At 36.6% G+C, this 288,358-nt stretch overlaps 2 protein-coding genes and 2 long non-coding RNA genes across 4 annotated transcripts; 3 read left to right on the forward strand and 1 right to left on the reverse strand.

Annotated features, from left to right (window-relative positions):
* Positions 1 to 20,466: 20,466 nt before the first annotated feature.
* LOC148947686 (uncharacterized) lies at positions 20,467 to 41,530 on the reverse strand. The gene is made up of 2 exons (XR_016142288.1): positions 41,341 to 41,530; positions 20,467 to 20,667 (listed from the first exon to the last, which is right to left on the reverse strand). It is a non-coding gene; the product is annotated as an uncharacterized LOC148947686 (long non-coding RNA).
* Positions 41,531 to 55,157: 13,627 nt separating this feature from the next.
* LOC148947687 (uncharacterized) lies at positions 55,158 to 56,579 on the forward strand. Its single transcript, XR_016142356.1, has 3 exons — positions 55,158 to 55,189; positions 55,460 to 55,641; positions 56,454 to 56,579. It is a non-coding gene; the product is annotated as an uncharacterized LOC148947687 (long non-coding RNA).
* A 9,654-nt stretch (positions 56,580 to 66,233) lies between these two features.
* Positions 66,234 to 85,596, forward strand: LOC148947688 (dicarboxylate carrier UCP2-like). Its single transcript, XM_089095366.1, has 7 exons — positions 66,234 to 66,338; positions 68,251 to 68,506; positions 75,994 to 76,172; positions 78,194 to 78,303; positions 81,794 to 82,006; positions 83,553 to 83,835; positions 85,371 to 85,596. Exons 2-7 carry the CDS (start codon positions 68,366 to 68,368, stop codon positions 85,465 to 85,467), a joined length of 1,023 nt encoding a protein of 340 aa, XP_088951492.1. The 5' UTR covers positions 66,234 to 66,338; positions 68,251 to 68,365; the 3' UTR covers positions 85,468 to 85,596.
* A 5,720-nt stretch (positions 85,597 to 91,316) lies between these two features.
* Positions 91,317 to 224,725, forward strand: E(z) (histone-lysine N-methyltransferase E(z)). Its single transcript, XM_089095367.1, has 15 exons — positions 91,317 to 91,459; positions 117,845 to 118,089; positions 125,724 to 125,825; positions 129,177 to 129,346; positions 135,944 to 136,156; positions 143,060 to 143,217; positions 160,089 to 160,189; positions 163,593 to 163,794; positions 166,933 to 167,207; positions 180,479 to 180,746; positions 209,054 to 209,224; positions 212,839 to 213,021; positions 215,305 to 215,384; positions 217,336 to 217,421; positions 223,907 to 224,725. The coding sequence occupies exons 1-15, from the start codon at positions 91,321 to 91,323 to the stop codon at positions 223,968 to 223,970; spliced, it is 2,457 nt and encodes an 818-aa protein (XP_088951493.1). The 5' UTR covers positions 91,317 to 91,320; the 3' UTR covers positions 223,971 to 224,725.
* Positions 224,726 to 288,358: the final 63,633 nt, after the last annotated feature.

Consider the following 288,358-nt stretch of genomic DNA (forward strand, 5'->3'; position numbering starts at 1 on the left):
GGCACAATGTACTGTTTATTGAGTTTTTTTTCCTAACCAAAGCACTTCGTAAAAAAGGAATTGTCGTAGAAAGTTTGAACGGAGTTCATACATTTGTAAATTAAAAATTCAAGCGCTCTTTTTGAGAGTCAAAAGTGATTAATATCTAGCTTTTTGTAACGTCACTTGACTCCTGAATTTAAGCTTATGACATATGCAAGAAGTACTCAGATGGGCAAAAAGCTCCCAAAGGCAGTGAAAATGCCGACCTGTCAAGAAGGAAGTCTCGTTGGAATATTAGCCTTAAGCTCACAAAAATAGTTTTTTACTGTTTACATGTTTTTATCTTTCTTTCATCAGCTTCTAAACAAGCTCACTGTGTCAGTGGTGCAAAGGACGAAAAATTGTGGGACTTGACAAACATCCTAAGGTTTACTCTGTGTTGAAGTCCCTGTATTTTCAAAAATCAAATCTGCACCAGAAGTACTTAGATACATTCCATAACTTCTTCCAAAGAACACGGCTTGGACATGCTGTTTCCAGAAAGCTTCTATCTGAGAAAAAGTATTTTCCTGTCATTTGAATCCTTGGAAGGTATTAGGATAAACTTGCTTGTTTATTCAAATCCAGTGTTTTTAATTTGACTCCTCCCAGCTTATTTAAAACGGGGATAATATTTTGCTCTCGAATTTGATTTTTTTTCTTTTTTTGTCAAGGGTTACCCGCTTTGTGATTGAAAAAAATGTTTCGATCGCTTGCAAAACTATGAAGAATTGGGGGGTCAAATTCGATGTTAAAGAGATACTTTTGTCTTTCTTGGGGTTAGTTTAGGTTTTGAATGTTTGTACAATTAGCAAGTTTTGGAGAATATTTATCTCTGTATTTGCATTATGCTAACCAATATCGATAATATCATTATTGCAAATAAATGCAAAATAAAATAGCCATGTTTTACATTCTTAATTAAGTCTCGAGCTATTCAATTTATAAGAAACCTGTATGGTTCTTTTGGCGTAACTAGATCAATTATTTCTTGCCAAGTTACCCAAAGACTTTTCGTAATCACGGTAATATAGTAGAAAATTACTTGATAAATTATCGTCGACGTTTACAGATTTCTCGATTTTATTTATTTCCAGCCTCTACCGTATAAATAGTTATGCAGTAAAGAAACTGGAATAGCATTGTGATGTGCAGACTACTACTACTACTACTAACAACTCATCGCAGCACCAAGCCGCCTGAGGCAAACACAGCTCCGCACGCTCCTCCTCCACCCCAATCTATTCAAAGCCTCCCTTTTTACACCCGCCCACGAAGTTCCCATTTCCTTTAAATCTTTCTTTATGACGTCCTCCCACCCCAGACGGGGACGACCTGCTTTCCGTTTAGCCCTAGATGGTTGGCCGAAAAGAACAATCTTCGGCAATCTGTCATCCTTCATCCGCACAACATGCCCTAACCACCTCAACCTTTCTTTCATTACAGACCTAGAAAGCGGTATTGAACCACATTTTTCGTATAGCCTATTGTTTGAAATACGGTCAGTCAGCCGGGTACCCAGAACAATCCTTAAGTAATTTCTCTGGAAAACATCTAGCAAATCTTAATCCGCTTTTCGGAGCGTCCATGCTTCAGAGCCATATTTGACCACTGTCATCACTGTAGCTTCTAAGATTCTAATCTTGGTTTGCAGACTTATCTTCCTATTCTTCCAGACTTTTTTTAACTGTGAAAAAACACCGTGAGCCTTGGCTATTCTATTTTTAACATCTTCACTGCTCCCACCATCTTTACTAATAATACTACCAAGGTAAGTGAAACTGCCCACCTGATCAATCTTTTAACTTCACGTACCGTGCACAGCAAATTCAAATATAAACAAAATCTTAATTGGACCTATGTCACATGGATCCAAGAGACGAAAAACTTTTAACTTCATATCATTGGTACCAAAAATTTTAAAACTTCCAAAACTTCCAAGTTACGAAAAACACTTTAATTTTATGTTCAAAACTTCCAAATATAAAGAAAAAATCTTAATCCTACCTAAGGTACATGGATCCAAGAGACGAACAAGCATTTTCATTTTATGTCTCTCGCTAGCAAAACTTCAAATAAAAAGAATAATTTTAGAAAACCAGAGTTTTATGATATGATTGGACATAATACACATGGGTCGAAGAGATGAAATTTTTTTTCATTTCATGTCCTTAATACCAAAACTTCCAATTATAAAGAAAAAATCTTAATTGGACCTAAGACACATGGTTCCAAGCGATGAAAAACTTCGTAATTTCGTGTCATTGCTACCAAAACTAGCAAATATGATTTTAATTTCATATCCTTGGAACAAAAACTTCCAATTGTAATAAGAAATCCTAATTGGACCTAATGTACATGGATTCATGAGACGAAAAAACAATTTAATTTCATGTCCAAGGCAGCAAAACTTCCAAATATGAAGAAGAATATTAGAAAACGGTAATTTTTAGGTATGATTGGACATAAAACACATGGGTTCAACATATAATTTTTTTTATTTCGTCCTATTGCTAACAAAACTAGCAAATATAAATAAAAATCTTAATTGGACCCAAGGCACACGGACCCATGAGACGAAAAAATTTTATAATTTCATTCCATTGCTACCAAAACTTCGACATATAAATAAAAATACTAGTTTGACCTAAGAGAAATGGAGCCAAGAAACGAAAAGACATTTTAATTTCATGTCCTTGGAACCAAAACTTTCAATTATAGGAACAAATCTTAATTGGACCTAAGGTACATGGATTCAAGACACGAGAAAACAATTTAATTTCATGTTCATGGTACGGTAGCAAAACTTCCAAACATAAAGAAAAATCTTAGAAAACCACAGTTTTTAGGTATCCTTGGACATAAGATATATGGGTCCAAGAGATGAAAAAAAAATTATTTAATGTCCCTGATACCAAAACTTCCAATTATAAAGACAATTTTTAATTGGACCCCAGGCACCTGGATCCAAGAGACGAAAAAATATCTTAATTTCATGTTCATGGTGGCAAAACTTTAAAATATAAAGAAGAATCTTAGAAAACCACAGTTTTTAGGTATGATTGGACATAAGACACATGGTCCCAAGAGATGAAAAATAATTAATTTCATGTCCTTGATACCAAAATTTCTAATTATAAAGAAAAATCTTTATTGGACCTAAGGCACATAGATCCAAAAGACGAAAAATGTTTCTGATTTCAAGTCATTGGTACCAAAACTTCTAAATATAAAGAAAAATCCTAATAAGAACTAAGGCACATGGGACCAAGAGACGAAACAAAATTTAAATTTCATGTCCTTGGTACTAAAACTTCCTAATATAAAAAATCTTAATCCAACATAAGGTACATGGATCTAAGAGACGAAAAAACACTTTAGTTTCATGCCCTCGGTAGCGAAACTTCTAAGTCTAAAGAATTCTAGAAAACCAAAGTTTTCAGGTATGACCATAGTTTTCAGGTATGATTGGGTTTATGACACATGGGATTTAAGAGATGAAAACTTTTTAATTTCAAGTACTGTGCACCGAAAATTCAAATATAAAGAAAATGTTAATTGTACCTAAGTCACATGGATCCAAGAGACGAAAAACTTTTAATTTCATATCATTGGTACCAAAAACTTTAAAACTTCCAAAACTTCCAAGTTACGAAAAACACTTTAATTTTATGTTCAAAACTTCCAAATATAAAGAAAAAATCTTAATCCTACCTAAGGTACATGGATCCAAGAGACGAACAAGCATTTTCATTTTATGTCCTCGCCAGCAAAACTTCAAATAAAACGAATAATTTTAGAAAACCGGAGTTTTTTGATATGATTGGACATAATACACATGGATCGAAGAGATGAAATTTTTTTCATTTCATGTCCTTAATACCAAAACTTCCAATTATAAAGAAAAAATCTTAATTGGACCTAAGACACATGGTTCCAAGCGATGAAAAACTTCTTAATTTCGTGTCATTGCTACCAAAACTAGCAAATATGAAGAAAAAATCTTAATTGGATCTAAGGCACATGGACCCAAGAGACGAAAAACTTTTATAATTTTATTTCATTGCTACCAAAACTTCTAAATATATATAAAATACTAATTCGACCTAAGACAAATGGATCCAAGATACAAAAAGACATTTTAAATTCATGTCCTTGGTACCAAAACTTCCAAATATAATAAAAAATCTTAATTGGCCCTAAGGTATATGGATTCAAGAGACAAAAACACAATTTAATTTCATGTCCATGGTAGCAAAACTTCCAAATATAAAGGAGAATATTAGAAAACCACAGTTTTTAGGTATGATTGGACATAAAACACATGGTTCCAAGAGATAAAAAACTTTAATTTCATGTCCTTGATACCAAAACTTCCAATTATAAAGAAAAATCTTAATTGGACCTAAGGCACATGGATTCAAGAGACGAATAACTTTTTTAATTTCATGTCATTGGTCCTAAAAAATTCCAAATATAAAGAAAAATGTTGATATCAAGGACATGAAATTAAATTTTTTCCATCTCTTGCATTCATGTGTCTTGTGTCCAATCATACCTAAAAGACCCCTCCCTAGAGCCCATTATTATCAAAAATGATTAAGATTCGCCTCGAGGGCTAAGCTCGAAAACGACCCGAAGGCAGTTCTTATGCGCTTTTTAGTTTGCATATTGCTCTTTACCGTCCCCTGAAGGTCCAAGTTCAAAAACATTTCAAGGATTGACTTCAATAGTTCAAGAATGAGTTGTAGGGAGGGGCGTTTTCTTAAACCAAAGATAATATATAATATAGAAACACATATAACATAGTGTCAGTATAAATTAAATGGGTGTGGTCGGACATATTACAATTTTTGGCAATTAAAACATCTTTCATTAACGATTAAAAGAATAGGTCTGTCCAGCATGTATTTCAAATCACCGTGGTATTCATATTCTGGCAATGATACCAAAAATGGTGCTCGAAAACAGATCACTGATCCGATTGAGAAATCGATTGCGCAAATAACTTGTTACGATGTAGTGACGCTTAACATCAGTGTGCCAACGTCCCAGAAACAATACATGGATTGCCTTAGAATTTTATTCTAAGAACACAATATTTTCAATGACTTGTTGGCTCAGTCGAGTAACTTGTCGTTCTTCTACCATAGGAAATCATGGGTCTCACGTTTGATTCCTACATTAAACACAATTTTTATAAAATCATTGGGAAGTTGCTTAGAATCTAAAAACGTTTCGTTGGAAAAAAAGCCACTATCTATATTTGTAGTTAACAATAACACCATCTATGCATTTGGTGATGTAGATGGCAGCATTGGGGGAATTAAACATTCTTCATGATCTTAAGCCGCTAAAGAAGAAAAGAGTAAGCCCTATGGGACCGCTTGGAATAGGGCACCGCTCAGAATGATAGGATATGGGCTGTCGTAGAAACTGTTCATATGATGTTTGTATCGTAGAAATGATAGGATAAGTGTGTCGAAGGAATGATCGGATATATGTGTCACCGAAACTGCTAGCAAGATATGCGTGTCATGGGAATGATAGAATATGTTTGTCGTAGGAATGATAGGATATGTTTATCGTTAAAATGCATACAATAATTTGGACGGTCTTTATAACACCAGCTTGCTGGCTGTCGTAGGAATGTTGGGCACCGCTTGTCAAGGCGCAAATACGATAGAAACAGATGTGTGCGCTAGGAATGTTATAGGTCACCGCTTGTATGGTGGGGTAGGTCACTGCTTCTTGTGCACATACCCATACTACTAGCGTAAATGGCAACTCGACGAGTATACTTGTTTCTTCGCAAGCTAACTCTAAACAATTTGTCTGAACTTCGAAATATTTAAAAAAGAATGAATTTTATTGTTTCCATGTTTATTTTTATTGCTTTGTGTAGATTGGGAATAATTGTACATAAATAAATGAATCAAACCCAAGTAAATGAATTATATTTAGATTTTTTTAAAAACTGTGAACGCAATATTGTTAAAAGAAATGTTTTAAAAGAAATATTTCCTTCTTGTTTAATTCCCATAATTTCTTTGTCAATTTTCTTTGTCAGCCTATGAGACAAAACCTGGTTCGGTAAAATCACTCACCATCACATCACTCCAGAAGATTTTACTAGGTATGTTCCATGTTGAGGTAGCAATTTTCATTTTCTGACATAGTTGAAAATGTAGAAATTTTCATTTTCTGACATAGTTTGGATTGCTCTCTGTGAAAACTTCTAAGCAATATTAAAAAGCTAGCACGATGAGTCGGCAGATCTAAAGCTAATGAACAATAAGATAGAAATATCTTGTCTATTCATTTGAAATTGCAGCTTTGTTGCAGAATTCCATGTTTTTGAAAAATATTTTTCTTTCTACAAAAAATTTGAAGCAAATTTCAAAAATGTATTTTGGTGAAGGTAAATCTCAGCTATCGAATAAAACCGAAATTGTTGTCTTTCGTTGAAACTTGAAGACGGTACGCGGTCTAAATAAAAACAGCCAAAAACATGCATGCTAAACATAAACCTTATGCACTTTTTTGCTGATAATCCTGTTTTGTTGGGTCGGTTTAGCGTTTTCAGTAAAACACAAGTTTTTCAGAATTCTGCAACCTGTTTCAAGTTGTAGAAGAGTCAGTTTACTTGAACCTGTTTCGGTGACATGTGCTACATAATCTACGAAGCAATAGCTTTATTTTTTTAAAGTTTTTTTAACTTCACTCTTTACTCTCATCACAAGAAAATCGAAAGAAATCATTCATCAGAAAAAAGATTCTTTAAAATCATTTTTGTTTAATACAATAAATCCTTGTTTTAAGCACGTGTTCCAGCAAAAAACCATCTCAAAGGCCTAAACAAATCCTAACCGCAACAACGTAGTCTCAAAAATGGGTGACGAAGAGTCTAACCTCTGTATTTTTTGTCTTAGTTTATAGGACATTTCAATTGTAGCTGAGACGTACGCATTTTTTTTATGCCGAAGTTCATAGGCATACTTAATTAAAAAAAAAAAAAAAAAAAAAAAAAAAAAAACAACGCAATCTGTACAATTTGGAACCTTGAATTACTGTGGTTGTATTACAAGGCGCATAGTTACTGATGCAATAACCAGTTTCAAGTTTCAAACCGAACCAATAAAAAGATAGGTGTGTCTGGAACATGCACAATCCTTCATCAAAGTATGTACCAAGGACAGTGGTATAGAATCTAATTGTTGGAATCGAACCAGTGGCGGATCCAGGGGAGGGGCGAGGGGTGCCCCCGCCCTAACGTAGTCTAAAGTAGTGTAATTTACTTAATTAACGCAAGATTGCGTTAATTAAACTTGCTCCTAACGCAAGTTTATCTGATCAACATATTTAGCGCCCTGCCCCCCAAAAAATCCTGGATTCACCCCTGAATTGAACTGGAGTTGCGTGAGTGGAAACAGACACACATCCATATCTTCCAAAATAAGCAAAAATTGGGATTTTAATTTCCACATGCAGTTATGCAATGTTTAGTAGTAGTGGACATCAAATCATAGGTACCGCAAAAGCGCTGCCAAAATAAAGAGCCATGTGGGCACAATGTGTTAAAGTATTTATTTTATTTGGTTTCTTCAGACCAGGGCACTTCGTACAGAAGGAGTTGTCGTAGAAACTTCGAATAGGGCTCATTCGATTAGAAATTGACAGGGCTAGTCTCCTTTTTAATAGTCGAAAAGGATTGGAAGGCAAAGACCCCCCTCTCCCGCGCCCATCATTTCCCCAAACACATCCAATCAACATTTTGAGATAGCCACTTTGTTCAGCATAATCGAAAGGTCCAGAAATTATGTCTTTGACGATGACCCTCCCCCCCCCACAACCCCCAGGATTAGGGTTGTGTTTTGTCCTGGGATATAAGGTTTATAAGGGGATATAAGGTTTTTATAGAAAGGATGGTCGTATAAGCTTCAGAGGGGGCTTATTGAATTGGTAATCATAAGTTATAGTGCCCTTTTCCAAAGCTCAAAGTGATCGGAGGGTAGCTACCCCCCCCCCTGCCTTCGTATTTTCCTGAGATTCATCTCCTAGAAATTTTGATATAGCCATTTGTTTATAAAATAATCCAAAGATCACGTATAGCGCAATAGCGCTGCCTAAGCAAAGAGCAAAGTGGGCATAATGTAGTTTTTTTTTGTTTATTTTTTTTAGTCCAGGGCACTTCTTATAGAAGGAATTGTCGTAGAAGCTTCGAAAGGGGTTCATTCGATTGAAAATTGAAAGAGCTAGTGCCTTTTTTGAATAGTTGAAAGGGATGGGAGGGCAACCAGCCTCTCCCCACCCCTCATTCCCCAAACAACATTCAATCAAAATTTAGAGATAACTATTTTGTTCAGGGTAGTTGAACAGTCCTAAAACTGTGAATTTGAGAATGACAACCCGCCCAGAGCCCCCATGGCAAGGGTTGTAAGTTATGCTCTGGGGTTTATAAGGTTTTATAGAAAGAGTGATCGCATAAACTTTGGGGTGGGGGACTCATTGGATTGGTAATCAAAAGTTTTAGTGCTCTTTTTAAGAGTCAAAGTGATCGAAGGGCAGTTACCAGCCCTCCCCCCCCTCACGTCATATTTTCCCGAAATGTGTCTGATGGAAAATTTTAAATAGCCATTTGTTCAAAAAATATTCCAAAGATCACATGCAGCACATTAGTGCTGCCTACATAAAGGGTGATGCAGGCACGATGTATTATTTTTTTTCGTTTTTGTTTTTTAGACCAGTACACTTCGTATTGAAGGAGTTGTCGTAGAAACATCGAAAGTACCCTATTCGATTGGAAATTGAAAGTTCTATCGCCCTATCTAATAGTCAACAGTATTTGGAGGCCAGCCAACCCCCTCCTCCATGCCCATCCTTTCCCCAAATACACCCAATCAAAATTTTGAGATAGCCATTTTGTTCAGCGTAGTTGATAAGTCAAGTAATTATGTCTTTGGAAGTTACTTCCCACCCTCCACCCAAAGCCTTCGGGGCAAGGATTGTAAATTATGCCCCAGGGCTGATAAATTTTTTATGGATTAAATAAAAAAAGTTGTTTCAACTGAAAGGAAGGGGCTACATTAAAACTTAAAACGAACACAATTTATTACGTATATGAAGGGGGTCGCCTCCTCATCAACACCTCGCTCTTTACGCTAAAGTTTTTTAGTAATTTTTAAAAAGCTTCTCATTGTTCTAATTAAACGACCCACGAATCTCAGGAGTCGTTCTTGAAGAATTGGGAAAAAATTGAAACTTTAGCGTGAAGATAGAGGTGTTGAGGAGGAAGTGACCCCCTTAATTTACGTAATAATTTCTGTTCGTTTTAAGTTTTAATGTTGCTCCCTACTTTCAGTTGAAAAACACTTTTTTTTATTTCTGATTGTTTTTCAAATAATGCCAGGAAATCTGGCCCCACCCTCACAGAGAAATACCCTCCCCACGGAAATATCCTATGAACAATTCAATCCCGGTGAAAACTTACCCAAGACAAATACCCTTAATAACTCCACGTGTAAAGTTGAGACGGGAAAGAGAAAGTAATACATATAAAACTAATTTTGTATAGGAAATCTTCCAAATTCCCCTTGCAATTCTCCCAGTGTATAATTACCCCTGACAAGTTCATCCCCAGGAAACTTCCCATAGAAAATCCCGCGTGGCAAAACCCCTATCAGACCCCCCCCCACCTGAAAATGTATGCATACCTCCCAATAATAAATACTATGCACAAACAATGGGCAAATTTTATAGCTTATAGAGCTTTCCCCTGGGATTTGGGGGGTGGGTGTCCTGTTATATCCAAAGGCATAGTTATTGGGCCTTTCAGCAATTATGATTAAAATGGATACCTCACAATTTTGATCGGAAAATTTGGGAGAAATGGGATGGGGAGGGGGCCTAGTTGCCCTCCAATCTTTTTGGTCACTTAAAATGGCACTATAACTTTTAATTTCCTTTCAAATGAGTCTTCTCTCGATATTCTAGGACCAAGGGGTCAATATTGGTCCTTAAATGGCATTAGAACTTTAAATGTCCTTTCAAGTGAGTCCTCTCTCAATATTCTAGAACCAATGGGTCGATAAGATGACCCCTGGAAAAAAAATACAAAAACTAAAATAAAAACGCATCCGTGATCTATATTCTGGCAAAAAAAAAAAAAAAAAATCTACATTTTGCAGTTGGAGCTTGAAACCTCTACAGTAGGGTTTTCTGATACGCTGAATCTGATGGTGCGGTTTTTATTAAGATTCTATTATTTTTAGGAGATGTTTCTCCCTTTTTTCAAAATCAGGCAAATATTCTCTGGCTCGTAGCCTTTAATGGGCAAGAATAAACAAAAACTTATATATTTGAAATCAGCACAATAAGCCGAAACCGATTACCACGAACTATTTAAAAGGTTGGTCAAATAGACTTTGGAGGGGGCTCATTAAATTGAAATTGAAAATTTTAGGGTCCTTTGTAATGATCGGAAGTGATTGTAGGGTGACCCCCCCCCCACCTCGTCGATCATTTACCCGAACATATCCGATTTTGAGACAGCCATTTTGTTAAGCATATTTGAAAGGTCCTGTAATTGGGGATGACAACCCCCACGTCCATAACCGTCAGTGCAAGGGCTATAAGTTATATTAGTTGCCCATTGTTAACATTTAAGGTTTTTATGAAAAGGATGGTTGTATAAACTTCGGATGTGGCTCATTCAGTTGGGAAACAGAAGTCATAGTGTCCTTTTAAAGAGTAAAAAGTGTTACGAGGGTAACTAGCAGCACCAAACGTCTTCTTTCCCCCAAATGCGTCTGATTAAGGGTTGAAATTGCCCTTCAGAACCTCGGGGCAAGAGTTGTAAGCTATGCCTTGAAGGCATATAGGTTTTGTTATAGATTAGGTAGTCGTACAAACTTTGTATAGGGCTCATTTGATTGGAAATTGGAAGTTATAGTGCTCGTATTAAGAGTCATAAGTAAATTGTGGGCAACCGACCTCCCTCGGACCATCTATTTCCAAAAGAAACACCCAATCTAATTTTGAAATGTTTTTTTTCTCAGCATTATTAAAAGATCCAGTAATTATACCTTTGGGAACGCCCCCCCCCCCCACCCCTAGGACTGTTCACTGTTTGCATTTAGTGTATGTTATTGACAAAGGTATGCATGTTTGATATTTACTTTTATAAAGGGCATTCAATTGAGCCTTCCAAAGAAGGTTGAGGGGAGTGTTGAACTAAATAAAAACGCGGTATATGTATACGGGCTGTCAAAAAGGCGTAACTCAGAAATGAATGAGTATATTAATTTGGCAGTTTCACGAAACAATAAGGTAGATGATCAATTGATCAGAAAGGTAATATTGGCACGCTACTATTACTACTACTACAACTACCGCCACTACTACTGGTCTCACTGCTACTACTACAACTGCAGTAGAACACTAAAAATATTGAGGGGAAATTTGAACTAAATCAAAAGATACTATACGCATGCACAGTGTCAAAAGAACCGTTTTTTCGGGTAGGGAGGGGGGATGAATTTTGTGCTTGGGGGATTTTCCATGGGAAGGGAAATTTCCGGGGGCGAACTTTCTAGGGGAGATTTTACACTGGGGAAATTGCCTGAATTCATATACGAATTTCTTTTTATAAGTCTTACTTTGTCTCTGCCGATTCAATTTTACATGTGAAGATGTTAAGGGGAATTGTCCGGGATTAAATTTTTATCGGGTTGGAGTTTTCTAGAGCATTCCACGAGAGAAATTCCGCGAGGGATTTTTCACGAATGAAATTCACTATGGGGGAGTCTTCCACGGGATAAATTCGCCAGAGGGAATTTTCTGCGGGTGGAACTTTCTAGTAGGGGGTGGGTTTTTTACGGGAAAGCTTTTCCACGGAGGAGGGGGTTTCCGGCATGATTTTAAAAATTATCTTGAAGGGATATCCGTATAGGAAATAGACCTTATTGCTAGTTATCAAAACGAGTCGAATGAAGATATTTTCAATCAATCATAAGTTCATATACGAAAAAAAAAAAAAAAAAAAGAAAATTGACGCCGCAGAAGAGAAAATTGTTTTCGTTTTAAAAAAATTTGAAACACTGGAAACAAAATGGAAACACAGGCTATCCTTTCCACAAGTTGAGGAAAAGGCCCAAAAATTCCCGCTCAATTACAGAACAAGAAAGTTACTATAGACCTAAGGTTTGACACGAAAGATAGGCTTAGTTGCAGGGCTGCAGTTTTGAGGGACAATACCAGTAAATATAATTTTTGACTTTAAACAATGCCGGTCTGAAGGAGGGGGAAAATTTTCCTTCAGATTCCTTTAATTGATTTGACGCCAAATGCCCCATTCGAGTAAAATATATTAAAATATGTGTAAATAAAAAAACAAGGAGTTTGATACCATATGGAAAATTTACAAACCGTTTTTGTGCCTTGTCTTGTGCCTAAATCAAGCGAAAAAGGCTTAAAACATCGCTTATTGCCAATCTTTAAAATGCATTGCATGCTGATATTTTTACTTTATTAGAATCATTGTCTCAAGAATGGACTTGAGCATTCAGTTGGAACTTTCAGAAAACGCTTAAAGGGGGAATATCAATTGAACAAAAGGTAATATGTGCATGCTACTAGTAATACTACTACCGCTGCTACACTTACCACCACTACTACCACTACTGTTGCTACTGCAACTACTACCTCTATTGAATTAAGATGGAAACCACAAAAGTATATAATGATACAAGTTATCAAAAGGATATATCAGCAATGTCTAATTGCATTAATTTGAATCACTAATATCTCCTCAATCTTTTTAACAAGGCCCATAGGATGGTCTCTACAAGGCCCTTGAAGGTACGCCCTGGATTCTGACAAGACCCTGTTTCCAAGCCGGCAGCAAGTGTTATGTCAGTGTTTAGATTCGGGAAGACATGCCCTGGACTCCGACAAGGCCCTATTTTAAATGGTCAGGTGTTATGTAATAGAGGATGACGCAATCTTGTGTGACCTTGCTTCAGCACTATTTCTGCATCGGAAGGATAAATATCGTATTTAAAAAAGAGTGAAGATGCAATTTTCTAAAAAGACGAGCGTACAGGATAGAGTTGTATTAGCATTGACTGCTGAGAAAGGGAAATATTTGAATCATGAAACAAGTGCTAATGACAATCTTATTGGATGTGTATGCATGCATTGTCATGACAGTAAGGAGTTAAATTTTTTGGACTACCAAGAAAATTTGAGTGTTATAGAGGTGGATATGCGAGAGTAGTATCTCCAGAAAAGTTAGTGTTGAAAGAAAAAACAAACCTAAAACTTTTAGTTGATAAAGAAGGTCAACTTCTTGCTGATAGTAAAGTGTTATGAGTTGATAGAAAACGATTTGTCCTCTTTTACCATTCAAAGGAAATAAAAAGAAGACAAATTTACCTTCGCAACCTCATGCAACATATCTTGTCTACATGCCGAAACTGTTACCTATGTAAAAATAATGTCGCAATAGAAAGGGAAATCGCAACTAAAATAAAAAGGGGGGTAGCGGAGATAATCTGCAAGGAAATTAAAAGTGAATTGATTAAAAAGAATCCCAACGCAAGCAATAATGATAGTTAACCCACGAACACATTCGTTGAACCATGAATCAGTCTATAAAAAGGAGCGAGTTTGTTACTAGTGATATCTATCGTTAGTCTATAATCGGTAGTGAAAGTGTCAGGATTAAAATGAATAAAGTGGACATATAAAGATTATAGGGAATCTTATTACTTTAGAAAAATGGTTAATTCTAGATGGAAATTTTCAAAGATTGTCAGTACGAAAGAGAATCTTCACGAAGAGAATGATTGATGACATAATGAAAAATAAGTCTCAATCGTTGGACTATTGTCTGAGACTTGTGTGTCGTGCCCCCCCAGGCATTTACGTAATTTATAGATATATTAATTGAAACGAAACAAAATGATATTGCGCATCTGTTTGAAGATCACCCAGCGTTTCAGGTACTCCTCCTAATTCTCTAGTTACCCAATAAGTTAAAACTGATAGTAAAGTAAATTTATTTTTCCCGATCAGTTTCTTTTTGGCGGTGAGAGAGTCACCATCGAAAATGTTTTAAACATGTCCATTATGCTTGTATACAATGGAGAGCTGGTCATCCTGTGAGCATTGTACCTTTGTTGATGACTATGATGAAAAGTGTAGATTATGCAGTCCATGTAAACTACATAGAAAATATGCTTTGCAAATTAAACACAGTCTTCCTGTCTTGAACAGATTTGTGACTCTCACACTAGAGCTTTCCTTTGCTAAAATTGTCACAGTGATAAATGTGATCAATGGGAAAATACTTAGCCTGGTATGGTTGCAATAAACCTTAAACGGAATTTCAGTTTATTTTTAAGAGACTGGTACCGTCGTTGTTTTAAATTGTTTTGGGTAGAAGAGCCTGGTATACGCTTCAAATTCTGGAATAATAAAAGAGTTTGGTTTTTACGACATCACTGTGAAGATACCGGCTATTATGATTATCAACCTGCAGACTTTTATTTGGTTGTTACAGAAAGTAATTCTCCATATGAGAATTCTTTCTGTGACATTACTTCAAATAGGAAAATTGAAACACGTGAATTTTATAATATGAATCAGAAGAGTATTATTGACTTTAAAAAGTGATTTAATAAAAATGAAGTTACATAATATTGTACAAAATGTGACCCCGACTTTGCATGCTAAGGTGAATACAAGTAAAACCCTGACGAGCTGCTTCCACTTATCGTTTCTGGTGACTACCTATACGTAGAAGAAAAAATCTAAAACGAAATAGTGTTTTGTACATACAAATTTTATTAATAAACAAATTTACATACATTTTTATATTTTTACATACAATTTCACTCTTAGGGCACCGAAATTTATATCATATATGTAGGAAAGAGTAATTTCAACTAGAAAGTTGTTCAATCGTGGATTGTTACCATAACTGTTGAGGAATTCACTGTAAGTTTGCCCGCAAAATTGGAAAACAAAATAAATTAGTGCATGAAAACTACAGCTTCTGGTTGATAAGTCTTGTCCTCGCTTCTGATTTTAAATAATGGATTTCCACATTTCTCAGGAAAGTTTTTAATATGAGGCAAATAGAACGTATATATTAGGCCAAGAGGGTCAAAGAATTCAATATTCTTTCTTGTTTGAAAGATGCATAGCCAACGCTCCGTCTTTACAGTTGATGGGCTACTGTTAACAATGATAAGGGTATTGTTAACACTTTGAATACATTGAGAGAATCTAAAGGTATGCAATAGGATTTGTTTTTGTACATATAAGGATCCAAAGTGAATACATTGATTATTTGATTTGTGTTCATGGCGCCAAGTCTAATAGAACACTGCCATCAGGGGTAATTTCCCCATAGGTTTCAAATTGATTTAGTGAGATTAGCGCAATAGTCTCTGTCAAGGGTTCATTAAAGGTACCCTCTAAATGTACAGTACCTGTTTGGACAGTTGCCATATCTAGAGTATCGGACAAATTCATTACAATGATACCATGAATTTTTACAAACATTTCTTCGGTTATACCATTTTCATAGAATCGTAAATCTTGATCTAGAGATTGCATTGTCAATTCGTATAAGGTCCTGCAAGATTTATCAAAGGATTAGTTGTAGAGTAGAATTCCATTTACTTTACATAAAAGACATGAAAGTTCAAACATTTCAAATTTATGCGGAGAATTCGTCCATGATCTAACGGCGCTAGCACTTCTTACAAAAGCCAAAGCAAGTTTTGAAGGAATTTCACTATTGGTAAAAGATGAATCAGTGTGGGTACGCGTACCCGTAGCAATATGTCATTAATTCATGATTGTATGAGGAACGATCAATATGATATTATTTCCAGTGGTTCTTAATTTTTCAATTGGCAAGACGACAGAACTCAAAACTTGTTGTTTTTGGACATGGAGTACTGCCGAGGTGAAAGAGACTGCTACATCGGGTGCAGTGGTAACTACTTTCCGCAAAATAAAATTGGACGGTGGAAGTTGTAATTTTATATCAATCTTAATATTGTAAGGCAACCATTGAGATATAATCAATATCTCATGATTCATTTTCCCAACCAAGTGTAAATCTTTAATTGTCGCATCTCTAAGTATATTGCCAGTGTCAGTGTCCATTTTATTAATATGCAATAGCCATACTTCTCAATTTCTTATAGGACTATAGAGTCAGAAACATGAGTTGTATATAACTTGCACAGTTTGAAAGATTGTTGCTCGTGCTCACCAATGTTCCATATATGTAGACACTTATTTGTCTAAATAAATTGTACAGTACACTATTTTCATACAATAAACCCCCGGATGCATTTGGTTTTTCATTGTTAGAAATTTTACAATGACATGCAAATTTTTAAATATTGAAGTCAAATCTATGAAAGAATATTCACTGGAATAAATTTGAAAATGGACGTTTTCGGAGAGCAGCTGCTGCGGATAAAATTTTTCATAGTAACCAGGTTTTACACTCACATCAACATTTTCTGCATTGAAAAGGTTTAGAGATGAGTTGACTGAAGGATGTGATTCTTTATGTGGTAGATGTGCCAATTATAGGAAAAGAAATACTTTTTCGATCTAAAAATTTTTCTTTCCTTTTCTTGTTTGATGCTTTAAGCTTCCGGCCTGGGTTGACACTGATGAGGTCTTTCTTGCTCTTTTTAAATCTTTTACACTTTGTCGTGATTTCAATCACTCACCGAAGGATCGGGCGCTGAACCTGAGATTTTGTGAAATAATTTTTTCAAAATCCTTCCCACAAACCCAATCCTGTAGTATAAAGGACGCAAAATCCTCGGCAACCAGTGCAAGATTTTTTTTGGCCAGGGGTAGTGCAGAGCAAAATTACTGAGGAGACCAATTGCCGAGAACTTAACCGGGCATTGACGAAGGACGCCTTTAATAGCCCATTCCATGAACCAATTGTCGTGGTCCGAGAGTAGCAACATAACAATCAATATCGGGACAAATAAAAGTATTTTTTCTATTAGCCATCTCAATGAATGGGTTAAAAATGGCATATAATAACAACCAAACCTTTTGTCATTACTAGAAGATCGTCGAATTCACTTATTAATGTTAACTGACAGAGCTCCAAATACGAAGTATTGACTGAAATGTAATGAAGGTGCTTTATATTGTAGTGGTGAAAGTATTCGTGACTTGTTTTTCGTTTGCGAATACGTAGAAGGGGACATTGCTATTAGCGACTAGCGATTGTCAGATAAGAATGCGTATGTATAGTCTGCATAGATAGCATGCACCTTACCACTGAAATGTTTTACTTTAATAACATGATCTTTAAAACGGAACACCTTACGTGAATCCTTATTGAGGAAAATTTTTTCATTCTCAAAAGGATTGGTAATGTAGATTCTCCTTTGTTCTGCCTAATAGCCGAATGTGAGGCCACCCCTTTTTCGACACGCAATATTTTTGTTGATAACTTGGCACAAATAACTCATGTTGATGTGTTCCTCATAGGGTATAACTGCAAACAGGTAATAACTAGAGTCAATATTTGCCACCAAACCCTCGTCAGAAAAGTCAAAAGGTCTTACTTTTATATCATATGTACGATCTTTTTTTAGGATATCAAATGTTTTTCTAGGAATACAATCTATAAGAGCATTTTTATACCTTCCTTAAATGTAATGGTGGGGAAGAGTTTGTCCAAAAATGTTTTGTTTTATTCAAATATTCATAGAAGGGGTGAGAGACATTGGACATGAATGTCATAAAAAATAATTAGAAATTATGAACGCTATTAGAGGCAATCCAGGAATCAAAATCACAGTTGTATCCTAGCCAGCGAACGAGCAACTGTCTCTTACCCTTTGAGTTCGACTCTTTAATACCTTTTGCATTTGATGCATTACATTATTTCGAAATTTTTGCAATTCATAATCATGAAACCCACCAAGAATCTTATCATCTTTCATATCATGGAGACGATATATTATAAGCTTAGTGCCCAAGACTTTTGACCCTTTAAAAAGTTCAGTGGAATATGAGTAATTCCCGTTTTCAAAAATATTTCTCGTTTGATTGATCCGAACAGTATCATCAAAGTTAAATTTTTCTTCCCAACCTTTTCATTGGAATATTGTTTAAAAAAATGTCAAGTGTATTGTTACTGTGATGAACATCCAGAAGATTAAGATTTGACAGGGATTAATAAGGGTGTTGATTATAAATCAGCGTTATTTTATCTAAATCTTTAATGAAAGCAGTGGTATTTGTTAATGTACAATATCTTGAAACTAAAAGTCGAATAGTTTTTATCAAACGTTCAGCCAATGCCGCTTTTATCGGTCCATGACTATGATAGAGCATTTTATTATTTTTCAATAAAACCATTTTTACATGTGGATTAACAGCTTCACTTCTCCCATCTGTTTGAATTTTTCTATAAGAATCCTGTTCAAAGATAGATTCAAGGGCTCTAGGGTTCTAGAGATGATGATTACAGCGAAATGTGTAATTTTAATGAATAGTGTATCTGGGCTCGCTTGGGAAATACTCCTTTGCTAGCTTATTTTCAGCTCCGGTAACTTGGAAAATGTAGTGGGAGAACTTAAACTTCCCACTTCTTCAATATTCTCATAAATCCGTTTCAAAACTTTTTCCATTTTCAACGTAAAGGGGGTGTCAAGCTTCCGCTACCCTTTTGCATACTAAATGCGATGGAAAGACGCTTTCGCTTAATACCATTTAAATCATGACGCCCAATTAGCGTGCTATCTTTTGGTATATCTTGTGACATGTCTCCAAATTCCTTTAATCGTTCTAAAACATGTTTATTCCCAATAAGACTTTTTGGAAAATTTGACGACTTTAAAAATTTATACGAATGACTATCAAAGGATTCAAGTCCTTTACAATTCGCAATCAAATCTGATAGCAAATCAATTAAATTTTAGGGCTTGCCATGGATTATAACTTCATTCTTTTTCTCGTCAATATGTTCATTTTCAGCGAAATAAGTGAAGAATATTTTACTTTGCTCTCGACATAATTGGAGTAATAGGTCTGCAACACTTGTTAAGCCGTTAGATGGCTTTTTTGTTAGTTTTGGCTTTTTCAGAGTTTCAGGACTTTCAAAAGTTGGAGGTTGACCGATGACATTTACTTTGAGCGGTCTTTCACGATAAGGTTTATGTTTGTCAATACATCGAAAGGCATTTTGAAGCAAAATTAATTTTGCATCATCGGCAATTGTTCCATTGTTAATAAAAATTTCAAAATTATCTTCCAAGTACTTTTTTGCGAAAGAGCAAGTTTAATGGGCGTCAATATATAGGTTTTGGCCATTACTAGAGAATAGTGTTTACAAGTCCTGCGATTATCGGCAGTAACAATGAATAAAAACTACCATTTGCCAGAACAAGCTGTTTTCTTTTAAAATCTTTTCCTTTCTTTTTGCAAGCTAGGGCACGTACAAGCAAACGATGTTGTTTTGTCTGTTGTCTAACACCTTCTGACAGTTGAAAATTGCCTTCAGTTAAATTTAAACAAAGTTCACATAAGAGATTAGTAAATTCATTGACAATACCATGTTTGAGTACAGCTTTCGTAAGCAGTGATTTTGAATTACTTAGGATGGGAAAAAAATGTCTGTTTCCATGTAGCTTCTTCAGCGTCATGAGGGTGACTAATGAAACTTTTTACTATTAACGGGTTTACGTACTATAATTTCCCTATCAAAAATATCTGTGAGTACAAGTAACTCTTCGGGCGTGTTTTGAATAAGATCCAATAAAATATAACTATAAGGTTTATTAATAGCTTGATTGTGGGCCGAGAGTAAAAATTTCGGTTCGTCAGGATATATTTGCTTGTTTAGAGCTATAAGAGAACTTGAATCGCAAACAACCCTATAGATGATATAGTAAGTAAAATTCAAAGCAAGTTTTCTCATTCATTTACTCTGATAAAAAAAGATTGTAGAGAACAATAGTTGCTGAAAATTTAGTCATGATGTGACAGGACCATGAATAATTTAAAATCTCCTGAGACCATTCTTTAATAGATTCAGCTAAATCATCAACAATCAACCACGAATTTGGTTCAATACTATTAAAAACGTCAAGTCCTCGTATAGATTTTACGTCTGGTGAAATACTATTTATTTTGTCATATGAATCTTGCCATATACAATAGCAATAGTAGATTTTTTCAGACTCTCTAAGAACATTTTATCACGATTTTGAATTGTATTCGTTAAAAGTTTTGTTTTTCCAGACATTGATGGTCCACATAGAAATGGTCTGAATAGTGTTTTAAATTGATACATACTCCTCAAATGTCAAAATACAACTAAACAAACCTAACCTCAATCTGTTGAATAAATGCTCAGAAAATAATATATACATCGTTTTCTTTAATACTTAATTAAATACACCAAACCTTTTTTAAAATATATTTACATAAACACGTCAACATTAAAGCAGACCAATTAGAGAATGGGTCCCAACCGGAGGGTTAGTCGTGACCAGACTTCTCCAGAGGACGAGGCAACCAGAATGTCCACCGGAAACTGCCACAGCGGTTAAGGGCTGGATCGATGGGAAGAAACATCGGCTAAAAAACACTTTAATCCTTAATAAAAGTGTTATACTAAAAGAGCACAATACTTTTAAAATATTGATACTACTTTGAGCAAAAAATTATTAAAAATTAAATCACGAGAAAAAATGACTAGAAAAAACACAACTAGAAAAAAAATACAAGACTAGAAAATACGCTGCTGAGCAGGAGACTGATGGAACCGTCCCCACCCTCATCCCTCCAACTTTTGAGCTATCTCCTGACCGAGTTGTTTTCTGTAATCTATAAAATAAACTCTATCTGATGCAATATAGTTACCGTGTGGTAGTACCCTCACACCGTCCACGTGTACAGAGACTTTGTCCGACATGGCGGACATGTCATTTACTTTCTACTCTAACTGTGTAGTGTTTATATTTTAAAGAGCAAATGACCATGACCTTTACTCTTGGAACTAAATTATTTTCTACTCAGTTCCTATAAACAGTCATTGGGAAATTTTTCTTTACATAGTGTGAAGGCACACCCTTGCAGACTTATTTTCTAACCTCTTGTGTGTTTTCACACAGTACACCTTCGGACCAGGAAAGACATGTTTGGATACCAAGTTGCTCCCCGTCTCAAATTTTAATATTAATAATGGATTTGGGGCCTGGGCCTTCACTAGCTCCTTGCAAATAGACCCAGCCCAGTTGGTCAAGTTTATTTGGGTGTTAATGTGCTGACCATTATCCAAATCATATAAAATATTATTTGTTTTAACTTTCAACAGGAGTGAATCAGTGTCTCCATAATACAATTGAACTTGCCCTAACCCCCAGCCATTGGAGCTTACACACATTGAAGTAAAATTACAACATAATTATCTTTAAAATTTCTGATGTGGCACTGCAAACAGCAATGTTTTTACATAATTCAACACTGCTTTTTTCAATGTAGAAGCACTATGTTGGAGTCTGTGATCGTGAACGGTGTGAAGTTCGGACCTGCAATTTTTCGGGCAAATTATTTTTGGTTGGTCACAACGTCACAACGACTCCTATTGCACACCCCATCGTACATATTACTGAAGGCCGGATTTAAAATGAGCTTAAAGGTCTCTTTTTCAACCTTTGTTTTCGCTTCAGATCGTTTCCTGACAAAAGTGTTGACAAACGTCTTCATCTGAGGCTTTTGTTCGAATTGGAGGGCTCTACCAATCTTTGTGGCATCTAAACCGTTGGCCAGAATCAACCGCAAAAGAACTTGATGTACAACAATATTCCATTTTGGATGAAGGTCGGCAATAAGCTTTGTTTTGAAGGTTTCCAGTGCATAGCTCTATCCTCTACCAAAAATAAAATATTACGACTCAAAGAGTCCCAAGGCACCAAACAAAGTCCTTTATCGAGTCAAGAAGCTCAAAATGCATTTCACAATCAATTTTGAAAAACCAACCTTGTGGTTCATTCTCCTCAACATGTTGAGGAAATTTGAAGCAGGAGGATCGTCCAGCCATTGGTAATTCCTACACGGCCACTAAAAGTGAGACATTGCCCACGGATAAAGGGAATTCATATCCAAGAAAACCGCACTCGACTTTTCACCGGTGCTTTGTTCGAGTCAGGTCGGTTTCAAGGATAAGATACCCGTGAAAAATACCTTCCCCGTATGGATCTCTCTACAAATAAGTGATGATCCATGTCGGTAATCAGACCTATTTTAGCATCACTAATTTTTAGAATTAAATCAATCACCAGTTTAGGAGTTGAAAAATAATACCCTAAATCTAACCAAAAGTCCTAGTAAACTCTAAACATATTTTTACAGACAATATCCAACAACCTTAGTACATCACTTGTCAGGTTCATTTTACAATAATCCCCATTTTAAACCTTCGAATACCCCAAATCCTCCTAGACAATTTATAATCGGCAGTGGTGCTTTGGCAATCGCGAACTGAATCAAAAATCCTCTATGGATAAAGCTTCAAGGGGTTGTAATTTTTCTTAACGCAGCCTCGAGGTGGAGTTGTAGTGCACATACAGGTATATGCCCTTACACGTTAATAAATCATACATTTCATCATCTGGAAACTACTCTTTGAGGAGGGGGAAAGTATAAAAATCATCATTTTTGTGCTTGAATGAGTTGACTTAGGGATATGGGGTTGAAGCTATAGGAATTAAAAACCAGATTTGAAAGACATGAAAAGACACATCTACCCTTGCGCCATCTACAACTTCACGTTTCTCCAAAGTTGTCAAAGCTTTAAAAACATGATTTAAAAACATGAAAAAGACAAATCCACCCTTGCGCCATCTACAACTTCATGTTTCTCCAGAGGTGTCAAAACTCGTAATATGAATTTCAAAAACATGAAAAAGATTTAAAAACAGATTTAAAAACATGAAAAAGACACATCTACCCTTGGGCAAACAACAACTTCAAGTTTCTCCAAAGGTGTCAAAGCTCATAATATGAATTTTAAATCGTAGTTGGAATTGCGCATGTAAACCGGTAGAAAGTATTGCTACTTAATATTTACATTACATGACTTATGTGCCATCCCCCGAAAGCTACTCCCTCCCGATAGAATAGGATTGCCTAAATTATCATTGTCGTGGACTTTCGCATCCCAACTACCCTCAAAATTTTTTTTTATTGTAAACCAAACAAATATCTTGATTTTTAATAGCCAACTCATCTTCTGGTGATAGAGTCATTGGATTATGTGTGTTGCGCAGCCGTGAAATTGCCTTATTAGTTGTTTTAATAAGTGCAACGAAAGCTGCACCTACACAATCTTCCCCACCATATGTCTCAAATACATCTTACAATTGCATGGCATTACTGGAGTCCCTTTGCTCGTGGGCAAAAGAGAAGTCAATGGCTTCGTGTTCTTTGTTACGATTCAAATTTGATGGATCGCAAACATACTCTCTAAAACAAATTCTCTAATATTTCTCTAAAATTAGAATAATCTATTATTTAATTTTAATTTTAGTATAAATTGTTTTGGCACTCTAGGTCCCGTTTCATCAACACCTTCGATATTCATTAATGTATAAGCATTCATTTTGATGTTGACTGTCCAACTTCCAGAAAGAATCTGAGTCTCGATCAATAAAATGGCTGCTACCACCTGTGGAGGCATGTTTAGACATGATTCCTTACCAACGTCTAGACAAATATAGGGAGAAACAATAGGGGGAAATAAAAATACCTGGAGTAGCGTCTAGACATGTATAGGGGAAAAACAACATGACTGCTACCACCTGGAAAACAGGACTCTTGTGGAAACACAAAGGGGTTTTGTCGCGTGACGAAACAGGGCACCCGTGGGAATCTTATGCTATTTTACTATCTGACCGTTTAAAGCGAGAAGTTGTGTCTGGGGAATATTGCTATCTGGAAAGAGGGATGTTGGGACGTCAGAGGGCACCCTTTAAAACTTGTGGTGGGCATGTCATCAGACCTGAAATGCCCCCACTACTAATGACAATAAAGGTATTAAGGTGAAACTTTTAGGGAACGCTTGGGGGGAATTTCAATTAAAAGAAAAAGCTATAGCCTCTGCCTGCAGGTTTTCAAAAGGACATATAAGTAATATAATAGGCAGTGCCACTCTATAGTAGCTAGAAATATCAATGACACTTTTAAAGGAGCTCATTTGATTCAATATTAAAAGTTGTAGTTCCCTTTTTAAGAGTAAACAGAGATTGGAGGGCAAGCAGCCCTCCTCCCAAGCCTATTAGTTTTCAAAACACATTCAATCAATACTTTGAGACAGCCATTTTGTTCAGCATAGTAAAACTATCCAGCAGCTATATCTCTAGGTATATTGGGTATGTCAAACCCAAACAATTATGCAATTGGCCCGTTATGCTTTAACAGTTAGTGTTGCTTTAAAACTAAATAAAAAGGCACTGTATGTATCGTTGCCAACACTGTAGAGAGATATAAATTCCTATGCAGTGGTTACCAATAGGAAACCTCAGCAATATATTGGGAACAACTGGGGATATTAATTTAAAACTTTCGGGGCTACTACCATTATTACTTCTTTTCTTACAATTTACAAAAATAAAAGTAATTTAAATGTAACCAGATTGTCAAAGGGCATAGACAGAATTTTTGGGGAAAAATATTAAGTTTTATTTTTCAGGTCAATTTGAAGAGGTATAAACTTAATCCAAAACGATTTTAAATATTATGTTTTTTTCCTTGAAAAAGAATATGTCAATAAAAATGAAAATAAAGTACTTTAATAACTTTTCCCACGACAACAAGTTATCCAAAGAAAAGTAAAGAACTACATTAAGCCCAAATTAAGAAGGAATAAATTCAAATAAACTTCAATGCATAAAAATACCACAAATCACCATGAAGAAACAAAGGAAACTCAAAACAAACAGAAATTACAATAAATAACCGAGTCAAATTCAAAACAAGCAAAAATTAGCAAGAGGAAGGCTGACAACCCCAATGTCTTATCAAGACAAGAACATAATTTGCGCATAATTTGTACATAATTTTAATTTAATAAATAAAAAATCATTAAGACTTTAAGTGATAAATATCAGTATATGTATATTAAGCTGACAATCCACAGCCATTTCTTTTTTTCAGTAGAATGCGACTTATATATATATATATATATTCCTTTGGATTTTCCTTTGAAAGTTTATTCGGTTTGGGATATAAAAGATTCGTTTACGGCTGACAACATTATCAAATTTAACTAATTAGTAGTGGGGCCTCACTGCTTTTAAAGATATTCCCTCCCTTTCCCATCTGATATTAAAGACATGCCCTCTGACGTCACGACAAGCCCTCCCTTTTCCCATAGGATTTTAAAAACAAACAGACGAACAGACGAAACGAACAAGATTTTGACAGCATACCCTCCCTTTTCCCAAAGGATGTGAAAGACATGTCCTATTACGTTAAGGCATCCCTGGCAAGATTCCCATGGGAGCCCTATTTCCAGCTGGCAAGATTCCCACCCCTGGCATGCTTCCGAGTGGCTGGCAGGCTTCCTCGAATTCTAGTTGCTATGAAGCAATTATGTTTCAGTATAATTAATTGGAGTGTGGTCAGGATAATGCACAAGTAGTAATAAATGGTGCTACTAGCACCTCTGCAATACGGTCAGCTGGCAAGATTCTCACTCTTTGTAAGAATCACGGAATTCTAGTATTTTTTTATATGATGAATCGGAGTTTGGTTGGGATAATACACAAGTAGTGATAATAAGGGTTACTAGCCCATGCGTTCTTATATAGGGAACACAACATGCGAGATCCCCACGACACCCCCCTGGACTCCAATGAGGTCATACGACTTACCCCGTTTTAAATGGCCAGGTGTAATGTGCTTGATGCAATTTCATGTAAGCTTGTGACAGGACCCATGAGGAATCCCCGCTTGTAATTTAATGACAGCACACTACTTATCTGAGGTCCCTTAATGACAGCGCAACCATCACTGTCACATAATACCTTTTTTGACATTTTATATTTCGCCCGAAACTTTCAAAGCGTTTATTTTCTTGTTTTCTTTTAACCTAATGGCGGCACAAACTTTATGTAATGATGGCGCTCATCTTCCGCAATATTGTCGTGTAAGTTAGAAAATGACAGCGCAGCCATCACTGTCAAATAATAATTATTTAGCATCTTATTTTTTTTCTTTCTTTCAAAGCGTTTCTTTTTCCAATCTTTTAGTTCTTTGTCCTCGCTAGGACATGAAAGGTCAATTTTCTTCCAGTGGGTCAACGCCTCAAGCAAGAGGACTATACTGCCATTCCCTAAATTCTGTATTGGGGAAATACTTTCAAGAAATAATTCATTCCTATCACGTCACAAGACACAATTCTGTCTACTGCATGAAACATTTGGCAGCATTACAAGCTGGTGATAGTCTTTTCCTGGCCAGATGTAACATCGATGATGAAAAACATGCCAAGGGAATATTTATTTATAAGCAAAATTACTCAAAATTTTTTTCTAGCAATAAAGACGGAAAGGGTGCTCAAAGAAGAGAAAAAAGCTACAGTTCCATTCTGAATTCTTCTAAGGAAGAAGAAAAAGTTCCACTTCAGTTCTTAATTTTTTCAAAGAAAAGAAAAAATTTTACGTTTTGTTCTGAATTTTTCCGTAGATAATAGAAAAAGTTATGCTTCGATTGAATTGTCTCCAAAGAAGTGAAAATTTCCACTTTAATTCCGTGTTTTTTCAAAGAAGTGAAGAAAAGTTCGAGTTACCTTCTGAGTTTTCTCAAAGAAGAGAGTAAAAAAGCTACAGTTCAATTCTGAAATTTTTCAAAGAAAAGAAAAACGTTCCACTTCAGTCCTGAATTATCCTAAGGGAGGAAGAGTTCCAGTTTAGTTAGGAATTTTCTAAACTAAGAGAGAGAAAAAGTTCAAGTTCTTATCTGAATTTTCTTGGTAAAGACGAAGAAGTCTCACTTGTGAATTTTTGGTAGAAGATGGAAAAATTTATGCTTCGATTTTGAATTTTTTCCAAGGAAAGAGAAAAATTTCCATTTTAATTCTGAGTTTTCTCAAAGAAGTGAAGAAAGATCAAGTTCTCCTCTGAATTATCCATAGAAGAGAAAAACGTTAATATCCAGTTGTGGATTTTTTCCAATGAAGAGAAAAAAAGTTACTCTTCGATTCTGATTTTTTTCAAAAAAGAAAAAAAAGTTTTCACTTCTCTTCTGGATTTTCCCATGAAAGTGAAAAAAACTAAAGTTTGATTCGGAATTTTTTACAAAGATCAGAAAAATGTTAAATGTCGATACCAAATTTTCGCTATAAAATATAAAGAATTAAGACTCTGCTTGTAGTTTTCCTAAGAAATGAAAAATATTCACTTTAGTTCAGAATTTTCTCGATGAAAGTTAACGAAATTTCAAGTTTTCTTCTGAATTTTCCCAGTGAAGAGTAAGAGGTCTCACTTCACTTCTGAATTTTTGGTAGAAAATGGAAAAAGTTATACTTCGACTCTGATTTTTTTCCGAAGAAGGGAAAACAAGTTATTCTTCAGTTCTGAGTTTTCCTAAAAAGAAAGAGATCCACTTTAGTTCTTAGTTTTCTCAAAGAAATGAAGAACGAAGATAAAAAGTTCCACTTGGGTTCGGAATTTTTCAAAACAGAAAAAGTTGAAGTTCTCTTCTGAATTTTTCCATGGAAGTATAAAATGCTAAGGTTTGATTCTGAATTTTTTCAAGAGAAGAGAAAAAAATGTTAAACTTCAATTTTGAATTTTACAGAAAAGGGAAATTTTTAAAAACCGGAAACTTTTTGCAATCAAAAACAAACAAAATTAATTAAAAAAAACTTTTCGAAAAATCGTTTGCAATCAATGCAAACGAACATACAATAGATATTAATATAAATTAATAAATAAATCTTAAAACGAGCGTCTTGAACAGTCTTGGAAAGTATAAACAACATCAAATTGAATATTTGATATATAACGATATAAATTGTTGAAATATCCATCAGTTCAAGACTTCATTTCACTGTAATTTTATTTTTATTTTCAATGCTGTAAGATCTGGAATAGAAAATATTTGTAATATAATTCTTTTCCGGTGAAGTGCCGATGGCGCAGTGGGCTTTTGGTTTTTATTTACAGTTAAGGAAAGCGGCGGTATCCAAACACTTGTTGGTAGTGAAACTATATTCGTCTTGAACAAATTTAAAAAGAGCTAATAAATTAAACTGAATATTTGATGTATAATGATATTAATTGCTAAAAGCTCAACAGTTCAAAATGTTACTATAATTTCAATGTAAGTTATATACTAAGTACAAAAGAAAATATTTGTTATAAAATTGGTTTTCAGTAAAGTGCCAATAACACAGGTTTTGGACTTTTACAGTGATAGAAGGAGGTGATACCCAAAATCTTGTTTGGAAAGTTTTTTGGAAAGTTTTTTTTTTTTAATTGATTCAGAGAAATGGCTAATAAAACTCACTTTGTATGTTCTGATATTGATTGTTATGTTGATACTCTCGGGCCACGGAAGTTGGATCATGGAATTAAGTATGACAGGGTTCGTTCGTCATTGTCCGGGTACAGTCTCGGCAATTGGTTTGCTAAGCTGTTTTGCTCTGCACTACCCCTGTCTAAAAAATATAGTGCATCGGTTGAAGCGGTTTTTGCCTCCTCTACACTATATGATTGGGGCTCTGGGAAGGATATTCAAGAAAATGTTTCGCAAAATCTCAGGTTGAGTGGGCGATCCCTTGGTGAGTGATTGAAACAACACGGAAAGGGTTTTAAAAGGGTGCGATTGACCCCAGCACTCACCAGTCTCAACTCAGCCCGGAAGCGTAAAGCATCAGAGAAGAAGAAAATAAAAAGATCCAAAAAGGACTTCTTTTCCTTGAAAATGGCATATCTACCACAAAGATTTTCACCCTTCAATAACCTCATCTCTAAATCTTTTCAAAGCGGAAAATGCATATGTCAGTGTAAAACATGTATACTATGAACAATTTTACCCGCCACTCAGAAAATGTCCATTTTCAAATTTATTCCAATGAAGACTACTTCATAGATTTGACTTCGACGTTTATTGATTGAAATGTCATTGTTAAAAAATCTAGCAATGAAAAACAGGTGCAGCCGAGGGGTTATCCTACGAAAATTGTGTACTACACAATCTATTTTGACAAACAAGTGTCTACATAAATGGAAAATTGGTGAGCAGGAGCAATAATCTTTCAAATTATGCAAGTTATATACAATTCAGATTGATGATTCCAATGTCTTATAAGCTATTGAGATGAAAAGCATTGGGTTATGAATATAAAACAGACACTGAAGTCACTAAAATTCTTAGAGATGCAACAACCAAAGATTTACATTTGGTTAGGAAAACTAAATCTTGAGATATTTAATACACCTCAATGGCTGCTTCCCAATGTAAAGACTGATTCAAAACTACAGCTTGCATAGTCCAATTATATAGGCGAAAAGTACTGGTCGCTGCACTGATATAACAATCTCTCTCCCGTCAGCAATACTCCATGTACGAAAACAACAAGTTATGAGTTCTGTTGCTTTGGCTATTGAAAAATTAAGAGCTGCTGGAAATAATATTAAATTGCTCGTGCCTCATACAGTCACGAATCAACGCCATAATGCTACAGGTACGTGTAACTATACCGATTCATCATTTATCAATGGCGAAATTACTTCAAAATTGGCATTGGCTTTTGTAAAACGTGCTAGCGCTGTTGGATCATGGACAGACTCCCCGCATAAATTTGAACTGTTTGGACATACCTCGCTTTTGTGTAAAGCATATGGAATCCCGCTCTACAATTTATCCTTTGATAACCCCTACAGGACTCTATGTGAATTGACAATGCAATCCCTCGATCGAGATTCTCAATTATTTGAAAATGGTATAAGTGAAGAAATGTTAGCGAAAACTCATGGTATTATTGTATTGGATTGGTCCGGTACTCAAGATATGAGTATTGTATGAACGGGTGATGTACAGTTAGAGTGTACCTTTGATAAGCTACTGGAGGGAAGTATTACATTCATCTCGCTAAATCATTTGGAAACCTATTGTGAAATTACTCCTAGTGAAAGTATTTTTCAGACTTGGCACTTTGAACACGAATCAAATGCTCAATTTGTTCAATAAGGACTCTTACATGTCCAAAAATAAATCCTATTTGCATACCTTCAGATTTCTTGTAGCATGTTCAACATGTTGACAATACCATTGTTATTTTTAATAGCAGTCCCTCGCCGGTAAAGACGGGGCATTGGTTATTGATCCTTCAAACAAGAAGCAATATAGAATTTTTTTATCCACTTGGTCTATCGTATACATTCTAAACACCTCATATTAAAAATTTTCTTGAGCAGAGTGAAAAATCTATTATTCAAAATCGAAGGCGGGTACAAGATCTATCGGTGAAACGCCGTGGTTTTCATGCCCTATTATATTTTATTTTTCGAAGTCACGGACATACTTACATGGAATTCCTCAAGATTTATGGTCAAAAACCTCGATTGAACGACTTTTTTGTTGAAAATACCCTTTCCTACCTTTATTATATAAATTTCGGTGCCCTAGAAGGGAAATGCTCTAAAAATGTATGTAAATTTGTTTATTAATAGAATTTGTACATGTACAAATTACTGTATCCTTTAGATTTCTCCTTCTACGTTTAGGTACTCATCAGAAACGATAAGTGTAACAGCTCATCAGGATTCAACTTGTATTCATCTTGACGTTCATAGTCAGGGTCATATTTTCTACAATATAGTATAACTTCATTTCCATTAAATCTCTTTGTAAAGTCAATAACGCTACTCTGATTCATATAATAAAATTCTCGTGTTTCAATTTGCTTATTTGAAGCAATGTCACGTACAAAATTTTCATAAGAAGAATCTTTTTCTGTAAGAGCCAAATAAAAGTCTTTAGGTTTATAATCAAAGTAGCCGGTATCTTCACAGCGATGTCACAAAAACCAGACTCTTTTATTATTCCAGCAATTGAAGGGTAGACCAGATTCCCAATTTAAAACCGCGACGATTTACCAGTCTCTTAAAAATAAACTGAACTCACATTTAGGTTTTTTTGCAATCATGCCAGGTTAAGTATTTTCCCATTGATCACATTTATCATAGTGACAAATTGGAGCATAAGAATCCTCTAGTATGAGAGTTAGAAAATCTCTTCAAGACATGAATTACAGTCTTTAATTTGTACTGCATATCGTCTATGCAGTTTACACGGATTGCACAATTTACACTTTTTATTATAGTCATCAGTAAAAGTAAAATTGTCACAGGATGACAAACCTCCCAAAGTATACAAGCATAATGGGCATGTGTAAAATATTTTTTGATGTTAATTGTTTAACTTGCAAAAAGAAACTAAATTGGGGTCAATAAAAATGTCTCGTAGGACAAGTGGGCTCATATAATGGAAGTCTAAGCAGTGGATAAGAGAAAAACCATAATATCAATTTTTTTTGTCTCAATCAATATATCTATATTTGAGTAAAAGCTTGGGAACCTCGACGACAAAGTTTCAGACAATAGTCCAAAGCTGGAGTATCAGTTCCCATTATATCGTTAAGCATTTCTCGAGAAAATGTTTTTTTTTGAAAAGGTAATTCCAGAAAGTCATCATCTAAAACCAAACATTTTTCCATTTTACTAGACGACGTAAGATTTTCTGATTCTCAAATCTATTCATTTTAACGCTCTCACTATAAAATACAGGCTAGCCGTTTTCTATAAATTGTTTTCTTTAATATATTTCGCCAGAGAATTTAATCCATCTTGTAGTCTCTGTATATGCACTATATTCACCTTAGCCGCAAAGCATAATTGTTCTTCCGACTTGAATTTTCTTAATCTTATAACATATCTAGCATACATCGTGTCCAATTCTAGGGTTAGTCGACAAACCCTTGTAATTTCCACTGCTACCTTAGGCGCTCTAGATCCCGTTTCATCAACACCTTCATAAAAGCTTGTTTTTTTTTCTGAACGTTTTTTCTAAATAATGCTGGGAGATTCGGCTCCTCCTCCATGCAAAATTCCATTCCCCCACGGAAAATTCCTCCATGAAAAGATCTTTCCTTCCATTATACACAAAGAGGTGTATATAAGCATTATAAGCAATATATAAGCATTCATTTTAATGTTGACTGCCCCACTTCCAGAAAGAAACAGAATCTCGATCAATACAAATGGCTGCTACCATCTGGGAAGGCATGGTTTGACATGATTCCTTATCAATGTCTAGACACCTATAGGGGGAAAACAATAGGGGAAAATAAAAATACCTGGAAAAGCGTCTAGACATGTATAGAAGGAAACAACATGGCTGCTACTACCTAGAAAACAGGACTCTTTTGGAAACACAGAGGAGTGTGTCGCATGACGAAACAGGGTATCCGTGGGAATCCTATGCTATTTTAATATCTGACCGTTTGAAGCGAGAGGGTGTGTCTGAGGAATATGACCATCTGAAAACAGGGATGTTGTGACGTCAGAGGGCACCCTTTAAAACTATGGGAGGCAGATCATCGGACCTGAAATGCCCCCACTATTAATGACACTAAGGGTATTAAGGTGTAGCTTTTAGGGAACGCTTAGGGAGAATTTCAATTAAACGAACAAGCTATAGCCTATGTCAGTAGGTTTTCAAAAGGGCATATAAGTAATATCATAGGCAGCGCTACTCCATAGTAGCTAGAAACATAAATGGCACTTTTAAAGGAGCTAATTTGATTCAATATTAAAAGTTCTAGTTCTCTTTTAAAGAGTAAACAGAGATTGGAGGGCAAGCAGCCCTCCTACCAAGCCTGTTCGTTTTAAAAACAAATTCAATAAAAATAATTTAAGTTTAACCAGGATGTCAAAGAGTATAGACAGAATTTTCGGGAAAGATATTAAGTTTTATTTTTAAAGTCAATTTGAAGAGGTATAAACTTAAATTAAACAATACTGTTTGTTTCCGGATTAAAAAAAATTAAAAAGTTTCTCTAACATATAAAGAGCGAGTTAACTTATGGATTCTTATGGAAAAAACCAAAAAGATTTAAAATATTATGTTTTTTTCTTTGAAAAAGAATATGTCAATAAAAACGAAAATTAAATAACTAAAAAAAACTTTTCCCACAAAACAAGTTTTACAAAGAAAAGTAAAGAGCTCCATTAAGCCAAAAATAAGAAGGAATAAATTCAAATAACCTTCCAAGCATGAAACTACCACAAATAACCATGAAGAAATAAATGAAACTCAAAACGAACAGAAATTACAATAAATTAATTAAAAAAACTTTTTCGACAAAATAAGTTTTTCAAAGAAAAGTAAACAACTCCATTAAACAAAAAATGAGCAAAAATAAAATCAATTAATCCACCAAGCTCGAAACTACCACTAATCAGCATCGATAAATAAATGAAACCCAAAACGAACAGAAATTACAATAAATAACCGAGTCAAACTCAAAACGAGCAGGCATGGCGCAAAACCCCTATGCCTTCCCAAGGCCAGAACATTTGCACTTTACTGAATAAAATATAAATGTTTTTACTTTTAACTTTAATAAATCAAATAATTTTAACATTTTGATTACTAAATATCAGTATATGTATATAAAACTGACAATGCAAATTCATTTGTATTTTTTCAGTAAAGTACAAATTTTGTTCGGGCCTTGGGAAGGCATAGGGGTTTTGCGCCCAACTTATGTTAATTTCTGCTCGTTTTGAGTTTGACTCGGTTATTTATTGTAATTTCTGTTCGTTTTGGGTTTCATTTATTTATTGATGCTGATTTGTGGTAGTTTCGAGCTTGGTATATTATTTGATTTTATTTTTGCTCATTTTTTGTTTAATGGAGTCCTTTACTTTTCTTTGGAAAACGTGTTTTAGGGAAAATGTTTTTTAAATTAATTTTTGTTTGTTTTATATTGACACAGTCTTTTCAGGGAAATGAAAAAAATACTTTAAATCTTTTTCTTTATTAAGACTATGTAGTTTGGCCTGCTTTTTTTATGCGGGAGAAAATTTTTCAGAAATTTTAAACAACATAAACAATTTTAAAAATCTGGACAAAAATATTGCTGTTTAACTTAGTTTCATACCTCCTCAAGTTGACCTGAAATGGAAAACTTGATACCATTCGCAAAAAAAATCCGTTTACTTTCTTTGATAGTTTGGATACACTTCCACTATTTTGATTTGGTTAAATTTTAAGAGCAGAAGTAGCCTCGAAAGTTTGAACATAATACCCTCAGTCGTTCTTGGGATGCTGCGGATATGCCTTATTGGTAATTAGCATTATCAAAGTGAATTTTGATTTCATCATAAGGCAAAATTTAGTTTTTAAACATAATGGGCAAATGGGAGGGTGGGAGTAAAGGGAGATTAGTTGCCCTACAACCACTTTCGACTATTAAAAAGGGTATCAGCCCTTTCTATTTTCAATCGAATGAGCCCCTTTCGAAGTTCCCATGACAACTCCTTCGATACGAAGTGCCCTGGTCTAAACAACAACAACAACAAAAAATATTACTAATCACTTTCGACTATTAAAAAGGGCACTAGCCCTTTGAATTCCAAATCGAATGAGCCTTTTTCTCAAGTTTCTACGACGACGCCTTATATAAAACCTTATATACCCCCAGGGCATAAATTAAAACCCTGGCCCTGAGGGCTGTGGCGGAGTATCCTCCTCAAAAACATATTTTCTATTGTAAATTAACTACGCTGAACAAAATGGCTATCTCAAAATTTTTATTGGATGTGTTTGGGGGAATGCGGGGCGTGGGGGGGCTAGTTGACCTTCAATCACTTTCGACTATTAAAAAGGTCACTAGCCCTTTCAATTTCCAGTCGAATGAGCTGATTTTGAAGTTTCTACAACAACGCTTTCTATAAAAACATTATAATCCCTCCAGGGCATAACTTACAACTCTTGCCCTGAGGGTTTTTGGGGAGTGTCCTCCTCAAAAATATATTTTCTATCTGGAAATAAACTACGCTGAACAAAATGGTTATCTAAAAATTTTTTGATTTGATGCGTATTGGGGAAGGATGGGCGTGGGGGGGGGGACTAGTTGCCCTCCAATCACTTTTGACTATTAAAAAGGGCACTATCCCTTTGAATTTCCAATTGAATTAGCCTTTTTTGAAGTTTCTACAACAATGCCTTGTATAAAAACCTTATATGCCCCGAGGGCATAACTTAAAACCCTTGCCCTGAGGGTTGTGGGGGAGTGTCCTTCCCAAAAAGGTATTTTCTATCTGAAAATCAACTACGCTAAACAAAATGGCTGTCTCAAAATTTTTATTGGATGTGTTTGGGTGAATGATGGACGTGGGAGAGGCTAATTGCCCTCCAATCACTTTCGACTATTTAAAAGGGCACTAGCCCTTTGATTTTCCAATCAAATGAGCCCTTTTCGAAGTTACTATGACAACGCCTTCTATAAAAACTTTATATACCCCGAGACATAACTTAAAACCCTTAACCTGGGGGCTGTTGGCCAGTGTCCTCCTCAAAAACGTATTTTCTATCTGAAAATCAACTACGCTGAACAAAATGGCTATCTCAAAATTTTGATTGGATGTTTTTGGGGGAATGATGGGCGTGGGGGAGGGGCTAGTACCCTCCAATCACTTTCGAGTATTAAGAAGAGAACTAGCCCTTTGAATTTCCAATCGAATTAGCATTTTTGAAGTTTCTACGACAACACCTTCTATAAAAACCTTATATGCCCCCAGGCCATAACTTAAAACCCTTGCGATGAGGGTTGTGGGGGAGTGCCCTCCTCAAAAACCTATTTTATCTAGAAATCAAATACGTTGAACAAAATGGTTGTCTCACAATTTTGATTAGATGTGTTCGGGGGAAAGATGGGCGTGGGGCGGGGGGGACTAGTTGCCCTCCAATCACTTTCGACTATTAAAAATGGCAGTAGCCCTTTGAATTTCCAATCGAATGAGGCTTTTTTGAAGTTTCTACGACAACGCCTCCTATAAAAACCTTATATGCCCCCAGGACAATTTTAAAACCCTTGCTCTGAGGGTTGTGGGGGAGTCTCCTCCTCAAAAACACATTTTCTATCTGGCAATCAAATACGTTGAACAAAATGGCTATCTTACAATTTTGATTGGATGTGTTTGGGGGAAAGATGGGCGTGGGGCGGGGGCGCGGGCGGCTAGTTGCCCTCTAATCACTTTCGACTATTAAAAAGGGCACTAGCCCTTAGAACTTCCAATCGAATGAGGCTTTTTTGAAGTTTCTACGACAACTCCTTCTATAAAAACCTTATATGCCCCCAGGGCATAACTTACAACCCTTGCTCTGAGGGTTGTGGGGGAGTCTCCTCCTCAAAAACACATTTCCTATCTTGAAATCAACTACCAAGAACATGCTCTAGTATTCCAGTTATGTTTCAGTATTGGCAAGATTCCGACAACATGCCCTGGTAAGATTCCCGGTGTTCCAATTTTGTTTCAGTTTTGACAAGATTCAGAAAATGTGCCCTCCCTTTTCCGATAGGATTTGAAAGACATGCCCTATTACGTCAAGGCATCCCTGGCGAGATTCCAAAGGGAGTTCTATTTCCAGCTGGCAAGATTCCCACCCCTGGCAGGCTTCCGAGTGGCTGGCAGGCTTCCCGAAATTATAGGTGCTATGACGCGATTATTCTTCAGTATAATTAAACGGAGTTTGGTCGGGATAATACACAAGTAGTAACAAACGATGTCACTAGCACCTGTACAATGCGATCAGCTGACAAGATTCCCACTCTTGGCAAAATTCGCAGAATTCTAGTATTTTCTTATATAACAAATCGGAGTATGATTGGGATAATACACAAGTAGTGATAATGAGGGTTACTAGCCCAAATGTTCTAATATAGGGAACACAGCTGGCGAAATTCTGAAAAATATTTTAGGTGTGATGATGAAATGTCAGAGGGTGCAAATAAGCACCAATAGTGTGGCACTGTGGTATGAATTGCTTGGAGTATCGTGTTCTGATAACGAAATGGTGACTTCTCGCTGTTCAAAAACATACTGTTTAGTTTAGATTCAATAGCTTATTTTCGGAGTAAAAAGGTTGGAGATGTCCTAGAGGGAATGGAGGGGATGCCATGTGGATGGCAGACGTGTAAAACCGTGATGGCGTGGGATTGTTTTGATGGTTATCATGAATTGCTTGGTTTGCGATAAGCTTAAATCAATGGGTTGAACCATAAATTTAAAAAGAAATGTCTGAAAAATGTCTTCAGGTGATGGGGCAATGTCAGAGGGGTGACACAGAGCATTAATAGTGTAGTACTGTGGCGTGAATTGCTTGGAGTATAACACTCTGATAACAAAATGCCCAAGTTCCGCTGTTCAAGTAAAAACAGTGTTTAATTTAGATTCATGAGCTTATTTATAGTGGGAAAAGCTTGAAAATCTTCTAGGGGGATTAGTAATTGCGTGACATTGTGGCGTGAATTGCTTGGAGTATCAAGTTCTGGTATTGAAATGCCGAGCTCCGCGGCTCAATACCAAGTGAATGGTAAGGGGGCAGGCGTGTACTGCCGTGGGGGTGGAATGTTTTTAGGCTATTTTGAAAGGCTAGGCTCGCGAAAAACTCGTATCATTGTTTTGAATTCATAATTTTTAATGAGATATGTCTGAAAAATATTTTTGGAATGAAGATGTTATGTCAGAGGAGTGTCGCGGAGTAGTAATAGTGTGGCTCAGTGCCGGGAATCGTTGGTAAATAATAGCAATAACAAATGTATCTCTTGAGGGTATTCAAACGTGAGAAGGTGCCTAAAATGTTGGTGATGGGTGCCGCAAGGTGCCAGAGAGCAGTAATAGTGTGGCACTATGGGGTGAATTGCTTGGAGTATTACGCTCTAGCAATGAAATGGCAACTTCTCGCTATTCAAAATATACTGTTTAATTTAGATTCACTAGCTTATTTTCGGAGTGAAACAAAATCCCAGTTTTTCAATGAAAATTAAAGAATTCCATTAAACCAAAATGAACAAAAATCAAAATCAAACAATCTACCAAGCGTAAAACTATCATAAAAAACGTTATATTTTCAAAATGCCGATTCCAACTCTGACTTCATTCAGCCAAAATACCAATATTCTCTATTTTGTTCAGTTAAGGCTAAATTTGCATAGCGGGGTCATTTCTCTGAGAAAAAAACAAAATCGAAAGGACTAAAAATGACAAATTTATGCACTCTTTCAACTAGTTAATACTAAGTTTTGTAATAATGGTCTGCTTCTCTAAGAAAATAAACAATAATAGAAAATGTATTAAACGTTCCTTAATTATCTTTGCGATATGACGAAAATGAGGAATCTTCGAGAGTGGGTGTAAAAAGGGACGCTTAGAATAGATTGGGGTGGAGGAGGAGCGTGCTTACCTGGGTTGACCTCAGGTGGCTTGGTGCTGCGATGAGCTGTTAGTAGTACTAGCAGTAGCAGTAGTAGTAGTAGTATTTCAGCTAGCTAATTCTAAGTTTTGTAATAATGGTCCGTTTCTCTGAGAAAACAAACAAAAATAGAAAATATGTATTAAAAATTCCTTGATTACTCGTACGATATGACTAAAATGAAGAACCTATAACTATTTCAGTTAGTCAATGCTAAGTTTTGTAATAATGGTCCGTTTCTCTAAGAAAACACACAAAAATAGAAAAATGCATTAAGTGTTCCCTAGTTACTCCTTGCAATATGTGTAAAATGAATAACTTGTGCTCTCTATCAGTTGTTTAATATTAAGTTTTGTTATAATTGACCATTTACCTAAGAAAAGACATAACAACAAGCTAGCTCCCCCTGGAATTAGCTGCTAGGAATCATACTTTTATTCTATTCATACATGTTTTTTTGTCTTTTTTTCATTTACCATGTTTTTCACGTTTCATTTTTTTGTGGTGTTTTTTAAGTGTTTTTTTTAAATATAAAACTTTTATTTACAGTGTCTGTGTTTGCAAGATTTATTGTTTAGCACGAGTAAGGTGTTTACCATATTTTAAGCACCCCTTCCGTCTTTATTGCTAGAAATAAATTTAGAGTAATTTTGTCTAAAAATCAATATTCCCTCTGCGCGTTTTGCATCATTGATTTTATACCTGGCCAGGAGAAGACTGGCATGAGCTCGAAATCCTGCCAGATATGTCATGGAGAAGACAGAAGTTTGTCTTGTGACGCCAAGGGAATGTATTATTTCTAGAAAGTATTTCCCCAATACAGAATTTCTGTGTTCCCTATATTTGTACACATGGGCTAGTAGCCCTTATTTTGACTACTTGTGTATTATCCCGGTCATATTCCGATTAATCATATAAAAAATACTGGAAATCCGAGAATCTTGCCAGGGGTGGGAATCTTGCCAGTTGACCGCATTGCACACGTGTTAGTAACATCATTTATTACTACTTGTGTATTATCCCGACCACACTCCATTTAATTATGCTGAAAAATAATTGCGTCATATCACATAGAATTCCGGGAAGCCTGCCAGCTGCTCGGAAGCCTGTCAGGGGTTGGAATCTTGCCGGCTGGAAACAGGGCTCCCGTAAAAATCTTGCCAGGGATACTGTGACGTAATAGGGCATGTCTTTAAAATCCTATGGGATAAGGGAGGGCATGTTGTCGGAATCTTGCCAATACTGAAACAAAATTGGAACACCGAGAATCTTACCAGCGCCGTGTCGTCAGAATCTTGCCATTATTGAAACAAAATTGGAATACTAGGGTATATTGTCGGAATCTTGCCAGGGATGCCGTGACGTCAGAGGGCATGTCTTTAAAATTCTTTGGGAAACGGGAGGGCTTGTCTTTAAAAGCAATGAGGCCCCACTTCTCTAATTAGCTGTTTTGATTTATTTTTACGGTTCAAAAATTCAATACTGACGAACAAGTGATACAGCTCTAAAAACTTTGTAATTTTGAAACAACCAAAAGAAAATCTTAAAAATCCGTTTTTCAGGTTCAAGTTGGATTTTTTCTACTGTAAGGTATATACATCTTAAGAATTTTAATGACTAGTTGGATTCAAACGCGAATCACAATTTCAACGAAAAATTGGATTTTGTTTTACCGGTTTAAATTCATGCAAACAATTTTGTTTGAAATCCAATTTAATTTTTACAGTGTACTCTTATTTCTCTCTCCTTTTTTTCTCTTTTTTGCCTTCTGCTGCTTATTTTCTTGACCTGTTCTTATTTTTGCCTGAAGATACGTTATTTTGAATTTTTTATTTAACCTTTATCATAACCTGATACAATTTTATATATAAGGCTGACACATCAAACTGTGCTCTCCGTTGGCTAAAGTGGAAATTTTGTTATAACTTTCATATTAATAGAGATTAAACTCAAAATCAGTGAAAAAAAAATATAATTCTCGACGTAAATAAGTTGTATTAATAAAAACGGTTTGGATTTCACAGTGGATTGAAATATCATATTGAACTTGACTACGGTGCAGTTTGATGTAATAAGCTCAATAGAGATTCAAATCAAGTGTTGGAATTATAATGGATAAAGCAAAAACTAATCGTTTTTCTGAATTTAAAAAGATAATATAAAATCACATTTTTACTTGGAAATGAGTTGAATCTAGGCGTCTATAAGCACACACACTGAAATTCCTCTACAAACTTTACATTTTCATAAAACTTTTGTAAGTGATTTTTTATGATACATTTTTTGTGAGTTTCTGTAGTTAAAAATTTTGTAGAGCTGCTACCCTAATCTTAACAACGTGACTGCTTAAAATATGTTACGTTCTTAATTTGATTTTTTTTTTTAACCATTTGAACCTTTGAAACAGGCACGTACACCTGAATTAGAATCTAAGTCAAAAGGAGAGGAGCTAGATTTACAAGCAGTTTACTAGATTTATCTAGATTTACTAGATTTCAAAAATCAAATAGCAAATACTCTTGGGTCAATACCACCCCAAAAGCCTGGGGCAGGTGTTGTAAGTTATGCCCGGTGAGCATATAAGGTTCTTCTGGGAGAGTTTTTAAAATAGTTCAAAGATCAGATAAGCTCGGCACGTTCACCTGAAACAGAATCTAAGTCTGAAGGAGAGGAGCTACATTTACAAGCAGTTCATATATAAATAGCAAATACTCTGGGGACAATACCATCCCTAGAGCCCGGATCAGGTCTTTTACTCACGTGAGAGCAGCTCTCATTATGGTGATGAGTGTCATTTTTACAATGAGAACCACAGAAGGTTTTACAAGAAAATTCTTGCTTATATTTGCCATAGATTTTGTACTGTGAAAAATAATTGTTTGAGACGGCGACTAATTTCAACTCTGACTGCTACTACTAGCGACCGTGGCTGCAACTGCTCGTTACTGCTGTTACACTGTGGAAAAAAATGCTTGATATTAAAAAAAAACTCATTGTAATGTTTATCACCAAATAAATTGGAATTTCAATAACTGACAGTCTTTAGAATCCCAACAAATTTTAATTTTCATAAATTAGCTTTTTCTTAAGGAAAAATAAAAACCAGCTCTCAAATTAAAAAAAAAAACAACTAAATTATCATGTATATGAGGGAGATTACATCCTCTCAACCCACCACCCTATGCCAATATGCTCAAATATAGGATAAATTCAAATATTTTAAATTCTAACGTCACTCTTTTTTTTCATTTGAAGAAAAAATCTTTTTAACTTAATCAAATAAGCCGGGGCAAAGTTTTCTCAAAGGTTAAACAACATGTTTTTCTTTTATGATGGATTATTTCTCAGAAACAAAAGGGACAAAGTCTGATTTTGTTTTTTCAGATATTGATGCATAACTAAGCAAAAATTAAAGTGGAAAATCAGAGACTGTAATAAAGCTCTTTAAGCTGATTTATCTTAAAAATTAAACGAAAATGGATGAAACCAATAAAATTTTACCTATTAAACAAATGAAAGGGATCTGCCCCTGAGCTAATTAATTTGTTCGCTATATCAATGGTACAAATACGGTGAATACCCGGTTGAGCTCAGCTAGTTTAAATCAACCCCGAACCCTTATGAATCTCAATCACTTATAAATTAATTCTTGTTTAAATCAATTTCCATTCACATCCACCACATGCAATACATCTCCAGTTCAACTCAACCTTGCTCATTTCTATCCTCAATCAACTCAATCCCCGTGCAACTCGAACCATAATCCAATTAACTCTATTTAACTCCATTTTAACTCCACTACATTTAACGGAACACACTTGCAACACAATATCCATTCAATTCAACCCTGATTCAACTCCACCCCATTCAATTCAGCCACATAGACCTCAGTCGTCGCTTAAGTCAATCCCCATTCAAATCCTCCCAAGCAGCTAAACCCAACTTATTCAAATCCACTGAAACTTGTCCCATTCATCAGACACTTCTTTAAACTTCATTTATTCAGCCCACTTCCTTTTTTTATCCAACTAAATCATGACAAAACAATGCTTGGGGATTTTATAAAATTAACATGATGGGTTTATAATCAAATAGTATGTTTAAAACCAACGTTTTAACCCTTTTTATGCCCAAAAAGTATTGAAGAAAATTTCCACCTTCAAGGGTCCAAAAAGAGCTTAAAATTCAATTCCCGAGTAAAATTATTATCATATCCGAAGAGAGCATGAAGAAGAATTATCGAGTGGTATGTTCACGCTATTCGTATGTGAGTTATATAAACTGTCCCAAATTACTGAAATTCTCCTACCTCATGAACAAGATTTCCCGACCATCCCGGCATCACTTAAAATTCCCCCTGAACATCTCCTCTTGTGAAATTTGGTCCCCAAGGACAAAGGAAGCCAAATGAAAATAATTTAGTGTGGGAATTCTGGAAAATTCCCCCTGCACAAAATTTCCCCTGGAAAGATCATTCCCTGAAAATTGCCTTCCGACAGAAAATTCTCAGTGTGGAAAATCTCCCTCAGCAGAAAATCCCTCCGACGCCCAAAAAATGTCTGTATACTTCTCAGTAACAAATACTATACGTAAACAATGGGTAATTTTAACTTACAGCCTTTTCTCCAGGGGCTGACTGGGTAATGTTATTCCCAAAGGCATAGTTATTGGACTTTTCAACTATGTTGATAAAATGGCTGTTTATAGATTTTGATTAGACGACTTTCGGGGAAACAGAAGTGTCTCAATTTTCTAGGATCACTGGTTCTATGCGGAAAAAAAGGAAAAAAATAAACACACAAAATTCCACAGTTTTGCATATATGAACTTAAAAATGGTATAAGGGTAAAAGGTTTTGAGACGGGGCCATAGGCCAATAATTCATACGGAGCCATAGGGCAAACAGTTTCAGGCAAACGTTTTTGTCAGTTGACAGGAGGGGGAATATTGGCATATGTTTATGTCAATAAGGGGGGATATTTACAGATGTTTTTGTCCATTAGGGGTGAATATTGGCATAGGTTTTTGTTGATTAGGGAGGAGTATTAGCATATGGTATTGTCGATTGAATATCTATTGTTCTTTGAGGTGAAACGATGGTATTGCAGAAACGAATTGAGGTGTTATTGGCAGGTGCTTATTACGATTGGACATGGTGTACTGGTGATGAGAATGACGTAGATAAAAGGACCGATTTCTATGTACAGAGGGGGTTATTGACAGATGTTCTTATTCCGCTTGAAAATCAGTTGTTTATTGAGATGAAAATTCCCAAGACTATCGAAGGGATAAAGAAATTTAAAACCATTATTATAAGCTGATTGATATGACCTTGACAAGGGCATAATTTTTCACAAATGTACTTTAATTGTTTGCAAATCTGTCATCGATCTTTTTTAACTCAGATGACATAGCCTGACCATTCAATCCGTCATTTTTACTTTATTACGATTGTAAGGACCTGATGACAATTTTCTATGGTACTAACACTTTGAAGCAAATGATCAAACTGTTCGAGGAGATGACGGGGAATGGGTGACCCTTCTTAACCCGTACTCCCTCCCAAAAAAATTCTCCATAACTCTTTGCTCCCTCTCTACCCTGTGAGTCCTTTGTGTCTACTGTGGCACCCCCTGAACCGTTATGCCCACATAGCCCAAGAACCCCATCCCTTATTCCCTGGCCCTTCACGACCCCTGTCTCCCTAAAGGACAAAAATATCCCTTAATTCCCCGTAGCCACCTGGCCCTCCACGACCAATGCCCCCCCCCATAGAAAAGACACCCTGGACTTTCATGCCGCGTGTGCTTGAGATCCCCCCTCCCGAGTAAAAAAAATCATCTAGATTTCACATGTATTTTGTTCCTCCATACCCCATTCTCCCTGAGTCCTTAACCATCCATGGCCCCTTATTCCCCCTCCCCAAAAACAATTTTTACAGTTCGTATGAAACCAAGAGAGAAAAGGATATAATACATGAAAAAAATCAAATAGGTGAGAAAACGAGGATTTTTCAGCCAGTAGCAAAATATGAAGACGAAAAACAAGCAAATATTTCGACAAGGACCTCCGCCAGGTTGTCCTCAGTGCTTAAAAAAGAAAAAAAAAGAAAAAACGCCGAAATTTAACCTTTCGAATTCTACTTGAAAAGAAGAGAAGAGATACTGGATAAAAAAAAGTTAGAAATTAATTACACAGAATTCACCAATTTGATTGACCAAGTATTCTTTGCTTTGTAATAGATTTCGCCTGTCTGCAATTTTGGTTTTCATTAGATATGCGGACAGGTTCTCTTAAATCAAACGGGGCAAAAATATTGAGTCTGAAATGATTGAGTCTTTTAATCTTAAGTTGTTATAATTGGGCTTAAGGAAATATCTGCGGTGTCTGTATTTATAGCCAGATTTCTGTTAATATATGTACTTTTTTATCTCAATTGTCCCCTTAAGAGATTGCGGTAGGCCATTTACAGTAGATATTGAAGTTGCCTCTTCAAAAACAACTGAATATTCAGGATTTTCGAAAATATGCAAGGCCAAAACTGAATCAAAGTTGTCATTTTTATTTTCAAAACTCAGGGACTTATCAATTGGAATTTTGTGTTCATGCAATCGTTCCCCCAGTTGTTGATGGGTCCTACCAATGCAAAATTTACCACATGAACATGGGGCTTTATAGATACTACTACCCAGTATAGGGTCAGTTTCATCCTTTGCTGAGTTGAAAAATGTTCAACTTTTTGTTCAGTTTTGAAAGAAACAGAGAGATTATGTTTTTTAAATTTTTTTAAATAGAATTTATAAAGTTAAAAGAGTCTTATATTCAATATTGGGTATACGGACACTTAAGTATTTTTGGACGTCATAAGCCTGTCGTTTCTGGTCCAGATCGGTACTTCCCAACAAGCTATTTAAGGGGGTTAGGGGCTTCTGGAGGCCACTTCAGCTATGAGAATTCTAGGCGTTTTTGCCTCTTTTTCCAACTCATAAATTTTAACCGACTTTTCTTATCAATTTCAAGTGTTTTATGCTTTATCCTGGGTTATACGGACACTTTACCATTCTTTTTTTAAAGTTATAAACCTGAAATTTTAACCCCTGCGAGATTCTCCTCCCCCACAGTCTATTTCATGAAGGTTGTGTTGCGTGCAATAAATTTGCTTTCGTATTAATTTTGCCTTTGTCTTTCAGTTAAGTTGGGTTAAGAGTAAAAAAAAAACAGATTTCTTAAAAAAAAACATTTTTTTGTCAGGGTTATATTTGTTAAGGGGCAGGGATATACCTAGAGTAGGGTTTCAGTTTCCATGTTATCATTTTACACCAAATTTCTTTATTATTAGATTTTATAGGAATTTTTTTTTACATATTCCTTGCAATAAATTTGTTTTTTGTTTTTTATTAATTTTGTCCTAGTCTTTCAATAAAGATAGGCTAAGGGTAAAATACACCTATTTCTTAAAAACCACATTTTAGTGTCAGGGTAACATGAGTTAAGGGGCGGAGATATACCTAAACGAGGGGCTTACCTATGAACTAGCCGTATTCAAAACTTTCTTTTGGATTTTTTTTTCTTTGCGTTAGCACAAGACGTAGAATTTAATTTTATTAAGGCCTTGTTTCGAACGACAATGTATTAGTATAAAATAGAGTATTCAGAATATTGTCTTAGAGCATAGGGGGGATATCTCACTACATTGTATTGGATCATAGGAGTGAGAGTTTAAGACATCTTGCATAAGGAGATATGGGGCGGAGTAACACCATGAAGATAAAAAATTGGTTTATTCTTCCATTTTCGTAAGATCCTCTAACGTGATACCTTTCAACAACTTTCTAATAATTGTTTTTCCACTTATTAGTGATGTTGCATTTATTGGTCTTTAACATTGTGATTTTCATACACTCGTTTTTATAGTTTTACACATTCGTCTAATAGTCCTAATCCTAAGAATAAAAGAGTCATACCCACTTAATACAATAGAACAAATTTAATGAAACAATACTCGTATCATTTACAGTATTACATATTATTGATACCCTTGAACAGCTTTGGTTGTTTAGAATCCGTTCCATAGAATAATTTGTCATATTCTTTCTTGACAGGACACTCTTCTCTTACTTCGTATTCAACATATTAATCATTGTTGCTTCTTGGGTATACAATTTTCAATGAGATTTCATCCACAAATTCATCGTGCCTTTCATCATTATTGTTATTGGGTTCAATGAGTGTATTTGATCGTTCACCATCCTTAGAACTATTAATATTCGCAGACGCTTTTATTTAAATCAATTCATCTCTCTATTCGTTAGAAATATTTTCTGACAATGCTCTTTTTAATTTACTTGCCATTTCAACGTCTATTGTTACATTATTTTTACATATTTAACAATTCGATCATATAGAAAAAAGAAACCACGATCATATAGAAAGCACTTTACTGAAAAAATATAAATGTTTTTACTTTTATAACTTTAATAAATCAAATAATATTAACCTTTTAATTACTAAATATTAGATATAATATATATATATATATATATATATATATATATATATATATATATATATATATATATATATATATATATATATATATATATATATATATATATATATATATATATTAAACTGACAATGCACATTCATTTGTATTTGTTCAGTAAAGTGCAGATTTTTTTCTGGCCTTGGGAAGGAGTAGGGGTTTTACGGCTAACTTGTCTTAATTTCTGCTCGTTATGAGTTTGACGAGGTTTACTGTTGTGATTTCTGTTGGCTACGTGTTTTGTTTATTTATGGACGTTGATTTGTGGTAGTTTCACGCTTGGTAGATTATTTGATTTTATTTTTGCTATTTTTTTGTTTAATAGAGTTCCTTACTTTTACTAGAGGAGTCTAGTTGATCTGAAATGGAAAACTTGATACCATTCGCAAAAAAATCTGTTTACTTTCTCTGATAGCATGGATATACTTACGCTATTTTGATTTGAAGAGCAGAAGTAGCCCCGAAAGTTTGAACAATATACCCTCAGTCGTTCTTTGGATACTGCTGAGATGCCTTATTGGGATTTATCATTATCACAGTGCATTTTGATTTAATCTTAAGGCAACATTTAGTTTTTAAACATAATGGGCAAATGGGAGGGTGGGCGTGATAGGGGGATTAGTTGCCCTCCGATCACTTTCGACTATTGAAAAGGACATCAGCCCTTTCTTTTTTCAATCGAATGAGCCCTTTTCGAAGTTCCCACGACAACTCCTTCTATACGAAGTGCCCTGGTCTAAATAACAACAACAACAAAAATAATGCATTATACCCAAATCGATCTTTACTATAAAAATGTCAAGCCTTCCAATCACTTTCGACTAATAAAAAGGGCGGTAGGCCTTTCGATTTCTAATCGAATGAGCCCTTTTGGAAACGATAACGTTTTCTATAAACACCTTATATGCCCCCAGGGCATAAATTACAACCCTCCCCCTAAGGTCTGTTAGGATGGTTGTCATCCTCTAAGACCGAATTTCCAGAACTTTCAACTATGTAAAACAAAATGGCTATCTCAAAATTTTTATTGGATGTGTTTGGGGAAATGGTGGGCTAAGTGGACGCGCGCTGGGCTGAGAATCCGTGAATTCGGGTTCGATCCCTGGTGTGGTCAGTTTCTTAGTTTGGGACGCGGGTCAGTGGTGTGCCCTGTAAACTTAGCCAGAGTCAACCCAGCTCTAAATGGGTACCTGGAGAAATCTGGGGAAGGTAAAACAGGAAGGGTTTGCGAAAGCATAGGTTGGCTGGCCCCCAGCCCCCCATTGCACTTCCTGGCTGAAGGGCCACGAAACGGAGATCAGCACCGCCGGTTTGGACCTTAAGGGTCTAGTGCCGCATCCTTTACCTTTTACCTTCCTAGTCGCTCTCCAATCACTTTACACTATTAAAAATAGCCCTAGCCCCAAGGGCGTATCCAGGGGGGGGGGGGGTTACCCGGTTTGACCCCCCCCCACGAAATTTTTGACCGACTAGAAAAAAGGCAAAAATTAGTAAAATCTAGGTAAAAATCAGTAAAATTAGTCAAAAACTGAGTCAAAAATTAGTAAACCCCCCCCCCAAAAAAAGTCAAAAATTAGTAAAACCCCCCTGAAAAAAAATTCTGGATACGGCCCTGCCTAGCCCTTTCAAATTCCAATCAAATGACCGCTTTTGAAGTTTCTAAGACAAAACTTTCAAAAAAATCTTAGATGTCCCCAGGGCATAACTTACAATCCTTGCCCTGAGTGTTGGGAGAGGTTGTCATTCTCAAAGACCTAATTTCCAGAAATTTCTACCACGTTGAACAAAATGGGTATCTGAAAATATTTATTGGATGTATTTGGGGGAGTGGTGGGCGTGAGAGGGAGGCTAGTTACCCTCCAATCCCTTTTGACTATTACAAAGGGCACTAGACCTCTCAATTTCGAAATGAATGAGCCTCTTTTGAAGTTTTACGACAACTCTATCTATAAAAACCTTATATGCCCCCAGTGCAGAACTTACAACCTTTGCTCTTGGGGCTCTGGGGGGTTCGTCACTATTAAATACATAATTTCCAGAACTTTCAACAACGTTGAACAAAATGGCTATCTCAAAACTTTGATTCAATGTTTTAAGGCAAATGGTAGGCGTAAAAGGGGGGTTAATTACTCTCCACTCACTTTCGACTATTAAAAAGGGCAATTTCAATTTCCAATCAAATGAGCCCTTTTTGAAATTTCTATAACAACTTTCTATATAAACTTTATATGCCCCTAGGGCATTACTTACAACCCTTGCACTGAGGGCTGTGAGGGGGGTTTCATCCTAAAAAACCTAATTTCAAGAACTTTCAAATACGTTGAAGAAAATGGATATCTCAAAATTTTGATTAGATGTGTTTGGGAAAATTGTGGGCGTGAGAGGGGCGTTAGACGGTCTTCAATCACTTTTGACTATTTAAAAACGCTTTCAATAAAAACCTTAAATGCCCCCAAGGCATAACTTACAACCCTTGCCCTGAGGGCTTTGGGGGGGGGGGTTGTCTTCCTTAAAGACCGAATTTGCAAAAATGTCAACTACGTTGAATAAAATGGCTATCTAAAATATTGATTGGATGTGTTGGGAGAAAAGATGGGCGTGAGAGGGAGATTAGTTGCCCTCAAATCACTTTCTACTATTAAAAAGGTTACTATCCCTTTGAATTTCCAATCGAATGAGCCCTTCTTCAAGTTTCTACGACAAAGATTTCAATAAAAACCTCATATGCCCCCAGGGCATAACTTATAACCTTTGCCCTGAAGACTGTGGGGGGAGTGTCCTGCTCAAAGGTATAATTTTCTGAACTTTGAACTGCGTGGAACAAAATGGCTAACTCAAAATATTTATTGGATGTATTTGGGGAAATGGTGGGCGGGGAAGGAGTGTTAGTTACTTTCCAATCACTTTCGACTATTAAAAAGGGCACTAGCCATTTCAATTTCAAATCGAATGAGCCCTTTTTGAAGTTTCTACGACAGCGCGTGATATAGAAACATTTTATGTCCCCTGGGCATAATTTACAACTCTTGCCCTGAGGGCTGTGGGGGTGGGGGGGGGGGGGTTCAGCCTTAGAGACTTAATGTCCAGAACTTAAAACTACCTTGAATAAAATGGCTATCTCAAAGTTTTGATTAGATGTGTTCTAGGAAAAGGTAGGCGTGAGAGGCGGGTTAGTTGCCCTCCAATCCCTTTGGACTATCAAAAAGGGCACTAGCTCTTTTAATTTCCATAACTTAAAACCCTTGCCCTGAGGGTTTTGGGGGGTGTCCTCCTCTTTACTTAGTCCCCGTTTCTCGTCTCGTTCTCGAGTGTCCCCGTTCTTTACTTAGGCAGCGAGAACGCGCTGCCTATGATTTATGCAACAAATTTCTATATAAACCTTATATGCCTCCAGGGCATAACTTACAACCCTCGCAGTGAGGGCTCTGAGGGGGTTTTCATCCTAAAAGACCTAATTTCCAGAACGTTCAACTGCGTTGAACAAAATAGATATCTAAAAATTTTGATTGGATGTGTTTGGGGGAATGGTGGGCGTGAGAGGGGCGTTAGTTGCTATCGAATCACTTTGAACTGTTAAAAAAGGCACTAGCCCTTTAAATATCCAATCGAATGAGCCCTCTTGAAGTTTCTACGACAACGCTTTCAATAAAAACCTTATAAGCCCCCAGGGCATAATTTACGACCCTTGCCCAGAGGGTTGTGGGGGAGTGTCCTTCCCAAAAACATATTTGCTATTTGGAAATCAACTACGCTGAACAAAATGGCTATCCCAAAATTTTAATTGGATGTGTTTGGGGGAATGACAGGCGTCGGGGGGGGGGGCTCGTTGCCCTCCAATCACTTTCTACTATAGAAAAGGGCACTAACCACTCCAATTTCCAATCGAATGAGCCCTTTTCGAAGTTTCTACGACAACCCCTTCTGTACGAAGTGCCCGGGTATGGAGAAAAAAAAACACATTGTGCCCAGATCGTTCTTTACTTAGGCAGCGCTAGCGCGCTGCCTATGATAAAATATGCTTTATTACATTGCTGCAGCAGAACAACTGTCTCCATATTCATCGTAATAGCACTTGATTCGTTTCGATAATCCAAAGAAATTTAGTTTCTCTCTTTTATTACAACACACACAAATATGTGTGATGGATATAAATCCATCATGTGCACACTCTTTCTTGAGACAATTTAAGATCACTCTTCTACTGCTGTTTACTAACTCCCTCGCCCGTTTAAGGTGCTCAAATACAATTTTCCCGTCAGAAATAATTTTAAAAAAAACTTTCTGGAAAGAATTTTTTCAAAGAAAAGTAAAGGTCAAATTAAACTTAATATCATCAGATACAAATACCTCTTAAAATTCAAACTAAAAACGACAAGAAATTACTATTAAAGAATAAATGAAACCCAAAACGAACGGAAACTAAATAAACAATCATAGCAAAAAAATATACAACAAGTACTAATATAAATGAATAAATTGCAAGAAATTATTATCAAAGAAAAAATGAAACCCAAAACGAACTGAAATTAAATAAACAATCATAGCAAACAAACATATAATATATACTTATATAAATGAATAAATAAATCTTAAAATGATTGAACCTTAAATTGAATGTGTAAATCAAGTTTGAAATGAACGAAAATCACTACAAACAAGGTTTTGGGTTCTGCCTCCGAGGTTTATACTACCACTTATTCTATAAAAACTTTATATGCCCCCAGGGCATAAGTTACAACCCTTCTCCCGTGCTCTAGGGGGGGGGGTTTGTTGACCCCAAATTTTTGTTATCTGATCGTTGGACTATTTCAAACAAAATGCCTATCTCAAAATTTTGATCAGATGCATTTGCAGAAAAGAGGGTGTGTGTGGGAGGGAGGGGATAGATACCCTCCGATCCCTTTTGACTCATAAAAGGGTGACTAGAACTATCAGTTTCTAATCAAATGAGCCACCTTTGAAGTTTATGTGACCTCCCCTTACATAAAAATCTTATGTGCCCTCGGGACATAACTTAAAACACTTACCCCCGGGCTCTGGATGTATGTGTTGACCTCGAAGTTTTATCTGATTTTTGAACCATTATTAACAAAATGGCTATCTCAAAATTTTTATCAGATGGGTTTGGAGAAAAAAGAGCGTGGGAAGTGGCTAGTTGCCCTTTGGTCTCTGTTGGCTCTTTAAAAGTGAACTAGAACTCTCAATTTCCAATCAAATGAGCCCTCTCTAATGATTATACGAGCACCCCTTCTTTATGAACCATATATGCTCCCAGGTCATAATTTATAACGACTGCCCCCGGGCACTGGGGGGGGGGTTGCATCGACCCTGCAAGTTTTTATTTTCTAATATTTGGACTATTTTTAACAAAATAGCTCTCGTAAAATGTTTATACGGTGGATTTGGGGAAAGAAGGGCGCGGGTGGGGATAGTTGCCCTTTGATATCTTTTGACTCACAAAAAGTGAACTAAAACTTTCAATCTCCAATCAAATGAGCCCTCTCTGAAATTTATACGATCATCCCTTCTTTAAGAATCATATATGCCCCAGGGCATAAGTTACAACGCCTGTACCCGGGGCAAGGGGGGTTTTGTCGAACCCGGACTTTTTGTTATATGATCTTTGAACTATTTTTAACAAAATGACTATTTCAAAATTTTTAACGGGTGCATTTGGTAAAAAGGGCGTGAGGTGGGGCTAGTTGCCCTCTGATTTCTTTTGACTCTTTAAAAGTAAACTAGAACTTTCAATTTACAATCAAATGAGCCCTCACCGAAGTTTAAACGATCATCCCTTTTATAGGAGCCATATATCCCCCAGGGCATAAATTAGAACACCTTCCCCCTGGTTCTGGAGGTTTTTTCGACCATGGAATTCTTATTATCTGATGTTTGAACTATTTTAAGAAGCTGGCTATTCCAAAATTTTTATCGGATGGGTTAAAGAAAAAATGCGTGGGGGGCTAGTTGCCGTCTGATCTCTCTTGACTCTTAAAAAGTGAACTAGAACTTTCAATTTCCAATCAAGTGACCCATTTCTGAAGTTTGTACAAGCATCCCTTCTATAAAAACCCTGTATTCCCCCATGGCATAATTTACAACCCCTTACCCCGGGCCCTGCGGGGCTTTTGCTGACCCAGAGTTTTTGTTATATGATCTTTGAACTGTTTTCAACAAAATGGCTATCAGAAATTTTTTATCGGATGTATTTGGGGGGAAAAGGTGTGTGTGTGTGCGGGGGGGGGGGGTAGTTACCGTCCGATCCTTTTTGGCTCTTAAAAACATGTACATTCAAACGAGGATGACGTAGTTTTGTGTGTCAACGATAATTGTTTTGGTAGGGCTTACGCAAGAGTCTGTTTTGCTTTCAAATATATAAGGCATCCTGCGGGCCAGACATTTATTTTTAGTGTTTCCGACCACAATGGTTTTCCCGTTACGTGGCTTACGCAAGATATGTTTTGGTCCAAGATGCCTTTGTAACCCGACAACAAAAGTATTCCCGTTACATGCCTTACACAAGAGTCTAATGATTCTCTTACCGGGTAGTGGACCAGGTAGTTCCTTTGTTTCTTCGGGCTAAAAAATGTGCATACAAGCGAGGAGTGTCAACAGTACAGAACTCAAAATAGAGGGTGTATCCCATTTGAGCGCTTTCCCATTTGAGCGCCATGGCGCGCCAATGGGCCTTTCCCCATTGCGCGCCGTATTTTAATTAGTTCAGTTGTGTACCATTTGAGCGCCAGATAATATTTTGCGTATGTTAGGTGATATAGCTAGGTGATCAGGTAAATTTTTCGCAAATCATATTATTGACTTACGAATAAAGTAAACACACCACTCGATGCCTTTTTTAGGCTCTTTCCAAATATAATAATCATTTTTGTCGGAAATGAATTTTACCCCCCCCCCTCGGTATACCAATTCCGGGTATATATTTGCACCGGCGGGGGGTGGTGGGAAAGTTTAACCGCCCCTCCAATTTAAAACAGACATAAGATTACACCCCCCCCCCGACAGTGCAAAAAAATAACCTGACTTTGGAGATATCGGGGGGGGGGTAAAATTCATATCAGAAAAAATTATTATTATATTTGGAAAGAGCATAAAAAAGGTATCGAGTGGTATGTTTACTTTATTCTTATGTCAATAATATCAACTGCGAAAAATTTACCGACGGGTCTTCATGTCTGTTTTCCTCATACAGTATATAGCGGTGGATACCGCATAATGCATAAGTACCTGTATATACCTTTAGTAGTAAATATATATGGTATACATAAATACTATATATATTTACTTAGTTTATAATACTATAAATGGAAGTTATTTTCACAACCATTGACCCAATAAAATCCTCAGTTTTGTTCGTTGTCTTCGTGGCAATAAATATTTCTACAGGTCAATGTGGCAGCAAACCACGCTTCATCCACCGCAAAATCACAATTTTGGGTTTGGCGCTCAAATGGTACTCCGTGGCGCTCAAATGGGAACAAAATTCCATGGCGCTCAAATGGAACAAAATTCCGTGGCGCTCAAATGGGAAAGCGCTCAAATGGGAACACCCCAAAATAGACAGTTTAAGAAGAAAATTTAAAAAGGATATGATTCGAGCATACCTTTAGGATTCGAGGTAGCCCCTCCCCCCTAAAAAAGGTGAGTATACTTAAATTGAAGCTCAAAGGATTTTGTATAGGAAAATAACAGCTAAAGCCCCTTCTCCCGTTTCATCACATGGTTATATGGGGAATAAAAGAATCACATTTTAACACATCAAGTATATTTTATCGTGAATTTGTCCCTATGTTACAGCACTTTGAAGAATCACTAAATGGATCTTAACAGTAAGTGCGTGCATGCGGCAAGAGGGACCATTAAAACAGGTACAAGGTTGATCACACATACCTCTACTTATTAATAGTTTGGAACAAAAGCAACATTTAGATTTAGCACAGGACTATTGACTGATCAAGGTTTTTGGTCAAAAACAATTGAGCATGGATTTTCAGTTCGCACAAGTATTTAATGTAAAAAAGTGTCTTATATATGCGTTAAATATTTAGGGTGGGTATGGTTTTTTTAAATGGTAAATACATATAGTTAAACTGGCATCTTTTTATTTAAACTCAATTTTTAATATTGTTTAAGGTTTCTAAGGAGGGTGCCCCGTTTTATATCTCTCTTAGTACAAAGGAGTTACGCAACATGAGGCATAAGGGGAGCAATGGGCAAGAATTATTAGAGGAAATTTCTAGAGGAACAAAATACATGCTGAAAATATGATTTTTAAGGGTCAATTATTTGGAAAACTAAAACATTTTAATTTTATTTCAGGAAAACCTGAGTCAAGAAGGATTTCCTCCCCGTAAAAAAGCAAGAGTGTACGATGGATATGCAAAGGCAATAATGGAAAATGAAAATATGGAGCCTTCAAGACCTGGTCTCAGCATATCAAGTGTGGAGTCGAGGTCTTCACTGGCAACTATCCAAATGGATGACGTAAATGGACCCCTCTGGTAACTAAAATCGTAGTTATTGAGGATCATGATGAAATTTCCCTCTTGATATTTTTCAAAAAATAACGTAGAAGTTCAACGGGTCATTATGGGAGAAAAATGTCTTAATGACAAAAACTTAACGTTTAAAATTTTTGCTTTTGCGGCATGCTGAAAAAAAGTAAGATAAATTTACCCGGACAATAGGGTATCGAGGGAGCTCTTGTTCGAGAGTTTAGGACCCTTGTGAAAATAAAGTTATAGGTTTTTAAAGTTGATGTATGGGGCCCTTGTTCGATACTGCTTCTGGAGACCCTGGCCCTAAAAAAACAACTTTTAAACACTGTTAAAAAAATGTTCTTGTTCAGGCTAAAACTAAACCATTTCCAAGGGGAAATAGCTAGAACTGTGGGATCCCCCTTTTTGATAGTTCTAGAGGGTTTGAGGGCCGTGATCCTTAAAAAAACAGGTTTTTCATCACTACTAAAATAATATATTCCTGTTCAGGCTAATAAAACAAAACCAAACCACTAGGAATTTTTGATTCCCCTCTTCGATAGTTCTGGGGGCTTTGAATGCCCTGGCCCTTAAAAAAACAGGTTTTACATTACTACTAAAATAATGTATTTCTTTTGAGGCTATTAAAACCTAAACATTTAAAAGGGGAAATAAATGGGACTAATGGAGTCCCCTCTTTGATAGTTCTATGGGATTGAGGGCCATGACCCGCAAATCATAGTTATAGGCTTTTCAACGCGATGAAAATAATGCATTGTTTTACAGATTAATATCATAACTGTCAAAAAGAAAATAACATTTTATTCTCTTTCCAGGCTCCCGCTGAAATACAGGCAGAGATGGAGATCAATAATGACGAACCAGACTGGGTCACAAAATTATGTAGAACGAGTTTGATGAGGCACTGGTGACCGTGCAAATGGATGACATTTAATAGCACCGCTCTCGTAAGTGAAGACACAGTTATTGAGAGTAATAATGAAATTTTCCCTTGATATTTTCAAAAAAGACGGACAAGTCCAAGGGTTAGTTGGATTTTAAACTTAACAAAATCAAACCATTTCATAAGTCCCCACTCTCGGAGGGCATTTGAAGGCCCAGGCCCTCAGAAAATGAAACTGGTTATTAAACAAGATGAAAACAATATATTCTTATTCAGGTTAAAATCATAACTATGAATAAGATGTTAATTTAATTTTTAGGTTAACCTTATGACATTATATCCAGCGAAAACTCAAGGGGCCAACACCAACAATATCTTTGATGGTATGGTGACACCTGTCTTGTCCCCACCATCAGCATTTTTTGACACTCTCTGAGTCAACATTGAGACAGAAGAAACCCACGAACTGAGTAAACAAGAGGGTTTAAACTTATTTTGTGAGGGAGTGAACCCAGATGATATGGTTCCCCAAAGCACTACATTTGATTTAACGCTTTTGTGAGAAATCTTGGCCTTGATGTAGACCATTTAGATAGGTTGGCCGACCAAATTATGCCACTCACTGTCGAGAGCCTGCTAGCAGAAACCAACCCCATGCATTCCACTCCTATACAGCATTGAATGTGGAGAAGAGGGTGAGATGGAGGGGGAGTAAAGGGGTATGTCAGTGTGGAAGCGGTTCATCCCCTGTATTGCAAGATTTTTATGTTTTATGTTTATGTTTTAGGGCTGAATTTGGGGATCCATTCCACTCACTTATGGTGGTTAGTATTTTTACAGATCCTTCGAAAATAGTGCACTCCAATACGGGTAGGATTTGAGCGATTCTTGAAAAACAGATTCGGGAGGGGGAGATAAGGATAGCATTAAGGTACATATTTTCTTATTTAAACAAAAAGTCGGGTGAGGTGTATTCGCATAATATGCAAACTGAAATGAAAACACTTCACCCGGACTCACCCAGTCATAATTTTGAGGGTGTATTTTTGGATTGGGTGGGTATTATTGTAAGTAAAGTAGATTACTCTGTTAAGCAGGGGAGTGGGTCAGTTGTGCTATTTATTGAAAGTGTTGATGTTAATGTAAGTAAGTTTAAAAAATGATTCTGTTTTAAGAGGCTAGTATATATATTCAGATTTAAAGGCGAAGTAGGGGCGTATAGAAATTCGTTTTGATACAGGGTTACATTGCTTCAATTATATACTCCTTATACAAGCCCTCAAACACCTTTTCAGTCATGTCAGCAAGACATATTTTGAGGTTTTGGCAGCTAATGGGCCTAGAAAGGGGCAGAGTTTCCTAACGGAGATTTTAACTGATTGAATGGACAATATCCAATAAGAGTTAAAGGAATAGATATTTTTGAGCAGGCCAATGAGTATTTAAAGATAGGTGTTACTGTTTTACAACTGGGTATGGCTTTTTTACGATCCTACCAGTGAACCAGATTCAGTTGGACATTTCTTTCCAATTAAAGACATTAGCCAGGTTTTAACTGGGGCCAAAGAATCACATTGGTTCGCTTGCTTTTATTGTCGAAAGTGTCTGTCTGGATTTCAAAGAGAACTAAAATTAAAACAACGTTTGAGACACTGTAAGCTTCATGTTTATCAATCTGTGGAGACCGTTAGTTGTGACAATACCATCTTGCGACTCAACAACTTTCTGAGTTATCTCTTACAGAGTGACAAGGTTTAATTTAGACTGCGAGGCTAAACTCCCAAACGTGTATGATCCATCAAACTCAAATCTTTTTAAAGAACCTGAAGCCATTGCTATCCCTTTTGCACATGCACAAAGAGAACCGAGTAGTACCATAAAATTGATAGAGTTTTTCAATACATTGAGTGGGGAAGATTGTATTGGTGCAGTCATGACTGCATTTATTCAAACTGCTAATAAGTCAATTTTACGGTTGCGAAATACCGTGTATCCAATGATCTGGTCTATCCAATGACCCCATCACCAAAAGATTAGTTAGCCATTGATGATAAGAGAATATTTTGTGTATGTAAAGGGAAATTTGTTGAGGGTAGTGGGTATATGCCACTCCATGACCATGAACGTTTAAGCAAACCAATATTATCGGGGTGGGGAGTAACTTTCACGGGCTGGCCCATAAATCTTGTAATTTAAACGTTATATCTCAGTACTTTCTATCGGTTTACATACACTATTCAAACTATGATTTGAAATTCATTTTACCAGCGTTGGCACGTTTGCAGAGAGAAGAAGTTGCAGATGGCACATGGGTAGATGGCTCATTTTCTTATAATATCATACCCAAATTATCTGAGAAGCTGCTAGTCTTAGATTTCAAATGGACAACAAAAGATAATGGTAATGCGTGCTTGAATAAAATCCTTTATTTGAATTCCTTTAGTTTTTTCCCAAAATCCCTAAGTCAACTAATTCAAGTGAAGAAGAGTGACGATTTTAACAGTGTTTTCCTTCCTTCAACAGCGCTTTCCAGATGACCAAATGTATGATTTATCAATATGTGGGGGCATGTACCAGTATGAGTACTACAACTCTTATCTCGAGGCTTTGGAAGGAAAAATGTCCACCCATCGAAGCGTTTTATTATTCACTTTACGATTGTCAATGCACTTCTGCCGACTATGAACTTGCTAAGAACTTTTTGCAAAGGGAGGGTGTCCAAAAGGAGAGGATTATTGTAAAATGTACCTAGTAAGCTATGTATTGACGTTGTTGGACATTGTATTTAATTAATTATAAAACTGTCCAAAAAAGAAGTTTATTAAAGAAAAGTAAAGGCCATTTTAAACATGACATCAGAAGATACAAATACCTGTTAAATTCAAACTCAAGTGACCAGAAATTACTATTAAAGATGAAGTGAAATCCAAAACCGACAAGAAATTAAATAAGGAATCATAGAAAAAACATTCAACAAGTAACAATATAAATGAAAAAATAAATCTTAAAGCAAGTAATCCTTAAATTGAATATGCAAATCAAGCCTAAAACAAAAAAAATTTCTATTGAAGCACGAACCCAAAACGAACAGAAATTAAATAAACAATCAATATAAACGATCATACAATAGATACTAATGTAAATTAATAGATAACTTTTAAAACGAGTGAAACTTAAACTGAATATGCCTGGAACAAATCACTACAAACAAGAGTTTGAGTATCGTCTCCTTCTCTCAGTATTAAAAGTCTGTCGGATGGATTTGAGGAAAATAGGCCGTGGAGGGGAGGATAATTGCCCTCCGATCTCTTTTGGCTCTTAAAAAATGATTGAGAACTTCAATTTCCAATCAAATGAGCCCTCTCCGACGTTTATGCAAACATCCATTTCATAAGAACCATACATGTCCCCAAGGGCATTACTTACAAGGAATTCCCCCGGGCCCTGGGGGTTGTGCCGACACAGCCGTTTTTCTTATCTGACCTTTGAACTAATTTTCATGAAATGGATATCTCAAAATTCTTATCGGACGGGTTTGGGTGAAAAAGCATGTGTGTCGGGGGGGGGCTACTTGCCCTTGGATATTTTTGACTCTTAAAAAGTGAACTAGAAATTTCAATTTCCAATCACATGAGCCCTCTCTGAAGCTTAGTAGCATCCCTTTCAGCAGAAAGATGTACTTCCACAGTACAACACTTAAAACACCTACCCCCGGACCCTTGGGGGTTGTGTCGACCACCAGAGTTTTTGTTATCGAATTTTTGAACTATTTAAAAAATGGTCTATTCAAAATTTGTAGCTGATGGGTTTTGTGAAAAAGGGCATGGGGGGCTAGCTGCTCTTCTACATCTTGACTCTTAAAAAGTAAACTAGAGCTTTCAAAATCTGATCAAATAAGCCCTCTATGAAGTTTATACGAGCATCGCTTTTATAAGAACAATACATATTCTTAGGGCAAAACAAAAACGCCTGCCCCCAGGCTGGGGGGAGGGATTCTATTGACACTAGAGTTTTTTTTATCCGACCTATGAACTATTTTTAACAGAATAGTTTTCTCAAAACTTTTATAGGATGGGTTTGGAAAAAAAATATTATAGGATGGGCGTGGGAGGAGTGATATTTGGCCTCGATTAACTTTTGACTCTTAAAAGTGAACTCGAACTTTAAATTTTCAATCAAATGAGCACTCCCTGAAGTTTATACGATCATTCCTTTCATAAGAACCATATATGCCGCAAGGCATAACTTGCAACGCCTACCCCCGGCCCTGGGGGCTTGTGTCGGTGCCTAAGTTTTGTTATCTGACTTTTGAACTACCTTTAACAAAATGGTTTTCTAAAAATGTTTATCGGATGCATTTGGGGAAAAGGGGTTTTTAGGGACTAGTTGTCCTCCAATCTCTTCTGACTTTCAGAAGCTGAACTAGAACTTTCAATATCCAATCAGATGAGCCCTACCTGAAGTTTTTACGAGCATCTCTTCCATAAGAACCATATATTTTCCGAGGGCATAATTTACAACGCCTGCACTCGGGTCCTGGGGGGGGGTGTTGACCCCTCAGTTTTTGTTATATGATTTTTGAACTGTTTATAAAACAATGGTTATCTCAAAGTTCTTATTGGATGGGTTTGAGGCAAAATGGCACAGAGGGCGGGGGGCTTTTTACCCTCCGATCTCTCTTGACTCTTAAAAAGTAAACTAGAGCTTTCAATTTCCAATCAAATGAGCCCTCTGTGAAGGTTCTGCGAGCATTCCTTCAATATGAACCATATATGCCCCCAGGGCTTATCTTACAACGCTAGCCCCCGGGTCCTTGGGGCTTGTGTTGCCCCCAGAGTTTTTGTTGTATGATCTTTGTACTATTTCTAACATATTGGATATCTCAAAATTTTATCGGATGGATTTGGGAAAAAAGAGTGTGGGGGGTTAGTTGCCCTCCGATCACTTTTGACTCTTAAAAAGAGCAGTAGAACTCTCGATTTCCAGTCGAATGAACCCACTCTGAAGGTTATGTGACAACACCTTCTATATGAAGTGCCTCTGAGGAAAGAACCTTAGAGCCGTGTTGCCTTTACTATAGGCAACGGTATAGATCTGGCTCTGAAAAGACGAAAAAAATTGGTGAAGAATTAGGGTGGGATTTAGGGTACTGGTTTTCAACTCCTCATTTGGTGATGGATTTAATTCTAAAAATGAGCAAAGAAAAAAAGGTCTGATCACCGACATGGATCAGCACTTATTTGTAGAGAGATCAGTTAGGGAAGGGTATCCACGGAGATCGTATCATGGAAACTGATCCGACTGAACAACGCACTGGTGAAAAGTCGGACGCAGTTTTTCTGGATATGAACTTGCTTCATCCTCAGCCGTGTGTGAATTACAAATGGCTTAACAATCCTTGTGATCCCAATTTCCCTGACATTGCCACTGTTAAGGAGAATGGGCCACAAGGATGGCCTTTCAAATTTATGGCGAAATACCTTTGGAACTTCATGACTGGGTAAAGGATTTTGTTTTCCATGCATAAACTGACCGGTGTCTAAGAATTCACTGAGTCCGTATAATATTTCTTTGGTAGAGAATGGGTGTACGCACTGGACACTTTCAAAACAAAAATTATTTGCCGACCTGGGTCTGAAACAGAATATTGTTGTAAACCACCTCCTTCTGAGATGGAGAGCCCTACAATTCAATCAAAAGCCATACATGAAGACGTTTATTGATACTTTTGTCAGTAAACGTTCTGAGTCAGAAACGAAGATTGAAAAAGAAATCTTTAGACTCATTTTAAATTCAGCCTTCGGTAAGATGACCAAGAGTGTGCACCACAGGAATCGTTGTGACGTTGTAACTGACCCAAAGGAATTTGTTTGAATCATTGGCGATCTGAGCTTTACATCGTTCACCAGAATACACTCGAATATTGTCCTTTTACATACAAAAAAGAAATTTAGTTTTGAATAAAAGCCTCGCCACTGGCACTACCATTTTAGAAATATAAAAAAAACTCATGTTGAAATTTTGTTGCAACGTGTGTAGGCTTCAATGACAGGGGAAGACACGTTCAAGTGTATTAAGGAGATAGTGATTCGATCCTGTTAAAAATTAAAACAGACATTCTGTTAGATGATTTGGAAAACGGTAAGCACATTATCTCTCGAATGGACTTTAACAATTGGAAGGGGTCCATTTACCCGGAGTTAGGGAAGCACCCGGTCCCAAATAAACATTTATTTCTAAAATCCGAACGAGGAGCGACTTCGTTTCCCACGATGTGCTTTCCGGTCCGAAGATGTACCGTGTGCAATTGTACAATGAGGAAATCAATAAGTTCTGCAAGGGGGTGCCTACACACTATATGAAAGAGAATTTCAGCATGAGTGTTTATAGAAACTGTGTAGAAAGTAGTCTTGTCCCAAGAGCAAAAGTCGTGGCGATTCACTCTTTAAAATCTAAAAACTATACAGCTAGAGTAGAGAAAAATGCCATGTCAGCCATATCGGACAAAGTGTTTGTGTGTGCGGGCGGTGTGAAGGTGCTACCCCATGGACACTACCTTAATTTGGACCGGGATGAATGTGTACAATATGGAGACCATCTCGATGTGGATAAATTTCAATAGAGGCGGGAGGGGGATCCTTTTTCTCATCTCAGCAGTGTTTCTTTTTTTGTATGTCAATCATTTTTTCTCCATCTCAGCGGTGTTTTTATACGTCTATATTTGTTCCGTGGGCACAAGGCAGAGTTGTTTTTTTTATATTCCAGTGTATTTTTCTATATCTGTAAATAAAAAGTGTTTAATATTATACTATTATATACTTGCACTCCTGTGCCACCAGCAAGCCCAGACCCAGGGTTAGTCAAAAACTTCTGGTATTTTCAACTGCAACATTGGGTATTCTCGGTTTTGTTTCACTGCTGCTAGCACTTTCAACACCCAGCAGAGTATAAGCAGTCATATCCAATACAAAAATTCTATGAACTATGAATAAAAATGAACAAAAATCTTTGTTTTCTATGAACAAAAATCTATATTCACAATGTTATCCTTCTGAACTGTTCCTCTCTAATGCGGTAAGTGGATCAATAAACTCTTGTGTAGGCCAAGTAACAGGAAATATTCAATGTTTATATCCCTGAGGCTGTTTTTGAATCTAAACAGTCTCTTACGTAAGCCCTACCAAAATAAATGTTGTTGACACACAAAACTACTTCATTAACAAGGTCGTTTGAATTTCCTTAAGTAAGCATTAAACTAACGTCTTGAAGGGGTACTAAGATCTTTTTATCACATACTGGGGTTCTCCACTTAACTAGCATCTTTGGCAAATGCCTTGATGTTTTTTCCTACCTGGTCCATAGGTTCTTAAATATTTAAAATTACATAAGTAAACGATAACATATGCTAAACTATGACGTAACAACCACATAAGCGTAAAATTTAAATAATAGCACGTGAGTCTTGTAAAATGCCTTGAAGAAACATTGCCAAATATCCAGTAGCTTGAAAAAAAGTGCCGGTACCGAGAATCGTATGGATAGGGCAGTGCTCGGACATAGAGGGGTCCCACTACTTAGGATGTGCTTAAAATTTGGGTTTTATTTATTTGTTAAATTGGTAGTTGCTTGTTTTTTTGTGTTTTTTTTTGTCATTTTTTTTTTAATTTTTTATTTTAGATAATTTTGTCTCTTTTTTCTTAAAGTTCCCTCTTTCAGTTGAAAAAGGCTCCCGGACGTGGAGCCAAAATATTCGGATTTTTTTTTATTACTTATAGTTTTGTCGTTCGTTTTGTTTTTGTGTTTTTGTTCCACTGCTTTATTTAAGTTAAACTCGTTTTTCTCTCTCAATTTTTTTGTTTCGATTACTATTCAGCTGCTTCGCTCCTTACTTGCAGTTCGTTACCACAAACTGTTAGTTGAATTAAAGAAGCAACAATTTTTTTCAACAGAAAGTAAGGAGCAACATTAGAACTTCAAACGAATAGAAATTACTCCGTATATGAAGGCAACTGCGTGTGTTTCACGAGTCCTTCTTAAAGAATCTGGATAAAATGTCAAACTGTAGCGTAAAGAGCGAGATATTAAGTAGGGGACAACTCTCTCAAATGTGGAATTGTTTCTGTTCGTTTTAAGTTTTAATGTTGCTCCTTAAATGCAGTTTGAAAAAAATTTTGTTTTTTAAATTTAGTTTCTGATCGTTTTTCAAATAATAGATCTATATCTATATAGGGAAATATATCTTTCTATCTATATCTATATCTATATAGGGATCTATATAGGGAAATCTGGCTCCCCCTCCATAAGAAATTATCCTCTTACAGAAAATTCATCAATTGAAAGGTCCTCCATTTTAAAATTCCCCCAGGAAAACATCCCAGACAATTCCATCCACTCTGAAATTCTCTCCCCCCTAAAAAATGTCTTGCGAGTAAGTCCGCCTGATAAATTCCCCATGGCATACTTATATTTGAAAAATAATTTTATTTCTGGTAATTTTTCAAATTATGCCCGAAATTCCCTCTCTGTAGAAAAATTTTCAAGGAAACTCCCCTCTCCCCAGCTGAAAGTTACTTCCGCGGACAATGCCCCATGAAAAGTTTCTCCTATAGAAAATTCCTCTAGAGAGGAATGGAGAATTTTACGATGGAAAGTCCCCCACACAGTTCCAACCCTGTTGAATGGTTCTCCCGGACAATTTCTTCAAGGTTTCATTCAAGGTTCTTGGGGTCATTCCACATTTAAGATTGAGCCGGTAAAGAGAAAGTAAGACAAATAAAAAAGAATTTCATAAAGTTAGTCCGAAAAATTCCTAAAAGTACAATTTCCCCTGGGTAGTTCACCCCTGGAGCCTTCTCTCCCGTACGGCAAACTTTTCCCCCGGAAAATCCTCCCCAGGAGATAATCCCTCCTGAAAAATGTCTGTATACTTTCCAGTAGCAAATGCTATACGTGAACAACGCGCAACTGTCATAACTTACAGCCCTTTCCCCAGGGGTTCTTGGGGGTCATTCAAGGTACAGTTGATGGACCTTTTAACTATGCTGAAAAAAACAGCTATCTCAAAATTTTGATCAGAAGATTTTTGGGGGAAAATGGTCAATGAAGGGGGGCTAGTTACCCTGCAATATTTTTGGTCACTCAGATTGGAAAATAGAAAATTTAGTTCGCGTTTGAATGAGCCCTTCCGTTTGAATGAGCGAGTTTTCTGATGCGCTGAAAATGATGGTGCGATTTTTATTAAAAATTTCTTGACTTTTGGGAGGTGTATGTCTCTTTTTCAAAAATCAGGCAAATTTTTTCAGGCTCGTAGCCTGCCATGGGTAACACTAAACTTAACATATCTGAAATCATCATAAAAAGTCAATTCTTTTAGTCTATTTATTGACACCAAAATTCCTATTTCTACAGTTTTGGTTGGTATTTCGCCGAGTCGCTATTTACAGTTCGTTACCATGCATTGTTTGATACAATCTGGGTATCTGGGACACATTCGGAATTTGACTGTCTGTCGAATCATAAAAGAAAAGCGAAATGTGGTTCTAATTAATACAGCCTTCTGTTTCTTGAGAATAAAGGCGGAACTGCTTTTTTCCGGTTAATTGGTTGACAACTAAGTAAAAGACGTATTACTGAACTTTTTGGCTGGACTTTGAGAACCAACATATACTTGATTTCTATTGGGTGATTGTTTCTACGTCGTTGACACACCTCCAGAAAAGAAATAAAATCGAACTGCGTACGACAACAATTATCAGTACGCCTCGTTACTTAAAAGGTTGGGAACACATATTTTAATGCACAAAAGGATTTTAATCAGGTAAATATTTTTTTAACTTCAATTACGCTTTTAAAGGATTTAATCATAACACAATAACTTCCAAAACATATTTCTCTAAGGACAGATTAGGTAGGAGATATTGTTCCAGGGTGCAGAGAAAAGAAGCCAAATATTTCTCGTTGTTATCTTATTTCACCGAAATATACATAGTGTAACTATTAGAAATCATGCACCTTTATTTGAAGAAAATACTATAACAATAAAAGAAGAGTACCATTCATTTCCCCATTTATCTCTGTTTCCAACTATAATGGTCACTACCATGACAGATGCGCCCCCCCCGCCCCTAATGGGGACCGATGTGGCCCTAGGTTATATACAAGGGTAAATATACAGTTTTTTACATAATTTAGCTAGGATGAAAGTGAATACATCCCTTCTTGCCTTTTTTATGCGCTTAGGCTACATAATCGATTCAGGGGGAAATTATATTCTGGGACATTAAGGGGCCCCGAAAGGTAAAACAGTCCATAGTAACCAAAAGTTTAAAAAACCACTGCGTAGTGAGTAAAAATCGCCATTTTTTGCTGATTTAGGAATGGTAATTATTATTTTCCAAAGTCTTAATTGTAAAATTGTAATTTGGAAACATATTTGCAAGGAATTTTTAAAAAGAGCCTGAAATCCCTCGGAAATGACATTGCAGCAGAACTGACGGCATTTTTTAGGGGTTTCTGGCTCTTTTAAAATGTCTGCAAATTTGTTTTCAACATTTTACTAAAAATTAATTCTTTATTAGTGGTGCCAATTCACGAAACAATTTTTTTTTTTGGGGGGGGCAAAATGTATTTTTCAAGATACAGGGGGGGGGGGGCTATTTGTTTTTTTGTCAACGAAAATAACGAAAAAGGGTATTTTTTAAATCTAGGAGAAGAAAAGAGTCTAGAGGGTGAATGCCCCTCTCCAGCCCCTTCCCAATTTGTGTCACAGTTCATAACTTAAAATAATACCTATAAAAAAAAATCAATAAAGATCATCCTATAGTGTAGGGTCATAGTTGACCCCATTTGTGGGGAGGGGGCGTAATTGTTGTGCTATAGAACAATATATCTGAAAACGTTGCTGAAAGGGGAACTGAATTGTGATATTCTTTTGCTATCATAGTGTTTCCTCCAGACTGGGAATAAACGTGCATGATTTTGGTCATGCAGGCAGAGTGAGAGTTGTTGCTTTCATTATAATTGCTTCGTGGGTAAATCCGTTAAACTTCATGTAGTTAAACTGTAAGTTAATTCTAGAAGTCAAATATCTGGAAATTTTCCAAACTAAACGAAGATAGGACCAGACAAGATAGAATTTCTGCCTAATGAAACAAAAATACAAAGAATGTACGGTACTAACCTCCACAAAGGCTCCTTGGCTTGTAAGGTCGGGAATGAAACTCAAGCCATTTAAATATTTATTCAGTGAGAAAAAAGAAAGAAAAAAAAATGATTATAGAGATTAAAATATCACTCTAAAAAAGGAAAAATATGAATAAAAAAATGTTTCTCCCGTGTTTGTTTCAAAAGGGAGTATAATCTACACTGTTACCAAAGAATCTACAAGAGAAACATTTCTCAGTTTCTAAACCATTGATAAAAAAATTTGATATACGCCCTTTTACTTGGAATAGCCTAGACTTAAAGCTTATAGCCTAGACATGCTCAGTGTAAAAAATAATAATCACCTTTTAATTGCCAGGATTTTCTAGAATGCATGATTGCATTCAATAATCTTTTGTCACTAAATACAGAGGCGAAAGGGACGTTGTCCCCTTTTAAAACATGGAAGAATTGTAATTTGGCTCCTATTTATGCATCAGTATCTTCAACATCATCATTGTAAAATTTAATAATCGCCTTTTAATTTCCATAATCTTTCTAAAATCTATGTTTCTAATTTTTTCCAGCGAATACAGTGGCGAAAGGGACGGTGTCCCGTTTTTATTTCGACTCCCCGTCTTGTGACACTTCCTCGCCTGGAACGCCTGGATTTGTCACTAAACAACACCAAAGACTTGAAATATGGCTCCTATTACTGCATCAGCACCTGCTACAAAGATTCAAGATACACCACTTTACGCAAAGCTTCTTACTGCTGGATCAGCCGCTTGTGTTGCAGATTTAATCACATTCCCACTTGACACTGCCAAAGTTAGATTACAGGTAACTACAATTAAACTAAATATAAAATAGATATCATTTGAAATGGATTCAGGGGATAAACAGATAGAACAGTCACAAACCCCCTCCCAATTTGATATATTGTTTTAATTTCCATTGCCCCCTCCTCTGCCTCCCCCTCAAGAAAGAATAAAATAGTGAATCTGATGAAAAAGTGTTGTCTGTGTGGGAGATTATTTTTCTTAATAGGCCTACCTTTTTTGTAAGTAGTTTTGCATCTTTAAAATAAGCAATCGTATGTGAAGATTTTGAAAAAAAAAAAATCTAATATCATATCTCTTTAATGTGACCTAAGAAATAAAAAGACGTGGAAGAAACAAACGAGGAGTATTTTCAGCCATCATTCTTTTTTTATTTTTTTATTTCGTTTTCTGCATATTTTTATATTTTGTACTTTTCTCATTTATCCACTGGGACGCTTGAGAAGTAGTTTTGATTGAAATATTTGCATTATTTTGTAGTTTTCACTTGGGTGATATTCTACCTGTTTTTTTTTGTCTATATATATATATATATATATTCCAGTTAGAGAAGGTTCTTTAGTTTTGCACCAAATTTCCGCAAAATGTAGTTTTTTGCCCTGGATAGTTTCTTTCGTATTGATGTAACTTGTAGCTGATTAAAATTTTAACAGACTTTATTTAAATTTCTCAGCACCAGACTTTATTTCGTTCATTTTACATATTTTCTAAAGTAAGTTTGTTTTAATTTAGACCTATCAATTCAACTCTCTAAATTTTTACCTCAAGAAATAGTACCAAGTTCTGCAAAATAAAAAGAAGGAGATAAAAAAAATCGAAGTGTTTAGAAGCACATAGTCACAAATACTATTAAAATTTAATGGTTGCACAATTTCTTAAATCCATAAACACTAAAATTCAATGTATTTTTTTTATCAAAATAAGTTGTGTATCCTATTTTCTTTTTCCCGTGATAATCCTGTACATTAAACAAATATTTACTACCGTGTTCAAAAAGTTCCCCATACTTTATGACCCTAATTGATCAAGAAATAGGCACAGGAATGGATAGGCCCCTGTGGGGGTAGGGCTGTAGTTTATATGTACCAGTAGAAGTGACAATCTAAAAGCAACAGATAATGTTATTCAATAGCTCAAAGTTTCTGTTTTACACGAATGCAATTTTCTGGAATTGATTTATTGCTCTAATTGGGGCTAGGAAAGGTGTTGCTAGGTCCCTAAATCCCTTTCCTATGCCCTTTTTAAGTTTTGAAATGTTTCTCGAAATTGGAGTCTTCATTATTATTTCAGGCCAATAGACAATACAAATAATGAAAAGAGGAATTGAAAAAAACATTGCCAACGCGTTTCTGCTATAAGCAAGACTGTAGTCTATTTACTCACTGAAAATTTTATATGTTAAGGACGGCAACGGGAACATTAGTGCTAGCAAAAATGAGCATGGGCAAACCGTGGCTGACTTCGCATGGATCTTATTTAATTTAAACCGCTTCGTAAAAGAAAAAGAAAAATAACGAGTTAAACCATGAATAGCCATGATTGTCAGGTTCAGGATTTAAAAGATTATATAGTACCTGTTATGGAGACGGACGTATTTTGTCTGTTGCTGAGGGGCATCCTATGAGCACCTTTTTATTGACAGATCACTGATCAAACGTTAATCACTGTGAACAGGTTTAAAAATATCGATTGTTGCCAAGTGAAAAGAAATAGAAATGTCTTATGCAATCGAATAATTAAAGTACACTGGTTAATTTTACCAAATTATTATACAGGCCAAATGTTGGCTGAAATCTGTATTTCTTACTCAAATAGTTTCATGAGTAACTTATTGGTCGCGTTACTTCGTGAAGATGAGAAATGTCAAGGAATAAAACTGCTTTTTTGCAAAAAAAAAAAAAAAAAAAAAAAAAAAAAAAAAAAAAAAAAAAAAAGGTCATGCATAAGCATAGCCTCTTGATTCCAAACAGTATTTTTTTAAGAAACGATTGAAGGTCTCATTTGACCATTACCTATACCTCAGAATAATATCTGAATATGGACAATAGGTCAATCGGTTTATTGAAGTCAACATTTTACTGCATGAACACCCCTCCCCATTGCTCACTTATAGATGTGCTCTGGAATGAGTGCAGGGGAGGGAACCTTTGCGTGCCGTGCATCTTCCGAGATACTGGAATTATTACTATATTTGTTTAAATGTTCCATACAATTTGCCTATTTTATTTAGGTTTTTGATGTTTTTCTCCCCCTTCTAGGAGAATATTCTGACCTCCCCAAAATAGCTGCTTCGTAGATTTTGAAAAATACTTGTTTTGCGTATTCATTAAAAAAAAAATAATAAAAAAACATCCACCCTAGATTTGTGGGGCCTCATAGTGGCGTCACGGTCACGAGTTTGCCTAATTCAGGACCGTGGCTGCAAATGGCGCTGCAGATTGACCTTGAAGAGTGGTACCCGTTAGGGAAAATATAGCCTAGTAAAGGACACAACATGGCACTGGAATCTGATTAATGGATATTCATCTGGATTTTGTTGGGTTTCGTGGGCTTTTTGTCTAGGTTATTTATTATAGACTGCTTTGTTATCTATTTGTAGTCATGAGTGTATAATGATTCGGAGGTAATAGGCTTGAGACTGCTTTTGCCGGCCGTCGATTCTTGTTGGTATAAGAACATCATCAACTCCTAAGAGCCATGTAGTGACCAAGATGGGCTCAGGAGTGCACAAATCCTCCAAGCCTTCAGCTCCTGGTTTCAGAGACTTCTTGCTGTCCGGTTCTAAGCCCGCTTAAGTGCTTCGTATAGACTTGAGAAGATGTATTAGTCGCTGACCTGCGATTGGACTTGGTACGCTAAAACGACTGCAGAACTGACATTTTGACTGACGAATTCAGTCGTTTTAAACTGGGCTTGTTAGGGGTCTCAGAAAAAGAAGTCCTAGGGTAGGAGTTCACCTAATAATAAAATTTGGTGATATAGGATTTGTTTACTTAGACAGAAAGGGTGGGGTGCATAGGCAGGGAGTAGGGCTCATGATTAATAAGGGAGATTTTAAGTCTTGTTTAGGTTGGGATGGTATTGATAATAGGATTCTAGTTGCTCATTTTGTGGCTAAAAAATGCAAGGTGGCAGTCATGCCAGTAGATGCCCCTATAGAATCGACTGACGGAGATAGTAGTGACTCAGATGATTTGTACTTACAGTTACACGAATAAATAGACATATAGACTGCGGCAATTTTGTAGTTATACCAATTTTGTTATAACCAATACAGTTTTTGGTCATGAAATGACCCAGTTAACTTGGTACCCACATGATGGTAAGACAGCCAACCTTATTGATTATGTCATTGTAAATCGAAGACAAACAGGATCGGCCCAAGATACTAAGAAATATAGGAGGGCTGTTATTAGTGTCAAAAGTAAAGACTTAGTAGTGTCTAGAGTTCATATAAAGCTGAAATTTAGGAGAGGTAACTACCTTCTAGGAAGTTATGAGGCTGGTAGTCTCCCGGGCGAGAATTTGAGAGGAACTTTCCAGGAACTGTTGAATACGGAATGGAGAGTTTAAAATTTGATAATGTAGAACATGCATGGATAGGGAAATAGTTTGTGAAGTAGCAGGTGGTGTCTTGGTGTAGAAACGTGTCTTGGTTTTAGAAACAAAGCTAGGATTACTGCGGGAAACGCGTTAAGCTTGTTGTAAAAGAAGAGGGATGCAGCCAGACAGCATTATACTAAAATATTTCATAGGAGTGTTAAGAAGTTGGAGGGAGTAGTCAATCCAGAATTTCCCACTTAGAAACAGAAACGGGACCTCAATTAGTGATAAGGAAAGTGTTAAAGCGAAATGGACAGAACATTTTGATAACGTGTCTAACCTTCATAAAACTAGATGAAATGACATAGAAAAGAATAAAAAGTTTGTGAAAATTTGGAAGTAAAGAAAGATTTATTTTGTAAAGAAGTGTTGGGACAGTACTGAAAGGATTAAAAAATAAAAAGGCCTTAGGTGCTAATAGTGTGATAAACGAGTTTTTGGAATATTGGTTGCAAAGTTAAATAAATTACTAACGATTATGCATAAGATATTGAAAAAAGGAATTTCCGAGCGATAATTCCGAAAACTTTAATTAAAACCGATTTATAAGAAAGACGATTCGAGTAATTGTGGTAAGTATAGAGGCATTAGTTTGGTTTTTGTAGTAAGCAAATTACTTAGTATGATGGTACTTTTTAGAGTTAGAGATGTTGCAGTTCTAACAGAAAAACTGTTTGGATTTTAGAGGGGAGAGGATGCGTTAACCAAAATTTCACTTTTAGATTAATAATTGAGAAGTGCCTCAATCATTAAAAATCCCTTTAGTGCTTAGTTTTATAGATTATCAACTGGCGTTCCGATGCATGGCGATGGCGTCGATGCATGAGCTTTAGTGAAGGTCATATCGTTGTACAGTATACCAGATAAATACATTAAAGAGATTGGTGCTATGTACGAGACCAATACTGCTGAGGTTCAGGTGGGAAATGAGTTAAGTAGCTGGTCTTGTAATAAATCAGGAGTTAAGCAAAGTTGCGTTCTATCCCCATTTGTATGGAAAGACTATAGTAGATCATGGAATCAAACGACAAGATAAAACTCACCTGTACTTACATTATGCAGAGCATGATTTGTGTGTCGTAGATAAATATGTTATCCAAATAAATTAATTTCGAAGGTTTTGAGAATTCTGGGTTACAAGAACAGGTTTGAATTTTTGGAGGTATTGAGAGTTCTTGGTACGAGAATAGGTTTGAAAATTAATGTTTCGAAGACTGAGCTGCCTTTATTCCTAGACTAGGAATAAATGAAGGTAAATAAGTGATTTTGAGTAAAGAGTTGATTGATCAAGGGGATAGCTTCCCTTACCTAGGTAGTATTATTAGTGAAGATGATTTATGCAGCGAAGATGTAGAAAATAGATTAGCCAAGACCCACGATGCTTTTTCAGTTAAAAAAAAGTTTCGAGGAATTGGAAGATAAGTCTGCGAACAAAGATTAGAATATTGGAAGCTACAGTGAAGGCAGTGGTTAAGTATGGTTCTGAATCGTGGGCCCTTCGGAAGACGAGGGAAGAGTTGTGAAATGTTTTCCAGAGTAATTGTCTACGGATAGTTTTGAGTACCCGTTTGACAGACCACGTTTCAAACAGTGAGCTGCACGAAAAATGTGGTTTTATTCCTCTTTCTAGGGCTATAATAAGATAAGGCTTGAGATGGTTAGTACACGTCTTACGGAAGAAGGATGACAGATTGCTAAAGGTCATCCTTTTCGACCATTCATTTATTGCCAGACGAAATTAAAAAGGGAGGCATGGGATAGATTGGGATGACGGAGGAGCGTGCACAGCTGTGTTGGCTTCAGGTGGTCTAGTGCTGCAGTGAATAGAAAGCAGTAGCAGTAGAAGTTTTCATTTTCATTAAAAAAAAAAAAAATTGTATTCTTCTGTGTTTTTGTGAATTACCACCACCGTGTGCATACGTCTAGCTGCACGCATGCTGATACCTCAGAATTCCATAGGTCCTTCCTGCTATACAGGGTTTGTCCGGGAAGTAATAGGACTAATTTTCTTTCGCTACGACTATACTTCGGAGCGTGCGAGCCCCGACTGGATTTGGTAGAGGGCTTTCCTGTCCAACAAACGAGCTGCTGGTCAGTTGTCTCTGAGTCTGAGCACCTGGAGAATCAGGACAGGCATTTTTGTGTGACGTGTTTTCTGTGAATGGTGCAAGCCGAAAATGTAGCGTTCGTTAGAACAGAGGTACGCGATTAAATTCTGTGTGAAACTCAGTAAATCTGCGACAGTGACGTTTGATATGATCAAGCAGGCTTACCCAGATGTTGCTTTAGCAAGAAGTTGTATTTCGGTGGCACCAGGCCTTTTTGGAGGGCTGGGAAGAGGTCGCTGATAAAGACCGGGCTGGAAGACCCTCGACTTCGACAAAAACCGACAATGTGACTCGTTAGCGCAATGTTTTGAACTCAGACCGTCGACTAATTATTCGTTTAATTTCCCAAATGTTAAATTTACCAAAACCTGTCCTTCATGACATTGTTACGGTATGTTTGAACATGCGCATGGTGTACATGAAGATGGTCCCAAAAGTGCTCACTGACGACCAGAAATTGCGGTGAGTGGAAGTGTGCCGACAAAATTTGAACATGTGTGAAAGTGACCCCCAATTTTTGCATAACATAATCAAAGGTGACGAATGCTGGATCTTTGAGTTTGAACCCGAGACAAACAGGCAATCTTCCGAGTGGCACACGTCGGCGTCTCCTCGCCCAAATCGGCAAGAATGAGCAAATCCAAAGTGAAAACTAAGTGCGAAAGCGAATCAACCAAAGGGTCAATCGGGTCCGACAAGACATCGCAGCCGACTTGATGTTGCACGACGACAACGTCCCGGCTCACATCACCTTTTCCATGAACGGGTACCTGACCAAGGCTGGCATCCCAACGCTTCCACAGCCACTCTACAGCCCAGATGTGGCCCCCCAGATTTTTTTTGTTTCCTCGCCTGAAAAGGTCGATGAAAGGCAAGTATTTTGAGGCGACAGAGGGGATCCAAGCAGCATGCACCACGGTTCTCAAGGCTATTCCAGAGAATGCATACTGTAACGCCTTCAATGCTTTGAAATCCCGCTGGCAGCGCTGCATTGACGCAGAAGGAGCTTATTTTGAAAGTTTTTAAAGAATTGTAGCGATTGGCTCAATAAATGCTTTTAAATAGCCTCAGTCCTATTACTTTCTGGACAAACCCTGTACGTGTAAGATTTGTTGTGTCTTGATCAAAATCGTAGTTCAGTTACGTCTCACTTCCAGAACGCACAAAGGGTCCAACTTCAGACTTCCCTTCACTTCGGAAACAAAATTGAACCTCCTCCCCTAAAGATGTGATAAACATGACTATGAGCTAAACAGATTGTTATCACTGATATAATAACAAATTGGATCTAAAATAAACCACGAATTTAGGGCACACCACATAAGAGACATTTTTTATCCATCTCTAGCTTTTTTGCAGTATTATATTACGCAGTCCCTTAATGATTCTTTTTTTTCTGTTACATCAACGTGTAACATTACAGTGGGACAGGGGATGTCGCTCCTTCTGGACCTTGTTTTATTTTCTTCATTACCACCAGACCTAATTTTGCCCCCTTTTATTGCGATCTCCCATAGTTTCATAATTCTTAAACAATTTTTATGGTTATTTTTGTGATTATGAGTATATGAATTTTTTGGGTGTGTGTTATGTAACTTGTTACGCATGTAATTCAAACTATCTATCATTCAGTATGGCTTAATGACACCCTCGATTGGAGTTTTGCTAGTTTTTCCCACTTTTGAATGTGTGTTTGAAAATGATTTCGCACCCTCGATGTATTTTTGGGGGGAATTTGCGCCAATGCACATCAATAGTAATTTTTGTTTCCTTTCAGGTCCAAGGAGAAAATGGTGCTGGTATACGCAATGCTGTCCGAGCACCTTATTCCATCCCTGTTGTAGCAGTTGGGATTGCTCCAGCAACAACCGTGAGCCTGTCCTCGGCTAAAACTATTCCTCATTACAAAGGAGCAATAGGAACTGTTCTCACAATCGCAAGAGAGGAGGGACCAAGGTGAGCATTTGACACTGTGAAGTTGAAACTTTCCAGGGCTATTAAATTCAGACCTCAATCGCCACCATCCGATCACCTAGTCACCTAGTAGGAAGATAAGGTGATTTTCAAAAAAATGGGAAAACACCCTCAAAAAGCGAAGCGATCTGAATGAAAATCACGCCCTCATATTCAGTGTGTCAGATATCATAGAACCCCTACTCTAGGTGTTTCAAGCTCCTATCTACAGAAACGTGGAAATTTGTATTTTTTGTCCGTAGAAAAATAACGGGTGCGTGTTTATTTCATTATTATTATTATTATCATAATTTTTTTTACCAGGGGTGATTGTATCGAATCGATGGTCCTAGAAGATCGAGAGAGAACTTACTTGAATGAGAATCAAAAGTTGTTGTGCCGTTTTTAAGTGACCAAAAGGACTGGAGGGCAACTAGTCTCCTCTCACGTGCCTTTTTTCCCAAAGACATCTGATCAAAATTTTGAGATAGCCATTTGATTCAGAATAGTTGAAGAGTCCAATAACTATACCTTTGGAGAGGACTTGACCCTCCATAGTCCTTGGGGAAAAGGCTGTAAACTATGCACTTTGCCCGTTGTTCACATATAGTATTTGTTATTTGGAAATATACGGAACTTTTTTTTGGGGGGGGGATTTCCTCGAGGAGGTATGTTTCCGGGAAGAATTTCCGAGGGAAAATGTTACACGGGGGAGAGGGTGCGATTTCCTGGGATGATTCGACTTACAATCTGAGATTAAATACAAAAAAAAAGTATTTTTTCAACTGAAAGTCAGCAGCAGCACTAAAACTCAGACGAACAGAAATTATTCCTTATATGGGGGGGCTGCTCTTTCCGCAACCCTCGCTCCTTACGCTAAAGTTCGACTTCTGTCGTAGTTCTTTAAGAAAGACTGCTCACACAAGGGTCGTTGAATTGGGCTTTGGCATAAAGAGCGAGGGTTGAGGAAGGGGCAGCCTCCCTCATATGCAGAATAATTTCTATTCGTTTAAGTTTTATTGTTACTCCTTACTCTCAGTTGAAAAAAACTTGTTTTTTTACGTTCAGTTTTTTTCAGCTAAATAGCATCTCTTCGTTCGTTCAAATTTCCATGCCTTGCTAAGGGGTATTGAAGTTTGTTCAACTAATGACCTAGGGGAGGGGCAAAAAGAAGCAATTTGTTGTGTTTTACGGCTTATATAATGTTTAAATACTCGAATCTTGGAAGTTTTTGTTTTTTACAGCACCTTTCGTTTCAGAAATTTTAATAGGATTTTATGCCACAATAAGAATAAAATTCTCATTTAATTCTACTTAAATGTCTAAATTAAAAAGTAAAAGGCCGCAAAACAAGTATTATCGATGGATAGATTCTAATAACCTGGTCCCTGTGAAGGAAGGCTGGGGAGACGTTTTAAAGGTGCCTAAATTATATTCCTGAGGGTATTTACCAAAAAGAGCTGCTGGTTCTTCACCAAAATTATTACCAAAATTAAAATAGAGGTAACGATTACTATCCTAGTTGAACCTTTTGGGCTCCAGGATCGATTTGACTTCTTCGAGCGAGAAGAAAAGGGGAAAGGTTCTATATTCTTCTCATAAGCACAGCATAGGATGGGACGTCAGACCCCGAAGGAGACTCAAAACTTGGTGGAAAGTACGAGACAGGCGCATAATTTTGCCTTTTTATAGTATGCATATCATCTGACCTCCGTGAAGGTGTATTGTTGATGGGGGAGGGGAGAAAGAAATTGCGCTATCAAAATATTTTCAGTTGTCTAATTCTTTGATGTGCTAACAGAATTCGTTCAGATACTATTGCACTTCTATGAACAAAGAACATCCATAAGAAAAGGTCTATTAGCTTTTAATTAAATTTAGCAGGGATTAGAAATTAGTACCTATATTGGGCCTTTAAGCGTATATATATATATATATATATATATATATATATATATATATATATATATATATATATATATATATATATATATATTACCTGCTAACAGAATATTGTCTCACAGGAATTTATACAACGGTTTAACAGCTGGTTTGCAGCGACAAATGTGTTTTGCGTCTATTCGTATTGGATGTTACGACACAACTAAAGCCTTGTATCAGTCGTGGATGAAAGGTAAGACATTATTTTGCTAAAAATAAAAAGAACTTGTTTTTTTAACTGAAAGTAAGGAACGACGTTAAAACTTAAAACGAACAGAAATTATTCCGTATATGAAAGGGGCTGTCCCCTCCTCAACGCCTCGCTCTTTACGCTAAAGTTTTTTATTGTTTAAAAATAATAGAGCTGTGAGAAAGTCAAACTTTAGCGTAAAGAGCGAGGCGTTGAGGAGGGGACAGCCCCTTTCATATACGGAATAATTTCTGTTTGTTTTAAGTTTTAACGTCGTTCCTTACTTTCAGTTAAAAAAACTTGTTTTTTTCGTTTAATTTTGGAACGTTTTTTAATTAATGCAGGTTTTGATTTTGGCTCACCGTACATGAATAATTAAAACAAAATTTGAATATTAATTTTACTTTTATTTGGTTAAATGGCTTTCTCTAAACTTGTTTAATTTTGTTTACGAACGTTTTTATTGGTAATAAATATACGTAACTTACGAATTAACTTACGTAACGAACTTCTATATTCATATATTTTAATACGTATATAAAAGGGTTCGCCCCCTAGTCAATACCTTGCTCTTTAAGCTAAAGTTCGAATTTTGTTCCAATTCTTTAAAAATGAACCCTTAATCACAAAGGCCGTTAATTAGAATAAATAGCTCTTAATAAAGTACTAAAAAATCTTTAGCTTAAAAAGCGAGGTATTGACTAGGGAGTGAAACCAATCATATACGTAATATTTTCTGATCGTTTTAAGTTTTGATGTTGCTCCTTACTTTCAGTTGAAAAACTTTTTTTTTATTTAGTTTCTGATATTTTTTTAAAATAATGCTAGGACATCCGGTGCCCCCTTCATAGCAATGTCCCTTCTCCCATGAAAGCTTCCTTCATGGAAAGATCCTCCCACATAACCCCTGACCCACCCACCCCCCCCACGACCAGAAAAAATCCCCCCTGAAAACGCCTGTATACTTCCCAATAACCAATACTATATGTTAATATTGGGTAAAGCTCAAAACTTTCAGCCCTCCCCCAGGGGACTTTGGGGGATTAAGTCATCCTAAAAGACATATTTATACTTTTTTCGACGGTGTTGAACAAAATGGCTATCTCAAAATTTTGATCGGGTGACTTTGGGAAAAAAATGAGCGTGGGAGGGGGGCTAGTTGCCCTCCATTTTTTTTTCACTTAAAAAGGGCACTAGAACTTTTAATTTCCATTCCAATGAGCCCTCCCACGATATTCTAGGACCACTGGGTCGATACGATCCCCCTTGAGGAAAAAAAAAAAAAAAAAAAAAAAAAAAAACAAATAAACACGCATCCGTCATCTTTCTTCTGGCAAAAAATGCAAAATTCCACATTTTTGTAGATAGGAGCTTGAAACCTCTGTAGTAGGGTTCTCTGATACGCTGAATATGATGGTGTGATTTTCATTAAGGTTCTATAGCTTTTAGGGGATCTTTCCCCCTTTTTTCGAAAATCAGCCCAATTTTCTCAGGCGCGTAACTTTTGATGGGTAGGACTAAACTTGATGAAACTTATATATTTGAAATCAGCATCAAAATTTAATTCTTTTGATTTATCTAGTGGTATCAAAATTCCGCTTTCTAGAGTTTCGGTTACCATTGAGCCGAGTCGCTCCTTACTTACAGTTCGTTGCCACGAACTGTTTGATAAAATCCAAATAATAACTGTGTATCTGAATAAAAAAAAACAACAACAACTATAATTGACCTAAAAAACCGAAATGACGCTCTTCTCCTAGATCACTAAAGAATGAGAATTATCAACTTTGTTGTAAACCCTAAACAGAGAAACAAAAAGAGGAAGAAAACTATGTTTGTTTGAAGAAATGAATAATTAATTTTATATTCTTAATTAAGAAACGGTATACACAATCATAACAAAATTATACAGAATTGAAACTCTTGGTAAAGTTTTTATATTTTCATAATTACACATTTGAAAAAGTGCTTTGGAACCAATGTCTACTACCTTGCTACTTTCATAGTTTACATCTTATAATGATTCATATAACCAGAACTAAAATTCCACAATGACACTTCAGTTTATGGAATGAATGGACACGTTGTAAAAAAACAAGAGATGGTTCTTCTTCCAAACGTAAAATTCTTTTTATAGCGATAACACAGAAAAGGACCTTTTTATTTCATGACTTTTTCCATGAGGATGGAAACTAATTTGGGTTAATCTTAGGAGGGGAAAGAGTTTGACTGTTTTCAGATATGTATATGTTTCCTCTGGACATGAGTTTTCCAAGGGGCGTGTTTAATTGACAATGAGACTCATTTTCTATAATGCGGCTGTTTAGAATAGGATCAGGTACTTACTCTTAGCTGCTTAAGACATTTAAGCTTCTAAAGACATATAACCTTTCCTTGGGTAAATCATGTCATGTTAGCACGATAGCTATAAAACGAAAGTTACGTTTGGAAGCAATGAAAAGAAAGGTCCTGTGTCAATCAAAGTGAGTTACACCTCAGGGAACTCCTAAAGAAGCCAAATTGCTCAACTGATAATTCCTTTGAGCCAATTTTTAGCTTTTCCGAGCAGACATACTAAACATTTTTAGAGACTGCCCTTTCCTGAGCTTTAAAAAGAAAATTCTGCTCTGTTTAATCTAAAAAACGAAATTCACACCTCCCGGTAATAAAATTCCACAATGACCATTCAGTTTATGGAATGGACACGTTGTAATAAAACAAGAGATGGTTCTATTTCCAAACGTAACATTCTTTTTATAGCTATCGTGCTAACATGACATGATTTACCCAAGGTAAGGTTGTATGCCTTACCTTGAAGGTTAACTGTCTTAAACAGCTAAGAGTCTTGAGTAGCTTCTTTTTCGGCCTTTTAAAATTTTCGTCAGATATCCAGTGATGCTGTAGAATCTCTTGTTTAAAATTATTCATAGGGAAATTGCTATTTAAGAATTGAAAATAAGACTAGTTTCAGAGTTTTATGTGAACTATTACTATATTTGTCATTAAATTGTTTTTGACCTGCTATATATGTGCATCAAATAACTTTGGGATTCTTTAGGTATTTAAAAGCCTCAAAGCTTTAATCCACACTTTAGGCTTCTCATGTTTACTCTAGCGGGCAGGGATGCAGTTAAGCCCAAAACTCTAGATGCACCCCTGCTGGTGGGATGGTAATTTTAGAAACAACATATACTCAGCGTTCAATACAGCTTATTATAACCAATTGCCAGAAAAATAAATTTTGTACAAAAGGAAAGAAAAAAAAACACGATCTTACAACCTCAAAGAGCCTTTTCATTACAGCATATTAATCTTTGAGGCACTAAAAAAATAAATAATAATTGAAATAATTCGCAATAAACACTCGGGACACAATTGTGACAATTGCAATTCCTTATTAAACGCCAAAATATCATAAATAGTTGTAATAAACACTGTTGTATTTTGGGATAATGTATGAAAATCATTACATAATTATCTTTATTTCTGTTAGGAGACAACGACTCATCAGATAGAGCGAGTATACTAATCCGCATTGCTGCTGGAATCACAACAGGAGCTCTGGCTGTGCTAGTTGCTCAGCCAACAGACGTTGTCAAAGTTCGGTTCCAAGCGGCCACAAAAAGTGGTGGTCCGAGATACACATCTACGTTTGGAGCATATAAAGCCATTGCTAACCAAGAAGGAGTAAAAGGATTATGGAAAGGTGAGCTTAATTAGTAGATTTTAATAATAACTTTGATGTAATTCTCCTGTTTTAAGTATAACATTTACAGGTATGAATACATAGACAATGAATCACAGGTAATAGGATTGAGACTGCTTGTGCAAGACGTTGACTCTTGTTGATAGGAGTGAATCGCAAAGGGCTAGGATCCATATACTAACCAAGATGGCCCTAGATCTGTGCAAAACGTCCATTCATTTGGAGATTCTGGAGACTTATTGATTTACCGTGCTAAGCCGGCTTAATTGCTTTCTGTTGACCTGTGAATGAATTATTAGTCCGTATCCTGCTATTATAGGACCCAGTATGTTTTTTGAGGCCATAATTATTTCAATAGTTTGAAACAAGCAAAAATTTAGACATTGAACGTTATGGTGTTGAAACACGACTATTGTATCGAATTTTGACCAGACCCAGACCTTTTGAGCCAGACATGTTGGGAGTTTAAAAAACCTATCTCCGTGGGTTTGGAGATATGAAATTAGGTTTATAGATTTCGTTTATTTAGGCAGGATGGAGCTCAGGACAAGTACTCGTCATGAATGTAGAAGCTTTTTATCTTTGCTTAACTTGGGAAGGTATTAATGACATAATTGTAGCTGCACCGTTTATATCCACAAGAAGTAAGGTATCAGTCACATTATTATATGCCCCCTTAAAATGATTGAAGGAGACAGTAGTGACTCGGATGAATTTTACATAAAGATACAGAATCAAATTGATAAGAACCCAGGTATTAGAAGATTTTAATATCCTGGTTAGTACAAATAGGGATACATGGCATCCTAGCTAAGGAAAATTTGGCGTCGGGAAGGAAAACAGCAGAGGTAATAGACTGCTACAATATTGAACTATAATCTAAGTATAACTAATACGGTATTTGGTCATAAAAATGCCCATAAGCTAGCATGGTACCTACATGATAAGCTACGACTAACCTTGTTGATTATGTTATTGCAAATAAATCAATTACAGGATCGATACAGAACACTAGGGTGCATAGGGGTGTCGTTATTGATGCTAAAAGTCAAGATCACAATCTAGTAGTTCTAGAGTTTATTTAAAATTGAAATTTAAAAAGGATAACTATGCTTCAGATATTTAGGATATTGTCGGGCTCAAAGATGAGAATTCGAATAGAACTTTCTAAATAGTTGATACGAAACGGTAGATTTTAGAATAAGACAATGCAGAAAATTAGCGGAATAATATTTAGGAAAATACATTGTCGAATGCCAAGAGATCTCTTAGGAATGAAAAATTAGAAAACATCTAGCTTTCACGAGGCTATCTTGTGTTTTGTTGTTTTTATTGTTCTTGTTCTTACTTCGTGACACCCTAATATTTACATGAAAGGTTTTCTGAGCCTTGAATATTTTTCTCTTTAGAGAAAAGTATTCTCCTTTCTTGTGGCCGCGCAATTCTTTTATCTGCAAAACTAACACTTTAACATTATGGTTTTCTTGTGAAAATGCAATCATTGTAATTTGTTGCTAGTAGTTACTACAATGCCCTTTTATTTCAGGTACCCTCCCAAACGTGACTCGAAATGCCATCGTTAATGTTGCAGAAATTGTATGCTACGATGTGTTTAAAGACCTGATCATTCGTCATGGCCTGCTGGATGATAATATTCCTTGTCATTTTTCTGCTGCCGTGGCTGCAGGATTTTGCACAACTGTTGTAGCTTCACCAGTTGACGTAATTAAAACAAGATATATGAATTCCCCAAATGGAAAATACAAAAATGCTATGGATTGCGCTATCAAGACAGCCATGAAAGAAGGGCCATTGGCATTTTATAAAGGGTCAGTTAATAGTTCTAGGCAAATCATTTTATCATTTATTTAACTAATTTATTTATCAACAAACAGAATAAACAAAACAGTTACGTTCTTCATAACAAATAAGTTCATCTTAATCACTTTGCTAGGCCCACTTTTTGTCACTTTTTTCCTAAAGCTATTCTAAAATCTATTTATTATTCTTTTGTCCACCCATATTTTCTCTATTGCATTTCGGTTTGGGCATCTACCTTTCCGTCTGTTTTCAAATCTCTTCAAATACTTCAGAATAAAGCAATGAGGATTCTTTTTAATATTGATTGCAGAACTTCAGTTAGACACCTATATGGGACTTCAGGAATTTTCTCTTTGGACCAACTTCATTTAATTTCTATCTCTAGTATTTGTCATGATTATCAATATAGTAATTTACCTGTAAATTTCTCCGGCATTTTCTCAACTAATTCTCAATTTCATAATTATCCTACTACGCATCGTTCAGACTTTTCGTGCGAAGTTCGCCCGACATCGAGAGCGGGATTCAGCATCCGTCACATTGGCCCAAAAATCTGGAACTCAATTCCTGCATCAGTTCGAGAATGTAGCAACAAGCGACATTTTCTAAGACTGGTGAAGAAATATCTTATGACATGCTAAGCATTTTTTTCATCAGGATTTTCTTTTTCGTTGTTGTAAAATTTAGTTAGAAAATGGCTGTGTATTTTCGTTGGCAATATTTTCAGCGCTAAAGTATGCCACCAGGCCTGTGCGCTGTTTTGTGTCATTTATTTATGTACGTGTTATAAATAAAAATATTCTACTCTACTCTACTCTAGGCCACCGAAGAGCATGACTCCAAATTCCCGTAAAGGGCAGTCTGGTACTTATAAAAAAAAGCGTGCCATCATTGAAACAACAACTTGCATGACTTGCCTGTTATTTTTAATTCAAGCCATTTTCATTTATGATCTTATCCAGTGATAGTAAAGTGGCCTAATTACCTCCAACATAATCCATTTCTCCTACAATTCCCTAAGGAAATAAAACTAACATAAATCATTGTAATAATAATAATTTAGTAATCTTACAGCAATACCACAAAAAGAGTTAAACTCCATCAACCAAATTCAAAGCTTTACTATCCATACGATTTATCCTTGAAATATTGCTTAAATTCATTTCCATCTTCACTTACTTTAATTTCACTGCTCGATTTATTCCAGAATGTAATGCCTCTATGGACAAAAAATGTTTAGACCTGAGCACCACCGCTATTGGAGCATAAATTATACTACTTGCTTGAGTAGAGTGACCGTGAAAATCTGAATTCATTTGGAAAATATTCCCAAAGCAACTTGGCAGCAAACCTCTAGGCTATTTTTAGTTTCAGCTTGAAAATATATTCTTATTTTATGACTTAATTATAAATTTTTGCAGGTGTTTTTTTTCCTGATGAATTTAAATATTGCCGCGGGTGGGGGGGGGGTCCTTCATGACTTTTAAACATGCGCAAAATGATAGATACAAAGTATTCATATTAATGTATTTTACTCTTTTAGGTTTATGCCATCATTTAGTCGATTGGTCGCATGGAACATTTGTATGTGGATCACCTATGAGCAGTTTAAAAAAGTTGTCAACAGTTCATATCATTAAATATGTGTTTGATATACGTGTCTAAATGATAAATGTATCTAAATATATCTATGTATTTATAAAATTGTTTGTCATAATGGTTCTATATCCTTTATTTTATATGTTTCTAATATATACAGTTTAAGGACATTATTGTTATAATTGTTTTCAAAGGTGTTTATTACACAGGGTTTGTCTTTAGTAACAAGAATAATTTTTACCGCAGTGGTCAATGTTCAAAGGGCTACATACAGAATTTGTGGTCTCTTATTCTTATAAAAGCCCTAAAGCCCCTACATACGGATTAGGGATTACTTCCCATCTCTTGGTTATGTTCTCTAAAAATTACACTTCCTCAATTTGCACACTTAATCTTCGAGTAAGAATATTTGTTATTTTATAGTAAAATCGCAGTACCGCAGTTGACGGATTACCCGGCTATTTGATAATGAAGATTGTGAGATAATGTGAAGAGAATGGCCTTCTTTCTATGCTAGAAATAAACTCTGGGCTTCCAAGAGGTGAAGGAAAATGTATCCTGTATTTTTCCCGAATCGGTACTCAATCAGACCGACAATCATGTTATCAATATTGATTTAATGGTTCTCATGAGCAGTGAAATTAGCTGTCAGCATGCCCGATTTTTGATACGTTAAAATTTCTTGAATACCGAAATTAGAAAGTTACTGTTCTAGCTTTAAATTCACATAGAGCCGACTTAAGCACCAAAGTACCGACTTTAGATCCATGCAGAGCTGACTTGAGTAGGCTACCAAATCACTGACTTCAGTTTTACCGTATTTAAAGCAGTGGCTTTATAGAGACTCTAAAGAGACACTATAGCCGCTTTTTCAAAGAAAGGATAGATCACAGGGTTAATCAACTTAAGGTTAACATAGTGTCATTAACGTAGAAAAAGATGCATCTGTAGGTGAGCATTTAAATAAGAATGCTCAAATTTAATGTTGCCACGACTTGTATCTAGTGAGGAAAATCGAGTCAGAAGTTGAGACCCATCAACCACGGGTTCTCTTCCAAGCTGTATAGCCAGGTTGAAAATAATGTATTGAAATTTAATCCAGGATCTTATCTTCTAAATTTCAGCTTGATCATATATCGCCTTCCCTGGTTTCTAAAAGACGTAAGGTACTTTTTTAAAACCTACACACCAATAATTTTGTACAGACTAAGAGTAAAGGTAATAACTTGATGTGTCGAAATTCCTAGAAAGTTTCGTTTAGGAAAAATTCCTAAAACAAATAGGAATAAAGCGAAATTCAAATTGATAATTTAGTCAAATTGAAAACGACGGAGAAATAGATATATGCTACTCAAGCCTATGGAAATGTTGTGACAGGCTTTGATTAGCTTTGTCAACAAAATTGTTATAGGAGCAACACTTTCATTAAAATGATATGTCCCAAGAAGAATTTTTTTTTCAGAAAAACAAAAATGAGAACTCCTTAAATACTATCTCAAAATATGCTTTTTCTGCCTGAAAGCATCCTTATTCTCTATTTTCTGACACCCTTTCAACTGCCAATTAACATTTGACCTAAAATTAAAATAGGCATTATCTTCTTCCGTTTTAACTTCTGGGTTTTTTAATCAAAATTATTGAGCCCTCTTCCCTTTTCTCTATTGAAAAGTGAAGTACAGATAGGTTACAAATGTTACTCAGGTATTTCTTTTACTTCTTAATTGAATTAGAGTCCTTCAGGTTCTAGCCTATTTAGGCCTATTCTCTTTTCAATAAAAGGCAGGGATGTATTACAGTGATGTTACATCATTGTGATGTTTCTATTAGGATTACACTTCATCTTTTAAGTATCTTCAAAAGCTCCTTTGAAATCAAACAGTTCGTGGTAATGAACTGTAAGTATGGAGCGACCCGGGCTTATAGTAACTAAAACTCTAAAAAAAAGTACTTTGATAACATTCAACACACAAAAAGAACCGGTTTTTGTTCCATTGTGAATCTGAATATGTAAAAATTATTAATTTTAAAGCTACGCACCAAAAATTACGGGCCTGGAACAATTTGCTCCAGGTTCAAAAAGAGGCAAAACTTTCCCAAAAGGGTAATTGGTCTCGATGGAAACTACACCATCAAATTCATTCATTTTGCCGCACCAGGCCACATATTTGGCCCAGAGGATGCCAAACATCCACCAAGCGATAATTCCGGTGTGGTCAGTCGACTTAAAATCATTGAAAAGCTGTACAATGAGCTTTATATTTTCAGAGACAGAAATACCATGCGGTGGCGCATTCGTTCCTAAGGATGCACAAAATCCATTCAAAATACACTATTCATACAGACATTTATATAAAGCAAATAACTAAGCTGATTCATTTGAGGCTTCGTAAGATCGTGAACAGTAAAATATAATTGCATATGAGCCATTATAATGGAGCCGGCTAGTCGTCCTAGCCGAGTGGTTAGCGTTCCGGGCTTGAAATCCTGAGGTCAGGGGATCGAGTTCTGGTGTCGCTGGTTATTTGGTTTGGGACAGGGGTCAATCGTGTGACTATAAGCTCAGCAAGAGTCGACCCAGTTCTAAATGGGTACCTGGAGAAATCTGGGAGAAAAACACGGGAAGCGTTGGATGATTTTCCCCCAACTAGGCATTGCACTCCCAGCCGAAGGCACTGAATCAGGAGATTGGTACCTGCGCAACGCAGACCATTGGTCAGCATACGAGAAAAGTTAAAGTTAAGTTAAAAGCATTATAAATGAGGATCGGTGGGTATTTGTGAAGGTGGGGAAAGTGTCTTCGAACCTCAAAAAGTATGTTTTATGCCAAAAAATCCTAACCTCTCCTTGTATCTTCAAGCAAATATAAAAAAAGTATCGGGACGGATGTAATAGAAATTAATCACTATTCCCCTTTAATTGTCATGATTGTTTTGAAACTTCACTTGCACAATGGGTGCTGCGGGGTGAGATAACCCACTTATTGCAGACAATCTTTATCTGTGCAAAATAATAGGTTACATTCGTATGTTTACCAGCACAAAAGGCAGAAAGGAATCATTATGATGCAATATGAACGCCGTCAAGAAAATTTCTTGTTTCATGGTCAGGTTCTATGAGCTCACTATGAAAACCATAAAAACAATGGCCCTATAGTTAATTTCTTATATTTCACAATCTCCCCCTTTCCCTCTAGGAAATACTTTGGAAAGTGGCATTTTTTAGTGACATTTGTCTCTCAAAGCATTGTTTATACAGAGATTAAGCTTGAACAAGGGCACAGCTCCTGAATTTTTATTGGGGGGCATTGGGGGGCAAGAGATAGTCAAGGGGCATGGGCTATATTATATTTTTCTCTCCAAATTATGGGGGGTTACCCCCCCCCTCTTGTCCCCCAAAACGACGTCACTAAACATGAATGTGAAAACCAGAGGTTGAAAGAGGGAGTAGCAGTTTCCTTCAAATTCGGAAGAGCCTTTAATCAAACAGTTACAAACTACAAGTAACAAACTGTGAGTAAAGAGTAGCCCTTTTTATAGAAATCCAAGCTATAGAAACTAAGTATAGACTATGATATATGCAACCACGATTTACAATATTCAGGCCAGTGTTTCCACTTATCTTTTCAAACAATCTGTGAAATCTTGACAATTTTCGGGAGAAAATCGGGAGATGGCTCTCAAGATTCGGGAGAAAATCGGGAGATGGATATCAGGATTTGATAGAATTTTCAGTTTTTTTGTATTGAGTTTTTGGAGGTGTTCGAGCGATTAGAGTATAAAGTACCACATTCTAAATGTTTGGAGTGCAGATTTACGGGAGCCAGCTGCAATTCCTGAAAGAAATTCGTCGATCAACGTTGTCAAACATGACAAAAGGAAGCAGCTAGAATCTTGAAATGTATTTAATTTTGAAACTAAGTGCATTGTATTTCATTCAGACTCTAAAGCTGTTTAATTAAGACATTTTTCTTCATCTACCCCTACTTTTTTTCGCCCTTTCAGATTCCACACAACAGCCCACTAAGTTCAGGACTGGGACAGAAAATCTAGATGAATTACGGACGCTATGCCTTTGGCCATTGTGTCTGAGTTGAATGGATAATCTTTTTTACAACCATCCCCAGAGGTATTCACAAATGATAAAGAGAAAACGCAAAGTTGCAGCTTCTTATTATTCACATAAGTGAAAAAAAAGTATAAAAAATAGCAAAACTTTCAGATACATATACTGCATTGCATTCATAATCTGTGTCTATTGCATGGCTTTTTATGTGAGCAGCCTCCTCTGATGATGCAGTAACTCAGCTGTGCTGGCATACGCTACTACTCCTTTTAGCCTCTTTCTGAGGGGCTGGTCAACTGTCAGTGTGTCTGCTGTAACTCTGTCTCGTTTCATTTCAAGTTTCGTCTGAATTGTGGAAGCCAAAGTTACTATTACCAAATGATTCCTTCTGTCTGTCTACTTCTTGAGTAAGCTGAAAAGTCTTTCTGAAGCTACGTTCGAAATAGGAAGGAAAACAAGTATTATACAAACTTTGCTAAGTTTGGTTTCCACAGTGGTCATTCGCACTCAAAGCCAATTTCCAGTAATCCACGGCTGTCAGAGTCACTGTTTTATCATCATTGGCACTATCGAAATGTTCCCGCCATTCTTTTGTCAATGGCACTTTTCGACCACTAATTTTACTCGTTTTCATCCTTTCTTCGCGATTTTGTTTTATAATACACTGACAGGCCCAGGCGGACTATATTCGTCACTTTCTGCTTACACAATCTTACTTTATCAGTAACATTCTTAAGCGGCATATTTTTCAGGAATGGGACTAACGTGTCAACCCGCAAAAATGGTAAATTGTTTTCAAAATGCTGCAATTTTCGTCTCTGTTTCTTGTATTGGATCATTTGAAACAAACCCCTTCAGTTCTACAGAGCAACTGCAGACAAAGTCTAATTTTTGTCATATTTCTTTAAATTTGTAGTAACTTTAGATCATTTGAACCTATTGAATCAGCTGGACCCACATAGGGCTAGTGCCAGCCAACACCTGTGGTTAGTTTATGAATTGAAAATAATTAGTTAATTACAAATTTTGAAGGTGTTTAAATGATCAAAATAGAAAATCAATGCAACCACTGTGGAATGGATAATGGGCAATGTTCATACCTATGCCAATAAATTCAAATCGCGGTGCCTGGGACGTTAGGAAAAATCCCTAAAAAACCACAGGCAACGGCCAGGTAAAAAAAAAAGAAAAGAATGACCACAAAGTAAAATGTTCCGGGGATTAAGTTTTCTGGATATTTTGGGAGATTCGGTATCTTCTTTTTTTGTCGGGAGATTGATTAGAAATTCGGTAGATCTCCCGAAAAATCGGGAGAAGTGGAAACACTGATTCAGGCTCATTTTAGTTATGAAAAATGTGTTAATTTTAAAGCAGGTCATCCTTGATTTTAGCACATGAAACATTGAAAGATTTTTATAAACTGCATTTACCCTACTTTAAAACAAAGCGCGACATTAATGAAAGTTATGCAATGAAATTCAACATATTGTATGAGAGGTATAATCTCACTATTGACAAAGTGTGAAATTTCTCATTTTTTTTGTTAATATAATGAATATATTGATAATTGTGGGTTAATGTTTCATCACCCTTAGTGTCGAGGAGATGAAAATTCCCTTCTCTACAAAATATCAAATACATTTTAATGTCATAAAACAAAATTTCATCTTCTTCAATACGGTTGCAGTCAATTTTGCTGTCTGAAAACAATCAGTATTTTGACTCATAGGAAATCGGGTTGGAATAACCTGATTTCGCCCTAGCAGATTTGGGTTTTGTAATTTGAATTTGGCAAGTTCAGTTGAAAATTTAGCAATCAGTTCGAAATCATAATGCGGGATTCTTCTTTAATCGCTCCTGATGTTAGAAAGTTAATTCAGAAGAAATTCTCTAATACCAGAAAACTGCAAAAAGAAAACTATCTAGAAGAAGTGTGCCAGTCATGGAGAGCAATGAAAAAGAAGATTCAAAGTAGGCCTATATGTATTAGTCTACCTTTTTATCAGTGTGAAGTAATCTAGGCCTAGTCTACCTTTGTTCAGTAGGCTAGAGCTCTAGGTACTTGCACTTCCAAAATTTGATCAATTTAAGGTTTTCTGGGCAAAATTCTAGACAAAATACTTTTTACTATCTTGGAAAGTAGGCCTAGCAGGGGTGAATCTACAACATTTTTATTGGAAGGCAAGAGAGGTCTAATTTCAGATATTCAAGGAGCATAGGTTATGTAATAATTTTTCTCCACATTACTGGGGGGGGCAACTGCCCCCTTGCCCTCCCAAATGACATCCCTTGAAAGTAGGCCTAGTTTAGAAAAATGAAACTTTCAGAGATGGGTCTAGGCTACAGATTAAAGTATGCCCTGGGAAGGTATTTTGAAGTACCTACCTCAATTTCTCCCTCTAGAGGGCATTAATGCTTTAGAAAATTTTGTTTTATAAGTGTGAAACCTTGCAAAATAGATCTTCTGCTCAAATGAAGTACAAGAAAAGTATTTTCAGCTTTACAACTTTACTGAATCCCCATTTATGAGGTTTTAAAGACAAAAATCTGCTAATATAGTTTGTAAATTTAGTATAAGCTATTGATATGGCTTAAAATTTTCCTCAAACAGCAGGAATTACATTTTTATAACTAAAACCTAAGAAAAAGAAACTGAAAATTAAGGTATATTGATGTTTTGTCTAAATTCCAATTAATATAGACCTGTAAAATAGGCTAAAAAAAACAGTAGCCTATCCAATTGAGCAAGATTATGTAAAACTATAACCCTCACACCTTGTTACCATGGCTAGATTGACTAGGTGCAGGGCCCAATTAGAACTTTTTTGGGGGGCCCCCTCTACATATTAAATGTTTAAGTATAATATATATATATATATATATATATATATATATATATATATATATATATATATATATATATATATATATATATATATATATATATATATATATATATATATAAATTATGCCACAGTTTGTTGGTATCAAAGATTGACTCATTCTAATTCTTGCTTTCATCTAACAGCACAGTTCCTTGTCCTTCACTGTCATTTTGACACACTGTCAAGACAAAGATCTGCAAATATAGTTTGTAAATTTAGTATAAACTATTGATATGGCTTAAAATTTTGCTCAAACAGCAGGAATTACATTTTTATAACTAAAACCTAAGAAAAAGAAACTGAAAATTAAGGTATATTGATGTTTTGTCTAAATTCCAATTGGTATAGACCTGTAAAGTAGGCTAAAAAACAGGATCCAATTGAGCAAGATTATTTAAAACTAAAACCCTCACACCTTGTTACCAGGGCTGGATTGACTAGGTGCAGGGCCCAATTAGAACTTTTTTTGAGGGGCCCCCTCTACATATTAAGTGTTTAAGTATATATATATATATATATATATATATATATATATATATATATATATATATATATATATATATATGTATGTATATATATATATATGTATATAAATTATGCCACAGTTTATTGGTATCAAAGATTGCAATGGTGTTGTTCTTCTAACATAATATTTTCATTTTTCTACACTTTCATTTTTGACTCATTCTAATTCTTGCTTTCATCTAACAGCACAGTCCTTGTCCTTCACTGTCATTTTGACATTTTCTGATTCATGCTGTTGCTTGCAATTCTTGCTGCTGATTATCTTCTAACTGCATATTTCTTTGTTCTCATAGTTGTATATTTTCAAACCACACATGTGTCAGTTCTTCATTTTTATTGTTATTCATTCTGATCATCATTGTTGAAGATCTTGTAACTGCATTTTTCTTTGATCTTCACATTTGTTTTCTTAGTTGTTGTAATTCTTCTTGCCACTTATCTTTTAACTAAATATTTCTATGTTCTTCAGTTTTGTTTTTGACTTCTAATCATCAGTTTTGCTAATATTCTAACCAAGGGGGGTTTGCACACCCCCCTAACGCAGTCTAAAGTTGTGTAATTTACTTAATTAATGCAAATTTGCATTAATTAAACTTGCTCTTAATGCAAGTTTATTTGATCAACCTATTTTGTGTTCCCCCTAAAAAAATCCTGGATCTACCCCTGATACTAACTACATATTTCTTTGATCTTTATTTTTGTTTATTATTGCTTCAGACATTTTGTAAGTGCCTTTTGCCTGAGCTGCTTGGATTCATCTTGTCCCTTTTGATTGTCTTGGTTATTCAGTAATGCCCATACATTTACATTCTCAGGCTGTTCTCTTGATTTTTTATCATTTGATGGTCCAGTTTGTTCAGTTTCAGCTTATGTTTTTGTCCTCTTTTATTCTTTTGTACTTGTTTGTGATTATGTTAGTTTAGGTTGGTCTCCTAGATGTTATGAAACTGCTGAAAATACCTTTGGAATTTGTATCACCAAATATGGGCACATGAATTTACATATTAGTAAATTTTATTCTGGAAATTCTTCTAAAGTGGTTTTAAAATCTATTTTCCTTGTGTCTTCATTATCATTCAACATATTTACTAAACAATTTAATCTATCCTGATTTATTATTGATTTATTGTCTAAATCAGAATAGATTTATTGTCTATTTTGATTTATTGTTTATTGTTGAACTCAACAAAACTCTTCTGATATCTTTCATGTTTAGCTGGGATGGGAGTCAGTTTGGGGACTTTTTGGGATTTTATGCTGAATGGTCTGTTGAGGGCGGGAAGGTAGGTTTCAGGGATGATGGATTGTAAACAAGGAACAGATAGGGTCTTGGTACCAAAACTAAGGCATAGGAGGTTCCTTCTCTCAGCCAATGTGGTGAGCTTGAACTTACCTAGTAGATAATGATATGGAACCTTCCCTTCACCATTTATGATCCAAAGGGCTTGTTTTTGGACATTTTAAATCTTATAGATAGGCTCTGAAGAAAGACCAAAATGCTACACTGGAGAAGCAAACTCCAGTATTGGCAAAATAAAAGAACAATAAAGTTGGAGAAAATCCATAGGGGGGCAAGAAAATTTTAGCAAAAGTTTTAGAAGGAAAACCAAAGGGGAAGCTTGTTTTAGGATATTTCAAACATGGGCACAGTGGTAACCTTCTGGTAACAATGGAGGTAAAGGTCTAGGTTAAGAGCTGCTAAGAAAGAAACATGTTCAAAAACAATTCTTACTTCATAATATGCAGAATAGTTGTAGGTAACACATTTTAATAATAATAATTTATTTTTAACCAGCTACAAAACAACAAAACATGAGCAGAGTACTAGGGAAAAAGAAACAGAAATAAACTTCAATATACACAAATATACTGCACAATCACTAGTGGCAAAACAATCTAATTAACAGGTGGAAAAAACAGTATTATCATCTAAAATAGTGTTTAATCTTTCAAATGACTCAGTAATATTTTTAGCACCATATTTACTAACAATGGCATGATTATGGTGAGAACAAGGCAAATAAGTAGGTACTTCAGGTACCAAAAGTACATCACTCAAACTAATTTTAGTTGCTTCTTCTAGAGCAGTGGATACATACCAGACATAAATAAAATGGATTGGTCACAAAATGTACTATAAAGACAGGCAAGTGCTTGATGTGAGTAACAACCACAATTAGTAACAATTTTCCTGTAGCTTATCTGAAGCTTTTACCTTAAAATTACCTTAAATCGCACTTGCTAGCGATATGGACGAGTCCAGTGTACGCCAGTTAGTGATGATAGGGCCGCGGGACATCAGCTTCATCCCATTGCGTGAGCCATAGTTTGGTTTCCCATTCCTTATCGAGATTGGCTTTGAAACTGTCAACGGATGGTGAACTCACTGTCGTTTCACTCAGATCGTTCCAGAGGCTTATGATGCGGTTGGAGAAGAAATGGTTCCTCTTCTTTGTATTAGCACGCTTCCGAAAAAGCTTTGCCGAATGACCCCTGGTTCTTGACAACTGGGCAGGCTGAAAGAGGTCCTTGTCGTCAGACTTGAGCAGTTTGTAGGTCATTATCATATCACCTCTTCGCCGACAGTATGTCAGAGTTGGTAGCTTGAGGCTCTGCAGTCGGCATTCATACTCTTTGTCTCTGAGCCCCTTTATGCATTCTGACACCCGTCTTTGGACAGACTCGAGAGCCATCTGGTCTGTTTTATTAATTGGCGTGGCAACACACATTCCAAATTCTCATCTTGGTCTCACCAGGCTCTTGTAAAGTTTTGTGATTATTACAGGGGATCTACTTGTCATTGTACGTTTGATGAGACCGAGAGTTTGGTTCGCCTTTGCTACTGCAGCTCGGGTGTGGCAGTTGAAATTAAGGTCTTTGTCTACAACGACCCCCAGATCTCTTTCAGAGGGGCTCTCAGAGAGTGGCTGTCTCACACCGGCATTTGCTGACATCGAGTATTGCCATCGTGGGTTATTTCTTCCAAAATGGAGAACCTTGCACTTTTCGACATTAAACTCGAGCCTCCATGTCTTGGCCCATTTGCCAAAGCTGTCAAGATCTGACTGTATTGAGGTAACACCTTGCTGAGTTCTAACAGGACCAATGAGCTTTAAGTCGTCGGCGTACAGGCTAAGCTTGCTTATAACGGTTCTTGGAGCGTCATTAATATATACATTGAAGAGTGTAGGTCCCAAAACTGTTCCTTGAGGAACCCCGCTTAAGACCTCAGCTATTTTGGAGTAGTAAGCTCTGCCACCTTCACCAAAAACTCTGACCTGCTGCTTTCTTCCCTTTAGAAAAGACATGATCCAGTCCACCACTCCCTCTTGAATTCCAATTGCCTTCAGTTTCAAATGAAGCCTTTGATGGCAGACTTTATCAAAGGCTTTAGCAAAGTCTAGGAAGATCATATCCACTGGGAGACCTTGGTCGAGGAGCTCAGTTATGTAATTATACGAGTCAATCAGATTGGTTTCGACTGATCTGCCTGGTCGGAAACCATGTAGTTGTTTCGATAGAAGGTTATTTGTGATCAAATGTCTAAGAACGGCAGTGTTGACAATACCTTCTAGGATTTTCCCAACAGCAGACGTAATACTGATTGGCCGATAACTGCAAGCTTTGTTCTTGTCTCCTCCTTTATGTATTGGCGAGATATTGGCTACTTTCCAGTCCAATGGTATGACTTTAGTGTCAATAGATTGCTGGAAGAGTCTTGAGAGGGGTATTGCTAGTTGGGAATGAGCTTCCTTTAAGAGTCGTGGATGTATGCCATCAGGCCCAACAGACTTATTTGGATTAAGCTTTTTAAGCCGAGATTCGAGCTCAGCCTGATCCACTCTTATTGGTGACATTTGAGTGGTGATTTTGTAGCATGGTGGGGTTGGCAGGGGGGCTTTGTCTGCGGGTGTGAAGACTGATGTAAACTGGTGGTTCAAGGCATCAGCAATTTCTTGGGGGTTATTTGACTGGGCTCCATTACAAACCAGCTCCGAAACCGTGTGTCTACCAGGCTTATGTGCTGAGGCATAATTCCAGAACTTCTTGGGATTGGTTTTTGAGGTTGCTGCGATGGCCTCCTCGTATTTATCTATCAGTTCTCTGGACAGGGCTCGAACTTTGTTCCTTGCTGCTTTGAACTTTACCAGGTTGTCCGTTCTGTGGGGGTCCTGATTTGTGAGCTTCGACAGTTTCTTCTTCTTGTTCCTTGCAGTTTTCATTTCTCTGGTCATAAAGGGAAGAGTTTTCGGTTTTCATCTCCACGTGGTAGTTGTATTTCTACTGATGGTGTCTAACAACATATTTTTCATTTTCTCCCACGTGTCCTCTACCTCCATCGTTTCGACAAATGACCAATTGCACTGACAGAGTTCACGCCTGATTTGATTGTAGTTTGTATACACATGTCTGGTTAGATTCGATGTCTGGGGGTACAATCGAAATCGGCATTTTATAGCTATGTGATTACTATTTCCAAATGGGGGTTGCGATTCTATATCAATGAGTGACTCAGGATCATTTACCAAAACGAGATCAAGGAGTGAAGGATTCTGTCCCTCTCGATATCTGGTCGGGAATGTCACTGCCTGGAACAGCGAGTGTGCTTCTAAGCAGTCAAGAAAAGACTGCGTAACCGCGTTACTCGTGTGGCCGTACCCCTCAGTCCACTCAATCATAGGTAAGTTAAAGTCGCTAACTATGACTAGATTCTTACACTGCCGAGCAGCACCGTCAGTAGCATATAGCCGCATATAGCCGAGAGTGAGTTCTCCAGACTCTTTGATGTGAGATTTCTGTAAAAACAACCAAGTATAATGGGACCCCCAGGTAGGTTAATAGATATCAAAATTTGTTCTACACATGGCTCATATTCTGACTTAATATCAATAGTGCCTACCTGAATTGTTTCTCATACATATATGGCTATTCCTCTGCCACAACCAGTCAATAAGTTAGTCATTAGTCTGTATCCTGAAATCTGTATCTGGGAGTCTATCAGGGGTAGGGAGGTTTGCTTTGGTTTAATCTCACAAAACACATAAATATCAGCCTCATTTGCGGAGAGGACACATCTGACCTCCTGAAATTTCAAGGTTAGGCAATCAACATTGCTAAACCCCACACTAAGTCCAGTAATTTTCTTGCAATGACTGTTGCCTGCATCTGTACTAAGTCAATAAGAAGACATAGAAGTCTCTGGGTTTGCATCACTATAATTATCACTTGTATACACTGTACTTTGAAAATCACTACCATCTAACTGACTATTTACATAAGTTACTTCACTTGGTATATCTTCTAGAGTTCCTGTGCAGCCGGCAGGACTGCACGAGTCGGCACGTTTTTTGGAACTATAGCGTTGCCTCAGATAACCAAATTGGTTTCGCCTTGTGCTCGTTTAGCCTGCAACTCCTTGTATAATTTTGCTCTTTTCTCACGGTCAGTCTTTGAGACATCATTACGGAACTGGATTGTATCTGACCCTTTTCTTTCATAAGACTTTTGAAGGATTTGTTTCTTAGTCTTAAAATCAGGGGCCGAGAACATTATAGGAACAGGCTTGTTTCCGGTGCTGGTGGTTGCAGCTTGTCCTTGGGTTTGCAGATTACTCAGACGACGGACATTTGAGATGCTCACATTTGGCAGCCCATAATCACTCGTAAGGTACCTCTTGATGTACAGTTCATCACTTGTCTGAGGGGGGACACCGAAGACAACAATATTAAGCTTTCGGCGCTGCCGGTCCCTGTCGTCTGCAATCATGTGTCTAACTTTATTTTCAAGCTGCACCTCAAGATCATTTTTCAATGTCCAAATCTCTGACTCGACCAATCTCTGAACTGCTGCCTGGTCGAATGAGGTGCACTTTTCGATAGTAGCCAACCGACTTTCAACACCACTAAAGCGGTTATCGACATCAGTGGTTAGCTGGTCTCTTAGTTTGGCAAACGCTTCTTTCACTGCATCCTTAACTTTAGTGTCCAGTTCCTTTACAGCACTAAGAGCAGACCGGAATGGTTCGAGATTCTTATCCATAATCTTCTGAATATCGTTCAAAGATGCCCCACTCGCCACTTGAGGATTACTTTTGCAAAGTGGGCATTTCCACTCACAGCCAACTCGTCGCGTCATTTTAGTCAGTAGAGAGTACTCTGCCTCTGACATTTCTAGACAGTCAATGCATATCCAGAGGCCACAGCCATCACAGTTCATAGCACATGAATCCTCATGCAAGTTCTCATCACATGTCGCGCACTTATCGGTCCTTTTTTTGGGCTCTCGCGAAGTCTCTTTGGCGGCATCGCGCTGGCAACGCTGTTCTAACTTGTTTTGAGTCGGCAACACTGCTTCACGCAAGCTAGATATTTATAATGGTTAAAATGTCCAGAAATACTTTGATGGTGAGTTTAACTTTTAAATTAACCTTAATCTATCCTTGAATGTCACTTTTTGATGGAGTAGGCTCACTTTATCCGTGTTAATTTTTCACTTGACAATATTTAAGGTAGACAGAATGTGGGAAGTGCAATGCTCAAATCGCCTATTCCCAGCAGTTTAAGGATTAAAATCCCGCTGGTACCAATTCGGCCTCTTGTTTGTTTGCTATTGCTCCCTTCTGCACAAATTATCCACCAAAAATACGCAAAAACGGACGAGCCAACGTAATCAATGGTATTTTAGTATTTAGTGTTTGGCAACTGCGCTTTATTGCTGGCTACAAATTCGGATGAAGAAGAAGGACACTGAAATCAGCTTGGCTTTATTTACAAACAGATAATCAGCTGTTTATTAGCAGACAAAGGACAAGTCCCTTGGGAATAGAAAATAAAAATTTTCTAACATCAAAATCAGGTAAATAAAGTGAAACACCAGGGAAAACCACTTAAAATGAAACTTAATATCAAGTATAAGGAGATATGGTAAAAAATGGGTAGAAATAAATGTTCTTTCTCACAAATTTGGTCAACAATCCTTTATTCAATTTCACACCTCCCAGTTGCTGTTGCAGCTTATAAATCTATGATGTCAACAAGACATTGTTTAATGTCAACAAGAGCTTTTGCATAGAGCCCAGAGAGTGTACTGCAAATACAGATACAAAGCCACTTAAGAACATTCATGCATCAAATTGAAGAAGATCCACACAACAGTGCAAAAACTACAACTGGTGATTTTACATTGAATGCCAGGTACTCACATTTATCAACATTCAGGGTTAATCCAATTTTAGAAAAAAGACAAGAAACAAGATTAACTGAGTGGACCAGGTCTGATCTTCCTCTACTGATCAACAATATATCATCTGCATAAGCAATGTAGGAGATATTGTTGTAGTTAAGAAAACAGGTAGATTTGATATTAGTCAACACATGATTAATGCACATTTTGAATAAATATTGGGATAAAACTTTACCTTGGCCAACACATGACCTAACAGGGATATTTCCAATAACACATGGCTGCATCTTCAGTCTTAACATAAGATTCACCATACCAGAAACGCAGTAAAACAATAATTGACAAATTAACTCCTGATACAGTGAGTGAGCAAGAGAATGCCCAAGTTGGGCATGGCAAACAGAATCAAACGCCTTAGCTAAGTCAAGCATACAAATGTGAAGTTTATGACCATTGGTCTGAGCATCCTGTCATAGAGTAGCCAGTGGGTGATGAGCATGTTGACAACCAACATGTAATCCAAACTGATTCACATCAAGCTCACAGTTTGTATTGATATGTGGCAGAAGAATATATTCAAATACCTTACTTAGATTGCAGACAACTGTAGTTGGTCTATAAGAATTGCAATTCAAGGGGTCTTTTCTGCCTTTCAAAATAGAAGTGACAGTTCCACATAAAAATGAATCTGGAACAAGGGAAGATGACAAACACATCTGGAAAAATAATTGTAAGTTAGAAATCAAAGCAACTGACTCTAAATTCAAGTGATTCACACAAATACTTACAGAGGCCACGCTTTTTCATTGAAGTTGCTTTACACCATTTAGAACAGTTGCAAGGGAAACAGGAATAACATGTTTTTGTTGGATTTTTGTGGGCAAAGTAAAGATCTGTGAAAAAACAATGCACACAATAATTAATTACATCCAAAATCCCTTTATAATGATTCAGCCAAGTGTCACTAGAAATACAAACACCACTGTCAGCAGACCAATTCATCTTGGTTGAATTAATAACATGTCTCCACTGAGCTGTATCTTTAGGAAACTCAGAGCCATTATAGCAAACACTGCATAAATACTGTTTAAAATGCAGCTGAGACATTTTTTTTAAGTCAAATACTTGTCATCTTTTTGGTTGACCACAGGCAATCCACATCCTCAACCACAACTTAGCATGGTGCTTGACAGATTTTAATTCAGGATCTTCCTTCCAGATAGAACTATGGGTATTAAAATGCACTGGGATTAGAGGCACAGCAACGTCTTCAGCACATTTTAAGTATTCAATGATACAGTAATAATAGACATTCAAATCCAAACAAACTAGAGATGAGAAAGCACCAGTACATAGCAGGTAGAATGGGACTCAGACATTAGTGAGGAGTCCAGCTAGAGTAGTAATATATAAAACATTATTAGAATTTGGCCAATCCCTTTTGTAATACCACTTCTTTGCACTTGTGCCTACCAAATTACGGCTAGTCTGATTAACAGAAAGGGTAATGGCTAGGGGTAAGTGGTCATAATCGTGTTCATCTTCATCTATGTGCACTGTTGAACAAGATATAGCAGTAGAGCAAATGCAATGGTCAATATTAGATGAAACCCTGCTATTATGAATGTAACTGCAATTAAGGTCTTTCCCACAATTCAATAATTATTTGGGAGAAAATCTAAGACTATGTCAGTACATATGGACAGGTTAAGCACATCACAGTTGAAATCCCCAATAAAAAAACCATTTGTAGCCATACTTTTCTATATCTGTGGCAAGATTCTTCACAGAGGAACACACACTGGAAAATGGAGTGAGGGAAGCAGTGCGTTTTTGGTCACATTGCAGGTAAACATTGATGAGCACACAATCACCGATTTTTGTTGCAATGAAATTATAATTAGATCTATAGAGGGAAGGCAAAAGATCTGACAAACTTTGCTTAACAATGCAAGCTAGACCAGCAGAGGGTCTCCCTCGGGTGCACCAGGCGTTGGTAGTGAACACATAGTGTGCACTGCTCCTTTACAGTGAATTGACACTGACAGCAAGGAGAAGATGCTCTTCAAGAAATAAAAGGTCATAGTCTGACATTTTCTGGTCAATTGTGGGGTCCTAATCTTTAGTCCCATTTGTATTAAAAGAGTATTAACTTAAGTCTCTTGATTCAATCATTTTGGGATGCTATTCTTCTTAGACAGGACTTCACAAAGGATATGGCATTTGAGACTAAAGGACACATAAGGGCAACCACAGTTGACTTATTTCAGATTCACTGCTTGACAGGGGGAAGAGCTGGAGGATTTGTGCTGCCCAGCACAACAAGAACAGTGGACAGACCTGTCACAATTGGATATTGTGTGATTAAGAGACTGACATTTGTAGCAACAACATGGTGGTCTCACAAACGTATGAACTTGGAACACTTCATATCCCACTTTTATGCCAAGCCACAGAGCATTTGAGAGTGTGATTCCATCTGTAAAAGTCACTTTTACAGCCACCGATTTTTCTATGCGTTTTTCACCAGTCACACCATCACAGCCCTTAAACATATCAAGATCAAAGTTCTCCTGTATACTTTTCAGTATTCCGTGGTATTTATCTTCATTTAACTTGATGTGACAGTTCTTCAGTACACCAGGGATTGCATCACAAAAATCTTTTGCAGCAATTTTGTCAGTGCAAACTAACAACTTATTGCCAGAGGGCTTGACACTCTGCACAGCTTTGTGCCCGCAAACTTGGTCAATTGCTTGCTTGCATTTAGCAGGATCATTCAAATCAGACGGAAAATTTGAAATCACAGCTGTCACGGGATTTTGGGAAGGATGGGGGCTATGATTTAGTAGAAATGGAAAGTTCAGATCATAGGATGTCACCCTATCACATATAGTCACTTTATAACCATATTTTACCATATTTTACCATATCTGCTTATATTTGATATTAAGTTTCTTTTTAAGAGGTTTTCCCTGGTGTTTCACTTTATTTACCTGCATTTTGATGTTAGAAAATTGTTATTTTCTATTCCCAAGGGACTTGTCCTTTGTCTGCTAATAAACAGCTGTTTGTTTATTTGTAAACAAGGCCAGGCTGAGTTTCAGTGTCCTTCTCCTTCTTCCGAATTTGCAGCCAGCAATAGAGCGCTGTTGCCAAACGCTCAATACTAAAAACACCATTGATTACGTTGGCTCGTCCGTTTTTGCGTTTTTTTGGGTGGATAGTTTGTGCAGAAGGGAGCAATAACAAACAAACAAGAGGCCGAATTGGTACCAGCGGGACTTTAATCCTTAAACTGCTGGGAATAGGTGATTTGAGTATTGCACTTCCCACATTCTGTCTACCTCGAAAATTGTCAAGGCAATAAATTTAGCTTTCTTAGCATCGACAAAATACACACCTGTGAAGTTTGTTTTTAAACATTGATGTTCCAGAACATTTTTCACATAATCCCGCTTTTTTAAATTTGGCACCGATAGAGTAAAACCACAGTGCGCTATTCGTCCTATACTTGTAAAAATGCCACCAAAACGACCTCGCACGAGTCCGAAAAAAGGAACTGATCAGTGTGCAGCTTGTGGTTGTAATTTAGATGAAGAATCAAGTGCGATGAATTGTGATGGTTGCAATCAATGGCTTTGTATAGATTGTCTTGAAATGACTGAGCCAGAGTATGCTCTCTTAACAAAGATGACAAGGCGTATTGGATACGAGTGGCATTGTCCTATGTGTAAAGGTGACAAACAAGCAAGACTAAATGCATTAGATATCCAAAATGCTATTACCAAATCCCTTGAACCGCTTCAACCGGCCCTAGCGGTCATTCAGGATCTTGATGTGAAAATTATAGATGCCGTCAAAATGTCTCTTAGTGAGTTTAAGCTTGAAGTGATCGAAGACATGGATCGTAGATTTCAAGCCATTGAGACGCGGATAGATACCCTCGAGCAAACGTCTGGCGCCGCCGTCGACCAGGACTTGCTGAATTGTCTTGTAGTCTCGCAGGTACAGGCTTTAAAAAGCGATCTTGATAGCCACTTAGAGAAAAAAATGAAGCAGTTAATAGTCGAAGATAGAGACAGACAGAGACGTAAACTGAACCTTGTTGTGTTTGGAGTGCCGGCAAAACCAGAAGACGGACAGTTTATTCAGCAGTATTTGTCCCAAGAGTATAGCCTTCCAAATATATCCGTCATAAATCCCCGTCGCTTAGCTAACCCGAATAACCAAACTAGCTCAAACTCACCAATCATTTTTTCCGTTGTCAACCTTGAAAAAAATAAAAAAATTATCCAGAAGTCATATGAAAAGAGAGGAACTGGTAGAATTCAGTTCAGAAACGACGTATCCAAAGCAGACCGGACTAAAAGAACCAAGCTATATGAAGAGATCCAAGCTCGGCGAGCAAATGGAGAGACGGATATTGTGATTCGGGTTGGCAAAATCGTATAAAAAAACTTGCTACCTCCAGCCCCTCCAACTCAGATGGAACTCTAAGTGGGCTGCCAAAACCTGTACATAGAATTTCTTTTAGTGCAGTATTAGATGTAAGTGGTAATTTTGCTAGTGGGGAGTGGGACAATTGTTTTTATAGTGCTAGAACTGGACAAACCATTGATTCGCTGAGTTCTGAAAGATCATCAACTCCCTCTGATAGTGGAAGCTGTGGGAAGATTAGTGCCCTTAGTGTTATTTTCAGCAATGTTGACTGTCTAACTTCAAAGTTTCATGAAATTAAGTGTGTTATTACATCAGGTGCTTCAGATATTTATGCCTTCTATGAAGTGAAACCGAAAAGGACTACTATCCCTCTGACAGAACAACAGACAGATACCGGGATACAAAATACTTAGCAACATATCAAAGGAGAACGGAAGGGGAATCGTCCTATACATCTAAGATACTTTCCAGGTAAAACGTATTAATATTGAATATGATTATGAGCCTTACCTAGAACAAGTGTGGATATCAATAAACCTACCTGGTGAGCCAATACAGATTGGTACAATTTACAGAAGTCCGAGTTCCCTTAATTTAGAAAAGTCCTTTTTAGAAGTAGTAAAATCAATTGAGAGAAAAATTGCGCTGACAGCAAACCTTCTCATAGTCGGGGATTTTAACCTACCTTCTGTCCAATGGATAGATGGCTGTGGCTATTCTGGACAGAAATAAGTTGTACCATTTCTTGAGTGTCTAGCTAACTATTCACTTTACCAAGCTGTAAATTTTCCAACTAGGCACCGGGATGGCCACCCCCCATCATTGCTGGATCTTGTAATAGTACACGACCATGAAGCGCTCTTAAACGTGGCCCAACTACCACCCTTCGGTGCAAGCGATCACGCTGCCATACGATGCTCCCTTAGACTGTATCCAGAAAAATCAGTTTTTACCAAACATGTGTATAGAGTTTACCGTCTGATGTAGCAAGAGTTGGCGGGGCAGGATTGGTCCTTTATCACTGAGAATGATGTTGATAGATCGTGGAATATGATGAAGAAAATACTGCTAGAGGTCTCAGAGAAAAATACTACAGTAAGATGGGCTCGTAAAACCAAAACGCTACCATTTGTGACCAAAGAATTGAAGAGAGCAAGAAATAAGAAGAAAAGGTATTGGAGACTATATAAACAGAATATACACAATGAGAACCACTACACAAAATGTACCAAGACACGAAATCAAGTCAGAAATGTATGCAGAAAGTTATTTGAACAGCATGAGGAGGCTGTAGCAGCAGCAAGCAAGTTAAATCCAAAACGCTTTTGGAATTATGCCTCAGCCCATAAACCTGGTAGACACTCTGTTACACGACTTAAAGAGAATGACCGTATAATAGATGACCCAATAGAAAGTGCCAATGCCGTAAATAGGCAGTTTACATTTGTATTTACTCAACCTGATAATGCCCCTCTTCCAGTCCCCCCCCCCGCGACCCGCAGAACCCCGAGGCCCCTGCGTCCCGGCCCTAGGGGAGATGTAGGGTCACACCTAAAAAAGTTGAATCCAAAAAACTTGGTGGGACCTGATGATGTACACCCAAGGCTTCTTAAAGAATTACATGTTGAACTATCAGGCCCGCTCACTCACCTTTTTCAGAAATCCCTTGATGAAAAGTGTATCTCGCAGGATTGGCGCACGGCCCACATAACCCCCATACATAAGGGTGGCAGCAAAGAGGACGCAAGCAATTACCGGCCAATCAGTGTCACCTCTGCAGTCGGGAAGCTACTAGAAGCGATTGTTAACACTGCAATCCTGAAACACTTGACAACCAATAAACTATTCTCATCATGTCAGCATGGCTTTAGGTCTGGTCGGTCGGTTGAAACAAACTTGATTGATTCTTATAATTATATCACCGATCTTCTGGACCAGGGGTTCCCAGTCGATATGATACTACTCGATTTGGCAAAGGCGTTTGACAAAGTCTGCCATAAAAGACTTCGAATCAAGCTCCAAGCTATTGGGGTGAGTGGCGGTGTGGTTGAGTGGGTGATGCAGTTCTTCACAGATAGGAAACAGACGGTTAAAGTATTTGGCGAGGATGGAAGGACGTTTTTCTCCAAGGTGGCCGCTGTTGGAAGTGGTGTCCCCCAGGGCAGGGTTTTGGGTCCAACTTTATTTAATATATATATAAATGACGTGCCAAAAATCCTAAACAACAAAGTAAGCCTCTACGCTGATGACTCGAAACTTATCGGTCGTGCAGACACAGCGGAGAATATTAAGTCGATCCAACTGGACCTCGATACAGTCACTCACTGGACTAATATTTGGAGGCTTGAATTCGACGCATCAAAATGCAAGACTCTCCACCTTGGGAAGAAAAACCCACACACTCAGTACCATTTGGATTGTAGGGATGGGTCCTGAAATGCCATTTCCAGTAGCCACGCGGAGAGAGATCTTGGTGTCTTGGTAGACGACGAATTGAAATTTCATATTCATGCACAAGTAACTATTGCAAAGGTTAATCAGACTCTTGGCTTAATCAAAAGAACGTTCACTAGAAGATCTCCAACTGTTATGACCAAGCTATACAAGAGTCTAGTTCAACCAAGGCTAGAGTTTGGAATGTGTATTGCATGCCCAATCAATAAGACAGACCAAGCAGCTCTAGAATCAGTCCAGAGGAGGGCAATAAAATGTATTAGAGACCTCTATGATGTCCCTTATCCATCCCGTCTCCATAAGCTTAGAATACCATCTCTAACATATCGTCACAAACAAGGCGATGTGATAACAGCATACAAGCTCCTAAATGCTGAGGATACCATTCCTGGCCTTTTTCAACCGGACAATTCAAATAGAACTCGTGGTCATTCTCAAAAGCAATTCCGAAAACGAGCCAACACCAGACTAAGGAACAAGTTCTTCTCAAATAGAGTTGTCAGCTTGTGGAACTCCCTTAGTGAAAAAACAGTCACCTCTACCAGCGTGGATGCGTTTAAGTCATCAGTGGATAGGGAGTGGCTCAACAAACTGGGGTGCACCATGTGGGACGCCACAAATGATGATTAACTATCATCACTGAAGCTGGCGGACACAGGATTTGTCCTATCACTAGCAGGTGCGATTTAAGGTAATTTAAGGTAAAGGTAATAACATTCTCATCAAAAAAGCCAATATTGTTTTCCAACAGAATCATCATCAGTTCCTTTCTGGAGATTCACTTGTAAAAAGTTCAGCACAGGTGAATAAACATGAGTGGTGGATTGGCTTATAGAATGTGATTTGTAACATAACTGAATCAGACCAGTAACATGCAAATAATCCATACCACAGAAACCAGTGTTAATAATTATTTTCTGAATTGTATTTGCTGCACAGGAACTAAAAGAATAACCCGAATAATTACTGGCTTTAGAAATCCCATAGCAGGTAGAATCTGTGGGAAGTGCGTATACTCAAATCGCCTATCTCCAGAAGTTTAAGGATTTAAAAATCCATCCAGTATTACAGCACTTGATGTTTGCTATTACTCCCTTCTGAACAGTCTATCTCCAACAGTGCAAGAAAAACAGCTCAGCACACCTAAATTGAATCTGGTTTAAATGCAATAACTAATTATGCAAGACATAAATAAATGTTCTGAAACTAGGTCATTAGATGACAATACTTTTAATCCTTATCAAAAAGTCTTTAAATTATCTCTTAATTAACTCTGGTCAGTGAATTAATTCAAGAACATACCAGATTTCAGATTTAATAAATCCAATCTAGATAGGTGTTTTCACCTTGAACTCTGATACAATACAGCCCCAGTATACTTTACACCTCCCCCCCTAATGTTCAAATATATAACCAAAATTAAATATTTCCAATGTATTCTCCCAATGTATCACTTGTTTCAACCTGTATGCCTATAAATTGAATCAACTTTGACAAAACAAGAGTGACAGGTCAATGCAGAATGCATTGAAGAATGCATTGGAAATGTATAATTTGGGCCTCTGTATTTGCACATTATGGGGAAGGTAAAGTATATTAGGGTTGCATGCAAATTGTGTTTGCTACAATTACTCTGCATATTATGAAGTAAGAATTGTTTTCTTAACATGTTTTCTTCTCAATAGCCCCTAATGTAGCTCTCAATAGCAACCTTCACCACAATGGATTTTAGCAGTTCTCAATGAAGAAATTTGTTAACACAATAGATATGGTACCATAGCGTTTTTTATTTTGTGTTCTATGCTGCTACTACTACTAATACTAACAACTCACTGCATCACCAAGCTACATGAGGCCAACAGAGCTATGCATGCTTCTTCTCCATCCCAATGTATTCAAAACCACTCTCTTTGTACCCTCCCAAGAAGTTCCTATTTTACCTAAATTTTTCCTTTTATAAATTTTGTTTCCCATTTGGGGGCAGCCTGCTTTCCTTTTGGCCCTAGAGGGTTTCCCAACAAGGGAAATCTGTCATCCTTCATCTGTAGAACATATCCTAGCCATCTAAACCTTTTTCTCATTATAGCCCTAGAAAGCAAGATTAAACCCTATTTTTGGTACAGTTTACTGCTAGAGATATAGTCAGTCAGATGGGTATGCAAAACAGCCTATAGACAATTTCTCTGGAAAACATCTAGCAAATCCTCCACTTGTCTTTTGGAGTGCCCATGCTTATGAGCTATACTTGACCACTGTTATCACTGTAGATTCCTTTGTTCTAATCTTGGTTTGCAGACTTATCTTCCTATTCTCCAAAGCTTTTCTCAACTTTGGAAAAACGCTCTGGAACTTGGCTGTTCTACTTTTGATATATTCATTGCATCCACCATCTTTACTAATATACTACTTAGATAAGTGAGGTTGTCCACTTGACCAATCTTCTTGTTACCCAGCATTGTCTCTTCACCTTCACTTATTCCTAGTCTTGGCTATTTAGCCTTCTTAACGTAAGTTTTCAATCCTATTCTTAAACCCTGAACTCTCAAAACCTCCAAAATTCATTCATTTTGCTAACATTTTCATCTAGGATGCTTAAATCATCAGCGTAATCTAAGTCTAAGAGAATTTTACTTCCTCAACTGATTCTGTGTTCTCCCATTACCTTGGCTCTGCTACTTAAGACACAGTCCATCAAAATGATCCATATAAATGGGGATAGAATCCAACCCAGCTTAACTCCTGATTTAATGCAAAACCAGCAACTAACCTCATTTCCTACCTTAGTCACAGCAATGTCATTCTTGTGCTTAACACTAATCACTTTAATATATTTATTGGGTATACCATACAACGATAGGACCTTGGGTAAAGCTCTTTGATAAACTGAATTTAAGGCTTACTTATAATCTATTAAACTGAGAACTTAAGGGGTTTTATGACTTATGTACTTCTCAATTATTAGCTTAAGAGTGAAAATTTAGTCAATATATGCTCTCCCCTTACTAAAACCATGCTGTTCTTCTCTTAAAACTTTATCTATAGCATCTTTAAGTCTAAAAAGTATCATCATACTAAGTAGTTTGTTTTCTACAAAAATGAAGCAAATACCTCTTTGTAGTCTCATTGGCTTGAATTACATATTTATGTTTTGGACTTTTTCAAAGTGTTTGATAGTTTTTGCCATACCCAAGCATGGCACCTGTTGACTGTTTTCATTCCTGTCAGTTCTGATATTCATCAGGGGAGAGTGTTATCACCTTATCTGTTCAATGCTTGCGTTCACAATGTGCTCATGAGAAGTTCAAGTTTACCCACACACAAGCTCACTTCACTATTGACCATTAATTGGATAGTTTTATGATTTTGTTTTTACTTACATATTAGGCCTAAAGAACTTGAACTTGGCAATTTAACAAGCACTTAGTATGCTGTGATTTTGTTTGATACCCCGCTCAAAATTTTCTGATAGTTTCTACTTAATACCTTAAGTGTTTTTGGAGACCAAGGATCAAACATGCCCCCCTTTCCTAAAAACAAGCCCTTTGTGTAAACATTAGGCATCTTGCATAAATTACGACCTATGCTTCAGGGGCTGTGGGGGTCAAGCCAATCCTGGAGACATAGTTATTTGATCTTTAGACTGTTTTAAACAAAATTGCTGTATACAAATTTTGGTTTAATGTGTTTGGGGGGAGGGGAGCTAAAAAGGGCGGGGGGAGGGCTGGTTGTCCTCCAATTGCTCTTGACTCTTAAAAGGGTACCAGAATTTTTTATTTCCTTAAAATGAATCTCATTCAAAGTTTTTAAAGCTTTATTGTAAAAGTTTCAAAGTTTTGTGTGAAATGGATGTTGGAAAAAAAACAAAACAAAAAACAATACACTGAAGTCTAAGAGCACTGCTGCCTTGTTCACCTCATGGACTGGTGCCCCCCAAGGAAATTATAGCCTAATAAACAATACAACATTTGCACCGGAATTCTAATTAATGGGTAATTCTTATAGGTCTGGTCTATTTTTTTCTGGGGGTGGGGGGGGGGGGGCTGAAAAACCTTGTTCAAGCTAATTTGTCTATTTATGGTTTGTCTCCATTTAGTAGAATAATAATTATAGGCGTGAATATATAATGAGTCAGAGAAAATAAACTTAAGATTGCTTGTGCAGGATTTAGACTCTTGTTTATAGAAGAGCATCATCAAGTGTGGAAAACCATGTTGTGACCAAGAAGGGGCCCAGGATTGCACACAGCCTCCATTCATACCAGAGGTCCTAGGAACATGTTACTGTCTGGTTCTAAGCTGGACACAATGGCAAAAAACAGCTATCATATACGCATTTTGACTTATGAATTCAGATGCTTTATAAAGGACTTATTAAGAGTTTTAGAAACTCATATCACAGGGGTAGGAAAAATGAAATTAGGTGATAGGGAATTTATTTAATCTGTCAGGGAGGATAGGGTGCATTGGCAGGGAGTAGGGCTTGTGATAAATAAGGAAGCTGCTAAGTCTTGTTTATTTTGGAAAGGTGTTATTATTTATATTTGTTATTATGTTTATGTTAAAAGTATTATTAATAGAATGCTAATTGCTAATCTTATGGCTAAAAAGTGCAGGGTATTAGTCATAGTAGTATATGCTCCTGTAGAAGCAACATATGTAGATAGTAGTGACTAAATTTAATTTTGCTTACAGCTACAGGAACAAATAGACAGGATCCCAGGCGGAAATAGTATAATTTTTATCAGGGGTTTTTAATGCCCTGGTTGGTAAAGATAGGGATAGATGGTTTCCCATCCTAGGTAAATTTAGTGTAGGAAAAAACAGTAATGGTTACAGATGGCTTCAATTTCGAAAGTATAACAATCTATTTGTAACCTTATCGATTGTGTTATTGTAAACCAAAGATCTACAGGATTGATGCAAGATACTAGTGTATATAAGAGTGCTGTTATTGATGTTAAACGTAAAGACCACCATCTAGTGGGCCTAGGGTTAATCTAAAGCTCAAATTTAGGAAGGGTAACTACCTTCTGGAGAGATATGATGTTGGAAGACTTCAGGATGAGAATTTGAGAGAAGCTTTCCAGGAACAGTTTGATACTAAACTGGAGAGTAAAATTTGACAATGTAGAAGATGGATGGAATAATTTTAGGAAATTAGCTTTTGAATTTGCTGATGGTGTCTTTGGGAAGAAGTTAGAAACACAGCAAGGGCAGTTAGTAAAAATGCTTTATTTTTAATATAGAGAGGAGGGGCTTGTACAAGAATTGGTTGAGTGATGGAACATGTGAAAATAAGGGAATGGGAAGAAAGTGGAGAAGAATAAAAACCACATTATGAACTAAGGTGGATTGAAGTGGAGGACATGTATAAAATTGCTGAAGATCTAGAAGATGTTGCCAGATGGCATAATAGTAAAATATCAAACTGGTATGTTAACAAATTGAGAGGGAATATTCATCTGGACTTGTTGCAGTTAACGATAGGAAGAGGGCAAGAATTAAATATAAGGAAAGAGTTAAAGGGAGATAGACAGAACATTTTGAAAATGTGCTAAGCCATCTTAGAGTTACAGGAAAAGAAGTAGAAAAGAGTGAAAAAGTTTGTGATACTTAGGATATGAAGGAAGAATTAGTGACTGTACTAAAGAAATTGAAGGATAATAAGGCCCCAGGTGCTGATAGTGTGGTAAATGAGTTGTCACAGATAAATCACACAAGATAATGAAAATGATTTTTGAAAAAAGGGAAGTACCTAGCAATTTCAGGAAAACTTTATTTAAACTCCTCTATAAGAAATGTGATACAAAAGCACTAGTGGAGTAAAGTAACATGAGCAGAAAACAAAGAAGCAAGAATAGCACAATAAAAATCACACAGTCTAGTAGAGTAGATCGATTAAATTGCGGAAAGGGCCTAAGGAAAAAAACATATTTTCTTTCAGCTTGGTACTTACAGCCTCAAAATAATAATAATAATAATAATAATTTATTACAAACCCGCTATAAAAAAGAAGCATGAAGAAGCGGAGCAAAACAAAAGAAAAGAGAAAATAAAGACGAAAACAAATCAACCGAACATAATAATCTACTAAATACAAACAAATCACACTTCAACTATCAAGCAAGAAAGTCGCTGGGAAATCAAATAATAGTGCCCTGTGTTTCACGAGAGCTTGTTTTTCAAAATTCGGCATGAACTCAACAGGATCAGGTATATGATACTTTTCTAGCAGACCAGTGTTACGGAGGTAAAGTGGCAGACCAAGCAGAAACTTTAAATATTTGCAAAAGCCTGAACGGATTCGCAACATATCCGAATTCGATAGCCAATGCCAAACGGGTGAGATGTAGTGAACAAAGGGAAGAGCGACGGCACGATACAACCTAGCAAGGATATGCTTATTAAATTTAAACTTCAGGGCTGCAAGTTTAGCATACCCAGACCGAAAACCCGACAGAACCTGGTCAACAAAAAGAGAATGAAAGTATATCAGTCCCACCATAACATTGGACAATATTGGTGTGATGATACAATCTTGGAAATTAAAGCAAAAATTTACAATATATAAAATAAAGTATGTGGACCTTTTCCAGATCTTTTTTTCAGAACTGGGTAAAGCCCCATACAAAAAAAACAAAAACAGAATGATCACAAAACTTGAATATAATTTAGCAAGAGCCTTCCAAGAGTATTGTCCATGGTTTAGAACAATTTTAGCATAACTAACTTTAAATTTTCCTTTAACATCTCTAAGAAGCTGAGCATAGAGGGTTAATATAGTTGTACAAACATGAATTCCTAGCCACCATATCTGTGAAAAAAAGCAAATAGAAAAAAGGCCACAATTCAAGCTTTCAGAAACAGGCTTAGAATTGGAAACTAGATATCCATACTTCTCTATATTCCGTGCAAGACCAATACACAGAAACGTCCAAGAAATCAATTAAGCAGAGGACACTAGTCTGGTTTCAGTACAGCTTATAACCAAAAGATCATCAGCATAGACAATATACAATGCGTCAGAAATATTCACAAATACTCAGATCTGACAGAAATATTCTCTAAAAACCCAAACTTGACTTTACCCTAAGACACAAATTACCATACTAAAAACGAAGTAAATGAACTACTGAGGAGTTATTGCTGAAAACAGTTTTGTTTTTGAAACTCGTTGAAATTGGAACTCGAGGAAATGTTGAGGGGGGTGTTGAACTAAATCAAAAGATGCTATATGCATCCAGGTTATCAAAAGGACATATCTGTAATATGCTATGAAGAGCTAAGACCCTGGAAACTAAGGATTACTACTACTGCAACTGCAACTACTTTTGACTGCAACTGCAACTACTTACAGTTGTAACTATGACTACTTGCTACTGTGACTGTGACTTCTTGCAACTGCAACTACGGCTACTTGTGACTGGAACTTTAACTACTTGCAATAAAAAAAATCACTGTAAAATAAAATCCTGAACTGTTGAAATTCCCCTGAATTTAAATCATTATAAATTAAACAGTCAGCTCATTTTCATTTGTTTTTTTCCATCCATCTTAATTATTATAGTGATTTTGATTCTATTTCTCATTGATATTTTGGAAAATCGGAGCACGCTGTTAGAAATACATTGAGTTTTATATAAAAACACAAGTTACACAATAGACTTTAGAAGGTCCAAATTTGGGGGAAGGGGGTATTAGACAAAGTCGGTTGCACTAATATCTGTTTGTTTTGAGTTTGACTTGTGTTTTATTTTAATTTTGCTCCTTTTAGGATTTAATTATTCATCTATTTCAGTACCTATTATCATTGTGTTTGATTTGATTATTCATTTTAGTTTCTGCTTGTTTGGTTTTCAATTATTCTTTAAAAGTAATCTCTGGTGGTTTTAAGTTTGAATTATTATAGGACTTGATTTATGATTGCCGTAAGTTCTTATGTGGTTCTTTACTTTTCTTTAAGAAACTTCTTATTTGTAATGTTGTTTTTTTTTTCAAAATTAATCTGTTGATGAGATTGTCATCTTTCCTTCCATTATTATCCATATTATTAAATCCTATGTAGGCTAAATGATAAATTTATCCAACTGATCTCAAATTATTCTGCAGTCAAATGGACCTAATGCTTTTAATGGGTTTGTATTTTTTTAGTGGTTGACCACTTCTAAAAGAAATATGTTAAACAAATAAAAGTAGTACCATTAGATATCTTATTTTATGCTCTTTCCAATTATCATGGTTGCTTTTCTACCCCCTCCCCCCTTAGGGTCCGAGATATAACCTTAGGATATATACAAACTAAAAGAAAGCACTAAAACAAGGACATTCTTTATAATATGCAGCATGTTTCTATTGATCAGCTTATTATATTTTCTCTCATTGTTTTCCATATTTTTTAAATCATTTCAGGTAATATTTTTACCCAAGACTTCCAAGCACTCAGGGAAAATTGAATTCTGTAGGCTACAGACATTCTATAGACTGTAGAATTCTGTAGACAAGAATGTAGGCTACTGGTTTTGGCAAAGAATAATTTTATCTTAAGATTCAGAATAATGGGGAAATGTATTATTAATGCTATATATTTGACCAACAGGGGGGGGGGTAGGGTATTTTGTCAGAAAGGCAATCATGATATTGGGAAAGAAAATAAAACAAGGGATCCAGTGGTACTACTTTTATTTAATGTTTCCTTTAGAAGTGGTCAACCACCAAATTTATGACAATCGGTTGATACATAAATACAAAGCATCTACTGACGAAAACAAGGGAAAAATATATTATTCAGAGCTATATCTGGGAGCTTCAGCGAGTGGAGTAGGGTGCATTTTCAGATAAGAGAGTATCATTTTCGTCAAAATACCTTAAATTAGGTATCCTATTCCCAGACCACACTGCCTTTCTATGAATTTAACAAATGAGTGTTTATTTGTTAAAGTGAGTATCATATTTGGAAGAAAATTAAATAAGGTATCTAATTGTACTACTTCTATTTTCTTGACATATTCATTTCAGGAGAGCAGTTCAAATCCATTGTTACCCTTCTTTTCTCAATTTGACAGTAATCATGGTTGCAGCAATAGCTTCAACCTAGTGAAGAGCAGACCACGGCCCATAGTAACCAAAAGTTTAAAAATGCATTTTTAAAAACTGTCTGGTGTTAAAAATTGCCATTTGTAGCTGATCATGGAATGATAACTATTATTTCAATTAATCTTAATAGTAAAATGTTATTCTGAAAACATAATTGCAAGAATGTTAAAAAGAGTCTGAAGCCCCTCAAGAATGGCGTGAGAGCAAAACGATAAATGCACGACTGGAATAGCAATTTTCGAAAATCGTATGCAGGAATCTTGCAGCCATCACCTCGAACAAGAAGGAAAATCAATTTTTTGCATAGGTAGCACTGATATATCTTCATTCTTTATTTTTATTTTTTTTTTGTTGCTAGTAGGGCACTGGAATGTCATAGAGCGCTCATTTGAAATCTAATTTTCATATCTAATTGCTTTTCATAAATTCAACTTGATAATGTTGTCGTAAGTGCCATATGGCACCCTAAAAGTGCAATTTGGGTGACATTTCTCAGATGGAAAGGCTAAATGGGACACTGGAACACGATAGAGAGCCGTTTATGGACTCATTTGTGTAAAACAATTTTATGTGTAAACATTTTTTATAAATTTGACTTTTATAATTATGTCTCATAAAGTGCCATATGACACCAAAAAATTGCACTTTGGGTTCCATCTCCCGAATAAAAAGGCTGGGAAGAATGAAAAGCGAGCTGAGATAATTTCCAGCCTAGTTCTTAGGTTTACAAGCCCCATTCTTAATATTCCCCGCTCCAAGACCGCCCTTAATATCATTCATAAATCATGTACTTAATAGCAGAACTAGAAGGCTATTGCAACATGATAGAGAGCTGTTTAAGGGCTTATTTAAAAGCTAATTTTTATATATAATTGATTTTTATAAAGTCGACTTGACAACGCCATCGTGAAGTTCCATGTGACACAAAAAAATTGCACTTTGGCTTTTTTCCCCATTAAACAAAAAAATGAAAACACAGGAAAAAGGGCCTTTTCAAATGAAAAGACACCAAAAAAGATATTTTTCAAAATCTAGGCTGGGGCGAAAGCTAGGTTTTTACAGGCACCCCTCCCCCGTCAATTGACACCTATAGAACTAACCTGCAGGTTAAATTGTACGGACAATTTTACCTGGACGTTATAGCGCTATTACACTGTTTATGATACATTCTTATTTCTTAGTACTTATGACAATACTCGAAATCAATATTTTGTGTTTTATAATAAACTGATGCGAAGGTTATAGTAAATGTTTTCCTAAATACAAATAATAATAAAATTAAAGTATTCTGTCGCTGGAATGCGGGCAACTTTCTGTTGGTGAAAAACTTATCAATCAGTTTGGATTTTGTTTGAAAATGGAAAGCACAGATTACTATGAAATATTGTGGGGAAGTTGTCTTTGTGCCAGTGCCAAAGGCACTCCCGTTTACATTTGGTAATTTTATTTCTGTGTAATTTTATGTTTTTTTTCAGAGATAAGGAAAACACCAGAAAGGAAAACATTGGTTCCTCATTATCTACAATGCGATTTCTGCCTTGAACTTTGTTCAAGGAATGCGTAAAGGATTTTCCTCTTTGTTGTTTAGCAAAGAAATTCTTGAGAAATATTCAGTTACTTAGTTTCCTGATGTTCTGTTACTCGTTTTTCTCTATTTGAAACCGTTAATTTTTGTTTTTTCCTTGCACGTGAAGAAAGCATAAGACATAGTTCGGAAAATAACTATCAAAGAACTTTAACCAATAGTATTTTGAATATTAATAAATACATTTCAGCGCAAAGCGAAGAGGAATTTTTCCGGTGGTCTTCATCAAATGCCACCTGGGAGTGTGCAGCACCCGAGGATGAAGATAAAAGCACAGTTAAAAGTAAAAACACAGTGGCAAAATTTGGTGTTGTCACAATTAATGGTAATGGGAAAGATATATCCGAAGAATATTTAGTCCCAATCATGTTTATTGATCAAATCACCACCATACCAACAATGTATACATGGGCACCTCTTCAACAAAATTTCATGGTAAGATGTAAGCTATATCGTTGTATATCGATGTATATCGTTGTAATGAAGTACAAAAGGTGTATATCCTATTTTCATTAGACAGTTTAAATTTATTCTCACAACATTAAATGAAAATTTTTGATAAATTAACACACCCATTCCCTAAAACGCTTAATAGCCTGTGTTAAAGGAGATTGGAGATAACATTTATTAGCATGTAGTGGTGGCATCTCTTTTGAGGAATTCATTAAAAAAAAAAGGTTTCCGAAAAAAATATTGGAAGAAAAGTAAAGAGCCCTATTAAAACTTAAAACGAGCAGAAATAAAATCATATCATGATTCAGATTTGAAACTAGCAGAAATTACAACGTATGAACAAATGAAACCCAAAACCAATAGAAATTAAAATGAATGATTCGAAAATAATTGTTTGTGATAAAATGAAAATGAATAATTAAAATAAATAAGTTAAACTTAAAACAAAACGGAATTACTTCAAATAAGAACAGGGCCTTAAACCTTCTAAAAATAGAGTATCGTTTACGCTTTACTTAAACGATTTGTATTTGGATGACTTTGTTTATATTTGCGTGACAATAGTACAAGAGCATACTAATGTTGCAAGGCTAAACGATTTTTACAAATAAAAGTTACCGTAAACAAGAGTGGGGCCACCCCTCTCAAACGTTCTACAAGGCTTGATTTTCATTTTAAAAAGCGATATGTACTTAAAACATTAGCCTTTAGTTTTTATTTGTTAAAGCATCAGCAAAAAAAGAGGCAATCATGATTAGACCTCGGCGCCGCGCCGATAAGGGAAGACTGGTGGCGATGGGGCCAAAAATAGCAGCTGTGGCGCGCCGTCATAGTGCCGTCAAAAGCGAACACATTTTCAAAAGCGAACTACATATTGCCTTTCAAAATTAAAATCAAAGTCAACCGAACGTGCCGGCGGTGTTGTGATACTTGGGTGGTGGTCAACCGAGCCTCTCGTTGGTGGCGTTCGTTCGATGCGCCGGCGTGGCGCCGGGGTCTAATCATGATAATAATTAAGATTACAGAAAAGAAAATACAATTTTATTCAAATGTATAGAAAATGTATGTCTAAGTATAACCTCTAAAAGGAGCATTGGTAAATTTTTGAAGCAATCTGTTTAGTTTGTTGAAGCAATATTTTGACGAATCGACAAATGATTTAACAATTGATTGGATTTAACAATGGTTAGAAAGAAATATGCTTCAGCGGAAGAAAACTTGAGTGCATGTTAGACTAATGAATCTAGATCGATCATTTATAATAAAATGCTATTAAATCCCGGAAGACCCTGCAATTTTGATTTTCTTTGCTATGATGATTACAGAGAAACTTTTCAAAAATGTTTTGTTTTCAATAAAACATAAATGACGCTTTGGTCTTTAGAGGGTTTAAGGGGGCGGTACAATAGCCCTGCTATTTCTTGAGTGAATTTTTGTGGTAAACATTCTGAAAGTTTCAGCTCGATCCCCCGAGCCTCTCGTGAGATGTTGCAGGTATTCTCTATTGGTTAGATGGCTGCACACACTGTCTTTTGTTTTACCTTGCTACTTAACAATGATCTGATTCTTAATGACATAAGGGCTTATACAAAAATTTTTGGATAAATTTTTTAGCGGATTTTTTTTTTACAGTCTTTTGGTTTACCTTGCTACCTAACAATGATCAGATTCTTAATAACATAAGGGCTTATAGTACAAAAATTTTTAGATAAATTTTTCAGCGGATTTAAGAAAAAAAATCTTTAACTTTCTTCCCCTAAGTCAAAGTCCAGAATTCACTGCTCCCAACACTCCCTGAAAATTTTAGATTGAAGATTTAGATTGAAAATTGGTATGGCTATAATTTTTAGTCTGATCAAGCAAAATACATTTTTTGGCCCATTTATGAATCCTAAACCCTTTGGCCTCCCAACTAAGATGTGTGGTCCCCTCAGTCTAGGCAGCTGCCCCTGATAGTTTCAAGCCGACCGGGGAAAACAAAGGTTTTGCGTCTAGTTTTTTTTTGTGTGAATTAAGGTTCCTTGACCCAAGGAATTTAAAATTTAAGCTTCAAGCCAATCGTAAAAATGTTTTTCGTTTATTTTTAGGGAGCCAGTAAGCCCAATCTAAACTTTTTTTTTGCATGGGGTCCACTTAACCCACGAACTTATAGTTGTGAGCTTCACACCATTCGAAAGGTGAAAATGGACGTTTTCTGGAGGACAGCCAATTTTTTTTCTAGTTCATTGGGATCCTCTTGGCCCAAGGACTGAAGAGTATTAGTTTTGATCTTGTCAGGAAAAATTGTTTTGGTTCTTCTTGGGCCCTACTTTTCGGGGACCGTGCCCCCAGACTTTTTTATATTTGGTTCCTCTTGGCCTGGGGACTTTCGGCTGCAAGTTTGAAAATGACGAGGGAGAATAAGTTTTTGGCTCATTTCCGGACCCTCTATCCTACACCTTTCAGACAAAATATTTATGGTCCCTTTAGTCAAGACAACGGTCCTTGAAAGTTTCAAGCCAATAAGAGAAAAAGTTTTGCTCATTTTCAAGGTCCTCACGGCCAGAGACCTTTGATTTAAAATTTTAAGTCATTTAGAGGAAAAATCTAAACCAGTTTTTTTCAGTTTTAGCGAGCTGAATAAAATTCAGTATTTGGGATTAAAAAAAAGCGTACCTCCAATGCAGTGTATAATTGAGTTTTTCTTTCTCGTCTTTGTAATTTATTCTAAGAGCTAATTTAGATCTTATCTCCAGCGTTCGTCACTAAAAACCATCATGTATAACTGCTAAGTTTATGGGTATTTTTTTTTTTTTCGTCTATTGCTCCGTCTTTTTTTTTTGTATGACAGGATTTCCAATAAGTAATAATAACAATATTCTGAACACAGTTTTCGGGGCTAATGTCACCACCCTATTTCTTTGTACGGGACGGTTTCCTTTGCCCCGGAACTTGTGGCTTTATGTTTCTAGTTGATCAGAGAAAAACAGTTTTTGGCCCTTTTGAAGGAGATCATTTTTTTCAATATTTTTCTTTGTTTTTAGGGGGTCTTCTTGACCCAAGTATTAGGGATATAAGTTTCGGACTGATCAGCAAGAAAGGTTTTTGACTCCTCTCACTTTTGGAAGGATCCTGTTCTCAGACTAATTTTTTATATTATGCTTCTCTTAGCCTAGGGACTTGCGGCTGCGAATTCAAAATTGACCAGGGGCAAAAAGGTATTTTGGTTCATTTCTAGTTCTCCTGAATACACCCACTTCAACAAAAAAATGTTTGCTTTGCTTACCCAAGATAGTGACCCTTGAAAGTTTCATGCTAAGTGGGAACAAATCGGACCATTTTCTGGTCCTATATTTGGGTCCCAGCTTAAAAAGAAGATTTTTGGCCCTTTTTCGGGCTCCATTTTCAGGAGAATCTCATTTCCTTTTCATTTTTTTCCCTTGTGAATTGGTGTCTCCATGCCCTAAAGAATTAAGGAAACAAGTTTCAAGCCGATTGGAAAAAAACATCGGTCTGTTTTGGGGTCTATTTTTGAGGGGGGGGGGATGCACTGAAACTAATTTTTTTTGTATATTAGAATTTTTTTTGCCCCAAGGACTTATTTTTCTAATAGTCCTTTAAGTTTCAATCCGCTCAGAAAAAAAAAACAATTTCTTTGGCCCTTTTTCGGACCCCTTTTTCAGAGGAACCAACTGTTTGTTTTGTTGTTTCTTTTTGCGTCATGGCTGTAATTTGCATGCTGTTAGAGCATTAAGTTTCTTAATCTTCTGTCGGGTACCGTTTGAGGGAACCAATTTATATTTTTTAAATATCTACTTCTTCATTCAGATCAGTACAGGGTCATACCCTGGGAGAAGGGGCTCAGGGCAGAGGTCCCCCCGAAATTCTAAATTTTCTTGAATATCTGAGCACTTCTTATTCAAAATGTCGTTTTTTTTTTCGTTTTTTTTTTTTTATTTCCCCAAAAAAATCCTGCATATGTGCCTGTCGAGTTCTTAAAGATATAAGCTTTGAGTCAATCAGACATAAAAGTTTCTGGGTCCTATTTCTGAAGGTTGGTACCCCAAATATTCGTGCCTGTACATTAGATTACTCTTGACTTATGACTAAACTTTGAGCTGATCAAGGGTAAAAAGTTGCTTGACTCATTTCGGGGCCCCTTAAACCCTCCCTTTCCAACAAATTTATGTTCCTCTTAGTCCACGAAGTGACCCCTCAAAGTTTCTAGGCAATTGGACACCCTTTTTCAAGCATACTTCCTTATTTTCCGTTATAAAATCTATCTCTGACGAGCCCCTTCCCAAGTTCTTAAGACCGCCCTATCCGTACGAAGTGGCTGGAAAACAAGTATGGAAAAAGTTCCAAAACTGCCAGTAGCAGAATTCGACAGAATTCCAAAAGGTGCTGACACTTTAGCAGCACAACTTGTGTTTTGAATGCTTTTCTTTGAGCAAAATGTATTTTTATATGTAAAAATGGTATTTTCAGACAAAATCTGTCAACAAATTTGAAAACTGCCAAGTAGCATTGCTACTATGCTACCCCACTTTTTGCACGGTGGTGGAAGACAACACACGCATAGAAGGTAGATTGTTCTGTACTATAGGCAATGCCTGAGCGTTGCCTCTGATCTGTAATACTATCATCATCGTTATTTCATGATCCGCGCCAGAAAGTTCTATTAAGTTGTTTCAAAAGTTTTGTCCGTTTCATTGTCATGTGTTTTTCATCATGTGATGTCATGTCCGACTTTGATGCCACGTCCATCTTAATGTCATGCGTCACGTGTTTTAATGTCAAAAAGCTCGAAAAGTGGGTGCTCCACGATTTGAACGATTGACAGAGATTGTCATGTTTTGAGGTCTGTTCTTCTTTGCGTTTGCAAAACTAAAATGATCCTTTTTTTGGATTGTCATCACGTGCGATCAAAAAGGGACCTTCTACGACACTAGGTGACGTTCAGGACAGTGGTTGGACACCATTGAGCCACCCAGGTACTTTCCAAAGGAGAAGACTCACCAAAAAGATGACCATGGTTACTGTATGGTGGTCAGCGGCCGGTGTGATTCACTATAACTTTCTGCAACCGGGCAAACTATCACAGCGGAGTTCTTTTGTTAGGAAATCAATGAAATATACCCAAAATTGCGTCAGCAGCAGCCGGCATTGCAGCAGCAGTCAACAGAAGAGGTCCGATTTTGCACCACGAAAACATCCGTCTGCAGGTTTTACATGTTACCATCTGAGAATAAAACGAATTGAACGTCAAAGTTCTGCATCACCCACCATACTCCCGATACCTCTCACCAACCGACTATTATCTTTTCAAGCACTCCGATAACTTTCTCACTGGTAGAACCTTCGGCAATACAGACGAGGCCAAATGGCCTTCGTTGACTTTATTGAATCACAAACACAAAATTTTTGTGCCAATGGAATTAAACGACTCGTTTCACGTTGGCAAAAGTGCAGTGAATCAAATGGCACTTGCTCCGATTACATTGAATAAGTATCAATGAGTTATTACAGTTAAAAAAAGACTCATAAAATCGGAAAAATCGGAAGTTTAAGACACTCTTTTTTATATACTCTTTTCTATTGTTCAGTTGTCTTTCCGAATTAAATTATTTTTCAATCAATAAGAAAATATGTGCGCTGTGGCCTTTTTTATATTTATTTTCTTTTTAGAAATGAAATTTTTAGGTAAGGTAACGGTGCATCGAAGTTAAAAAGCTGTTTTTTCACTCAGAATGTTTTAAACAACTCGACACTGTAAGATTAAAAAAAAAAATAAAAATAAAAGAAATTAAGAGATTTATTGCTGCTGTAAAAATTTGACTTTCATTTTAGTAGCTCTTGAATAACCGTAGCAAAGAAGAATATGTGTCACTACGGAATTAATTGTCAGGAGATTGGCAAAATAATACATTTCTGTTCTTTTCTCTGAAATTTAGCAGCTTTTTATTGGTTAATATATACTGCTGGATTGTGTCCTGTTGTTCTTCTACCTCCATTTTTTTTTACTTTCTTTGTATTTTGGTTTACATTTCACTTATATCATTTACTTCTTCCTTTTGTAGAAGAATTTTATAACATTAATTGCTATTAGCCAAGAGGAGAAATACGCTAGTATGACGTAGGAGGCTCACCTATCGTTTTAGCGGCCTGTGGGATGCAACTTCAAATTTCATATGGCGATCGACCTAAAATGCTCGGACGTTGCAAAAGAAGTTAATGGTGCCCAAAAAAGTTTATTTTGGGAAATATTCCTAACGAAAGTTATAAGCATTCAAATCTTGAAGTAAATTAGCATAGGAACTCGACAGAGGCAAACTTTTAAGCCAAAACCTGAAAAATATTGGTTAAACCAGAAATAAATTTCAAGACTACGTCTTACGGGACCTAAAACGGTTTCTAATTCTTCAACTTTTAAGACATATATGACCCTTCAAGAAGTGATCAGGAGTAACTTCTATGTTTCGAAAGGTACGCTTTTAAGCTGTCAAGTATTTAGAACCGAGTTTTTAGGAAACTACTTAGCTTTTGTCCCATGCTGTAACTTAAACGCTTTCATTTTGATCCTTAAATCATCATAATTTTTTCACAAAATCAACTTATTTTATCATGTACGTTGCAAATAATGAACATTTTATAGAGGGTAACATCTGAATGTTCGAATTTATCCCCAATGCCCTATGAAACGGGGATGCCTCTAGAAGTAATTATAATATATTTCTCCCCACTGTTAATAATCATGTACTTTAGAAAAATCTCCACTAAATACTTGATTTTTGCTTTTTATTCATTTAGCATTGTCAAAATTCCAAAGAGAAATAATAAGAAGAACCACTGAATCGGTTCTAAACTTAGTCGAATACAAAGAAGAAGGATATTCCATGGTTGGGATAAGATATAACCCAAAACATTTTGGTCAGTTGAAAGGGTGAAACTTGTTTCAAACAATACGGGTGTTTAAATAATTGGCAAGAGAGGTCATTTATAATAAAATTGTATTCTCGTAATGAATCGTAATGAGAGATACAGGAAACCTCTGTAAGGATCTATTATATGATAATATTTTGAAAAATGAGCGTATCATTGAAATAAGTAACTCAGTTATGCAAAATCCTTAGGTGGATCATTTATGTTGAACAATTATTGCAATAAATGTGAATAAAAGCATTATTTTCGAACAAAGTTATTTTTTTTCGTTTGGTTTCCAGCTATGTTCTGAATTTGATCAGATTAACTCTTTTTTGGGTGAATTTTTTCATGTCTTCGGCTTAAGAGAAGTAATCCTATTCTACTTTTGATAAACATCTATTTTTATTACTTTCTGGATCTGAAAGGAGCAACCTTATATGTATACAAACTTTCCTTTCAAATTTTTGGTTTTGATCTTCTTATTTTTTAACTCCTTTCAAACCATGATTGCTTTTAGTTCCTTTTTATCATCATGATGTATATACACACCCTGTATCCTTGTCTAATTTTTCATTGAGATTCTAATGTTGTGCTGAAGTTTCTTTCGAAGATGCACCTCCAAAAGAATGTCTTTGACGAAATTTGCTTTGCTATTTTTTTTACATTGATTAAAGACACAAATTTGGTTATTAACTGGGATTTCCTTTGAATAGGTTGAAGATGAGACTGAGCTTCATAACATGCCTTATATGGGTGACGATGTTGAGACCCACAAGTCATTTTTTGATGAGCTGCTCAAAAACTATGATGGAAAGGTACAACAAAGGCTTTATTTTTGGTCTAGTTACTATGGAGGTATAGTATTCTAGGATTCAGGAATAGAAGTGACTATATTCACATTTAATATTATGCATAGATGCACGCAGATCCTACTAATGGGCGGTGAAGGGGACGGAGGATATTTCCCAAAGGGAAATTTCCCTTCTTTTATCCCCCTATGTGCAGGTGTGCAGTCTTTGGCTTGTAAAGCACTATTGATTTATTGACATTGATTTATTTTTTTCCTCTTTTAACTAGGTTTAAAGTCTTGCTCCAATTCCCATTGAGATTTGAATATTATAATTAAAGTCTAGGAATTGTAATGACTAACAGTGATTCTTTAGCATTATTAGGCTGCGCAAGACAGTTAAAAATAAACACATAGAGCATAACTGTCAATCGTGTTGATCAGTATAGGTACTCCTGTACACAGGGGGTGAGCTACCCCCTTTACCCCCTTTTCAGTTCAAGGCATGTCCCAAACAACTGCAAACTGTGGTCTATATGTAACCTTTTCATGTTTTGTCTCCCCTTCTTAGGATCAGACCTGTGTACACGTTTGAAATTATTGGAGGCTCTATTTTCCAGAGAGTGATTTTTGGGTTCCCGCCGGACCACTCTTGGGTAAGAGGTCCGCTTCTTGTGTACTGGTATGAACCCGTATTAAAGCGGATTCATTAAAGTTCTGCAAAAATTATATTGTACTTTTATCTATCAGAAATTAAATATTTTTTCAATAATCATAGAAAAAGGCAAATGTATAAAAAGGAGCCAATGACTTATCTCTCCCTTATTCCCACTAGAATATTTTTTGGAAATTATAGGCAGGATAGGTATGAAAAGCTATAGTACAGCAACTTGAAAGCTTTTCAACTATCATAAGGAAAAATCTAAAATAAAAAAAAATGACATATCTCCCTTATTCCACTAGAACATTTTTTGAGCTTGTAGGCAGGACAATTATGAAATAGCTTTGTTTAGTTATCAGTTATAATGTAGGTTAATCTGTCAGTAGATTTAGTATTTACACGGGTGTCAATAGGGGGGAGGGGTGACAATTGCCCTTTACCTAGATTTTGGAAAATAGCTCTTTTTCATTTTTATTGGAACAGTCGAAGAGAAATAATAATTCCCGCCCCCCCCCCGCTTGGATTTTTAGACACACTTTTTTGTATATTTTAGGGTCATCCCTTAGCTCTTTTCAAACAGTTCGTGGTAACGAACTGTAAGTAAGGAGTGACCCGGCTTAATAATTACCAAAACTCTTGAAAAACGAAATTTTGATACCAATAGATATATCAAAAGAATTGGCTTATTATGCTTGTTCCAAATATATAAGTTTCATTAAGTTTTGTCCTAACCATCAAAAGCTACGAGCTGTAGAAAATTTGTCTCATTTTCGATAAAAGGGGGAAAGACCCCCTAGAAGTCATGGAATTTTAATGAAAATCACGCTGTTGATTCAGCTATCAAAGAACCCTACTGTAGAGGTTTCAAGCTCCTATCTGCAAAAATGTGGAATCTTATAATTCTTGCCAGAATCGCGGATGCGTGTTTATTTGTTTTTTTTTCCAGGGGTGATCGTATCGGCCCAGTGAGCCTAGAACGTCGGGAGGGGGCTCACTCTAACGGAAATGAAAAGATCTAGTGCCCTTTTTAAGTGACCAAAAAATTTGGAGGGCAACTATGCTCCCTACCGTGCCATTTTTTCCCCAAAATCGTCCGATTAAAATTTTGAGATAGTTATTTTGTTCAGCATAGTTGAAAGGCTAACTATGTCTTTTTAGATAACATGACCCCCTACAGCCCCTAGGGAAAGGTTTTTTAGTTATGAAATTTGTTCATTCTTTACATATAGTATTTATTATTGTGAAGTATGCATAAATTTTTCGGGTGAGGAGGGGAGGATGAATTTTCTGCTTGGGGATTTTGCACATTAAAAATTTTCTATGAAAAGGGAAGTTTCCAGGGGAAATTTTATACGGGGTGAATTTGACAGAACTCCTACACAAAATTTTTTTTATGTCTTGCTTACTTTTTACTGATTCAATTTCACTTGGAGATGTTAAGAGTAATTGTCCAGGGTAAATTTTCACCAGGATTGAATTATACAGAGGATATTTCTGTGTGGAGGGGGATTTGTCCGTGGAGGTGGAGCCAGATATATTGGCGTTATTTAAAAAACGATCAGAGATTAAATAAAAACCAAGTTTTTTCAACTGAAAGTAAGTAACAACATTAAAACTCAAAACGAACAGAAATTATTATGTATACGATTGCCCCCTCCTCAATACCTCGCTCTTTATGCTAAAGTTTAAATTTTGTCCCAATTCTTTAAAAACAACTCCTGCAGCACAAGGGTCGTTTAATTGGAACTATAAATAACTTTTTTTTAAGTGCCGAAAAACTTTAGCGTGAAGAGAGAGGTGTTGAGGAGGGGGAAACCCCCCTCATATACGTAATAATTTCTGTTCGTTTTAAGTTTTAATGTTGCTCCTTACTCTCAGTGGAATTTTTTTTTTTTTTAAATAAAATAAGCTTATTTCGCTTGCGATGAATAAAATGATAATTACCAAGACTAGCACCTTAGTGTCAATTGATTGTCGGTCCTGTTCCAGAATGTTCAATGCTTCCTTCTTGACTTCCATCAGCATAGATGTCACTAACTAGAATATTTCGTTGGGAGTAGGGGAAAGTAATAGATATACCGGCCAGTGTGTCGTCTTATCGAACAAGATCAGAATTTTTATCGACCATTGGGTCATTTTAAAAACTTTGAAAAAATTGTTATATAATCGTTGAATTTTTTTAAATGCTAGCGTTTCATGTCGGAATTATGTGAGCCCCCCCCTTCATAGGTGACACCCTCCGTCTGCGAAAGTCTTTTATTATTTCAAAAGATTTCAGTGAGTTTCATTACAATTATCAAAAAGTATCATTTTGAGCTTTAAAAAAGTATTGAAGTTTTTAAAGACTTCAAATTTCGTGATAATATTTATAGTCTGATAACCCAGAGGACTGGTGAAAAGCCAATTTCACGTTTTCTATTTATTTGAGTGCGGGAACTAAATGTAGGAAACGATTATAAGAGGTGTTATGCACACCTGACTAAAACTTAATATTTCCCAACAGTTCCTTGATGTTCGCTGGAGAGGGTGGAGCATTGCTCTTTTTTTTATGGTATTCTTATCTTTTTTTATCCGTCTCTTTATTGTACATTTTTTTTTTGCAAATTTTATCGTAGATGAGCAAAGAAGAGGAACTCACCCGCAAGTGGCTTTCATCGTATCTATGGTCAGTTGGAAGATTATTACATTTTTATGTTCTAATCTATATGTTTATCGTAGGTACATGGAAATAAAGACCCGAACATGTTAGATGATGACTTATTAATCAAAGTAGTAAATGCTATTATGAATTCAGAACCTGAAGAATTAGATTTAATAAGGCATAAATTTGGTACGAACAAAAAAAGGAAAATATCTACAGAGCTGCCGAAAAAAGAAGAATTAAGAAGGTATCTATTAATTTTTACTTTCATTTTTCTTTTTTTATTTTCTTGTTCAGGTTATATGGATCTCATGTCCATGTCATTATATCTTTTCGATAGAGGATGGCAAGGTCATGACTTATTCTTGGGTGGATGTTTTTCATTTCATCAGAGGGCTTGTCATGACGAGTTGGATTTGATTTTAGTGTGTAAAAATTGAATGTGGGTTTATCCCATTGAACCCAACTAAGTTGTTTTGTGTTAAGATCACTATTTCCCCTTAGAATGCTTTGGGGGTGGCTCAGGTCCCCATGAAGTTTGTGCCTACTTCCCTTTTCTCTTTGTAAAGCCCTTCCTCCTTTTGGGACAAAACTGAACTTGTGTAGTACTAGTTTTGGATGATGTTGCTGTTTATATTTTTGGTTAGCACTTGGATCGGCGAATAAATCTGAAGTTAAGCATGGTCTTGCATTATTTCTGTTTATATGGATTAATTTAATGGAACTTGTCAAGGCTATGGGGGAACTAGTATGAAACGTCGTTCCACGCAAGGGCGAGCCAATACAAACCCTGGACCAGATATGGGCTTATCTACAAATTATCATAAAAAAGATAGTTGTCGCTGCCCCCCCCCCATCCTTTCATAAGTACGTATGGGTCTTTTTAAGTTTCCACCAAGGTGAACAGTAATAACTAAAACTCTTAATAAAAGTTGGAGGTATCCGAACTAAAGTTTTAGTATAAACAGAAGGGAATTTGGAATAAAAACTGAATCTAAAAAAGCAAATATTCCAATAATTCTATTAAGGAATGAAGGTATTTTGGTTTATGGATTAACGCAAGAAGACAGGAGACAGTGCTACTGTGGTTGAATGTGAATCTGATTGAAGTACTCTTAATAGCTGTTAATACTTTTATTCGTGATACTACCACCACTAGCCACTCACTGCAACACCAAGCCGCCTGAGGCCAACTCAACTACTTACGCTCCTCCTCCTTCCCAATCTATTCTAAGCCTCCCAATTCACCCCTCCCTAGGAGTTTCAATTTTTCTTAAACCTTTTCTTACGACCTCCTACCACCCCGTTCGTGGACGACTTACTTTTCGTTTGGCCATAGATGGTTGGCTGACAAGGACGATCTTTGGCAATCTATCATCCTTCATCCAGTCACTCAGGTAAGCTCCAGAAAGCGGGATAGAACCATATTTTTCGTTCGGTTTACAGTCTGAAACACGGCCAGCCAGACGGGTACCCAAAAGAATCTGTTGACAATTTCTCTGGAAAACCTCTAACAAATCCTCCTCTGTCTTTTGGAAACAATAAATTGAACAATAATTGACAATCGTCATCACTGTAGCCTTCACTATTCTAATCTTGGTGCGCAGACCGTTTCTTCGTATTCTTCTTAACTTTTTAACATCTTCACTGAGCCCAACATCTTTACTAATAATACTACCTTGGTAAATGAAGCTGTCCACTTGATCGATCTTCTTGTTACCTAACGTCACTTCTTCGCCTTCACTTATTCCCGGTGTTAACGATTTAGTCTTCTTAACATTAATTTCAAACTTATTCTTGCGCTCTGAATTCTCAAAACCTCCAAAAATTCACTTAATTCACTAACTTTTTCGTTTAGGGTGCTAAATTCATCTTGGATGATTTGAATGAGTTTTGTCTAGGATGCTCAAATCATCTAGATCTTGCGGTGTTTTGCTTCCTTATTTATTCCATGTTTTCTCACAGTCTTTTGCTTTGCTACTTGAGACAAAGTCCATCAAAATGATTCAGTAAAATTGGGATAGAACGCAACCCTGCTAACTTCTGATTCAATACGAAACTATCTACTTACCTCATTTCCTAACTTAACAGCAACAATTTCATTATCGTACATAGCACTAATCACTTTATCGTATTTATCTGGTAATAAAGGATAGGATCTTCACTGAAGCTCTTTTATCGGTTGAATCAAATGCTTGCTCGTAATCTATAAAACTAAGGACTAAAGGCGTTTGGTGACTAAGGGACTTCTCAATTATTAATCTAAGAGTGAAAATGTGAAAAGATGGTTTACGCCTCCTCTCCCCTTCCTAAAACCACGCTGTTCTTCTCTGAAACCGGTATCTACGGCATCTCCTGAAGTCTAACAAGTATCTTCATGGTAAGTAATATGCTTTCTACTGAAACCAAGCTAATGCCTCTATAATTATTATATTCGGTCTTATTACCTTTCTTGCGGAGGGGTTTAATTAAAGTTTTCCTAAAATTGGTAGGTTCTTCCCCTTTAAAAAAGAAAGATATTCATAATCTTCAGCAATTTATCTCTAACTTGACAACCACCATATTTAAAAGACTCATTTGCCACACTATCAGTACCTAAGGCCTTATTTTGTTTTTATCATTTTTGTGCTATCACCATTTCATGCTTGCAAAATAAGTCTTCCTTCACTTCTAAACTGTCTCAAACTTCTTCATTCTTTTCTATATCTTTTCCTGTAATTCACAGTTTAGCATATTTTCAAAATGTTACACTCGAAACAGTCTCAGGAATTAAATATATGCACAAGAGTGGTACAAATGAAGTCAAGCACCGGTCAGTTGAAATTCACAAGTTGTAAGCTTAGGTCTTAAAGACCAACCGACCGGGTAGAGTATCTGGCACTGGGTTTCAGTTGGAAATCTTGCACAGAATTCAGAAGAATTATGATGAGTTTCATTTGACAGATTTTTAGGCGAAAATTTTTTTCAAAATCACGTCTTCTTTCTTTAAGTTTCGGTAGACACAATGCCTGAGACTGTCTTCACAAGAAACACGCCGGGCTTGTAAAATAATTTTGCACGCTCGCTTTTGGATTCTCTTGAGCTTATCTCTTTGAGTCGAGGTGAGGCCAGGATGCCACACTGGGAGAACATTTTCCGCATTTGACCTAATGTAAGTGCAAAAATAGACCTTAGTTGCTTGGCAGGAATCGCAAGATTGACACAACGTGGCAAACGACTTTAACAACAAAGCCTATTTCTAACTATGGCCATGATATTGAATGCCATATCAGTGTCGCAGTCAACTCAAACCTTGTAATGGACAGTGAGGACGATATCTTCAACAGATGACAATTGAAGTACTAAAAATAGCATTCATTACAGAGCTTTTTGGTAGGCTTCCTGTTAACTTAAAATCATCGAGGCTACGTGTCTGTATAGGAAATATCTGCGAGAGTGAAGGCTAGGACGACAGAAATTGGAGTGCAAGAAACAAAGTAAGAAAAAAAGTGAAGAAAGGGCATTATAGTTCATAGTCCAAACCAACGGTGCTGATCTCCCTGTCATGACCTTTCAGTTAGGAAGTGCAGTGAGTGGTTGGGGGCCAGCCATTCATTGAGAGGAGACAAGACAAGTCGACAGTAAACTTACAACGATTCGATCGACTTTTAACTGTGCCTCAAATTATTGATAAGGAAAGTGTTAAAAAAAAATTGGCAGAACCTTTTTAAAACATTTCAAACCATAATAAAGTTGGAGGAAATAATGTAGAAAAGTAAGAACAAAGTTTGTGAGGAGGTGTTAATAAGAATAATAAAATAATTGAAAATAGGATGGTTGCGAAGTTAGAGATAAACTTTTGAGAATTATGAATATGAATTTAAAAAAAAGAAAGAAAAGTACCTTGTGATTTTAGGAAAACTTTAATTAAATTCCTCAATACAAAAAAACAGGTCGTCTCCGAATGTTTGGTCGTCTCCTAACGTTTGATCGTCTCCGAGTTAAATGGTGGAGCTTTGAATATATTAGGGTAAAGGAGGAACGTCCACAGCTGTGTTGGCCTCAGGCGGTTTGATGCTGTAATGAGTTTTTAGTAGTAGTAGTAGTAGAAGTATTAGTATATTTATCCTAGTAAATAGAAAATAAACTTGTGTACGATTACATGCAGCGCCAAATAAATGCATGTTGGTAAAACATATTTAGTCATAAATTTATACTCACTATCTTTCCTTTTTTTCGCATTTGGTGAACGATCAAAAGGTCGATTTTATGGATCCTTTCGAATGTTTTTTGTCCAGTCCTAGAAATTTTCAGATCAATTGGATTTCGATTACAAAATAAGACAATTTTTTAACTTAGTAAATATAGAAAGTCAACGGGGTCTTGTCTACTATTAAAAAAAAAATTACGACCAAGAAGTGAAGATGTGCACGCGCGGGGAGGGTGGGGGGTAAGGTAGATTAGGTATTTCTTCTATCTCTTGGAAGTGTCAGATTTTGTATATTTGGCCACTTTTTAGAAAAAAGATTTTTTTTTCTCCTCCCTGCTCCAACGGGAAAGTAGGGAAAAACTGGAAAAAGGGCCCCGTCCCTCAAGAAATTCATCAGAACATTTTCGGATGTGGATCCAACGAAAGTAGGCACTAAAAAGCTTGTTATACCAATCAACTGTTTATACAGCAAAATTTTTTATTATAGATTTACCTTGATATGATTTTGTCGCTAAGATATAGCACTAGTTTGATTCAGAATCATTCAGACCCCTTGTGGTCAAAACTGCTTATGAAAAAAAATTAATACGGATGATATGGGCATTACGCCTTTTCTCTTATATTTTAGTGATTTCTGCATGTTCGTGGTTATCAGTAAACTTGAAAATTATTTTTTTGCATGCATACCAATGGTCTCTGTAGCGCAGGTACCGGTCTCCTGGTTCTCTGGCTTCGTTCGGTAGGGCTCTGCGTGGTCTGGGGCAAAACATTTGACGCGTACTGTGTATTCCCCTATATTTCTCCAGGTATCCATTTGGAGCTGGGTCGACTCTGGCTGAGCTTACAGATATAAACTGCTGACCCCGCCCCAAAACAAATAATGATCGACATTAGGGCTCAAACCCCTGCCCCAAAGGAAACAGGATCAAAACCGAAGAAGTTTTAAAGAAGGAATTTCAGTAGGGAACATCAAAACGGAAACCTTCTTTTCAAGTTTGATGAATGCTCATATCGTTGATTCTTGTGTAGCCTTTTTTGAGAAGAATGACGAAGCGTGTGTCTTGGAAGAATGAGAAGTGACATCAGCCAAAAAATTAAACTTTCTCCTAATACTTGACAAAAATGACGTTGAATAGTTTTTTTTGCGAGATTTCTATTTCTGCAAAAGTATTGTTGTAAATAATATTTTTAAATAGTTTTCTTTTTATGTTACATTTCAAAATAACTTCTTCATTCTCAGGTTCGACCTGAAGTCAAAGTAAATTTTAATTACAAATACAAATCTTTTGAATGGTCTTTATCTACTGCCCTTCTTGGTAGTCTCGGTGTTGTAGCACTACTGCATCTATATATTTTCTTTGAATTTGCCAATTCTAATAGTGGCATCGCTGACAGACTTTTTCAGAGGAATTTGCGTTGCGGTCGCCAAATACAACCGTATAATTTTACCTTGTTATAATTGTTTCGGAAAAATATCTATGACTGACGTCTCTTCTTCAGATAGTCAAGAATTAACACATAAAAAACTTCAAATTTTTAATTTAATTTCCTTTTTTTTAGATTTCTACATATGAGATTGCGGTGCTAATAACCTCTGATTTTTTTTAGTAACTCCAAATTTTGAGGAAGTTTTTTTTAAGGTGACATTTATATTCAAAGAAGCAATAATAAAGTAGCGTGTCTCAAAACCGCTTTTAATACAGTCTTCATCAAGTCGTCAGCACAATAAATCCATCAAAATTTGTCAAAATAAGGTCATTTGATAAATTTTTCAACCCTTTCAGTCACAAATTTTTGTTTGATTATTAACTTTGTATTCAAAATATTTATTGAATAATAACTTTTGTTTGTTCGAAAGAACTAAAAGATAATTAATTATTTTTAGGTAGGCTACATATTTTTTTCAACTTATAAATCGAACAAACAGTTTTTTCTTATATATATTGATTTTTGTTTATTTAAAAGAATTAATAGTAGTCCTCTTGCTTAGTTATGATTCAAGCATTAAAAATCATAGGGTATGTTTCAGAACTTAATTTTCTTTGATGATAATCAGTTTTTTGTTAGTATTTTCATCCCAAGACAAGGAATAACAACAAATTATGAGCAATTTGTGCTACAATAAGTGTAGAACAAACTACAATGTTGGGCCCTTATGTGTGTTTTAACCAATTTATGGGCTGCATGTCTTGTTATATGCCATTTAAGGTTGAAGTTAGCAAACAATAATGTTCATTAATGATGATTTGGTTCTGGTAAACAGACATCAATAGCATGGGCTACCTTATTGAGGGATTGAAAAGAGTTACTGTCCAGTTCTCTTGACTGGTGACCTATAAGTTTAATAGTTGTGAATTTTTTTTGTCTTGGAATTGTCTCGAAATTTACGATACTTTCATAAGCTTATTGAGTGGGCTACGTAGAACGCCTTATGGCCTCCCTAACAATTTTAAATATTTGTCGGACCCCCCCCCCTTAACGCAGCTGTTTGTTGTCGAGATATGCCTAAATATTATATTATATACGTTAATTTTCAATTTTCATGCATATTAATCTGTGCCCACTGTCAGACGTATAATCTGAACTTAGGCTTCGAATAAAAATAAACGCTATATTTTACTTGCACTTCAAATTTTCATGATGCTATTATTATAGGTCGAGGACAGGTTCAGCTAAAGAAATGAAGACTGCTGACAAAAAGGAGAAAGAAGTAGAGATTTCGATTGAAAAGCCAAGTTATGAAGTAATAGCTGAATTTTACATCACCAACACCTCTGGTGTCAAGTTCCCAACCATGACGCTTTTTAAAGCCCTTGCTGCTGTTTTCTTGCAAGATCATAAACGAGGAGCAGAAGAACTTCAAGAAAAGTATTTGTCTAACTTTAATTTTTTTTTCTTTACATAGATGCCAAAAAAGCACTAGTTCTTTAGTCTAAAAAGATTTCATAACAATTAAAAAGATTTTAAAAATCTCCTAGGCTAGATAGAGTAGAAATTAAATAGAAACCCTGGATACTGTGTACTGATAACCTCACTCAAAATGCCCTGACCAGAATATGCTGGGTATAGAAGGCTGGTGCTGTGAGATGATTGGGTCTCTGCTCTGCCATGACCTCCTATGTTAGTACCTATCACTGAAAGGCAAACCTTGCCTATCTGGTGCCATAGTGGTCTTACGAGCTCCCTTGCCAGAACCGTGTCTGTGAACAGTGTTGGAGAGTAACCCTTAGGTGCGGCATCCGTCGAGGAAATTTATAACCTAATAACCGACGTAGTATTGCGCTGGATTTGATAGTTCTTCTGGGTCGTGTCTCTTTTACCGAAGTTTCTTTTAGCGTTTTTTTAAACCCTTCTTTTCCATGTTGTTTTATTATTAGTTACATCCTTCTCTTACTGTAATACTTTCAGACATGACTGTAGGATGAGTTGGAGGTGATAGACCTGACATTGTCTGTGCATGACGTCGAATCTTGTTGATAGGAGCGTATCGCCAAGAATACAAATGAATGTGCATTGTTAGTTTAATATACGTATACTGATATTTATTAATTAAAATGTGAATAATTTTGGATTAATTAAATATATAAAATTGAAAACATTTAAAATGTATTTTTTTCAGTAAAGTGCAAATTATGTTCTGACCTTGAGAAGCCATAGGGGTTGTGAGCCCTACGCACGTTAATTCCTGCTCGTTTTTAGTTTGACTCTGTTATTTATTGCAATTTCTGTTTGTTTTGGGTTTCATTTATTTATCGATGCTGACTTGTGGTAGTTTTACGCTTGGTAGATTAGCTGCTTTTATTTTTGCTCACTTTTGGTTTAATGGAGTTCTTAACTTTTCTTTGAAAAACTTATTTTGTGGAATTTTTTTTTTTAGATTAATTTCTGTTCGTTTTATATTGACATAGTCTTTTCAGGGAAAAAGAAAATAATAGTTTAAAGCTTATTGGCAATTAGCATTAACACCGTGCATTTTGATTTAATCTTAAGGCGACATTTAGTTTTTAAACATAAGGGGCAAATTGCATAACTGTGGGGGGTTGACCTATACAATAGCCCTAGAGATACAGTTACAAGACCGTTCAGCTATTTTGAATCTTAAATTTTGCTGTCTTAAATTTTGATTGGAAGTGTTTTGAAAAATTGTGAGCTAAAGAGGAGGGCTGATTGCCTTCATATCACTTTGTACTCTTAAAAAGGGTACTAGAACTTTGAATTTCCAACCAAATTAGCTCCCTTAAAATATGAATGATATTACTTGCTATGATAGAGCAGCGCTCCCTATGGTATTGCTTATATGCCTCTTTATTACTTGCGTGCGTATAGTTTTTTCGTTCAATTGAAACTCTCCGTAAACATTTCAACTTAATGCCCTTAAGTTTCATTAGTCACAGTAACCATAGGAGTAGTATCAAAAGTATATACATTGTATCTTCTGGCTAGTTCAAAATCTGTCACAACTTACCCTGAAAAGTCTAATTTAATAATGTAAGCCGTTATTGTGATATTACTTTGTTTCCCTATTGACAATGTACATGATCATAGTTCGCTTTGATTTAGCTTAATATCCGCCTATATATTACTTTAAAGCTTCACCGTAATATTGTTAGCTTATTTAGTAGCAATAGTTGTAGTAGCAGTAGTAGCATTAGTAGCAGTATGCATACAGCACCTTTGTTTTTCAACATCCCCTTCAGTACACGATGCAATTTTTAACTTAACATCATAAACTGGTCCTGAAGCATTGCTGATACGTTCTGATTACATTGCTGATACATTGCTGATTTCAATACAGTTGCAATATTGCCCAAAATTTCGCCTTAATACCCATAAATTTATTAGCAGTAGTAGTAGCACCAGTAATTATAGTAGTAGCAGTATGAGCAGAGTTAATAGCAGTAATCATAGCTTTAGTAGCAATAGTAGTAGTAGCAGTAATAAGAATAGTAGCAGTAGTAGTAGTTGTAGGAATAGAACCAGCAGTATTATGATGCAAATATTGTCTTTTGGTTAGTTCAACATCCACTACAACAAGCGTTGTAACTTTTAATTTCATATACGAAACTGTTCCTAAGATATTGCTCATATGCCAAAGTTGTACCCAGGATTTTTTTTCCGAGGGGAGTTTTACTATAAAAAAATTTGACAACCTGCATACGGATGGCAGGTTTTCTTCCGTACAATATCAATTTCCAGAAATATTCTCTGAAAATTTTTACCTTCACATCCTTAGGCATAGTTGTAATAGCCCCAGAAGTTTCACCTTGACACGTTAAGCCGTTCCAAAAATATTGCTGATGTGCGCTTTTGACACCTTTTTCACCTTAATACTCTAAGCTGTACAAGTTGTTGCAATTGAAGTAGTAGTTGGAGTAGCTTAGTAGCAGTAGTAGCATACGTAAAAATAGCAATGGTATTAGTGTTAGTAGTGATATGCATATATTACCATTTTGTCAATTGAACTTTTGAACTTTGACTTTATTCAATATAAATACACAAATAAAACGCAACTCCAGGGACTGATCAATGATCCCTAGGGCCTAAATGTAGTCCCTGGAGAACTCCAATATTCATGCAAATACTATCAGTAATTATTGACAAGCAACACATTGAAAAGCAAACCAAATTTGAAAAAAAAGGCCCTGTATACTAAACGAAAAAGAGAGATTCATCCTAAAATATATTTAGTTGTGATATTAAAAAGAAGATATTTCTTATAGTAATATTTAAATTGTAGAAATGACGCTGAATCCTTTATATAAAGCAGAATACTGTTCAATAATTTCACTCCAACGTATTTGATAAAACATTCCAAAGGGAATGTTTGTTTTGAAAAATGGTGGGCGTTGGTGGGGGGGGGGGTTCTCTCAAGTCACTATGACTCTTAAAAAGGATTAAAAAGGGCACTATAACTTGCAGTTTAAAATCCAATGAAATCCATCTGAATTTAATATAACAACCCATTCCATAAAAACCTTATATGCCCCCAGGGCATAACTTAACCTCCTTGCGCCAGGGCTCTGGGGGGGGGGTTGTTCCGACTCTGGAGGCATTGTTTTATGTTCTTTGGACTGTTTTAAACAAAATTGTCGCCTCACAATTTCAATCAGATACATTTGGTGAAAAGAGGGGTAGTTGTGAGAGGGGGTGGGTGGGTGGGCTAGTTTACCTCCATCACTATTGGCTCTTAAAAGGAAACTATAACTTCGAGTTTCAACAAAATGAGCCACCTCTAAAGCCATACAACCCTCCCTTCCATAAGAGCCTTAAATGTCCCAGGGGCATAATTTACAACCCTTGCCCTTAGGCTCTGGGGGTTTGTATCGACCTCAAAAGCCCTGTTATATGATCTTTGAACTATTTTCAATAAAAGGTCTGTCTCAAAGTATCTATTGGATTCATCTCGGGAAAACACTACGTGTTTGTTTGGCGTGTTTGGGTGTATATTTTAGCTGCTCTCTGATCACTTTGACTCTTAAAAAGGGCACTAGAACTTCTGATTACCAATCCAGTGAGTCCGGATTTCCGGACCCTTCAACTACGATGCCCTCGATACACTTTTTACGCTTTAAAAGGAACTAGAACTTCCAATTTTCAACCGAATGAGCCTCTTTCTAAAGTTAAACAACCATCCCTTCCATAAAAACCTTAAACGCCTCGCGGCATAATTTACAACCATCGCCCCCAGGCTCTGGTGTTTTGTATCAACCCCAAAAGCCTTGTTATATGATCTTTGGACTATTGTGAATAAAATGACTGTCTCAAAATTTTTATTCGATGTATTTCGGGAAAATACGACGTGTTGGGGGGGGGGGGGTATAGCTGCCCTCAGAACACTTTGACTCTTAAAAAGGGCACTGGAAATTCAGATTATAAATCCAATGAGTCCCCTTCGAAGCATATACGACAACCCTTTCTGAGAACCTTATATGCCCCCGGGGCAAAACTTACAACCCTTGACCTAAGAGCTTTGGGGGCAGGAGTGTCTTCCTGAAAGACATAATATCCGGACCCTTCATGAATTTCAATGAACAAATTTGCCATCTCCAAATTTTGATTGGGAAAATGATGAGCGGGGGGGGGGGGGGGGGCTGGGTGTTCTCAAATCACTTTTGAAAAGGGCACTGGCCCTTTCAGTTTTCAATCGAGTGAGCCCTTTTTGAAGTATTTACAACGCTTTCTATAAAAACCTTATATGCCCCCAGGGTATAACTAAAAAGGGCGCTATAACTTCCAATTTCAAATCAAGTGAGCCACATCTGAAGTTTATACGACCACCCACTCTATAAAAACCTTATATGCCCCCAGGGCATGACTTACAACCTCATCCTCAGGGCACTGGGGGGTTTTGTCAACCCTTGGGGCATTTTTATATGTTCTTGGGACTATTTTGACCAAAATTGCTATCACAATTTTTATTAGGATCGTTGGCTGAAGAGGCCTCTTGGGGGGGGGGGGGCTTGCTGCCCTCCATCACTTTTGACTCTTAAAAGGGAGCTAGAACCAAATGAGTCATCCATCCCTTCCTCAAAAACCTTAAATGCCCTCGGGGCATAACTTACAACCCTTGACCCCAGGCTCGGGGGGTTTGTTTCAACCCCAAATGCCTTGTTGTATGATGTTTAGACTGTTTTGAAAAGATCGCTATCTCAAGATTTCTATTAGATGCATTTCGGGACAATACCTCGTGTATGTGTGTTGGGGGTGGGTAGCTGCCCTCCGATCGCTTCAGCTCTTAAACAGAGCACTAGAGCTTCTGATTACCAATCCAATAAGCCTTCTCCGAAGCTTACATGACCACGCTTTCTTCAAAAATCTTATATTCCCCCTGGGCCTAACTTACAACTTTTGCCCTGAGGGTCGGGGGGGGGGTGGGTGGGATGGCGGAATTTTTCATCCTCAAATACATAATTTCCAGTACTTTCAACTAGGTTATACAAATTGGCTATCTCAAAATTTCTATTGGAACTGTTTTAGGAAATGATGGGTGCGGGCGGGGGCATTTGCCCTCTGATCACTTTCGACTAATAAAAAGGCACTAGTCTTCTCAACTTCCAATAGAATGAGCTCTTTTAGAAGTTTCTGTGATAATGCTTTCGATAAAAACTTTATATGCCCCTAAGGCATAACTTACAACCTTTGCTTTGAGGGCTTTGAGTGTGGGGGGGGGGGGGTTAACATCCTCAAAGACATAATTTCCGGACCTTTCAACTACGTTGAACAAAATGGCTATCTCGAAATTTTGATTGGATGTGTTTGGGGAAATGGACGGCGTGGGAGGGGGGATAGTTGCCATCCAACCACTTTTGACTATTAAAAAGCACAGTAGCCCTTTCAATTACCAATCGGTATGAGCCCTTTTTGAAGCTTCTTCGACAACTCCTTCCATACGAAGTGCTCTGGTCTAAGACAAAAAATAAATAAAAATAATACATTGTGCCACCATCGTTCTTTACTTAGGCAGCGCTATTAAGCTGCCTATGATTTCTGTTCGTTTTAACTTCTATTCGGTTTTGGTCTCATTGAAAGTGTTTTCTGTTCGTTTTAAGTTTGAATTGTTATATTACTTTATTTTTACTGGTCTTTGTTTTAATTTAGCTTCTTTTTTTTGGAAAACTAGTTTTTTAGAAGATCTGTTTTTATTAATTTCTGTTTGTTTTAATTGAAGTTGTTTTTTTCTCATAGGATAATAAAAAGGGATATTTGTGATTTTTTCCTTATTCTGCATAACAATTAAAATTTTTGGCTTGCAATTTATGCTTTGGAAGAAATTTCGACTAATAGTTTTAAAATAGAATGGGAAGGTGAAATATTATTCAGATGAGCCGAAATTCTGCCAAATTAATGGCCTTCTGTAGATCTGAAGCCACCCTAGCCTCACCCTATCACCACCTTGAATATAGACAAATATTGATCATTCATTCTTATAATTGAAATTAAAGCCACATTTAATGCCAAAATAAGTAATAGTTTTAATGCCAGTACAAATAAATCAAAAATGTTTGCAATTTGAAGCTTCTGAATGAAAAAGAAGTGTCTCAATTAAAACAAAATATCACGTATTGCTCGAATTTTAAGTGCCAATTTTCGAAATAAGAAAAAAAAATTTATAACTCAGCTTTTGACGACAGTCACTTAACAAAAACTTGTAGCTGCACCTAGCTGGGCACCATATTTTTTTAATTGTTTGGCTCAAAGTTGAACTTTACCAATCTAGGTCGAGGAAATACAGATTTAGATTGATCTGACTGGATACAGTATGGGGACAAATTGAACCTCCTGTGCATGTAGACTTTTCTGGTTTTGTGAACATGTCTTAGCATTTTAAACAAAACTAGTCTTTGTTTTAGGAACATATGTTCAGTTGCGAGTATGGCCAAGTTCTTAAAACAAGAAAGGAACAAAATGTACAATAAGATACGTTGGTATTCTTTTTTGTATTACACAATCATCAGTTAGAAAGAATATACAGAATGTCTTGTGCTTGCTTCTTCTAAGTGTAGAAGTATAGAGAATATTCCTATATGCATAAGAAATGGACTAAATCAAGTCGATTTCAAAGGTAATTACTTATTCTTCGGCGGCGAAATAAATTTTCGTCTTCATTTTTACTGATAATCATTTTTTTTTTAACTGTCGTTGCGACAATGCAAAGATAAGACTGGGCAAAGTGGTTTGATTCTGAAAACAAAACTATAAAAAGGGCATTTGACTACTTGGGCTTCCAATGTCTTTAATTTTGTCTTTGATTATTTTTTATTTCTCCTTCAGATATGTTGAGCAAACAGACTGTAAGGAAGGCAGTAGAAGTGCTTGTATTGAAAACCTAGATGGCCCTAGTGCACAGTCATTAACCAGGGAGCAAGCCCTGCATTCTGTTCATTCGCTGTTTTGTCGTAGATGTTGTATGTATGACTGTAATCTTCATAGTAAGTACTAACTTTTTTTTTCAAAGATTTTACTTTGAGGATGATTAAAACCCGATTTATATTGTTCTTCAAAACGGCATTATAATTTTTTTCTGAAAATTGGCTTACTACCACTCTCCGGTGTTAAAAAAAAATGACATAGATAAGTCAAGTCTTGGGAAAAATTCGTTTCTCCTCCCAGCCTCCTTTTTCATATATCGTCTGTTGACTGAAATTAGAGATCCCTGAAAGTTGAAAGCCTTCAGTAGATTTTTAAGCTGCTTTCGTATATGGTTGAACTACTTTCGCATATAGGCTTGAATGTGATGGTAGAAGGGTTTAATATGATACGACTAATACATGATTTTTCTGTAAACTACTGTACATGTATGTTTTCAAAATCTAGAGTAGTGAAATATTGTCGACAATTATAAACTAGCTAATAAACTAAATTTGTTAAGGGTAAGTAATAAATACCAAGGTATCAAACACCCTAATGATTTACTTTCTACAGCGAATAAAGTAAAATAAAGTTAAAGTTGTTTTGCGAAAGAGGTTTTATAGATTCTCACTTCTGAATCAAAGGAGACGACGAAAACTAAACAAAAGAAATACTCTTAGATAAAGCTCTGCAGTCTACTTTTGTGTCTTTAAAGGCATGCCACCAAAAAACAAAAGAAGGCAGTTAAGGCAGTTAAAGGCATGCCACCAAAAAAGAAAAGAAGTAAAATACTAATATTCTTTCATTCTTTCATATATCTTTTCCTGTAATTATATCACGGTTTAGCTCATTCTCAAAATGTTCTGCCCATCTCTCTTCGACTCTTTCCTTATTACTAATTGTAGCCTCGTTTCTATCTTTAACTGGGAAAAGTCCAGATTAACTATTCCCCTTTCAATTTATCAACATGCCAGTAAAATATTTTACTATTATGCCGTCCAGCTGCATCTTCCAGATCTTCAGCAATTTTATCCATGGCCTCCATTTCCCACCCCTTTAATTTATATCTTAACGCTTTTTTCACTTTCTTTACATTCCTCTTATTTCCATATGGTCTAATCACTCAAATAATTCTTGTACTAGGCCCTCCTCCTCTCTATTCAACATAAAGCATTTTCACTAATACTCCTAACTGTGTTTCTGACTTTCTTCCCCAAGACACCATCAGCGACTCACAAAACTATGTTCCCAAAATTATTAACAACACTCCTATATACCCTAGTGTCTTGTGTTAATACCGCCTGTCTTCAGTTTACAGTAACATAATTGCTAAGGTTTGCTGTCCTACCATCATGTCGTGACAAAATACTGTATTGGTTATAATTAGATTGTTATAATTACAAAATTAAAGCAGTCTGTAACCACTACTGTTTTCTTTTCCTATACCAAATTTGTGTTGGCTAGGACACCATCTATCCCTATTTTCAGTGTCCTTTCCATTAAAATCTTATAATAAAAATGCCATATTTCTACCTGGGACCCTGTCTATTGGTTACTGTAGCTGTAAGTAAAACTCATCTGAGTCACTACTATCTCCATTAGTTGGTTCTGAAGCGGCATATAGTACTATGACTGATACCCTGCATTTTTTAGACATAAATGAGCCACTAGCATCCTATTATTAATACCTTCCCAACATAAAAAAGACTTAGCAGCTTCCATATTCGTCTTGAGCCCTACTCCCTGTCTATGCACCCCATCCATCCTTCCTGTATAAATAAATTCTATATCTATCAGTTTCAAGTTTCCTTGTGATACGAGTTACTGAAACTCATATCGAAGCGTCTGAATTCGTCAGTCTAGATGTCGATACGATAGTTGTTGTTTAACGTTGTAACGTTCCAAGTTGCGAATTTTCATATCATAGGCAGCGCTATTGCGCAATAGCGCTGCCTAAGTAAAGAACGATGTTGGCACAATTTATTTTTTTTTTCTTGGTTTTAGACCAGGGTACTGCGTATCGAAGGAGTTGTCGTAGAAACTTCGAAAAGGGCTCATTCGATTGGAAATCGAAGTAGCTAGCGCCCTTTTAATAGTCGAAAATGATTGGAGGACACTAGCCCCCCCCCCCGTCATCATTCCCCCAAACACATCCAATCAAAATTTTGAGATTGTCATTTTGTTCGGCGTAGCTGATTTCCAGATAGAAAATATGTTTTTGAGGAGGTCACTCCCCCACAACTGGGACGTCCCACAAATGGGATGGTATTTTATTTTACGGCTAATGCTGATGAAATGGCCAGTACTTTTCAAGAAAAACTTCTCGGCAAGTACCATTTCTATATTCCTGAAAAAGTTAACGAACGTTTTTCAGCAGATCGTCCATATGTTACAAAAGAAATCAAAGCACTAAGCAGGAAAATGAGACAACTTTTCAGGAACAAAAAAACTTAAAGAAGCTACTAACCTGAAGAATAAAATCAGAGGAATGACCCACCAGGCAGCGGCGTTGTACTACCAAAAGGAAGTATCTCATTTATCGCATTCTAAGCCTAGACAGTGGTACAAAAGGATAAAACAAATGACAGCTAAAACGCAGACTGGATTGGATCTTGGCTATGATGAGCCGGACAAAGAAACTGCAGATCGCCTAAACACTCACCTGGCAGGGATTGTTCAGTCACTTCTACCACTAAGCTTAGAGGATTTTCCGCATGCTTCTCCAGATCTTATAGGTTTCCCAATCATCACAGAATCTTAAGGTCGCCTCAAACTGATGAAACTGAAGAGGACCAGTATTACACCACTCGATATTCCTGTTGACCTCATTAAGGCTTTTCCTGAATTTTTAAGTGCTCCTTTAACTTTAATATTTAACAAGATTACAATGTAAGGCCAGTATCCGCAAATTTGGAAAAGTGGATTCATAACCCCTATCCCCAAAAAGGAGCCCCCTGTGATTTTACTGGTGTGTGGCCTATTGCGATGACATCGATTTTTAGCAAGATCTATGAAAGTTTCATCACTGGGTGGCTGAAAACTTTTATTCTCGATAAAATTAATCCTCGATAATTCAGCAATATTCTCAAGACTTCGACATGCCATTACTTAGTTAGTATCCTTGATAAGATTTTAAAGCATTTAGATGAACCATAATGCTGGGCTAACCTCATTACGATTGACCTAAAGAAAGTATTTGACCTGATCTGCCACAGAACCCTTATCCTCAAGCTATTAACAAAATTTAATGTTGATGTATATTTGATAAGAATAGTTGCAAATTTTCTTTCAGGTAGAAGCCAAAAAACTAAGTATAAATCAGCATATTCTGATCCCCAGCCAATTTACTGTGGAGTTCTCCAGGGAAAAATTTTAGGCCCTCTACTTTTTTTGGTTATGGTTGATGAGTTGGCAAATGATGAGTCGGATCGCTTTAAATTCGTTGATGATCTATCCGTACTGGAGCTGGGTGAAAAGTGTTTCAAGCGAGGCAGACAGAATAATGGCGAGTTTATCCCGCCAATCTGAGGAGGGCAAAATGATCGTCAACCGTGAAAAATAGGTCATATTAGCTTTCTCTTTTCTGAGGGACAGTTTATCCCTTGCTTTACAGAATGTTTCAGGCCTCATGGATATCAAACTCTTGGGAATGTATCTCACACATGACCTGAAGTAGGAAAAACAGACACAAGAGATGATCAAACGGGCAAACCTGGGTATCTTTTCTTTAAAACTCCTTGCTTGTCATGGTGTTCCAACCCCCCACCTAGTGCGTATTTTTCTTACATTCGTCAGACCGCTGGTAGAATATGCTTGTCCCGTTTGGCATTACAGCCTGACTTTGGACCAGAAGGACGGCCTGGAAAGGATCCAGTACCAAGCTCTTCTGGTAGTGTCAAAATCTCCCAAAGTCCCTTATTGCTCCCTTTTGAAACAATTTTCACTTAAAACTCTATCGACACGCCGTGATGAATTGTGTTTTAAATTTGGTGTCGGTATTTTAGAAAATCTGTGGCTTCGTGGAATCCTCCCCCCTGTGCATCTCCCTTTGCGCCAAAGCCTCCCGCGAAACGTAGCTCAACCGGTACCAAAAATTCAGCCGGTACAAGCGCGGCATATGCGGTACGCAAGAGTTTTGCTCCCTCGTTCGTCAAGATTTTTAATTCTGCACCCACTCGTCAAAAATTGTATATTTTTATTTTCTTTAGTTCATTATTCTTTTTAAACTTGACTCTGTTTAGTTTGAATCTGTGATATTTCGCATCAATGTATATTTTTGCATGACGATGGCTATGGCTGTGATTGTCATATGTTTTATATGTTTAGTGTCTTATTATGACAAAAAACTGCCGCTGATCGGCATGACCGTTTTTATGGCGTTTGAAAATAAATCGTTTATCTCTCTCTCTATCTCAACCCTCAGGGCAAGGGTTTTAAGTTATGCCCTGGGGGCATATAAGAACGATGTAGGCACAATGTATTATTTATTCCTTTTTTTCCTTTAGACCAGGCAACTTCGTATCGAAGAAGTTGTCGTAGAAACTTCGAAAAGGGCTCATTCAGTTTCAAATCGGAGTGGCTTGTGCCCTTTTTAATAGTCAAAAGTGGTTGGAAGGCAACTAGCACCCCTTCCACGCCCACTATTTCCCGAAACACATACAATCAAAAATTTTGAGATAGCCATTTTGGTCAGCGTAGTTGATTTCCAGATAGAAATTATGTTTTTGAGGACTCCTCCACAGCCCTCAGGGCAAGGGCTGTAAGTTATGCCCTATGGGCATATCTGGTTGTAGTAGAAACTTCAAAAAAGGGTTATTTGACTGAAAATTCAAAGGATTAGTGCCCTTTTTTATTGGTCGAAAGTGATTGGAGGGCAACTAACCCTCCTCTCACGCCCGCCAATTTCCCAACACACATCCAATCAAAATTTTGAGATAGCCATTTTGTTCAACGTAGTTGAAAGTTCTGGAAATTAGGTCTTTGAGGATGACGACCCCCCCCCCCCACAGCCCTCATGGCAAGGGTTGTAAGTTATGCTCTGGGGGCATATAAGGTTATTATAGAACGCGTTGTCGTAGAAACTTCAAAAAGGGCTCATTCGATTGGAAATTGAAAGTGCTAGTGCTCTTTTTAATAGCCGAAAGTGAAAATTGATTTGAGGGCAACTAACCCCCCTCTCACGCCCACCTTTTCCCCAAACACATCCAATCAAAATTTTTAGATCGCCATTTTATTTAACGTAGTTAAAAGTGTTGTAAATTATGTCTTTAAAGATGATAGCCCCCACAACCCTCAGGGCAAGGGTCGTCAGTTTTGCCCTGCAGGCTCATAAGGTTTTTATAGAAAGCGATGTTGTGAAACTTCAAAAAGAGCTCATTCAATTTGAATTTGAAAGGGTTAGTTCCCTTTTAATAGTCGAAAGTGATTGAAGGGCAACTAACCCCTCTCACGCTATCTTTTTTTCAACGTTGTTGAAAATTCTGGAAATTAGGTATTTTAGGATGAAAACCCCCCCCCCCCCAGCCCTCAGGGCACTTGTTGTAAGTTATGCCCTTGGGGAATATATGGTTATTATAGAAAATGGTGTTTTATAAAATTCAACAAGGGCTCATTCGATTGGAAATTCAAATGGCTAGTGCCCTTTTTAATAGTCGAAAGTGATTGGAAGGTAATTAACACCCCTTCCATGCCCACCATTTCCCCAAACTAATCCAATCAAAATTTTGAGATAACCTTTTGTTCCACGCAGTTTAAAGTTCAGGTAATTATACCTTTGGGCAGGACACTTCCCCCACGGTCTTCAGGGCAAGGGTTATAAGTTATGCCCTGGGGGTGTATAAGTTTTGATTGAAATCTTTGTCGTAGAAACTTGAAAAAGGGCTCATTCGATTGGAAATTAAAGGTCTAGCGCCCTTTTTAATAGTCGAAAGTGCCTCTAATCAGAAAAGTGCCCTTTTCTGATTAGAGGGCAACTAGCCCCCCTCTCATGCCTACCTTTTCCCCAAAAACATCCAATCAAATTTTCAGATAGCCATTTTGTTCAGCGTAGCTGATTTCCAGATAGAAATTATGTTTTTGAGGAGGACACTCCCCCACAGCCCTCAGGACAAGGGTTGTAAGTTATGCCCTGGGGCATATAAGGTTTTTAGAGAAAGAATTATCGTAAAAAACTTCAAAAAGGACTCATTCTATTGGAAATTGAAAGGGCTAGTGATCTTTTTAGTAGTCGAAAGTGATTTGAGAGCAACTAACACACCTCTATACCCCACATTTCCCCAAACACATCCAATCAAAATTTTAAGATAGCCGTTTTGTTCAACGCAGTTGAAAGTTCTGGAAATTAGGTCTTTTAGGATGACGACCCCCCCCCCCCACAGCCCTCAGGGCAAGGGTTGTTAGTTAAGCCCTGGGGACATATAAGGTTTTTATAGAAAGCGTTGTTGTAGAAACTTCAAAAAGGGCTCATTCAATTGGAAATTGAAAGGGCTAGTGCTCTTTTTAATAGCCGAAAGTGAAAATTGATTTGAGGGCAACTAACCTCCCTTTCACACCCACCTTCTCCCCAAATACATCCAATCAAAATTTTGAGATCGCCATTTTATTTAACGTAGTTGAAAGTTTTGGAAATTAGGTCTTTAAGGGTGACAACTCCTCCGCCCCCACAACCCTCAGGGCACGGGTTGTCTTGTAAGTTATGGCTTTGGGGCATATAAGGTTTTTATAGAAAGCGGTGTTGTAGAAACTTCAAAATGAGCTCATTCAATTTGAATTTGAAAGGGTTAGTTCCCTTTTAATAGTCGAAAGTGATTGAAGGGCAACTAACCCCTCTCACGCTATCTTTTTTTCAACGTTGTCGAAAGTTCTGTAAATTAGGTATTTTAGGATGCCAACCCCCCCCCCCCAGCCCTCATGGCAGGGGTTGTAAGTTTTGCCCTGGGGGCATATAAGGTTTTTATAGTAAGCGTTGTCGTAGAAACTTCAAAAAGGGCTCATTCGATTAGAAATTGAAATGGCTAGTGCCCTTTTTAATAGTCGAAAATGATTGGAAGGCAACTAACACCCCTTCCATGCCAAACATTTCCCCAAACTAATCCAATCAAAATTTTGAGATAACCTTTTGTTCCACGCAGTTTAAAGTTCAGGAAATTATATCTTTGAACAGGACACTTCCCCCACGGTCTTCAGGGCAAGCGTTATAAGTTATGCCCTGGGGGTGTATAAGTTTTGATTGAAATCTTTGTCTTAGAAACTTGAAAAAGGGCTCATTCGATTGGAAATTAAAGGTCTAGCGCCCTTTTTAATAGTCGAAAGTGCCTCTAATCAGAAAAGTGCCCTTTTCTGATTAGAGGGCAACTAACCCCTCTCTCACGCCCATCTTTTCCCCAAACACATCCAAACCAAATTTTTAGATAGCCATTTTGTTCATCGTAGTTGATTTACAGATAGAAATCATGTTTTTTAGGAGGACACTCCCCCACAGCCCTCAGGACGAGGGTTGTAAGTTATGCCCTGGGGGCATATAAGGTTTTTATAGAAAGCGTTGTTGTAGAAACTTCAAAAAAAGCTCATTCGATTGAACATTCAGAGGGATGTTCCTCCGTTTAATAGTCGAAAGTGAAAGGAGGGCAATTAGAACCCTTCTCGCGCGCACATTTCCCCCAGACATACCTAATCACAATGGTAAGACAACCATTTTGTTCAACGCGGTTGAAAATTCTAGGAATTAGGTTTTTGAGGATGACAACTCCCCCCCCCACACAGCCCTCAGGGCAAAGGTTGTAACTTATGGCCTTGGGGCATATAAGGTTTTTACAGAACGCGTTGTCGGAGTAACTTCAGAAAGGGTTTATTCGATTGGAAATTGAAATGGCTAGTGCCCTTTTTAATAGTCGAAAGTGATTGGAAGGCAACTAACACCCCTTCCACGACCACGATTTCCCCAAAAACACCCACTCAAAATTTTGAGATAGCCATTCTGTTCCACGCAGTTTAAATTTCAGGAAATTATACCTTTGATTAGAACACTCCCCCCACAGTCTTCAGGGCAAGGGTTATAAGTTATGCCCTGGGGGCATATAAGTTTTTACTAAAATTTTTGTCGTATAAGCTTGAAAAAGGGCTCATTCGATTGGAAATTCAAAGGGCTAGTGCCCTTTTTAATAGTCTCGAAAGCGATTGGAGGGCAATTAGCCCACTTCGTATACCATTCTTGTCCCCAAACACATCCAAAGAACTTTTTCAGATAGCCATAATATTTAGTATAGTTTAAAGTTTTGGAACATCGGTCTTTAAGGATGATAAATCCTCCGCCCCCGGCCCTCAGGGAAAGGGTCGCAAGTTATGCCGTTGGGGCATATAAGGTTTTTATAGAAAGCGATATTGCAGAAACTTCAAAAAGAGCTCATTCAATTTGAATTTGAAAGGGTTAGTTCCCTTTTAATAGTCGAAAGTGATTGAAGGGCAACTAACCCCTCTCACGCTATCTATTTTTCAACGTAGTCGAAAGTTCTGGAAATTAGGTCTTTTAGGATGATAATCCCATCAGAGCCCTCAGTGCAAGGGTTGTAAGTTATGCCCTGGGGGCATATAAGGTTATTATAGAACGCGTTGTCGTAGAAACTTCAAAAAGGGCTCATTCGATTGGAAATTGAAAGGGCTAGTGCCCTTTTTAATAGCCGAAAGTGATTGGAAGGCAACTAACACCCCTTCCATGCCAACCATTTCCCCAAACTAATCCAATCAAAATTTTGAGATAACCTTTTGTTCCACGCAGTTTAAAGTTCAGGTAATTATATCTTTGAGCAGGACACTTCCCCCACAGTCTTCAGGGCAAGGGTTATAAGTTATGCCCTGGGGGTGTATAATTTTTGATTGAAATCTTTGTCGTAGAAACTTGAAAAAGGGCTCATTCGATTGGAAATTAAAGGTCTAGCGCCCTTTTTAATAGTCGAAAGTGCCTCTAATCAGAAAAGTGCCCTTTTCTGATTAGAGGGCAACTAGCCCCCCTCTCATGCCTACCTTTTCCCCAAAAACATCCAATCAAATTTTCAGATAGCCATTTTGTTCAGCGTAGCTGAATTCCAGATAGAAATTATGTTTTTGAGGAGGACACTCCCCCACAGCCCTTGGGACAAGGGTTGTAAGTTATGCCCTGGGGCATATAAGGTTTTTATAGAAAGCGTTGTTGTAGAAACTTCAAAAAAGCTTATTCGATTTGAAATTCAAAGGGATAGTACACTATTCCACAGTCGAAAGTGATTAAATAGCAACTAACCCCCCTCTCATACCCAACATTTTCCCAAAGACATAAAATAAAATTTTTGATATAGCTACGTTTTTAGGAGTAGTTGATAAGTTCTAAAAATTTGATCTTTGAGGATGACAACTCCCCCCCCCCACACAGCCCTCAGGGCAAAGGTTGTAACTTATGGCCTTGGGGCATATAAGGTTTTTACAGAACGCGTTGTCGGAGTAACTTCAGAAAGGGTTTATTCGATTGGAAATTGAAATGGCTAGTGCCCTTTTTAATAGTCGATAGTGATTGGAAGGCAACTAACACCCCTTTCACGACCACCATTTCCCCAAAAACATCCGCTCAAAATTTTGAGATAGCCATTTTGTTCCACGCAGTTTAAAGCCCTCAGGGCAAGGGTCGTAAGTTATGCCTTGGGGGCATATAAGGTTTTTATAGAAAGCGATGTTGTAGAAACTTCAAAAAGAGCTCATTCAATTTGAATTTGAAAGGGTTAGTTCCCTTTTAATAGTCGAAAGTGATTGAAGGGCAACTAACCCCTCTCACGCTATCTATTTTTCAACGTAGTCGAAAGTTCTGGAAATTAGGTCTTTTAGGATGGTAACCCCATCAGGGCCCTCAGTGCAAGGGTTGTAAGTTATGCCCTGGGGGCATATAAGGTTTATATACAAAGTTGTTGTAGAAATTTCAAAAAGAGCTCATTTGATTGGAAATTAAAATTGCCCTTTTTAATAGTCGAAGTAAGTGGAGAGTAATTAACCCCCCTCTCACGCCCACTATTTCCCCAAACACTTTCAATCAAAGTTTAGAGATGACCATTTTGTTCAACGTAGTTGAAAGTTCTGGAAATTATGTATTTAAGCATGACAAACCCCCCAGAGCATCCAGGGCAATGGTTGTAAGTTATGCCCTGGGGGCATACAAGGTTCTTATTCATAGAGTTGTCGTAAAAACTTCAAAAGGGGCTCATCCAATTGGAAATGGAGAGGGCTAGTGCCCTTTTTAATTGTTGAAAGTGATTGGAGGCTAACTAACCCCCCTCTCACCCCCACCATTCCCCCAAACACATCCAATAAAAATTTTCAGGTAGGCATTTTTTCAACGTTGCAGAAAGTTCTGGAAATTAGGTCACTGAGGATGACAACCCCCAACCCTCAGGGCAAGGGTTTTAAGTTATGCCCTGGGGGCATATAAGGTTTTTATTAAAAGCATTGTCTTAGAAACTTCAAAAGGGCTCATTTGATTGGAAATTGAAAGAGCTAGTACCTTTTTTAATAATTGAAAGCGATTGGAGAGTGACTGACGCCCCTATCACGCTCACCATTTTCCCAGACACATCCAATCAAAATTTTGAGATAGCCATTTTGTTCAACGTAGTTGAAAGTTCTGGAATTTGATCTTAGAGGATGACAACCACCCTCACAGCCCTTAGGTTAAGGGTTGTAATTTATGCCCTGGGGGCATATAAGGTGTTTATAGAAAGCGTTGTCGTAGAAACTCAAAAAGGGTTCATTCGATTGGAAATCGAAAGACATAGTGCCCTTTTTAATAGTCGAAAGTGATTGGAAAGTTTCACATTTTTATAGTAAAGATCGATATGGGTATAATGTATTATTTTTTTGTTGTTGTTTAGACCAGGGCACTTCGTATCGAAGGAGTTGTCGTAGGTACTTCGAAAAGGGCTCATTCGATTTAAAATTGAAACGACTGATGCCCTTTTTAATAGTCGAAAGTGATTGCAGGGAAACTAGTCCCCCTCCCACGACCACCCTCCGAAATTAACATAAGTTGGGCTCAAAGATCCTATGCTTGACTTTGCCTGGCTTTGATGACATTCGTCTTATTACCCTCACCTCAATTTTTTCAAAATTGAAAAAACCTCAATTTTTTTTTCAAAAATAAAAGTTTTCTCGCAGACTGGCTTAAGATGAAAGTCCTCCCCCTCATTTATCTTAGACAGTTTGGTAATCTCAAATCCACGTCAACCTCTCTTTACCTGATCCATCTTGTTGATATCATGGGTAAATTACTTGAAAAACCTAACACTTGGCTTAATCTGATTTCTATTGATCTTCAAAAAGCTTTCGGTTTGATTAACCACAATTTACTCATAGATAAACTTTTAAAGGAATTCCAAATTGAAACTGTCCTTGTTAAGCTCGTTGCCTCTTTTCTCTAATAGATCTCAAGCAGTTAAATATCTAAATTGTTTCTCAGATCATTTCCCCATATTTAATGGCATTCCTCAGGGAACTATTCTAGGCTCTCTCCTTTTTTCTCTTATGATTAACAGCCTTTCAACCCTTTATGACAATAGGTGGAAATTTGTCGATGACTTGACAGTTTTAGAGATATGTCATAAAAACATGTTTAGCAACCCAATGGGCATACTCCAAGATATTGCCTGTGAGGCCTCTTCCCTTGACATGACAGTTAACCCTTCTAAATCCGCAATACTCTTAGTAACTTTCCTTAAATTCCCTCCCCTTTTTCTTGCTTCTATTCCTCTTGAAACCTCTGTCACATATATTAAGCTCCTTGGTGTTACAATTTCTTCCAATTTGAAATGCGACGCCCATATAAATAATATCCTACGACAAGAAAATTCCTCGCTTTCCCTCCTTCAACTTTTAAGTAAATTTAGGTGCCCCCAGTCACTTTTAAAACACGCATAAATTTTTTTGGTGCGTCCCATATTAAAGTTTGCTTGTCCTATGTGGCACCCTGGCCTTTCATCTGAAGCAACACAAAAATTGAAAATGTCAAAAAGAGAGTTCTCAGAAATATTTTTAAAGAGGGCAAGATACCGTATTTGCATTTGTTAAATATTTCAAAACTAGAGACCCTCGAGAGACGAAGAAATTGTTTTGTGCCTCCGTTTTGCAAAAAATGCCATAACAAAACCTCGGACGGCAAGTATTTTCCCCAAACATCACTCTCCATCCAGATTACGGCAGCCTCGAGCTGTTTTTGAGCCCATCCCTGTTTTATCCCCCATTCGCTGCGTTTTTTCGAGATACGAAAGAACTTTTGTCCCCTTTATTACAGAAAAAATGAATAAAATGTCCCAATTGTTTCTTTTTCCCCCTCTTTTTTCCCCACGCTCTTTATGGATCAGTTTTTATTTTTAACAATTTTATTGAATTAATTGATTTTTATTATTGACACGTTATGAGTATAAATATTTATTTATATTAATTTATGTCTCGCTCTTTTTTTTTTGCGCTTAGCTTAGTCCCCCCTTTCTTTTTTATGTCCGTTCTAATTATTTTTAAGATTAATAGTTGTGTAAGTTTAGTTTGACCAGTTTTTATCTTTTTAACTTTTTAGTTGACTTTTTACAGTTTTAATTATTGACTGTTAAACGATTTTTCTATTTCGTTGTTGTTTTTTGCATTTTTGCCAGTTTTAGTGCAACCATTTATAATGTCGACTCCGAAGTTCGAATTCGGCCCTTTGTGGGCTTGTGATAGTGATCTTTTTGAAATAAATATCTTACCTTATCTAGCCTTCCCAAGGCCAGAACATAATTTGCACTTTACTGAAAAAAAAATATAAATGAATGCATTGTCAGTTTAATATACATATACTGATATTTAGTAATCAAAATGTTAATATTATTTGATTTATTAAGATTATAAAAGTAAAAACGATTATATTTTTTTCAGTAAAGTGCAAATTATGTTCTGGCCTTGGGAAGGGATAGGGGTTTTGAGCCCAACTTATGTTGATTTCTGCTCGTTTTGAGTTTGACTCGGTTATTTATTGTAATTTTTGTTCGTTTTGGGTTTCATTTAATTATCGAGGCTGATTTGTGGTAGTTTCACGCTTGGTAGATTATTTGATTTTATTTTTGCTTATTTTTTGTTTAATGGAGTTCTTTACTTTTCTTTGAAAAACTTATTTTGTGGAAAAAGTTTTTTTAATTAATTCTTAAAATCATTGAAATTAATATTGCCTCAGGAAAATCAATGATCCCAGAACCAGTGCAGGATGTGGACTTAAATGTTTTCTCAAGTCTTGACGAAACACTGAAGCCGGCTTAGAACCGGAAAGCAAGAAGTCCCTAGCACCGCCAGTTGAATGGAGGCTTTGTGTAATCCTGGGTCCATGTTATTCAAAGCATAGTTTCCCACAATTCGCAATGCTCTTCCTTTACTGTTCTTGAAATATTGAAGATATGCCGTTTTGACAACTTGGTTGCTTTGACTTTATCTAGCATCCCTCTTGGTATTCCCTGAAAGTTTCAATGTTATTCCTGTAGCCCTTCCTGAGATCAATATTGATACTCACTTTTGACAACTTTGATACACTTAGTGTCTTTTGATTTAGTCTAATATCCCCCTCAACATTCCCTAAATATCCTTACCTATCCGTGAGATATCGTAGATAAGCCTTTATAACAGCATTGATACACTTTACCATTTTGGCAATCAGGATGCACTTGAACTCTTTTGGTTTAGTTGTAGTTGTAGTAGTAGAAGTAGCAGTAGTATTTGCAGTAACAGTCGCAATCGCAGTACAAGCCGCAGTACTAGCAGTATTAGTCGTAGTCGTAAGTAGTAGCAGTTGCAGTGGCAAACCCTTGCACTCGCAGTCGCACGAAGTCGCAGTCACAATCGCAAGCAGTCGGAGTCGCAGCTACAAGTAGTCGCTGTTGCAACTAGCCACAGTCAGAAGTAGCTGCAGTCACAAGTATTCGCAGTCATAAGTACTCTCATTCGTAAGTAGTCACTGTCACTGTCTATCGCAGCCACAAGTGCTCTTAGTCGCAATTCACCACGGTCGCAATCACAAATAGGCTTAGTCACAGTCACAAGTAATTGCAGTCGCAACTAGCCGCATTAGCAGTCGTAAGTGGTTGCAGTCATAAGTTGTCGCAGTGACAAGTAGTCGTGGTCGCTAGCATTCGCAGTTATGAGTAGTCCCAATCATAGGTAGTCAATGTCACAAGTAGTCGAAGTCGCAAGAAGTCAAAGTTGAAAGTAGTCACATGTAATCATTGTCGCTGTCACAAGTAGTAGCAGTGGCCTAGAAAGTTTCAAATTAATACCTTTAGTCGCTCCTAAGACATGGCAGATATGTCCTTTTGATAACCTGGATGCATATAGTGTCATTTGATTTAGTTAGACATCCCCTTCAATATTCCCTTAAGTATTGCGTTAATACCCTTGACTTTTTGGACAAACCCAGAATCAAATATTACCTCTTTATTAATGGTAAATACTGTATGTGAACGACGGGCAACTTGCATAATTTACAACCCTTTCCCTGGAGACTGTGTGTGTGTGTGTGGGGGGGGGGGGTACCGTATCGTCGGAGACGTAGTTATTAGACTTCTTGATTATTCTGAACAAAGTGGCTATTTCAGAATTCTATTCAGTATTGATTGGGCATCTAAAAAGGACGGGTAGGGTTCTTTGCCTTCCTAGCACTTTCTAACATACCCCTCTACATGCCCTGAACATTTCAACTTAATACCCTTAGCCGTTTCTGAGATATTGCTGATGAGAACTTTTAGCAACCATCATGCACATAGTATGTTTTGGTTTTGTTCAACATTCCCCTCAATATTTCTTGAAAGTAGTTTTAAGTAAAGTAGTCGCAGTTAATAGTAGTAATGACCCAGAAAGTTTTAAGCTAATACCCTTGGCCGTTCCTAGGATATTGCTGCTATCTTTATCGCGCTTTTGATCACCTGGATGCACATAGTGTCTTTTGAATTAGTTCATCATATCCCTCAAAGTTTCCCAAAACTTCACCTTAATACCCTTAGTATTTTTGGACACACCCCGGATAAACACCCCTCCCTCATTCCGCAATGATAAATCCTATCACAAACAATGGGCAAATTGCATAATTTACAATTCTTGCCCCGAGGTTGCAGGGGGGCGTAACTTCCCCGGAGGCATAGTTATTAGACCTTATGAATAATTTTAACATCCCTTTCAACATTTCCTAATAGTTTCACCTGAGTACTCTAAGCTTTTTTGGAGACCCAGGTTCAAACATGCCACCTTTTCCTAAACACGAAAATTATATGCAAACGATTTGCAACTTGTATAACTTACAGCCCTTGCCCCAGGAACTTTGGGTGGCAATGCTATACCCGGAGGGATAGTTGTTTGGCCTTTAGACTATTTTGAACAAAATGGCTCTTTCAAAATTTTAATTGGATGTGTTTGGGGAAAGGGCAGCTAAAAAGGGCGTGGAAGCTGGTTACCTTCCAATTACTTTTGACTCTTAAAAATGGTACTAAAACTCTCAATTTCCAATCACATGAGTCCCGCCAAAGTTTTAACGACCATCCCTTCCAGATGAAGTAGGTCTGGAAACAAAGTATTGCGTTGCCTCTGATGACAACCAGCCATTCATCCTTTCCAGGCTTTAGGGTGACAATGCTTGAACTAGAACTGGAAGCTTAAGAATCTAGAAAATCTGTACCGGCATTTGGATTTTCAACATTTTTATAGGATTTTTGATACCACAGCATATAAAGGCTTTTCAAGTGCTATCATAGATACAGAAGGCTTAGACAGTCCTTACACTTTGTGGTTTGGCGAAACTTTTTAAATTCCATATGAAATTCGTTTAACCTGCGAGTCAGTGCCGCTGTAGCATCTCCTGGAACCACAGGCAGTTGATCTGGTTCAAATATGACAAATCGGTAGAGAGACCCTTTTCAAATAGCGAGAGGCCTCAAAACTTTCTTAGCTTCAATAACTTCCTCTACTTTTTAGAAATCGCCAGCAATTTCTTGTGACAATATCAAACAACCCACTTTTCTTGATCGGAAAATAAAGTTCAATACAGGATTCAATATAAGCTTCTCGTTTACCATTTTATTACATAATTATTCCAGACAGAGTAAAGTCCGTGGATTAGGCTAATTTTAAGCCGTCAGCAAGCACAAATGTAGAGGCAATGATCGCTAATTAACTGGATGTATACAGGGAATGAGCAGATCTCTGAGATTATGATAGCAGATTCAGATTATCAAGGGAGTCCGATAAACAGGGGAAATTTCAGTCCCCGTTCAGCTGATCCCCACAGTAGAAGGAAGACCTCTCGTAGTAATTGCAATGGCGCTTGCGACAAGTAACTGCCTCTTTTATGCTTGTCTAATCAGTACTGATGATGCACCCCAAGACTTATAAATCTAGTCCACAAATCATACGTCATAGGAATGTCAATGTTCATTTGTCTCTTTACAGATATTTCATTTGTTACCCCGATCTAGGTCAATTATAGTATTAAACATATATTCAGAAGTATTTTAATTGTAATGAAATCTAAACATGCTGATAATTATTCTGGCTTAAATTTATTGAGTTGTTAATTGGGTAAATGCCAAACAAGGACTTATATATATATATATATATATATATATATATATATATATATATATATATATATATATATATATATATATATATATATATATATATATATATATATATATATATATATATATATATATATATATATATATATATATATGTATATATATGTATATATATGTATGTATATATATATATATGTATATATATATATATATATATATATATATATATATATATATATATATATATATATATATATATATATATATATATATATATATATATATATATATATATTGCATAAGCATAACACAACACAGCTACGGTATTATGTTAAAGCATTGTTGTTTTTCAGAACTTAAAGTGCACCATACAGCCCCAGACCCAAATAAGCGCAAACCCAGTGACGTCAAACTGCCAACGGAACCATGTGGCGCCTCCTGCTTCTTGCACTTAGTAAGTCTTGTTAATCGCTTGTCTAAGTCGAAGAAAATCATTTTTGCTCTTAAAACATTAAATAAAAAAAATCAACTGAAAGTAAGGAGCAACATTAAAACTTAAAACGAACAGAAATCATTTCGTATATGAGTTAGGTTTAACACTCCTCAATACCTCGCTCTTTACTCCAAAGCTTCTTAAGACTTTTGTAAAAGCTTCTTATTCGAATTAAACAGTCTTTACGTTTTAGGAGTCGTTCTCAAAGGATTGGGGCGAAAAGTCAAACTTTTTAATATTCTTTGCGTATCAAATATGATCCAAAATATAGTATGGTTCTTCTTTTCATTTTACATTTCTTTAAATTTTTTTTGTGTGTTTTGAAACTGACGATTGACTAGACAACTTTCTTCAAATAACCTAGTAAATCGGTCACAAATAAAATAAACGTAATAATAAATAAAACCGCTAAAGATATGAGGCTGAACAATAATGGCCCGAGATTCGAACACCTGAACAATATTCTGAACAATATTTAAACGGGATTCGAACATCATGTAATTTGCACATACACTAGAGTTTCAATAACTCTGAATGGCAAAAGCCTGATTTTCGTAATAGTTTGATTCTTTAAAGAAGGTTAGTCAGGCCTGACCTCCGTTTCTACAATAGGCTTTACTTTAGTATATGAATAAAAGATCTAAATTCAAACTAGCTGACCATGACAAAACAAAGAAAGAAATCTTGCCAGCAAAAGGATTATTTCTCAACAGAATAATTAAGTTCATTTTCAATTCATTTTATTATTTTTGCCAGTTGCTTTTGTGTTTTCTTAGAAGTACCTTCGGTTTGATTGTTTTATTTGTATTCTTCGTTTGATTTTTTTCATGTTTTTCTTTTTTATGTTTTATGTTTTAGATTATTTCTGTCTCAACGCTGAAGACGCCAAGTCTGATCCAGGAACAATATTCGCGTGGTTGTTTCTTTTATTGTTCTTCTTAATTGTCGTCGATGCTTTCTTAAGATTTCTTTCTTCGTTTCTACTACAACGATGCTAAGACACTGGTTGATTTCCGAATAACCGAGACAAAATGGTTGTTTGGATTTAATCAACTCCTTTGCTTATAAAACAAGTATACCTTTCGATCACCAATTTCGTATTTTGTCTCTGGAATCAAAGGTGCTACTACCTGGGATCTCTGTTTCAAAAGGATAGAAATACCTGAAAGTATATGTATCTTGAACTTTTTCGAAAATGGGCTTTTGGAAAAGACAAATAGATCTTTATCATTTGTTTGCTTTTGCAAAGATGAATCTACTTCATTGGAGGCACGGGAGGCCAGCCATGAATTGAGTAAAAAACATTTTTTAGTGCCTCTAGCTCAAAGGCTACCTAACATGACTTTATGCACAATATACCAAAATGAAACGGCAATATTACATTGCATGTAGTAAATAATATTCATAGATTTTGTCACGTCTAGTCCTTGAAGAAGAAGAAGCTGTTCTTGCAAAAACCTTAAAGCTAATTTTTGCTCTCCTCTTAAAGTTCCCCGTCCTAGCCGAGTAGTTAGCGCTCCGGACTTGAAACCCTGAGGTCATGGGTTTGAGTCCTGGTGCCGCTGGTTATTTGGTTGGGACGGGGGTCAGTGGTGTGACTGTAAACTCAGCGGGAGTCGACCCAGCTCTAAATGGGTAACTGGAGCAAATTGGGGAAAAAACACGGGAAGCGTCGGATTATTTGCACGCATTGCACTCCCGGCCGAAGGCATCGAATCAGGGGATCGGTACCTACGATCCCCGTACCGATCGGTACCTGCGGTACCTGCGATGCGCAACGCAGACCATTGATCAGCATGCGAAAAAGTATTTTTTTAGTTTAAGTCTCAAGTTTCTAAAGTACCGAAAATAAAAGGTCTACTATTTTCTTTTGAGCCTGACTAGATTTCAAATTCTGTGTAGAAAATCAAGATTACTGCTGCTTGGATATCAATTAGAATTGTGCGAATTTTCTGAATCTTTCCTGAATTCCTAAAACCCTTTAAAAAACGACAGTAATCCTCATTTTTAACTTAAACACAAATTTGAAATTATGCATCCATGCGCAGGACTGGTGTGTGGCGTGCATGAAGTGTAGGTACCGGAAAGGGTGCTTGATATGTAGAAAAGGGACCTATCCCCCTCCCAAAAAACGGAGACAATCAGCTTTAATTGACACTTTCTGGTTATTACCCATATATCTCATACTGCCGATCTGTTTAGGGTAACACTTATCCTTCAGTTACCAATAAATTAAAATCTCCCACCCAGAACTTGTATTCCGATTTTGGTATTATCCCTTTTGAACAAATCCTCAAAAAATTAAATCTATCCCTTGCATACTCCGCTTACCATAAAAATCTTCCTCTCCAACTACTGTCTTATTCTAATAGTTGTCATCCTGAAGGCCTCTGTCTTTATTCATTCAACTGTTCCTTCATTGTCCCCAAGTGTGTCTCTGGTTCCGCCCAGCGATTCCCCATTTATGAGTCTATACTTGAATGGTATGTAATACCCTCCAGTGTCGAGCTATCCACAAGTTTTCGCACGCTGTTTAACAATGTTACTAAACTTTGATATTATCATTCTCTAAATTTTTAATCAATTTGCTTTAGTTTACCCGTGTTTTCTCTTTCTTCTTTCTTTTTTTTCTCTCTTCTTCATTTTCAATTTCTTTTTGTTATGGTGCTCAACAAGTCCTTTTCCAGGATATTTATTATTATTGGTGTTATGTTTTATTTTGATTTGAATAAATTGAAATTAAATTGAATTGAATTATAACCTTTTATTTATTTTTAATTAGAAGTCCTTGCCCTGATTCAAAATCCTAGATATAACCATGTTTTTACTTATTTTTGCAGCTGCTTAATTCGTTTTATCTATACTCATTTTGGTTTCCATTAGCTTCATCGTTTCATTTTGCATCAATCTTTATCAATGAAGCTGACACTCCTGAGTTGCATATTTATTCCAAGTGAGAAAACTTTAATATTTACTTTCTTTTTCAAATTTTCTGCAAACATTTCTCCAATATGGGTCAAATCCTTCTATTGTGTAAGTTTTAATTTCGAAGATAATAAAACATGCAAGACAACAAAGCTTTTGGTTATCACTGGATTGAATACGAAGCAAATGAAACCGATTTTGGCCGAACCCGTTTCTAACACGCTTCGTACTAGTTCATGCATATATTCGTCTATGCAAGGGTCTATCTAGGAAATCGTCAAAATTACTCAAGCATGCATTTTAAAGAAAAAAAAAAAAAAAAAAAATTAAGCAGATTGAATTTGAGAGCAGAACTTCAAAACGAAATGCCTTCTAATGTCTTCGGCTAAAATTTTCAAATAAAAACTTTTATATTTGTAAACTTTTGACCCATTTTCAGGAAGATGTAAAAGAAAAGCGGTCAAAGATGGAACCACTGAAAATGGAGCTCATTGATGAAACTAGTAATTCAAGCGCCGTGAGTAGCCTAAATGGCAATAAGAGGAAGTTGAAGAAACAAGTATCTGACCCTGGAATGCTGGATTTTTTTTCTGAAGAATCCAATGATGCCAGCAATTCTGGATTGGGTGAACGCTTTGAAGGTACGATAGCAACGTTGTAGACGAATGTTTTAGGAGTGTAAGATATTTGGTACGATTCCTCCGTTTGGCTATGGATTAGAAAGAGCTTGGTTTCTTTAGAAATATGATAGGAGTTTTGTAATATCTCTTTATTTGTTGTTTGTTTATATTTTTCCAGGGCCTATGGGCTTTAAGAGCAAATAAATTTTATTACGTTCTTCATGGAACTTCTAACGTGCTAAATAAATATATGCTTTGTTTCCTAAGACTTCACTTCACTTACGATATTCGTTCGTAAAGACTGACAATTGAATTTGAATTGCATTGACTTTTTATTGAAAAAGACCAAACAAGAAATTATCACTGAATACCAAAATCAACGGTAAACTACACAAAAAAATAACACATACTTCAATATATTCTCCGTAATATATTATATATATTCTCCCGTAAGTCTCTATGGCCAGGAAAAAACAGGGGAGATACAAAACGTCAAGCAAGCTAGGGTTTAAGTAGGGAACAGTTAGTACCCTGTATAAGAGTCCTTGCTTTATCATATAATTTTGAAAGAAATGAAGAAAGAGAATGAAGATTCGTTCTGGTTCTAAATTCAAGTTCCTCAGTATCACCTACGGTGGTGGCTACTGGAGCCTATATCTGTCTTCTTCCGAGCTATGCAAAATTGGTATGCCCTCATTTTCAAATTCAACAAGTGTATTCAGGCTACCCTGTTCTCTGCAGTTGCACTCCCGATGGTCTACTATGCTTGTCCAGCATGACACAGGCTTATATGGTCGGATAAGCCATGTATTTATTAAGACCTGTGAAAATACCCGAACTTTTCACTTGGCCTTCCATTGTATCGGCAAAATGTATTTGTTTTGAAAAAATATCATGCACATTACCCGATTTTGTCCATCCCTGATTTGGAAAAGTGATCAATAAACAAACACAAACGTGTCCATTGACATATCGCTGACCTTTTTACTCGAGGTTTGAATAATAAAAATTGTGTATTCTTGTAGATACGTCTTTTTTAAAGCTGTCTTTGATAAGCTCTTTTGCGTTTATTTCTTCTTCTGGTGCTCCTCATTTTCTCAGTGTTCTGTTTAAGTGGGTTTCGAGTAAAATCAGTTAGTAAATTAATTAATTAAAGTACTAACTAGCAGCCAATACTTTTATGAATGATAAATAACTGCTGCAAGCCGCTGAGCAACTTGCTTGCAAATCCAAAGTCTGTTATGTGCAAGCAGGGTTGCCTGATTTATCACCAAATTTTTGTAATTCTTTTCACGCTTCTGTAGTTATTAAGTGATCAAATTTATGAAATTGAACAAATCATTCAGTTCAATGCACACTGAACAATATACTTTGTATTTTTTTTTTAGTGGAAAATTTTGACTGAAATGAAAAGCAAATGCTGTTATTTAAGATAAAAATTTCTAAGATAAAATTTTCTAATAAGATAAAAAAAATTCTATTCAACTTTTTCCCCCTGTAAGAAAAAAGCTTACATCTATGTATGCATTTTAGTTCAAAAACTGAAATATTGCATAGTTTTACTTTGGCTTTTAGTGTTTTGACAATTGTTTGTATTCCCAATTTTTCTTGATTTTCTGCATTCTTTAATATATTTGTGATTGACCAGTTTTTCATTGGGTTTTATTAATCCTACAATGTTCCCAGTTTTTTCGCATATATTTTTGTTTATCGGCTAGGCTTTACTGTTAATTATTATTTTTTTTTTTTTTGAAATTAGTGTATTTTGTACTGCAGCAATTTTTTGAAGATAGTTGGAAATTTAGCAAATTTGCCAGCGACGTATTTAATTTATATCCTATTTTCTTAAAGACAAATTTTCATTATGACAGATCTTTGATGAGATACGTTTAATATGCCAAAAATCTAATGCTGCTTTGTAGGTCTTTTCATTATTTTTTTTTTATTTACAAACGGGTTGCAATAAATAAATAAACAAACTTCTCATTTAAAAAACACTATCCAATGCATTACTGCATGCCGGACAAAAACCCGAAAAAAAAACACTTAAAAAAAGATATATATATATATATATATATAATAATTATTTTGTTCCTATTTTTAGTTCTTTCCTAACTGAGACTTGGCTTTTCTTTTAGTAAATTTCTAGTAATTTCTTGTAAAGTTTTAGTAATTTTTCTTTCTTTTGAACTACGTCGCGTGGTGCCCAATTTCAAAGGTTGCATCTACGGTTTTAATTGATAAATTTTTTTTGGGGATAATGATTTTTGAGGGTTTAGATAAGAACTAAGTCTTTGAAAATTATGGAGATTAGCCGAGCAGTGTGGGTTGTATGTTAGTATCCATAATGTTACATTGTGTCAGGATCACCCCTGTCCTCGTTTAAATAAGTACTGCCTCTGCAAAAGAAACCAGTTGCCAAAGACCCTCTAGATGACTCTTAAGAGCGCACTTGTTTTCAGAAATTAAAGTAATACTTCGTTTGTCGGGTATCAAAAGGTCGTATCTCCATAATTGTAAATTTTCAGGAGAGCAATAAACAAACCTCACAACTTTTTTATTTGCCCCCGATAACCGTAAATAAAAAATGGATTGATATGTATTTATTTTACATATCAACCTGTTTTTGTTTTAAGGTTATAGGAGGTAGATAATTTCGGAGACCACACTGCCTTTCCATGACGATAAATAAAAGTTCAAATAGGGATAAAATCCTTTTAATAGACAGTGATGATAGAAATTCACAAAAATACCAGATATTTCGCCTTTGCTTTGAAAAGAATTAGAGATTCAAACAATATGTAGTGTTATTTGATTTAGTATATAAACTTTTGTTTTAAATTGTTTTATTTTAGTTTTACTACTGATGACGGTCACTGTATATGTGACCGAAATATCTGGTATTTTTGTGAATTTCTATCATCACTGTCTATTAAAAGGATTTTATCCCTATTTGAACTTTTATTTATCGTTATAGGAGGGTAAATAAAAAAATTGTGAGGTTTTTTTTGTTCTCCTGAAAATTTCCAATTATGGAGATAAAACCTTTTGATACCCGACTGACGGTTTGCTTTTTGGTTTTGAGCTCAGGGATCTACAAATTAGCCACCCCTAGGTATGGATACAACCAAAAAAACAGTAATTTAAAATGTTTTTCAGTGCAACGCTATGCTGCAACAAAAAAAGATTCAGAATCAATAAGAGGATTTAACCGTTCTTTGTCGAAAGATGTAGCACATGGCCATGAGACGGGCAACATTCTTCTGACTTTACCAGAAGAGAACAGAAACTTGGATATACTGGAGTGTATGAGTGATGAGGATAGAAAGATATGGACGGATGCAGATAAGACAATATTTAGAATATTCCATGGCATATTCCCAAGGAACTATTGCTGTATTGCCTTCGCTATGATGACAAAAACGTGTCAGCAGGTATTATTTTTTTTTACTACAAACCAGTTAATCTTAAGAAACAAATAATTTTGCTGGACAAAAAAGGATACAGCTCATTTTGCAAATCGTGTCGCAAATTGGGCCTTTATTAGGAAATAAGCGTAGCTTTTATGATTTTATGTGAAATAAGACGTATTACGACAAACTGTCACTGGTATTAACAATAATAACAGGGTAATTGCAAAAACCTGTTCACCTAATGTGTTACGTTGTCTTGCAGATTTGCTCCGAATTGCTTTGGCTCATAGTCCGGGCGTCAAGTGAAGCTATCTTGCTTATTTCCAAAAGTACATGTTGTGTCAGGTACAAATTTTCTGAGTGCATAGGTTTATAGAATCAATATCAGTGATTCAGATTTGGTTGGGTCCAACTTTCCAGAGGGGCGGCATCATAGAAAAAACATGCTTAGAAATATCAGGTTTTTTCGAAGTTTTCGAAGGATAAGAATCGAAAGATGACCAATAACTTTGAGGCTATGTAGCACTCATGCCTTGCTATTTACAGAAGAAGGAATAGATATCTAAATTTAGACTTTTGGATATTTTCCAAGGTGAAGGTTTGTTAAATACTTCTGACCTGCTTCTGACGAAAATGAATAATAGGCCTATATTTGGGTTCCCAATTGAATTGTGATCCTAAAGATAAGTTTATCTCTTAGTTTTTTCAACTATACATGAATGGGAAAATGTTAGGCTGGAACTTGAATAACCTAGTTTCAGTTTAGTTTTAAGCTCACTTGGGGTTAGGGGTCTAAGCCAGTCTAGAACACGGCATTCCGTCCACCTTTGAAAAGACAGAGGAGTAGAGCCTAGGCTAGTTTAACATGCGGGTAGGCTTATTTAAACTGAACTGTTGCTTATTCGACCAAGACTACAATTTTTATTTCTTTTAATAAACAAAAATTCTGCTGTTCTTTTGAAGATAGAAAAAATGTCATGTTCCTTATTGGTCTAGGCCACAGCACCCACAACCCCAGGGCCTGTCCTTGAATCGGTTCTTTGGTTAAGCTGCAGATTAGCTAGCCCTGATAAAAATATCTTATTTTACTGTACAGTATTCAGTCAATTGGGCTGTAAAATTGCACAGATTCATAGAAGCGGTAGATAAAAGCCAATCATTTCTTACTGCATATCTTGGTTCTGCCTGGTTCTATTGGCAGGTTCTCTGTACCCTACAATACAGGGTAACCACTCTGCCCCTTTACACCTTCTTCTGCTGAAAAGCTTGATTTATAGAATTTAGAGAATGCACAGAATCCTGCCAATGACAAATTTTTTTAGTTTCTGGAAAGAATTTCTGCAAGTAATGATTGTAATTTGGATACAGTACTGAATTCTGAATCAAATGGTGTTTTTGTTTCTTAGTTGTCTTGGTATGGTAGTATATTCCAAATTAACCAAATTAATAAATGGGTGAACGTTCTCAAAAGGTATGGCTGTCCTTTGCTGGTCCTGCATGAAAGTCATTCAGTTACTGATTCAGGAGGGAAAGGAGTTGTGGTGACGCTATCTAATTAAGTCAAATTTGGAATTTAGTAAAAATATTAAGACGCAAATACAAAAGTTTCGAAATAGCACTTTTTATTAAGATAAAGGAACACATCCTGGCATGTGTATGCTTAATAGGAAATTGAGAAATCACCGCTTCCTATCTATGTGCGTCAGTGGGCCCTGATAAGGTGTGGTTGACGGAATGCATAAAAGATACATTTTATGGGAACGGGGCGAGATATACTAATCTCATGCCGGACTGACCTCTCGCCCGTTGATTTAGAAATACCTTGAAATATTGTCAGATTATTGTGAGTGTATAAGTATCTTATTGCGGTCTATCTAATTGTAGATTTCTTATACCTTTTGTCTCCCTGAGACCCCCGGTTCCAGTAGAATATATATATTATCAAAACTTCTACTGGTGTATGTTAACTGAATAAAAGTATTGTGTTCTAGCCAACCTCTCTACAATCTAAATTTAGTCCCTCGAATATTACCAGCTGGTACACCTCATTAGTTAGGTCATAGCCTAAGGCACGCTACCAAAGTTTAATTACATTAGGGCCATAGTTTACCTCTCCTGTAAAGGGAGAAATAAAGGCAACAACCACTACTTCACCCTACAACCTTAAAATCACTTTAACACAGAGTTTCATGAATTAGTGTGGATGCCTTATTTTTTTTTTTTTTTTAATAAAACATTTAAAATTTGAAAACAAAAACCAAAAGCAATCATCAGCAAAGTTAACATCAAAATTAGACAAACCAGAGCAATTTTTGGCATTGTTTTTATTGCTTTACAGAGTACTGTGTATTGTAAAGTAATTACAGGCATCTGGTTACAGGCAGTACGACTTCATTTTTTATAACTCTAAAGGACCAGTGGCATTATTTCTGCCTTTTCTGCAACTATTTTACTGACTGGCTAAAAGACCCTAAGGATAATAAAAACCCCAAGTCTACTATCTTTGGAAGTAAAACTTTTAGCCTGTTCAAGCCTGTTTGCTGGGATGCTTCCAAATTCATAGGAATGATAGCTTTAACAATGTCATATACCAACACAAATTCATGCACTGTAAGTTCTCTTAACATACAATGATAAGAACATCACATTTTCACTTTTGAAAGCTTCCATGTATCATTTGCTGACATTTCCAATTAGATTATGGCAAGGTTTTCCTTATATTCTTTTAAAGTTTGAATGATGAACAAAAACTGGGTGCTTTTTCGTCAATTTTGGCACCTTTGGGAACATACTGACCCTCTTAACTTCCCCTCTGGATCTGCCCTTGATGTGTAATGATATATATAAATTATGGCAAAACAAGTGCATTAAGTACTAAAGGTATGAAAGAAAATGAAGCTTTAAAGTAAAATAAAATTTATTTCACATTAAATTGTTATTTCCCTGCTTAGTATTCACTCAGACTGGTCTAGAGTTTTAACATCCTTTTCAGATTTGAAGAGATACTGATATATGTTTTTTTAAGCTATGAAATGGAATCTATTATGAAAAATAAGCTGAAGTATCTGGAATTTAGTTCTGATGCAAAGTCCAGGCTAAACTATGAGCGTTAAATTATCTGCCAGACACAAACCTAAGAATTATTGCATAATATTAAAGATAAAAATCGAATTAAGTCAATTGTTACCGAACAGTGCAGATGCAACCTGAAGTATCAGACTTTGAAAAATAATGTGAATCGGCCTGAATTTTCAGAAGCTGCAATAATCTGGCATAGATCTTGCCGCAAAGCTTTTCGGGTCTGCAAGTTTCATACTGATGGAAGTGGCCCCCTTAATCCAAAACTTAGTCCTGATTTTTCTTCTCCAAAAAAAGCCACCCATTCTCAATTATCTCAAGGCAGTTTTGACTACAAGTCATGCTGTTTGTTTCGTGGTAGAAAAGGGAATAAGAAGAGCAAGAAACGAAAGCTGTTGAGAATTCAGACAGAAACTAGACAACATAATATAAAGGCACATGCTGACACTCTGTGGCAAACAGATCCAGAGCTGCTACTCAAATGTCGCAGCCAAAACCTGGTCAGTATTGAAGCCATGTACCATCAAAAGTATATGCTACAATTCCTCAAAAGGAAGCCTAAGACAGAAGAGTTTCATGTTAAGGAAACAATAGCAGATGAGCTCATTGAAGAACTCCATCCTGGCTTCATGAAGGGCAAAGTATATACAACAAGTCAGATCAAGAGCAGACTTCCAGAACTTTTAATATCATCAGGTATTGACTTGATAAGAAATGACTTTTTACTCCTGAAGAAAAAAATGAAAGAAAAATATGGAAAATTTTGGAAATTAGCACAAAAAAGGTCAACAAACCTATTTTTATTTTAACAACAAAGTGTCAGTTGGAGATCTTTCAAGGCAAATTGAAGGGCTGCTGAAACATGCTGAAGGGAGGGTTTCGGTGGTGAATTCATCCCTTGATGTGTCAGATGACAGCTCCAATGTTTCAGATTACCTCCTACTGTCTAATGAAGAAAATGTTGACCTAAACTTAGATCATACTGACAGTGAAGGCAGCAATGATGAGAGCAAGGTATCTTTGGCAGAAAATACTTCCGATTTTGTTAGTGAGCCCCCAATCAGCTCAACTCTCGTTGAACTTTCATACCATTCAATGAGACCGAGAAATACATGCAGAAGTGTTACAAGTGCCAGTTCTATCTATGAGCATGATGATAGAAAAAATTTCTTCTATATAGCAAAAAACTTCGACCTGAGCTTTTAGATACAGTAAAGACTTGGAGAAAAATAGAATCTTCCACTGAAATCTCTTACAATCATGCCAACTCAATGGTCCCACCACTGCTTTTCAAATTGATTGCTTTTCTGTTTGGCCAACAAGAGACTCCACCTGAATGCCTGATCATTCGTTATGCTGTGCCACTTCACATTGAGCAATCAATAGTGAACCTTGCACAAGATATCTTATTTAAAGTTGGTAAGCTTGAAACTCCCAAGAGCATGGGACTTGGTATCTTCATGTACCACAAACAAGAAGCAAGAAACTTATACATGTTCTTAACAAGTTACATCTGACTTTAAGCAACTGCACTATCCATCGTGTATTAGCAACAGAGGCATTAGAGGTCGAGAAGAAGGTCAAAGCACTTGGTGTTTATATTCCAGAGCGTATCCAGAGAGGGTATAAGAGAGGGAGAGGGTATAAGGTACAAAAGCTAAGTTTCATGAATTTTTTCTTTTAAATACACGTATAAAAAGTTGAGCTCCAAGTAAGCTCAGAGATCAAGGATCCTGGTAGATTTGTGATCAGTGTTTTTTTTAATCTGTCACGAAATATTATCACTATATCATCTATCATTATACTTTGTTCGATGTCTTTTTTTTTTTTTTTTTTTTTTTTTTTTTTTTTTTTTTTGCTAAAGCCAATGTTTAGATGAGTCTATTTGCATCTGGTTATTTCTATTCCGGCATGCTTTGGTGCTCTGATTGCAAAATTAGCTTAGAGAAAAATAATTAAACAAAAGCTTCGTTAATTTTTCTTCAGTTAAAGCAAAAATTAAGAATTTACTCCTGTTACGTCATCAAAAAATTAAACATTTGAAATTTGAGTCTTGCCGTCTTGCCGGTGCCGGCGGTCACGGGTCCCGACAGATTCGTGATCAACAGGGTCAAATTGACCACAATCCCTTCTCCAACAATTTGTACCTTTTACAACAAGGGGGGGGGGGTGAGTTTTTCGCACTTGGCGTCCGGACTATCAGCGTTTTTTTTTATTTATTTTTTTTTATATTTTTTTTTTTTTATATTTATTTTTTTTATTGTCCTGTTTTTAAATTTGGTGACGATACGGTTGAAAAACCATAAAACGTAGAGAAAAACTTATGCTGCCCATAACAAACTCACGGTCAGAAGTTACTAAACCAGTTTCTAAATCCAGATCTAACGATGTTACTAAATCTAAAGAAAGTACATACCCAGATCAGTTCAGATAATCTTTAAAAAAATAGTGCTGCTCATTAAAAAAGTAGATTTATTACTAGTTCAGGATTTAGTAGACCAAGCATTTGGTGGAAAATATGTCAAAAATTCTATGGCATTTATCGATGCGCTTGAAAGGACAGAATATATATTTTGTTGTAAATTTAAACGGACTTAGTTAAATGAGTTCCTAAGGAGATCCTGTTTTTAGTAAATTAAAAACATTTTGTACGAATCCTTATCTTTAGGTAATAATATTGTGTGTGTTTGAAGGTAAGAATCGATCAATGGTCTTTACTGTAAAATCTAATCATAGGCAGCGCAATAGCGCTGCCTAAGTAAAGAACGATATGGGCACAATGTATTATTTATTTATTTTTGTTTAGACCAGAGGACTTCGTATCGAAGGAGTTGTCGTAGAAATGTTGAAAAGGGCTCAGTCGATTAAAAATTGGAAGGGCTTGTGCCCTTTTTAGTAGTCAAAAGGGATTGGAGGGCAACTAACACACCTTCCACGCCCACCATTTCCTCAAATGCATCTAATCAAAATTTTGATGTAGCCATTTTATTCAACATAGTTGAAAGATCCAGAAATTATGTCTTTGAGGATGACACTCCTCCCACAGCCGTCAGGGCAAAGGTTGTAAGTAAGGCCCTGGGGGGCATATAAGTTTTTTATAGAAAGTGTTGTCTTAGAAACTTCAAAAAGGGCTCATTCGATTGGAAATTGAAAGGACTAGTGTCCTTTTTAACAGTCGAAAGTGATTTGAGGGCAACTAACCCTCCTCTCACGCCCGCCAATTTCCCAACACACATCCAATCAAAATTTTGAGATAGCCATTTTGTTCAACGTAGTTGAAAGTTCTGGAACTTAGGTCTTTGAGGATGAAACCCCCCCCCCACTGCTCTCAGGGCAAGTGTTGTAAGTTATGCCCTGGGGGTATATAAGCTTTATGGAAAGCGTTGTCGTAGAAACTTCAAAAACGGCTCATTTGGTTGGAAATTGAAAGGGCTAGAGTCCTTTTTAATAGCCGAAGGTGATTGGAGGGCAACTAACACCCCTCTCACGTCCATCATTTCCCCGAACAAATACAATCAAAATTTTGAGATAGCCATTTTGTTTGACGTAGTTGAAAGGTACGGACATTGTGTCTGAGGATGACAAACCCCCCACAGCCCACTGGGCAAAGGTTGTAATTTATGCCCTGGGAGCATATAAGGTCTTATAGAAAGTGTTGTTGTAGAAACTTCAAAAAGGGCTTATTCAATTGGGAATTGCGAGGGCTGGTGCTGTTATCAGCGCAATAGCGCTACCTAAGTAAAGAACGATGTTGGCACAATGTATTTTTATTTTTTTTTTTCTGTTTAGACCAGGGCATTTTGTATCGAAGGAGTTATCATAGAAACTTCAAAAAGGGCTCATTCGATTAGAAAATGAAGGGGCTAGTTCCCTTTTTAATAGTCAAAAGTGATTGGAGGGCGACTAGCCCTCCTCCCATGTCCACTGTTTCCCCAGACACATCCAATCAAAATTTTGAGATAGCTATTTTGTTCAACGTAGTTGCAAGGTCCAGAAATAATGTATTTGAGGATGACATCGCCCCCCCCCCCCGAAGCCCTCAGGGCAAGGGTTGTAAGTTGTATCCTGGAGGCATATAAGGTTTCTTATAAATTGCGTTGTCGTAGAAACTTCAAAAAGGGCTCTTTCAATTGGAAATTGAGAGGACTAGTGCCCTTTTTAATAGCCAAAAGAGATTGGAGGGCAACTAACTCCCCTCCTATGCCCACCCTTTCCGCAAACGCATCCAATCAATTGAAAGGTCTGTAAATTATGTTTTTGAGGATGACAAGCCCCCCCCCCCCATAGCTTTCTTATGCTTTCCCCTGTGCTTTCTTAAAATCAGAATAGAATTTGCACTTTACTGAAAAAAATTCAGATGAACGGGAATTGTCAGTTTAATATACATGTGCTAATATTTATTCCTTAAAATCTTAATTAATTTTTTCTTTCTTAAATTTATAAGTGAGAAAACATTTAAAAGAATTTTTTTCAGTAAAGTACAAATTTTATTCTGGCTTTTAGAAATCATAGTGGTTTTGAACTCTACTCATTTTAATTTCTGCTCGTTTTGAGTTTGACTCGGTTACTTTGTAATTTCTGTTCGTTATGGGTTTCATTCATTTATTGATACTGATTTGTGGTAGTTGTATGCTTGGTAGATTATTTGATTCTATTATTGTTCATTTTTGGTTTAATGGGGTTCTTTACTTTTTATTGAAAAACTTATTCCGTGAATTTTTTTTTTAATTAAAAGTCAAAAGCGATCAGAGGGCGAATTCCCCCCTCCCCTCCCATGGCTATTATTTCATCAAAGACTCCCGATCAACATTTGATATAGCCGTTTTGTTGAACGTGGTTGAATATTCTGGAAATTATGTCTTTGAGTATGAAAACCACTCCCCCCCCCCCACAGCCCTCAGGCCTAAGGTTGGAAGTTATGCCCTGGGGGCATATAAGGTTTTTTTTATAGAAAGCTTTAAAAACTAGTAGTTGTAAAAACTTTAAAAAGGGCTCATTCAATTAGAAATTGAGAAGCTATTGTCCTTTTTAATAGTCGAAATTAATTGAAGGGAGAATCCCCGCAAGCCCATTGTTTCCCTAAACATTTCCACTCAGAAAGAACATTCCCACAATAGAAAGCTTGTCCATATAAACTTCGGAGGGGGCTCATTGGATTGGTAATCAGACGCTCTAGTGCTATTTTTAAGAGTCAAAGTGATCAGAGGGCAGCTATCCCCCCCCCCCACACACACACGCGTCGTATTGTCCCAAAATGCATCTAATAGAAACTTTGAGATATCCATTCTATTCAAAATAGTCTAAATATCATATAACAAGGCTTTTGGGGTTGAAACAAACCCAAGATTTTTTTTTTTTTTTTTTTGCCAAATGAATTATTTGAAAGAGATTAGGGGTAAGGGTTGTAAGTTATGGCCAGGGGGTATTTAAGGTTTTAATAGAAAGGATGATTGATTAACTTTAGAAGAGGCTCATTTGGTTGAAAATCGAAACTTCTAGTTCCTTTTTAAGCGTCAAAAGTGATGGACGGCATTTAGTGCCTCCCCCTCCCCCCTGTCCTAAACCCCTTCTTTCACCAAACGCGTCTGATTGAGATTATGACATAGCTATATTTTTTTTCAAAATAGTCCAAAGAACATTTGATAATGTCTCTAGAGATGACACAACTCCCCAGCGCCCTGGGGATAGGGTTGTAAGTTATTTTATGAGGGCATGTAAGGTTTTTATTGAATGGGCGGTCGTATAAACATCAGATGGGGCTTATTTGATTTGAAGTTGGAAGCTATAGTTCCTTTTTTAAGAGTCAAAGTGATTTGTTATCAAACAGCCCCCCCCCCTCCACGCTCAGCATTTACCTTAACACCTCCAATCAAAATTTGTAGATAACAATTTTATTCATCGTAGTTGGTTTCTAAAATTATGTCTGTGAGGAATTCAACCCCCCGCCCCCTTCAGCTCTCAGGGAAAGGGTTGTAAGTTATGCCCTTGGGGCATATAACGTTGTTACAAAAACGGTGGTCGTATATGCCTTGGAGGGGAGTCATTGGATTGGTAATCATAAATTCTAGTGCCCTTTTTAAGAGTCAAAGTGATCAAAACACAGCTACCCCTCACACACACATAAACACGTCGTGTTTTCCTGATATGTATCTAATATATATTTTGAGACAGTCCTTTTGTTCAAAATAGTCCAAATATAATATAACAAGGCTCTTGAGGTTGATACAAACAACCAGAGTCTGAGGGCGAGGGTTGTAAGTTATGCCCCTGGGGCATTTAAGGTTTTTTTATGGAAAGGATGGTTGTATAAGCTTTAGTGGTGGCTCATTTGGTTGAAATTGGAAGTTCTGGTTCCTTTTTAAGAGTGATGGTAATTGTGTTTAAAATAGTCCAAAGGACATAACAATAATTCCAGGGTTGGCACAACCCCCCAGAGCCCTGGGACAAGGCCTTTAAATTATGCCCCGGGGGCATATAAGTTTTTTATGGAATGGATGTTCGTATTAAATTCAGACGGGTTTAATTTTAAATTAAAAGTTATAGTGCCCTCTTTAAGAGTCAAAGGGATTTGAGAACCCCACTCCCCACGCCCATCATCTCCCATAACAAATATACAAACGAAGCTTTGAGACATAAATTTTTTCAGCATTGCTGAACCTTAGTTCCTCTAACCTTAGTTAGAGGGCATCAGTGAGACTCCACCATTCTTCTCGAAGATGGGCAGCGACTAATACATCGGCCCAGTCTGGCACAATAGCAGTGTTTATTGTTGCTCGGTCTTTTTCGTAAGTCCGGCGTAGAACAAATAAGCGTTTTATATTTCAAATTCGCTCTTTACTTCCCTCAGAAAAGCTTCTGTGAAAAAACAGTTACAAAAGTCCAGGTATTTTAATCACATATACAACGACCGTCTTCAGTAGAAAGACGGTATATGTGATCGAAATATCTGGACTTTTGTACCTGTTTTTTCACTGTTTAAATAAATCGATTTATCCCCATTTGAAAGTTTATTTGTTGATCATAGAACGGCAGTGTGGTCTAAGAAAACGACACCTAATTAAAGATTTTACCTCGAAAAAAAAGTCCGTCGTAGAGTAGTCACCTGACTCTGCGTCTTGAGCCCCCTGGATTCCATTGGAACGTTATCTTTGGGTGTCGAAGATGACGCATTGTTGAAAGGTTCAGTAATTATGCGGAACAATAGTTGTAGTAGCAGTAGTAGCATTAGCAGCATGTATATAGCACCTTTTTTCAAGATCCCCTTCAACACACGATGAAATTTTTAACTTAATACCATCAACTGGTCCTGAGGCATTGCTGATACGCCCTCTTGACAACCTATATGGTCAAGTGTGTTTTGATTTATTTCAATACAGTGACAATATTGCCCAAAATTTTCGCCTTAATACCCTTAGGTGTATTAGTTGTAGTAGTAGACCCAGTAAATATAGTAGTAGCAGTAGGAGAACAGTTAACAGTAGTAATAGTAATAATAGCAGTAGTTGTAGGAGTAGGAGTATTGGTATTGTGATGCAAATATTGTCTTTTGGTCAGTTCAACATCCCCCAAAACAAGCGTTGTAAGTTTTAATTTCACACACGAAACTGTTCCTAAGATACTGCTGGTATGCCGTTTTGACATTCTGCGTACGGATGGCAGGTTGTCATTCGTTCAACAGAAATATTCTCTGAAAATTCCACCTTCATACCTTCATAGGTTGTGGATTTTCAGCTAACCAGAAGACACTGTGTATTCATTTAATGCTGCTTGTACGGTTACTGTAACTAACGGCACTTATGGAATTAAGTTGAAACTTGTAGGGAACGTTTAGGAGGAGTTTCAATTAAACGAAACACCAATATGCATGCAGGTATTAAAAGGGCATATAAGCACTATAGGGCATATAAGGACATAGGCAGTGATGCTCTATCATAGCTAATAATATCATTGAAATTTTAAAGAAGCTAATTTGATTGAAAATTAAAAGTTCTAGTGTCCTCTTCTTTAGCTCATAATCTTCCAGACACTTCCAATCGAAATTTTAAGACAGTCATTTTGTTCAGTATAGCTGAATGGTCAGCATAACCCCCCATTGTTATTTAATTTGCCCATTATGCTGAGGGTATTAATTTCAAATTTTCGGGGCTACTTCTATTGCTACTTCTGCTCTTAAAATTTACTAGATCAAAAGAGTGTAATTGTATCCAGGCTGTAAAAGAGCATAGATATAATTTTTTGGGAATGGTATTAACTTTTATTTATCAGATCAAGTAGTGGATGTATATGACTAAATTAAACACTACTATTTGTGTGATGATTTTCAAAACAGTTTATGTTGTTAAAAAGTGCTGAAAAGTTTCTTCAGCATACAAATAGCAGTCCAAACTATAAATTCTTAAAGGAAAACCGAAAAGATTCAAACTATTATTTCCTTTTTCGCGGAAAAAGACTAGGTCAATATAAGACGAACAGAAATTAATTAAGAAACCTTTTTCCACAAAATAAGTTTTTCGGGTTCAAAACCCCCTATGCTTTCTAAAAGCCAGAATATAGTTTTTATTTACTGAAAATTTTTTTTAAATGTTTTCACTTTTATAATTTTAACAAATCAAAAATTAATTAAGATTTTAAGGAATAAATATCAGCATATGTATATGTGACTGACAATGCACATTCATTTGAATTTTTTCAGTAAAGAAAAATTATATTCTAGCTTTTAGAGAGCATAGGGTTTTTGAACCCTACTCATAATAATTTCAGCTCGTTTTGAGTTTGACTCGGTTCTTTATTTTAATTTCTGTTTGTTTTGGGTTTCATTTATTTATTGATACTAATTTATGGTAGTTGTATGCTTGGTAGATTATTTGATTCTATTTTTGGTTTAATGGAGTTCTGTACTTTTTGTTTGAAAAACTTATTTTGTGGAAAAAGTTTTTTTAATTAATAGATATAAGAAGTGGATCTGATTAAATTTACTTTAAAAGCCTCGTTTATTTAACTTCATAAAGATATGCTATCTATCGTTTGAACCATCTAAAAAGTGAATACATCCTGAATTTTGTCAGGGTCCAATCTAGCAACGGAGCTAATGGGAAGATTACTTATAAACATTACTGTAAAACTGTATTTCAAAACTTTTGTATATAGTTTTTATATAAATGGCCGTTTCTCCCCTTTTTCAAAAACCAGGCAAATTTTTTCAGGCTCATTACTATTGATGGGTAACACTAAACTTTATGAATCTTATATATTATATTTAGAATCAGCATAATAAGCCAATTCTTTTTAAGCTTCTATCTTTTTCTAGAGTTTCTAGAATTTCTTTTTCTAGAGTTTCAGTTTCTATTGAGCCGAATCGCTCTTTAATTACAGTGCTTTACCACGAACTGTATGATAAAATATTGCAATACAATTCTCACCAAATGCACCTTATTTGGCACAAAGCTAGACATTTTCAGAACCAACAAAAAAACTTGTTTGCTCTATACTATAGTGAACAACCCGACACTGAAATCCAATGTTAAATGCAGTACTTCCTTGCAGATACAAAAACATTTGACATTTCATGGGGTACCACTAATACTACCTTTTAAGCAACAGCGAAATCTTGTTCAAGGTGCTTCCTTTTCTGGATTAGCCTCTTTGACAAACTTAAGAATAGAGGAGACGAACTCCTCCCCATCAAGATCCTACACGTAAAATATTGCCTGTAAAGCTTTATCTTAAAGATATCACAAGAAAAAAAAGTGCATTCTTAGAAACTGCTTATGGAGTGATGCTTGCATCAACTAGAACTAGAAATCGGTGCTTTTAAACCGTATAGTTAGTAAAATGAGTGTATTTAGTGAAACTACAGTTTTGTGTCAAGTGTTAGCTACTCAGGGATCGCTAATAGAAAGTGGTCCAAAACGCAATGGATACTGGTTTGTCATGTACAAGTTGGAAACTGATTTTGATATCCACCAGTGGCTGAGATATTTTATGTTTTTTTAAGTTGGCAGTGTGACGTCCATATCAAAGATCAACTGATTTCAACGTCACTTGCTTACTTCGCCTGAAAAAGGCAGCCTTAGTTACTTGTGGCATTTCCTTTTTGGAGCTCCTTGAATTTTTTTTAAACAGAAGAAAAAATAACCAGTGAGATAGTGAGATACATATATCATGCTTAGCATAATAGTTTAGCTGTTATATAATCTATATTTATTTTTCTTAAGGTCTACCAATTTGCTATGGACGAAGAAGCGGACATTTCACTCCCCACGTCCACTGACGTGCGAAACTATGAGTCTCAAACAAAAAAGAGGAAAGCCGTAAGGAAAACTCCAATTCGACCTGTAACAAAAAAAGATGCCGCTGTCACTATGCTATATAATTACGTACCATGTGGTCATCCAGGATTACCATGCGATGCAACTACGCCAAATTGTTTTTGCGCCCAAATCCACAATTTCTGCGAAAAATTCTGCTCATGTGAACACGATTGTAAGTTTGTACTGATTATTGTTCCTTCTTCGTCTGTTTTTTAGTTCTATTTTGGTTGTATTCTTAAGGCCGTCAGGTACCTAGGGAATTTTTAGTATATATCGAGATCGGCTGATACACGAACGATTAGACTGCTCTAAAACAGGCTTTCCCTTTTAATTAATTAAAAAAAAAAATCCGAAAAATAAGTTTTCTAAGGAAAAGTAAAGGCCATATTAAACTTAAGATCATAATAAACAGAGAAACCTACAATAACTCAAACTCGATACGAACAGAAATTAAATAAACAGTCATCGCAGAAAACACATACGACAGATACTAATATAAATGAATAAGTAAATCATAAAACAAGTAAAGTTTAAGTTGAATATGCAAATCAAGCTTGAAACAAACAAAAATATTTTGCTACTGAAGTATAACTGAAACCCCAAACGAACAGAAATTAAATAAACAGTCATCGCAGAAAACACGTACGACAGATACTAATATAAATGAATAAATAAATCTTAAAACAAGTAAAGCTTAAGTTGAATATGCAAATCAATCTTAAAACGAGTAAAGCTTGAATTGAAGATCCAAATCAAGCTTAAAAAAAACAAACATATTTTGCTATTGAAGTATAAATGAAAGCCAAAACGAATAGAAATTAAATAAACAATCATAGTAAACAAACAACCAATAGGGAGTAATATAAAAGTTTTTTAAATAATGTTTTTATTTAAAATAATGTTTTAGCATTAAAAAAAAAAAAAAAAATAATAATAATTTTAATTACTGAATCAGCTGGAAATTTTTCCTCAGAACCAACAAATTTTTCCTCATATCAGCTGGATAGTTTTTCTTTTAAGAAACACATTTTCAATCAAACTAGTAAACATTTTAAAACTATTTTAACATATTTTTACTAATTGGTTATAACTCATTTTTCTAAGGTTATATAATCCACAGGCATTGACTTGTTATGATCCAATTGAATAAACAATTTATGAATCTTTTTTAAAATTGCTATGTTTTCTTTAATTCATTAGTGTCGCTCGTTTAAACCAGTGTACCAGTAAATTGAGTCAACTGTGACAAAATTAAGAACCAGAAAAAAGTAAATTTGGAGCAGTTTATATTACCGACCTAGGAATAAGGTGACTGTACCACTTCATGCCTTTTTTATGCTCTTTCAAAATATATTAATCACGTCCCTCAGAAATTCAGTTGTAAGCCCTTTATGGACCATGAAAGATGATACTTTTGATGATATTTAAAAAAATCATAAAAAAATCAGAAAGATGATAATTAAAAAAAAACTTGCAAAAAATAAGTTTTCTAAGGAAAAGTAAAGGCCATTTAAAATTCAGAATCAAAAGAAATATAAATCTAATATAACAAAAAGTTAAACACACCATAAACTGTTCTTAAAAATAATGAAACTCAAACGACCAGAAATTAAATAGACAATCATAGCAAAAAACATGCAACATATTCTAATATAAGTGAATAAATAAACCTTAAAACGAGTAAAGCTTAAGTTGAATATACAAATCAAGCTTAAAACGAACAAAAATATTTTGCTATTGAAGTATTTAATGTAACCCAAAACGAACAGAAATTAAATGAACAAACATATTAAACAAACATACAATAGATACTAATTTGAATGAATAATTAAATCTTAAAACGAATGAAACTTAAATTGAATATGCATATCAAGCTTGAAACGAACAAAAATCTCTACAAACAAGAGTTTGGGTTTTTCTTCTTTCTCTCACTGTAAAAGTCTAAAACCTACTGTTTCATTGGCGCTTTACTGAAAACTATATGTGTCTTGAACAATCTTGAAAAGGACAAATAAAATTAAACTAAATGTTTGATATATAATGTTATTAATTGTTTATAGATCATCAATTTAAGAATTTATTTCACTGTAATTTTTTTTTCATTTTCAATGCTGAAATAACTGGGAAAGAAAATATTTTTAAGATAATTTATTTTCAGTAAAGCTCAATAACGTAATAGGCCTTAGACTTTTACCGTTAGGGAAGGGGGCAGTATCCAAACTTTTATTTGTAGTGAAGCTACATTTTTTTTGAACAGTCTTAGAAAGAACTAATAAAATTAAACTGAATATTTGATATATAATGATATTAATTGCTGAAAGCTCATCAATTCAAAATTTGATTTTACTGTAATTTTTACGATACTGGTTATATACAGTGAGAGAAGGAGCAAAACCCAAAATGTTGTTCGAAGAGATTTTTGTTCGTTTCAAGCATTATTCGGATATTTAATTTAAGTTTCACTCGTTTTAAGATTTATTTACTCATTTATATTAGTGCCTATTGGTTGTTTGTTTGCTATGATTGTTTATTTAATTTCTGTTCGGTTTGGTTTCATTTGTACTTTACTAGCAAAATATTTTTACTCGTTTTAAGGTTTATTTATTCATTCATATTAGCACCTGTTTATAAGTTTTTTTGCTATGATTGTTCATTTAATTTTTGTTTGTTATGGGTTTCATTTATTCTTTAATAGCAATTTCTGGTCGGTTTGAAATTTGAGTTATTGTAGGTTTCTATTTTTTCAGATCTTAAGTTTCATATGGCTTTTACTTTTCTTTAGAAAACCCTTTTTTGGAAAGTTTTTTTTAAATTAATTTCTGTTCGTTCTTGTTTACCAAAGCTTCAAGTTTTCAAAATTCCCTATTTCAAAATAATTTTTATTCCAAATAAATTAACAGTTTTAGCAAAAACTAATAAAATTAAATTGAATATTTTATATATAATGATATTAATTGCTGAAAGCTCACCAGCTCAAGATTTTGTTTCACTCAGGGCCGGACTTAAATTTTTGACGCTTCTAGGCCCAAGCGTTTTTGCCGCTCCGTTTTTGCAAGATTTTCGGGATCCCGAAAACTTCGGGAATATTGAAATCCGCAGGGCCTAATGGATTGGTAAATTATAGTCTGGTTTCACTGCAATTTTCATTTTATTTTCAATGTTGTAATAAGTGCAAAAGAAAATATTTGTAATATAATTCGGTTTAGTAAAGTGCCAAAAACACAGTAAGCCTTATGCTTTTATCCTTAGGGAAACGGGCAGTAGCAATATTCTTGTTTGTAGTGAAGAATATAGGTGTCTCGAACAGTTTTGGAAAGAGCTAATAAAATTAAACTGCAGCGAAGGCCAGGGGTCAGCTCGCTTGAGTTTTGAAAAAAAATATAGTTTTTAAGTCTTTTGAGGGGGGTGGGGGTTTGGTTTATTTTATCTTTAAACTATTTTCAAAACCCTCGCATAAGAACCTTATTTGCCAACGGGACATAACATACAGCACTTGCCCCAAGGCTCTGGGGGATGTGTTGACCCCGGAGTTTTTGCTATCCGATCTTTTGACTTATTTGAACAAAATGGCTATCTCAAGAGCTTGATTGGATGGATTTGGGGTAAAGAAGGCAGGAGGGCTAGTTGCACCCCGGTTTCCAATAGAATGAGCCTCCGACGAAGATTTATGATCATTTTTTCCGTAAAACTCTTATATGTCCACATGGCCTAATTTACAACACTTGCCCCGGAGTTCTGGGGGGGGGGCTGTGCCAATCCCGGAGTTCTGGGGGGGGGGGGCTGTGCCAATCCCGGAGTTTTCATTATATGATCTTTGGTCGATTTTGGACAAAATGAAATTCTCAAAAAATTGATAGGACGCATTTTGGGAAAAGACGGTGGGGGGGGGGTAGTTGCCCTCAGATTACCGTGGACTCTCAAAAAGGGAACTACAACCTTAAATTTCTTGTCATTTGAGTCCTCTCTGAAGTTTACCTCTTCCATAAAAACCTTATATGCCTCCGGGCATAATTTACAGTCTTCCCCTGGGCCCGGGGGGGGGGGTATGTTGACTTTGTAGTTCTTGTTATCTGATTGTTCGACTATTTAAAAAATGGCTATCTAAGAATTTTGATTGAATACGTTTGGGGAAAAGAGAGTGTGGGTGAGGGGGGGGGTAGATACCCTCAGGTCACTTTTGACTCTTAAAAAGGTGACTAGAACTTTCAATATCCAAACAAATGAACCACCTCTGAAGTTTATACGATCACCCCCCTACATAAAAACCTTATATGCCCCCAGTGCATAACTTACAACACTTGCCTACTGGCTCTGGGGGGTTGTGTCGAACCCTGAGGTTTTGTTATTTTATCTTTAAACTATTCTGAACAAAATAGATATCTCAAAATTTTGGCTCGATGTGTTTGGGGAAAAAGGCCTTGGGGTTGGGGGGGGGGTCTAGTTGCCCTCCGACAACTTTTGACTCTTAAAAAGGACTCTAGAAATTACGATTTACAATCGAATGAGCCTCCTGAAGTTTGTACTTCCACCCCTTCCATAAAAACCTTATATGCCCCTGGCCATAACTTACAACATTTGCCACCGGGCTCTGGGGGCGGGGGGGGGGTGTTATCCCTGGAGTTTTTGTTATATTATTTTTGGTCAATTTTGAACAAAATGGCTATATAAATATTCGATCGGATGCATTAGGGGAAAAGAGGGTTGGTGGGGTGGGTGGCTAGTTACCATTGGATCACTTTTGCCTCTGAAAAAGGGAACTATAACTTTGAATTTTTAATCTTTTGAGTCCCCTCCGAAGTCTACACGACCACTTTTTCCATAAATATTTATACACCCCCGGGGCGCAAGTTACAACCCTTAGTTCCCCCGCTGTCTGGGGGGGGGATGTTGACCCCGAAGTTTTATTATTTGATTGTTAGATTATTTCAAAGAAAATGGCTATCTCAAATCCATCGGATGCATTTAAGGAAAAGAGGGTGTAGGGGGGGGGGTTAGATGCCCGCCGATCAGTTTTTACTCTTGAACTCTCAATTTCCAATCAAATGAGCTACCTTTGAACTTTATACGACCAACCCTTATATAAAACCTTCTGCGACCAACCCTATAACCCTTATATAAAACCTGGGCACAACTTAAAACACTTGCCAATAGGCTCTGGGGCCTTGTGTTGATCCTGGATCTTTTGTTATCTAAATGTTTGAACTATTTTCAATAAAATGGCTATCTCAAAACTTTTATTGGATGGGTTTGGGGAAAAAAGGGCAGGGGGCTAGTTGACCTCCAATTTCTTTCGACTTTTATAAGCTGAACTCAAACTTTTAGCTCCCATTCATATGAATCCCTTCTGAAGTTTATACAAGCAGCCCTTCCATAAGAATTATATATGCCCCAGGGCATAAATTACAACGCCTGCCCTTGGGCCCTGGGGTTTTTCCACCTCGGAGTTTTTGTTATCTAATCCTTGAACTCAAATTTTTATCAGATGTATTTGGGGAAAAAAGGGTGTGGGGATATTTGCCCCCCTGATCACTGATCACTGTGAAAAGGGCACTATAACTTCCGATTTCCATTCGAATGAGCCCCCCTCTAGAATTTATCCGATCATCCCTTCCAAATGAAGTGTCTCTGGACCGAAACAATTGGAGCCTTATGGCCTTGGGGCTGGTGGGGGGGGGAGGCTAGTTGCCATCGGATACCTCTAAATATTAAAAAGGTAATTAAACATTTCACAATGCAATCATTTAAGTCCCCTTTGAAGTCTATATAAGCGCCTTTTCCGTAAAAACCTTATATGCCCCCGTAGTATAAGTTACAACCCTTCCCCCTGGTATCGGAGGGGGGGGGGTGTATTTTGACTCCGAAGTTTTGTCATCTAATCGTTGGACTATTTCAAACAAAATGGCTATCTCAAAATTTTGATCGGATGGGTCTGGGGGGAAAAGGGCGTGGGAGAGGGGGGGGGGCTAATTGCCCCCGATCTCTTTTAACGTTTAAAAAGTTAACTAGAACTTTCAATCTCCAATCAAATTTGCCCTCTCTAGTTCATATGAGCATCCCTTCTATAAGAACCATATATGCCCCTAAGGCATAACTTACAGCGCCTGCCCCCGGGCCCTACGGGGTTGTGTCGACCCCGGAGTTTTTTGTTATCTGATGTTTCAACTATTTTCAATAAAATAGCTGTCTCAAAATTTTTATCGGATCTATTTGGGGAAAAAAGGGCGCGGGGGGCTAGTTGCCCTCCGATCACTTTTTACTCTTAAAAAGAGCAGTAGAACTTCCAATTTAAATCTAATGAGCCCCCCCCCCCCCTGAATTTTACGACGAACCCTTTCATATGAAATGCCTCTGGAAAAAAATAATAATAGTAAAACATTGGAGCCGTATGGCCTTTACTATAGGCAACGCTATAGCGTTGCCTCTGATATTTTACTTATAACGAAGTTGTCCTCTTGCAATTTTGAAAACAGTGTTTATATAAACCTTGTCGATAAAACAATATAATATGTAATTTGGTACTTAGGATTTCCAAGTTGGAGAATTGAGGATATATTTTGTTTTTCTTGGAAAAACATATTTATATTTTTGCGTTTGTTGGAACGTAACATGCATACGGCTTTTGCTATTAGTGAAACGATTGGTATAAGTTTAAGGTATCTTGTTTTTATTTTATTTTTCCATATTTTTTTTTTTTATATTGTGATTTTGAAAACGTTACTCACAAGATCTACGACTGATGAAACTCTTTTTTTTACAATTACTTCATTTGACAGGTTTGATATATTAATTGAAAGCGGATTTACTTCGGATGTTTCTGTTGCTGTAAGTAATCACTCACAGTATCAGAAATCATATAAGTAAAGAACGATGCGGGCACAATGTTTTTTTTTTTTTTTTTGTTTTTCTACCTACCCGGGCACTTCGTATCGAAGGAGTCGTCGCAGAAATTCGAAAAGGGCTCATTCGATTGGAAATTGGAGGTGCTAGTGCCCTTTTTAAAATTCAAAAGTGATTGGAGGGCAACAAGCCCCCCCCCCACGCCCATCAGTCCCCCAAGGACTTCCACTCAAAATTTGTAGATAACCATATTGGTTAGCAGCGTTAAGTTCCAGCTAGAAAATATGTTTTTGAGGAGGACACTCCCCCAACACCCTCGGGGCAAGGGTTTCAAGTTAGTCCCTGAGGGCATATAAAGTTTTTATAGAAGGTGTTGTCGTAGAAACTTCAAGAAAGGCTGATTCGATTAAATATTCAAAGATATAGTGCCCTTTTTAATAGTCAAACCTGATTTGAGGGCAACTATCCCCCCCCCCTACGCCCAACACTCCCTGAAACACCTCCACTAAATATTTTGAGATAGCCATTTTGTTCAGCATAGTTGATTTGCAGATAGATAATATATTTTTGAGGAGGAAACTCCCCCACAACCCTCGGGGAAAGGGTCGTAAGCTATGCCCTGAGGGAATATAAGATTTTTATAGACGGTGTTGTCATAGACACTTCAAAAAAAGCTCATTCGATTGGAAATTCAAAGGGCTAGTGCCCTTTTTAAGTTGAAAGTGATTGGACGGTAACTAACCCCCCTCTCACGCCCACCTTTTCCCCAAACACATCGAATCAAAATTTTAGCCATTTTGCGCCATTTAGCCATTTTTTTTAGCCATTTAGCCATTTTTTTTAGCCATTTAGCCATTTTCTTCAACGTAGTTTAAAGTTCTGGAAATTAGGTCTTTGAGGATGACAACCCCCTCACAGCCCTTAGGACAAGGATTGTATGTTATGCCCAGAGAGCATAAAACGTTTTTATAGAAAGCGTTGTCTTAGAAACTTCAAAAAGGGCTCATTCGATTAGAAATTGAAATGGCTTGTGCCCTTTTTAATAGTCAAAAATAATTGGAAGGCAACTAATATCCCTTCCACGGCCACCATTTTCCCAAACACATCCAATCAAAATTTTGAGGTAGCCATTTTGTTCCACACAGTTAAAGTTCAGGAAATTATACCTTTGGGCAGGACACTCCTCCAGAGTCTTCAGAGTAAGGGTTATAAGTTATGCCCTGGGGGCATATAAGTTTGTATTGAAATCTTTGTCGTAGAAACTTGAAAAAGGACTCATTCAATTGGAAATTCAAAGGTGTAGTGCCCTTTTTAATAGTCGAAAGTGATTTGAGGGCAACCAGCCCCCCCCCCTCTCTCGCTCACCTTTTCCCCAAACACATCCAATCAAAACTTTTAGATAGCCATTTTGTTCAGTGTTGTGGATTTTTAAATGGAAATTATGCTTTTGCGCAGGAAACTCCCCCATAGCCCTCAAGGCAAGGGTTGTAAGTTATGCCCTGGGGACATATAAGGTTTTTACTGAACGTATCGTCCTAGAAACTTCAAAAAGGGCCCATTCGATTGGAAATTGAAATGGCTAGTGCCCCTTATATTAGTCTAAAGTGATTGGAAGGCAACTAACACCCCTTCCACGCCCACCATTTCCCCAAATATATCCAATCAAAATTTTCAGACAACCATTTTGTTCCACGAAGTTTAAAGTTCAGGAAATTATACCTTTGAGCAGGAAACTCCCCCCACAGTCTTCAGGGCAAGGGTTATAAGTTATTCCTTGGGGATATATAGGGTCTTTATTGAAATCTGTGTCGCAGAAACTTGGAAAAGAGCTCAATTAATTAGAAATTAAACGGGCTAGTGGCCTTTTCAATAGTCAAAAGTGATTTGAGGGCAACTATCACCCCTTTCACGCCCAGCCTTTCACCAAAAACATCCAATCAAATTTTTTGATAGCCATTTTATTCAACGTAGTTGAAAGTTTTGGAAATTAGGTCTTTTAGAATGACAACCCATCCCCCCCACAACCCTCGGGGCAAGGGTTTTAATTTATGCCCTGGGAGCATGTAAGGTTTTTATTGAAAGCGATGTTGTAAAAACATCCAAAAGGGCTCATTCAATAGAAAATTGAAAGGGCTATTGCCCTTTTAATAGTTGAAATTGATAGAAGGGCAACTAACCCCCCTCTCACGCCCACCATTTTCCCAAACAAATCCAATCAAAATTTTGAGTTTTGTTCAACGTATTCGAAAGTTCTGGAAATTAGGTCTTTTAGGATGATAATCCCATCAGAGCTTTCAGTGCAAGGGTTATTAGTTATGCCCTTGGGGCATATAAGGTTTATATAGAAAGTTGTTTTAGAAATTTCAAAAGGGGCTCATTTGATTGGAAATTGACATTGCCCTTTTTAATAGTCGAAAGTGAGTGGAGAGTAATTAACCCCCTTCTTACGCCCTCCACTTCTCCAAACACATTCAATCAAAGTTTAGAGATAGCCATTTTATTCAACGTAGTTGAAAGTTCTGGAAATTATGTATTTAAGGATAGCTAACACCCCCGAGTCCCCAGGTCAGAGGTTGTAAGTTAAGCCCTGGGGGCTTATAGAGTTTTTAATTATAGCTTGGTCTTAAAAGCTTCAAAAAGGGCTCGTTCAAGAGAAAACTCTGAGGGATAGTGCCCCTTTTAATAGTGAAAGGGATTGGAGGGTAACTGACCACCCTCTCATGCCCACCATTCCCCCAAACACATCCAATCAAAATTTTCAGATAGCCATTTTGTTCAACATAGTAGAAAGTTCTGGAAGTTAGGTCTCTGAGGATGAAACCCCCCCCCCACTCCTCAGGGCGAGGGTTGTAAGTTATCCCCTGAGGGCATATAAGGTTTTTATTGAAAGAGTTGTCGTAGAAACTTCAAAAGGGCTCATTTGATTGGAAATTGAAAGGGCTAGTGTCTTTTTTGATAGTTTAAAGTGAAAGTGAGAAAGACTAACGCCCCACTCACGCCCAACGTTTTCCAAGACACATTCAATCAAAATTTTGAGATAGCCGTTTTGTTTAACGTAGTTGAAACTTTTCGAAATTAGGTCTTAGAGGATAACAACCACCCTCACAGCCCTTAGGGTAGGAGTTGTAATTTATGCCCTGGGGGCATATAAGGTGTTTATAGGAAGTGTTGTCGCAGAAACTCAAAAAGGGCTCATTCGATTGGAAATCGAAAGGCTTAGTGCCCTTTTTAATAGTCAAAAGTGATTGGAAGGCTTGAAATTTTTCTAGTAAATATCCATGTGAGTCTGTTACATTATTTTTTTGTTGTTGTTGTTGTTTAGACTAGGACGCTGCGCATCGAAGCAGTTGTCCTAGAAACTTCGAAAAGGGCTAATTCGTTTGAAAATAGACAGGGATGATGCCCTTTTTGATAGTCGATCGTCATTGGAGGGAAACTAATCCCCCTCCCACGCCCTCCCTCCCATTTGACTTTGTTTAAAAACTAAATGTTGCCATAAGATTAAATCAAAATGCACTGTCTTAATGCTAATTTCCAATAAAGCATCTCAACAGTATCCCAAGAACGACTGAGGGTATTATGTTCCAACTTTTGGGGCTACTTCTGCTCTTAAAATATAACCAAATCAAAATAGCGTAAGTGTATCCAAGCTATCAAAGAAAGTAAACAGATTTTTTTTAGAATGGTATAAAGTTTTCCATTTCAGGTCAACTAGACGAGGTATGAAACTAAATTAAACACTTCTATTTGTGTCCAGATTTTTAAGAGAGTGTATGTTGTTAAAAATTGCTGAAAATTTTTCTCCAGCATACAAATAGCAGGCCAAATTATAAATCTTTAAAAAAAAAAAGATTTAAAGTATTATTTTCTTTTTCTCTGAAAAGACTATGTCAATATAGAACGAACAGAAATTAATTAAAAAAAACTTTTTCCACAAAATAAGTTTTTCACTTTACTGAAAAAAATACAAATGAATGTGCATTGTCAGTTTAATATACATATACTGATATTTAGTAATCAAAATCTTAATATTATTTGATTTATTAAAGTTATAAAAGTAAGAACATTTATATTTTTTTCAGTAAAGGGAAAATTATGTTCTGGCCTTCGGAAGGCATAGGAGTTTTGAGCCCAACTTGTGTTAATTTCTGCTCGTTTTGAGTTTGACTAGGTTATTTATTGTAATTTCTGTTCATTTTGGGTTTCATTTATTTATCGATGCTGATTTGTGGTAGTTTCACGTTTGGTAGATAATTTTACTTTATTTTTGCTCATTTTTTGTTTAATAGAGTTCTTTACTTTTCTTTGAAAAACTTATTTTGTGGAAAAAGTTTATTTAATTAATTACAGAAAAAAAACGAACAAAGAACTATGTCTTGAATTTTGAGAATACCCCCACCCCGAAAACCGGGCCCAAAGCTAAGTAAATTGACTGCAAGTTCAAGTTCTTTATTAATCAGTAAAAAATGTTTTTGACAAAACTATCAAATTAATGACCCACAGTGAGAATAACTCGTGTGTGGGTTGATATACACTTAACAATAAATAAATAATACTATCTCCAGATACTGGAATAAAAAGATTGCTCTTCAACTATCCGTATGGTAACAACAAACAAAATCCGAATCAAATCAAAATAACCAAATAAATAAAGTGAAATGAGGAGTATCCACCCCAGAAAATAAATCAAAATTAATAATTACTGATTAAGTGATTCATTAATCCAATTTTATTATTAACCAACGATATATTCAAATCTACAAAACTATGAAATTTATTCCAATTATTTATAACGCTATCGCTCGGTGAAAAACGGGAACTGTGAGATTTTATTGAAGCTTGACGAACAACAGAAATGCCACGTGTTAAATATGCATGAAAAACCCGATTATTATCCTGCAAAAATTCATTATAAAAAAAAAAATAATCAGGCAAAAGACCTTGAACGTGTTTAATCATATAAAGAACAGAATGGAAAGAAGGGAAAAGATTTAGTGGAAGGATATTTAAAATTTGATACATACTTTTTGTTGACGATTTTTACCAGGTTAAGAAAACGGGTTAGGCAGGCAATTTTTCAATAGACGCAGAGCTTTATCTTGTTGCCTCTGAAGAGGTAGAATATGAGTTCTAAAAGTATTCAAAAAAATAATGGGACAGTAATTTATATATGAATGCACTAGAGATAAAGAGATTTCAGGGCTAAAAACGGTAGAACAAATTTCAGATGATTCATCATTCCTATATTTCTTGCCAGTTTCATTCGAAGATAAATTGCATGGCTTTCAAATGATAAACTTGAATGGGGGTAGTCAATTAATCGTCATAATTTCCGGTGCTGTTCTCCCAGTACAAGAGAAGATGATGAATTTTGTCTTAGCACAATTAATAGACAATTTATTTCTCGAAAACCATAAGATAAGCTTCTTCACTGCTGATTCCAATCTGAGCTTCAAATATCTAGAGTCGGGACTGCTGATTTTGCATGCCGCGTCTTCGGCGAATAATGAGTTAAGGCCAATATCTTTGTTGCTATTACTGATATCATTAATATAGATAAGAAATAGGAGTGGATCCAAAATAGAGCCTTGTGGGACTCCAACTGACTGAGATTGAGATACTGATGAGGAAGAAGTATCACCTCGGTCTACATACTGATTTTGGTTTTTTAGTTATGACATTACTAAGTCATTAACTGGGCCTCTTATGCCGCAGTTATCAGGTTTAGTATGCAATATTTAATGGGAAATCGTGTCAAATGCCTTTTAATGTCAATAAAAATTGTAGCAGAAATATCACCTTTGTCGAGTGCGTCATGAACAAACTGAGTCATTGCCATAATAGCATGCTCAGTAGAGTGAGACTTCCGGCACTCAAATTGCATCGGACTAAAAAATATAGATTTCATTAGAAAGCTGACTATACGGTTATATAGGCACTTTTCGAGCAACTTCCCAAATGTAGACAGGATCGAAATCGGCCGATAGTTCTTTGGGTTCTTCGGGTCTCCTCCTTTAAACAAAGAGACAATTCTTGCAGACTTGAAACAAGAAGGAAATCTTCCGGTTTTAAAACAGAGGTTGAACACATGGGAAAGCAAGATTACAATATTTGGTGCTGTGCACTTAATAAGATTAGTAGATTGCCCGTAAACCACTTCGGACGATACATTCTTTAAAAGCTTTCTTGTAAGTGAACCCTCATCTGGGGTTACAGTAGTAGGAAAAATGGAGCTATTGAGAAACAGGTGTAGATTTGATTGAAATTCCTCTACCGTCTTATTATCCAGATGACGGGTCAGGTTGTTTCCAGCAGTTGACGCGGTTTCCTCGCCAATTTTGCAAAGTGCATATTTAATGCATTGACAACTTCTACTTTCCCTTTCGCAAGTTTTGTTCTATCTTCAGCTACTAACTCATCAGGAAGATCATGGGTCTTATGCTTTCCTAAGCACTTATTAATTATTTCCCATGTCTTTTTGGGGGACCCTTCTGCTTCAACAAATGCTTCGGCGAAGTAATGACTTTTTGCTGATCTTAAAATTTTTGTTAAATAATTTTTGTATCTGCGAAATTCAGCTAATTTAACTTCAGATGGATGCATTAAGTATGCCTTATATAACAGATTCTTATTTTTTTATTGATGCCAGCAATCCAGGAGATATCCAAGGCTATATGCAGCCGTCGTTTTATGGCCATTTTTAAACCAATGCTCTTGTACAAAGCCGGTACGAACTTATTGAAGGATCCAAGCTCTTGGGGGAGGGGGGAGGAATGAGTATTGGCTGTATTGTGCCGAAGCCGTGGTGCAGAGAAAATTATTTTTGAGGAAGACCGTTAATTGGTCAATGTCTAAAGACTGGAATCATTGCCCTGTTTTTGGATTCGGTTATGAGTTACTTATGCTATAAGGCGCTTTTATTATTCATTTGGACATGCTGAGAACCCTAAAACCCATGAAGTTCCCTAAAACCCATTAAAGACCAAAAACAAAATCTGGGGTGGGGGCTAAAATTCGATCATTAAGTTCGAATTTTTTGCATTTCCTGGTTTCGGATTTTTTTTTTGGATTGTTCGCATGTTAATCTCTAGATATTTTAGTGAAAAAAAAACTTTGCGTTTGCAATTTGTTCCATTTCAAACCGTAGAATGACTAGCCTACTCATTGTGCCCCGAGTCAGGATATAATTTTTTTGGAGTGAGTCAGGACTCAGTTTTTACACCGAGTCAAGACTTACTTAGTTTCTACACTGAGTCAATCCGAAATTGCTACGAAATTCTGCAGCTTAGACTCAGCTTGTTTGCTGCAAAGCCATAGCACTCAATGCACAAAATAGTGGTCATTCAACCAAGTTTTCGTTAGTCATCACATAAACATTAGTAATCACAGAACTTTCTTATTTAGACTTAGGTCTTCACACGCCGGCTAGCACATAAGGCGACAACGGTGCCTCTCCATGAGGTGCCTCTCTTGTGCTTTTGACCAAAGTTCTTCGAGCGACGATCTCAAAAGCGCAGTATCCTTCTCAAGGCATTTGCCTAGTGTTGCCTTCTATCACCCACGTCTTCTGATGTCAGAAGGAACCCAACACCACACATCATGGGGTCGCCATCGGGTAGTCACAATTCTAGCGATCACGAGTGGTTGTTTTGTCTTTTCACGTATAGAGGCGTTAGTGAGCTTATCAGTCCACTAGATACCAAGGATGCGCCGAAGACAGATGTTCTTTAAACCCTGGATTACCTTTAACAGCTAGTTAGTCTACTCCCAAGATTCGTAGCCGTACATTAGTACGGAGAGAACGCTACTATTGAAAAGCTTGAGCTTTAGGGAGTATGCTGGATTCCTCCACACATTTCTTAGTTTATTGAAGGCGTTTCCTGTGCATGCAATTGCGTGTGGTAATTTCCCGCTCAAGGCTACCATCATATTTAATGACACTACCAAGGTATTTGAACTCTTTAACCTCCTCTAGTACATCAGATTCGACTTTGTTTCTGTGTACTGATTGACAGACCAACTCGCCTGGCTGCGCTGGAGAATACAGCGATATTATTCTGTAGCTTCTCTCTTAAATGAGAGTTGTATCATCAGCAAAATGACCGTCAAAGAATGTGCGGTTTTGATTCAGCTGAATTCCACCTCTGAAATTACATATTCGAAGTACATAGTCGATGAAAATAGCAAATAACACTGGGGAGAGGATACGTCCTTGGCGGGCATCAGACATCGCACTGAACCATTTGGTAGGGTCCCCATCATCAGTCCGTACAGCACATAACTGATTCTAAACCACAGAACACGGCTCAGAAATGTAACTATGCCCTGAACATAAACCTTGATAATTTGAATAAAAATCAGACACTCCCTTTAAATCGTTACTGCCAATCGTGTCCAAAAAAATCGCAAAAAAAACATGCATTAAAATATGGTTAATATTGAAATCTAACTTTCAAACAGTTCATGGTAACGAACTGTAAGTGTGGACGACGCGGGCCGATAGTAACCGTAACTCTAAAAAAACGAATTTTGATAACAACTGATATGCCAAAAGAATTCTCTATTTGATTCTGATTCCAAATACATAAAATTCATAAGTTTAATGTTACCCATCAAAAGCTACGACTCTGAGAAAATTTATGTAATTTTCCAAAGAAGGCGGAAGACACACCGAAAAGTCAAGGAGTCTTAGTGAAAATTGCACCGTCAGATTCAACATATCAGGTAGCCCTATTGTAGAGGTTTCAAGCTCCCATCAGAAAAAATATAGAATTTTGTATTTTCGCCAGGTGAAAGATCACGGATGTATGTTTATTTTTTTTTCCAAGAGGTTATCGTAATGAACTAATGGTCCGAGAATGTCGGGAGAGGGCTCATTTTAACTGAAATTAAAGTTTCTGTTTTTTTTTCTTTTCAAGTGACCAAAAAGATCTGAGGACAACTAGCCGCCCCCTCCCAAATCCCTTTTTTCTCCCAAGTCGTCCGATCAAAATTTTGACATGGCATTTTGTCCAGCATAGTTAAAATGCCCAATAACTATGCCTCTGGGGATGATATGACCCCCTACAACCTCCGGGGATAGGGATGTAAGCTATGAAATTTGCCCATTGTTTACACATAGTATTTGTTATTGGGAAGTGTACAGATATTTTTGGGGTGGGATTTCTTGTGGGTGGGGGATTTTCTTCGGCGAGGGAAGTTTCCGGGGGGGGGGGTGAACTTTCCAAGGGAAATTTTATACGAAGAAATTTTACAGAATTCCTATGCGAAATTATTTGTATCTGTTTTACTTTCTCTGGCGACTCGATTTTAAATGCTCCGGGAAAATTTTTAGCGGTGTTGAAAGTGTTTGATGGTTTTTTTCCGTGGGGTGGGGGTGGGATTTTTCTCGGCAGAAATTCTTCATTGGGGACTTTTCCACGAAAGAAATCTTTCATGGGGATTTTTCCGCGGGATAAATTTTCCTTGAGGGGGGGGGGGATTCCGGGAAAAAATTCTACAGAGGGGGATTTCTGCCATGATTTTTAAACAATCATAATGTTTTTTCAAATGAAAGTAGTCTAAAGAAAATTTTCCATGTGGAATTTTCCGCAGGAAACATTGTCGGGGGGGGGGGGATTTCCAGGTGATATTTCAAGCAGGAGAGCTTTCCACGAAGAAATTCTTCCTAGGGAGTAGAAATTTTCCATGGAGGGTGGAGGTGAATTTCCCAGCAATATATCAAAACGATCAAAAATTGAATAAAAGAAAATTTTTTTCAACTGAAACTATGGAGCAATATTAAAACTTAAAAAAACAGAAATTATTTCGCACATGAGGTGGTCTGCCCCCTTCTCAATACTTTGCTCTTTATACTAAATATAATTTTGTGTTCCAATTCTTTAATAACGACTCTTGAAACACAAGGACCGTTTCATTTGAATAAGAAGCTTTTTTTGAAGTACTAAAAAACTTTTTTTTGTTTTATCACATTCAAGATCGTGATCCTTACTTTAATTACTTAAAAAACTTTTTCCACAAAATAAGTTTTTCTAAGAAAATTAAAAAACTCCATTAAACCAAAAATGAGCAAAAATAAAATCAAATAATCTACCAAGTGTGAAAGTACAACAAATAAGCATCGACAAATAAATGAAACCCTAAACGAATAGAAATTACAATAAATAACTGAGTGATACTTAAAACAGGCAGAAATCAACATGGGTAGTTTAAACCCTATATGCCTTCCCAAGGACAGAACATAATTTGCACTTTACTGAAAAAATGTAAATGTTTTTACCTTTATAACTTCAATAAACCAAATAATATTAACATTTTGATTACTAATATCAGTATATGTATATTAAACTGACAATGTTTATTCATTTGTATTTTATTCGGTAAAGTGCAAATTATGTTCTGGCCTTGGGAAGGCATAGGAATTTTGAGCCCTACTCATGTTAATTTCACACACCCTTTTAAAAGCAAGGACTCAAATAGCGCGGTTGAATTTAGTTCCGTACCTCATCAAATTGCTCAGAAGCGGTCTACTTGATGCCGTTCGCAAAAAAATCCGAATACTCTCCTTTATATTGTAGACGTGGTGAAGCCATTTTGACTTTACTGCGACTTGAGTGTAGAAGCAGTACCAAAGGCTTTAAAAAAACAACCTCAGTCGTTCTTTAAATACTGATGAGATGCTTTATTGCAAATTAGCATTAACACAGTGCATTTTGATTTAATCTTAAGGCAACATTTAGTTCTTAAACATAATGGGCAAATGGGAGGGTGGGAGGGGGATGAGTTGCCCTCCGATCACTTTCGACTATTAAAAAGGCATTAACCCTTTCTATTTTCTCTGTGAGGGTAGTGGTCATCCTCAAAAACCTATTTTCCAGAACTTTCAACTACGTTAAGCAAAATCGTTATCTCAAAATTTTGATTGGATGTGTTTAGGGAAAGGGTGAGCGTGAGAGGGGTGTTAGTTGCTCTCCAATCACTTTCAACTATTAAAAAAGGCACAAACCCTTTCAATTTCCAATCGAATGAGCCCTTTTGAAGTTTCTACGACAGCGCTTTCAATAAAAACCTTATATGCCCCTAGAGCATAACTTACAACCCTTGCCCTGAGGGCTGGGGGGGGGGGGTTGTTGTTATCCTCAAAGACCTAGTTTCTGGAACTTTCAACTACGTTGAACAAAATTGCTATCTCAAAAATTTTGATTGGATGTGTTTTGGGAAATTGTGGACGTGAGAGGGGGGTTAGTTGCCCTTCAATCACTTCTGACTATTAAAAAGGGCACTAGTCCTTTTTATTTCCAATCGAATGAGCCCTTTTTGAGGTTTCTACGACAAAGCTTTCTATAAAAACCTTATATGTCCGCAGGGCGTAACTTACAACGCTGCCAACATCGTTCTTATATGCCCCCAGGGTATAACCTAAAACCCTTGTCCTGAGGGCTGTGGGGGAGTGTCCTCCTTAAAAATTTAATTTCTATCTGGAAATCAACTACGCTGAACAAAGTGGCTATCTCAAAATTTTGATTGGATGTGTTTGGGGAAATGGTGGGCGTGAGAGGGGGGGTTACTTTCCCTCCAGTCACTTTTGACTATTAAAAGGGGCACTAGCCCTTTCAATTTCCAATCGAGTTATTATTTTTTGAAGTTTCTACGACAACGCTTTCTGTAAAAAAAAACTTATATGCCCCCAGGGCATAACTTACAATCCTTTCCCTGATGGCTGTGGGGGGAGTGTCCTCCTCAAAAACATAATCTCCAGACTTTTTAACTACGTCGAACAAAATGGCTATCTCAAATTTTTTATGGATATGTTTGGGGAAATGGTGGGTGTGAAATGGGTGTTAGTTATCATCCAATCACTTTCGACTATTAAAAAGGGCACATGCCCTTCTAATTTCCATTCGAATGAGCCCTTTTTGAAGTTCCTACAACATCACTATCTATGAAAACCTTATATGTCCCCTGGGCATAATCTACAATCCTTGTCCTGAGGGTTCTGAGGGGGTTATCACCTCAAAGACCTTATTTCTAAAACTTTTAACTACGTTGAACAAAATGGCTATCTAAAAATTGATATGAAGTGTCTGGGGAAAAGGTCGGCGTGAGAGGGGGGTTAGTTGTCCTTCAATCACTTTTAACTGTTAAAAAGAGCACTAGCCCTTTGAATTTCCAATCGAATGAGCTCTTTTTGAAGTTTTTACGACAAAGATATAATTTCCAGAACCTTCAACTACGTTGAACAAAATGGCTATCTCAAAATTTTGATTGTATGTGTTTTAGGAAGAAAAGATGGGTGTGAGAGGGGGGTTAGTTGTCGTCCAATCACTTTCGACTATTAAAAAGAGCACTAGCCCTTTGAATTTCCAATCGAATGAGCATTTTTTAAGTTTCTACGACAAAGTTTTCTACAAAAAATTAAAATGCACTAGGTACATTGCTAAAAACCTTTGCCCTGATGACTGTGGGTGAGTGTCCTCCTCAAACACATGATTTCTATCTTAAAAGCTATTACGTTGAACAAAATAGCTATCTCAAAATTTTGATTGGATGTGTTTGGGTAAAAGGTGGGCATAGAAGGTGTGTTAGTTGCCTTCCAATCCCTTTCGACAATTAAATAGAGCACAAGCCCCTCCAATTTCCAATTGAATGTGTCCTTTTCGAAGTTTTATGACAACTCCTTCGATACGAAGTGCCCTGGTCTAAGACCAAGAAACCAAAAAAAAAAAAAGATACATTGTGCCCACATCGTTCTTTACTTAGGCAGCGCTATTGCGCTGCCTATGAAAAAATAGCAGACAAGTGAAAACCAAGAGGACTTCTCTCCAGTACTAGCAGATGACTACTAAAGTGAGGAATCAAAAAGCTATAAGTGAACTGAAAACTAAGATCGAAACTAATAATGCAGAAATTTTAAGTTCTTCGATTCTGCTATTGAACCTATGTCAGCCATTAAATTATCTGTTCCAAATCCTTCCAATTTACTACAGGATTTCCCTAGGCAGGTTTTTGTGACCAATCTATTTTTGTGTAATGGTCAGTAGCCTTATCGAACGTCTTGTTTCCTTTGTTGGCGCTCTTTTTCAATCTCGATTCCCTCTGATATGACTGTGTTCCATGCAAAATTCCTATTTGGCACCATTGCAAGTGGTCTTAATTGGGATATACGTATTTAAAAAATTGCTAAGCATGCTAACTTATTATTATACTTGCTTTACTTCCCGAATAAATGGAAGTACATCAACTCCGATTTCCTTTGTATTTATCTGTCTTTCACCAGGCTGGTAATGCAACCATGTGCCTTCGATCGAACGTGATAATAAAATTGAAGCAGTCGGGAAATGCTCTATTGTGATTGTATATAACTAATTTGTATATCTTACCCCTATAAAGACGGAAGATACAACGTTTACCTGCCCTTTATCAAGTTCACTTTGACTATGTCCTCACGCTTGGTCTATTTTTTCCGATCTTCACAGCCCTGTTAGACTTTCCTGTGTCGTTTTGTCTCTTCATAGGCTGCAACATGTTCAACGTTTTAAAAATTCACTGAAACTACTGAAGAAGCTCCGTCTTCGTGCGATAGAGGTTTTAAATAAATAATCTTTCGTTTAGCTTTCTTTTATCCCCTCTTTTTGTTTTCTGTTTTGTTCCGATTTCCCGTCACTGCATTGCGCGTTTTATTCAATTTTCAATTGATCAATAAGCTATTTATATATTCATGTTGCTTGACGTTGGATTGTGTTATATGTTTTTAATTTTATTCAGTTTATACTCATTTTATGAGTTTGCCTAGAAATTTGGATCACTTATAGCTACTTTCAAATAAGATCTTCTCTTAAGATCTTGTTCGTGGTAACGAATTGTAAGGAAGGAACTTGGCCCAACAGTAGCTGAAACTCGAAAAATCATAACTTTGATAACCATAAGTATATCAAAAGAATTGACTTTATACTCTGACTCCAAATATATAAAGTTTATTAAGTTTAGCGTTACCCATCAAAAGCTATGAGCCTTGGAAAACTTGCCTAGTTTTGGAAATGAGGGGATACACCTCCAAAAGGTTAATCAATCTTAACGAAAATAAAACCATCAGATTCAGCACATCAGAGGATCCTACTTTAGAGGTTTCAAGCTCTTTATTTGCGAAAATGTGGAATTTTGTATTTTTTGGAAGAAAAAAGATGATGGATTTGTTTTTTTTTTTCTTCCCTGGGGTGATCGTATCGAACTAATGGTCCTAGAAGATTGGGAGATAGCTCATTTGTATGGAAATTAAAAGTTCCACTGCCCTTTTTCAGTGACCAAAAAGATCGGAGGGCATCTAGCCTCCCTTCCACACCTATTTTCCCTCAAAGAGATCCAATAACAATTTTAAGATATCCATTTATTCAGCATAGTCAAAAGATCCGATAAGTATGATTTTGATGATGACATGACCCATAGTCGGTAAAGAAAAGGCTGTAAGTTGCGCAATTTTGCCCATATTGTCCATATATAGTATTTGTTTTAGGGAAATACACGAAAATTTTCTCGAGGTAATTTTTTGCCGGGAAGGGGTATTTTCCATGGGAGAATTTTCTGTAAAGAGGAAATTTTTCTGGGGAATTCTGCAGGGGAAATGTGACACGGGAGGAGGAAAGGTAATATCCTAGTAGGTTTTGAAAAATAGCCAGAAATCGAGTAAGAAAACAAAACAAATTTTTTCAACTGGAAGTTAGGAGCAACTTTAAAACTTAAAATGAACAGAAATTAATCTGTATTTTAGGGGGGTTGCAAAGCCTCAACCCTCTTTCTTTAGGCTAAAGTTTTACTTTGTGTCCTGATCCTTTAGAAGAGGTTACTCAAACACAAGGGCCTTTGATTTTGAATGAGAAGTATTTTTGAAGAGTTATAGGACTTTAGCGTGTTATAAGAGACAGTCACACTGGAAATTAGGCTTATTAGCTGTTTAGTTTCGTGAAGCTTTTGCTTTCAAGTAAATATTTTTCTTAAAAAATAAAAAAAAATTAAAAAATCGAATTTTGCTATTTTAGGTGATATATATCTTCGAATTTGGCCCGTCTTAGAAAATTAATCTCTCTTATGGTGAGCTGAACTCTGTTGGTTATGTTAGTGGTGTAATCCTTATTGAAATAAGTCAATCAGTTTATTATTATTATTATCTATTTATTACCCGCCAAAAAAAGGTACAAAAGACGGAGTATCAATAAAAGAAAAAAAAATCATTACTGGCAATCTGCCCCAACTTATTTTAAACTATTTATTTCACCCGTTAAGTTGTTCTAGCGATGCATATGTGATAGTAGACCCCGGCGCACCAACCGAATGCCGCCAACGAGAGGCCCAGTTGACCGCTGCCGAAGTGTCGCAGCGCCTCCGGCGTGCCGCCGCCGGCAGAGGTTGCGGCTTTCGGTTTACTTTGAACTAATTTTGCGGCATTTCTTTATTGCCTCAAACACAAGGTCGGAGCCTTTCTTTTCTCTAGTGGTTAAGTATTTCGATTTTACTGATTAGAAATCAAGCAGGGTTTGCACTATCCCCGAATTTTTCGGGATTTTGCCAGAAATCAATGTGTAAATTTTTCTGCGAAAATCACGCCGGAAAAAAAAATTTGGTTCTCCGAATCACCGAAAATCACTCAACCACGGTGCCACCCCAGTGATTTATCACTAGTGACTATCCCTGCCAAATATTATTTTTCATATCATGATTCTTCGCTACTCTCTTTTTCGTTAATTTTCGTCTCTTGTGTTACTTTGCATAAAAACCAGACAGATACAATTGCAAATTACACGGTTCTTCATATGTTGACAAAAGTATTGTCTTTATAAAATGAGATTAAACCATTTCGATTGCAGTTTCCCAATTGCTATAATATTCTTACATCATTCGTAGTCAAGAGTTTTATTTTTAAGTTGAACGAAACGCTTACACAATACAGGTTAAGTTTGATTTTGAAATTGATTGTCAACAGATTGTTGCGACGTCTGAATCGTAAGTTTGGAGAATTTTGTTTTCTTTTGCTGTTTTTATATACATTTTCTTAATGTTTAATGAACAATTATTGAACGCCTGATATATTAAAGAAAATAAAATTTTCTTTCTGAAAATTTTTTACCCCCCCCCCCCCCAAAAAAAAAAAACCTCTGTTGAGATAAAGTTTAGCTATTGACTATGTACAAGGTTGGGGGTTGAAGATTGAAACGGAAGTGACCTCAAAATAAGATTCATGAATTTTTTTATATTACTGCCTATATGGGGGGTATAGGGGGCTATCATTTTCAAATGATAATACCTCAATTTTTTTTAATTGAAAGCAGGGATTGTAAAAAGATAATTATTTTTTTCATTTAAAGCGGATACGGGAGAAAATTCACTGGGAAACTATAGAAAAATTTTGATCGACCCAGGGCCCCCCATTGGAACTTGTTCATATTCTTGGGTATTTTTGGATTTCTCAAAGGCTACTCGTCTAATTTGTCTTTTGTGTGTGCTCCCTTTTAATTAGATTCCTTGGATCTTATTGAATGCCACGGCGAATCTATTATCTAGTATTTCAATTATTATGCAACGGCTCTGAAACGCCATAGCCATTTTGTTTCTACCAGATGTCTACTTCTCTTGATGAATAACGAAAAAGACCAGCGTCCAGCCAGCGACTTGCGAAATTTTAACTCCTGAATAGGCCCAAATCTGTTGTTAGTTCAAGCTGGGATTTGAGAAAGACGGATGAAAACATTAATATTTGCGATCAACATTGATCGTGCCGTCGGCGCACTGTCGACATCTTACCGGTGGCGCCGCCGGCGCGCCACCACTGTCATTTTTGGCCCCGCCGCCACCGGCCTTCCCTTATCGACACGGTGCCGGGGTCTATGTGATATGCTGTCTTATAGTAATCATAAAAACATCCTTCAACTAAAGCTGAGTTTTGGTATTACGTGTATTTAAAACATTATATAAAACACATTTATAGAAGAAATCACAAATGTACTTGTAAAAAGCAATGATCACGTATATTAAAGAGAAAAACTATACATCATCTATAAAAAACATAATCATGCAAAAAACAAATCACGATCATAATTAGGAAAGCACAATCTGAAAGTGTCCGACAGATTTTGTTTTTTTCGGACTTATAATATAAAAAGTACATTTATAGATATTGAAAATGAAAGGCATCACAAAATTTTCAGTTTCTGAAGTACTGAATCGTAAATATTTCAGCTTCTAGCTATCTATTTTTAGCCGATTGGGCTGGCCTAACTTCGTATGTTTGTATTTAGTTTTAGTGCTGTCCTTTTAAACTCACTGTCGGTGTCGAATATTAGAAAACATTGAATGTCCAGTCCACAAGATCAAGCACTATAGTGTGTCATGTCACTCCCATCTATAATATGCATATTCTGGAAATCTTACCATTTCGTGTTAATAGTAAGACCCTTCTTGGTATAAACATGGTCATCTGTACTTGGTTTTTCGATGTTTATAATAATGGGAGCAAAAATGTTCAAAGAATGTACCTCCAGTGTTTTCTGAGAAACTTTTGAAGACTTTTTGACCAACGAAATTCTTTTAATTTGTGAGTCAGCTGACGTGTTTCTCAATTCTGATGCAGCCTTTCCATCACCAAAGCACACATTTAAAAACGCTTTGCTTAATTTGAGTGACGATAATATTTTATGATTTGTTTCATCAGAGCATTTTGCCTGAGGCACGAGTCTTTCAACTTTCAGCCATTTAATTCTTACATTATATCCTATTTTTTGAATCAGTCGTGCAATTCTTCTTCCACCAAAATAGACGTCTGACAAAGTTGCTCCTTTGAGCGAAACTTTACCGCATGAATGTATTTTAGCTGCAACTTGTGGCTTCCTCAGCATAACATGGCAAATAGATGGTTGACTCGATGTATATTTGGTGTTGCCAATATTTTTGGCGATAAGCAAAGGCTGGACAGGACATCCCATTGAGAAGGTTGCAACAATATGGCATGCTTCCATTTTCACCAATGTTGAATCGAGATGTGTTCAGCACCGAAGCTGAATCGTAACTAGGTTTAAAACCGTTGTGTTTGTCTTTTATACTTATTTGCCAGGAAGTAAAGACCATGACGTCATTTATGCAGTTGCTTGCCAAAACAAGAATGTGACATCATAGGTAAGAAAGTAATGACGAAATTCACATTATTGTGATATAGTTTTGGGACAGCTAATGAGAGAATTATGAATCATTCTCTAAGTCAGGCTTTTTACAGTTCCCGGAAGGAATAACGTGTCTAAACAGGAATTTGAGACCTAGGTTATGAGATCATCTACTTATTTATGGGATAACCTCAAGTATTATAAGAAGAAAAGGCTAGTAAATATAAGGAAAGGCAAACAGAAAGGAGAAAAGTGAAGGTAAAGGTAAAAGTGAGTTTTTTTGTTTTTTTTTTAGAAGAGAGTAAAAGAAAATGAAAAAGTTTTTATAATTAGAAATTGAGATGTTTTTATTTAAAAGAAATGATAAAGAAAGAAGTATTAAAAGTAGGATAATGATAAAGTTTTAATGAGGATTGAGCAGCCAAAGGGGAAATGAAAGATGAGTAATAAGGGTAAAGGAAATGAAGTAGAAGATAATGAAAGATTCTACCTATTGGTTTTTATTTGTAAAGGTGTAGTATTAGGTTTCTTTCTTACTTTTTTTATATATATATATTCTTATTTTGGGAGACAGAGGTAAAGGTGAATTATATACCGGGGGAAATAGAGGTTGATGAAAAATATTATGGAAAGTGTAATTTAAGGTCGCGATGGAAGGGGTGCCCTAAGGGGGAAGGGAAGCCCGTGATATCGGATGAACCTAAAAGATATAAGAAAATTGAAATGTAGTATACCTCTATTTTTATACCTTGGTATATTTTGGAATGCTCAATTTTAGAAGCGCTTCCAGAATTTTTGTTCTGGGGGGGGGGGTTACTAAGAAAACTCTTTAGGGGGGGGGTACACAAAAAACCTCAAAAAACGCATACAAAATTTGTTTATGTCCGTTTTTGTTACGTTTTTACGAGTCAAACAAACATTTCGGGGGGGGGGAAGGGTTTCAAACCGGGTAAACCCCCCCCTGGATACGGCCTTGCTCAATTTTTATATAATATTAATAAATTTAATTTTTTGAAGAAGTTATTTTTATTAAGAAAAGAGTAGGTGATATTGGATAAATTATGAGATATTTTTAATTAAATTTTGAAGGTCAGTGAGAGGAGAGGAGGTGGGATAAAAAAAAACCTCACTTTTACCTTTACCTTCACTTTTCTTCTTTATGTTTGCCTTTCTTTATATTTACTAGCCTATCCCACTGAACGCTTGCCTTTTTCAGTACCTCTGTTGGGTTCGTATCTTTCAATTTCGCTTTCCAAACATAATAGCTGAAATGTGTCAAAATGTATGCCAAATCTTTGTGTTTTTTCGTTTGATTGGTTTTCGTGCATAATTTTAATTCTACAACCTTTTCTGCGGTGACCAGTTCCTCATTTTCTTGTATTTCATTACCTAACAGTTGTTTCAATTCTTCTATTTCTGTTTTTACACTTGTGCACTGGAGAATTAAATGTTCAAGTGTGTCAATTTGATTTCCACACCTTCCGCACATTCCAGTCGACTTGGTGGGGTCTATCCTGTGTTTTCTCTCTTCAGTTGGCAGTATTTTCTGAACTTGGAAAAACGCATGCTCTTTAACCTTCGGCAGTAAGAAACTAGAGTGTATCAGGTCGAACATTTTCTTCAGTTTTTCATCGTCAAGATCACTCGTCTCTTTGGAGGTAGGTTTTCCTGCAAAATGAACCATTGTTTCATATCCGTTTTGTTGATTTTTTTGCTATCAGGGTCTGCGATCCTTTTTTCCAGTAATTCTTTGACACTTCCGAAATGTTTTTGTACCGAATTTGGGCAGTCACTCCTTTCATTTCTCACCCATGCGTTATACCAATTTTTCATTGGGGTTGTTTCTTCAAAATGCATTTCTTCGATAATTGTTTTTATGGGAAGTTCTATTATCTTGGCTTCTGTGTTAATTATTTGTAGGCGTCATTTGCTTTTCATTCGAAACGTATTTGTAAATTTAAACTTTGGAGGAGATTTTCCGTACCAGATGAACTGATATATCATTGATTTTATTTTCTTCTGGATGCCTTTTGTGGGGTTTGTTACTGAAGCGAAATACCATATCACTGGACAACAGTAAATATTAACATACTGAGCTTTTTGAAATGTTGTGAAGGCTCTTCCATATCCGTAAGCAAGTGCCGACTTAAACTTCTGCAATGTTTTAGCCCAGTTTACTTTTTCCGTCTCTTTCCATGTTTTTCTCCATTTGATACCTAAAACCTTTATTTCATCTTTCCTTTCCAACCCGCCAATAAACTGAGGTTCTTCTTCGCTTTAAGACAGGACTTGGCATTTTTCTTTGTTTAATTCTAGTTTGAACAAATCGCAGTACTTAGTTATACAATGGAGTCGTAAATAATCCATGTCTGTTTCCGTGAAAATCGTGAGGTCGTCGACAAATCCTTCTTTCTTTTGTTGGGTTCCTCCTATCTCGATTCCTTGAATCTCTTGCTCCAAATATCGCAACAAAGGGTCAATATATATATATTTCGAACAATAAAGAGCTTAATGGGGATCCCTGTCTCACTCCTGTCTCTGATTCAAAGCTATCACTTTCCATATTACCTATCACAATGTCTGTTCTATTTTCTCCAAGGTCTTCTTTATCCATTCGATAACTCTTTACAGAAACCGTATGCCATCAGTATAATAAGTAGGATTGTTCTTCTCATTTTGTCAAATGCTTTTCGAATGTCAAAGCTTGTGATTCTGTATTTCCCTTTTTTCTTCTTTTTTTCCATCACTTGAATTACGTTTCGTATGGCTCTTAGAACATCAGCTGTTTTCCGTCCATCTAATCCTCCTTTTTGTCGCTTACTTAGCAACTTAGCAAATACCTTTTTTAGTCGGTTTGCAAGAACTTTGGTGAGGATCCGATAGTCGCAGTTTGTTGAATTTACAGGAATCCTGGCTTATAAAAGGAAATTGCTTTTTAATGGTCTAGTTATCTTGTTCTTTCTTTATTGATTACAATAGTAAATGAGGAGCTTACGAAAAAAGAGAGGATCTAAGTTCTGCTATTTTTTAACGAGTAAGATTTTCAATAGTGAGTTATGACCTGTGTTTTTTTATGGTTGGGAAACCAGTTAAGATTATTTAAGAAATTCTTAGGTCTAAGTGATTTGTTTAATGAATTAGTTTTAAGGGGTTTTTAGGGATGACTAGTGTAAGAGTAAATAGATTAGTCATTATGGTTGGAATTGGGAGGATCTGGTATCTCTAGGGATGACTCTCTCTCTCTCTCTCTGTATGCCACGGCCTCCGTGATTACATCAAATTTGAAATTTCTAGAAGCGTATTAGGTATTGTAGATAACGATCTAATTTACCTGTACGTTTTATCCTTTCATACATCTTAGAAACTTCATTTCATCTACAACCTCAATACATTCGCTATTGTTTTTTGATGAACTGATTTTTTTTCATCTTTTTTGTCTATTTTTGCTTTTGTTTGCTGTCCTAAAAGCAAAATAGACTAGAAAGCAAATTTCTTTTAGGTGCAAATCGCTTCCCTGGATGTCGTTGCAGAGGACATTGTAGCACTAAGCAGTGTCCTTGTTATGTTGCAAACCGAGAATGTGATCCTGATCTGTGTGAAGTTTGTGGATCTGAAGAAATTGATCAGACCAAAATGGCATGCAAAAATGTCAGCATTCAGCGTGGATTACGTATGTTTTTGCTCCTCTTTTTAGTTCAAAGGGGGGCAGACCAGAAATATCTTGGAAAAGTAAAAGAAGAATTTTATTAATGCCAGTTTGAAATTATCCGGACCTAACGGAATTAATAGAATTATCCGGAATTAACGCAAATTATTTCCGTTTGAAATTACCTTTGGTTGGCACTACGTAAAAAGCAAATCATTTTTAATCTTGAAATAGTTTCTGGTTGTTCTCATGAAAATTACCTACTTTCATGTTAAGTACCCTGGATCGACACGCTTGTAGACAATTTAGCTCCATCCAACCCTGTTCAAAACCTGGGGTTAGATACTTCTTATGAAATTCCTAGATATCTCATGTCTTTTAGTCGAACTATATTCATAATGTCATCTTAGCCTAATTTGTATGTGGGTGCAACTAGACTAAGTTTTATAAACGTCAAAGTTTGTGTGCCCAAAGTCAAATTTTTATACATATTTTTTGTAATTATGTAGTATGTTTTCGTTCCAAAATGTTACATTGGTTCTAACTGAAAATTGCCAACTATTGGTTTACTTGGAAGCTAATATAATTTTTGTTGTTGGCAAATCGAGACATTGTTATATTTAATGCATAATTTACAATACATAGTTACATAAATATCGATACAAAAATACAATCGTAGGTTTGATAAAATAAGCACAAAGGTGGCTGAATTCAGCGAATCATGAAAATGTTTTTTTGCCTTGAAGTATTTGTGAAACCAAATATGATCTGTCAGCCACCTTCTTATAGATAGGATGATGGTCCGTGACTGATTAATAGCAAGAAGTGAAGGAATTGTGATATTTGTTAAATTTGGCTTCCATCTGGTCTTATAACTCTAGGATTTGTCGCTGCTAGAAATACAATAGCACATTTTGGATGCCTTGTCTGTGCCATATTTTTGCTCTCTAATTTTTTAAGAACAAATATTTTCTCTTTAATTTCCTTCATCTAGAAAAAGAATTTTTCTGTTGCTGATTTTTTAAGCTATAACATTATTTTTTTGAAGAATTAGAAGTCTGTTGACAATTATTTACAAAAGAGAACTCATCAGAAAGCTGTAGATTGACGTTGTAGACTCAATTAAAGAGTAGTTACAATCTTGACAACAAAAATTGGAAGGTTAAATGGAAAGAAATAGAGGTTTCATATCAGGATTGGAGTAAGTAGTCAGGTCACCTGAAATAAGAGAGAAAAAAATCCTAAGGACAAATGATACTTTTTTAGTTTTTTTGAGCTTTTGAACTTATAGAAAACGTTTTGAACATGTTGTTATTTAAATATTGTAATTATAATATTTGTTCTTATTATTGAAAAGGGTTACCATCATAAAATTTAGGTCTACCTGAGGCAAGCGGTAAGAGCCAACATGCGGGGAGTCGGGAAAGGAGGCGGAGGCATTCAGGATCGGACCCCTCAAAATATCTAAAATTTAACAATTTCAGCCAGACTGGCCTATATGTATCTTCTAATTTGCTTGCTTCTTCTTGCAGTTTTGATGGAATTGCCCCCCTTGAAATAAATTCAAGTCCACATGCCTGTAAGTAAGCTTAAGTTGAAATTTACCTAAAGTGTAAGAAAAATTGAGGCTGGGTCAGACGAGAGCCATCAAATAGCATATCTAAATTTAGTCAGGCAATAAATAAAAATATACATACTTTATGGAAGGTTTATTTTTCATCTCAAATCAATTCATTTTATTAACTGTGTTTTTCTGATTCTGATTTTTAAGACTGACTATCGCGTTCTCTGTTATTTCGAATAGTGTTGGAAATAATTTCTAAGACGTCCGCAATAAATTAAATGTACTAAAAAAAATTGTGATGCTCTGTAAAAATTTGATCACATTTTTGAATTCACCATTTAGGTTTACTTTAGAAAATTTTCATAGATGGTTAAACGGTTTTAAGCTATAACATTATTTTTTTGAAGAATTAGAAGTCTGTTGACAATTATTTACAAAAGAGAACTCATCAGAAAGCTGTAGATTGACGTTGTAGACTCAATTAAAGAGTAGTTACAATCTTGACAACAAAAATTGGAAGGTTAAATGGAAAGAAATAGAGGTTTCATATCAGGATTGGAGTAAGTAGTCAGGTCACCTGAAATAAGAGAGAAAAAAATCCTAAGGACAAATGATACTTTTTTAGTTTTTTTGAGCTTTTGAACTTATAGAAAACGTTTTGAACATGTTGTTATTTAAATATTGTAATTATAATATTTGTTCTTATTATTGAAAAGGGTTACCATCATAAAATTTAGGTCTACCTGAGGCAAGCGGTAAGAGCCAACATGCGGGGAGTCGGGAAAGGAGGCGGAGGCATTCAGGATCGGACCCCTCAAAATATCTAAAATTTAACAATTTCAGCCAGACTGGCCTATATGTATCTTCTAATTTGCTTGCTTCTTCTTGCAGTTTTGATGGAATTGCCCCCCTTGAAATAAATTCAAGTCCACATGCCTGTAAGTAAGCTTAAGTTGAAATTTACCTAAAGTGTAAGAAAAATTGAGGCTGGGTCAGACGAGAGCCATCAAATAGCATATCTAAATTTAGTCAGGCAATAAATAAAAATATACATACTTTATGGAAGGTTTATTTTTCATCTCAAATCAATTCATTTTATTAACTGTGTTTTTCTGATTCTGATTTTTAAGACTGACTATCGCGTTCTCTGTTATTTCGAATAGTGTTGGAAATAATTTCTAAGACGTCCGCAATAAATTAAATGTACTAAAAAAAATTGTGATGCTCTGTAAAAATTTGATCACATTTTTGAATTCACCATTTAGGTTTACTTTAGAAAATTTTCATAGATGGTTAAACTATTTTCAATGGTCTAAAATCCTAGATTTTGCGAAAAAAAAAAACGAGGAAAAAATATTATGTAAGGAGACTCAAAAACTTTAAATTGTGTCTGAATTCATCTTAAGAAAAAAATTGCATAAAATTACATATTTGGTTGTCAGCCTTAGATCTTTTGGTACTTAGCTATTTTAGTATTTTAGGTTCCGGATAAGCACTTCTATGTTTGAACTTACCTAAAAATATTTATTTTGGGGAGACATATTCTAATATGAGATTTCTGGTCTTCGTGAAATTTTTTATCCGAATATATTTTGAATATATATAAATATATTAATATATTATTGAAAAGATAGACCTTATTCAGGCTTGAAATTTTGATAATTCAGTGACTTCAAATCTGAAAAGCCCTAGAAGTGCCCTTTAAGGAATGACCATTTGAAAACTTCAATCCCTTCTAAGGTAGTTGGAAAATATTTAAATTGGGGTAGATTAGGAGAAAATAGCTTTAACATTTTAAAGACTTAATTTTTCAGTAATCTTACCACCAAGGCTTGAAAGGATTGCGCCGTGGATAAAACCCCGCCTCGTCGTTGAAGGTTCCTTGGTTCTGTCCTGGCTGTCGCAAGGAATTCCTTAATCTTCTTAAAAAAAGAAATAAAAACAAAATTGCTTTTCTGTATAATTATACATCCGCCACCCTCCTTCATCCTTCTTCCCCTTGTTTGAACCTGAGAGACATATATTGAAGCGGGAGCTAATTTTTTTTTAATTCTAATACTTGTATCTTATGCAGATAAGCATCTTCTGTTGGCTCCATCAGACGTAGCAGGCTGGGGAATATTCCTGAAAGATGGTGTACAGAAGAACGAGTTTATATCTGAGTATTGTGGGGAAATAATATCACAAGAGGAAGCTGATAGACGAGGAAAAGTTTACGATAGATACTCTTGCTCTTTCCTTTTCAACTTGAATAATGGTATGCAAATTTTACAATTAAATTTTAAATTTCACATATGGAAACTTCTTCCAGTTCTTTTGCCCTGTAAATGTCGGAAAGAGGCAAAAAGGGGTTTTTTTTTCCTTTAAATTGTTATATAAAAAAAAGTGTTGCTACATTTTTTTCATGTTTTTAAAAAATAATTATTTGGATCACGAAACTGATCTTGGAATAATTGTTCCTATTAAGGTTCACTTTCTATATTTATCATTGTCAAGATAAATTCGTTGGCCTTTATGCATAGGACTTAGTCTACCACCTTTTCTCAATCAATTTCGGTATGTTTCAAAACCATCAGGAATGATTCCACTGTTAATATATTTAGGTTTTATTTTATTTCTCGCACTTTTTTTTTTGCTCGGATATAGTTGGGATTATAATCCTGGCTTGTTGTCATCCAAAATACAGTCCTAGCTCAGTGAACAGAAGATGGGGCAAGACGGAGGAAAACTATTTTATACCCTGTTTGGAAACATTCTTTGCTTTTTTTCGTATATTTCGCAACCCGTACATTTATTTTACTCTTGATTTATTTCTATATTTTAGGTCTCTTGGCATTTTAGTATGGTGATTTATTGTACTAAACTAAAGAGACGTCGTAGTTCATCTCTGGAAATTTCGAATTTGAATGGATGCATGTTCCTGATTTGGTTTTTTAGTCTCCTTTTGTGTCTATCTGTCATCGTTTACGCAACAATAATTTAGTTTTTGCTTTCTTCACCTGTTTTTTTTTTTTTTTTTTTTTTTTTTTTTTTTTTTTTTTTTATATCAAAAAGAAACTTTTCCAAATAAAAGGTTCTAGTAAAATGGAAGAGTAATATTAATAGCTAAAACGAGAGCAGAAATAGAGGTATAACTCAATCAAATTTAAAACCAACAGATATTACATTGAATAAATCAATGAAAATTAAAATAAACGGAAGTTAAAATGAATATTTTAAGTCAAGTTTAAAAATAGTTTGTAATACTGTGAATGAATAAATGTAATTAAAAATTTACAGAAATTAAAATGATTAAGGAAGTCATACTTATAACAAACAGGAGTTGCCAAAAATAAGGGTAAGGCTAGGAACCTCCTTGAATTCCCCTCCCCCCGCCCCCAGTGAATGTAATGTCATTTTGCTCTCCCCTCTAGATAACGTTTTTAGAGTCTTTGATAATTCTATGTGAAACTGCTATCGGAAAATTTTTATTTCACGCCTTAGATGGCTACGGAGAGGCAAAAAAGGCTAGGGTGGGAGGATGGTTGCCTCTCTCCTCAATTTGACCCTTAAAAGGGGACTCAAACCTTCAGTGTCACATCGACTTTCATTTTCATTTCATATCGAGTCGCCTGTTAAGTTTCTAAAACCATCTGTTCTATATGAAGTAACCGGGAAAAAAATAATAGTGCATGGGAGAAACGTCGTTCTTTATTAAGTTTATTCGGATGTGTTGATTCTCAATTCGAAGAATTAGTTACAGTTTTGCTTGGGCTATAGATTTCTGAGCTTAAGCAAGGCTAAGAGAAATGAAATATTCACGGAAATACAGCCAAGAAGAATTTTGAACCGCCTTAAAAGAAAACTTCTAGAATCCAACCCCTCACTCTAAGCAAGGTTCCCATTATTTATTTAATTTTTAGAGTTATTTCTTTTTTCTTTTACTATGGGAGCAATTTCTGGTTAAATTTTCTATCGTAGCCAACTAAGTCATTGGTTGTATGCCACTTTGATCTCAGACCTTAGATTAAGCTAGCCAAGTAGGGGATCTCGAAGGCAAGCATTTATAAATATAAGCAAAGAAAAATGTGTTAAATCTGACGCTTCAAGATAAAAGAAGCTAAACCTTTTGCAGGTGCTCCACTTATTCCATTTCCTGTTCAAGTTTAGAACTTCTAGAAGAAAACGTTTCTCTCTGTACATTTGACGTCCTAATCCTGGTGGAAATACCATTTCATAGGGTATCATTTTAGTAAGGTTTACGAAAAAATCCCACGAGCTATGTTAAGATTACAAAACTAAAAAGATAGCTGTTTCATAACTTTTGTTTCTTGTGTTTTCAGTTAATGGTTTCATGATCTTCAAAGTTTTGGTGCGAAAACGAAAAAACAGAGCAAATAGGGGTAAATTTGGAACATCAGGAATGTCTCAACAGAACTTCTTCCTTTACTAAACAAAATAAAAGACTTTTTCTGTTGAGTGAACTTTGCATGAACAGCCGAATACTGTTACCCTTTACTTTTAGTAAATTACTATTTTGGTTTCTTATCCTTTTTTGCAGATTATGTTGTTGATGCCACGAGAAAAGGGAACAAGATCCGTTTTGCTAACCACAGCATCAATCCAAATTGCTTTGCTAAGGTATAGGACAATTTTTGTTTTATCTTATTTAACATTGGCTATAAAAAAATATATATATGTATTTAAAATACATATATGTATATTTTTTCGTGTAACGCTTTAATTAGAAAAATCTGTTATTTGGTTTATTTCAATCATGATTTGAAAACACTGCTAAAGAGTATGGAATGAAGACTGCTGAGAATCGAAAAGATATTCTGTACAAATTAGTTTTTTTTCGTAAAAACCCCTTTGGGGATTTTGGTGAGTGGAATCAGCGGTCTATGTTGACCAAAAGACAAAAAAAAGATTCCCAAGTCTCTTTTTATATGTAAATGCAATTTTGGGTTCAAATTGGATAGGGTAAAAATTAAATTATTTTACCAATAGCCTATTTTATTTTCTGTAAAATGTTGATTTTAATATTAAATTGTTCATTTAGAAAGTAAACACAAGCATTTCTGTTTAAATTTCTGACATACTTATCTATTAGAATAAATCAGTTTTTTTTATTCCAATTGCTTCTTCCTTTTTATTTCTTAGATTATTCCGGGAAAAACATGGTGGAAAATAGTTATTAAAAACTGAATCTGACTAGCTCACAAGAACTATTACAAAATTGATTAGCAACGAATTTATTTCTTGTTATTTCTACTTCTCTCTGTTTCTTTCTCGTACGTTCATCAGTAAGTTTTCATGTACTAAGGCCACGGCCTAAATTAAGCATACTTTCTTTTCTTTTTTACCTTGTGGCCTTTTTGACACATTTGTGAACTAAGTTCATCTGCGGTACTTAAAGTGCTCTAAAATAATATGATTTATTTTCACAATAGCAAACAAAATACCTTTGCTTTAGATTTTATATTTCTTGTCCTTTGGGAGAGCTATCAAACTTTTTAATGCAAATCAGTCTTGTAACAGTGGTTTTATCCGATTTTCATCTATAGGTTTATGATCAGGTCCTACTGAATTGCCATTCGTAGTAATGTATATTATGAGTTACCCGAGCCAACCATGTTAGCCGACTATCTGTCTGCTAAAAAAAAGTTATTTTCTCAAATGGAGCCACGGTCCTTAGACTAGGTTGACTTGGCAACTACCGTACATAGCATAGAAAATCATCGAATCATAATCACACTGTGATAACTACTGATTTTATTTCACCTTTCCTTATAGATTGACTCCTTGAGTGATACCTCTGCCTCAACGCCAATAAAAGCACGAATTTCTACGTTTTGGCGTATTTCCCCCCACCCCTTCCTCAAATTCCTACTAAAAGACATCTATTGTCCGTGAAAATTGTTATTTGGAGTTTATTAAGAAGGATTCGATCCCTGGCTTGGTCGGTTATTTATTTTGGGACGGAGGTCAGTGGCGTGACTCTCTAAGCTCAGCCAGAGTCGACCCAGCTCTAAATGGGTTCCTAGAAAAATCTGGGGAAGGTAAGTAGGATGAATGGGCGAAAGCACAGGGTGACTGGCCCCCAACTGTACTTCCTGGCTGAAAGGCCACAAAACGGAGATCAGCACCGCCGGTTTGGACCTTGAGGGTTTAGTGCTGTCATACTTGTTTTACTTTTTTACTAAGCAGAACTATGACGAAATCACAGGAGAAATCTAACGTTTTACCTTGGACCTTGAGGGTCCAACGTTTGGACTTTGAGGGTCTAGTGCTGCCATACTTGTCAAGGGCCACAAAATGGAGATCAGCACTGCCGTTTTGGACCTTGAGGGTTTAGTGCTGTCATACTTGTTTTACTTTTTTGTTAAGCAGACCAATGAGGAAATCTAAGGGGACATCTAAAGTTTTACTTTTTTGAAAACTCCGATTTTACGGGTTCAATATATGTTACAATGAATTAGTCACAGTTCAGCTTTACATATTTGATAAGTACAAGTAAGGTATTTCTTAAAATCGAAGTATTCCAAACCAGCTTTGTACATTCTTAAAATTAGCCTCTCCATTTTTTTAGGTAATGATGGTGAATGGAGACCATAGAATTGGAATTTTTGCCAAGCATGCAATTCAAGCTGGTGATGAGTTGTTCTTTGACTACAGGTAATATATTAGTCTTGATTGCTGGTCTTTCACTATCTAAAATATGTGTGGTTTGACACTGGCCAACTAGTTTCTTTCCTTGTTTTCAGGATATGACAAAAAGCTTGATGAACAGATTGTTTTAGTGAGAAATGTGGCGATTCAAGGCCATTTTATTAATGAATTAAGGCGAAAAACAAGGTTTTCAACAGAAAGTAAGGAGCAACATTAAAACTTAAAACGAACAGAAATTAATCCGTATATGAGGGGAGAGAGGGGGCTGTCCCTTCCTAAACCCTAGCTCTTTACGCTAAAGTCTTAAAGTTCTTTAAAAACGCCTCTCATTCAAATTCAAAGGTAAAGGCATGGGAGGGAGCTAGTTGCTCTCCAGTCTTTGTTGTCACTGAGAAAGGAGACTTTTATTTTCATCTAAATCTGGGTGAACCATCTTCTGATGGTTCACCATTAGACCGATGATTCGATACAATCACCCCTGAAAAAAAACGACAAATAGACACGCATTTGTTACCTTTTTTCTGGCAAAAAAGTTCAAAATTCCATATTTTTGCATATTGAAGCTTGAAACATCTAAAGTAGGGTTTTCTGTTATGCTAATTTGATGGTATGACTTTCATGAAGATCGCTTTTGGGGGCATTTCTTCTCTTAATCGAAATTCAGGGAAATTTTCTAGAGCCCCTTGCTAAAGGTGGGTAACATTAAACTTAAACTTTTATATATTTAGAATCAGCATAAAGAGCTAATTCTTTTGATGTATCAATTGTTATCAAAATTTCTTCTTTTACAGTCTTGGTTACTATTGGGCCGAGCTGCTCCTTACTTACAGTTCGTTAAACCGAACTGTTTGAAAATAGGGCAAAGCTTAGTTTCTGAACGTTGAAACATATGTCTTTTTTCCATTTCTCATTGCCAAATCCTGAAGCAAATTCTATAGAGTAAGCTAAATTGTGCAAGGTGACTGGGAGCACCTGAATCAGCTGTTACCCTATTCTGGAAGACAGCGTTAGTATTTACGGTTCAGCCAAAAACTATTGAAAACTATCAGACTTGAAATTCGAATCATTTCCCTAGAGAAAACACAGACTGGTATTTACTGATTATCTGCTTGATTGTAAAACCATCCAAATTCTTCCAATTTGGCTGAGGTTTTCCATAGTGTTTATGGTAGTAGTGTCGGGCTATTTTGCTTTTTCCATGCAGCTGAGCACCTGGAGCTCTGGATTGATGTTTGTGTGAATGCTGTTGATTGCTGAAGTCTTCAATTGTGGCAGAAAGAACAGGCAACTGGGACCTTCACCTCTCAACTGGTGAACAGATGCTTCGGTTCTTCACATCTTCCAACCATCACTTGTACGCGAAGTCCTACAGAATTCATCTCCCGAAAATGACCGACCTTAACGAAACGAATCCTCAGGTTCTCAACGATTTTAAAGACGGCAATTTGGTAATAGGCCGCTCCGACAGATTTTGGGCTAGTCTTTCCCCTGACCTGGTCAAAGAGCAAGTATTAATGAGTTCTCTAAAAGCTAGCGGAGGTATAACACGTAGACACGGTATGAGCAAGTTGCAGCGGATAACATGGCTTTTATCCGCTCCTGCTCGGGACGATGTCAGCTCTGCACTCCAAGAACTCACGGGCATGACATTTGAGACTAGTGAAGAACACAAAGATGCTAAAGCGACAAGAATGGAATACGACTTTAAAGATTTTAAAAATATTGTACACTTTTTCCTGGATTTTTCACCTCTCACAAAGGAGCCATTTCTCAGAAATATAGTAACTGGCGAGATTGCAAGTGAGCATGTGGACGTAGTCAAGGCTGTACAAACAGGTACGAATATCTTGGAGGATATAACTGGAAGAGACGCCAACATTTACACTTTACAGGAAGAGAAAAACTGCTATTACTATGAGAGTGCAAAGTAACCTGAAGTCAGCAGTAGAACTGCCTACCGTTGACCCTGCTTTGATGTTCCAATACCCCTTTGATGTTTTATACACCTACAGGCTGAACCTCTCCCCCAACCTCACTCTCTCAAAGTTTTAAGCACCAAACAATTCTTTTGACTTTTAAACAGTTAGTTTAATGTTCATCAGCAAAGAAAGAGCGTGGAAATGGCATATCTAATCACATTTGCTGGTATTTACTCAATCAATATTTTTTGCCTCACCTTCGAATTCGGAATCAGCACATATTTTTTGGTCGGGTAGTGAAAGAATCATTTGTATAGCAATATTTTTAGGTAGACCCCTTTTCTCGCAATTTTCCTAGACTACTACTGCAGTTGTTCATTCTGTCTTTGGTTTTGAATCTACAGTATTTTATCCAGAATCTTCTTTTTTTCGTTGGGAATCAAATATTCTTATGATCTTGTATTCCCAAGGTGGACTTCATGAATGACTCTGGTACCAAATTTATTAACCAATCAAACCGAAACAAACTAGATAGTTGAAAATGAATATTCATATCTCGTTTTGATTGCGATAAATAAATATTCAGTATAACTGGTGGGTTCCTTTTCTTTATAGTTTACCGGTGTCTTCTTTGAGCACATTTTTAATGTATAGAAAATTGATTGTATCGTAGCCTAGGTAAATTTGGTGTTGGAAAAGAAAACAGTAGCTGTTTCAGACTGCTGCAGTTTTGTAGGTATAACAATCTAGTTATAACCAATACAGCATTTGGTCATAAAATGGTACATAAATCAACATAGTATTCAAATGATGGTAAGACAGGTATCCTTACTGATTATGTTATTGTAAACCGAACACTGGTAGGATTGATACAAGATGCCAGGGTATATATGAGTGCTGTTTTTGATGCTAAAAGTAAATATCACCATCTAGTAGTGTCTAGGGTTAATTTAAAACTGGAGCTTCCCGGAAGGGTAACTACCTTCCGGTAAGCTATGCCGTTGGTAGACTCCAAGATGAGAATTTGAGAGAAACTTTCCAGGAACAGTCGAATACTAAAATGGAGAGTTTAAAAATTGATAATGATAGAAGATGTATGGAATTATTTTAGGAAAATAGTTTGTGAAGTCGCTGATGGTGTCTTAGAGAAGCTTCGTGTTTAACAGAGAGGAGTAGGGACCTGTACAAGAATTATTTGAGTGTTGGATCATATGAAAATAGGATGAATTTAAAGACAGTGGAGAAAGCATTAAGACGTGAGTTAAGGAGATGTGAAGAGGAGGCCATGAATAAAATTGCCGAAGATGTGGAAGATGCAACCAGACGGCATAATAGTACAATATTGTACTGGCATGTTTATAAATTGACAGGGAATAGCCTATCTGGACTCATCTCAGCTAAAAATAGAAATGGGGCCACAATTAGTGAGAAGGAAATAGTTAAAGAGAGATGGGGAGAACTTTTAGAGAATATGATAGACCGTGATAGAGTTGCAGAAAAATATATAGAAAGGAATGAAAAAGTTTGTGACATTTGGATGTCAAGAAGAATTAGTGACAGTACTAAAAGAAGTAAAAAATAAGGCCACTGGTGCTGATTGTGTGTTAGATGAGTTTCTCAAATATGGTGGTTATGAGGTTAGAAATAAGCTACTAAAGACTATGAATATGACTTTTTGAAAAGGAGAAGTGCCTTGCGATTTTAGGGAAACTCTAGTTAATCCTCTCTATAGTAAAGGTAATAAGAGGGAGTAAGGTAATTACAGGGCGTTAACCTGGTTTTTGTAGGGAGCAAATTACTTAGTATGATGATACATTTAGACTTAGAGATGCTGAAGATAGAGTTTTGAGAGAAGAACATTGTAGTTTAGGAGGAGTAGAGGATGCATCGACCAAATTTTCACGCTTAGATTAATAATTGAGAAGGACATGAGTCATCAAACGGCTTTAGTCATCAGTTTTAAAGACTGTAAGCAAACGTTTGATTCAGCGGATAGAAGAGATTTAGCGAATCTCCTATCCTTGTATGGTATACCTGATAAATACATTAAAGTGATTAGTGCTATGAACGAGAATAACATTGCTGCGTTTGAGGTAGGAAATAAGGTTAGGAGCTGGTTTCGTATTAATTCAGGAGGTGGGGAGGGTTTCGTTCTATCCCTGTTTGCATTGGATCATTTTGATGGTCTTTGTCCTAAGGAGCACATCAAAGGCATTGGGAGAATACGGAATCAAATGGGGAAGTAAAATTCTCCTAGATTTAGATTATGCTGATGATTTAAGCATCTTAGAGGAAAATGTTAGCGAAATGAATGAACTTTTAGAGGTTTTGCAAGTTCAGGGTGCAAGAATAGGTTAGAAAACTAATATCAAGAGGACCAAGTCGCTAAAACTAGGAATAAGTGAAGGTGAAGAGGTTACATTGGGTAATGAGAAGATCGATCTAGCGGACAGCTCCACTTACCTGGTAGTATTATTAGGAAAGATGGTGGGTGCAGTGAAGATGTTAAAAATACAATAGCAAAGGCCCAGGGTGCTTTTTCACAGTTAAAAAAGTTTGGAAGAATAGGAAGATAAGACTGCAAACCAAGATTAGAATATTGGAAGCTACAGTGATGACAGTAGTCAGGTATGGTTCTGAAGCGTAGGTGCTACGAAAAACGGAGGAGGATTGGTTATATGTGTTCCAGAGAAATAACCTAAGATTGTTTTGGGTACCCGACTGACTGACTTTTATCTCAAAAGTAAGCTGTCCGAAAAATGTGGCTCAATCTCGCTTTCTAGGGCTATAATGTGAGAAAGGATGAGATGGCTAGGACATGTTTTGAGGATGAAGGAGGACAGATGACCAAAGATTATCCTTGTCGGCCAACTGTCTCGGCACACGGGAAGCAGGTTGTCCCCGAATGGGATGGGAAGATGTCGTAAGGGAAGATTTAAGGGGAATGGAAACTTCTTGGGAGGGGGTAAAGAGGAAGGCTTTGAATAGATTGGGATATAGGAGGAGCGTCCGTAGCTGTGTTGGCATCTGGTGGCTTGGTACTGCAGTGAATTAGTATTAGTAGTAGTTGTCAAAATTAGCTAGGTTGTGTTGCACCAAGATTATAAAGAACATCATACTTAATTGGTTCTTCTATCAACACTTTTATGTTCAGCTTAAATGTAATTATTTTGATTGTTTTTGCAACTCTTCTCCTTTAGATTATTCCGCAAAATTTTGCACGAATAACTATTATATTAAATTTTTTTTATCAAAAGATGAAAATGGTGGTTCAGATATTTTAGGGAAAAGTCTGCTTCGTAGTTCTGACCACTGTGTAAAAAAAAAGAAAGAAGGTATAAACACGAATTAAAAGGCAAGACTGGTTCTAATAAAGACGTACAATATCGATGATTTACATCCCATTTTTACTATAAGCTATTTAAAGGACAAAGAATGATGTACAATGATGTACAATGGCATTTATATATTAAAAAAGAAAGAAAAACCAAATCAACTGAGCACCCTCAAAAAGTCCTTTTTCGCCTTCAGCAAGAGCAAGAGACCTCGACTTTTTTTAATTTGTTCCTCTAGAAGGGGATGCAAATATCGTTTTATTCTAATTTGTTTATAATCAGCTGTTTATCCGTTAAGTCGAATGTGGAAAGTCTTCAAAGGTTTATTCGATTATACCGAATTCGGCTGTCTTCGTAAAAATTACGTTTAAATTCAGGAAGTAATTGCCTGTTATGGACACTAACTCCAGTTATAATACAGCTTATATAACCTCTTATATGTTCATAACTACCTTCCAAAGGGGTCTCCTCTCATTTCATGGGGAGAGGGATCAGCAGCTCCTCCAAAACCTTTTCATGAAGAAAAGAAGCCTCCGGGACTGGACTGTTTTTTTTTGGGTGGGGGAAGGTTTTTGTTTTAAAAGACTTTTTTTTAAATGTTGTGCAATTGAGCAAGTGGTATGGGTTTTAAATTTCCGAGGGATGCCCTGGGAGGAACTTTTATCCACCTATTGAGTGTCTTAGTAACTTTATATTGTTGGGCCCAATTTCTATTACTTTTGATACTTAGCCCCTCCTCCTCCCGTTTCCCTTCTTATTCCCTGGCTGTTTAATGACTCTCCATGTCATAAACAATAAGGCAATAATAACGTACGTTTCCAGGAGGTAAAAGAAGGAATTTCTTCTTCGAGTTTTTGGAATGGTGTTGACTGAAGTATTGTTATATACGTTTGTATTCCATGTTATTGGACGTACTTTTGGACTAAGGGTGTTTAAAATGCAACCAAGGATATTTCTGGGAAGCTAAAGCGTTCTTTGTAGGTTACAGCGGGAGTTCAACTCTTATGCGTACATGGGAAGACTGCCTCATACGGATCTTTTAAGACGTGGATAATTTGATCCGTAAAAGGATTTGATCCCTATTTGATCTTTTATTTAATTATCATCTTTCAAGACGACTTACGTAAAAACAAAGAAAATAACAATATCCTGTTTGTGATAATTTTGTATTTATATAAAATAATTGAATTATTGATACGTTAAGATTAGTTCCGATTTTATTTTTTTTTTTTTTCAGGTATGGCCCAACTGAGCAACTCAAATTTTTTGGCATTGAGCGTGAAACTGAATTTTTTGGTTGAAATTCCATCCAAAGGAGATTATCAGCTTTTTTTTATCACTATGATTACAAATCTTTGGTAGAGGGGGGAGGGCTGGTAAGTGGAGGATACTGATTTTCTTCTAACTAGGAATGTTGTGTGCGACAGGATTTGAACTTTCAGAAATGGGCCTACAACCCAAGTTAGAGCCTTGGAAGGTGTTTTGAAATACCTGCCTTTACTGGTTCCCTGTTGCAATGCTTGAAATATTGATTGAATGCACGTAGAATTGTCTTAGCCTAAAAAAAACACGTTAATTAAGTTTTGCATAGAGCCTACATTTCTTATGCTTCAAGTTTAGGTTTCGAACGTCTCTGGATTTAGCCGGATTCTGAACTCAGTTTTTTTTTTTTTCATAGAACCTTTCAAGCCTTGCATATTAAAAACGAGTGAAGAAGAAGCTTTGAAAGCACCTTGTTGGTCCTAATTTTGGTCGTAAATACTTTGAAAGTTTCATACATCAAGCAAAAGACTTTCCAAGTTTGTTTAAAATTAGGGTCTTGAGTGGAAGAAGATGAAAGTAGGACCTTGAAAACATCTTTCGAGGCCCTAATTTTGGCCATTTTCCATTCCTGGAAGTTCCATTCACATAGCACAACAACTCCCCAAGTTAGCGAAGAGCCACTGTTCTTTATAATTGTCTGTACAATAAACTTTTCTGGCACTGATCTTGGTATTTATTTTTATTTATTTTTTTTTTTTTTAATTTTATAATTAAATTTCACAATAAAGGTTTTAGCAGCTACTTATATGTTTTAGAGGAATAAAACAAATCAAGGTAAAAACAAAAAAATAAAACCAAATAAACAAATAAAACCAAGTTACTTGTGTATAGTCCAACAAGGAGCAAAAACGAACCAGAATCTATTGTACAAATGACAACGGAGTAAAACTACCTGTTTTGCTTAATTTATTCATCTCTGAATTTTGTGTAGCCGTGTAACCTACTTTAACGGTAGCTTTGTTTTTCAAATTATCATTACTTTAGTGAATTGGAGGTTTCCAGCAACTCTATTTATAGTCACATCTAAAAAAAAAAAATACGGTCTGTATTTTCCTCTTTTCTTGTGACCACTCTCGGCCGCTGTGTCTATGCCTCTCTCCCTCAATCGTTCATCTTAACTGATGTCTCCTCAAACTGGACAAAATGATTGGTATAGGCTAAGAGAGAACTCAAAATATCGGGGTATCTTTTTAGATTCTATGGGTTTGTCCGTGGAATTTCATTCCTCTAGTAGCACATCCCCCTATCTCTCACTCCCCTTGGAATAGTTCTGAGTGTCTATTCGTGACCAAGCCTCATTTTTCCAAACTTTGCGAATTTGTTGGTAAATTTTCAGATTGCAACTGACGTAGTTTCGTTTTTTTTTTTTTGTATGATATTTGGCGTGTTAACATTTAGCTTAACACCGTGTATTATTACGAATGAAATTTTGTAGTGCCTCGCTTTATACAAAGGGAACATCAAGCTATATGCAATTCTAAACAACTGTCGTTATAAATTAACAGTCCTTTTCTCATGGCCCAAGTCTCTTTTTCTTGAAGGGACATGTAGTTTGATGACTAATGGGTCAGATATCTACAGAATTTTCTGTTGTGGATTAAATTTTAATATTTTATCTTGACTGTTTATTTGTAACAAATTGGATTTGTTCGAATAAGGAAACTATTGGTTATGAATTAGAAGTACTAATTGTTGTACCAATTAGAAATGTAAGTTTTGATTTAATCGGTAGATGCAACTTCTCCTTGTACCGGGTGAATTTTATAACATTTTTTCTTTATTCTTCCATTTATCCATTGACGCCCCTCCTAAGAGATGGGCCACTGTATAAATTTATAGGGTTTCAAAAATCAAAAACACTTTTCCTGCAAAAAAAAAAAGAAAAAAAAAGAAGACAAGTTTGAGAAATTGTAGTTTGGACCCTTGAGGCTGTAATGAAAATGACAGAAAAAAGTGAGTCCTGAAAATTTGTAAATTTAAAAGGAGATGTTTTGATATTTTGTAAACGTCAACCATAGATACAACCGGAGCAACCTCTGTATAGTGTACATCTATCTCTTATCTAGGAAACCCTTTTCATCGGGGAATATTCTTGATTTTTCATAATTTTGAGAACGCTGGTATGTATCGTAAACACCACAGACAATTCATTATTATCAAGTCTTAACATACGGGTGGTATATGACCGCCTATGGGGGAGAAGGTCAGACTACGAAATCCTCCTCACTCCCCCTCGCTGGAAGACTAAAGACTTATACAAAGTGCAGACTTTCATTAATAATAGGTAGCGTAATAGCGCTGCCTAAGTAAAGAGCGTTGTACTACTTACTTACTACTTATGTCTCCTGCCGGGCGCTGCTCGGCGTAGAGAGTGGCGTCTGCCTCATCCATCCACTTCGGTCCATGGCAAGCGTTTGCACATCGCTCAACCTGATATTTGCCATCGCCAGGAACTCGGACAGGCTGTCAGACCATCGTTTCTTCGGTTGGCCGCGAGGTCGCTTCCAACCGGCTTTGACAGGGTCGAAGTCATGGATCGTTTTCGCAGGTATGTGTGGAGGCATTCGAAGTAGGTGTCGAACCATCGTAGAGTTCGCTCGGCTGCTTGGGTGGAAAACCGAGACTGCTTGGTGAGCTGCAGGAGCTTCTCATTGCTGACGAAGTTGAACCATCGTAGACCTTCGATCCTCCTCAGGCTCTTCGACTGAAAGACATCAATTGCCTTGAGGGTTGCGGCTGAAGCTTGCCACATGTCAGCTCCATAGAGCATCACAGAGCCGACGAGGGCGTTGAAAATCCGCAGATTCGTTGTGTGACTGATGTTTGGTTTTCACCAGAGGTGACGGTTCAGTCCACCCATGGCAGAAGACGCTTTGGATATTCTCGCTTGTAGTTCAGAAAGAAGCGAGCCATCTGAAGAAATTATGGAGCCCAGGTAGGTGAACCTTTGGACAACTTCGATGCTAGTTGTGCTATCTAGGCTAACTGAAGGATTGGCAGCAGGGGAGGATGGGTCTATGGCCATAATTTTCGTTTTAGTCCAATTTATCTGCAGTCCTACTTTTGCAACCTCTTCTCGTAGGATTCGAAGCACTTCCAGCAACTGCTCCATGGAGTCCGCCAGAATGGCCAAGTCATCGGTAAAATCAGCATCTGTAATGACACGATCTCCAAACTTGAGTCCAAAGCTGAGACGTGAAGTAGTCCTTGTCATAACCTAGTCTATGATGACATTGAAGAGCTCTGGGGACACTGCACATCCTTGGCCCACTCCTGTTGTGATTTGGAAGAACGGGCTGCGCCGGCCGTTCACTTGAACACACCTCTCCGTCCCATGGTGTAGAGCTTGAAGAGTCTGCAGTATTTCTCAGGGAGGCCTGTCGATTCTAGAATCCGCCAAAGAGCTTCTCGGTCCACTGAGTCGAACGCAGCACGGAAGTCGACGAAGGCAAAAAAAAGCTTTTTGTCGGAACTCCGAGGCTTTTTCTAGTATTTGTCGGATGTGGGCACAATGTATTATTATTACTATTATCGGACCAGAGAACTTGGCATAGAAGGCGTTGTCGCCGAAACTTCGAAAGGGGCTCGTTCGATTGGAAATTGCGCTATAAGGTGTGGGCAATATGTATTATCTGTTTTAGACAAGGGGACTTCGTATAGAAGGAGTTGTCGTAGAAACTTCGAAAAGGGTCCATTCGACTGTAAATTCAAAGGGCTAGTGCCCTTCTTGATAATCGAAAGGAATTGGAGGGCAACCAGCCACCCGCCCCTCGGTACCCATCATCTCCCTAAACACATAGCTATTTTATTCAGCGTAGTTGAAAGGTCCGGAAATTGTGTCTTTGAGGATGACAACCCTCCACAGTCCTCAGGGCACGGAATGCAAGTTATACCCTGGGGACATTTCATGTTTTGTCGAAAGGGTGTTCGTATAAACTTCGGAAGGGGCTCATTGGATTGGTAATCAGAAGTTATAGTGCTCATTTTAAGAGTCAGAGTGATTAGAGGGCAGCTACCCCTTCTCTATACGTCGTGTTTTCCCAAAATACATCTGATAGAAATTTAGAGATAGCCATTTGTTAGAAAAATCATACAAAGATCACATGACAATGCCTTTGAGGCTGACATAATCCCCCAGAGGCTGGGGGCAAGGGTTGTAAGCTATGCCCCGGGGGCATTTATTGTTTTCATGGAAGGAGTGGTCGTGTCAACTCTAGAGGAGACTCGTTTGATTGGAAATGTATAGTTCTAGTACCTTTTAAGAGTCAAGGTTATGGAAAGCAACTACCCCCCCCCCCCTGAAATCCTCTTTTCCCCAAGCGCATCCGTCTCAATTAGACGGAGTAGAGACGTGACCGAATGAAATGTTTTCTAACGTTACGGAAATTCACTTGATATTATCAAATATTAATCATCTTTGTTTATCAAAAAATGTGAAAGGGTTTTATTTTTCTTAACAAAATCCATAGGTAACGTTTTTCTGTCTTTTCATTGTTCTTGGGATCTTAACCGATCAAGCAAAATGTTTGTGCTCTTATTAAATTTTTTGATGCTCAATCAGTAAGTATAACATTTGGAAATTACCATCTATCTGAGCTTGTTGTACTCAAAAGTGCTTTTATGAAAGTTTCTAATGTGGAGTCACCAACTAAAAGACTAAGAAATCACCAACTAACTGGGCTTGTTTTACTTAAAGGTGCAATTATTAAATGTTTTGATACGCATTCGGAAACCAAAACTCTCGCAATTTAATTACTAGCTAAGTTTGTTGTACTATAGTATTTTTTTATACCCAGTCAGCAAGTAAAAGACTCGGAATTCACCAACTAGCTGAGTTTCTTATACTCAAGGGGATCTTATTAAAAATTTTGATATGCAGTCAGTAAAAACACTCAGAATATACCAACTAGCTCTATTATTAAAGATTTTGGTGCTCAGTCAGCAATTAAAACACTCGGAATTTATCAAGTAGCTGAGTTTGTTTTACTCAAAAGTGGTTTTATTAAATTTTTAGATACTCAGTCAACAACAAAAAGGCTCGGTAACTACCAACTAGCAGAGTTTGTAGTACTCAAAAGTATTTTTTAATTTGTTGATACGCTGTCGGCAACTAAAACACTAGGAATTTACCAACTAGCTGAATTTGTTGTACTCAACAGTGCTTTTGTTAAATTTTTGATATGCAGTCAGTAACTAAAACACTCGAAATTTACCAATTAGTTCAGTTTGTTGCACTCAAAAGTGTTTTGTAAAATTTTTGATGTTCAGTCAGCAATTGAAACATTCGGAATTTACCAACTAGCTGAGTTTTTTGTACTTGAAAGTGCTTTTATTGAATTTTTTATACTCACTCATTAACTAAAACACACGGAATTTACCAACAACCTGAGTTTTTTTTACTCAAAAGTGTTTTTATTAAATCTAATGAAAAAATCCTGTTCAAACATCTCTGACCATTAAAAAAAGTCATTTTTTTACTCCTTAACCCAGCTGTAGAAAAATCTAAGACAAAATTAATATAAAAAAAAGGATTTATTGCAAAAATAAAAGCAAAAACAGCCTTATAAATGCCATCAGTAATGAGATTTGGCACAAATTGATAAATGGAAGTTCTTCCATAACGAAGGTTAATTCTTGTATGTCCAATTTCTTTTATACGAATCTTCTCTGTCATTTCTAAATGAATGTGAAGAATTTTTGTAGGGGGACTGCTTTTCTTGACCTTTTATTTTGCTCTTCGTGTTTCCATTCCGGTATACCGTACCTCCCTTTCCACGATCTTCACTGTGCTTTTGAGCTTTCATGGGGTGGTAAGGGCCCCCTTTATTCCACTAGTTTCTTAGTTGACAAATCTAAAATTGATTTTCTCTCCATTCTAGTTCATTTCATTTCATTCAATATTTTCGTCCTCAGCTCTTCCAGATTCACCCATCAATTCCAATGTCCAGGTGATCTGCATTGGTTGCATTAGACTCATAAGAATTGATTAAATCGGAATAACATCCTTTACAGACGCTACAATCGAAGTAAAAAGATATCTATTTCAATATTTTCGTTCATCATAGCTTATTTTGAAACTAGCAGTGTGACTGCTGCTGGTAACAGGTCTAAAATAAATACAAGTTAAGCTTAAAGATGTTTGTTGGTTAAAGTGCACTATAATACATCCACAAAGGGGTCCTATTATATAGCATACTTATTACTGTGTCCAATGCCCTTATCATGATAAGGTATGCCCCTTGGTATCCACTATGCGAAGAATTTAAGTTTATTGTACACAAAAGGGCTTTTGCTAACCTTTTTGATACTCAGTCATCAGCTAAAACACTCGGAATCTATCAACTAGCTGAGTTTATTGTAATTAAAAAGGGCTTTTATTAAAATTTCTACTCAGTCAGCAACTAAAAGACTCTTGTTGTATCCAAAAGTGCTTTTATTAAATTTTATTATACGCAGTCGGTAGTCGTCTGGCCTAATTGGCTTTTATATACCTTTAACAGAGGGTGACAGTCACCGTCTGATCTTGCTGCTATGCATTGAGATAATTGTTTCCGGAAATTTTTGGCATCATTCCGATATGCTTATTAGACAATTTTCGATGATATGCCATAATGGATCCTACAACAGCCTCGGCCAACTGGTCGGATGAAAAGAGTATTGCGTAATCATTTTTGGCCTTGAGGAGTTTGTAGTAGTAGGAGTCTTCTTCTTCTTCTAATTCACAGCAGGCGAACTATTCAGATGATACTATTTAGCCCTTTTCTTTTTGCTTCACTCTGTGGGCAACAGAGCTACTGGCTTGGTTGTCTCTTATTTATTAGATATTCTCAGATATCTTTCGGTAGATCTTTCGACTAGAGGTGTTCAACCATAAGATGATAGATATCAATTTCTGTGCTGAGTGTGAAGGTATATTTGGCAGACTCTTCGCTGATAGTGAGGTTCTGTGGTGTTTAAAGTATTTTAACAGTTTACAAAGCAAGGTATGCTGTGCAGACGTCAGCATATTACATTCAAATAGGCAATGGTCAATTGTTTCATTATTCATATTGCAATGCCTGCAAAGAGGGGACAGGGGAATTGAACCACTTGAATTAGAAAACTTATATGAGAATGCAAGAAAATTTAGTCCATTTGTTCCAGAACGAATTCTGTGATAAATTTTAGAAAGATACTTATTGGGAGAGGGGGAAAGGATAGGATTAATCTTATTAAAATTAATATCTGATAGCCTCCATTGGTAAATATCTCTAATTGGGATTGGTCTCCCACTTGGCTGGTCAATATTTATAGCATTTTTTGCTATTTCATCAACCTGATGATTACCACTTATGCCAGAGTGGCTAGGAGTATACTGAAAATAAGTTTGTATGCCACTTGAAGCAAGATTATCTATAATACTGAGACAATGATAAGTGTCAATGTCCAACTTATACTGAGGAGCTGAGGCCAGCAACTCAAGGCTTGATAAAGAGTCGGAATAGATGATAATATTATTCGAAATTGCAGTCAAAGGTTGGTTTTCCTTAAGGTGTTCTAATGCCATGATTATGGCATTTAACTCAGCAGACATTATAGATAAATTATTAAATAATCTCTCGCCTATTGCAATTTTCAGGTGAGGAAGGAAAACAACACTTGCTACCTTCTCGTTCAATTTCGACCCATCAACAAATATTTGGAAGGGATTTTTAAAGGTAATTGTATTAAGTTTTGAAAATTTTTTCTGGACAAAAGCAGTGGTTAAATCTTTATTCTATTTTGAATATTCAGTATTAATTATGGGAAATAAGCAATTCAATGGAGGGGATTGGGGGAAAGTAGATGCAATAGACTTTGCTGGCACAGGGAACTTCTTTTCAATATTGGCATACTCATCTGCAATACCTCTATACATGGCTGGGTTTCTTAACCAATTATGTAATGCGTGTGAGCTATTTGATTCAATTTTTGTAAGATGTTTTATCAAGAGAAAGCTACGTCTCTCCCTTATTGTTGTTAATCCACTCTCCATAAGCAGAAACTTGGTGCTTGTGGGTTTCCTAAGACCAAGTATGAGACGTATTATATCATTTTGTGTTTTTTCAATTTTTTGCATCTGGGTCTTTGCACATGCACCATAGACGAGGAGCCCATAGTCAATATGGGGTCTTATATGTGATTTATAAAACTGGAGTAAGGTTTTCTCTTTACAACTCCAGGGTGTGGAAAGAAGTCTCTTTAGTATATTTGCTTTTCTATAGCATTTTTTATTGTGTTTGAAATGTGGAGGTGGAAATTGAGTTTTTGGTCAAGCATGAGACCTAGGTAATTAATATTATTATCTTCTGGAATAGTTGTTTTATTTAGAGTTAGTTTTGCATTAACATGGTTTCGCTTCCGGTAAAATTGGATTATTTTTGACTTGGTGGGTGCAATGGGTAAATCTGAATGTTGAGAGAATTTTTCAAACTGGAACAGTGACTTTTGCAGATTTGACTGTGCTATCTCAAAGGTGTTGCCAGATGACCATAGCACCAGATCGTCAGCATATTGTAGATTCGTGTGGGGTAGGTTCATGTCCCAGAAATATAGGGCAAACAGGAGGTAACTTAGGACTGCTCGCTGAGGTAGTCCTTTGGTTGTTGTCTTTTGGGATGAACAGGCTGAACCAACACAAACTATGAAACTTCGAGCTTCTATGAAAGATTTAATCAAAGATACTAGCCTAAGGGGTACTCCAAAGTTTGCAAGTTTGTTTAAAAGGATTTGGTGGATCACATTGTCATATTTCCCTTCAAAATCTAGGAAAGCTGCAACTAGGACATTATTTTTTGAGAAAGATTCATTGATTGCATTTGTTAGCAAAATGAAAGCATCTGTTGAGGAGTGGTGTTTCTAGAATCCAGTTTGAGTGTGAGGGATCATATTATTTTTTTTTCAACAAACCAGAGGAGTCTGTAATAGATCATTTTCTCCATTATTTTACCCATCACAGGAGTAATCATTATGGGCCTATAGGACTCAGGGTTATCTTTGGGTTTATTTTTCTTTAGGATTGGTAAGAGGGACGAACATTTCCATATATTGGGGAACTTAGAAGATGCCCAAGCGTGATTATAATAATTTAGCAGTTCTTGTTTGTAAGAAGGGGTGAGATTCTTTATCCATGTAGGGTGTATATTGTCTTAGCTGCCGCCAGTTTTGGTCCTAATATGATGTATTGCATTATTCATTTCCTGGATTGAAAATGCGCTAGTTATATACTCGGATCCTGGGCGTGGTTGGTAGCTTGGGTTCATAGGAAATGGGGACATTTTGCTTTGATTATTTGATGTTAGCTTATTAACAAAAAGAGTTGCAAATAGCTTAGATTTTTCATTACCATTGTTATAATGGGTATTATTATGTATAAGCTCATACAGGAGTGGGCTGGGGGAAGTCTTTTTCCCTCAGATGTGGCTTATGACTTTATGTATAATTGGCTCATGTGTTTCTCTGGAGATATTATTTGCAAAATTATTCCAGTATTTATATTTAGCATCTATTATAGTCCTTTTTAGATTAGATTCTGCTTGTAATTTTTTAAAATATGTAGTAGGTAATGGTTTTTTTTTATGAATTCTGTCCTAGCTGTCTTTTTTATTCTCCATTTATTTAGGCACTCATTTGTCCACCATGCTTTTGGAATTTGTTCAGGGAATGTTTTCTTAGGTGTTGTCCTGGGGATAGCATGATTAGCTGTATTTATTAGTAAAGACGTCAAGACTTCAGCATGTGTGTCAACTGTTGTGTTTGAAATGCATGAATTTTGGGTGAAACTTGTAATTTCATCATTTAGCTTATTTTGGAACATAGACCAATTTGCTTTAATGTTGATATATTTGGAGGTATGTGATAGAGTTTCAGCAGGTTCATTTAGGGAGAAAACTATTGCAAAGTGGTCAGTACATAGACTGTCAATTTTATTTATATAAATTTTATTCAAAATATTTAAAGACACAATTTGTTGGTCAATTGTGGAGAATCTGCCACTTTTGGGGTTGAAATATGTATTCAGGTTTGGAGGGGTAGCAACAGCTAATTCATTATTATGTGAAGTCATAAGCTCAATAAATTTACCAGCTTTATTTGCTGGTTTATTCCCTCACAAAAGGCTGTGGGCATTGAAATCTCCACCAATAATTATATTTTTTTAACATATTAGGATTATTTATACGATTAACGGAATTCATGGCATGTAAAACTTGGCCTGTGGGGATACACAGACTTATTATGGGGGCATTTATATTATTCATCCAAATACTTACTCCAGTTCAATGACCATCCTTCGCAAAATCTGGGCAAAATATACACAGTAATAGTAGATTATTACTGTATAGTAAAGCTACCTCACCTCCTTTTCTCTCTGAAGATCTATCCTTTCTCAGGATAGTATATCCCAGAGACTTATTTTGTTGATTTTGGGTTAAATGAGTTTCCTGGAGGCAAGCAATATTAATGGAATTATTATTCATCAAAGATATTAGTTCATTTAACTTATTTTCTGTGAGTGATCTTACATTCCACTGGAGTATTGTTATGTGTTGTGTAATTGATTTATTTTTCATATGACTGTGTACCAATTGTTCAGCTTTGTTAGACCTAAAGCAAGATCTTTTATTGCTTGAATGAGCGTGTTAGGAGGGATGTAGATTTTTGCCAATTCTGCAATGATTTTTGTTTTCTGTAGTTGATGTATGTTCATGGCCTGAACTGAATTACAGTTTAGAATGAATAAGCATATATTTGGGGATTGCATGTTCGGTTGTGCATCCTGTTTGTCAGTTAAGGGATTAATTCCTGGTGGTGTTTCTGGTTTGTTTCTTCTTGGGAGGGGGGCCAAGCTGACCTCATCACACCGGACAAGGAGGCTTGTTGACTTGGTGTTTCCTTCTGATAGGGATGTGAGCTAGGGGGCTTAGAAGACGGTGTTTTGTATGGGGTACATGATGCATTGGGGGCGTTTGACTTAGGGGTTTTGGTTGGTTACATTACAGGCTTTATTTGGTATTATTGGGCAGCATTTGCTTCCATTGCTGCAAAGGGGTATGGGATGGCCTTCTCTGTTGCTATTTGGAGGGTTAGAGCTCTTTTCTTATATGCAGGGCATAGTGATTTATTTGTAGATTCATGTGGGCCTTTGCAATTGATGCATGTAGGCTGAGTGTTGTTGCAGGATGTCAACTCTTTAGGATGGAATGCTTTACAATTACTACACTCTAGGAGAATTTCATTGCATTTGTTTGTTGTGTGTCCAAGTTTCAGACACTTCTGACACTGGATAGGCTTAGGTTTGTATTCCTTGTGTGGTTTGATTTGCCCAAATAGGAATAATTTTTCTGGGATATTAATTTTTTCCTTCAGTGTAAATAAGAAGGATCTACTTATTTTTAGACCATTAGTTAGGTTTTCCCAGTTGGGTAACATCATCAACTGGTATTATGTTGCCAGCCCTATGTGAGAGACTCTCTTTTAACCCCTGAATGGATATTTCTGAGCGAATATTATAAACTACTATTTCTGTTGGTGATTATTTTGGGTTCCATTTAGATGCATTAATTGGGGTATTCAGAAGGGATTTTAGGTTAATTATTGTGTTTGCTGATTTCTGATCTTGGACAGATATTAGCAGAGATCCATCACGGTTAATATTAAAAGAGAACATTGATTTTTGCAATTTGAAAATTGCAACTCTTATTGCAGTAATCTTTTTTATTTCAAAGGGGGTAATAGGAGTAATTTTAAGGTAAATTCCAAAGTTTTGGGAGGGAGGATCTTGGGCAGGGAGAGGGGAAATGCTTTTGATTGGGGAGATTTTTTTCCTTTTTTTAGAGCTTCTACAAAGGACCTCTTGTAACCCATTATCATCATTTACAATGACATTAGTCCCTACACTTATCATTTTCCAATTCTCAGAATTTGAGCTATCATTTGAACTTTGAGATAGTGAGCTTGACCAGCCAAGATGGGTATCAGTTTCACTGTTATTTGAGGTGGGATCTGGGGGGACTTTTTTTGGAGGACTTCTAATCATTGCGTATTGGAAAAAAGCTTTAAACAAAAACAAAACTAAAACAAGATTTGATAATAGAATGATATCAAACCGTCTGCACTATACTATGGGGAGGAGAAACACCACAGTATAGCCCTGAGGATGAATTGAGCAGGATTGGTTCGGTACAGATGCTGATTAATTGAGATAAATTTCACAAGAAAATTTATTTTAAATTTCTGAAAATGTTGCTGTTGTTTTTCAACATTTTTTCGAGATATTTGAGATGGTTGAGTCTTACTCAACCATATCAGATTGTATTCCTTTTTCTTGTGCGAATGTGTGTGCTGATAATTTAAAGCATATTTTAGTAAGGCAAACTCTCTTAGTTTACCCTAAAATATCAGTCGATGCATGGCCTTTTTAGATTTTTTTTCGATGTCTATCACGTTTCCTTCCTGCAGTGAAATTTTCTTGTAAATCAGTAAAGATATGAGTAACGTTTTTATCTGGAGGGGGATGATTCAGAAATATTGTGTCCAAATCAATTTGTTCAAAAATATGGTCAGAGTCTCTATGAAATGTTTCAATTAGCTCATCCCGAGTCCTTGCTCTTTTTGAATCATTGGCCTAGAATACTAAAAAATATAACATAACCGAATTGCTTGTTAAGAAGTGTACATAAGGCCTTTTTGAGATCTTAAAGAAAAAATTTTAAGTTCAAATATCTAAGTTTCTCCATGCCGTTAAGGATATTTTTGACCCCTTGACTTGATGAGGGCAATAATGTCGCTAGGTGAACTTAAGAAATAATATGAAGTTATTATCTTTTTGAAATGGTACGGTTTCTTATTAAGCTGAAGAAGAATATTTTCATTGTGTGTTTAATAGTCTCCATTTTTTTATCATTTCAAAACACGTGCATAATAATTTTTTTAATAAGACACACACAGACACACACACATACATGCAAACACAAACTTACACGCACACAAAAGAGATCAAAAATTATATTTTTTCTTACAACGGAAGAGCTGGTCAAATCCTAAGGGCTGGGGATGCTCTCTATCATACTCAAAAGAGCATCCATTACTGCCGGCTCTACATGACCAGGGGCCTGCTGCCCATCTCCTCTCGAAATGGTTTCACCCTTCCTTGCTCTTTTTGAATCATTAGCCTATAATTAAAAAGAATATTTTAACATTCATTTATATTCAAATTTCTAAAATTTAAGCTCAGATTTCTTAGTTTAAAAAAAAGTTGAAAAGAGTTTAAAAAACAACTAGCTGAGTTTGATTTTACTCAAAAGTCCTTTTATTAGTTTTTTGATACTCATACTGATTTTGTTGTAGTCAAAAGTGTTTTTATTAAATTGTTTTGATACCCAGTCAGCAACTAAAATACTCGAAAATTTCCAACTAGCTGAGTTTGTTGTATTCGAAAGTGTTTATTAACATTTTGAAATGCAGTCGGTAACTAAAACACTTGGAATTTACCAACTAGCTGAGTTTGTTGTACTCAAGTGTTTTTTTTATGCTTGGTCTGAAACTATTATGTGTGTTTGTGCCTTTGTGCCTGTGTGTCTTTGTGTCTGTGTGTGTGTGTGCCTCTGGGTTTTTTTTGTCTCTGTCTGTGGGTTTTCTCTGTCTGTCCGCTCTACAAATTCCGAAAATGTTCAATCATATCACAAATTGTTTTTGTTTCAAAACATTTTTATTTTAAAAATACAGTAATAACATAGTTATCTCACTGTTTTCACATACTGGTTCAAATCATTATCTTAAATATATTTCACAGTTGCATTTAAATCATCTTGTAGTCTATGTATATCTGTAGTCATAAAGTACACTTGTTCATGATTGCGCCTAATATAATTGTAAAATTCACTGTATCGAAGAAGAAAAGACAGACTCTTGTGCGTGTAAGAAGGTATACCATTTTCTAACCAAAATGTGGGAGGAGCCTCTTCCTGACTGGAATTTTGCTGAAATATAGATTAAATCGCGATTTATATTAACTCTTTATTAACATTTTCTTTAGTAATTGTCCGAGGTGATATCGCTTTAACTAAGTCCGAAAATGTTCGATCATATCATTAATTTTTTTAAATACAGGTTCATAAATAATGGCAGGTGAAGTTTAAAGATGTTTATTGCTTAGAGTTCACTTTTACACGTTCACAACGGATGGTTCTATGATATAGCATACTTTTTAATGTGTCGTATACACTTATCACGATCAGGCATGTTCCCTTGTTTTCCACTGTGCAAAGAACATAACCTCATTCTTTCTGTTTGTCTTTTAGTCTGTATGTAGGTGTGTCTTTTTGTCTGTCTGTCTGTATGTCTTTTTGTCCGTCTGTGTGTATTCCTATGTGTCTGTTTCTGTGCCTATCTGTCTGTGTGCCTGTGTGACTGTAAACCTATGAGTCTGTGTGCCTGTGCGTCTGTGTGTATTTTATTTGTGTCTTCACGCCTTTCTTCTATTTGTGTGTCTGTGTGCCTGTGTGTATGTGTATCTGTGTGTCAGTTTGAGTGCATAAAGTACCACGGGAGCAGCTGCAAAGAAAAACAAATCCAAAGAAAAAAATTCCCTAAATATTATGCAATAATAAAAAAAATCAAATGCGTATGCATTGTGCAAATGATTTCACAAGACGATAATTTCATAGAACACTGCTGACGATAAATATACTCTTGAAATACTTGATAAGATTTAGATAAAACTATACAGAATTTTATTATCATTTCATACACAAAAAAATATCAGTACCCAGGTCACGACTAACATATGTATATCATCTTCATTTCGTACTTCGAAAATATCTTAAGTGAATTTCTTATGTTATAAGTATATTTAATTTCATTTTAAAAAAAGTTGAAAAAAATTTCAAAGTTCCAAAAAGACCCTCTAAGTTCCAAAAAAATTCCAAGTTAAAAAAATTCTTAGTAAAAGAAAGTTGGGGTGGGAGAAAAGTTGCGAGGGGGAAAGTTTGGGAAAAGGCGTTGGGATCCCTAGAGGGGCACATGGGGCCCTGTAAGGGAACATGGGGACCCAAACTCATGCGCAAGCACGGTAGTGGGAAATCAGGGTGCTCTGGACCATTACATTACAAAAGGGATACCTGGCTGGCTGTAGCCATTAAAATTTTTGGGACTGAAACGAGTGTCATTGACCAATCGAAAGGACCAGTGTGCTTTGGTACCAAACAAATGAAAAACAGTCCCCATCCACTAAGCAAACGTTAAAAAATACATAGATTATATGGATTCTAAACCTCTTGTATATTAGAATCCATATAAATATATCTTTTATTTAACATCTTCTCACTTCAAGTAATGATAATAACTAGGACCAATTTTCATTCTTGGTAATCAAATGCATTTTCACTGGAAACTGAGATACGGTGCTTAAGACATGAGACAATGACAGTACTGCAACAATATTCTTTGACATTCGAATGCATTGTTTCCGGAACATTGTTATCTCAAAGACCAAATGTGAGGTATTGGTAACTCCAATTGGTTCTAGTTTACCCCCTATAGCTCTGTTAGTATTGGGCAGGGTATACGAGGGGTTAGCAACTCCAATAATTCTATCGGACATGTCAACAGTGATTTGACCACAGTGAACCACACAGTAATAAGTAAATATGTTTCTAGTCTGAGGGAGGCTGTCAATCGGGATGGATATTTTTCAGTGCTCCAGTTGAATATTCAGGGTCTTTGTTCTTCAATAGACCATCTAAAACAGATTGTTTCTGATGGGCTACCTGAAGTTGTTGGTTTATGCGAGACTTTTTTAGATTCTAAAAATGATATGCTTTTGGATTTGCAAGGTTATAAAATGGAACGACTGAATCGACTAAAGATGGCCAAGGGTGGTCTTGCTTTGTATATTTCTAATAATATCCCATATTCTCTTAGAATGCATTTATCCAAAAATAGCGAAGGTGTTTTTGAGTCACTGTTTGTAGATACTAAATGTGGAGGTAAGGATTTAATTGTTGATATTATTTATCAATATCCTAAGGGCTCTATTCCACTGTTTCTACACACCCTTAATGATCTAGTGGATACCATCCTAAAAGAGTCGACTGAATTAATTATTATGGGAGATTTTAATAAAAACTTGATGGATATAAAGTCTTCTGTATCTTTGGATTTTCTGTCATCCATGCTTGCCGCAGGTACTTTACCTTCTGTATGTATCCATCTCGCATAACAGAGAGTACGTCATCTCAGATTGACAATATTTTCTGTACGGCCACCTTGATCCAAAATTATGTTTTAGTGAGCGACATTTCCGATCATTTCCCTGTTTACTCTAGATACTGTTTTGATAAACTGACTATTGAGAGGACTTGTGAGTCTTGTAAGAGGCCTTTTAGGTTTGGTGAAGTGGAATTGATGCTTATTAGGTCAAGATTGGCAGAAATTTTTTGGGGTGGTTTTGAGAGTGATTCTGATTTTTGTAATTTATTTGATACTTTTTATGAGTCTATTAAAGACGCTGTTCTTGATATTTGTTCTGTTTCACCTTCTAATCGTAAGTCTAAGAATGATTTTCCTCTAAATCCTTGGATGACCCCTGGTCTCCTTAGGAGTTGTAGGATAAAAAATAATCTCTGGAGGGCCTTTAAGTCTGCTAGCCCTTCAATGAAAGCTATTTGCTTTCAGCGATTTTAAATTTATAGGAATATTTATAATTCTGTGTGTCGAAAGGCCAAGTCCCAGTATTATTTTAATTGTTTTTTCAGATTGTGGTAAAGATATACGAAAAAATTGGCAGTTTGTAAATTCTTTCCTTAAGCCCTCTTTTCAATCTCCATTAGTCCCTTCTTTTTTGGATTTCGACGGCAAAATCATCGAAGGTGAACTGAATGTTCAAGATGCATTTAATTCATATTTTGCAAATATTGGTAAAAGGACCGCTTGGGCTGTTAGTTCTTCTCCTTCAAGATCCAACTTCAGGTCTTATCTTGGGCCACCTTGTATGAAGTCAATGTTTTTGGAACCAGCGACGGAGAAAGAAATTGCTAAAATTGTTATGGGATTGAAAAATTGTTCGTCTTCTGGCCCTGATAATATTCCTACTAAAGTAATTAAGTTCATACTTCCTTCCATTATTTATCCCTTAATATAACTTATTAACCTCTCCTTTCAGCATGGTATTTTCCCGAGTAGTCTCAATCGTGCTCGAGTCATCATATTATATAAGGGGGGGGACACGAAATGATCCAGCCAACTATCGGCCAATTTCTTTGTTGTCTGTGTTTAGCAAAGTATTTGAGAAGGCGATGCTTTCTCGTCTTAATAATTTTCTTACTTCTAAAGATTTTTTTCACGATTTTCGATTTGGTTTTTGAGTAAATCATTCGACTGAGCATGCTTGTGTAGTTTTACTGAATTATCTTAACTCTGCCATAGACTCCCATTTGATTCCTGCTGCTTTGTTTCTGGATGTTCGTAAAGCCTTTGATTCTTTAACCCACAGTGTTCTTCTATTTAAACTTTCTCATTTTGGCGTTAGCGGTAGTACGATTTATTGGTTCAAGTCTTTCTTGTCTGGTAGAATAATTTCTGTTGATCCACTTTTTCGCTCACCATCAAGGGTTGACCAGGGAGTCCCTCAAGGTTCAGTTTTAGGGCCGGCACTGTTTTTAATTTATATAAATGACCTAATTTTTGAAGTTGGAAATAAAAATCATCTTTATTGCTGTCGTCTATGTCATCCAACAGTCTCCCTTACCCATAACTATAGTTTGCATACCTCGGATTCGCGTGTTACTTTTGCCGATGATACCACCCTTATTACTTCTGGGAGAACAGAGGATGAGGTTCGTACAAAGTTAGTGGACCTCTTTGAGAGAGTTTCAATTTGGTTTGATGCTAACTCTCTTGCCTTAAATGTTTCTAAAACTAGTTTTTGAGTTTTTTCTCGTATATCCCAGGATTGTCCTAAATTATCTGAAATTCATGTATCCAAAGGCTTTATTAGTAGACCAAAGGATGGCCATATCCGTTTCCTAGGTATCCCCCTAGATTAAAATTTATCTTTTAAACACCATATTGATTTGATTAAAATGAAGGTATGCAGAAACCTCGGTATTCTAAGAAAACTAAAACATATCTTTCCAGGACCAATTCTAAGAATCCTATTTCATAGCTTAATTCATTCTTATGCTTCCTATTGTTCAGTCATATGGATGTCTACTCTCCCTTCTTTTCTCAAACCGCTTTCGAATACTTATGATAAAGCTATAAATCTTATCCAGGATGTAAATCGTTCGGCAACTAAACCGTTACTTGATATTAAAAAACTTTATTCTTTCCTGTGCGTCTTTCGCTTTTCTTCAGCTCCATGGTGATATTCCTAGGTCCCTTAGATTTACGTCTTCTTTTGTATCTGATCGGTCAAATTATCAACTCCGTAGTTCTCTAAATATCCAAATTCCCCATACACCAACAATAAGATCCCATTTTAATCCTCTTGTTGCGTGTCATTTGACATGGAACACCCTCCCCGATTCAGCTCGAGAATGCCAGTCGTTTGGCACCTTCAAAAGACTAGTAAAAAACTATTTGTTTTCATGTGATTAATTTCCTTTACTTTTGCCTGCTGCCAATGGTTTTTTTCATTTAATTGTTTTTTTTTTTTTTTTTTTTTTTTTTTTTTTTTTTTTTTTTTTTATAGATGTTGTGATTCACTGTAGTTTGATAAAGCTTATTTAGTGAACTCTCCTTTTTTTTATAGATGTTGTGATTCACTGTAGTTTGATAAAGCTTATTTAGTGAACTCTCCTTTTTTTTCGTTTTATTAAGCAAATGCTTTATATGTTAAAAGTTCAAATGCTTTTGTTTATATGTTTAAATATTAATGTTATGTTTATATTGTTTAAATCTTAAGCGTTTAAATGTTTAATGTTTATTTGATTTTCATAAACCCCCTCCAACAGGCCATGGAGCCTTTTTGGGGATTTGTAGATTGTTATGTAATTATTTTACTGGTATATGGAAAATAAATCTATCTATCTATCAATATTGCATCATCATAGGGCTATGTGTAGGAGGTTACTAATTACAAATGCAATTTATAGTGCTTCGCCTTGTATAATCGGAACATAAAGTTATATGCAATTCCAACCAGCTGCCGTTATAAATTAACAGACCTTTTCTCAAGGCCCACGAAAATTGTTAGATCGAAAAAGGATTTCTTTTCCTAGACAGAAATGATGTATCTACCGCACAAGGAACCCCATCTCACTGTCACCTTATCTCTATATCTTTTCAGTGCAGAAAGTGCGTATGTCAGTGTAAAACATGGCTACCATGAACAATTCTAACCATAACAGCCGCTCTCTGAAAGCGTACATTTTAAAATTCATTCCAGTGAAGACTACTGATATTGATTTAAAATTTAACTCACCGCAGCACCAAGCCGCCTGAGGCCAACACAGCTACGCACGCTCCTCCTCCACCCCAATCTATTCAAAGCTTCCCTTTTTACACCCGCCCACGAAGTTCCCATTTCCTTTAAATCTTTCTTTATGACGTCCTCCCACCCCAGACGGGGACGACCTGCTTTTTTTAGCCCTAGACGGTTGGCCAAAAAGAACAATCTTCGGCAATCTGTCATCCTTCCTCCGCACAACGTGCGCTAACCACCTCAACCTTTCTTTCATTGTAGCCCTAGAAAGCGGTATTGAACCACATTTTTCCTATAGCCTATTGTTTGAAATACGGTCAGTCAGCCGGGTACCCAGAAAAATCCTTAAGCAATTTCTCTGAAAAACATCTAGCAAATCTTCATCCACTTTTCGGAGCGTCCATACTTCAGAGCCATATTTGACCACTGTCATCACTGTAGCTTCTAATATTCTAATCTTGGTTTGCAGACTTATCTTCCTATTCTTCCAGCCTTTTTTTAACTGTGAAAAAACACCCTGAGCCTTGGCTATTCTGTTTTCAACATCTTCACTGCTCCCACCATCTTTACTAATAATACTACCAAGGTAAGTGAAGCTGCCCACCTGATCAATCTTTTCATTACCCAACGTCACCTTTTCATGTTCAATTATTCCTAGCCTTAGTGACTTAGTCTTCCTAACATTAATTTTAAAACCAATTCTAGCACCCTGAACTCCCAAAACCTCTAAAACTTCATTCATTTTGCTCACACTTTCATCTAGGATGCTTAAATCAGCAGCATAATCTAAGTCCAGGAGACTTCCTCCCCATTTGATTCCGTGGTCTCGCATTTCCTTTCCTGTGCTCCTTAAAACAAAGTCCATCAAAATAATCCATATAAAGGGGGATAGAACACAACCCTGCTTAACTCCTGATTTAATACAAAATCAGCTGCTAGCTTCATTTCCTACCTTAAACGCAGTGGTGTTATTCTCGTACATAGCACTAATCACTTTAATGTGTTTGTCTGGTATACCATACAAGGATAAAACCTTTGCTACAGCTCTTGTATCAGCTGAATCGAACGCTTGCTCGAAATCTATAAAACTGAGGACCAAAGGTGTTTGAAAACTCAGGCACTCCTCAATTATTAGCCTATGAAAATTTGGTCGACACATCCTCTACCTTTTCTAAAACCGCACTGTTCTTCTCCTAAAACTTTGTCTACGGCATCTCTGAGTTTAAAAAGTAACATATTACTAAGTAATTTGCTACTTACAGAGACCAGACTAATGCCTTGATAATTACCACACTCACTTTTATCACCTTTCTTATAAATTGGCTTAATTAAGGTTTTCCTAAAATCATTATGTACCTCCCCTTTTTCAAAAATCATGTTCATAATCTTCAGTAACCTATTTCTAACCTCCGTGCCACCATATTTAAGAAACTCATTTACTACCCTATCAGCATCTGTAGCTTTATTATTCTTTTATCCTTTTAGTTCTGTTACTAATTCCTCCTCACAAAACAAATCTTCCTTCACATCCAAGGTATCACAAACTTTTTTTATTTTCCTCTATATTTTTTACTGCAACTCTATCTTGGTTAAGCAAGTTCTCAAAATCTTTGGCCCATCTCTCTTTAGTTTTTTCCTTATCGCTAATTGCAACCCCATTCCTATCTTTAACTGGGACAAGTCCGGATTGACTACTCCCTCTCAATTTGTTAACGTGCCAGTACAATATTTTACTATTATGTCGTCTAGCTGCATCTTCCAGATCCTCGGCAATCTTATCCATGGCCTCCACTTCACAGCTCCTTAGTTTATATCTTAATACTTTCTCCACTTGCTTTATATTTCTTTTGTTTTCATACGGTCTATCACTCAGGTAATTCTTGTACAAGTCCTTTCTTCTTTCTATTAAACATAAAGCTTTTTCACTAATATTCTTAGCTGCAGTCCTAGCTTTCTTCCCTAAGACACCTTCAGCACCTTCACAAATTATTTCTCTAAAATTATTTCACCCATCTTCCACATTATCAAATTTTAAACTCCGAAGTTTAGTATTCAACTGTTCCTTGAAATTTTCTCTCAAATTCTCATCCTGGAGTCTACCGACATCATAACTTCCCGAGAGGTAGTTACCCTCGCGATATTTCAGCTTTAAATTAACTCTTGACACTAATAGATGCTTATCTTTACTTTTAAAATTAATAACAGCACCCCTATATACCCTAGTATCTTGTACTGATCCTGCAAGTCTTCGGTTTACTATAACATAATCAATAAGGTTTGCTGTCTTACCATCACGTGAATACCATGTTAAGTTATAAGCCATTTTATGACCAAACACCCGTATTGGTTATAACTAGATTGTTATACCTACAAAATTGCAAAAGTCTGTATCTATTACTGTTTTCTTTTCCTACACCAAATTTACCTAGGCTGGGATACCATCTATCCCTATTTTTACCAACATGGGCGTTAAAATCTCCCAGTAATAACATCATATTTCAACCTGGGACCTTGTCTATTTGCTCCTGTAACTGTAAGTAAAATTCATCTGAGTCCCTAGTATCTCCGTCAGTCGGTTATACAGGGGCATATGCTACTATAACTGATACCCTGAACTTTCTAGTCATAAAATGAGCAATTAGTATTCTATTATTAATACCTTCCCAGCCTAAACAAGACTTAGCAGCTTTTTTATTCATCATGAGCCCTACTCCCTGTCTATGTACCTCATCCTTCCTGCCAGAGTAAACAAATTCTATATCACCTAATTTCAGGCTTCCTACCCCTGGGATATGAGTTTCTGAAACTCCTAATAAATCCAGCTCGAATCGTCTGAATTCGTCTGTCAAAATGTCGATACGATAGTCATTTTTTAACGTCGTAACATTCCAACTTCCAATTTTCATGTTCTTTAAATCATTGAAATTATTTTTGCCTCAGGAAAAGCAATGATCCCAGATACCAGTGCAGGACGGGGATGACACATCTTCTCAAGTCTACACCAAACTACTTAAGCCGGCTTTGAATTGGACAGCAAGAAATCCATGGGACCTCCAGTATTAATGGAAAGGTTTTGCAATCCTGGGCTCATCTTGGTCACAACATGGTTTTTGGCACTTGGCAAAGCTCATCTATCAATAAGAGTCAGAATCCTGCCGAGAAAGTCCCAAGGCTCTTAACTCTGCCTCATTATACATTCATGCCTACAATTATTATGCTACTACAGGGAGGTAGCCCATAGTAAATAAATCAGCTAGGAAGAGGTTTTTCAGACCAAATACACCCTTCAAGAAATACCAAGCCCAGAAGAATTGTCCATTAGTCAGAATCCTGTGCGAATGCTGTGTTGTTTACTAGGCTATAATTTCCTCGAGGGGCGCCACTCCTCAAGCGGGAATAGAATTGACCGCAAGGTTCCCAGTCTCGCAGATACCCCGAAAAGGTTGAGGCAGCCCTTTGCAGAGGCCGTTGTCCGTAGATCTAGATCTTACGCCCTGCCACAGTTGTCCTCCTATAGAGGATCCTCCCGCGATGGTGTTCTGAATCACCATGCAATTTAACCCATTACTGGGAGAAGGTTTGCAACTCATGTGACGTGTGGACAAACCAGTGGGGCCTTTTGAGTGTACGTTTGAGGGGCCTTCTTCCTCCTCCGCCTGTATTTATGACCCCGGGCGAGGGTGTCTCAGATTCTATTGTAAGGTTGCCCCTACTTACAGGGCTAATAAATTTGGTAGTGTGATACAAACTGAAGTGTTGGTAAGAAATCAGTACTCAGAATTCGGTGACAACTGATTTTATTTGTAAAAGAAGATAAAAAGAAAAATATTCTAACTCTATTTATCCTGAATATTTCCACACCTCTTCTAGGTCTAAGGTCTAATGATCTACTTGTTCAATCCACCAATGTTTACCGAAAAGAAAAGGTTAAGTTAATCTTTGGCTAATAATTGTTTCTACTTAAAAAGGTTACACTTGAACAGCTAGTCAAGGCTTGAGTTCTGGGTTATTTAAATCCTTTAGTTCAAGCTATTTTTGAGCTAAGCTAAGAATAACCGTACTTGCTTTCAAATCAAATTTTATTAACCGAAACCAAGATATTCTCTTATTGTTTCCTAAAAAGGCGTTGTATTGTATAGACCCTTATTATGCTTTAGCTTTAGCAGGAACATCTTAATTGAAAATATCGGGACATAAAGGTTTGGAAAGTCTTACGCTGATAATATTGTTCCCTTTTTCCCCTGACCTGCCTGTATAAACATTAAGGTCACCTTTGTATAAACATGCAGTACAGAGTTAACAAAATGAAAGAATGATTAAAAAGGGACCGGTGTTCTTCTTCGTATAAACGTCTGGAGATGGCCCAAGGGTAAGGGGTAATTAATTTTAGTTTCCGATAATTCAAATTTTGGGACATAAGGTCTTTATAAAGTCGAGGTAATCCTCAAGGGACTCTAGGCTGACAAGGGGAAGCACAAATGGCTCTCCTTGCTTTCTCTTCTTGGTTAAGGTTTCCTTTCCTCTTTAAAACCTCAGTTATTCAAAAATTAAATTTCTTGGAAGAAAATTAATTTGGCCTATTCTAACCTTAAAATGCGGTTTTGTCCAAATGGCTCAAGCCTTGTCTAGGTGGAAATACTACTGAGACTATAAGCCCAAAATCATCAACTTAGATTTCAGCACTAGTTGTAATTAATTTCTGTTATATACGTATTAAAGTTATTTCCAAGTGACAGAAAGTGTTAGAGGTTTTCTTCTTATTTTAACTTTTATCTTCAAACCTTTATTCCCAAAAGGAAATTCAGACAGACAGTGGTAGCTTATCGTAATTACAAAGTAAAACACTTACTCTTTGTTCGATCCAAAAAGACTACCGTGTTTCCGAGGCAAAACTACCCCGATTAGTCTCTCATCCGTAAGTTATATTCTTTTTGCTACTTGATCCGTTGAGCGACCTTCCCTCCCTCCTAGCCAATTCAACCACTTTTTTTTAAAAGTAGTTTCTTTTTCAGTCTTTCAAGGCCTTGCAAAACTGGTCTTAATTAGGTCTTAACATATCACGGGTTCAAAGTTCGTTTGATTCTTGGACAAAGAGTGTCAATACAAGATTTATGACTATTTATGCAAAGAGAAGTTATTTTCAAATTAAAGCTAATTTGAAATTGTCGCTATATTTTTGATCTATGAAGCGAAAGGGAATTCCAAGCTTTAATAAAATTGAGTTACAAAATTTACACACAATAAGGCCTCCTTACAAACTCCCCCACTTAAAATCTTAGTATAATTTTTGTTTTAAAAGGAATAAAAAAAAGGAAACACAAATTTACTAAGATCTAGTGTAACTCAATTTCTCCTTATACTACTTATAAATTGAACCCCAGAGGCTTTTGGTCTCTATAACCTGTATGTAAATTTCTTAATTTTCTTAATATCAGTCCTACTAAAAGAAATCCTATTATATATATAAAGTGTATAAAAATGTTATACCTTGATGCCCAATGTGTTGTTACATCTTTCCTTTTCTTCTTGTAAGGAAACTCGCATTTGCTTCAATTCATCTACGCCAATGTTTGAACTAAACCTATTCTAAAAATAAATAAAGTTAAATATTTCAGTTTCATCTTCCTAATGTAGTATAACTTATGGAAAGCTCTCAGCCAGAACCTTTATGAGCTCATGCAGATATTCTTAATCTACGGGTTGTTTTGTTTGTTGTTTCGCGGCATACAAAATAAAACCCCTGCTCTTGTTTTCCTAAGCACTTATAAATCGACTCTTCGATAACTCTAAGTTGAAAATTGAGCATATCTTTAATAAAAAGAAGATATATTAATTGACCTCTACGAACAGCTGAGTACTATATTCTTATTTGGGCCCTTTCAAACTTTATTCACAATTTTTTTTCAAATTATAATTGAATACTCGACAGAGTATTTAAAGGTGCCAAAAGGACTAGTAACAATGGAAAGTTTGAAAAATCAAAGGCAAATACATTCTACACTGAAAGGAAAAAAAAAATCTGTACCCGTTCTCTATTTTTTTTAAAAATTAAGAGTTATGAACATTTCGAACCTTTCGAATATTCTGAATTCATCTCCTTTGTTGGAGACAGAAATCACAAATTATTACTATTTTAAGTTATTGTATGGCTGTATTATAAGAAGTCTCTTATATAATTTCTATAATTCTTATCCTTTATTTGACGGATATTTTAAATCTTATCGGCAGTGTCTTTTATGTTCAGGAATATTCTGAATCATATGGGCAATACGATTTAGTTTTATCATTTTTCCTTAGATGGTCTTACTAATATATTTTTACCAATGTGCATTGGTCACTATTCGCGCTAAGTCGCAATTTTCCTGTGGTATCACTTGACCGAATGTTAAAGAGGTCATAAGGGAAAATATTATCCCTAAAGAGTGGGGTAATTAACGCTAAATTTAACTCTTCTCAAACAGAGTTCATAATTCTTTACTGCCTCTTCAACCTGGCAGTACATATATACAGAGACACCATATTGTCTTAATTTATTTAAGGTTTTGACAGCTCCCATCCTGGCCCCCCGAAAAAAAAGGGACTTGAATGTAGGGAACGGGTGACTCTATTAACTAGTTTTTTTTTGATAAAAGGATCTTAATTTGAGGTTTTTTTTTCTTGTCAGAATCATCCAATGTATACAATAAGACATTCACGGGAACCAAACGGAGATCTCCTAACCTTTACCTAAGAAATGGGACTTCCTTTCTTTCCTAAATTCAAAATTTTTGGTTCTGAGCTCTACCCAAAATGTCATATCTTGGAAATTTTTCGTTATCCTGCTTACTTTAGAAGCAATTTCAGTACTCTGCTAGCTTTCTTTGTCTCAATTTTTAGCCTGAGAGACTCCAATCCAGGCTCATGATCATGAATACTCTGTGAGTATGTGCTTATGCAGCCTTTATGCGTTGAGATACAACCCTTTTTCATATCCCTATGGATGCAAACCTTTTTGCTTCCTTAAGAGGTAGACGCAACCCTTTCTTGCATCCTTAAGAGGTGGAAGCAACCCATTTTTGTTTCCTTGAGAGGTGTCCTCTCAACCTCCCTCTGAAGCACATGACTCCCTGCCATGATATGTCCGTGAATTCTAGTCACTCTAGGTCTACTCCTAACAGTTAACCCATATAGATAAAGCTAAGGAATCTGGGCCTTTGCCTTTCGGTGGTTCCCTAACCCTTGCTCCAAGGCCACCGTGTTTTCAGCAAAAATTGCCCTAAAAATTTTGTTGGCTTTGGCTTATAGGTGCTGGGGCTAAACAATATTTTGCTTTGTGTCCTGTTTCCCCACAGAGGATACAGGTTGGAGGTTTTTCACATTCTGAATGTCTATGTGGACCTCCGCAAGTCCAGCATTTTATGCGAGCATTTTTTCTTTTACTAAATTTATACCTGGAATAATTATCCCTAGTTGGTCCTGACATATCTTTCTTTCCACGGTTCGAACATTTTTTGGGGTTATTTCTATAATTTACTATGTTTTGAAATTCTACTCTGGAGTTATCTCTTTGCTCTCCAGGGGAGGTCTTGTCTCCTGAGTCAACCACTGTTGCTCCCAAAGACATGTCTGGGAAGTCCCTATACGTTAAATCAATCGATTCAAATCACTTTGCCAGCGCTAATAATTCATCTTTGTCGTCTGTTGTTTTAGTTTGTTCATGAACTTTCCTTCCAATTGAAGGGAGCATACCACTTTTGAAAATACTAACAGTTATGTCATCTGCCCTTATACCAGGAACAGTTTCTGCATACTCTAGAGCTTTCTACTAATTCGGGAGTAAAATTGGTGTACCAACTCATATGGTCTTTGTTTTTTGGAAAGCAGTTCTTGTAGTTTTTGTGCGGCTTGTTTTTCATGTAAAAAGGTTTCTTTTAAAAGTTTTTCTAAATGGTATAAATCTTTTACTTTAGGAAAATCAAAGCTCGTTGCGAATCTTTGTATTTCTCCTCGAGTATAACAAAGAGCTTAATTTATCATAGCAATATCATCTTTCCCTAAACTCCTTTGTATTTGTTTAAGGGTGGAAATCCATGAATGGATTTCATTTGGGAATGTCAGTAACGGGATGGGAGGCGCTTGCTCCACAAGTAGGCTTTGAAGCCTACTTGTGACTGTGACACCTCTACATTGCCCTTCTAGAGCGTTTATTCTAGACTGTGCTTGTTGTACTACATTTTCTAACTCTTTGATTTTGTTTTCATTTGAACTCATGATTGTTCTATCGTTATAAACTCTTAATGTAGGAAACGTTTTGAGCTTTTAAATTGTTTAAACTACAAAATGAGTTAGTTTATAAATCGCGTAAGAATTAGCTCAATACCTCAATTTAAATTAACCCTTAAGGCTAATAGTATGATTACTCTTTTGAAGATGATTTAACTATGACACTAGTGTTAAAAAGGATTTAAGCAAGCTACAGATGATACGGACACTAGAACTTGTAGCAAAGAGAAAGAAAAGGGAAAGAAAGAATCTTAGGAAGATAAAAGATAACAGTCTGCCTGAGCTTCTCTTTTAGGTTAAAATTTCCTTTAATGAGCATTTTTCCAAACTTTTCTGTCTTGGAAAGCTTTGGAAAACTGAACACACACTTTCTTGTGAGGAAAAGGACTAAAGTGTACTATATTTTATAAATTTAATTAATCCTCCCCCCCTTAAACGAAAGTTGCACCGAACCTGAGTACCGCTGCGACCAGTTGTAAGGTTGCCCCTACTAACAGGGCTAATAAATTTGGTAGCGTGATACAAACTGAGGTGTTAGGTAAGAAATCGGTACTCAGAATTCAGTGACAAATGATTTAATTTACAAAAGAAGATAAAAAGAAAAATATTCTAACTCTGTTTATGTTGAATACTTCCAAACCTCGTCTAGGTCTAAGATCTAATGATCTACTTGTTCAATCTACCAATGTTTACCGAAAAGAAAAGATTAAGTTAATCCTAGGCTAACGAATGTTTCTACTTAAAAAGGTTACACTTGAACAGCTAGTCAAGGCTTGAGTTCTGGATTATTAAAATCCTTAAGTTCAAGCTATTTTTGACCTAAGCTAAGAATAACCGTACGTGCTTTTAATTCAAATTTCATTAACCCAAAGCAAGATATTCTCTTATTATTTCTTGAAAGGGCTGTGTATTGTTTGGACCTTTATTAAGCTTTAACTTTAGCAGGGAAAGCTTAATTGAAAATATCTGAACATAAAGGTTTGGAAATTCTTACGCTGATAATATTGTTCCCCTTTTCCCCTGACCTGCCTGTATAAACATTAAGGTCACCTTTGTATAAACTTGCAGTACGGGGTTAACGAAATGAAAGAATGATTAAAAAGGGAACGGTGTTTCTCTTCGTATAAACGTCTGAGGATTGCACAAAGGGGGGGTTAATTAATCATATTGTCCGATAATTCCAATTTTTGGATATAAGGTCCTTATAAAGTCAAGCTAAGCCTCAAGGGACTCTAGGGTGACAAGGAGAAGCACAAATGGCTCTCCGAGCTTTCTCTTCTTGGTTAAGGTTTCCTTTCCTCTTTAAACCCTCAGATATTCAAAGCTTAAATTTCTTGGAAGAAATTGAATTTTGCTTTTTCTAACCTTAAAATGCGGTTTTGTCCAAATAGCTCAAGCCTTGTCTAGGTGGAAATACTACTGAGACTATAAGCCCAAAATCTTCAACTTAGATTTCAGCGCTAGTTGTTATTAATTTCTGTTATATACATATTAAGGTTATTTCCAAGTGACAGAAAGTTTTGGAGGTTTTCTTCTTATTTTAACTCTTATCTTCAAACTTTTATTCCCAAAGAGAAATTCAGACAGGCAGTGGTATCTTATCGTAATTACAAAGTAAAACACTTACTCCTTTTTTGCTGCAAAAATACTACAGAGTTTCCAAGGCAAAACTACCCCGATGTGTGCCTCATCCGTAAGTTTTACTCTTTTTACCACTTTCTCCATTTAGCGACCTTTGCTCCCTTCTGGCCAATCAACCCCTCTTTTTTCAAAGTAGTTTCTTTTCCTGTCATTCAAAGCCTTTCAAAAATGATCTAAATTAGGTCTTAACATATCACGGGTTCAAATTTCGTTTGATTCTTGGACAAAGAGTGTCACTACAAGATTTATGACTAGTTATGCAAAGAGAAGTTATTTTCAAATTCAAGCTAATTTGAAATTGTCGCTATATTTCTGATCTATGAAGCGAAAGGGAATTCCAAGCTTTAATAAAATTGAGTTACGAAATTTACACAAAATATGGCCTCCTTACACTATTATGGACCCCTAGGGACAAGGTCCCCCTCGGTCCGTGCCTCCTATGGAGGTACCCTACATATCTGTAGAGCGTTCCCCTATCGCCACCTGGGGACACGTTGAAAGGCCTGGGGGAGGCCAGATAAACTGACAAGTCTCCTAACACTCATGATAGTCCATGTAGATAAGAGTATTACTATTAATGATTATAATTACAGCTCGACTGTCAGCTAAATTACGAACCGTCTTAGTTCATGCATGTGATAGTAATTGGTCGTATCCGCGGAAATTATTAGCTAACTTTTTTTTTACATTGGCTAATAGACTTTGTCGCGTTTTTGGTCAAACTGCAGTCAATGTTTTCGGCCATTTCTGTACCAAATTACAAATCCTTTTTGTTCATGCATATCAGAGGCAACACTATAGTGTTGCCTATAGTAGAGGCCATAAGACTTCCATGTTTTTTTTTCAGACACTTCATATGGCAGGGATGGTCGTATAGGCTTTGGAGGGCACTCATTTCATTGGAAATCACAAGTTCTAGTTCCGTTTTTGAGAGTCAAAAGTGATGGGAAGGCAACTCACCCCTCCCCCCACCCAATTACCCTTTTCCCCAAATACATCCGATAAAAATTTTGAGATAGCCATTTTGTTAAAAAAAAATAGCTCAAAGATCAGATAACAAAAATTTCAGGGTTGACACAGCCCCCCAGGGCCCAGGGACAGACGTTGTAAGTTATGCCCTCGGGGCATATATGGTTCTTATGGAAGATGTTCGTAGAGACTTCAGAGAGGTGGGGGGACTTCAGAGAGTTGTCCGGGGTGGAGGGGGGGGTAAAAAAAATTAGAAAACAGACCAAAATTTGTCGTTAAGCATTTATGGTACGTTTTTTACGGGTCGGACAAAAATTTTGAGAGGGGAGGGGGACAATCACCTTGTCCTTCCTGGATACGGCCTTGGCTGCGATAAATAATTCTGTATTTTCTTAAATTACTTAAACTTTTGTAATAACAGTAAAACATCTGCAAAATTTTATAACACTTGTTTAGTTTCCCATTTTGATCTTAGTTCTTTGGTGACAAAATAGCAAACCAGAGAAGAAAAACTACAAATCTCGTTGAACCAGAGAGTCGAGAGCAAACAAGAGCTACTGATCCATATACTTTACACACAAGAGAGAAAAGTCCAAACATTTCAAATTCCTGTGGAGAACTTGTCCATAATCCTATGGCACTAGCGCTTTTTACAAATGTCAAAGCAAGTTTTGAAAGAATTTCACCATTGATAAATGGAGAGTCGGCGTAGGTACTCGAATCCATGGCAATATGCCGTTGATTGGTGATTATATGAGGAACGAGCTGTTTGATATTATTTCCAGTGGCTTTTAATTTTTCAATAGCCAAAGCAACAGAACTCATAACCTGTTCTTTTCGTACAAGAATGTATAGCAATTGGTGCTCCATGAAGTCTTTTTCTCAAAATGAAATTGGACGGAGCGAGTTGTAACTTTGTCAAACTTAACATTGGGAGGCAACAATTTAGGTATATTTAATATTTAATGATTTAATTATCAACTAAATGGTACTTTTTGGTGCTCCATCAAGTGTTTTTCTTAAAATGAAATTGGACGGGGCGAGTTGTAACTTTGTTAATTTTAACATTGGGAGGCAACAATTTAGGTATATTTAATATTTCATGATTTAATTATCAACTAAATGGTACTTTTTGCCCACCGCCCAAGTGATTTCAGCATCAGAATCAACATTCAATCTATTATCATAGCTACTACTGATCGATTATCCTATGAAAATTATGTACTACGCAATTTTTTTTGTCAAATAAGTGTCGACATAGATGGAACATAGGTGAGAACTAGCAACCATCTATCAAACCATGAAAACTACATAAAATTTATGTTGATGACTCCAAAGAACTATAAGAAATTGAGGTCAGGCGATAGGCTATGATAATAGATTGAATGTTGATTCTGATGCTGAAATCACTTGGGCGGTGAGCAAAAAGTACCATTTAGTTGATAATTAAATCATGAAATATTAAATATACCTAAATTGTTGCCTCCGAATGTTAAGATTGACATAAAGTTACAACTCGCTCCGTCCAATTTCATTTTGAGAAAAAGACTTGATGGAGCACCAATTGCATACATTCTTGTACGAAAAGAACAGGTTATGAGTTCTGTTGCTTTGGCTATTGAAAAATTAAAAACCACTGGAAATAATATCAAACAGCTCGTTCCTCATATAATCACCAATCAACGGCATATTGCCATGGATTCACGTACCTACGTCGACTGTCTATTTATCAATGGTGAAATTCTTTCAAAACTTGCTTTGACATTTGTAAAATGCGCTAGTGCCATAGGACCATGGACAAGTTCTCCACATGAATTCGAACTGTTTGGACTTTCCTCTCTTGTATGCAAAGTAAATGGAATTCTTCTCCAGGAATTTATCCTTTGATAAATCCTATAGTACCTTATATGAATTGACGACGAATGAGTTTTGTCCGAACGGGCACTCTACGTTTGACGTGTACCGTTGCCGATCCATTTGTGGTAACCTGTCCAATTAGGAATTTAATATGAAAAAAAATATTGTTGACGCAAAATACAAATTCCTTAATTTTGAAATACTATAATTTACTAAGATAAAAAAAATCCTTTATGTGAGGCTTGGAAAGGAAACTGAAAAATAACCGCTTCCCCTGCTATTTACGTCAATTGGCCGGATTGATGTGGTTGATCCATGGTATAAGAGCTACATTGTATGGGATCCAGTATCTTTTGTACTTATATTGTCTGGCTGACCTCTGGTCCGTTTAAATTAGGAATACCTTGGAAAATCGTAAGTGTCTGAATGTCATGTAATTATTAATTATATTATTGTAGTTGTTTATTCTATGTCGCAAATAGTTGCAGTGGCATATATATATATATATATATATATATATAGCTAGACCCTGTATCGTTGTGTGTTGCATCAGTAAATGTATTATATTATACCCATCCTCTCTACAACGTTATTTAAGCTTCTCAACTATACGGTATGACGCCAAAATGAATAGTCAGGCCAAATTAAGGGCACGCTACCCCATTTTAATCACCTTGGGACCGTACCCATACCCCCTCCAAGGGCAAGGTTTTACAACCTAGTAAACCTCCACAAAACCTAATTTACTACAACTGGTGGCTTGCGGTGAAACTGGATCGAGAAGAGTAAATACAGTTGTAGATTAAAACGAAAATTTACTTTACCAGAAGACAAAATGACTTCCCTAATAACGGTACTTGGAATTGCCAAAATTATACCAGAATACGCGGGAATTTCGGGTGCCGGTGAAAACTTGAAAATTTTTGACGAATTAACAAAAACATTGGATTAATAAGTCAAAAAGCAATGCGTATTGGCTAGATTAAGGGGAATTGCGCTAAAATGTTTTGAATCCATTAAATAAAAAGAAGCTAGGGACATTGACACTATAATAGAATCCTTTAAAACAAGGTTGATAGGAACAAGTTTTTCCGAGGGGCTAAGAACAGAGGTAGTTACGTTTAACGCCTCAACTAGTATTTTGGAGAATGCAGACAAAATATGTCGGTCTTAGGCAAAAGCCGACGTGACGAGACAGTACAAAAGGTATAATTACATACCTTTACGTAAGGGTTACCGAAAAAACTGCTAAGGCTATTATTATAAAGTAAACCTGAAAATCTCGAGCAGGCTATAATCCTGGTAGAAACAGAGGTGAAAATTGATGAAGCTATGAAAAAGTCATTAAATGCAGTGAAAGCTATGATCAAATTTCAATAAATAGCACAGAAAACCAAGAAAATGTAAACTATGGAAGGGGGCTAAAGCGTGTGAGATTTGGGGAGACAGATCGTGATCCAAAAAGGCGCGAAGGGGGCCAAGGGTCGTCGTCTATGGAATTAGCCGACCGATTCCACGACCTTGAGTCCTTAGATGCTAGTAACTATAGCAAATATTGGCACCCACCACCACCTAATACAGACAGTAGGAAAATCAACAATGAAAGGTCAAGGATATATAGAAGTAATTATACACCCCTTAGAAGCCAGGAAACTTACAGACAATATAGGAAAAGATTTCCTTGCCATTACTGTGTGAAACAAAATCACTATCTGGCAGATTGTTGGCATAAAATACAAAAGGAAGGGCCAACATACAAAACAAGACATCAGTTCAGAGCAAAGGGTGGCAGAAATTTAAGAAGGCAGGGAACAAACAATACATGGCAAGCATCAAGTAATATTCCTGAATTTATCCCTAGAAATCAAACGGTAAACAACACCCAAGGTCAAAATAGTAACACTGAAGAAAATTAGAAAAATCCCCGAAACTTTTGGAAAAATAACAGTAGTTATTTAAACGGAGAAATCAGCCTGTAAGGGTCGCCAGGGCTGTACCTTTTCAAAGACCCCTATATAGTTTAGAATGTTCTGATGTGGAGATAAATAATAATTTACCGATTTGCGTTGTTTTAAAATTGTGTATTTCCAAAATTTACCATATTTACTTCATACAGGTGCTTCAAATCTTTAATTAGGGAGGAAGTATTTAGGATGTTTTCCTCCTAGTATACAAAATTGTGTTACCAGATGCCAGAATACCCTGACACCGCTAACAGGTCACAAACTGAAAGTTTTGGGGAAACGTCCATTAAAATTTAGCACAGGGAATAATGAAATCACAGCAACACCGATAATATGTAAGCAGCTCCCATTCAATTGTATTTTAGAAGTGAAAGCTTAAGTCTTAATTCTTAGCAACTTAAAGCGGCTTAAGTCTTAGTAACTTTAGATACAAAGGAGGGTAACAACAAAACAATTCACGCATTAATAGGAGGATAAACATTCGAGGAGTATCTCTCAATTTTCGTGAAAATAAATCATAAAAATTGAGAAAGTTATCGCATATATAAAATAATCAAATCTAAGCAGTGATAAGCTAAAGCTAAACAAAGCAACATTAAGATCAGCAGAAAGGATTCCAAATACAGATATGAAATCACTAAGCAGTCCAGAATTAAGTATAAATGTTACGAGCCAAGAGCAAGTTTCACCGAAACCACAACTACAAGAAAATTACGGAATGACAAAAACTGATTTTTTCGAACAGTTTAGTTTAGAACACTTACCGGGAAATATTAAAACCCCGATTGGAACTATATTACGGGACTATAAGTGGACTTTTACAAGACACAAAGCTGATTATTGCTTAACCCACCTGATTGCACACAAAATACCACAGCAAGGACCTCCAAATAAAAAATCGCCACATAAGACCCCTTACCCTTTGAGATCTTCGCTATATGACCAAATCAGAGAAATACAAGAACAGGGTGCTATTAAAGAGGGGGCCAGCGAGTGGTGTTTTCCACGGGTAATAGTCAGAAAGAAAGGCAATACGTGGAGATGCTGCGTAGACTTTACAGCGCTAAATGTCGTTACGTCGAAAAATGTTATGAAACTACCATGAATAGATACAATATTAGGTTCTTTTGGGGGATCCAAATACTACACTAGTTTCGACCTGATAGCAGGATATTTGCAAATATCCTGCAAACAGCCTTAAATCCAGAAACAAAGACAAGGCAACAGTAATTTTGGATGATGGAAGAATGCTCACATTTGAGGGAATGCCTTTCGGCTTATCATTTAGCCCAAACTGTTTTAGCCGACTAATGAATTTAGTATTAAGAGACGATAAAAAAGGAAAAGCACAGGATTCGATAAAAAAAACAGAAAAAGGGGTACATTAGCTTATTTAGATGATGTAATACTATTTACAGAAAATCTGGAAGACCATTTAAGGGGACTTAGAAGAATACTAGGAAAATTTTAAAAAGTAAGGTTAAAACTAAAACCAGAAAGCTAAAAGTTGTAGTACCAAAATAGACCTTTCTCGGACATTTGATAAATCAAGGTACTATTTCGCAAAATCCGGAAAAATTTACAGTGATAGAGCAATTAAAACCACCAAAAGATCAGGAAAGTTGTAAATCGGTATGCGGATTACTAAGCTACTTCAGGCAATGTATCAAAAATCTTGCGGCAATAGCTCAGCCCTTGAGAAATCTTTAAAAAAAATCAGGCAAATTTGAATGCCCAATAGACACTATAGAAGCACTGGAACCACTCAAAAGGAAATTGTTGAAGGCCCTGGTCCTAAAATTGCCAGACTTGTCCCAAGAATTCTGTTTGCAAACAGACGCATCAGCCTACGGGATTGGAACAGTATTACTGAATATAAATTTTGAGGAGGCAGAATCAAAAGTTCAACATGTCAGCCGCTCTCTAACAGAGGCGAAAAGAAAATATTTAACGGTTGAGAGAGAATGCTTGGCAGTTGTAGTATTTACGTAATATATTCGCCAGTTTTTGCTCACAAAAATGTTACCTTACGCGTAGATCAAAAATCGCTAATTTGGCTTCATTCCATGCAAAATACTTCAGCGAGACTGACGCGATGGGCTCTTCGTCTTCAAGCGTATTCATATAATCCTATATCATAGGCAGCACAATCGAGCTGCCTAAGTAAGGAATGATGTTGGCACAATGTATTATTTTTTTTCGGTTTCCATACCAGGGCACTTGGTATCGAAGGAGTTCTCGTAGAAACTTGGAAAAGGGCTCATACGATTGGCAATTGAAACGGCTAGTGCCCTTTTTAATAGTCGAAAGTGATTGGAAGGTAACTAACACCCCTTCCATGCCCACTATTTCCCCAAACACATCCAATCAAAATTTTGAGATAGCCACTGTGTTCAGCATAGTTGATTTCCAGATAGAATTTATAATTTTGAGGACAACACTCCCCCACAGCCCTCAGGGCAAGGGTTTTAAGTTATGCCCTGGGGGCATATAAGAACAATGTTGGCATAATGTATTATTTATAATTTTTTTTCCTTTAGACCAGGGCACTTTGTATCGAAGAAGTTGTCGTACAAACTTCGAAAAGGGCTCATTCAGTTGGATATTGAAATGCCTTGTGCCCTTTTTAATAGTCGAAAGTGATCGGAAGGCAACTAACACCCCTACCACGCCCACCATTTCCCAAAACACATCCAATCAAAATTTTGAGATAACCACTTTGTTCAGCGTAGTTGATTTCCAGATATAAATTATGTTTTTGAGGAGGACACTCCCCCACAGCCCTCAGGGCAAGGGTTGTAAGTTCTGCCCTGGGGACATATAAGATTTTTGTAAAAAAAGCCTTGTCGTAGAAACTTCAAAAAAGGCTCATTTGACTGGAAATTCAAAGGGCTAGTGCCGTTTTTAATAGTCGAAAGTGATTGGAGGGCAAATAACCCCCCTCTCACGCCCACCTTTTACCTAAACACATCCAATCAAAATTTGAGATAACCTTTTTTCTCAACGCAGTTCAAAGTTCTGGAAATTAGGTCTTTGAGGGTGAAAACCCCCTCCCAAAATTCCTCAGGGCACGGTTGTAAGTTATGCCCTGTGGGTATATAAGGATTTTATAGAAAGCGTTGTCGTAGAAACTTCAAAAAGGGCTCATTCGATTGGAGATTGAAATGGTTAGTGCCCTTTTTAATAGTCAAAAGCGATTGGAAGGCAACTGAAACCCTTTCAAGACCCCCATTTCCCCGAACATACCCAATCAAAATTTTGAGATAGCCATTTTATTCAACGTAGTCGAAAGTTCTGGAAATTATACCTTTGAGTAGGACATACCCCCCATAGTCTTCAGGGCAAGGGTTATAAGTTATTCCCTGGGGGTATATGAGATTTTCATTGAAAGCTTTGTCGTAGAAACTTGAAAAAGGGCTCACTTGATTGGAAACTCAAAAAGCTAGTGCCATTTTTAATTGTCGAAAGTGATTGGAGGGCAACCATTTATCCAAACGCATCCAATCAAAATTTTTGAGTTAGGAATTTTGTTCAACGTAATTGTAACTTCTGGAAACTAGGTCTTTGAGGATGACAGCCCCTCCCCCTCAAAGCCCTCAGGGCAAGGATTACAAGTTATTCCATGGGGGCATATAACGTTTTTATTGAAAGCTTTGTCGTAGAAACTTGAAAAAGGGTGCATTCGATTGGATATTCAAAGGGCTAGTACCTTTTTTAATAGTCGAAAGCGATTGGAGGACAACTAACCCCCAGCTCACGCCCACCTTTTCCAAAATCTTGTTGCTTATTAACTGTCTCATTGTTTCCAGCAAACAAGGTAGGTAAGAAGAAATTTATTAAACATGGCACAAATAAGAAAAAGAGTTTGCCCAACAATGGTCAGAAACCCGATGATGTTGATTGGAAAGAATCCAAGAAAACACAAAAGAAGTTGAAAGAGAAACGCACGGAAGGCTCAGTCGAAAGTGACCGAAGGCTTCTTAGAAGTAAAAATATTTATATTTTTTCAGTAGAGTGCCAATTATGTTCTGGCCTTACGAAGGCATAGAGGTTTTTAGCCCTACTCATGTTAATTTTTGCTCGTTTTTTGTTTGACTCGGTTATTTATTGCAATTTCTGTTCGTTTTGGGTTTCTTTTATTTATCGATGCCGATTTGCGGTAGTTTCACGCTTGGTTGATTATTTGATTTTATTTCTTGCTCATTTTTGGTTTAATGGAGTTCTTTACTTTTCTTTGAAAGATTTACTTTGTGGAAATTTTTTTTTAATTAATATATATAAAAGGCCGTACCAATATCTTACCAGATTATCTATCAAGAAACCCAGAGGAAAAGCAAAGATCAAATATAGGAACGACCATAAACTGTGGCCTTGTCGATACGAATATATTGTCAAATAAAAATATATCGTTACTTCAAGACAAAGATTAATTCTGTGAACCTAATTAATTTTATTAAAATTTATCTTAGTTACAGCCTTAGTTTTTTTGGGGGGAAACAAAATTTTTTTTTTACATCTTTTGGATCCATTTTTTCAATGAATTTTCGACGTATTTTGGGAGCACCTGCTGGTTAGCAAATTCCAAACCAGTTAAATTATACCCTGATACCACAGCTCACACCATCGGAAACCAAACCATAACTGGTCACTTATTATTTTGAGAACTGTATGCAGCATAAATAACTCTTTACCAATTAATAATCAAGAAAAATAAACTCGTAACTTAAATTTGGCTTAGGAAATATCAAATAAAGCGCTATGTGTAGCCTAGATGGCTTTAAATTATTGAAATAATATTGAAATAGTTTATGTAGAAAAAGTAATGTGGAAGTTTAAAACCAAAATTGTTATGTATAATTTACCCACGGCATTCTTAAATCCGGAAGATAAATATTAAATCATGCACCTTATCCGAATAAATTAATTATTAATGGGAATTAAACTAAAACTCACACCTCTTGTTAAAGGGGAGAGTACTACGGCAGCCTCTCCAATTAAAAGATTTATTGGAAGATTTTTTTCCAATAAAAGTTATTACGGTTTGTGACACTGACAAACCATGGATCACCCGCGAACTCAAGCAGATGATAAAAACTCGCTGTAGTCTCCACAAAGCTGGAGATCAAGCGGCTGCAGCCAGTTTGCGTAACAGAATTGTGAAGTTAAACAGACTAGCCCAAAGACAGTATGTAAAAGAGAAAATAACGCCATTACTGCACACTGACCCTCACAAATGGCACTCCTCGGTCAAAACACTTGCAGGGAAATCAACACCAAAGGACCTGAGACTAATCAAAGATGACGGCACACTGACATCAGCTACTGAAGTGAACAATTTTTTCTCCGGCATATGCACCACATACCCATCAATCACAAACTCAGAAATTGAGAGTATCATTGCTGACACCGGGACTGATGAGATATGTGAAGTATCTGAATATGCCGTCTTTAAGGAACTTCAGAAACTGAAAGTAAACTGTGCGTCTTACCCTGGTGAACTCCCTGTCAAGTTGTTACACGAGTTCTCCATCTTTCTCGCAAAGCCACTCAGCTCTATTATTAACCAGTGTTTTCGCGAACAAGTGTTCCCCAGTGTTTGGAAGAGAGCTTATGTGCGCGTCATTCCAAAAGTGAAAAACCCAAAATCTTGCGACCAACTCCGCCCAATTTCGATAGTTCCGAACCTCTCTAAGGTAGCGGAATCATTTATATATCGTGAACTTATGTCACAAGTCCAGGGCTCTCTTGATCCATACCAATACGAGTGCTTGAAAGGTAGTAGTACAACTGTTTATCTTGTGCGTCTGTATCACCTTATTGTTGAATGGCTTGACCAAGGAGGCACAATTGTAGATCTCCTCCTAGCCGACTATAGAAAAGCCTTCGACTTGATACGCCATTATACTGCAGTTAACAATCTGAAGGTTATGTGAACTTGCAGACATATTCTCTTATTAATAATAGATTTCTTACGTGACCGACTACAGAGTGTATGTGGTCTCTACCCGGGTGATACTGATTTGGAATGGTCTGAGCTTACGTGTGGTGCCCCACAAGGCACTAAACTCGCTGCCTTGTTGTTCTTGGCAGTGATCAACTTCGTCCTTGCCGATTTTGACGAACGGTTCAAATTCGTAGATGGCCTTTCCACCCTCTTAAAATACCTCATTGTGAAGTCTCAAACCGTTCCCCAGTTCAGTGAATCATTTATCGACAACTTTAGAGACCAGTGTTCTGAAAACAGCCTCCGAATCAACGAAACGAAAACCAAAATTCTTCGATTTAACCCTCTCAAAAGGGATTTTCAGTGCCCCCTCCACCATACCAAAGCGTATCGTCGGCAGTTATTCTCGGTGTTACGTTCAGCGTTGACTGTTCGTTTAGCCTCCACGTCCAAGGGGTAGTGAAAAAGGCGAACTGTGCCATGCGTACCCTTTTACTGATGCGAAAATTTGGTTTTTCAGTGCCGCAAATGAAAACAGCCTACCTGACATATATTTGCCCGATATTAGAGTATGCGTGCCCTGTATGGGGTCCACAGGCTCAGAACACTGCCTATATGAGCGAAGTACTCGAATCAGTCCAGAAAAGAGCGGTGAAGGCCATACTGTCTGATCAGTACACCGATTACGAATCAGCACTGTCTCAACTAAATTTGCCGTCACTCCACGACCGCCGTTTTCAACTTATCTGTAAATTTGGCCAGTTTCTTCTGACAAGTGATAAACACAGAAATATATTACCCTCAATGCTCACAAAAAAAGTAACTACAAGATCAAAAGCAACAAAGCTAGCCCAGCCCAAGTGTCGCACTAAACGCTTCAGCAATTCGTTTGTGCCTTTTTATGTTTCTGTCTACAATAAGTGACATGTGTATTAATTTTTTGTGTCTTTGTTCACTTTGTAAATAATAGCGCGATTTAGTCGGGATTTAAACCCTGACTACGAAAGCTTTTATGTTAATAAATGATTCTGATTTTGGTTCTGATTCTGATTAAGCAGAAATAATTTATTACAAAATTAAGAATTTATGACGCAAAACACAAATTACTAAGTTTTGAAATACCTCTATTACTAAGATAAAAGAAAACACCCTTTATGTGAGGCCTGGAAAGGAAATTGATAAATAGCCGCTTCCCCTGCTATTTAAGTCAGTTGGCCGGATTGATGTAGTTGATCAATGGTATAAAATCTACATTTTATGGGCTACAATTTATGTTACGACTGCACCAATGACTACTTCCGACTGCAACAACTTGTGAATATGACTACGACTGCTTGCCACTGTCTCTGCATTTACTGGGGACTACTTTTAAAGAATGTTAGAGAATGTCGAAAAAAATCAAAACACTTTATGTGCATGCTAATTGTCAAAAGGGTGTATCAGTAATATCTCAGGAACGGCTGAGGGCAATAAGTTGTAATTTTCAGGGTATGTCAGACAGTGCTTTAATCCTAAGGGATTGCTTAAGGGGATTTCAAATAAAATAAATAAATAGTTTTTGCATCTATGTTATCATCAGAGTGTATTTGCAATACCTTAGGAGTAGTTAAGGGTCAGAGTATTTAATCAAAAGATACTATGTGCATTTTGGTCGTCAGCAGGGTGTTTATGAAAATTTTCAGGAACGGCTGCTGACTTTTAGTTTAAACTTGCAGGGAATTTTAAGAGAGTATTGAAATAAATCAAAACCCACTAATCAGAACCATGAGATTAAAATTACATATTTCAATTCGTATGCTAGGGACATAAAAAATGGAGAAATATTCATTATATGTACTGAAATCAGAGCTTCGGCTATCAACAAGGAACAGAAATTAACTTAAAATAAAAATTTCCGAGAAACAAGGTTTTCAATGAAAAGTAAAAAAAATATTATTTTTTCCCATAGGCTCTTCTCAGGGAATGAGAAAAATGATGTAAATCTCTACCCCGTAAAATATAGGCTATAGTCAACTAAATACCCGGCAATCCAAATCAAACAGAAATTAATTAAAAAGAAATTCTGAAAAAAGTTTTTTCAAAGAAAATTAAAAGCCATATTAAGCTTAAGATCAGCAAAAAAAAAAATTCCTATAATAACTCGAACTCAAAACGACCAGAAGTTACTATTAAAGAATAAATGAAACCAAAAATGAATAGAAATTAAGTAAACGATCATAGCAACAAATATGCACTAGGTAGTAATATAAATGAATAAATAAATCTTAAAAAGTGTAAAACTTAAAGTGAATGCGCAATTCAAGCTTTAAATTTACAATTATTACTGTTTGGCTGCTGCCCCCTTCTCTAACTGTAAAAGTATAAAGCCTATTGCATCATTTGTGATTTACTGAAAACTATATGTGTCTTGAACAGTCTTGGAAAGAACTAATAAAGTTGAATTGGATATTTGGTCATCATTTGAATTGGCTGAAAGGTCATCATTTAAAGATTTTATTTCTTTGTATTTTCTATTTTTATTTTCAGCATTGCAGTAAGTAAAAAAACATATTTGTAATATGATACGTTTGAAAACTTTTTGTGTCTTGAACAGTCTTTGAAAAGAACTAGTAAAATGAAGTTGAATATTTGGTATATAATGAAAACAATTTCTGAAAGCTCAGCAGTTCAAGATTTTATTGGACTGTAATTTGTTTTCAATGTTTGAAGTACAAAAGAAAGTATTTGTAACATAATTCGTTTTCAGTAAAGCGCAAATGACGCAGTAGGCCTTAGCCTTTTACAGTTAACAATTAAAAAAAACTTTCCGAAAAATAAGTTTTTCAAAGAAAAGTAAAGGCCATTTTAAACTTAAGCTCAGTAGATACAAACATCTGTTATAATTCAAACTCAAAACGACCAGAAACTACTATTAAAGAATAAATGAAACCCAAAACAAACATAAATTAAACAATCATAGAAAAAAATATACAACAAGTAATAATGTAAATGAAAAAATAGATCTTAAAGCGAGTAATGCTTAGATTGAATATGAAAATCTAGCTTAAAACTAAAACAAATTTTTTGCTATTAAAGTATAAATGAAACTTAAAACGAACAGAGATTAAATAACAATCAATGCGAACAAACATACAATATATATTAATGTAAATGAATAAATAAATCTTAAAACGAGTGAAACTTAAATTGAATACGCAAATCAAGTTTAAATTGAACAAAAATAACTACAAACAAGAGTTTGGCTATCGTATCACTACAGAAGCCTAAAACCTACTGTGTCATTGGCGCTTTACTGAAAACAATTCTTTGAAATATTTTCCCTTTTGTAACTTTAAGAAATTAAAAATTAATAAAGATTTTAGGGAATAAATATCAGCATATGTTTATTAAATTGACAATGCACATTTTTTTTCAGTAAAATGATTTGAATTTTTTTTTCAGTAAAGTACAAATTATATTCTGGCTTTTAGAAAGCATAGGTGTTTTGAGCCCTACTCACAATAATTTATGCTCGTTTCTAGTTTGACTCTAATATTTATTTTAATTTTTGTTCGTTTTGGGTTTCATTTATTTATTGATACTGATTTGGGGTAGTTGTATGCTTGGTAGATTATATGATAGTTCGGACGCCAGGTGTTGAAAATGTGAACCATACCACGACGGAATGGGGCTGCTACGAGAATTAGCCTACCCTCCACCCCCTAAATTGACCATGCGGATTCAAAAATACCAATGGCACTTGCTTGCGAGTGGTGGAACACTCCGAAACTTGACATTTTATTATATTTTTGTGTTTCATGCAAGAAAAAACATGTTCCACAAAGTTTGAGGTGCAGTTTTCCGCTCAAATAGAAATGCCTAGAAGCCATAGAATGTTTTCATAACAAATTAACACGATTAGTTACAAAAAATGGCAGAGTTAAAAAAAATGGAAAAAACTATATGAGTCTTGAGCAGTCTTGGAAAGTATAGACCAAATCAAATTGAATATTAGATATATAATGATATTAATTGTTCAAGATTTTTTTCACTGTAATATTTATTTTCATTTTCAATGCTGAAAGAACTGGAAAATAATAAATTTGTAATATACGAGTAATTCGTTTTCAGTGAAGCACCAATGACGCAGAAGGCTTTAGGTTTTTGCAGTTAAAGAAGGGGGCAGTATCCAAATTTTGCTTGTAGTGAAACTATATTTGTCTTGATCAATCTTGAAAACAACTAATATATTAAACTGAATATTTGATACATAATGATATTAATTGCTAAAAGCTCATCAGTTCAAAATTTTACTGAAATTTAAAATTTATTTTCAATATTAAGTACAAAAGAAAACATTTGTAATATAATTCGTTTTCAGTAAAGCGCCAATGACGCAGTAGGTTTTAGGCTTCTGCAGTGAGACGATACCCAAACTCTTGTTTGTAGTTATTTTTATTCGATTCACACTTGATTTGCATATTCAATTTAAGTTTCACTCGTTTTAAGAAATTATTTATTCATTTACATTAATATATATTGTATGTTTGTTCGCATTGATTGTTATTTAATTTCTGTTCGTTTTAAGTCTCATTTATACTTCAATAGCAAGATATTTGTTTTCATTTTAAGCTTGGTATTCATATTCAATCAAAGCATTACTCTCTTTAAGATCTATTTATTCATTTATTTTATTACTTGTTGTATGTTTTTTCCTATGATTGTTTATTTAATTTCTGTTCGTTTTGGGTTTCATTTATTCTTTAATAGTAGTTTCTGGTCGTTTTGAGTTTGAATTTTAATAGGTATTTTTATATGCTGAGCTTAAGTTTAAAATGGCCTTTAATTTTATTCGAAAAAATTATTTTTCGGAAAGTTTTTTTTTTATTAATTTTTGTTCGTTTTTTATACCAAAAACTTTCAAGCTTTTATGGCATGGGGGGGGGGTGCTTAATTTCCGATTATTCTTGACTTTAAAAAACGGATCTAGAACTTTCAATTTAAATCGAATGAGGCCTTTTTCATAGTCTATATGATTACCTCTTTGATAAAAACCTTATATATGAACAATAGACAGCTTGCATAACTTGTGGACAGCGATTGACAACAATGAATGGATTGAAAAAATATCTCCAATAAGGGGGTTTAGACCATTTCACTTGCTGACACATTGGGATCACGACTGTTTGTAATTGACCTTAATAGGAATTTGTGTGCCAAAGCAATTTTGCATCTATCACAGAGTATGTATTTTAACCTTACAATTGGATAATTATAATAGATTTCCTATGAGTTCTTCCCATACAAAACCCCTTCTCATAAGTTATAAACCCCTCTTAATAAGTTATGCCCCAGGGCATTACTTAGAACGCCTACTTCTGGGCCCTGGTGGGCTGTGTCGACACCGGAGTTTTTTGTTATCAGAACTTTGAACTATTTTAACAAAATGTCTATCGCAAAATTATTATCTGCTGCATTTAGCGCGTGGAGGAGGGAGAGGGGCTAGTTGCCCTTCAATCTCTTTCGACTCTTAAAAAGTGAATAAGAACTTTCAATTTTCAATCAAATGAGCCCTCTCTAAAGTTTATAAGAGCATCCCTTCCATAAGAAATAATATGAAAGATTTGGAGAATCCTTAAATTACAACCCTTGCCCTGAGGGCTTTGGGGGAGTTGTAATCCTAAAAGGCCCAATTTCCAGAACTTAAAACTACGTTTAATAAAATGGCTGTCTTAAAATTTTGATTGGATGTGTTTGGGGAAAAATTGGGTGTGAGAGGGGGGTTAGTTGCCCTCAAATCACTTTCGATTATTACAAAGGGCACTAACCCTCGGATTTTCCAATCGAAGGAGCCTTTTCTGAAGTTTCTACGACACCGCCTTCTATAAAACCTTATATGCCCCCAAGGCATAACTTAAAACCCTTGCCTTGAGGGCTGTGGAGGAGTGTCCTCCTACAAAGATATTTTCTATCTGTAAATAAACTACGCTGAAAAAAATGGCTATCTCAAAATTTTGATAGGATGTGTTTGGGGGAATGATGGGCGTGAAGGGGGGGGGGCTAGATGCCCTCCAATCACTTTCGACTATTAAAAAGAGCAGTAGCCCTTTGAATTTCCAGTTGAATGAGCCTGTTTTGAAGTTTCTACGATAACGCCTTCTATAAAAACCTTATATGCCCCCAGGGCATAACTTAAAACCCTTGCCCTGATGGTTGTGGGGGATTTTCATTCTAAAAAACATGATTTCTATTTGAAAATCAACAACGCTGAACAAACTGGCTATCTCAAAATTTTGATTGGATTTGTTTGGGGGAATGATGGGCGGGGGGGGCTAGTTGCCCTCCAATCACTTTCGACTATTAAAAAGGGCACTAGCCCTTTAATTTCCAATCGAATGAACCTGTTCTAAAGTTTCTACGACAACGCCTTCTATAAAAACCTTATATGCCCCCAGGGCATATCTTAAAACCCTTGCCCAGAAGGTTCTGGGGGAGTGTCCTCCTCAAAAACATACTTTCTCTCTGGAAATCAACTGCGCTGAACAAAATGGCTATCTCAAAATTTTGATTGGATGTGTTTGGGGAATGATGGGCGTGGGGGGGGCTAGTTGCCCTCCAAACACTTTCGACTATTAAAAAGGGCACTAGCCCTTTAACTTTCAATTGAATGAGCCTGTTTTGAAGCTTCTTCGACAACGCCTACTACGACAACGTTGTTACGACAGAAGGCGTTGTTACGACAACGCCTTCTTGTGGGGGAGTGTCCTCCTCAAAAATGTATTTTCTTTCTGGAAATCAAATACGCTGAAAAAAATGGCTATCTGAAAATTTTGATTGGATGTGTTTGGGGAAATGATGGGCGTGGGGGGGGGGGAGAAGGGGGGTAGTTACACTCTAATCAATTTCGACTATTAAAAAGGGCACTAGTCCATTAATTTCCAATCGAATGAGCATGTTTTGAAGTTTCTACGACAACGCCTTCTATAAAAACCTTATATGCCCCCAGGGCATAGCTTAAAACCCTTGCCTTGACGGTTGTGGGGGATTGTCCCCCTCAAAAACATATTTTCTATCTGGAAATCAACTACGCTGAAAAAAATGGCTATCTCAAAATTTTGATTGGATGTGTTTGGGGGAATGATGGGCGTGGAGGGGGGCTAGTTGCCCTCCAATCACTTTCGAATATTAAAAAGGGAACTAGCCCTTTGAAATTCCAATTGAATGCGCCTGTTTTGAAGTTTCTACGACAACGCCTTCTATTAAAACCTTATATGCCCCCAGGGCATATTTTAAAACCCTTGCCCTGAGAGTTGTGGAGGATTGTCCTCCTCAAAAACATGATTTCTATGTGAAAATCAACTACGCTGAACAAAATGGCTATCTCAAAATTTTGATTAGATGTGTTTGGGGGAATGATGGGCGTGGGGGGGGGCTAGTCCCACTCCAATCACTTTTGACTATTAAAAAGGGCACTAGCCCTTTGAATTTCTAATTGAAGGAGCCTTTTTTGAAGTTTCTACTACAACGCCTTCTATAAAAACCTTATATGCCCCCCGGGCATATCTTAAAACTTTTGCCCTGAAGGTTCTGGGGGGGTTTCCTCCTCAAAAACATATTTTCTATCTGGAAATCAACTACGCTGAACAAAACGACTATCTCAAAATTTTGATTGGATGTGTTATGCGAAATGATGGGCGTGAGGGGGCTAGTTGCCCTCCAATCACTTTCGACTATTAAAAAGGGCACTAGCCCTTTAACTTCCAATCGAATGAGCCTGTTTTGAAGCTTCTACGACAACGCCTACTACGACAACGTTGTTACGACAGAAGGCGTTGTTACGACAACGCCTTCTTGTGGGGGAGTGTCCTCCTCAAAAATGTATTTTCTTTCTGGAAATCAAATACGCTGAACAAAATGGCTATCTGAAAATTTTGATTGGTTGTGTTTGGGGAAATGAGGGGAGTGGAGGGGGAGGGACGGGGGGTAGTTACACTCTAATCACTTTCGACTATTAACAAGGGCACTAGCCCTTTGAATTTACAATTGAATGAGCCTGTTTTGAAGTTTCTACGACAACGCCTTCAATAAAAACCTTATATGCCCCAAGGGCATAACTTAAAACCCTTGCCCTGAGGGTTGTGGGGGATTGTCCTCCTCAAAAACATATTTTCTATCTGGAAATCAACTATGCTGAAAAAAATGACTATCTCAAAATTTTGATTGGATGTGTTTGGGGGAATGATGGGCGTGGCGGGCTATTAAAAAGGGCACTATCCCTTTGAAGTTCCAATTGAATGTGCATGTTTTGATGTTTCTACGACAACGCCTTCTATTAAAACCTCATATGCCCCCAGGGCATATTTTAAAACCCTTGCCCTGAGGGTTGTGGGGGATTGTCCTACTCAAAAACATGTTTTCTATTTGAAAATCAACAACGCTGAACAAAATGGCTATCTCAAAATTTTGATTGGATGTGTTTGGGGGAATGATGGGCTTAGGGGGGGGGGCTAGTTGCCCTCCAATCACTTTCGACTATTAAAAAGGGCACTATCCCTTTGAATTTCCAATCGAATGAGCCTTTTTTGAAGCTTCTACGACAACGCCTTCTACGACAACTTTGTTACGACAGAAGGCGTTGTTACGACAACGCCTTCTTGTGGGGGAGTGTCCTCCTCAAAAATATATTTTCTATCTGGAAATCAAATACGCTGAACAAAATGGCTATCTGAAAATTTTGATTGGATTTGTTTGGGGAAATGATGAGCGTGGGGTGGGGGGCAAGGGGGCTAGTTACACTCCAATCACTTTCGACTATTAAAAAGGGCACTAGTCCTTTAATTTCAAATCGAATTAGCATGTTTTGAAGTTTCAACGACAATGCCTTCTATAAAAACCTTATATACCCCCAGGGCATAACTTAAAACCCTTGCCCTGAGGGTTGTGGGCGGGTATCCTCCTAAAAAATATGACGTAGATAATTTCGGCGACCAATCTGCCTTTCCATGACGATAAATAAAAGTTCAAATAGGGATAAAATCCTTTTAATAGACAGTGATGTAATAGAAATTCACAAAAATACCAGATATTTCGGTCACATATACAGTGACCGTCATCAGTAGTAAAACTCAGTAAAAAAGTGTTTTACTACTGATGACGGTCACTGTATATGTGACCGAAATATCTGGTATTTTGGTGAATTTCTATTACATCACTGTCTATTAAAAGGATTTTATCCCTATTTGAACTTTTATTTATCCTAAAAAATATATTTTCTATCTGGAAATCTACTACGCTGAACAAAATGGCTATCCCAAAATTTTTATTGGATGTGTTTGAGGGAATGACGGGCGTGGGGGGGGCTACTTGCCCTCCAATCATTTTCGACTATTAAAGAGGGCACTAGCCCTTTAATTTCCAATCGAATGAGCCTGTTTTGAAGTTTCAACGACAATGCCTCCTATAAAAACCTTATATGTCCCCAGGGTATAACTTAAAACCCTTGCCCTGAGGGTTGTGAGTGAGTATCCTCCTCAAAAATATATTTTCTATCTGGAAATCAACTACGCTGAAAAAAATGGCTATCTCAAAATTTTGATTGGATGTGTTTGGGGGAATTATGGGCGTGGGGGGTCTAGTTGCCCTCCAGTCATTTTTGACTATTAAAGAGGGCACTAGCGCTTTAATTTCCAATCGAATGAGCCTGTTTTGAAGCTTTTACGACAACGCCTTCTATAAAAACCTTATATGCCCCCAGGGCATAACTTAAAACCCTTGCCCTGAAGGTTCTGGGAGAGTGTCTTCCTCAGAAACATTTTTTCTATCTGGAAATCAACTACGCTGAACAAAATGGCTATCTCAAAATTTTGATTGGATGTGTTTGGGGAAATGATGGGCGTGGGGGGGGAGGGGGCTAGTTACACTCCAATTACTTTCGACTAATAAAAAGAGAACTAGCCCTTTAATTTCAAGTTGAATGAGCATGTTTTGAATTTTCTGCGACAACGCCTCCTATAAAAACCTTATACGCACCCAGGGTATAATTGACATCACTTGCCCTGAGGGCTGTGGGGGGAGTGTTTTACTCAAAAACATATTTTCTATCTGGAAATCAACTACGCTGAACAAAATGGCTATCTCAAGATTTTGATTGGATGTGTTTGGGGAAATTATGGGCGTGGGGGGGCTAGTTGCCCTCCAATTACTTTCGACTATTAAGAAGGCCACTAGCACTTTAATTTCCAATCGAATGAGCCTGTTTTGAAGCTTCTACGACAACGCCTTCTACGACAACGTTGTTACGACAGAAGGCGTTGTTACGACAACGCCTTCTTGTGGGGGAGTGTCCTCCTCAAAAATATATTTTCTATCTGGAAATCAAATACGCTGAACAAAATGGCTATCTGAAATTTTTGATTGGATTTGTTTGGGGAAATGAGGAGCGTGGGGGGGGGGGCAAGGGGGCTAGTTACACTCCAATCACTTTCGACTATTAAAAAGGGCACTAGTCCTTTAATTTCCAATCGAATGAGCATGTTTTGAAGTTTCAACGACAATGCCTTCTATAAAAACCTTATAAGCCCCCAGGGCATAACTTAAAACCCTTGCCGTGAGGGTTGTGGGCGAGTGTCCTCTTTAAAAATATATTTTCTATCTGGAAATCAACTACGCTGAACAAAATGGCCATCTCAAAATTTTGATTGGATGTGTTTGGGGGAATTAAGGGCGTGGGGGAGGGGGGTTAGTTGCCCTCCAATCATTTTCGACTATTGAAAAAGGCACTAGCCCTTTAATTTCCAATCGAATGAGCCTGTTTTGAAGTTTCTACGACAACGCCTTCTATAAAAACCTTATATGCCCCCAGGGCATAACTTAAAACCCTTGCCCTGAGGGTTGTGGGGGAGTGTCCTCCTCAAAAACATATTTCTATCTTGAAATCAAATACACTAAACAAAATGGCAATCTCAAAATTTTGATTGGATGTGTTTGGGGGAATTATGAGCGTGGGGGGTCTAGTTGCCCTCCAATCATTTTTGACTATTAAAGAGGGCACTAGCCCTTTAATTTCCAATCGAATGAGCCTGTTTTGAAGCTTTTACGACAACGCCTTCTATAAAAACCTTATATGCCCCCAGGGCATAACTTAAAACCCTTGCCCTGAAGGTTCCGGGAGAGTGTCCTCCTCAAAAACATTTTTTCTATCTGGAAATCATCTACGCTGAACAAAATGGCTATCTCAAAATTTTGATTGGATGTGTTTGGGGAAATGATGGGCTTGGGGGGGGGGAAGGGGGCTAGTTACACTCCAATCACTTTCGACCATTAAAAATGGCACTAGTCCTTTAATTTCCAATCGAATGAGCCTGTTTTAAAGTTTCAACGACAACGCCTTCTATAAAACCTTATATGCCTCCAGGGCATAACTTAAAACCCTTGCCCTGAGGGTTGTGGGGGTGTGTCTCCTAAAAAATATTTTTTCTATGTGGAAAACAAATACGCTGAATAAATTGGATATCTTAAAATTTTTTTTGTATTTGTTTGGGGAAAGGATGGGCGTGGGGGGGAAGGGGGCTAGTTACACTCCAATCACTTTCGACTTTTAAAAAGGGCACTAGCACTTTAATTTCCAATCGAATGAGCATGTTTTGAAGTTTCTACGACACAACGCCTTCTATAAAAACCTTATATGCCCCAAGGGCATAAATTTAAACCCTTGGCCGGGGGGTTATGGGGGAGTATCCTCCTAAAAAATATATTTTCTTTCTGGAAATCAACTACGCTGAACAAAAGGGGTATCTCAAAATTTTGATTGGAGGTGTTTGGGGAAATGAGGGGAGTGGGGGTGGGGGGAAGGGGGCTAGTTACGCTCTAATCACTTTCAACTATTAAAAAGGGCACTAGTCCTTTAATTTCCAATCGAATGAGCCTGTTTTGAAGTTTCTACGACAACGCCTTCTATAAAAACCTTATAAGCCCCCAGGGCATAACTTAAAACCCTTGCCGTGAGGGTTGTGGGGGAGTGTCCTCCTCAAAAAGATATTTTCTATCTGCAAATCAACTACGCTGAACAAAATGGCTATCTCAAAATTTTGATTGGATGTGTTTGGGGTAATGATGGGCGTGGGGGGGGCTAGTTGCCCTGCAATCATTTTAGACTATTAAAAAGGGCACTATCCCTTTAATTTCCAATCGAATGAGCCTGTTTTGAAGCTTTTACGACAACGCCTTCTATAAAAACCTTACATGCCCCCAAGGCATAACTTAAAACCCTTGTCCTGAGGGTTGTGGGGGAGTTTCCTCCTAAAAAAATATATTTTCTATCTGGAAATCAACTACCTCCTCCTCATCTTCTATGAAAACCTTATATGCCCCAAAGGCATAAATTAAAACCCTTGGCCTGAGGGTTGTGGAGGAGTATCCTCCTCAAAAATATATTTTCTATCTGGAAATCAACTACGCTGAACAAATTGGCTCTCTGAAAATTTTGATTGGTTGTGTTGGGGCAATTGAGGGGGGTGGCGGTGGGGCGGAGGGGGCGAGGTACACCCTACTGACTATTGACTATTAAAAAGTGCAGTAGTCCTTTAATTTCCAATCGAATGAGCATGTTTTGAAGTTTCTACGACAACGCCTTCTATAAAACGTTATATGCCTCCAGGGCATAACTTAAAACCCTTGCCCTGAGGGCTGTGGGCGAGTATCCTCCTCAAAAATATATTTTAAATCTGGAAATCAACAACGCTGAACAAAATGGCTATCTCAAAATTTTGATTGGATGTGTTTGGGGGAATGATGGGCGTGGGGGGGCTAGTTGCCCTCCAATCACTTTAGACTATTAAAAAGGGCACTATCCCTTTGAATTTCCAATCGAATGAGCCTTTTTTGAAGTTTCTACGACAAAGCCTTCGATAAAAACCTTATATGCCACCAGGGCAGATCTTAAAACCCTTGCCGTGAAGGTTCTGGGAGAGTGTCCTCCTCAAAAACATTTTTTCTATCTGGAAATCATCTACGCTGAACAAAATGGCTATCTCAAAATTTTTATTGGATGTGTTGGGGGGAATGATGGGCGTGGGGGGAGGGGGGCTAGTTGCCCTCCAATCATTTTCGACTATTAAAGAGGGCACTAGCCCTTTAATTTCCAATCGAATGAGCCTGTTTTGAAGTTTCAACGACAATGCCTTCTATAAAAACCTTTTATGCCCCCAGGGCATAACTTAAAACCCTTGCCTTGAGGGATGTGTGAGAGTATCCTCCTCAAAAATATAATTTCTGTCTGGAAATAAACTACGCTGAACAAAATGACTATCTCAAATTTTTGATGGGATGTGTTGGGGGGACTGAGGGGCGTGGGGGGGGTCTAGTTGCCCTCCAGTCATTTTTGTCTATTAAAGAGGGCACTAGCCCTTTAATTTCCAATCGAATGAGCCTGTTTTGAAGCTTTTACGACAACGCCTTCTATAAAAACCTTATATGCCCCCAGGGCATAACTTAAAACCCTTGCCCTGAAGGTTCTGGGAGAGTATCCTCCTCAAAAACATTTTTTCTATGAAATGATGGGAAATGATGGGCGGGGGGGGGGGGGGCTAGTTGCCCTCCAATTACTTTCGACTATTAAAAAGGGCACTAGTCCTTTAATCTCCAATCGAATGAGCATGTTTTGAAGTTTCAACGACAATACCTTCTATAAAAACCTTATATGCCCCCAGGGCATAACTTAAAACCCTTGCCCTGAGGGTTGTGGGCGATTATCCTCCTCAAAAATATATTTTCTATCTGCAAATCAACTACGCTGAACAAAATGGCTAGCTCAAAATTTTGATTGGATGTGTGTGGGGGAATGATGGGCGTGGGGGGAGGGTGGGGGGCTAGTTGCCCTCCAATCATTTTCGACTATTAAAGAGGGCACTAGCCCTTTAATTTCCAATCGAATGAGCCTGTTTTGAAGTTTCAACGACAATACCTTCTATAAAAACCTTATATGCCCCCAGGGCATAAGTTAAAACCCTTGCCCTGAGGGTTGTGGGCGAGTATCCTCCTAAAAAATATATTTTATATCTGGAATTAACATCCTCGTAACAAATGGGCTATATAAGAATTTTGATTGGTGGTGTTTGGGGTAATTCGGGGCGTGGGGGGGGGCTAATTGCCCTCCAATCACTTTTGACTATTAAAAAGGGCACTAGCCCTTTAATTTCCAATCGAATGAGCCTGTTTTGAAGCTTTTACGACAAAGCCTTCTATAAAAACCTTATATGCCCCCAGTGCATAACTTAAAACCCTTGCCCTGGAGGTTCTGGGAGAGTGTCCTCCTCAAAAACATATTTTCTATATGGACATCAACTACGCGGAACAAAATGGCTATCTCAAAATTTTTATTGGATGTGTTTGGGGAAATGATGGGCGTGGGGGGGGGGAGGGAAGGGGGCTAGTTACACTCCAATCAGTTTCAACTATTAAAAAGGGCACTAACCCTTTAATTTCCAATCGAATGAGCCTGTTTTGAAGTTTCTACGACAACGCCTTCTATAAAACCCTTATATGCCCCCAGGGCATAACTTAAAACCCTTGCCCTGAGGGTTCTGGGGGAGTGTCTCCTCAAAAACATTTTTTCTATCTTGAAATCAACTAAGCTGAACAAAATGGCTATCTCAAAATTTTGATTGGATGTGTTTGGGGAAATGATGGGCGTGGGAGGGGGGAAGGGGGCTAGTTACACTCCAATCACTTTCGTCTATTAAAAAGGGCACTAGCCCTTTAATTTCCAATCGAATAAGCATGTTTTGAATTTTCCTATTTGAAAATCCCTTGCCCTGAGGGTTGTGGGGGATTGTCCTCCTCAAAAACATGTTTTCTATTTGAAAATCAACAACGCTGAACAAATGGCTCAAAATTTTGATTGGTTGTGTTTGGGGGAATGTGGGGGTTAGGGTGGGGGGCTTTTTGCCCTCCAATCACTTTCGACTATTAAAAAGGGCACTATCCCTTTGAATTTCAAATCGAATGAGCCTTTTTTGAAGTTTCTACGACAACGTCTTCTATAAAAAACCTTATATGCCCCCAGGGCATAACTTAAAACCCTTACACTGAGGGTTCTGGGGGAGTGTCCTCCTCAAAAACATATTTTCTATCTGGAAATCAACTACGCTGAAGAAAATGGCTATCTCAAGATTTTGATTGGATGTGTTCGGGGAAATGATGGGCGTGGGGGGGGGGCTAGGTGCCCTCCAATTACTTTCGACTATTAAAAAGGGCACTAGCACTTTAATTTCCAATCGAATGAGCCTGTTTTGAAGCTTTTACGACAACGCCTTCTATAAAAACCTTATATGCCCGCAGGGCATAACTTAAAACCCTTGCCCTGAAGGTTCTGGGAGAGTGTCCTCCTCAAAAACATTTTTTCTATCTGGAAATCATCTACGCTGAACAAAATGGCTATCTCAAAATTTTTATTGGATGTGTTTGGGGAAATGATGGGCGTGGGGGGAAGGGGGCTAGTTACACTCCAATCACTTTCGACTATTAAAAATGGCACTAGTCCTTTAATATCCAATCGAATGAGCCTGTTTTAAAGTTTCTACGACAACGCCTTCTATAAAAACCTTATATGCCCCCAGTGCATAACTTAAAACCCTTGCCCTGAGGGATGTGGGGGAGTGTCTCCTCAAAAATATATTTTCTATCTGGAAATCAAATACGCTGAATAAAATGGCTATCTGAAAATTTTGTTTGGATGTGTTTGGGGAAATGATGGGGGTGGGGGGGGGAAGGGTGCTAGTTACACTCCAATCACTTTCGACTATTAAAAAGGGCACTAGCCCTTTAATTTCCAATCGAATGAGCATTTTTTGAAGTTTCTACGACAACGCCTTCTATAAAAACCTTATATTCCCCCAAGGCATAACTTAAAACCCTTGGCCTGAGGGTTGTGGAGGAGTATCCTCCTCAAAAATATATTTTCTATCTTGAAAACAAATACGCTGAACAAAATGGCTATCTCAAAATTTTTATTGGTTGTGTTGGGGGAAATGTGGGGCGTGGGGGTGGGGGCCAGGGGGCTAGTTACGCTCCAATCACTTTCGACTATTAAAAAGGGCACTAGTCCTTTAATTTCCAATCGAATGAGCACGTTTTGAAGTTTCTACGACAATGCCTTCTATAAAACGTTATATGCCTCCAGGGCATAACTTAAAACCCTTGCCCTGAGGGTTGTGGGTGGGTATCCTCCTCAAAAATATATTTTCTATCTGGAAATCAACAACGCTGAACAAAATGGTTATCTCAAAATTTTGATTGGATGTGTTTGGGGGAATGATGGGCGTGGGGGGGCTAGTTGCCCTGCAATCATTTTAGACTATTAAAAAGGCCACTAGCCCTTTAATTTCCAATCGAATGAGCCTGTTTTGAAGCTTCTACGACAACGCCTTCTATAAAAACCTTAAATGCCCCCAGGGCATAACTTAAAACCCTTGTCCTGAGGGTTTGGGGGGAGTATCCTCCTCAAGAATATATTTTCTATCTGGAAATCAACTACCTGAACAAAATGGCTATCTAAATATGTTTAGTGGATTTGTTTTGGGGAAGCATGAGAGTAGGGGGGCTAGTTGCCCTCCCATCACTACTGACTATTAAAATTGGCACTAGCCCTTTGAATTTCCAATCTAATGAGACCTCTTTAAATTTACTATGACAACGCCTCCAATGAGAACCTTATATGCTTCTAGGGCATATCTTAATACCCTTGCCTGGGTTCTCTGAAGGTTCTTGGGGAGTGTCCTCCTCAAAAACATATTTTCTATCTGGAAATCAACTACGCTGAACAAAATGGCTATCTCAAGATTTTGATTGGATTTGTTTGGGGAAATGATGGGAGTGGGGTGGGGGAGAAGGGGGCTAGTTACCCTCCAATTACATTCGACTATTAAAAAGGGCATTAGCACTTTAATTTCCAATCGAATGAGCCTGTTTTGAAGCTTCTACGACAACGCCCTCTACGACAACGTTGTTACGACAGAAGGCGTTGTTACGACAACGCCTTCTTGTGGGGGATTGTCTTCCTCAAAAATATATTTTCTATCTGGAAATCAAATACGCTGAACAAAATGGCTATCTGAAAGTTTTTATTGGATTTGTTTGGGGAAATGATGGGAGTGGGGTGGGGGAGAAGGGTGCTAGCTACACTCCAATCACTTTCGACTATTAAAAAGGGCACTAGTCCTTGAATTTCCAATCGAATGAGCATGTTTTGAAGTTTCAACGACAATGCCTTCTATAAAAACCTTATATGCCCCCAGGGCATAACTTAAAACCCTTGCCCTGAGGGTTTTGGGCGATTTTTGATTGGATTTGTTTGGGGAAATGATGGGCGTGGGGTGGGGGCAAGGGGGCTAGTTACACTCAAATCACTTTCGACTATTAACAAGGGCACTAGTCCTTTAATTTCCAATCGAATGAGTATGTTTTGAAGTTTCAACGACAATGCCTTCTATAAAAACCTTATATGCCCCCAGGGCATAACTTAAAACCCTTGCCCTGAGGGTTGTGGGCGAGTATCCTCCTCAAAAATATATTTTCTATCTGGAAATTAACTACGCGGAACAAAATGGCCATCTCAAAATTTTTATTGGATGTGTTTGGGGGAATGATGGCCGTGGGGGGAGGGGGGGCTAGTTGCCCTCCAATCATTTTCGACTATTAAAGAGGGCACTAGCCCTTTAATTTCCAATCGAATGAGCCTGTTTTGAAGTTTCAAAGACAATGCCTTCTATAACAACCTTATATGCCCCCAGGGCATAAGTTAAAATCCTTGCCCTGAGGGTTTTGGGCGAGTATCCTCCTCAAAAATATATTTTCTATCTGGAAATCAACTACGCTGAACAAAATGGTTATCTCAAAATTTTGATTGGTTGTGTTTGCGGGAATGATGGGCGTGGGGGGGGCTAGTTGCCCTCCAATCATTTTCGACTATTAAAGAGGGCACTAGCTCTTTAATTTCCAATCAAATGAGCCTGTTTTGAAGCTTTTACGACAACGCCTTCTATAAAAACCTTATATGCCCTCAGGGCATAACTTAAAACTCTTGCCCTGAAGGTTCTGGGGTATGTCCTCCTCAAAAACATATTTTCTATGTGGATATCAACTACGCTGAACAAAATGACTATCTCAAAATTTTGATTGGATGTGTTTGGGGAAATGATGGGCGTGGGGGGGGGGAAGGGAAGGGACCTAGTTACACTCCACTCACTTTCAACTATTAAAAAGGGCACTGACCCTTTAATTTCCAATCTAATGAGCCTGTTTTGAAGTTTCTACGACAACGCCTTCTATAAAACCCTTATATGCCCCCAGGGCATAACTTAAAACCCTTGCCCTGAGGTTTCTGGGCGAGTGTCTCCTCAAAAACATTTTTTCTATCTTGAAACCAACTACGCTGAACAAAATGCCTATCTCAAAATTTTGATTGGGTGTGTTTGGGGAAATGATGGGCGTGGGGGGGAAGGGGCTAATTACACTCCAATCACTTTCGACTATTAAAAAGGGCACTAGCCCTTTAATTTCCAATCGAATGAGCTTGTCTTGAAGTTTCTACAACAAAACGATCTATGAAAACCTTATTTGCCCTAAGAGTATAAATTAAAACCCTTGCCCCGAGCGCTGTAGAGGAGTAACCTCCTCAAAATTATATTTTCTATGTGGAAATCAACTAACCTGAACAAAATGGCTATCTTAAAATTTTGATTGGATGTGTTGTTGGGAATGATGGGCGTGGAGGGGGGGCGGGGTGGGCTAGTTGCCCTCAAATCATTTTCGACTATTAAAAAGGGCACTAGCCCTTTAATTTCCAATCGAATGAGCATTTTTTGAAGTTTCTACGACAACGCCTTCTATAAAAACCTTATATGCCCCAAAGGCATAACTTAAAACCCTTGGCCTGAGGGTTGTGGAGGAGTATCCTCCTCAAAAATATATTTTCTATCTGGAAATCAAATACGCTGAACAAAATGGCTATCTCAAAATTTTGATTGGTTGTTTTGGGGGAATTGTTGGGGGTGGGGGGGGGGGGACGGGGGCTAGTTACACTCCAATCACTTTCGACTATTAAACAGGGCCCTAGTCCTTTAATTTCCAATCGAATGAGCATGTTTTGAAGTTTCTACAACAACACATTCTATGAAAACATTATATACTCCAAGTGTATAAATAAAAACCCTTTCCCTGAGGGTTGTGGGGGAGTATTCTCCTCAAAAATATATTTTCTATCTGGAAATCAACTACGCTGAACAAAATGGCTATCTCAAAATTTTGATTGGATGTGTTGTTGGGAATGATGGGCGTGGAGGGGGGGCGGGGTGGGCTAGTTGCCCTCCAATCACTTTCGACTATTAAAAAGGGCACTAGCCCTTTGAATTTCCAATTGAATGAGCCTGTTTTGAAGTTTCTACGACAACGTCTTCTATAAAAACCTTATATGCCCCCAGGGCATAACTTAAGACCCGTGCCCTGAGGGTTTTGGGGGAGTGTCCTCCTCAAAAACATGTTTTCTATTTGAAAATCAACAACGCTGAACAAAATGGCTATCTCAAAATTTTTATTGGATGTGTTTCGGGGAATGATGGGCGTGGTGGGGGGCTAGTTGCCCTCCAATCACTTTTGACTATTAAAAACGGCACTAGCCCTTTGAATTTCCAATCGAATGAGCCTTTTTTTGAAGTTTCTATGACAACACCTTCAATAAAGACCTTATATGCCCCCAGGGCATATCTTAAAACCCTTGCCCTGAAGGTTCTGGGGGAGTGTCCTCCTCAAAAACATATTTTCCATCTGGAAATCAACTACGTTGAACAAAATGGCTATATCAAAATTTTGATTGGTTGTGTTTGGGGAAATGATGGGCGTGAGGGGGGGGCTAGTTGCCCTCCAATTACTAATGACTATTAAAAAGGGCACTATCCCTTTAATTTCCAATCGAATGAGCCTTTTTGAAGCTTCTTCGACAACGCCTTATTGTGGGGGAGTGTCCTCCTCAAAAATATATTTTCTATCTGGAAATCAAATACGCTGAACAAAATGGCTATTTGAAAATTTTGATTAGATGTGTTTGGGGAAAGGGTGGGCGTGGGGGGAGGGGCTAGTTACACTCCAATCACTTTCGACTATTAAAAAGGCCACTATCCCTTTAATTTCCAATTGATTGAGCCTGTTTTGAAGTTTCTACGACAACACCTTCTATAAAAACCTTATATACCCCCAGGGCATAATTTAAAAGCCTTGCCCTGAGGGTTGTGGGGGAGTGTCCTCCTCAAAAATATATTTTCTATCTGGAATTCAACTACGCTTAACAAAATGGCTATCTCAAAATTTTGTTTGGATGTGTTTGGGGGAATTTTGGGCGTGGGGGGGCTAGTTGCCCTCCAATCACGTTCGACTATTAAAAAGGGCACTAGAACTCTCGATTTCCAATCGAATGAGTCCCCTTTGAAGTTTCTATGAGGACCCCTTCCGTATGACGTGCCTCTGGGAAAAAAAAATAATAATCAGAGGCAGCGCTGTAGCGTTGCCTATAGTATAGTAAAGCGTTGCCAATGTTTTATTATTATTTATTTATTTATTTTTTTTCCCAGAGGTCCTTCATATGTAAAGGGTCGTCGTAGAAACTTCAAAGGGGGCTCATTTGATTGGAAATTGAGATTTCCAGTGCCATTGTCAATAGTCAAAAGTTAATGGACGGCAACTAGACCCCCCCCACGCCCATCTTTTCCCCAAACCTCTCGCAACACAATTGTGAGATAGCTCTGTTGTTCTGCGTCGTTTATTTCCTGACAGAAAAAATGTTTTTGAGGAGGACAGTCTCGCACAGCCCTCAGGGCAAGGGTTTTAAGTTATGCCCTGGGGGCATATAAGGTTTTTATAGAAGGCGTTGTCGTAGAAACTTCAAAACAGGCTCATTAAATTGGAAATTAAAGATCTAGTGCCCTTTTTAATAGTCGAAAGTGATTGGAGTGTAACTAGCCCTCCCTACACCCATCATTTTCCCAAACACATCCAATCAAAATTTTTAGATAGCCATTTTGTTCAGCGTAGTTGATTTCCAGATAGAAAATATATTTTTGAGGTGGACACTCCCCTACAACCCTCAGGGCAAGGGTTTTAAGTTATGCCCTGGGGGCATATAAGGTTTTTATAGAGGGCGTTGTCGTAGAAACTTCAAAACAGGCTCATTCGATTGGAAATTAGAGGGCTATTGCGCTTTTTAATAGTCCAAAATGATTGGAGGGCAACTAGCCCCCCCCCCACGCCCTTCATTCCCCCAAACACATCCAATCAAAATTTTGAGACAGCCATTTTGTTCAGCGTAGTTGAATCCTAGATAGAAAATACATTTTTGAGGAGGAAACTGCCCCACAACCCTTAGAGGAAGGGTTTTAAGTTAAGCTCTGGGGTCATATAAGGTTTTTTATAGAAGGCATTGTTGTAGAAACTTCAAAACATGCTCATTCGACTGGAAATTAAAGGGCTAGTGCCCTTTTTAATAGTCGAAAGTGATTGGAGTGTAACTAGCCCCCTCCCCCCCCTACGCCCATCATTTCCCCAAACACATCCAATCAAAATTCTGAGACAGTCATTTTTTTTTCAGCGTAGTTAATTTCCAGATTGAAATATATTTTTAAGGTGGACACTCCCCCACAACCCTCAGGGCAAGGGTTTTAAGTTATGCCCTGGGGGCATTTAAGGTTTTTATAAAAGGCGTTGTCGTAAAAACTTCAAAACAGGCTCATTTGATTGGAAATTAAAGGGCTAGTGTCCTTTTTCATAGTCAAAAGTGATTGGAGGGCAACTAGCCCCCCCCCCCCTAGGCCATCATTCCCCCAAACATATCCAATCAAACTTTTGAGATAGCCATTTTGTTCAGTTTAGCTGATTTCCAGATATAAAATATGTTTTTGAGGAGGACACTCCCCCACAACCCTCGGCAAGAGTTTTAAGTTATGCCCTGGGGGCATATAGAATTTTTAAAGAAGGCGTTGTCGTAGAAACTTCAAAACAGGCACATTCAATTGGAAATTCAAAGGGCTAGAGACTTTTTTAATCGTCGAAAGTGATTGGAGGGCAACTAGCCCCCCCCCCCCCACCACGCCAATCATTTCCCCAAACACACCAATCAAAATTTTGAGATAGTCATTTTCTTCAGCGTGGTTAATTTCCAGGTAGAAATTTTGTTTTTGAGGAGGACAACCTCCACTACCCTCAGGGCAAAGGCTCTAAATTATGCCCTGGGGGTATATAAGGTTTTTTATAGAAAGCGGTGTTTTATAAACTTCAAAGCGGGCTCATTCGATTGGAAATTCAGAGGGCTAGTGCCCTTTGTAATAGTCGAAAGTGATTTGAGGGCAACTAACCCCAGTAGTAAGCTTGTATAAGATTTCACGAACACATTCACGAACACATTCACGAATACATTCAAGCGTACATTGGAATTGCGCAAGAAAAACCCATGGCTGTGCCATTAGACTTACTCGTGAATATTCTAAATGTTGGAAAGGTTTTTTGTTTTTGATAAGAAGTGCACAAAGGATTCATTATTTGCAGTCGGCATTTTTTATGAGCCAATCGGATGATGTTCAACATAAGATAACTTGATTTGGGATTGAGATTTAAATAAATGACATGGTTTGCACTACAATTCATATTAGCAAGAAAATTGAATTCAGAGAGAATAGTTTATTTGAGAGGATATTAGTGGAGAAAAAATGAGTGGTGCATTTACATTATTGGAGATTAATGATGGAACCGACAGCAGCAGCAGCAACGATATGCGAGTACCCAATGTAGCTGTGGAAATAACCGCTGGCTGTAGACTATGCCTTGAATGGGATAGTTTTGTATGCTGGATACGTGATATCATTAAGCAAGTTTAAGCAGGAGGAGCAACTACGTTTTGCTGGAAAAGTGAATATTCTCTATATAAATAAACTTCGGTCAGCATTAGATGTCCTATCGAAATATATTGATGAGAACAAAATGCGTCAATGAATACTATTATTGTAATTATGTTCAATTAAATTGTTTCTAAATCAAAGGTATTTTTCTTTCTATAGTAGATTAGCGTATATTTTCTAGAGTACAAAAAGAAATTCTGGTCAGTCTGAATTTGGTTGTGAGAGTTTTAGGACTCTAAAAATGGATATATTTGAGAAAGAGCGAATCTTGGGGAATCTAGTGCTTATGGAAAAACATTTGATTCTAGATGACGATTTTCTAGAGCTGTCTATTCAAACGAAGATATTGTCTCAGGGAATGCCTATCGATACAGGGAAAACAAATTCCATCATTAGACTATTGCATGAATCGTATAAATAGCTGTACAAATGCATTTACACAGTTTATTGATTTACTTATAACTACAATGAAAAATTATTCTGCAGATGTTATTTTAAACCTTAGTTTATAAATTTTGGACTTTTTTTTTCATGAGAAAGATGTTTCTCAAGGATGATTTACTCCTCTCTCTATCTCGGACAAGTTTTGTTGTTGCTAGCTCAGTTTCATTGTGGCAGTGAGAGTGTCAACACATAAAAAATGTTCCATATATGTTCACTATGTATGTACACACTGGGAAGCTGCACAATGATTGATGAGTATGAGGAAAAGTGTAGATTATGCAACCCGTGTAAATTGCATAAAGGATATGCTATACAAATTAAAGGTTGTAATTTCTGTCTTGAAGAGGTGTGTGACTCTCATCCTAGAGGCCACCTATGCTCCAATTGCCATTATGATAAATGTAATCAGTGGGAGAATACATATCCGGGTATGATTGGAAAGAATCCTAACCGTGATTTTAGTTTATTGCTACGAGATTGGTATCGTCGTGGTTTTAGATTGTTCTGGGAGGAGGAGCCTGGTCAGCGATTCAACTGTTGGAACAGCAAAAGAATATGGTTTCTACGTCATCGTTGTGAAGACAATGGGTCTTATGATTATAAGCCCACTGATTTTTATTTGGCTGTGAATGAATGTGATTCGATACTTGAGGACACTGTTTGTGAAATTGCTTCAAATAAGCAAATTGAAACATGTGAACTCTATAGAATGAATGAGAATAGTATCATTGACTATAAAAAGAGATATGACAAGAGTGAAGTCACAATCCATTGTAGAAAATGTGACCCTGATATTGCAGTACATCAGGATTAGTACACTGCGAATTCAGATAATCTAACTACACTAGTTTTTTTCGAAAAATACCTAGACCTAGTAGAAAGATGAAATCTAAAGAGTAGAAAAGTCGTTTTATAATGTATATAAGTTCTT

Source organism: Artemia sp. Qi Xiang Cuo, chromosome 10 (assembly GCF_049724085.1).
Source record: "Artemia sp. Qi Xiang Cuo chromosome 10, ASM4972408v1, whole genome shotgun sequence".
Lineage (NCBI taxonomy): Eukaryota > Metazoa > Arthropoda > Branchiopoda > Anostraca > Artemiidae > Artemia > Artemia sp. Qi Xiang Cuo.

Bases quoted from the DNA above. Each gene is read 5' to 3' on its own strand.
- LOC148947688 (XM_089095366.1), top strand. From the start codon at position 68,366: ATGGCTCCTATTACTGCATCAGCACCTGCTACAAAGATTCAAGATACA. The intron at 68,507-75,993 runs GTAACTACAATT...GTTTCCTTTCAG, and splicing joins CTGCCAAAGTTAGATTACAG to GTCCAAGGAGAAAATGGTGC. The intron at 78,304-81,793 runs GTAAGACATTAT...TATTTCTGTTAG, and splicing joins GTATCAGTCGTGGATGAAAG to GAGACAACGACTCATCAGAT.